Genomic DNA, 288,358 nt, shown 5'->3' with positions numbered 1-288,358 from the left:
GCTTACCAATTGAAGTTCAGGCCCAATTCAAATGCCAACATTAAAATTTAAAGTCTAAATGATATGGGGCCAGGCTAGCTGAAGGAGTGCCTCCTTCTGTATGTGTCTGCCCAGACCCTGGGCTCACCATCAGAAGTCCTTCTCATAGAGCAACCTCCAAAGGAAGTAAGGAGAGTGGCCACTAGGAACAGGGCTTTCACAGTTGTGGTGCCCCATTCTGGGGAGTCATCTCCCCAGTGAGGTACACCTAGTGCCCACTCTCTGTTCCTTTAGGCATCAGGTGAAATCCTTTTTTTACTTCCCCAACAGTTAGATTTGTATCCTCATTTGTATCATATTTTATTGTACTTCTAATTGTGATTAGCTGTGGTGGTGGTGGTAGGATTCTGTACTATAATTCATTTTATTACAGTATTTATTAATGGGTCTATTGTGTTTTTATTATATTTGTTTTATATTGATTATGGTATTCCTAGTTTGTAAACCACCCAGGGAAACTTTGAGGCAGTCCAGAAATGTACCAACAGCAACAACATTTTGATCCTTCTACTCATTCCCATTATTCCATGCATTTTGAGAGTTTCTACACTCCTGCTATGTGGAAAGTGGGGAATGAACAGACCTAAGGAGAGAGAAATACGAGTACTCCACATGCACTGCTGTGTTTTCAATTCCCTTATACCATAACACCACAGTGACTATAGGAAGTTTGTCATGTCCACCTAACAATAGGCACCATCTTGTTGCCCTCCCACACACACACACACACACACAAAATAAAATGAACTTCTGTCATCCTTCATTTACTTAGCCAGCTGCACACAACCTCCTGTGCTGTAACTTAAAAAGAAAAAGAGCAACAAACAAGTGATACAACCAGCATGCCAATCAAGGTGCTGACAGTTTTTTGCTCCCCTCACCCCATCACATGCTGCCCTCTGGGTGGACATTTGGAGCCGAGTTTAGCTGTGGGACCCTGAGCTTCTTCCCTGAGGTTCAAACCGAGCTGCAACTCTGTCTCAAAGCAGAAGCCAGAACTGTAACAAAAAACAAAACAAAAAACCTGCTTTGCTGACTAGCAAAGACAGAAGACTAGACTGTAGTACAAACCTGACCAGTCCTAGTATGGATATGATAAGCCTAGTATGGATATGATAAAAGGCTTCCTAGAGCCTACCAATTCATGGAGACAGAGACCACACTGTGTTCAAAGAGACCTACGTGGTCTGAGCAAACACATTCCTTAGAGTAGCTTATTAGACTACACCTCAGCAGATTGTGACGTTTCCGGTTCAAGGTCTGGAGGGCCTTAGCGGAATGTCTGACACAATCAAATGAAGTTGCTATACATCTTGGGCCTTCTGCACCACAAATAACTCCGGTGGGTCCTAGCCAAGAGAGTTGTTATATAGTTTTGGAAACTGTAGTATGAAAGATCGAGAGATGTTGAATACATCTCTCGATTCACAATGATCACAAAGATCATTGTGAATCTGTTTCTCCAGGGAAATCCATGACCATTGCAAATCAGTTTAAATCTGCTGTGTCAAGAAGTGCTTATTCACCACCCCTTGCTCCATGAATCATTACACATACAGTCCATTCTGCAAGTTGTTGAGGGGGGGAAAGTCAGTCATCAGATTCTGAAAAGCAGCACAACTGTTATGAAAGGTGCAGAATGCTGATTGAAGAGGATGAAACTTCACACTGGTTTGGGAGTGAGACAGTAGGGTGCAGGAGGATTTGGAATGGTACAGAAGTAACAGAAACAAAAGAAAAGTGATGATGGCCAGGAATCAAAGATGGCCAGCAGAGACGCCAGAGTAAAGTGGTGCACTTTGCATATAGTATCCAAACTCGTTGTCTACAGCCAAACCCAGAGGTAAAGTGCACATGTTGTAGTTGTAGCTGCTAGAAGTCTGTGGCTTACATGTATCCTATTACTGTTAGAACTATGTTTCTACCCAGACTTGTACCTCTGGTTAGTTATATTTCATGAGCCTTAATCTGCAGACACAGGATAGGGCATAACACCCGCCAGAATCCATATAGGAGGAAAGCTAGGTGAGTGGGAAATGTTCTCACTTCTAAGCTACAGAATCCAGCTAGGGCGCATGGAAAATATTTTGACTGGACTGGACTTTGGCTGATATTTACTATACACTGACCTAGCAAACTGATGTTCTTTCTGTGTTCTCTTAGAATGAAGTCCATGGAACACGTCAGACTTGGTAGACCCTCAGGATAGAGTTCCTAATTGATGTTTTAAAATGGGACACTGAGGAGCCTGCAGGACTGGGAAAGGTGTTTTCCAGGTAAGTGCAAAGGAGAAAGGTGAGGGTGTAGGAGCAAGCAGCTTCATAAGGCACAGGGGTGCAGATGGGCCCTTCTGATCTTCCAGACCCTTGTGCCCACCATGCTCACCTCTGATGTGGGCTGGTACAGATTTTTTATCCTGGGCTGGGCAAGCAATATGATGTGCTGCCCATCTCAAAGTTTAGTGGGAGACAATTCTGCTGAGATTGCCATGACACATTAATAGATACAAATCCACCCACATTGCAGGAATATCCTGCCGCATCCTTAAACATGGAAGATAATGTTCCATGACTAAGGTAAAGAGAGAGAGACCATTTTGCATGCCACACAGATAAATGGCCAAAACAATGTGTTTACATGCCCTGCAACAGTAAAGACAAGTGTCTGGAAATGAATCCTGTGTGAGATATTCCTGGTTCAGAGATAAAGAGGAAAGGGCATTGTGAGGATGAGTTAAGAGAAATCAGGACAGCTAGAGGAATTTGCATTGTACAAGCATTTAATAAACAGTTATTCACCTTGACAAGTCATGGAGGTTACAAGTTAAGGCCACTCAAAAGTTTGATAAGAACACACCTCCTGCACTTCTGTAGAGATGTCTTCATGGGCTTATAGCAGATGCACTCTCTGCTGAAGTATTGGCAAGTCACTGTGATAGATTTGCCAGCTTGTCAAGCCTCCATATGAATATGTGTTTTAGTTATGTTTACAGGGGAAAAGGTAATGTAAGATCCAATCTATGGAAAAACATGTTTGTATTAAACAAATATTTTCTTTGTCTGATAAGTACATATTAACCTGAAAAACTGAGATAATGGCACATTTTATCAATGCTTGTCAACTGATTTATGCTTCTTAAGATAAAGTTGCTATCAAAATCCAACATACTGTTGTAACTCTTGGAAGCAATGTATCTGATAATTAACACGCAGGTTTTAGCACATTTTTTAGTGAAAAGCACATCTGCCCCACACAAAACCACTACCTGTCTGATCCAAGTTAGGGGGTTGGGTCATGAACACTTCTCAATGTGTGCTCATTTCCCAGTGAATTCTATGGCAGTGGTTCAAACTAGAACAACTATATCTATAGGCGGTGGCAGCAATAGCAGCAAATGTGAGCCAAGCAACACTGAGGTCACGCAAAAGCAATTTATGATCTATTTTATAGATCCAGCTTTTCTCACATCTCTTAGTTTCATTTTTGAGACAATTGATGAAACAAATCCTTGTGAGCACAATAGCAAGATGAGGTGGATACATTTTTCAGAATAGTTTCCGGGACGAGGGAATCAGAAAGGCCCCGTACACCTGAGCTGGCATGCCCTGCTGATCAATACAGATTTTGTTACCAAAGCCCCACACTCCTTACTGCAGGAGGTTTAAATTCAGATACTGGTGTAAGGAAGCAAAGTACAAAAGATGCTGTTTCCTGGATATAAACTCTTGGATAGGAAGTTAGGTGAGAAAAATGTTAATTGTTTCAGCTAGTGATTCAATCTATTGCTAATGAAATATTTCATTTCTCCAAAGTAGATCAGGTTTTTATAAGCCTGCTTCCTCAGCAACCTTGTGGCTTGTGTAGTTTTACGAGACAAGATTCTGTCAATATTCATAAATGATTTTCAAAAGAAAATCTTTGCAAGTTGCTCAAGCGATTTTTTCCATCCTTCCAGATGAATAATAGCTAACAGGGACTGTTGGATGGGAAGCATTCAGAGTCTCAGCTGGTGCCTCACTTGCTATTGAAGGCAAGGAGGGGAGCCTGCTGGCTCCATTATGTGAGTCTCACACCACGAGGCAAGAAATGGAGCTCCCTGTTAAGTCTCCTCAAAATAAAAATCAAATAATATACAGAGAATGTATAGCAGTAGTTAGTTTGACAGCCGCGGGTAATGTACACCTCTTACCTGCAAACTCGCCAAATCCCCATTCAACAGCTCACAAAGAACAATAATTGTTTATTGATCTAACTGTTAACAATGTATCACTTGTTCTTCAATAAGGTCTAGAAATGTGACTCAAGGGCAATCGCAGCTTTGGATAGCAACATATCTATAGAGTCTATCTACTGTCTTCCTTTTTAGCATAATTTAGTCAGAAAGCCGGATTACCTTAAAGCAGCATGCCTGTTTAACAAAGCTTTTCTTCGAGAGGGTTTCATACAACAGCTTCTCAACATGAGGTTTTTAACCCACCACACTATAAGGACTGGATTCTTTTCCAAGCTTGCTTGCTTGTTTCTTCAAGGATTGTTCTTTCTCTCACTTTCTGTATGTTTCCATAGCATTACCACAAGGTGGCACTGAAGTATAGCAGAATTGTGCACTTGCATGCACCTCTCATTTTAGTTTGTTCTGCCATTTCCAGATAATACTAAGCTTTCCTCATCTAAAGGAATCCATGGAAGGCACAAGAGAGGACCTGGAGGATGACAAAGTTATGAGACACACCTACAGGCTGATGTGAGTGAGCAGCCTCAGGTACAGAAACCCCTTGTATAAAACGTATTGCTTCTTAGACTGTAAAATGCTCAGAGACTGAAAAGATTCAATTTGCACCACTGGAAGCTGTTTTGGGGTAGATGAAGGAGAACACTTTCAGAATTAATCCACATAAGGCTGACGTACTGTGGAATGGGAAACCAACTACTCTGGATGGAGTTTTCCTACCAATCGTATATGGGTTGCATTCTCCCCAAAAGAGGCATCCTGGATTCTGTTGTAAATGAGGAAATGAGGGTATCTCTGGTGTCCTTAAGCAAATTTTAGCAGATTAAAGCTGGTATCCTGGCCACAGCCCTGACAGACCTTGCTTCAGTTATGCATACACTAGTTATATTCAGATACAGCAGCTGTAATATGTAGTATGTGGCACTGCCTTTAAAGGAGGTTGAGAAACTTTTGCAGAATATAGTCATCTAAGATCATGCTTAACTGCCCAGTTGCAAGCACAATTCAAAGTGCTGATTTTGACCTACAAAAGCTTAGATGGTTTGGGACCAAATAACTTGAAGAAACACCTTCATCCTTATTGGCCTTCCCACACTTCCAAAGCATCAACAGAAGCCCTTCTCATTTGTCTACCTTTGAAGGCATTTAGGTGGGCAAGTATACAAAAGGATTTCTATTAAGTTGTCATTGGAGGTTCACCAAAGCCTCCCTCATTGCAGTCTTTTGGAAAGGACCTCTAAACCCACTTGTTTAGTCTGGCCTTCTCTTGATCATGTCTGATTGAATTGTTCTGGTTTGTAGCTGCAATTATATTCCAAGCTTTCAGGAACATTTTATCACTATTGTTTTGTGAATGTTTGCAGCCTTGGTATCACATTTGTTTATGGACCTTAATATGGTGAGCGACCTTGGGAGGGTTTCTGCCTGAAAGTAAAAACAACAACAACAACAACAACAAACACAGATAAATGATTGGAGAAACATCCCAGCCACCCTCAGATGAAAGGTATCATCAGCATACTGACGACACTTTAGTCCAAACCTCCTGATGACTTTCCCAGTGGTTTCATGTAAATGTTAAATGGCATGGGGGAAAGAGCCCCGAGGCAGCCAAAAGATTAATGGCCAAAGAATGAAATAGTTCTTTAGCACAGTACCACATTCTTCCTCCAGGAAGGATTGGAACCACCTTAACACCATGCTTTCTAAACCCAACTTAGATTAAATCTTATTAAAAGGACTAACTTCACAATTCATAAGTTGGCAGTCACATGAGCTATGTGCAGATGTTCATTGCTCCTGCCACCCCCAAGATTAGGAGTACATGAACACAAGAGGAGAGCCATGTCATTGGCCCAGCCCACCTATCACGTTTCCATCAGTCAGCTCCACCATCCTCCACACTTTGTGAGTAGGTTATATCTGCAACAGAGAGCCTGCCTTATACATGCAAGGCTAGGTCTGAGCTGCAGACTTTCACCCTCTGAAGTATGCAGTGCATCTGAGGAGAGGGCCAGAAACATGATCAAGTGGGCATGGTCAATGAATGTGATCCTCCCTTCACACGGTCAGTGTTGTTGTATGTAAATAGACAAAGTACTTTTATGAGTGTTGCATCCTCTAACATCAAGCTCTGCTGGAATTAAATGCTATGGCTGACAAGCTACTAACTTGCAACTATTTTTTCTAAGTCAGAGTGTCTAATAAAATTGTAGGATAATATAATGACTCCTGGTAGTCAACTGCCAAGATGTCAGCCAAGCAAGGACTTGAAAAATGAAGGCAGCTAATTTCTTTGGGCTTTTGCTACAGGGAACCCCTGACTCATGTGGTGAAGAATGGGGTTGGGGAGAAACAGCTAGCAGGAAGAAATCAGCACTTTGCCTGTCTTCCTTTTTTCTCTTTTCTACAGAGACTTCTCACATAATAAACATAGTGGGATGTCATCATCAGGTTTGGTGGCGCCTCATCTGTTGCCATTGCCAGACAGGATTATTAAGGTCACACGTTCATGTTCTTATTACTCAGGTTTCCTCCTCACAATTGGGTGGACATATTTTCTACAAAAAGATTTTGAACCTCTTCATTTAAATTTAAATAGCAGGAGCACAAGATTGAAATGTAGTGAAGAGCAGATGAAATGCCATGTTGTAAGATGCTGAGCCATTTGAAATAAGGTAATTCATTAGTGCTTAATAAAGAAGAAGGCAGATAATGGTGACACCCCTAAGTAATGACAACAGCCATAGTTGGTTCAATGATCAGTTTTAAGGAAGAAGCTTTCCAAGCCAAACAAGTGGTTTCGAGTTCATGGCTTTTACAGCAACTTCGTAGATTTGGGTGTCTGATAGACTTCTAGATACTCTGCTGACAATTAGTTGCTTATCTTTCAATTCTGAAAATGGAAGTTGAAAGTTAAGTGGAAACATAAAGCAAAGTTCCTTTGGGATTGGATCTCAAACCAAGACTAGACAGAAATGACAGAAAATCATTGGGAACAGAAGGCATTAAAAGGTCAGAAATAAATTGCGATCAAGCCCTGTTTGATCATTTTATCAGTCAGTATTTTTCTTTGCTTTAGAATAAATAATATGTTATTTTCTCCAACATGACTCATTAAGCTCTGCAATTAGGAATGTACATGGAATCTAACAATATTTTCATACTTGGGTTATGTTTCCCTTAGAGAGTCAGATTGAAGTGGAGGGGGAATGCAATGCATATTCTGGATCCCTTCCCCCAAAACCAACTAGCGCAGTCAAACAAAAGATGATCATTATGGAAATACTAGTTTTGCACTCTCATGGAAAAAACTGCATTTTGAATTGGGATGCAGAGGATTGAGGAGTTGATCCATGAAGAGATGGGATACACCAATAATTTTCTGCCTTTGCAAAAAGTATAGGCAGCAGAGTCTTGAGAAATCCTAAGCAAGGATGGGCTCTAAGGGGACTCCAAGTGTCCATGGAACCCAAAGCATAAAAGGGGAGTTGAAAAGCCATGTACAAATTGCTTAACTTTATAAATGTCCTATTTACATTATGACATTTTCAAATACACTGATGACTTAGTCCAGGCATAAGTAGGTTGCCAGCAATTGCTAATTAGTAATTGCTAATTAGTGGGCGTGCTGCCGGCATATTAAGTCTGTATAACACAGAGTTAATATGCCAGCAGAAACACAATACAAATACCCAAAATATGCATTGGAATATGAAAGTATACCCTTTCCCAGTCTGATGTCTTCCAGCTGTTTGGGGATTTCAGCTCTCATCACCCTTAGCCACCCCTGGCCCATTGTCAGAAATGCTGGGGTGTACCAGTTTGGAGAAGACTGTCATAGGACACATACAAAAGATTTGCACAGGTCTTAGGTCATGCCTTTGCCTCTGTACAAAGCAATCACAGCTGCTTCCAGCCAAGCCAGGCCATAGAACATCAGGATTGCACAGCACTGAAGAACTGTAAGTTTCAAATTGGGGGCATCTTCCTGGGAGCTGTTGAGTCTAACCTATCTGGGCTACACAAAGCCATTCCATTACAATGGCAGCCTTCCAGTGCAACTGTCCTGAATCTTAAAGCATCTTATGCACTGAGACACAATCAACCTTGTGAGAAGCATTCTATTTATTCTAAAATACTTTAGAAAGCAATATTCAAACATGGTTGGCATTCTCTTCTACAGAGATAAATAGAAATTATTTAAGCAATTTAAGTATAACCAAAGTGATGTCAGGACAGTAGTGATTTTCACCAGCACCAAAAGATTACTGTAAGATCTAGTTCTGCTCTGCTTTCAGAGAAACCCATTTTTCATTCCTAATCTTCAGCAATGGAAAAATGCACATTTTGTGGTATATCCAAAGGGCTGCTGGAATCCATCCCACCCCCTATTGCCTACTGTCAGAACTGTCAAGAAATCACTCGTGCACTAGAGACCAACCCCACATCTGTACACAGCTGGAGGTCAGCTGAAGGAGAGAAGTTCCCCAATGGCAGAAGGCTAATTACTTATATTTGCATGATTTGTAGGTGTTGTAATTTCTGTTTTAATATTTAAATTTTATGTTGGCTATATAGTTACATGTGGTTTACTCTTCTACTGTAAGCTGCACTAGATGTCTACAATAATGAACACAAATATGAATTATATACCTGTAATCAATATCTTATGTCCAGTTTCTGGAAGAATGTAGACTTTACTGCTTGAGTGAAGGAATATAACTTTCTCTTCAGGTGTTCCTCCTCAGGAGGATAGATTAGCTGCTGCTTATATCACATGATGTTAACATGCTACTTAAAATGATTGTAAAGCTTTTCAACATGTAATTTAATGCCAGCTACAGGACACTGAGGCAGGCCACTCAAACACCTTTAATTACTGCTTTCCTCTGTCTCAAGTGCCCACACTGGGATCTTTTTGTTAATGTTAATTTCTTTTATACTCTAAGAACACTCTGGCTACAAACTTTGATATGCCCATTCCTGCTTCAGTGTACATTTTTATTCTGTGTGCTCCTCCTTTTTCTGGCATAACTCCAAGGCAAATTACTAGCTCAGGTGGTATCTTATTCTATTCCTTATCTGCTTGGTATGGTTACGATGAGAAAGCCTAATTCCCTGAAGGCTTCTACTGCTGAACCCAGCTTTTACCTATGTGATTATCTAACCAATTGAAGACCTTGGGAACCAAGAATTAGAATCTCATTTGGAATAATTTTTTAGCTGTAAGAGATCTGAGATGGGTATATACAACTTTGAGAGCACAGGTGCAAAAGCACTGAGATTTCTTGTGTATGAATGCTTAGGGTAGCATTGCTGTTTCTAGGAATGTTTAAGGAGAAAAGCCACAACACTGATCTCTTGATATGGTGGTTTGCAGGAAATAATGGGCAGTGCAAAAAGCCAAGTGAGTATGTGACTTGCACAACATGTGGCAATTAATTGTGGCTTATTTCACCCAAGATGAGCCCGTGGATGTCACATTGCCTCTCCAACCCCAGACAGGGGCTGCCATGTTTTGCACACATGGAAAGTGTGAATTTGTGGCAAAGGTTAAATGACTCTGGCATAACTCATTGACTGTTCTGGGGACACAAGGGACAGATATGGCCATTCACTCTGCATAACCAATGCTTGCTCAGGGGTTGTTATTTCAGGAAAACCCAGCAAGCATGGTTTATGTGAGAATTGTATAACCATCGCATAACCTGTGCTCACTGATTTCCCATGACATGCCTCTGGGCTCATGGAGAAATATAATAAATAAACTCCTGAGCAAGGGTTAGCTATGAAAAATGGCAGCTGTATATGCCCTGCATGTACCTCAGCCTAATCATGGGTTGAATAATTAAGGATAAAGTAATACACAGGGCTGAGAATACATAATTGCAAGATCTTTGTACAGAGGTAAAGAACTGGTTCATAAATCATAGCTTTATTGACCTGACTGGCTCTTTCTTCCTGTGTGCAGGCAATCACAGCTGTTCCAGATCAGCTGTGGGCTTAGACTAAGATCGTGTCACATGATTTTAGGCATTTTTGCTTTGCATGGACATACTAATTAGCCTGCTCTGTTCAGAAGGGACACCTAAGCTTCAGGAGCTAGTTTTCACATGGCTGCTGGGGGAGTTGGAGAAGAAAAAGATTAGTTGTCTGAGCTGTCTTCCATTTGTACAACCACTGAATACAACCCAATCATTTTTTTCAGAAAATTTTAGTACTGATTTATGCTAGCAGCACAGTTTATTACTACTACTACTATTACTACTACATTGCATTTATATCCTGCCCTTTTCCTGTTGTGAGGCAGTTTACATAGCTCCATTTTAGCCTCACAACAACAACCCTGTGAGGTGTGTTGGGCTGTGAATCAGTGGCCCAAGTCACCCAGTGAGCTTCATAGTTGCATGGGGACTAGAACCCGGAACTCCCAGGTTGCCAGTCCAGCACTGATTAATCTTTGGCAGCAGTTATTGCAAACAAAGTGACAGACCAAAAACAAAACAAAAAAACCATTTATGTGACCCAATTTGTTCACACATCAAGTAATCAGATCAAATACACAACTACTTTGCCATAGATGTCAAATCACATTATTGTTATCTTTGTTAGTATATATGTCTATCTGATATAGTTTTTAAGATGTCCTTTTAATAATAAAAGATCTATAGCTATCATTTATTTATTTATTTGGTTGGTTAATATGTTTAAAAGCCACCCATTAGCATCACACTCTCTGGTTGGTCATTACAATAAAATCACCAATAGGTAACATAAATGAAGTAATACAATTAAAATAGAGAAGATAAAATAACATGTAAATAATCAACAACAATAAAACTAAGTTAGTAAAGGAAAACCAGTGCCAATTGATGTAAAAATTTTCTAAGGGATGCCATAAGTGCTCCAGAAAAGGCCACATAGTTGATTTCACCCTTTTTGCTTGAAATTTCAAATTTGCCCTACCATCTTGAAGCTGGCAGGACAGGAGGAGTGGCAGAAATGATCTTTAGAACCTTGCCCTCAGTGCTGAGTGATTTTCACTAGACAAGCTGTTATTTTCCATTCTAACTGCAAGGAGGAAGTATTGGGGACAGATTTCTGACCCCCTCCTGTCTAAGTTTGGAGTGCTGTCTTTTTTGAGCAATGGTATGGTCACTCTGGTGCTTTCACAGGAGTCTTAGAATTGCTCAAGGAAAGCACAATCCAGTGAGGTTTTTCATAACCCTTGAAATCTGAAAGAGTATAAACAATCTATGGAGGGCACAATGAGTGTGGCAGTGAAGATCACCTCTCTGCTTTCCCCACCCTGAAAAACCCTTAGACAACTGGTTCAGACTACGTGTCTATGTGTTTTGTCCTGGAAGACAAGGAAATGAGGCTGAGGTGCCATCAGGATACTGTGTACTCTGTAATCTTCCCCTCCTCACCTCTCTACTGGCTCACAAAACTCCATATCTGAGGCTGCTCCTCTGAGCTTGGAGTCCCAGCCACCATGGTTATTTCTGTGCCACTTGTGAGGGCAGAGGGAAGACATTCCAAGTCAGAGTCCCCCTCCAACCTCAGAGTGAGCTTCTGAGTTCGGAGCAGTGATTCTGTCACAGTATATGGCAGAGATAGGACTGTGCCATTAATTACTTTAATTTCCATTCAAGTATTTAGGCCCCCAGCACAGCTTATAACAACAGAGGCAAAGTAAAAATTAATGATTAAATCATAAATCTTTTTATCTAAAAATCATGGATTTTTTAAACTTTTTATTCTACTCAGAATAGCTCCATTGAAATAAATAGGACCTAAGTTAGACTAACATTATACGAGACCCATTGTCATAAAAGTAAAGTCAATAACTATCTAGTTGTGCTAGAATTATAGACTTTGCTTCCTCAGAGAGTTACTTTTTAGATTTATATTTTGGACAAATTCCAAAAAAGACTCACAGGAAAGATCTGCTCAGGTATATATAGCAGTAAGATTCCATTAAGGAGACAGGGTCATGCTGATTTGTTCTCTGATATGTAACAGATGCAGAAAAAAACTAGCTAGTTTTTCAGGTATTTTACCATTCAGATAAAGAGTCACAAAATAATTAACACAAACAGGTAGGGTAACCATTAGTCATAGACTTTATGGATAAAATCAGACACATTGCAATTGCTGAGTTGATCAGGAACAGAAATGGAAAGGCACTCAATGTGATTAAAAAGCAGAGTGGAGGTAAGAAGCCACTAAAAAGTAACACAATGGTATGCCCTACATAGAAGCTGAAGAAAGCAATTCTTTGCTGTGAGTAGTAATAATAAGGAAAATATGAGGAGCCAGAGATTAAATCCCTTCACAAGCAAAATATGTGGGGAGCAAACAGCATAAACACTGGCACCTATGGATTCCTGTGAAAAATGGGTAGCTCTCTTCATCTTAAGGACAATATAGATCCATATAGTTTACAAATGACTTACAAAATAGAGCTCCCATTGCCTTTTCCCAGAAGACTTAGTTCAACTTCTTGGAAACTAAAATATCCATTGAATAAGCAGGTATCCAGTGGTGATAAGCAATGGTGGGTTGGTGGTTCTGGGAATAATAATACACCCAGCAGATGATTAAGTTCATTCTGAGCTGTTCATCCCCTCTGCTCCCATTCTTCCTCCTCAGCCTTCTGATGGAAATCCCAGGATGCCTATGTTGGGACAGGAACAACTTGCCTTTCCAGCTGGGCTGCAACTGCATGTAAGCCATGTTCAGCTTTCATGCTCAGTGTTCTTTCTCTTTTTTCTGGATAACACAAAACCTGATCATCTTGTTTTGACAACCTCTGGCATTGTGTACTTTTTCCCCAAGACTCTATCATTTGAATTTATCAGCAGAGTAGTGCAGTAGGCTGCTGAAATTGCACTGCAAAAGCCCGTGCAAACAGGGAGGGAAACTAAATGGGAAACATGCCATATCATGCTGCAGAACACCCAGCTGTCTGCCAAAAGTAGCGTAGGCTAATGAGCAACCAACCAACCCATTACAACCTATTTTTGCAGGGAGTGGGGGAATCATTGTACAAAGCTAAAGGAGAAAACAAAGACAAGGAAGAAGTGGTAGAAGTGTCTGGTTCTACTAGACTTTCCTTGAAGCCAGTGGTGCTGCTTTTGTTTACCAGCAGGCTGGATTTCCTTGAAACAAATGACACAAAGGATATGTTTTGGGAGCCATAACAGTCATTCAATAAACATCTCACCAGGTAGCACCAAACAGCCTGGCTGCTTCCTGTTGGTAAGTCACGTTATTGCTATCAACAGGTGTCACACACAACCTGGGATCAGCTGGGTGGTAAAGATTACAGGACACTGCCTTATACTGAACAACTGGAGACCTTTCTAGGGCTTCCAGCAGCTGTTTCTAAACCCAACTACAAGTGATTCTGTATAACTAGACATGGCATTGTAGGTTCCAGCCAAAAGCCTCATACTTGCAGAAAATGAACTCTAAGCCACTGATGTGAAAGGCCTTTCCAAGAGAAAAGTACTTCTGCTTGTCCACTAGCTTCATGGTGCTTATTTCCTGATAAGCTTGTGAATTAAAATTATTTGAGAAGGCTTTCCAATTTAGCAGTCATGTCAATAACCCTTATCTTTTGTGCTGTCTTATCTGGATTGGTTTATGTCTTCAAGATCAATGAGTAGGTGTGGAGGATCTGATGTGAGGGAATGATGTTGTTCAGTTTTTCTTATGACATTCATTTTCAGTCCTGTCATAAGTAACACGGAAAATATAATTGCATTCTTAGCATAATGAATGGGTTTGCATGACATCCCAACCAACTGGGGCTACCTAGTCATGCCATGTCATCTGAACCCACTTCCTAAGGTTAGCTTATCTTTCAGCAATAAGCCACTTATGGAAAACCTTGGCAGGTTTGGGAGTTGTTCAGCCCACCAGATCATCCAAATCTGGGTTACTGATTTTGTCATGCATTGTGAAAAATGCTGCCAATTCATTGGGCAAGAGTGAGCAAAGGCTTTGCCACTCTTCTCCTCATGGGTTATCTTGCTTCTGAAAGGATACCTGGCACTGTATTATTCTATGGCCACTCCAGCCTTCATGTATGCTCTTTGGCCTGCTTAAAGCCATGGTAGTGGTCACTCTACACACTTCAGAAAGATGTGATTGTTGTTTAAAGTCACAACACATTGGGAACACAGGCAAAAAGAAGGGTATGGAAAGCAGTTTTATTGATAAACAGGCAGAGATGGGAGCTATGACTGCAAAACAAATTGATACCTAGGAATTTGGAGAAAAGAGAAGCTTAAGGAATAAGAGCTAGACTCCTTTCAGAGATGGGAGGATGGGGGAAAAGGGACACTGAATAAATGAAGCAAGCAACATGAGCATTACACAAATAAAACAAAGAAGAAAATTTGCTGGTCAATGACTGAATAAAGAATGTAAAGGTTGATTGATTGATTGATTGAACACAGAAGAAAATGAAAAGGTGGAAGTTTTTATAAGAAATACTGAAAGAAAGGCATAGGTAGGCATGGAGTGGTGGAAAATGGGAAAACATTCAGATGGGAGCTGGCAAAAACAAAACACACCCTCAGCTTGCAATGTAATGATAGTAAAAGCTGCTGGCATGTCATGAATGCAAACGATTGTGGATTGCATTCTTAAACCTAACCCTTCTACTAAAGCTCTTACAATACATGTAAGAGGATACAGCTGGAGGATGGGAAGAAAGGAAAGAACAAGCCATGGCAAGCCCAGTTTTCTGTTGGGCAGACAATGGGTTGTTCTCTGAATAACCCACACTGCGTAACATATTGACAAGTTACTTTCACATGGTATATAAACAGACCTGCAAGGCAGAACACACAATGACAACAGTGCAAGAATCAAGGACAGTTGCAGTAAGACTCCAGGTTTCTTTTAGTCAAAACTTACCTGAATTTCTGCTGAAGTAGCTACTTGCAAGCTGCTTTTACTGGGCTTAAGAGGGATGTTTACTTCACTTATAAATCGGGGGCATATTCTCCCTTGGCTCTGTGGCAGAAAGTGTTTTCAGCTTAAAGCAAGGATTTCTGCTTGGCTAAATATAGTCAGCACTACCACAGCAAAAGCTGTGTAAATCTTTAGGTACTCTGTTAACACAATTGGATGGGGGATATTTTCAAATAGCATATTTCATCTCCACAGAGCCAAACTTTAAATTTATTTTAATTGATTTAAAAATGTATTTAGCACCTTTCTGCTTCATAGCAAACCTGCCAAGCAACTTAAAATAAGATAAAATGAATGTACAACAAACAAGAGAGGGTATTTTTTAAAAGATGATGATGACCGTTGAAGAGCCTGCGAAGCTAATGAGAAAAAGGTCTGTTCTCTGTCCTTTAGATGTTATATTTTAACTGGAATTTAAAACATACAACATTCCCTAAATCAACAATGAGAACTGCTGAACTGGCTGTTTGCAACAGAAAGCAGAGTTCAAGATCAGATTGAATAATGTTAAATTCTTTCAGTATTTTAAACTGTTATTTTCACTTCTCCAAGTATTGTGTGAGAACTTAGGGAACGGGTAGGGAAGCTGTTTTGGATACCAGATATTGCTGGACTCCGGTTATTTTTATCCCTGACCATTGGCCATGCTGGACATATCTGATGGAAGTGATTTAGGCCATACAGGCTTACCAATAAATAAATAAATAAACTAACAAAACACCACCTTATTTGTACTGAGTATGTTAACCATTTTCCACAAATAGCAATGACCATAATGTTAATTATCATTCACCTCTTCTAATGGGCCAGCTGAGCTCATACTAATGAATTCATTTTAAGAGCTGTGTGCATATTTCTACATAAACCTGTTTTAAAAGCAACTGATAAATAAGTCCAGCACTACTTGTGATTTACCAAGATCAATGTATCCACTGGTGGACTTCCAAGATCATTGACTTCCAAGGTCCCCAATATTGCAGTTCCAAGTTGTTAGCAAACCCCTAATGGTCCACCATATATGACGCTGGGTTGCATCTGGCTTGGTGGTTCACAAGTTCTGCACATAGTCACAATGTATGAGCAAGGAATTATCTATCATATAGGATGTGTAAATGTGGACATACACTAACACAGTGACGTTTCTCTAAGAGAATACTCCCATAAAAACTCTTGATTTGGTTTGCAGAGTAAAGTTGTTTCTATACCAGTTCTAATTCTGTATTTTGTTATTTCCTGGGCTGTAGTTCATTACACTGCAGGCCTGGAATAATTATATTAAAAAACTGGAAAACCACATGAGGCAGTTTTTGGCTATTTAAGCCCAGCATTGACTGTACCAGACTCACAACTCTGAGTCCATATATTGTTGTTAAGGAAATACATTGGGTAAAACTCCAAGGAACTGTGGCAGATTTAGAATGTTTATATGCTTCCCCCGCCCTTACAGATAATTCTCCAAATTTTCCCACACAGTTTAGAAGCTGCTCCTCTGATTTTGTTTGTTTGTTTTGTTTTAAGATAGAATGCAGAACTGAAACCAACATCGCATTGCTGATCTGAATTAACAAGTATAAGTCAAGCCAAATGAAAGCTTGAAAAACCACTTCAGGGGACTTCAGACTTCTCTGCGGAAGGTGAGTTTTCCTGGTGGGCTATGCAAAGCAGCACCCAGATGCTGCAATCTGAGAAGTGGCTGTAACTAGGTCCAGACTGATTTGCATTCCATTTAAAATTCTTTCAAAATGGCTTATGCAATATCTCCCATAATAGCCTGCTGTCATAGAGCCAAACTAATTAATGTATTGAGTTAATTAGCAGAAGAGTAGAATAAAACATCTAAGAAGTGCTAGAAGTATGCTTCTAACTAACTTTAAGGATGATTTGCACATGACAGGGAAAATGGAAGAACTATTCTAGGAGGAACCTTTAGCACAAGTCACAGTCAAGCTTCAAAAATTAAGAAATTAAGAAAAGGTTAGACATGGACAAAAATGTGCAGTGTGTGACTCGCAAACTGAAGCTGGCAGGCAAAGTAATTGTCACCTGCCAGGGAAAGAAAAATCTTTTCAGCCATTCTAAGAAACAGGAACATCATAGTCATATTTATATGATTACCTGTCTATGCTGGACCAAATGCATGCCCTGATGCTCCATGATGCAGAAATCCAAATGCTACGAATTGCAAAATCTGTGCAATCTCTTAGAATACAGGTGTTTTCCATCCCTGACAAGAGAGAACCTCCAATCCTTCTTTCCTTTTTAGTAAAGTAGGCAGAACATGTTAAAAGTTTTCTTGCTTTTGGTTTTGTGTTCCACAAATAAGCCAGTGATGAAGGTAAAGGCTTTGACTCAAAGTCCACAAGCAAAACTTAAATTATATATACTGTTGCTCCTGCTTTTACTAGCAGCATCCTGTTCCGACATGTGTCACCCCACTGCTAAGTGGAAAGTGTCAAGTCTGCTTCCTGGTGAAAGAGAAATCAATGAAGCAGAGCCTCGAGATATTTGAAGAGAAAGTGGTTTATTCCCACTGATACTACCCTGGGATGGAATTGGCCAACAATATGCCCTTCAAATTCCTTCCCATGTCCCTAAAAGCCGGTTGTGAGTTTACATACTAAATAAGCTCAGCATCAGCTTAATGTCTATCACCCTTCTCATAAACAAGAGTCAGAAGAAATCTTTTTCCTTTCTACATTACCATTTGGCTACAATCCTGTGTCCATTGGCAAAGGAGTAAGGCAAACTGAATTCAATGAGACCTGCTTTTTCATAGATTTGTACAGGGTTTTCCTCTTACAGAACAGTCCTGTGTCTACCTGTCAAGTAGTTGTGTTCAATCATACTCATAAGACTGACAGATTAATGTGGTATTTTTGGCCAGAAATTACTGTGACACTGGGAGCTAAGAGCTCTGCTTTCACCTGAAAAAACATGACCTACGTAGAAAGAAGAAGATCACACCTGCTTGGCCCCTTATAAATTTTGCACCTTAAATGGAAGTTGCTAATGGGGCTTCATTTCAGACAGCTGTGTGTGCATAGGTTCTTTTACAGAGCAGGACCTGGCATGAACAGGGTCCCAATTGCAATTACAGAGCCTACATATGTACACAGAACTCTTCTCCTCCTGATGAATGGATAGAGATTGAGGGAATGACAGGAGTCACATTCCTGTCACGATCCTCCATCTACTCAGTGAACAGAGTTTTGTAGGCAGTGACAAGATGTGGAAAGATCTCACAGACATAAGCCGTCTTCCTACAACTCAGTACATGTTCATGTGTTCAGAGGAGGGGGCAGGATTGTGGAAGCAGGCCCCACAGCCTGCCACATGAGCTTCCCTCTTCATGCCTTCAATGGGTTCATGTATATCTGTAGTATGTACACACATATGCCTGGATACATAGGCACTGAGGTTTTGCAGGGCTCCCAACTGTGTGCATGAATGTATGTGTGGACCTGTTAGGGACATTGCATATGAATGTGCGTAAAGCAGGAAATACAGCTTACCACCACAATCCAGTTGTCTCCTATGTGAATTGGCTCAATTACGAGAAATATATCCTTCCTAATACTTAGGGAAAAAATTCTGTAACCTTTAGTCAGGCATATACTCTTGTCAAATAGAATTCAAATGGTATTTGGGAGTATGGTAAATTGATAGCCCTCCTTTTGGGTTGCTGTTAGGATCAGGGTGGGCAATGATGGGTCAATGATCACATAATCCAAAAGTGAAGCCTGATGGCAGTTATAGGTTCAAACATCTGGAAGACTATGTACTACCCCTGAATTTACTGGGGGTTTTTTTAATCTATTTCAGTTCTTTTCCTTTGTTCTAAATATTCCCTCTTCCAGTGACAATGCCTATGAAGTAGCTCCATAAGTAGCACTCATTACCTGCTTAGTCAAGTATACCTAGATATTCAATTTAAGTTTCTTGAACTAGAGCTAGAAGATGACTCTCTGCTCTCCAGGTGAAACCCAGAGAGCTGAACATTTTATAGTTCACCAGTTAGGATATTTTTCAAATGCTAGACTAATGACTTCTTTGGCCACCTTATTAGCTATTTGATGGTGAAATTAAACAAATGGTTTAACTTTTTTTCAGAGAGTAGAATGATAATCATTTTGTATAACAGGTCCAACCATATTGTACATCATTTAAAACCCAATTCCCCAACCAGTATGGAAGTATGACTATCTCATTTTCATGAATTTTGAAAAGATGCAAAATTAGAAGCATTGTGGAATATAAATCATCTTTCATTTTATGCTTTTTTTCTTGTGAAGAAATGCTAAGTCAAGTATGTGTTCATGCTATTTCCTTTCCTTTGGCTATCTAACAGTATTAGAGGCAAGCAGTAAAATTGACCAGAGAGAATCATGCAGGAAAGAGACATAGCAATGGCTGTGGGAGGCGAGAGGAAATGAAATGGCAGGGATCCAGCAGCAAGACAGATGTAGTGGGAAGAAGAGGCTGAAGAGCAGAATGGATCAATCCACTGCTGGAGAGAGAGGTTGTAGCACAAAGCAGTGACTGAATTGCTCGTTAGAGCTCCTCTCTGCAGACTATACAGCACGATGATAAATGGGTTCAGATTTCTTTTCTTTTTAGCATCTTTATTCTTTGTTTATAAAAATGGTAGCATGCACCTGATACCATCAACATAAAAAGCAATATTATACAAAAATGATCAAAGAGGTTATAGGAACCTCTGTCATTTTTCACAAATGTGTATTGCTAGCAGTATCTTGTCTGTTGTTTCCACTGTTGCCAGTAACAACAGAAATTATGTGCTTTCTCTGAGTACCATATGTCAGATGTCTTATGACCAATTTGGGAGTTTTGCAATACTAAGCTGGGCACTTAGGCATGCCTTATGTTGAGGAAGCCCAGTGTCATCTGCTTTTTCCTCCCATGAACTTAGTGTTGACCAAGATCTCAAATTTTACAAAGTTTTTACTATTTTCTATAGTTTATGTATCTTTTCAAAATCTCGGATGAATCCAGGGCCTCATCGTAAATGACCATCTTGCACATTTGTTAGGAAAAGGAACCTCAAGATTCATAAAGCACAGAAAAAATGAGACAAAAAGGTGGGACAAGGTACTTAGAGTGCTTAGAGATGCAGCTTGTATATTGCAATTGTCCTGTCTTATTCACAGAATTTTAGGAAGGAGGCATCCAGATGAATTGTCTTCGAATTATAACCTCCCAAGTTTTCTATCTGTTTCTTCTACCTTGTTTATTTGCACAAAGTATCCATTAAGTAGAAATAACTGCACAATGTCATGGCCCAAAAGTGAAATCCCTCTGAGGCTCAGGTTTGCAGCAGCATTATGAGGAAGCATCAAAAGGCCTTCACAACTTGAACCTCTGCTTTGAGTTCCACATCCTACCCACTTGATCCCTAAAGATGCCACAACTCTTTGACTCCAGAAAACTGACCTTGGACCTCTCCACTGATCAAGAACTGGGGACTTTTCCCAATCAGATCCTCATTCCCCAGATTTCCAGCATCCACAAGAGACACTTTCCCTTTAAAAACAAAGCAAAGCAGATGCAGCAGTTGAGGAGACTAAGCTTCCAGAAGGACTCTCCAGGCTGAACCATAGACCTTCAGGCCTGACCTGTTAGTCACTCTAAGCCAGTATGGGGGTAACTTGATTTCCCAGCTGTATGATTGCTCTCCATGGTCTCAGATCAAAACCTTGAGTCAGTACCTACCATTCTAGTATTTTCTTTGCTCCAGAACCATCTCATCTGTGCCTCACTGGAGCCTTCACCTAGTAGGGGTAATGAACATGCAAAGGAACAAGACCATCTTTTGGTTAAGAGTACAAGCCTCCTATGTCTAGAAGACTCTCCTGACTATTCCATACTTCGTTCTTCACTGATGTCACATGAATCCCTTCAAGCTTTACCCTTACCTAGGGTAAATATTGCATTATTGTCATTAGCAGCAGCAGCCGCATTATAACTGTTACGTTGCATTTATATCCTGGCATGCTTTTTTTCCTTTTGCCAGGAATCCAAGGTGTCTTCCAAGGCTCTCCTCTCTATGATAGTCACAGAACGGCCCTGTGACGTAGGTTAGGCTGAGAGGCAATGACTGACCCAAAGACACCCAATGAGTTTCATAGCTGAGTGGAGACTAGAAGTCAGCTCTCCTGAGTCCCCATCCAGCACTCTTAACTATTAAACACACTGGCTCTCTTGTGGATAGCTGAAAATAACATTAGAAGAAATGTAAGGCTTGAGAGGTTAAAAGCAATGGTGCAATTTCTTCAAATTTGTGTGCGCTTTCAGACATGCTATAAATGAATTTCAGGGACAGTGAACTATTCTCTTAAGACACTAAAACAGAAAGAGCTGGACAGCTAGTTATGCAAGCAAAGGAAAAGGTAACTCTTGACACTATTTCTTGAGAGGATTTATGAACTGCCCAGCCCTACTTGCTTGTGAGTCCTGTAGTAGCCTTTAACTTTTTTTAAAGAAGCAATTATATTACTTCAGTAGAGCTATAAATGTAAATTAATAGTTAGCTTGTGCTGAGTATTTTTACCCTAAGCACAGCATGCACATTTGCTGCATTGTGTTGTCCCACTCTACAGAGATTTTCTGTTTTTGAAGCATCCTGGCTTTTTCCCTGGTGTTTCATTCAAAACTGTGACTGACTCACTGCAAAGAAACTATTATTTATGTCAAGAGGGCCCAGCCACAGATGGCACTTTTTGAAGTATTCACTGTTAAGCCATTTGAGTGTCTTCTCATGAAGGGAAAAAATATGTTTCCTTATTCTGTATTGTTTTTGAACCCCCCATAACTGAAGCTTGCCTGCACATATTTTAGTTCTTAACATTCTCTAAAGAATTTACAGCTTGACTGGGTCCGCTCAATTGATAGATTTGGATCAAATTGACCAATTCACAAGTTGTAATGAGGAAGCCTAAATGATTTCTGGCAAACTACTTTTCTCAAACAAAACTTTTGCAACCTAGTTATTTAAAATAAAAGGAGAAACAAAAAAGAGGACACTGCTTTATATAGATAACTAAGAAAATTGAGCACTTATTTCAGCATCCACAAAAGACATGGCTGGCTGTGAGGTAATGCGAATTGCACATTTCATGCCGAAAGATTATCCCAAAGGAGTATCATATTGTTTCACAAGCTGATGATAGAATAACAGAAACACAGAAGATTGGAAAGAACCTCTGAGGGTCATCGGCTCCAAGGTCTGCATGCACGTTCTACGTGCAGCAGCTCAGCTGTATTCACTGCATGAATAGCCAATGGCTTGTTAAAAACCAACACTGATATATGCCATGTGGTGACTTGTGTTTCTATGTGCATTTTATTCAAATGAATCCTTAACAGGCAGTGATGATGATCAATAATGGTAGTTTTTTAAGTCGGCATAGTCCAGTGGGTAGAAGTTAAACCTCTGCAACAACCACATGTTGCAGGGACATAACTGACTCTCAGGGACAGTGGTGATATTCCAATAAATGTAATGAACTAAGAGGAGTGACCTGTAGAATCACATGGTCCCTTCAATGCCCAAGCTTGTACTGTAGATTCACCTGAGACTGCATTTCACTTTAAAATTGGTCCAGTTTGAAACTAAATGAGTGTTAAATATTGTTTTAAATATGCACTAGAAACCTCGCCATCCTTGTACTCAGTCACTTTATGTTAGGGGTTGGGCTGAGTTGCTGGGAAAACATTAAAATTATTTATACAAAGCACATCTGACTTGCAGAAAGGACCTTCTTTAAAAGTACCATCCAGTGTGTGTTTATAGGCCAACAGTTCCCAGCATGCCCCTACCAGCATGGAGGTTATGGGCCCTCTTCTGTCTAAATGTTGTAACATTGTGCCATGATTTGTTCCCTTGGGCCTACTCGTAACCCTAATCCATCATTCAGTGACATGGAGGCTTAGAAAGACGTACTGCACTTTCATCCCAAACAACCATGGAAATTCCAAGCCAGCTCTGAACATGGGGATCATATGTAAACGTTGCTGATGTCCTTCTGCCCATGTAGAGAAAAGGCTGGCAGAAACTATGAAACTCTGGACCATTTCCTTTCTTAACACAGCATTCCAATAACAAATTCCCTCCTGACTCTTAAACCACAATACATTTGCTTTATTTAAAATTTTTATATGTTTTTGTTCATTTAAAATCTCCCAGAACGGCAGAGATAATGATCAAAAACAATAATTTTAATAAAGGGACAGAGCCAGCAGAAAAATAAAAGTTTTGCATACAATAAACTCTAGCTGCACTAAGAAAGTTATCCATGATGTTAAAACTAATTTTGGTATTCAGTGCAACTGTTGTTGAGCCAGATGAAAATTGATCGAGCAGCTCCAGGTTAGAGCAACATCATGAATCTGAACTTCCACTGCTTCTTCCCCATGTGCCTGCCATGCTCATATTTGCTCAGGAGCAGATTTTTGGTGTATGTTTGTGCTACAGTGAGAGAGGGTATCAATTCCAGCAGTGGTTTCTGTTCTACTGGCAAATGACATTAGAGCCAGTTCTCTGGTGGACTATTTATTTATGTGTTTTTGTTATATTTACTGATTTGCTAGGTGACTAATTTGCAATGACATAGATAGAAAGTGGAATGGTGTCTCCCTGGAACCTAAGCACTGTCCTTTTCTGGACAAAAGATTAGTATTTCCACTAATCTAGCATGAAAGTTAAAATCTTCAAAAGCTTCTGAATATCATTTCTGAAAAATGGTTAAAAAAAGCAGTTTAGTACTTTCTCCATAAATCATCAAAAAGTGTGACATAATTGGGCTGTCCATCACATTTACATTAAGTACATTTAAAAAGAAAAGAAAAGAAAAGAACCACAATATCGCTATTGCTTACAAATGGTACCTAGACTCCTAAACAAAAAGGGTAACCATTATTTAATAGTCCTTGTAAAACATGAAGGGCACACTGCCAGCACGCTGCTTTCTGGAGTTTGACTGATTTCCATTTCTGAGAGCAGAGCAGGACAGGACAGACAGCAAGAGAGCATCTTCTTTTGTTCCTTTGGGTACTTAATTCAAGGCTGAAAGAATTAAAATAGCAAAGACATGTATAAAACTTCAGGTCCAAGGTCCTTGCTGTGAGGTTTTGAGTAGACCGTTGGGTTTTGGTATCAAAGAGGCCTTTGCTCTTTATATCCATCAACATCTAGCACTTAGAAATTAGAACACTCTCAGAACTATCACCTTTGATCTGAGGGCAGCCATCCTAGCAGCAGTGCTTATGTCCTTCAAACTGTGGTACTGTGGTGGACTTATTCAGAGTGGTTAACTCTGCAAAGATTAAATCTTCTGGCAAAGCCTAAATACTGTGGCATATTATCTCTCAAATACTGTTAAAGACCAGACCGTATTCCATATAAGCTAGAAAATGCCACCAGGAATACTAAAAAGCATTGCACGTCACTGTCAGTTCTGTTATATAGCAAGAATTGACGTGGTGTATAAAAGAGTGCCCGCTATCAACTACTGGGATAGAATGCTGGCAAATATTTCACAAAAGTTCTGCATCTTAATGCACACAGGAATATTTTGAAGAGGACTTTTTTTAGTGTGTCTGTGTGTGTGGAGGGGAGGGATCATTTCAACCATAAATTTATGGTTGAATGTATTACTGATGTCATATGACTTGTACCCATTTTTACAACTACACCTAACTTAGCATAATGCAACATAGGCAGAGTCTCCATGATATCCTACTGCTAGAGGTGGATCTCACTTATTCCTTTGCAAAAGCGGAACCTACCATCTATGCAACGGACATTTAATAATTCCTGGAATAAGCCCTGAAGTGAGCAGAAACATTATTTCAGCAGGATGGCAGAGTTCCCTTATTTCTCTTCTTTCAGCATTCAACTTGCCCCAGAAATGCTAGATCATGATTGGAGGGGGCCACTCGTGCAATGAAACTGGTGGGGCATAAGAGAATCAATCCCCAGATATGAATCCATAAAAGCTTATGCTGGAATGAATTGGTTCATCTTTTAGGTGCCACAAATGTCTTTGATGTTTCAATGAAGATATCAGTACTACACTCCCATGATGCCCCCCGCATTATAGTCAGAGCCATGCTGAAGCTCAAATTAATGCAGATTTAATGTATACATTCCTCCTGAAGTACACAGAAACATATGTCCCACTCAGATATCTACTCTGATCAGAATTTCCTTGGATACTTGGAACCTGGGAGAGATCTAAATGTAAGATCTCCTTATGTTTAAGAGGGGAAATAGTCACAACATTTATGCAAAATACATGTATCACAGTGGTGGCACATGCTAATGAATACAGCATATTTGAAAATGTGAACTTGTGTCACACACAAATGCAGTTGCAGAAGTTGGAGAAGTTAAAAGGGAGATGTGTGCAGGGGAAAGGCCCTTTAAGGTTCATTTGTTTTGAGTTTCTTTGCTTATTTAGCTCAATTAATTATATGAAAGTGAAAAAGTGAGGCCATATGTAAATATAGAAAGAAATTTACAATTGATAGTTCCTTCAGTCTCAGGGAGAAGAAGAAAGGGTGTTCCTGCTTGTTCTTGTTCTTTTAATGGCAACAGAGTAAGGCTGGTGGGACCAGCACCCCATTCCCTTCAACCCAAAAACAAGCAAGTCCAACCTTCTCCCAAGGTGACTTTCCCAGGGGTTAACTCCATTGAAGTTAATGGTCAGTATGGCTGTGGAAGAGACTCTGGTTTATTTATGAGTTGACTGGCATTTCAAGTTTTTTGAGCAAGATAAGAAAGACTATTCCAGCTGTGACAACCCAGATTCAGGCCAGATATCAGGAAAATCTGCCTCACTGTCAGAGCAATATGGCAGTACAACTAGCTGCCTAGAGAGGTTGTGGGCTCTCTCACAGCAGAGATGTCCAAAGAGAAACTGGACTATCATCTGAGTGGAGTGGTGTAAACAGGTGTCCTGCAACAGCAGTGGGTTTGACCCCATGACCTTCATGGCCCCTTCCAACTCTACTATTCTATGTGTTGCTGCCATCCAATGTGATACTTCTTCTTCCCACTCCACAGCTAAATAGCTGACCAAAACCATTCCATTTGACCCAAAAATGTACATACCAAGGGAAAAATGGTAACTTTTGGCATCATGAAAAGTCGTGATATACTAGGTCTGAAGAAATCTGGGATACATTGACAGACATAGTGTGAGGAGGACAGGTTGGGCTGACATGACAGTGAGCCAGGAATGTTTTAGTATAAATTGGACCGTGGATGCTCCTTCCTATAATGCATCAGCATTGAGAAAGTTAATTACCTCTATTGAAACAAATAAATCACTTTTCTAATGACAAGCCTCACAGTAACTCATGAGGCAATATGGTCAGAAGATTGAAACTGACCAATTAAAATAATGAGGCAACACAAATAAGAAATTCAAGCTTACAACCTTATTGAGCAACAAGATTCTTATTGCTGTAATTTTAGGATACAGAAAGCAGACTATTAACTAGAGATGTAAAAAGCACTGAAAAAGAAACAAAACAGGAAGTGAGAACCATAATTTTAAACAATCCTGGAATATTTTTCAAAATCTGGGGGACGGATTTCCCCCATTTTTTCTGACTTTCCCCCCATTATTTTCTACTTCTCTCCCAAGCAATCACATCTCTGACTGCACATCTCCCTGATCTATACATTTCATATATTTAAACTACTGATATCAAAAATAGTGAGTGTGAATGAAGGAATGAACAATGAAGTTAACTCCAGAGAATCTTCCTGATGAGAGGAAATGCCTTCTGTAATAAAGAAAGCTTCTCTAGATCTAACCCATCATTAAATAAATAAATAAACAAATAAAATAGAAACTTAAGAACATAGAAACATAGCAAGTCAGAAGGGGCCTCCTGGGCTATCTAATCTAACCACCGGCACAAGCAGGTTCCATTCATATAAGCCGGTTCCTTTTTATTCAAATGTTATTTTAATTGTTAATATTATTTATTCATTTTATTCTTTGGCCAGGGTGACTTAATTTATATTGTTAATTTATATTATTCTATTTTGAAGTTTATTTATGGTTGTGAGCCACCCCAGGCTTCAGTGAATGGGGCGGCATAGAAGTTTCCTAAATAAATAAATAAAATAAATAAATATAATGTCCCTAATGTCGAAGACTATTTGAACCTTTTCTATTTCCTGAAGTAGAAATGTGCTCTGGTATTACAAGTCATTCTCAAGGATAAAGCAGTCTGCTAGTGCAGATAACAAAGCAGGTTGAAGACCTTTAAGCAAGGTGCAGAAGGGCCCTTACACTTGCTCTCAGAAAATGGTGTGTGTGTGTGTGTGTGTGTGTGTGTGTGTGTGTGTGTGTGTGTATGCAAAAATCCACCCCACCAAAAAACAAACAAACCAACCCAGCCAGCAAGCTTTTTATCTGGTGTTATGAGGCCACGAACTTTGTTCTTCTGAAGAATATTGTTGAGAGCCTAGCACAGATATGATCTCACACTAATCTATTTTCATTTCCAGATATATCAAGGCAAGGCTAAATAGGTATTAACTGCTTTCCCATCAAAGAAGACCTACACTGAAGAAGAAGTGAAATGATCAACTTCAAGGAGATAATTTAGCACTGGATCAAAGCCCTCTAGGGAAATATTTACATTTTACCAGTTTACTCAGAGAAACAGCTCTGGGAATCTGCAGATATCCACTGTGATTTTTTTTAAACTGACAGAAACATTGATGCCAGAGCTCAAGGTAGAGATTTAATCATAGACATTGCAGCCTCCGGCAACCTAGTCTTTGGGGGGTGGGGGGAATCAATAGGCATCTTCTCAGCTGTATTAGAGGGATTTTTTAACTTCTTCCCTTGACCAAGATATTAATTTGTGTATGTTCTTGACCAGTGTGTTTCACTGGATAGTCTTAAGGAATGTTGGGCTAAGCTATACTGAAACTCCCTTTCACCATCACATTTCCTGTTATCACTGTTGGTTAACCTATAGAAAGCCTGTTCTCCTGAATCATGGCACTTAGCAAACTTTCAAACTGCATATGAAAACAACAGCTCCTGTTGGATTCCTGGGTGCAGTTGCAATCAATATCACAAATCACACAACCTGGGAGTAGGCAAAGAGGTACCTGTGAGATCCAGTGTGTCCCTGTACATCTTCCTTCATGTCCCACTATTTTTATAAAATACATTTTATTACCAGCTGGTGGAGAGGTTGAGAAGGGCTGCATGTTTGTATATTGGGATGAGATCTGCATGTGAAAGAAAGAGGGAGCAAGAAAGGGCTTGGGGCAGTTTGGAAAGGATCCTGAAAAGGAGTTTGTTTCATGCCCTTGGACTTCTCAGAAGGACATGCTGCATTCTCCTGGCTCTCCCCACTTTTTTCTTGAAACACTGACCATTTGGTGGCACCCTTGATTTGTTGCAACTTTTCTCCCAATTCTAAAATGGTGAAATGCTTTTCCAAAGACATAGCTCAGGAATTGTCCATAGGATGGCCACAGACACCATGGTGCTGCCAGACCTTTTTCTTGATATCCACCAAAGTGCTTTACCTTTCCCACTTTAAAATAACAACAACAACATCAACACCAGCTGTTTGGACTGCTGTGAAATAGGCTTCTGTTGGTGCTGAGCTGTGGGTTCATTATGTTGTTCATTATGGGAGTTGCTCATTATGTTAAAGCTCATACTATACCTCAGCTTTATACTCAGTTGTTTGGGGTAGGTTATTTGCCCTTTGTCACACCTCACATGGAAGGCATTTTTGGTTGTGCCCAAGGCCCTAGAATAGTTCCCGGCCCAGATGCAACTCCTGGCAGTAGGAATTGTAAGTAAAGGCTCTGGAATGCAGCGCCCACATCTTCTCTGAAATGGAATTCAGTCCTCGGGCTGAAAAAGGTTCTGCATTCCTCAAGACCTTTTATTCTTTAAAAAGAAGCTAGACATTATTTCTTCTGAAATCGATTGAATTATCAAGGGAATATGAATAAGGATTTTCTTCCTGTTCTCAAATGTGCCATGGATCAACAGTTGGGTTGACAGAAGCAAGGGAGTGGGGGGGAGTTTAGAGTAGAGGCTTGGAGAAAAGGGGGGGAAAGAGAAGTAAATCTGGTGGGGAAAGAAACAGTGAATCTCGAGGGCTGGATGTCAGGAGTATAAAGACTGAATGGGAAATGACTATGTGGATGGAAGAAAACTGGGTGAGCCAGGAGAAAACTCTTTCCATTTTCCCTTCTAATCTCACTCTCTGCTTCTAGTCTCACTATTTCTGAAGACACATATGCAACTAGTTGCATCTTCCACAGAGGCCATTTTCTGGTGGTGTCCACAGTTGTCTCTCAAATTACAAAATGTGTCCGTGTGAGGAAAAAAGTTGAGGACACCAGTCTAAATGCGTACAGAACTGTGCTTTTAAAATGAAAAAATGGCTGAAAAACTATGGAAGTCAATGGCATCATTTCCACTCCTTGAGTGGGTTATTCTGAAGTGGTCCATTCAAATTTCCACTACAGTCACCACAGGACTAATATTGCCCCTAATATTTTCAGCTGGCAAATACAAAACCTTATGGGATTTAGCCATGGCAAAGAGAAAAAATAAAGTCAGGATCTCTAGTTCTTCTTAGCCACAAAAGCATGCCTTCCTTGTACATCTCACTAATGTGTCTGAATATCCCCAGAGGTCTCTCATCCAAACACTGACCAAGCTCGACTTTACTTAGCTAATGAGATCTGACGAGATCATGGCTCAAGGCGGTATGGCTGCAAAAACCACATTAAACATGTCAATGCAGGTGATTCTCCTGGTATATAAATTGACAGTGTAAGCTTAGCTTGTATTGCATTGGAAATCGCATAACATTTGAAGTAGTTTGCCTGAATTAAAGGCCTTAACAGAATTACAATTACTTTCATTCTTCTTTGACAACTTTGCAAGGTGCTTTTCCCCTTTCTTTTTCTTCCACTACTTCTGTCTCTTATCCCTGGAAAGTTTAATAAACAAAAGAGCATTGTCCAAATCCTTGAAATCCTAGTTTCTATGTATATTTTCATTGCAGATACAACAGGTAGTATTGAAATGTAACAGAATGGTGAAAAAAAAATTCTAACACTTTACTGAGGGCTCTCATTTAGATTGTACTTCTTCATTTCTAAATCCAACAAAATACCATACATGTTGTAGGACATACCTGGCTGCCTGGCATTAATCCCAGGCAGACTGGTCCTGTCTCCAAGCATCATCAGGGTAAACTGGAGGATTCCACACCCCAGTGATTGAAAACCTCCCACTAGAGCTCCCAGTTCAACCCCCAGGTAGCCTAGACTCCTAGGTAAGCATGGGAACCACCTATATTCACATGTGCCCATCAATGCTCAAAGCAGGAATTTCAATCCAATAAGCAGCTGCTTACCTGATTAGCAGAGGTATTAAAGGGAATTCTGCCATGCACTCTGGGTTGCTTGCCATTTTGCTTCAAAAAGGGGAAGAAAAAAAATAAACTCTTGAGCATAAAACATCATTTTGTTCCTCTCACTCTTGTCATGTTAATTGGGCAAAGCATGCCAGTTCCGGAACCCTTATCTGCCTCAATGTCAACTAATATGCAGTATTTTCATTTCTTTAACATTAATAACATAGGAGGCAATAATAAGAAAAAATTAATGAGGTTGCAGGAGTTCATATTTTCCTCATTCAGAATATCGACTGTTGCAATTTTCAATATTCATCTCCAATCTGAGGTGAGCGTTATGTCCCTATGAGTTCATCTTTGCTCATGCTGTAATCAGAGAACTTTTCTCATTGCCTACTACTACCTCATTTTCTCAGTTATCAAAGTTAAGATAGCATTAAAGAATTAACAAGTCAGAGTGAACTAAAATCTGTTTCTACCTTTTGAATTTAAAAAACAGCAACTATGAGACGATGATCAAAACTTCAATACTATATCTTCATTTTATGTTGTTGAAAGCACATCAGTTACAAAGGGTTGGCAAACTATAATAGTTCTTAGAAGTGTATCTATATTTCTGTTCTTTCTGTGTTATTTCACAGAACAATTTCTTCTGTATGTTGGCTGCCCGTCGTAGACTGAGAGGCAATGGCCAGAAACCATCTATGATGTCCCAGGGGAATTACATTTCCCAGGGTCCCTCTATAGAAAGGACCCAAGTGCACTGTGAAAATTACATTTCCTGGGGTCTCTAATACATGCTATGTTACTGTAACAGCATTTCAGCAGTCACAAACTTTCAGTGAATTACAAACCACCTGATGATACAATAAATGTGAGTAATAACATATATTAGGAAGTTATTTTCTGTCTTCATTTACTTCAGTCTTCATTTCCTGAAAAGAGGCTCATACTGTCAGAACTCTTGGGGAATTAGGTTTCTCATTACATAGAACACAAAAATTGTCTATTAATGAAGGCAATGCAAAAAGATTACCAACTGCGGAGATATTACACCTTCAACTTGCTCACAAAATATAATATTGTGATTATCTCTTTTGCAAAGAAATAAAAAGGATCTCCTCAAAGGAACAGCCAAATAGAGCAAGCTTTATGAGCAGGTATTGCATAAGTATAGGGGTAAAGAATGAAATAAAGGATTCCATGATTACATGGCTCATGCAGCTTGAGAAAAGATCTGCTGGATAACAAGGTTCTTGAAAACAGCATTTTCTTGGGGACACGGTTTTATCATTTCGTTTTCCTTGACTCTGTGTTTCAGATGGAAGCCTGTTTGAGTTCTAAAGAATACAGATAATTGTAAAAGAACAGAGCAGCTTCACCAGAAGATCAAGCATTACACTCTAGTTTGTTAGAGTTGACAACTGATCCCATTTAGGACTCTATGCTGATATTCTCTTGTGGAAGAAAAAGGCAAATTGAAAAGTTTTTAAAGCAAGAATGTATTTGCTCATCTAGACACATGCATGTATATAATATGTAAGTAAGAACAAGTAAATGCTGTATGAGTGCTGTAACTGTATGATTCTTTTATTCCTCTCTCTGGCCAGAGGTAATAGTACAGCAATGTGATACCCAATTTTTAATCATCACATGAGTAGTAAGACAGATTTTACTGTCAGTTGCTAGATGGATGTTTGACCAACTGATATCCAGCTGCACTGATAATAATAATTCATACATCAAGCCATATGGTGGGTTGCTGAAGAACCTCTTGATTCTGGCTGCAGGCAAAATACAATTTGGACTATTAGAAATCCAGACATTTTCAGTTCACTATTAAAAGGCTCATAGTCACTTGAATGGCTGTGCAATCTATTATTCAGCATATTGGAAACCCAATTAGAATGCACTGAATATTGATGTGTACTTTGTGACAGATGTTGTCTAACATCCATTTTAGGCTATTTATAACTAGCAATCAGAAAGCCCTCCAATGTTACCAGTTCTTTAAAAATATGAATTATATAGCATGACAGGCTCTGGGGGAAACAAATCTGCCCAGCTTGTGTGGCATGCTAAACCAACAAAGTTATCACCACCTGAAGCCATATGCCTTGCTCACTTTGCTTGGCTCATGCAAAAAGATGTAGGGTGCGATGCAAAAACTCATGGTTCATGTGCTGCCTGCTAGCTCTGATGAGTGGCAGAGAGATTACCTTCCAGGAGCCTGTGGAAACTTGCAGCTGGCATTGCTATATTGCACTGTGAGCACATTTCTTATTAAATGTATAGGCAGAGTTTGATTATTTTTTCACTATCCTTTGCATGGTGGGCAAATGTGTCATGTTGTTTTAGTGTCAGATGTGCAATGGAAGATTTGTATACCATTTGTGGTCACCTCCCTGGGGAACCTCTAAATACCTATACCTCTATTATTTATAGGCCATTCCCTCCTTTTTGGGGCAACATCAAAGGTCTCTAACTTACATTTTTCTGCTTAAGTAGAAACAGGCAGAGTACAGTTTCCTGGCATGTGAACCAGCTAATGATAATTTGAGAGATCTCTGTGGGTAGAGGGAAAAGAGAACAGTCTGGATTATAGAGTAAAAAAAGATGGTAGCATGGGATACAGAGAGACCTATGGAATGAGAAAGTGACATAGCTGGTAAAGAAACACTTGTAGTTAGAGCGAAGAAATAGAGGATGTTTAGGGATGTAGGCACATTAGATTCTTTAGTTTTGAGTCAGAACAGTGATCTCTCTCTCTCTCTCTCTCTCTCTCTCTCTCTCTCTCTCTCAAATTGTTATGGTATGAGGAGAGGAGTGACTTTGCAGAAAGGAAGGAAGGAAGGAAGGAAGGAAGGAAGGAAGGAAGGAAGGAAGGAAGGAACTGAGAGATGGTATGAGTGGGGCACCTATAGATAGAAATACGGGTATCAACCTGTGAAGGTGCAGAGGAAGATAGAAACAGAGATAGAGAAGTGGGAATGTACTATATAGGTTAAGGAGTGAGTGTGCTGTGGAGGGAAGAGAGAGAAAAAGAGCAGAGGTTCAAATAATGGTGCAGAGAGCATGCTGCAGTGGAAATGAGAGTTAAAATAAAATGGGTTGAAATGAAACATTTGGTTGCAATTGTAGCAACCAAATAAACATAGTGGTGTGGTTAACATGGTTTAATAAAAATGTGTAAGTGGTCCTAGAAGTGATTTGTGTGGTCCTGTTTTAGACTGAATCAATTGTGTCTGGAAACAAACCCATCTGCATTCTCCAGGCACCCAATTCAATGAGTTTTTGTTCCTGTCAAACTAAGTGTTTTTATGACAATGATTTTACATAGATAGAATGTGTTCCTCTAAATTGAGTTGCTTAGAAAGGGATGTTTTCAGTGTCATAATAACAAAGTTATTACTAAAGAAGGAGAAATTATTCTCCCAACTTCCATTGCAAAAGTCAATCATGCCTACCAAGATGTCTGATTGATTGTGCAAAGTCCACAGATGTTAGATGGCCACTGAAGGGGAGAATGTTAATTATCTAACATTTTAGTAGGGAGATCAAAATTCTAACCTTTAGAAAAGGACTATCAGTGATGGCTCAAGGGAATAGTAATCAAATATTGAGGATTCTGCCCCACTATTCTCTAGTTCAAATCCAGCCTCTTGGGACCAAAAGTTATTACCATCTGGCAGGTTTTCCATAAGCTTATATCAAAGGGATTGATGGTACCAGTCCCATCTGAAAGGGATACATGACCTCATCATAACCCAGTACAAATACCAAAAGACTGAAAGGGCATAGCAATCACTACTTCCTTTTCAGACACAGTACAGCCCAAGATGTAGAACCTATCGAGGATGCAGCGAACTTTCTGCTGTTTTCCTATGTAACTTGAAATTAGATTAGCTTTTACTATCATTGATGCTTCTATCCATTGAAAGCAAATACTGCCCTCCGCACATTGTTTAATGTTTCCTTGACACACTGAAGAAAAAGTATCCAAGTACACAATGCTCATGTCTCAATTATGGTTGTGATCTTAGCCTCATGCCAACTCAGCTTTCAGAGAAATGTTGGAATCTCTTACTTTGAAATCTTAAATATTGTCAACTAGTGCCTTTTGAAATCAGTGTGATTTGGGAGTACAGTCCCAAGTTACCACAAGTAGGTCATGCAGCTGGGCAATCAGAATCAGGAGTTAGCCTCAAAACAAGGGCTTCTGTCACAACACCAGTATAATTCCAACACTGAACAGTTCAGTGCTCAATACAAAGTACCTCTTCAGGCTTCATCAGAGATGGGTTGGTGTCAATGAAGTCAGCCAAGTCTCTTTAAAATGGTCATCATGTCCTTTACCAATCAGATTGTTCTTCTTGAGCTAGTACCAGAACAGCCAGTGCATAAAACATGAAGAAATAAATGAAACAGCCTTCCTCTACCTGGCGCTTTCCAGATGTACCGCTTCTGCTGAGCGCTGACAATAGTTGTTGTGCAGCATAACTGGAAAACATTCGGCTGATAGAGGCTGAACTTTAACATTGCCTACAGCAGTAGTTTTAAGAAATTTGAATGTAACCATAAGCCAAGGTTTCTGTGCTGCTCAACCAAGGAGACCACATCTTTTAGAGCTAGATACATACCCAAATCTACTGAAATAATATGTCTCATTTCTTTCAATGGTACTAAAGGGCAATTGACCTGGTCTGGATCCAACACCTACAGTTGAATCCAAAGTCAGTCCTACTTAGAGTAAAAACACTTGGATTTGTATCCAATGTTGTTATAATTTAAGTCCCATTCCTTTTAAGGCATTTACTTGACTTTTCTTTCACTTGAATTCCCCCATCCCACCCCAAACACTATATCAACTATCATCACTTACACTTTTGAACCCTGTCCTTTGTCAATTAATACTATCGCAGCATATCTGGTGATTAATTACAGATATCTGTGATTAATTAATTTATAGGAATCTCCAAAATACTTAACATATACATGAAGCCACTAGGTGAGGTTATTAGGAATTTGGGCACAAGGTGTTACCAGTACACTGATGACACTCAGTCTATTACATTGAAAAGGATGACAGCCTAGATGCAGTATATGAAAACTAATATGCAATGACTTCCTGGTCCAGGACTTGGGAAGTTCATCTATTCTAGATGATGCGGTCCTTCACTAGAAATAACAAGCATGAAGTTTGGGAGTATTTCAAGATTCATTATCAATAGAAGCTCCCATGACTTCTAAGGCGTGGAGCACCTTTTACCAACTTGGCTATTGCATCAACTGTGCCCATTCCTAAGCAGTGATAGCTTAACCACTTTGATCCATACCTTGCCAACACTAAGAATGGAGTATTGTAACACTGGCTATGCTTCCCTTGAAGTTGGTTTGGAAGATGCAGAAGGTTGCAGCAAGGATATTGAAGGGAGTGCACTGCTATGCAAGCGTAAGACCATTGCTGAAAGCACTGCACTGGCTGCCAGTTTGCTACTTAGCCAGGTTCAAAGTATTATTACTGATACATAAAGCCCCAAACTACCTAGGACGAGGCTACCCTAGAAATCATCTCTGTATAGAGCTCTTGGCCCACAGGGAGTGTGATACTACTATTAATAGCAATAATCTTCAGGGGAGGTCTTGCTGTCAGTGTCACATTCTTTAGAGTTTCATCTGGCAGCAACACAGCAGTGGGTCTTCTCTTCTGTGACATGCCCCCTCTGGAATAACCACTCCTCTGCAATGGGTCAGGCACCAATGATCACGTTTTTGATAGCCATTAAAAACTTGTATGCATTTTAGTACCTTTGTATTGCACTGTTTTACGATTTGTTGTAAACTGATTCAGGGTTTTTAAACTGGGAAGCAGCATATAAATATTCCCAAACAAACAAACAAAATGTTGACTAGTTTGATAAGCTACAGTGTAGTTTATATTCAATAGAACTTGAGGGATCTTTCTTTCATTGACTTATTTTTAGGGGAAAATGCTTATTTTTATGACACATACAAAGGCATTATTTCATTTGACAGAAGAGGAGAGAGTAGCCCAGAGGAAAATAATAAAAATAGACCCAAGTGAAAAGCCATGAAAACCACCACTGAGTTGCAAAAACTGTGAGCTAGTAAATAATAAAGACATATTTATGTTAAGAATGTACAAAACACAATAGTTGACAATGCCAGGCAGCTATACTGGTGGGTATAAATTGGATTGTTAACAGGAATGCCTGTATAGACAAAATGTATAAACATATGCATCTATTCATAAAGTGTGTCTGGGTTTATTGGTACTTAACATGTAAATGTCAAAATTCTATAAAAGTTTTGGATAGCCACTATAACGTAATCCCTATGTACAAAAGTGTTACAAAGAGCACATAAAAATATTAATTGATCCTTTGACAGACACTGGCAGAAGACTAATCATAATTAAGCTGGCCTGCCATACATGTCAGTTAGCATCATACTTATTTGTCTGCTGATATCATTTTACTGATGATGGATTTCAGGGTAGTTTTATACTCCCTCTGCTGCTGCATTACGTAGCTTTTAGTGCCAGTAGTTTGTCTCTACCAAAGGCTATCAGTGACTACTACTCATAACTTTTTAATTATAAGAATTCAACAAAAGAAAAGAAGAGACATGAAAAAGATGCAGCTACATAGATCTGTATAGATGAGGTTCAATGTATACATTGAAACAGTGTGTGTGTATGTGTGTGTGTAAATACTTATTTCTAAGAACTATACATAAACGTCAAGCAAATATGTATTCATTGACAGGTGGCATCTATGCACCATCTGTTGGGAACTGCACAGCAATGCAGCTCCCCCTGGTGGCCTGATAGAAAAGACCAATCCACCTTGCAAGTAGTTACAGAATAGGCTTCAAAGTTGTAGGTACTTACAAGACAAGTCGCATTATCCTGTTGGAAACCACAGAAGGTTCTATTTAAGGCTTCTCACTGCTTTCTAGCTTTGCTACAACAGTGTGACTTTTTGTGGTGACTAAACTGAGTTTCTGTTCCGGTTGCTGCTTGGATCCCTGCAATATTGTCACTCATGTCTTGATTTTTGCCTATTCCTGACTTCACCTTTGCTTCTAGTCTTATGTTGTGCCAAGTTCATGACACTACATGTTTACATGTGAAAGCATTGTAAAGTCTTCAGTCACTGCATTATATGAGTATATAGATTTTGAATGTTGAAATATTAATCTTTCGCCTGTCATAAAGAGGCAGACAATCCATATGTACTGACTATGTGTTAAATTTAATGAAACAGGTATATATTTCAAAAGGACATATACATTGGCAAATGTTAAACTGTGTCCAAGTACAAGAATTATCCATTTAATGACTGCCTTCCAAAGGAAGGCAAAATATATGCTTAAAAAGCATTAACTGCATTACACTTCCAACAATTGTCTTCCTTATACAAAATTTTATGTTGCAGCATCTAATAGATATGAAACAAATACTTTTGCTAAATAAGAAACAGTCTGAGATCAACAGGTACCAATGTGGTATTTTATGGGACAACACAGTTGCCTATTACATTCTTGCTTAAGGCTCTGCAGATCATATATATTCATAGCAAAGACAATCATAGGATGATTTGCTTGATTGGGTTCAATAAGTGCTTCTAATAGTGAGAGAGATGCTGGACCTGAAAAAGAAGTAGGGCCAAACATAGATAGTAATAGATGTTGCAAATTCAAATTTTGCTATTCAGCCATAACAGGCAAATAGTATTTGGCATACAAAGCTGAAAATGGCGAACTATTAGTAACCACTTATTCATCCAACATAATTATCTGTTCAGGTCTCCCACAAAAGCATTTTTTTTACCTCTTTTAAATATGATTTCCCAATCCAGTCAATTTAGCAGTGGAAAATGGATCAAATGATAATCAAATGCTATATACCATGCAACTATATTAGTCTTTACTTTGGGAGGAATCCTATCCATTTTAGTGTGTTGAGAGTGTAATTCTTTCTATTTAGAGAGAGGATCCAGACAAGACAATTCTGGAATTTAACAATATAGAAAATATAATCTAAGTGGGAAGGATCAAAATCTAGCACAGGTCACTGAATAGGCCCAAAGATATGAAGCAAGATTCAAAAAGCTAAATGCTTCTTCTTTAATTGGAAATTTCATCCCTTTCAAATATATTCATGGCAGAGAGGAATTCATAAGATTTATGAAACAGAGCATTGATTCTAGATGATGTCCATGTATAACATAAACAGTTTGATGATAGTATTGAGCCTGAATGTATTTGTCTTGTCCCACAAACTCAGCATTAAGGATGTCCATCTGGCTCAATGCTGAAGGATGACATTTATCAATTTACTCAGATTATTCAACATATGTCTAAAGAAACATAGAAACAAAGTGAGTCAGAAGAGGCCTCCTGGGCCATCTAGTCTTACCCCCGGCTCCAGCCAGCTAAGCTTATGTAATCCCCAACACGTGGTTGTCCAATCTTTCCTTGATCACCCTCACTGATGGAGAATAAGTATCCCTGGATAGCTTATATTAAGTAGGCAACAATAAATTGTCAGTCAGATAATACACCTTGAGATGCAGCATCTTCAAGAGCCTTCTAGTCATGACAGCTCTTTATTGCTTCCATTTTTAAGGGCAATATCCCTCTGAATACCGGATGCTACAAAGCACAAACAGGAGACTGTTGCATTCATGTCCCGTTGTTGAAACTAGATAGGACTTTGATCTGCTTTGCTTCAGTATGTTTTATTGCAGATGCATTGTCCTATTTTATTTCTATAAAAACATTTTAAATAATTTATTTCATAAAGCTAGTGAACAAATAAAGCAAGTAGAATTGCCATAAAATAAAGTATATATTGCCTCCTGGTAGGAGTGCTTATATTCATAGTTCCAGCCAGCCAAGTTATGTATTCAACATTTCTCACCCCACTCACCTGATTTCTGTGTTTTTCTTTTTACAGAGCAGTGATAGCCAGTGTTCCTAAGATCTTGGAGATGCTCAATCTACATTGTCCTTTGGCGAGGAGTGGGTATCAACTTAGTTTAAAAGAAAAACAAAACTTCCTTTGCACTTCTGCAGATGTCACTGTTTCCCCAATATGCAAATAGCCCCCTCTTGTTTCTCCCTAACTTCATTTTGGCTGCAATTTTCTTGGCATTCACTGTTTGAGCCCACTAGTTCAGGTGCTGAACATAAAGAAAATGAACAAAGGTGGATATAAAATATTTGCAAATTAGCTTGCTATGATTATTGATAAAGGCATGAGGTTTTTATAGGAGGCCACAGTAAACAACAAATTAGTACTGGCATTGTCAATGCAAAATAATGGCTGTGTGTTATCACTTACAACGAATGCTGCTGATTTCACTCCTAGTGTGTGAAAGATGGCAGTTTTGTTAGCAAATTCATTCCTTTAGAAATAGATTTTATGAAAAAATGAGCTATTTATCTTTCTACTTATGTACAATGTACTTAGTTGCCTACTGTCTCAATTTGCTGAGAAACTGCTTTTTATGCTTCACTGTGGAAAATGAGAAATTTTACTCTTAAGCTTGACACTGAACAAAAAGCAAAGAATACATGAATTTGACAGGACTGAGGAATCACAGTTATTGGCTGCTACCTTCAGAAGTTTTATTGGCAGGTGAAAAAAGGAGACCTGATTTTAGCTGTTAAGAGGATGTGTAGGGTCAATATTGGCAGGTGGCAAGAAAGGTTAAGACCTGCTCCAGTGTGTAACTTCTAATGTGATACAAACTGACAGGAGTTGTGTATGTTATTTATTTGGAGCAGGAAGTTGCTTTCCAAACAGCAACAGACATTCTTATTGGCAAAGGATGACAAAGCATCCTATGACATCTTAACAGTTATTCATTTATTGTGTTCTAGCCTTGAACAGGCAAGCCTAGAAGCCACTTTGGCAGGTGCATGAATTAATATCCAAAGTGGGCAGCTTTTGCTACGGTATACCTTCAAACAGCCCTTAACAAGTGTGCCACATTTATAACTCAAGTCAAAGGTATGGAAGATAAAATCAGTGACCAGTTGGAGACAGCTAAGTACTGAAATATACTAGTTGAAAGTATTGCCACATCTTTAAGGCACAGCCCAAAGCATGCTTAGATGGAAATGAGTGTATAATTCCTACAACTCTCATATTGGCTAAGGAAAGCTGGAGGTTGATTTTTCTGTTGAAACATGTATAGTATCATATCCTTAAAAACAAAACACTGGGTGCTTTCAATGAAGAATTTATTGTGGCTATTTCACTCTGATTTTAAGGGGGATCAATGCAACAGTACCATCCATTTGTAATCTTATGTTTTCCAGCTGTTGTTTTGATCTTTTATTCTTACCAGATAAAAGCAACTTTTTTTCTGAAGGATGGAATACTAACACTCTCCTCAGATCTTAATGCTCTTAGTTGTTGCCCCTCACTCTTTTTCAAGAAGTGTGGGTTTGACATGGTCAGTAACCCATCAAGCAGGAAAATAATCTTAACATAGCCGTTTTTATCTTTTTCAACTATCTTTTGTGCAGTGTAGCTATATTTTTTTAAGTCAAAATAGAATGTTTTAAAATACTAGTGACCTTATGGGTTACTTCCTAGGTGAAAATGTGGTACTTTCATTTATTATGTTAAAGAGAAAAAAATGAGAGCCTTATACAGCATGGCACAGGGAAGCAGGAAATTTTAGAACTAGGAGTTAGCGACCCTGGGACATGGGCAATTTTTTAAAAGCCGCCTCCTGCAACCATTGCTGAACTAAAAAGGAGGACTGAAGAGGAAATGGCTGGCATTCCTCTTGACATGTTACATCAAGCAATGCAGAATTTCCACAATAGGCTGTCAGAACGTGTACGGAGAAATGGACAACACCTTCATGATGTTATCTTCAAGACATAAAGTGAATATTGATTATCATTAATTCCATATACTGTACAATACATTTCATCATAAAATGTATTTTGTAATGTGTTTATTCATGCATTGGATGTCAATTGGTAATTTCCCATTTCCCTGTGTCACCATGTACAATACTTTTATAATACTTGCCTCATCACCATCACTGCCTAAAAAAGATGATAGGGTTCAGAAGGAATGTTCTTTTCATTATTTAAAAATGTTTATATTGCATTATAAGGAATAGTGAGATGAAATGCTTTCATTTCAAAGGTATGTTGCTATTCTGAAATGAGACACCTTGTTGATTAAGAAAAGGATCTTTGAGTGGTGATGATTGGCTCTGTGAAGATGTTGGCCCAGTGTACAGCTGCTATGAAAAAGGCAAACACCATAGGAAGGGAATAGAAATGGAACTGCCAGGATTGTACTCCTCTTATACAAATATGTGGTGCTACTGCACTTAGAATAGTGTGTGTACTTCCAGCCACCTTACCTGAAAAACAAAATTATTGAGTTGAAAAAAACACAGAAAGGGGACAATGAAAACAATCAGAGACTGGAACAATGCCCCTGAGGAACAGCTACAACAGACTATTTAGCTTTAAAAAAGGCAAGTATGAGGAGGCATGATAAAGATATACATGATGTGGAGAAAGTAGGAAGGGAAGCATTTTTCTCCCTCTCCCAAAATACTAAAATCCTGGGTTACCCCACGAAACTGATTGGGAGGTTTAGGACAGATAAATGGAAATATATCATCATATAACTTATAATTAAACTATGGAATCCACTGCCACAGGAAGTGGTGATGGCCACCAATTTGTTTGTTAGTTTTGTACTTACATTGCTCAATAACCAGGGCTGTCTGACAATTAATAAATGCTAATATTAAACAAAAACCAAAACAGCAATTACAATTGTTGTGATTCAGCATAGAAGTGGTACAGAATAAAGTGTAACAACCAAGTTTAAAAGTTAAACTATTAAAATACTAGCAAATAAAAAGGTCTTTTCCTGGTACTGAAAAGAATACAAAATAGGTGCTAGGCACACCTTTTGGGAAAGCTCATTCCAAAGCCAGAGTACCATATCTAAAAAGGCTTTTTTTTCTGGTAGACACCCACCTCACTTACTGGAGAAGAATCCCCAAAATGTCCTCAGGGTCCAGGCAGGTACATATGGGATGAGGTGATCCTTCAGAATAACCTGGCAACAAGCCATCCAAGGCGTTGAATGTTAGTACTTTGAATTGGGCCTAGACTTCAACTGGCAGTCTCTATAGTCCTGCTGGACTACTGATTAGCAGAATATAAATTTAATAATAAATTAATAAATAAATAACCCATTGCCTTTCAAGGCTTACCTAATAGTGGATGGATGTCCAGCTGGATTTAGGTAGTTGTAAACTCTTCCATGAGAAAAGAGATGATATTAGCCTCTTTAAAAGAAGTGGTATTCAGGAAACTTCTGAAAAAGCCTTACCTGGATCCAGGTGATATAAATGATTATAGGACAGTAACCAACATGCTATTCCTGAGAAAGGTGCTTAAGCAGATGGTTGCCAGTTAAGCTGAATCAAACCATTTATCCACTTAAATCAGTTTAGGGAAGACGCAGACAAGCTGAAAAGGGTTCAGAGAAGGATAACAAGGTTGATCCAGGAAACAAAGCCCTGTTAGAGCAATATGACAATGGGACCAATGACCGAGAGAGCTTGTGGGCTCTTCCACACTAGAGAGATTCAAGATACAACTACACAGCCATCTGAGAGGGATAAATTACTTTGGAGTCCTGCACTGAGCAGGAGGTTGGACCTGATGGCCCTCTGGCACCATCCAGCTCTTCTATTCTGTGATTCTATGGATACTGCAGACTATATAGACAAAACCTGCACAAAGCTTAATATAATCAGGAATGTTTCTCTCTTGTTGAGTTGGATACAGTGGCAGTGTCCCATACTTTCTCTCATTAGTCTCTGCAATTATATAAAACATATCTATAAACTGGTGCACAGGTGTGAGAGAATATAATTCAATTGCTCACTTCTTGATCACACATAAATTGAAATTCCCTTTTAAAACCAACAAATCAAGTTAGAATTTTAGCTGTTGTTTTCAGGGTACAGAGTTCTGATGTATATTCTCTGCTGCCAATGTTTTATACTGTTCTGTGCTTCTTTTACTCAATGCAGCATTGATAGTAATGTAAGATAAATCCAAAGAACCATCTATCAAGTGATAATTTTCCAGATTATTTATATGTATTTGGGAAGCTTACTATCTACCAAGTACTGAGGAGTTTAGGGGCATTCTGCCTCCTTGGCAGAAAATTACTAATTATTACCTCTTGAAGGGCTTCTACGGACACAGTGGAAATAGTGAGCACCCTAATATTTCTCTATATTCACCAATGAATTTGTGTATACTTAGTGGGAGCAAGTTCACTTCTACAGTTTAGTTTGAAGTGCTAGAAACTTTGCTGATTTTTGGTTGACACTGAAACTGGAGCAAGTGATCATTTCTCTTTCAATACCTCAGTCTGTATAGACTGTATAGGCAACATACACAAAAATATTGGCAGGAGAAAGAGAAAATATTTCCTTGAAGTTCTGCCAGTGGGCAAATGAGACACAAGAGAATTAACTTTCCCCTATAACATGCAGAAACTCTAAAGCAAAGTGAAGAAATGAACCACTGGCTTCTGAAGCACGATCTACCAGCTCAGTTACAAGATCATTCATCCTTTTGTAGTTCAAGGCTTCCGGAAGACTGAATATCACACTCTCATCTGTTCTTCTGTACTGTTAACAGAAAGAAACCCTGTGCCTCCCTTTTGACCCAGCATATTCCCAAGTGCTCACTAAATGTTGCAGTGTCAAAAGTTACACTGAAGCAAAGATGAAAGAATTGCTTCTTTTCAATTTGCATGTGAATCTTAAAAAGACGTTGTATCACATAAACAACAGGTTTGAAGAAAATATCTTAAGTTGTTCTAAAAGTGCATATTTCTAGGTCAAACTGTTCTTTCTTGGCCATTTCAATCCAATGCCTTTACAAATAGCAGGTGGGTCCATGTTCAATATGTTGCAGAAAAAGCAGCTCATTTCTAAATTCATTCATACGTAACAGACAAGGTAAACCATGTACCCAAGCAGCAACTAATGCTTTCTTTAACTAAGGTGCCTTCACAACCCAAATAATGTAAGGTGGAAAAAGAATCATGCCCTTACTATACCTAGGGATCCTCAATTGGAAGCCAGTCCTCAAGGCAATGCAAACCCACAAATGATTTAGACCACTGTCCTTTTCCCAACAATGCTGTCAAAACAGTGAGCTATCAGGTAATTAAACCCCGGACTTAAGCTGTTCTTCTGGTCCAGACAAATAAAATAGCCTGGAAGGATCTTCCACAACCCATCTGAATTCTTTGCACTATGGCAGTGGGAAGCAAGCATTTAAACCTATAGTCACATTTGACAATTTGAAAAGTTGTTCTAGGACCACCAGAAAAAGGCCATTCACAAAGGACAACTAATCACAATGGACTAAAGGAGAATCAATTTGCCAACAGCTTGAGTACAAAGTAGATTCTAAGCCCCAACACACCAAGACCACATATTTCAGAACAAGGAGAAACATATAAAAATTCCTTCCCCTGCACCATCTGCCTGTTAACTTATTCCACCTTTATCTCTATCACTATTTCTCTCTTACCTTGCTTAACCACCCACAAATGTGCACTTTTTCGGACACCCTATGCTTATATAGGCACTTTGTTTTGAAGTGACCCTCTCTCCTGCTTGGATTTTTTTTTTTAAGTGAGAGGTGCAGTGCACTTTGGAAGGCAGCACAATAAGGGATCTGGGGAAACACTGGAGCCTGAAGGCACCATGTTGTCTGGCCTAGGATACACAGTATACATGTCCCTCACTTCTGCCCTTCAGCTTAAGCACAAAAGGACCCAGCCTTGCTTGGCTTCTTCCTTCTGTCAAACGCCAACTAGGAAGGAACTGCCATGGACAAGTATTACAAATACCAGAGGAGGGCTTCCAAAATCTCTTCCATTATGTGGATGCTCTTATATATGCATTGATAAGTTTAGGATTGATTACTACCACCATTTGTGCACAATAGCTTCCCTTCTCATTTCAGTTTCTTGCAGACTTGGCCATTTGCCCTAGAAGAGCTTTATTTTGCCATATCCTAATAAAACTGAAAATCTGGATAAAGCAGTGAAGGTCTAACTTATTAAAGATGGTATACTTCTTACCATAAAAGCATCAATAAAAGCAGACAGAACCACATGCACAAAAGACTGCAAGACCAGTAATAAATACTTTTATGAACATATTTAGGTCTATGTGTTAAAAGTTGCCTTGAAATTGTCTGATGGGAAGAACTAACATTTATGTGCAAGAGTAGTGCCCTAAGAAATCATTACAGTGATTAATATTTCAAGCAAAGCATATGGGGCACGGGGGGTGGGGGGTGAAGAGAGAGAGAAATATCAGCTGAAAATCAAACTGAAGAGAATTTTATAGCATTTTTAATCTTTGCCTGTCTGCTCTTCCACATGGTTGATCATTATGTCAAGCTTTGAATGTGGGTCCTGCTTCTAAAAGTAGCTGGGCTCTTCCCAATTAAGAGGAAAAGATTTACTGACTACTGTACATAGGAGACATTCTGAGCAATAGTTTTAAGCATGAACATGCAAATGTCTAACTGACCCTCCTGGGTCACTGGATGAGTCTGAACTGAATACTTCAAGTACAGAAAATATAAACCTTCTGTGCTTCGGCAAAAGCACAAGTAGGACTTCTAGAAGGCACAATAACTGAGCTACTGAAATGCTATTGATTCACTTTTATTAGACATAGCATTAGTCCACCTAGCTCAGTACAGTTGACATGAACTCTCCAAATGACAGCCACTCTCCAAATTCTTCAGGCTTCCCATTCAAAATTAGATATCTACCTTGCCCAAAATGGCAGCACATTGTGGCTTCCCTTCTACTCAGTTTAAGAGCTATCTCACACTTGATTTTTTTTCCTGATGTGCACCCAAAATGTGGACTGACAAATGAATTTGAAAACACATGTACCATCCAGAAACGTTTGTTAGATTCTGTGATTGGACATACTTGTATGTTAATGTAGGTTTAACAGTGTGTAACATGGGAAAGGCCCTTAATCTTGAACCAGCAATATGGGAAGTTGTGATGCCCTGGCACTTGGAGGCAACCCCATCTAAGGGGGCACCATCTGGTGTAGCAAGATATGTTGGCACTGGCTGCCATCACTGAGAATAAAACCAATCTGGTTTACCAAGTTTTCTTAAGTACTCTTAGTCCCTTGGGGATGACTAGCTAAAGAGTCTACTGGGCTTCACAGGACACCTGCATCCTTAGGTGAGCACAGCAAGATTGCAGGTTGCACTCAGCATGCTGCATCCAACCTGTGGCCACAGTGTAGTTTGACCCCAAAATGTGGCAAACCTTTTGTGAGCCTTCCCACTTTTCAGCCTCAAGGCACACAACCTGGGTTTTAATGTAAACAGGCTAAAACAGTTACCAGGGAAAAATGCAGAATGGGAAAGAGGTTGGCCAGATTCAGAGCACGTGCAAATAAGTAATTTAAACAAATGAATCCATTTCAGTACTTAAAAAACAAGCAGTTTGAAGCAGCAAATCAGTGGTAAGAAACAAAGTCAACCTATTGCAGCCCTGCTTACCTGGCACCTTGATGACACACTATGCCTGGGGCAAGGTTATCCTGATTCCTGTAGCATATCTTCCCTCCTTTGAGTGGGAAAAATTACACATGGGTGTTTGTAGCAGAGCAATTTTGGGGGATCTCTCCTGGGCCTGACTCAGGCTCCCTTAGTTTCAGGAGACTAGTTTCTGATACTAGTACTGGAAGAAAAAAACACACATTTCGTTTCTCAGTGGAAGGAAATCCCTTACTCATTGCTTAGGTGGATATTTCATTATTGTCTGTTTTATGTATGGCAATGGCTCTTCACAAAGTCTGATAAATTCTAAGAGATCCCATTTGTCCGGGTACTTGGACAATTTACTATTGAACAGATTGGCTAAATGGTGGTGCTTGGCCAACAGATGACCTTAGCCAGCTCTTCTGCATTGCAATGCCAGCCTCAAGTGACCTGCCATTCCACTTAAGCAGGCTCTGCAGTTTATTGCAAAAGGAAGGTTTCTCCCTATGGGGCCTAAGCAAGATGGAATCACTCTGGTTTAGCTAAGTGGACTACTCTAGGCCAACCATGTCAGAAATAGCAGTTGATTGTCTAGGTAGCATTGCCAAATCTAATGCTTTTCTAGCTTTACTATTCAATATTCAACTGAGCTTTTAATGAGAAGAACAAGCACCCTTCTGTCATTTCTGCTCTTCTATCTTTAGTGATAGGACTCTGTCCCTTCTAAATGCAATGTTTTCATTGTTACCATTAGAAAAAGAGACATTAAGCAATTTTGGCAACACCTGTCCATGAGAAATAATTCACTGATTTTGAGTTATCAGGAAGCCTAGAGGCCAGTATTGCTTCAGTGGCATCTTTCTTTCTTTCTTTCTTTCTTTCTTTCTTTCTTTCTTTCTTTCTGAATTGAGTTTACTGAAGCAAGAAATACCAATATGTCAGATTTATTCCAGCAATGGCACCTGATTCAGAAATGATTCATCAGTGTTCAGTTTTTAACAGCAACCATCATAAACAGGCATTTAACAACAGCCAAGCTGGTGATCAGATACTGCAGAGAAGCAAGTGGATTATCTTTTTTCATGCTCTTAGGTTACTGGTGTTATTTAACCATTTAACTGGGACACTTATCATGAGGTAGGACTTCCTTGGTAAGGAAGCAACACAACCATACTCTTCTCAGTGCTCAGGAAGGAGATAGAGAATACCATTGCTGAACATAGTTTGTAACACAAGCGATATACCACTAGCATTGTTAACTGATGTTAGCAGTGTATATACAAAGCAGCCCTGGTGCCATAGACATTAATGACTGGTCTGAAGGAATATGTTGTGCATACGTGGTGTACAATGTCAACAAAACATACTCCAACATACTTGCTGGTTATTGCTGTGTGATCTGTGGAATTAAAGGCAAGTTTCTGTAGTCAGACCATAGGATATGGTACACAACAAGGAATTCAATTTTGCAGGAATACAGTTCACCTGGAGACAATCTCAAGTCAAGGCAAGTAAAAATAAATTAAATCAAAGTTTGCTGTAACACCCAGTACAATTCCAGAAATCTATCCAACAGATCACAAATGTAGACGGTATCGACAAACTGCAAACCCCTTTTTCATTTCAGTTCTTCACTTGTTTGCAGGAGGATACAGAGGAGAGATGTAGGTATGAAGACTGAAAATAAGGTACATCTTTGTACCAGACATGGAGAAAATACAGCCAGCCCAAAGTCATTTGAGATCCAGGAAGTCAAAGTATCTATATTTAAGAGAAATACAAGATCATTCAGAAGCTGATATTCAAACAAATTTCAATTTCCATGATAAGAATTCTTTCAATTCTTCCTTGCATGCGTGAATTTCTGAAACTATCCTGTTTTTCATTTTTTCTACTAATAGCAAATCTGCAGTCTAGGGATTCAGCCATTCTTCTTCATCTGTCAGCCATTTCATAATAATGATGGGCAATAACAACTCCTAGTTTTGAAAGTTTTTGACAAAACATCTTCAGTGGGTGTCCTCCCTCAGTGAGCCAACTTTCTCACCTCCATTGCCACTGTTATTGGTTCTCTTGATTTTCATCAGCACTGCAACCATTTCCTCGCTCAAGAGGCAAATACATATTGGACAGGTAGGGCATGGCATCTACTGCTGCTCTTCTTCATCATCGTTCTTGTCCAGGCTACATCAAGAAGCAGGTGAAAAAGCATGGAGAATAGAAAAAGTAAGTCTATGGGGCTCTCCTCAGGATCACCTGGGATCGTGCATGCCTTCACCCCACCCATGCCAACCTTTAATGCCAGCCCTGACTGTAGAATTGGATCCTATATTATCTCCTCCTTTTTCTGCCTCTCCTGTTTCCTGAGACTCAACAGTCACAAACAATATTACACAAATTTCTGTCTAGGCAAAGATTTGGATGTGTTAGGATGATTTTTAACTTTTGGGAACATGGCAGTATGACTTCATAGACTATGTGTGGTATAACACAATGCATTGTTCATTCTCATTTTCACTTCCAATTTTAACAGTCTCTATGAAAGAAAAGTTTCCCTAATCCAAGGCTAATTAATAGGATAGACTGGAATTCTATCATGTCATTGCACTCTTAGTCTGCCCTTAATCAGATTAAGACCCTTAATCTAAGGGCTGTTGACATGGCAGATTGCAATCCTCCTGGGAAGCTGTTACATTCTCTAATATGATAGGGATTATGGTGATTCAATAGTTATTCATAATTTAAAATCTTTTGTGAATAGCATAAAGCAGACACTTGGGAATGAAGGGGTCCAAGTGCACTTTTGAGCATGAACAAAAAAGTAAATATCTGCTCATAATATTAATAGCTATGACTCTCTTAGCAATACATATTTAATGAGTCAAAACTGAAAATCCTGTTCTGTTTTGTGTACTAGATATCTGTCAAGAGTGGGTCCTGCATCAAAATGTTACAGTTTGGACAGCTTCTGCTCAGTGTGCCATTCAGCCATGCTCTTTTCCAGAATATCGTCTTTATTCTCAATTAGGATGCTGTTTCCCAACACAATGGGCATTCAGCATTCTGTAGCCAATAATCATGTTCATTAATCTGCTATGAAGGTTTTGCTCCTAAGGCTTCCCTTCCCAAATAGTTTTCTACATCTTCAAACCTAGAGATTCTCCCAAGCATGCTGGTACACCATTCTTATTTCTCAGTAGCCTCATTTGCTTAAACACCATTCCTAATGTTGCATGTTTCTTCCAAGTGCATGATGGGATTTTGTCTTCTCCCTACAGTCCCCATGGGTCCTCATGAACTCTGCTCCAGAGGGTACCCCCAAGCTGAGTGTGGAGGCATGCAGGAGGCTGTGTTCTCCCAATGGAAGTAATTCTTTCAGTGGCATTTGCTAATTAGATTCCACTCATTACTCAGCACTTGAGCTTGCTCTCAGAATATATAATGATATTATCCAATTTTACTAGGTAAGAGTTGATCTTTAAAAAGTTAATTCTGCAAGAATGCTTTCTTTCTGTTCCTGCCTATTTGGTTGGATGGAAGAGACAATTCAGCTAATCGTTCAGTGAGACTGAAATCAAATCCTGTGGCTGTGGCACTTGCAGAAGGGAGTTAAAAGTAGACAGACTGGTACAGCAGTGGAAGATCTGAGGTAGGTCTTTGCTTCTTGGACTCCAGCTGTCTAAAGGCACTAGGAAGCATGAATGGCATTTTTATCATTCTTCAGGAGTCTGTACATTGTCCTACATGTCTACTCAGAAGTAAGAAGGACAAGGCTTAGAGAGAAGCAGGTCTGAATCACTTAGTAGCTTCCTTCCTGCCCTGTCTCCACAGGGTAATATTCATATCTAGTCAGCATTTGATCTGTGATAAGTGTTTTCCCTGCTAGGCACTGAGAAAGAATTTTCAGTGCTAAGTAGACAAAGCAGTTCTCTCCAATTACCCCCCCCCCCACAACCCCCGTGTCTAAGGTGTGGGATGAAGGGGACCTTTTTATCCCTGATAAAACCTGAAGGCTGTATTAATCCCATACCTGATCCCAGGGCAAAGAGAGCTCACTATAGCACTCACCTCGAAGTTTTCCACATGATGGTCCAGGTAAGGAAAGAAAAGTGATAGCAGTGAAGGCTCAAAGTTAGTGAATGCAAATATATCAAAGATCTCTTCTGATAATCTATCAAGAACCAAATCCATTTTCCCTGCCTTACTAATAAAACTGCCATAATGGTCACTGCAACTTTTGACAATGTATTTATATTGTCATATCTTCTGACAAACCTTCAGTAGATGTTAAATTTCCCCTCCTCTTTACTAATGGTGCTGGTAATTGCTGGTGAACTGTGAATCCGGTGTTATAAAACAGCTACAGTACAATATCATGAACATTCAGTTTTTGAAAATATGAATGGGCAATGCATGTTAAAAGAATGGATAAAACTTGGTTCTGAGCCTGGAACTGAAAAAACCCATATATTGGTAGAATTCAGTCACTTATATAAGAAGAAAGGGATTTTAAAGCAGAAAACAATATATTAGGGAAACTGAATTATGACCTTGTTAATATTTTCTGAATGTAGCAGCATTTATCCAGCTATTGTTAAATTATTGGAAAATTCAGACAGGGATTTCCATTTGTGTATCTTGGTCAACAAAATGTCCTCCCAAATACCTTGGGGTTGATGATGTGGCCCTAATAAGGCTCTTTGAATATCCTAATATGCCCTAAACGGCTTGGGTCCTGGTTACCTGAAGGAACGCTTACATCCTTATATGCCCAGCCGCCCCCTGAGATCGGCGGGAGAGGCCCTTCTCCGGGAGCCCTCCATGGAAGAAGTTAGGAGGGTGGTTACTCGGAGGAGGGCTTTCTCAGCAGTGGCGCCTAAGTTATGGAATGCGCTCCCCAGAAAGGTCCGCCTGGCGCCGTCGTTATTTGTTTTTTGGCGCCAGGCGAAGACCTTTTTATTTAAACAGTATTTTAAATGTTAATATTATTGAATTTTATTTGGCCAGGGTGGCTTGTTTTATATTGTATGTTTTATATTATATATTTGTATTTTACTGTATATATTTTAAAATGTTATTTTAATTTTTTGTTGTAAGCCGCCCCGAGGCTTCGGCAAATGGGGCGGCATAAAAATGTTTTAATAAATAAATAAATAAATAAATAAATACTACAGATGATAAGACTGAGACATTTTGCATCTGATGAAGAATTTTGTACAGTGGAAAAGACTGATGGGCTGCTCCAATTTATGGCTTTTATTACAGTTATTCAAATTGTTATGTAGCCATGGGGAGAATGGTAGGATTCTTCTCATGATCAAATAAGCTACAGTGGTTTGTTTTAATAAGCACACACCAGCCACTGTTTTGCTAATTACTCATGGAGACATGGCTTGTCATGTTCTCCAGACCTGCGTGGTATGGCTTTTTGAGGAAGAAACAGTGCTGAGATAACCCTATAATAGGCCTTGGGTCATTCAGGAGCTGTTCCCCCTCAAACTAGCCATGCCATTCAGGTTCAAATAAGCATGGCAAGCTGCATCTTAGCGGGTTGTGGTTGCCCACACATGCTGCTTATTAAAGCACACCATTGTGGATTATTTAAATATGAACTGGCCTAGTGATTTCAGAGAGACAGCCAGGTTTTACAATTAAATAAGCCAATGATAGTGGCTTATTTAATCATGCAAATCAACTCTCTCTGTGAAATCACTGGACCAGTTCCTACATGGAACACACCCATGCAATTATCTCCAACAGTGTGCAAGGCTCCCAGTAGGCTTGTGGCTGCTGAGAAGCTTGATGAGAAAACAACTGTAAGAAGGTACTCTATTATAATTCCTCTGGTGGGGGCAGGTTAAAACATAGCTACACGCCCAGCAGTTACTATTTGATTCCTGAAAAAGCCTATGGAATTCTTGCATGTGCAAATCAGTTCAGTGTTAGAAGAGTCATTAACTGTCACATTCAGGTTTTCCCCTCTTCTAAAGCTAATCATAATATTATGAGAGCCACTGTGGTGCAGTGGTTAAGAGCATAGGACTGGGATTCACAAGATCTGGGTTCTAGTCCCCACTCAGCTGTGGAGGCAACTGGGTGACTTTGGGCCAGTCACACACTCTCAGCCCAACTATCTCACAGGACTGTTGTTATGAGGATCAAATTGAGAGAAGGGCACCTTCAGTTTCTTGGAAGAGGTAAGTTGGGATATAAATACAACAAGCAAATAAATATTGACATAACGGCCAATATGATATCACCCAGTGCATTATTCCAGCTTAGCCGAAGGAATGTCTCCAGGTATATCTAACCTGATCAGAAGTCATTTCCTGAAGCTTACAAAATGATGTGAAGAGGTGGCAGCCAGGCAGAGGATATTTTCATTGGTTGGGTCCCAGTTGGAAAATACTCATACTGTGATCCTTTAGTTGCTTGTTTACTTTACCAGCCTTTTCAGTCCCTCATATAATGCCTATGTTAGTGCTTTCTAGATCATTGTATTGCTGTTGTTCCCTGCCAATGGTTTTACACTGTGGATGGTTTTATTTATTTATACTATTCTTGCATTTATTTTTATTCATCTTTAAGATTTTGCCTCTCTTACCTGTAGCTACTGGGCAATAAATCAATGTGGAAGGAAGGAAGGAAGGAAGGAAGGAAGGAAGGAAGGAAGGAAGGAAGGAAGGAAGGAGAGGCAGAGAAAGCTTCATTTATCAGTCCTTTAAGCTTGTGCTTTGATTTAATCTGATTCTTATTTGCAGTTAACAGGAGCAAAGGTAATACAAAGGAGATTCTAGAATATCATGAACCTTCCAACCTACAAATTCCAAGTGATCCGTCTGTGGAATGCTCACTTCTCTGTTTTATCTATTTGATAAGTGCTGAGATCAAAGGGAAACAGTTCAGTGAATTTTTGAACTGGATTGTCCTCTACAACTTGTGCTCAGGGGCAGTAGGACCCACATAGCAGTTCAGTTGTGTGTAGGCAGTAATCCGGTACTAGCCATTTCACTGAACTAAACAGAACTTACTTCTAAGTGGAGTGTAAAAGTAAGAACCCCCAGCACATACAAATTAATAGCCACTTGACCTACCATACTCATTTGAAGTCTCCAATGATTACAATTGAGGTTATCCAAATTGGGAGAAGTAAGAAGTCATTAGTTACTGGATCACACTGTTTAATATTTGCTTTATTGCAGTGGCAGCCAAAGCATCAGTCTATTTCAAGAGAACATGTACTATCAGTAGGTTAGCTGTCAATCATTTCCCAAGCTACCTTTGTAAATCCCAAGAGAGCGAGAAAGTGCCCTCTTATCCTTCCACAATGTCTAAAGAAGTCTATGTGTAAAGGGTGTTTATTGTAGATTAGATTTTTCCAAGTACTGCCAAGACTGCCTTTTTATCTCTAACATTTTGAACCCTCTGATTATGGTTAATATGGCATGTGACACTGGAAACAGACAATTTCTGATAAAATGGTGGTTATTTGAAATTATATGGGCATTTCCCCCAACACAGAATAGAAATGACCTTAAACATGAGTATCACGGGGGTTTACTGTTGAGCTGAAGTAACCCCCATTCCAGAAATTTGAGGGAGTTTTAATAATTCATTAATATATTACATTTTTAACCAGTGCAGTGTAGTGATTAGATTGTTGGGCTGGATCTCGGGAGAGCTAGGTTCTAGTCCACACTTGGCCAAGTAGTTCATTGGCTGTCTTTGAGTCATTCCCTGATATCCATCCTAAGTTACTTCACAGAGTTGTTGTAAGAATATGATGGAGAGGATAAGGACTATGAAAGTCGTGTTGGGTTCCTTGCAGAAAAATATGGCAGGATATTAAATATAAGTAACAGAGTGCTTGATAACCAAAGTTCTCTTGGAGAATTAGAAATTGAAACCTAAAATACCAAAAACAGAAACAGAAAAAGACAAAAAAGTCAAGATAAAAAGTGAGATAAAGCAGCGGCAAATCAAAATAAAAGCCTGAAGTAATATCAGTAGCAGGGATAAAATAGTGCAAGGATTCCACACACTAAAGAGAGTTCCTGAAATGCTGGGGGAAGCAGGCAGGTCTTCTTATCTAGTGCTTAGCATCCCCTAATGTAGTACTAGGCAAGTGTCTCTGGGGAGGGCCTGCAAAAATCAGCTCTGACACATGCATAAGTCTGGTCAGTATTATATTCGTGTTACTATTGTAGTGATGCACATGGTTATGGAAGAAGTTTTAGCCTTAGAGGGCCATGTCATTAAGGATATTGTGTTTTTATTGCTATGACCCCAGTCTATGTTTCATTTATTTATTGTTTTATAAATACATGAAACTGAGATGTGATTTTACAGATGACATCACAGAAAAGCTGTTGGCCAGCATCTAACACTGCCTGTCTATGAGTAGGGAACACCACTGTTTCTGTTCCATGAGTGCCCAGGCCTGCCAGTTTTGCAATTTGAGCCACCCTGCTCTATTAGAAGTGCTAAAATTCAGCATAAGTGGTGCGTACCATCCACTTGTTCAACGAATCAGCAGGGCTGATTTGTTTCAATGGCCTTTCACAACATACCCAAATCAGTCCTTTAACGGTGTAATGCAGAAAGGTGATGGGTAAACTCATTGAGCAGATTTTCTATCCTGCAGAAGTAGTACACAAAGCAAAATGAGAATCAAGAGTTGGAACAGAAGGCTACCTCTTTTTAACCTGTTTTACCCATTATTCACCCATTTTAACAGTATATTAGTATTACTGCCTGTGTGTCATGGAGAGTTCTGTGGCAATCAGAAATGGTCTAGAATGGTGTGTAGGGAGGGGTCTTCCTTCCTTCCTTCCTTCCTTCCTTCCTTCCTTCCTTCCTTCCTTCCTTTCATAGGGACAAGTCGATCCACAGGCTTTAGATAGGAATAGAGGTCACAAGGAAGAAGGTCATTTCTTGCTTTACAAAAATTCTATGCATCTTAGACGATATAACTTACTTTTTTATATTAATGCCTTTTGAGTTTCAGGCTGAAGTGTAAAAGACCATTTGTCGCCACTTAAGATAGCATAATTGCTACCCTGAAAAACTGTGTATGTCCCAGAGGTTACATACGTGCTGCTGAGGCATTATGGTGGTTGCTATGGAAATGCCTTATATTTTATTGATTAACAGGTAAATAGTCCCGAAATCTTATATTATCTGTTGACTAGGCAGGGAAGGGTGCCTGAGGCAGCTGCATTCTGTAATTTCCCTTTATGCCTTGTCATCAAGGTTATATGTTAATATCTATTAAGATTCTATATAAACTAAAAGTTATATTGAATTCCTAATATAGACTATTATAATTTTTTCAAAAATAGTTTGATTGAGAATGACATTTTTAAAATGAAATGTTTAATAAAGAACTCTTTTGACATTATATGTATATATATTCTTATCTGTATCATCTATCCTAATGGAAAAGGCCTGTATCAATGTTTGTGGCTACTTTTCTACTCAAGCTTAATGAATTGCAAATCAGTTCTAGGTTCACATTTAGAGGAAAATAAGTAGTCTATGTCCTAATTACTTGTCAGACCAAGAATACCACGTCACTTCCTGTCAGAGATCATTGTTTTAGGGCATCCTCACCTCCACCCATAAGTCTTTCTGTTATCCTAATTCACTCTTTAATGGGCAGTCATTGACAAAAAAATCTTTTAATATTGCAAATTTTTGTTTGGGAAATAGTAAAGATCAAAGAAAAATATGTTCTCTAGTTCCTTTCTATTTTATTGGCATTATCTTAGGACACAGTAGAAGCAGAAGAATGCACTGATATGTAGGAGACCAAATAAATCTTTTTCCTTCTTCAAAGAATAGTCAGTATTTATTAAATTAAAAATATATTGAATGCTTTTAAGTAAAATACCCAATTATAAGTACACAGTTTACTTTGCATTATAGGGCAGGGGCAGATAAAAGAAAAATCATTTTGTTTTTAAACATCAGTCATATGATTGTGAGCTGCCCCGAGGCTTCAGTGAATGGGGCGGCATAGAAGTCCTCTAAATGGATGGATGGATGGATGGATGGATGGATGGATGGATGGATGGAAGGAAGGAAGGAAGGAAGGAAGGAAGGAAGGAAGGAAGGAAAGAAAGAAAGAAAGAAAGAAAGAAAGAAAGAAAGAGGGCAAAAATATAATCTGCAGAACAGTGTGCAGTTCTTACTTTCTATAAATCATGTCAGGTACAGAATAATCCAGACCTGGTGATATAGTGGAGGTCTGCAGCTAAGATCTGGCTGACTATTTAAAATGAATCTATGGATTTCAGTCCATCTTGCTGTTGCAGCTTTTGACCTCTTCCCAAGAGTTCTCTGTTTTTCTTTCCTTCTCAGTTGCTTCCCTTTGGACTTTTAGATCACTGTCTCTTCTAGCTTTCCTATCACAAACCTTGCAGTACTGAACAGATGCAATGGGGTCAGGGGGACACTTGGAAAACTCCAGTGCCTGTTAGTCTCACTTCAAATGACATGTTGCTATAAGAAAGCCCTTCTCTGCCAGACGCTCACTGCATTCATTTGTTCTGCAAAAAACTATCCTGCATAGGCTTCTCAATCAACTAGGTTTAGACACTTTATTTATTGAAAGCATATTTACTAGAGTTCCTATAATAATTTTACATATTTTTGCACATTCCACATGTTAGACTTGGCATCCACTGTATGTGTAAGTATGTGAGAGAAAGACTTGGAAGCTCTGAGATGAAAAAGCACAAAGTTTTGTTTGTTCTTTTGAGGCAAACTCTCCTGCTCACATTCCCTACCCCTGCCCCAATCAGGTTGAATGGAAAATAGAGTCACACACATGGAAGTTGTATAAACAAGAACTTGTATACTTCCACGGGAGGATGCTATTGGGCTGTATTCTACAGGTAACTCAGAAGCCTGATTCACACATAACATTTATTTTTTTCCATTTATATCCTGCCTTTTTCCTACAAAGGGCTCAAGGCAGCTTACATCTCCTCCTCCATCTTATCCCCACAACAACAACCCTGTGAGGTAGGTTGGGCTGAGAGTCTGTGACTGGACCAAAGTCACCCAGTTGGCTTCATGGCTGAGTGGGGACTAGAACCCAGATCATCTGAGTTCCAGTCCCATGCTCTTAACCACTACACCACACTTGCTCTCCATTAACAATAAGACTGTGTTTGCATGTAATAACAACCCAGAATATGTGTTCTGTACAGGTTGTCATTTAATTGTGTGTTCAAAGGTGGGTTGTTTTTAGACCATATTGCAGGGTTTGCATATAACAATGGGTTTTTAACTATAAATGATCCAGAGTTCAGAATCTAAAAATAATTCATTCCTGAGCTGTTTGTGATTAACAACCCATGGTTAAACTGTGGTGCAGGATTCATACATACTGATGTGACTCAGTGTCACCCCATACTCAACTAATACTTTGGGTTGATGTTACATGCGAACCCTAAGCAATGGTGTTTTGTTGAAATCTGTTATCTTGTTGACTTTGAATTCATTCCCATCAGCAAAGTATCTTTTGTTAACCGTCTATAAACCACAAATAGAAGCTATGGTTTGCTGTTGGCTTAAAAAGTCTGCTTGGTTAATCCATGGCTTCACATGATGTCTGAATTAAGAACCTTGGCTTATCCTTGACTTGGTTGCAGTGCTGTCCACCAGTGCATTACCAAGAAAAAGCATCCTGAAAATGAAACTGTTCTGAATGGGCAGGAAAGAGACAAGCTAATAGGGAAACCAGGTTATTTGTTGTATGCTGATCCGGAAGACAATTCATTGCTGAAGCAACAAATTATGGTTAATAGAAACCATGGCTTAATGTTATGCACAAATACAGCCTGACATTTGAACACAGCCTGCTTTATTCACAATGCTGCTGACACAAATACCCACTGTTACATATCCATGTTTCTATTTTTTCCTACCCTTAGGTACTTACTTTCTCATGCATCATCAACAGTATAATGTAGGACTTCTTTGTTTCAGGGAGCTCAAGGTCACAGATAGGACTTACAGAGTTTGTGGCCAACTAGCTTGGTTGGCATCACGGTATACAGCTGATTTGCTTGCTTGGTATTACAGAAGAAAGGCTTTGGATTTGGTTTTTTTATTTTTTTGTAATTTGTAAATGTGCAGCTCTAGTAATAGATGCTGATAATTTGAGAAAAGTGTTCTTTAACAGCCTACAATGCTAAGGCAATTTCAATAACAGAATTGCATTTAATACTACTATATATTGGCTTCTACAGACTCATTTTAATTTCCTTATCAACAGTGATCTCAGCCATTTTCTGAAGGAAAAAAAGCCTTAGATTACGTATTTAAAGTTTTGAAAAGGGTAGAGAATATCTGTAACATAAATAACTTAATGGCCATAGATTTTAGAATTAGAGTTTTCTCACCATTATGGAGTTCTTTAAGTATCGTAAAACTCTCATTAAATTTCATGGATCAGCTTGCACCATGTTATTGTAAAATGTTTTTCTTTCTTCATATACTGGTGCAAAGGTTGAAAAATTGATACAAAATGTTATGAAGCTCATTGTGGACTTGCCCAATTTACCTTCACTTAGTTTAAAAAAACCCCACTATTACTACTACTGAGATTCACACAACATTCATAAATTGAGTTCCCAGGCAAGATAAATTTCTAGTTAATAAACCAAAATTGCCTGCTCCTTTAAAAATCTTATGAAGAATTCTAAGGCAAGAACTATGAATTAGATCCTGATTAACACCTATATTTAGTTAGAGTCAATGGGTTCTATTGTACCCACATGCTTTTGGCACCCACCAAAATATAGTTTGTCAAATGAGAATTTTATAGTTATAAAAATAATCCAAAGCAAGTGGACACATTAATTTCCGGAACAGGTCAGGTCAGTGGAACTCGTAGAAAGGTTCAGGAAACAAGCATCTTCACTCATTTCTAGGGTAGTTTTAGAAGTGCAAAAGCCCTACTGCAGAAAAGGCTGGTGCCATAAATACAATGGTACCAGCAAAAATGTCTCACTGGATACTTCTGTTTGGAAATTCAGTTAAGGCATTTTTTTTTCATTTATTTCAATGGGACCCAAATTGAACTAGCTTAGTCAGTATCTAGCCCTATATGTCAAGCATGATTTATGGCCGAGAATTAAAGCAGAATCTAGCATTCCTTAATTCTCTCCCCCAACCCCTATAATAAGCAAAATGGCATGATGATTGATGTAAGTATTTAATGTTTTCTAGAGGCTGTTCAAAATATTTGGTTGGATCCAGATTTAGGTACATAGAAGTTGGCCATTGGTCCCAATCAAGCTGATGATATTGGTCCTGCTGTCCCTTCTCCCCTTCCAATTCCATCCAGGGAAGCATGGAAACGGAATGTCTGCAACAGAATATCTGCAGATAGAATTCCAAGAAAGGAGGATTCAAATGGGAGTTATACCCAGCCAAGCCTGTGAGTGTGCCATGCTCTATCACCTCCCCTGATCCTTAAGACAATATGTTATCTTATTGCAACTCACCTCCCACAAGTGCCAGACAATGAAGTAGAGCAGGGATATAGAAACACACCATCCAGAACACATTCTTCACCTGGGGCTTCTCTGGGAGCCATCCTTGTAACTTGCAGCACAGGTAGCCTCAGTGGAATGAAGTACCTCCACCTGGTGGGCCAGCCATACCCCTAACCTGATTTGATTAGTTACATTCTGGTAATGTCCAAGTTAGGTTACTATAATATGCTCTATATGAAACTGCCCTTGAAGATTGTTTGGAAGCTTAACTTGAGCAAAAATCAGCAGCCAGAATTGATTTCTTGGACTGGAAGTTCTAAACAAATTATACTAATTCTGGCCCACTTGCCCTGACTGGTTATATGTTTCTGAGTCCAAGCTAAGCTACTCATTTCAACCTATAAAGCCTTACATTACTCAGGACCATAATACCATCCTTCTCCCAGTATAAAATATCCCTCTCCCAGTATAAAACTACCTATACACTCTATGTCAAATGTTCCGTACCACCAAAGCAGGTTCAGAGCATGACAAGTGAGGGAGCCTTTTTGGTAGTAGTCCCTGACTATGGAATTCAGCTTTTCCACTGAAGTCAACCCACAGCCAATATTTTCATGTTTATGGTTTCAAGCTAAGACTTCTGCTCCCAAGCCTTTGACAGTATATGATGGGAGCTTTAATGCCAGTTGTTTTGTTGGGTCTCTGTACAGTATTGAAACTCTTTCTTGCTGCTTTTAATTTTTAAAGTTTTGTATGTTAAAGGTTTTATCCCACCCTTAATGCAACTTAGCATGGGTTTGAGAGTGTTAGAGAAGCCAAGAATAATGCTCCTAGGAGGCCAGACTCTCACTAGGCTGGTCTCCTATCAGGATTACCCAGAGTGAAAAGTTCAAAGTGGAGACGCCAGACTAAGATGAATCCACCGTCTTCAGGAGTAACTGTCACATCAGCAGAAGAGAATGGATATCTCTAATGGCAATGGAGGCAGAGAAATTCCTGAAGGTACTGGACATCAGTGATAGCTGAAGACAACAGTGGCAAAATATCTTTGCCAATGGCAAGGGCAGTATTGCCCAACCTAACTCTGGTTAGTACTGCACAGAAGAAGGCAGTGACAAACCACTTCTGAATACTTCTTACCTTGGAAACAACTCAAAATGAAACAAGTGATGGTGCTGGAAGATCAGAATCTCAGATTGGAAAGCATTCAACAAGCTACTGGGGAAGAGCAAAGGATAAGGACAAATAGTGCTATCACTAATGACAGAACCAGATCAAAGCTCAGAGGAAGTCTAGTGGCTGACAAAGTGAAAGGAAAGTTCAGTGTTGTATAGCACATAAAATCTGAACATTGTACATGAGAAATATCAATCAAGGCAAACTGCAAAAAATGGAATGGTTAGACATCACAGTGCTTGGTGTGAGAGCATTAAAGTAGACATTAGAGGACATTAACGGAACATTATCAGTCAGGCATATGTAAAGTGTTTTATTCTAGAAATCACAGACTCAGAAGAAATGGAGTGGTTTTTCTACAAGATGTAGCATAGCTAGTGAGGACCTAGCACACAAGATCAAACTGAATCATATCAATCAGAAATCTTGGAGGACCTATCAACAAAACCATCATTCAGGTCTACGCTCCAAAAAGAGATTGTGAAAAAAAAGACATTGAAAACTTTTATGTAAGCATCCAAGAACATATTGATATCACACCTAAACAAGACATGTCGATAATCTTAGGTGACTAGAATGCAGAAGTAGGAAACAAATCCAGTGTTATGAGATTTTGGCCTACAGGTCAGAAACAGAGCAGGAAGATGACTCTTGTATTTTGTGTACCTAACCATTTGTTTATTGAAATTACATATGTCAGACCAATCAAATTACTGTATACATGGACATTAGGGATAGGATGAAATCTCCTGGAATCCCTCCCCGCAAACATTCACAGGGTTACTCTTATGCTTAGTCTGTTTTCCAAAGAAAGCCAGCCTAAAGGTGGGCCTCCAAATGTATCTTTTCAGTGACTACCACATAGAGAGAAAAGAAGACCATAGCCTGTGCAAAGACATAGAAGAGAACAACACAGAAATCAAAGAGGAATTCAAACTAATGTTAGGAATTCACATATTATCTGGCCAGGATAAAATAAAGATAAAATGGAAACAATATATGGATGAATGATAAAGGATAAAATGATGGCAGACTCCTTTGTAGAGGAATCCCATGAGGAATCCCATGAGGAACAACCAGCAATATTAGAAAGTGAAGTGAAATCTGCTCTGAAAGTATGTGGAAGGGGGAAAGCACCCAGAGCAGATAGGATACCAGTATAATTATTCTAAGCTACAGAGAATGAATTGGTCCAAATCTTAGAAAGCGTATGTCAACAAATATGGAAAACAAAGCAATGGTCTACAAACTGGAAACATTCACCATAAATTCCCATCTCAATAAAGGAGATACTAAGAAGTGAAACAACCATATGAGTATTGCCCTAATTCCTCATGCAAGTAAAGTGATCTTCATGATACTGCAACAAAGAATTTTACCCTATATGGAACAAGAAATGCCTTTCAGGCTGGATTCTGAATAGAGGTATTTGAGATCACATTGCAAATACATGTATTCTGCTGAAGCATTGCCAAAGAATTTCAGAAGATCAGTCTATGCTTAACAGAGTACAGCAAAACCTTAGACTGTGTGGCTCAGAAGAAGCTATGGATGGTTCAGAAAGAAATGGCTGTGCCTGAGCACTTTATTGCCCTGCAGTATAGCCTAGACATAAGAAGACAGACTATAGAGGAACAGAATGGTTTCCTATAGGAAAAGACATCAGATTAGTGTGTATTTCATTTTTCTATCTATTCAACCTGTATGCAGATCATATTGTAAGGACAGTTGCATTAGGATCTGAGGAAGGAGTGAAAATTGGCAGTCTATCCATCAATAACTGGAAAAATGCAGATAATAACATGTTACTGGCAGAAAGCAGCAAAGAGTTGAAACTCTTAGATGAAAGTGAAAGAGAAAAGTGCAAAAACTGGACTGCAGCTGAACATTTAAACAATCATGGTTATGGAAAATTATACAACTCTAAGGTCAACAATGAAGAAATTGAAACTGTGAAAGATTTTGCATACCTTGACTCACTAATCAATTCAAAGAGACTGTAACAAATAAATTCAAGGAGTGAGAGTTGGGAAAATGGCAATGAAGGAACTAGAAAGATAAACAAGTGTAAGGAGAAACCAAGGAGACCAAGGTCAAGATCATCCACAGGATGTATCAGTGTCAAAGCTGGACAGTGAAGAAAGCTGACAGGAAGAACATGGATGTATACAAAGCATGGTTCTGGGGGAGAGCTTTGAAAATCTCCCACTGAGAAGGAAAGAGGAACAAGTGGGCCCAAGGTCAAATAAAGGCGGAACTTTTCTAGAGGCAAAAATGACAAAACTGAAGTTGCTGCAGTTCTAGCACATCATGAGAAGGCAAGACTCACTCTAGAAGACAATACTTATTGAGGAGGTCAAAGGCAGAACAAGAAGAGAAATACCAAATATGAGATAGAGTTATATGATAAAGAAAGCCATAGCCTTGAGTTTACAAGTGTTGAGCTGAGCTGTCAAGTACAAGTCACTCTGTGGGGCGTTCATTCATAGGGTCACCATTAATGAGAGAAAACTCAATGGCATGTAACAGCAAGGTTTTTTGTCATGTTTTATCATGCTGCATTTTGCGCCATAATTTACATGAACTACCCAAAGAGCTTTGGCTATTGGGTGGCACAGAAATGAAATAAACACAGCAGTGAATGAATGGAATGGGCTTTTAAAAGTAGGGCAAGGTTGTATTTTCCCATTGTGAAAAATTCTAATATGAAAGGACCAATAAAATGTGACATTGTGAATCCCACAGTTCATTTAAGTGCTGTATGATGTACTTTCTTTATTTGTCCTAAGTCTTCTACTATCAGCTTTGTTGGCTGATCCCAAGTTTTATTATTGTGAAAACTGTATTTCTACAGCACTTTCTCCACATCGGACATAAATGCACGCACTTGTTGTGCTCCCTTATTTGCCTTTTCTTCTCAGATAAAGAGCCCCAAACATTGCAATATTTCATTATATAGGAGAAACTTGTATTTTTCTGGATTAGAAACATCAGCCAACTGTTGCTCTTTCAGTGCTATAGTAAAGCTGTATATGAGTTACCAAGTGTATAAGACACCTTCATGGAAGGCAGTATTGTATATTTTATATATGTTATCATTTATTCAGAGGAAACAAGTAGAGGGGTTTTCTTCACATCAGTGACTGCAATACTAAGATTAGAAATGTGTTGCTTATTAAAGGATGCATATTGTCTTATTGTGTCCACTGTGCCTGCTGGCTATGTATTTGATAAACTGACAACTATCAGTCATGTTTGTAATATTATTCTGCCCTCTTTTGCTGGAAATAAACAACAAATTCTTGGATTTCTTTCTCTTGTTTTGCTTTGAAAGATATGAATAATTCCTATGAATCTTGTATCAAGTTAACAGATATAAGCTGCTATCCATTAACAGGGGAGGAATCTGTAGCCAAAAACAACAGTTGAACAAATACTTGGGTTAAACAAAAACAAAATCACTTTTATGAGCCCAGCTATACTTATGCAGTTTGTAATGTTAAAGATGAATGATCAGGATTAGTATTTTGTATGCTGTACATTTTATAACATTTTACGATCTCTGTCTTCATTTGGTATAATGCGTGTCTGAGTGCATGCACTAATTTTTATTCCTAACGTGGCCTCAGGAGATGAAAAATCTTAAAAGATGGTATCTTGCATATTTTTTCATGTCATTGTTATGTTATCTACAATGCACTATCATTGCCTAATAACTTCTATGTCCAGGCAGTATTCATGAAGATACATAAACGCATGAGGAAAATCTTTAAAACTCTGTAAATAATTAAGGGTTATTTATTTGCAGTATGCCAGTCCTTTAAAGATTTGGTTTTTTCATTTGACAGGTGTAACATTTCTACAAGTACTACTGCTACAAAAGGCTAATCAAGGTGGATCCCTGATGGCTCAACAGGACACAGGATCAGAGAGTTACGATAATGTTTTAGCTAGCTGAGCAGTGTTGCATGCAGAGTCCAGAATAATGGTGGCCATTAATGTATATTAGTGGCTGTGGTGGCATCAGCCTCTCAAGATCCTCTGATGCTCATGCTTTTCTAAACGTATCCCCTGCCAAAGAAAAGGAAGAGACTGAGTGGAAAAGGAAAGTGGCCAAATAGACAGCCAAAGTGCTTCTAATATGAGCACAGAGTCTGTGCCAGCTGCCACTGGTGCTGCATATACAGCCTTGCTGCCAGGATGAGAGCAGAAGGGCAGTCTGTTTAGGAGAGGCACCCAAGGGCCAACAGTAAAGCCCTCTAGCCCTGGAGGCTAAATCAGTTTGGCTAAAGCAAGGAGGGACTGGGGCTCAGTGGCAAAGTACATGGCTCACATGCAGAAGGTCCTAGGTTTAATGCCCAGCTTTTCCATGTATGGCAAGGAAAATATCCTGCCTGAAACCATGGAGAGTCATTGCTGCCATCTGGGATAGATGGAGCAATGGCTGGACTCAGCTATATGGCAGTTTCCTACATTCCTATGACTTCCAGAAGATGGCTAAGATCACATTGGTCTTCCACAGCCAGCTGACAACCCACCGACCAGAGCAGCATTGAAAAAAGACAGTAATCTGCATAGGTATGTATCAGAAGTGTTTCAGTTCATTTCTGATCAGGTTTTCCTCAGTTTGTATCTTCCTGGTGACTTGGTCACAGTCTGCTGCTGAACTCTGCACTTTTCCAAAATTGCAGTGCAAATCATGGGCACCTCCCCAACCCCCATGTGTCCATATGTTCAAATGTACATGGAAAATGCTTTACAAAAGCTTTCTCATTCTACTCTTGTTCATGTTTTATGAAACCCTTAATTCATATATAAAAACATTTATATTAAATGCTTTATCAGACTAATTTTTTAAAAATGGGACTGAATATGGTTTAAAATTTCTCTTAAAGCTTTCTGTTGCAGCCACATCTATTCCTAGAGATTGAGGATACCACAGAAGTGGTACAACTCCCATAAAGTGCAGGATCCAAACTTGTGATATTTTGTGTCTTTCTAAGATGTCTTGTTGGAGGAGCTTGTAAGGCCCATTGCTTCTCAATGGATGTGTTCACACATAACAGTAAGCCATTGGAAGAATGGCTTTTCATTATGTGTGAACCCAGCAAAAATGGTGAAAGTCAGTCTATTCAGTTTCCATGAATCTACATGGGGAAGCAACTGTTCATTCTAAAGTTTCCACAATTCACAATTGCTTGTCATTATGTGTCATTAATTTACAATGCTTTTCCAAAAATTGTTCCAATTCCGACAGCAAGACTGGCAGCAAGAGCAGCTACAACAGCTGCCCCAACCTCTGCTTTCTGCTGCCCTCTTCTACCTAGCAACTACTGAGTTGCTGGCAGCAGAATGCTGATTGGCTTTCTCCATGCTCCCTATATTCCCTCCTGGTGTGTACTCCCAGATGCCCAGATGCCCCATCTCACTATTTTGCCATGTGCCAGCCTTGTTGCAATGCCTACTGCCTTGCCTGACCTGTTGTGCTGCCTTGCCACTTTGTTCCCTCACCAACATGTCCACCATGCCCATCTCATGAAAGGGTCTCACTTCTCCCTGATGCCAGCCTCACTTCATGAGCTCACTAATGAATTCATCTCACAAATTGGCCTTGCCTCTCAAGGTCTTGCTTCTGTGCCTGTGAAGCTAGGTTGGCACTGTGGAGAGGTAAGGCCATCTTATGAGACAGGCACACCAGCGAGCTCATGAGATGTTGCTGGCGTCACAGTGAGGCCAGGCGTCATGCAGTGAGCATGGCAGACATCTCAGCAAGGTGGCAAAATAGGGCAGGCATGGCAGTGAGCTGAGGCAGCAGTGGGATGCAGTGCGCTGGGCATCAGGGACCACATGCTGGAAGGGAAGCCAGGGAGCACCTCCAGCAGCACTGACTGTGGGGGCAGCTGTGTGTGGTCCTCCTGCCTGGTTGCTCTCCTGTGGTGGAGCAGCACACAGGGCCTAACCCCCAGTGCAAGCATCCCAGGGAGCCACTTCCCTGTTCTCCTTCCACCATCTACCCTGTCTCCACCTTCTTCCTGGCAATTCAGGGAATTCCACACAAGACCCCCACTTTCCACCCCGCAACAGCCTGTCAGAAGCCCAGATGGACATCCTTGGGACAGTGCAGAGCACACTCCCTCTGTCTCAGCCAATCCTGCCTGCACTGCAGCCCTCCATATTCTTGGCTATGGAAGCTCCATCAGCATGTACCAATCTGGCATACATGAGGAGTTTCAGGCACATGTGCAGTGAGGGAGATGCATGGGTAGGAGGTTGTGCGTCTGTATGGGCATGGACTGTGGCAGCAGCAGGTGGAAAGGGAAGGGAGGGGAGTAGTGGCTGGTGGAGCTGCTAGTCTATTGCTCCTGCAAAACAACTGCGCTATTCTGATGAGTACATGGTGCCCCTGCAGAGCAGCAGGTAGAAAGGGAAGAGAGGAGAGGGGAGTGATGGTGGGTGGAGACCATGCCTAAGAAAGCATGTAACCCAGTGGAGGAGAGAAAGGCTGGACAGACAGGACTCATACACACTGGGATTGGTTCTGAGCTGCAGGGACTGATTGATAGATGCTTTTTAGAGGAAAGGAGGAGATGCATGGTAACTATCATGTGAAGATGTGAATTCAGGGCACAAGGTGAGATACCATGCCACATGGTAACTGCATAGCTTGGTTTAATGTTATGTGTGAACACACCCAATGTGAAATCTGACTTGGGTTAGCTTCCATGGTTCCCAGAAATATGCCCTCCCTCATAACAGAACCATAGTCATGTCACCCAACTCTGCTCTATTTCTTTTTTCTGTTTCTAATAAAAGACCAACAATATTACAGTAGCAATGCAACTAATAATAAAAGACACTGGCTAGAGATTATCTATTCATTCAACGAGAAGCCTTAAGATACAGCTTTGAAAATGAGTAGTTATATAGCAATTTAAAGATGAACACATTTATTATGGTACACATTTTTGTGGAATACAGCCTACTTAATCAAGTGGACTAGTCCACAAAAAACTAATTTGGGGCTTTATGGTGCCAGAGGGCTCTTGGTTGTTTTTGCTGCAACAGAGTAACACAGCCATCCCTCTGGCATTATTTCGGTTACTTTTACATGACTGCCGTGACTCTGGGATTTCAAGTAAAGGAAGTGTGACCAGCACAGTTTGGCCTCTAGCAATTTATTTTGATTGTGCTAAGGGGAAAAGGGATAGCATATTAAATCTGAATTTCTCATTTGAAGTGTCAATCTTCTAGTTAGCTTTAGTAGGGTTTTTGTCCACTCCAGTAGGGCTTGGAAAGAGTTAAGGAACAAAAGTTCTATTCCAGCAATGCAGGTAATGATACTGCATTTCCCAATTTCACCCACTCAATGGAAATAACTGAGATTTTTGCACAATCAGAAATGGTAGCTTAGTGGCTATACATCACATATCCGTTACCCATTTGTTCTTCAGTTTTAATTGTAGCCTTGAAAAGCAGAAATGAAAGTTATAGAAATAGTGAAACCAATCATCTAGCGCAGAAAGCTGAGGGCATTTCTAAAGTTCAAGAAGCTTTTCAAAAAAGGTAAAATGAAAGTAATCTTTATAGGAAATGTCAATTTTATTCTGGGTAACTGCAGTCAAAACATGAGGGTTTTAGCAGGAATGGCAAAGGACTCTACGCACAGAAAACGAAAAGGAGGGAATAAGAATACAGGGAAAAGGTTAACATCTTGACATTAAATTATGGTTTTACTAAAACTCACAGTAAACTTTTTTATTTTATAATCAGATACCAATGACTAGTGTGGCAGGTAATAAAACAATAAAGAAAAAGGGGGATGGATTCATTTGTCAATCTGTTGGTTCACTGGAACTCTGCAAGAAACCTAAATATGGAGCCCTTTGAACGATGTTAAATGGCTGTCAGCTTGATCCACAAAGTCTGTTAAAGCTGAAATAGCTGAATCTAAGGCAACAGAACCTGAATCACATTAAATCCAAATTCAGTTTACCTGAGCTTGAACTGCCTATGAAATAACAATGCAAAAAGAAAAAAAAATCTGTTTCTCCAAAATAAATGCTGCCCTTTATATTCAATGCCGTAATTTTGTTCATTCATTTATTATACAATGCTAATTCATTACAACTAGTGAAGCAAAAAGACTAAGGGCTAAACTTAGGGCTAAACTCATATATAGATTGTGCCTGAGCTCCCTCCCTCTTTTATTTCTTTTTTCTCGTGTACAAAGTAAAGTCACAGAAGCTATGATCTAAAGCAACAGAGTCGTATAAGGTAGGATGAAGGACTACTTAATTTTTGTTTTCTTCAAGCAATTCCTGTTCTACACCTTCTGCCTTTTTTCTGAAAAAAAGGGGGAAATATATATGTACCTGTCTTTTCTTCTAAGGAAAAGCAGCTCTGAGGTAGACATTTTCAGTGAAAAAGCCACCAGAGGGAGAAATGGTTAAGATTTTTTCTTTGCCCAGAGTTTGACCTTTTTAACCAAGCTGCCTAATAGGAAATGTATTTATTTTGGTATAGATGTTTGTAAATACTTCCCAGTATATATTTGAAATAATACAATGGAAACATCAAAATTCAAAGTAACACTAGTAGCTTTTTAAAACAGCATGAGAATAAACACTTTAGCTTGTGTGCTAAATATTTCCCCTGATACATTTTTGTATTTATATGATGCATTTTATTCTCAGTTTCTGAAAACTGCTAGCTTTAGATATGGTAACCAGTATATAAATTTAAGAGCAGCATAAAATCATCAGCAGAGTAAAATTTGTATTATGTGCCAGATTCAAAGGATGTAGTTAGGCTAGTGATAACAATTAAAAGGTTGTGGTTAATTAGACCAAAGGCTAAAGCTATCCCAGAGGGAAAGGATCAGCAAAAAGGCAGGATGTGATATGGTTGTAATGGGCAAGGAGACATAGATTATGCATAAAACTGTACCTGGGCAGTGAGCATGCTGCACAAACACATTCACTGTGCTTGCAATTGTTCACAGGGGAAGCCAACTTTTCCTGTATCTGCAAGGCCCAAATACTGAGACTACTGATTGCCTGACCCCATGATGTCAGTAGGTCATTTACTCCCACACCCCATGAAGCTTCTTTCTCTCTGTCTTTTACTTTTAAAACTGTGATTAAAATTGATATATTCAGATAAATCTCTGATTGAATATTATACTGACTGAGAATTTATCCTATGTCTGAAATAGACAATTCACATTCTAGTGTTCAGTTCGTTGATAAGTATGCCTGGCAAATGGGGTGCGAAGGTGTATAAAGCTGGACTTAAGCTGTGCAAGAGGAAAGAACTGCAAACTCTGACTTAGAACAGCATTTGTGCGTAGTTTTCAGGCCTTCAAAACAATAGATTATTTACTGGTTAATATCTTTATGCTACACAATTGCATTCAGAAAACAGATCAATGTGGCAATATTACCCCCCATTTTCATTCTTTCTTGCATGCTCATGGGTCAAGTGGAGATACTAATCCTTGTGTATTATCAAATGTTAACCTTATATGGAGTGGACCCATTGAAATGGATGGGGCTTAATTTTAATTCATTTTTGGATACCATGTATTAGTACGTTTTGGTAATCAGCTAAGAAAAAACCCATGACTGCCATGGTACAGAGCAGTAATACCCCTGCACCACTTTCTGGAATTGACCAGCCAAGTAGGAGTAGAACCACTGTAAAAGCAGTACCTCCTAGTCCCAACTCTTCCAGACTGGCCAGAAGGATACCATGTTCAATGGTACTGAAAGCCACTGAGAGGTCCAGGAGAATCAACAAGGTTGTACTCTCACTGTCTTTTGTGCTTTCTTCTGTAATACTACAGGGTGACCAAGGCAGTCTCCATTCCAAAACAATGCTGAAGCCTGATTGAAATGGATCTACATTGTCAGTTTCATCCAGGAGTGTCTGGAGCTGTTCAGTCACCACCCTTTCAAGCACCTTGCCCAGGAAAGGGACCTTGGCCATGGCTGTATAGTTGTTAATGTTTTCTGGGTCCAGATTAAGTTTTTCAGGAGTGGTTATAGTACAGCCTCTTTTAAAGAGGCTGGAAACTCTCTCTCTTTCAAAGAGGCATTTACAGCTTCCTGGACCCAGGTACATTTAAATGCCTTCCTTAATTCTGATGATGAGCTTTGATGGCCTGTGGTCAAGCATACAGGTGATAAGTTAGACTTGACCAAGCACCTTGTCACACATCCTTGGGCCTCAATAACTGAAATTCATTCAACAGATTGGACCAGACAGTGGTCTGGATGTATCTCTTAAAGGGACTGAATTAAATGTGGTGTCCAACTCATGATGAATCCAAGCAACTGTATTCTCAAGGTGTTGTGCAAATTAATCACAACAAGCTACTGAAGGTTCCACAGTTTCTTTCTCTGGCCTGGATTGTAAAAGGCTACAGACCACTCAGAAGAGCCTCATCAGATGGCATTGACACTATTCCCACAAAGAGGACACAACGCTGGTGGAAAATAATGGCCTCTTTGACACCCTCATGGAATAGGCTTGATAATGGGCACTGACCTGTGTTTGGTCAGATTCAGTTTGAGTTTTCCTTCAGCGATGCTCTAGCCATCTTCCCTCTTGCTTCATTGCCCTCAGCTCAGGTGTATACCAAAGATCTGGTTTTTTTATTTATTTTATTTTTATTTATTAAAACATTTTTATGCCGCCCCATTCGCCGAAGCCTCGGGGCGGCTTACAACATAAGGTTGGGCTCTGCTCAACAGAAAAGGGCACTTGGGTGTGATCATGTCACCTGCCCAGGCCATTTTTGCATTCCACAGACAAATCCTGGCTTTGACAGGACTGCCAAGCATGTGAGCCAGAAATCTCCAGAGCCCTCTAGAAATCACCAGGATCCATTAGCTTCCAGGGGCAGATAATTCTAATACATCCCCCAACCTTGCAGAGGGGAAAAGAGTAGTTATAGCTCTCTATATAACTAGAAAATACTAGTTATACTGGAATATAAGATGAATGGATGGATGGATGGATAGATGGATGGATGGACGGACGGACAGACAGACAGACAGACAGACAGAACTTCAACTGTGGTTGCTGCTGTGGGATTATTCTCTCCTTGGCCAAAGGACCTAGCATCCAAACCAGCACCACCCATCAGCAGCCACTTAAGGGTGCCACCCCACATGTCGACCCCTAAGAAGGGCTGACTGAGATTGAAGCCCCAGGTCACAGGTGTAGTGACTCCCACTTCTTGCATCTCCTCTACCTTGCCTTGGCTGCTCCCACCAGCTGCTACCAGGTCCACAGGTAGAAGTCAGGGAGGAGGGTGTTGGAGGCAGCAGTGTCTATCAGCAGTAGCGACGGCAGAAAACAACTGTGGCCTAGAGAAGCTTGCCATATAGGTTTCCACTTACATGGAAAATGTCTTGCCAAAACTGGATGTTCCCATGGGTATTTGTTATATTTATTTATTTAGCACTTTTGTATACTGTCTCATAGCCACATGGCTCTCTAGACAGTTTACATAATCAAAAACCAGCAACATAAAACATCATAAATATCACAATTAATACAATTATAACCAAAATACCAATAATAAATATCATGGCAGGGACACCAAATAATAGTTTAACAAGAGATTGGAATTATCTTAAATGTCATAATTAAGAAAACTAAAATTTGCATTAAAATACAATTAAAATTAAATTCCAGCTAAAATAATCTACAATTAAAATGCTGCTTAAATAAAAACATTTTAGTCTGGTGCCAATATATATAAGGACGGCACTTGATAAATATCTCTGGGAAGTCGATTCTATAGAATGCATGGAAATTCTCCATACAACCTGAACAACCAGCAAAAAGGTAACATTTAAGCTCTAACCCTCTACCTGTTAACCTGGTAATAAATTAGGATCTACTTTCAAGTAACACGCATAGGATTGTATTGTTACAATCTTCTACTATATAGGGAATCTTGACATTACAATGAGAAGAAAGGATGCCAAGATGTGAATTGACCCAATTTGCACCCAGCATTGAAAAAACACAATATACATTCCACTTGAGTGGCTACTTCAGTTCACTTGTATATTTCAATAATTTCATTTCACCTGCTCTCATCAGCTTAACAACCAATTACATTACCCACATACTCCTTTATCCCATTCAGAAACATCCATTTTGAGGAATCCACAGCCTTGAGCTTAGAAGGGCTGCCATACATAGGACATTTTGAAGGGTTTTTATTCATAGGGTTCTATAACTCAGAGATGACTTGATTGCATATAACAGCAAAAATGAACATTCATTCTGTGTACTAAGCAAACATTCCTTTTCTTGTCCTGAAATGAGAAGGAAACATATTTGTTCAATAGCATTGCTCTTCCCTCTGCACTAATCAATGTTATCTTAAGTAGCCCAAAGGGAGTTGGAAACTGCTTTCCTTGCTGCCTGAATCTGCTAATACAACCTTCTGTCTCATTGCCCCAACTTTAGCAATGGCTGAAAAGTTTTGAGGCAACGCTATATCGTGCTTAGTTTACTACTGTGAGAAAACTATCAAATAGATAGCATGTTATTGTTTCATTATTTACTCTCCTGTAGTAATAATTGTAAGTTAGAAATAGTTAATTATACAGTGGTGAGAAAAGCCGTGATCATTAAAATTCTTCTAATCATTTTCTTTTTTTTCAATAATAACATTACATATTTCTGCTTTCAAAATAGCTTACATCAAATCATTCATTTTGTCTTACTGTTGACTTATTCCCTAAGATATTCACTACAGATTGGTCTTCTGTTTGAGACTAATAAAAATGAACTATGGTCTGCATCTGAAAAAAGCAATATAGTATCATACTATCTATGACCCAAAAAACAGAGTATATTTTTCTCTCAGTGCCAGGAGCTGATCCTGTAGCATGTAGAGCAATAAAAGGTTTACCAAGAATTTCAACATGCATGCAGTGTTTTTTCCCCCTCTGCACCACAAAATAACTACACACCCTGAATTAGGTATATGGACTTTACAATTATAGGACATCACTTGCTCTGTACTTTAATCAGCTCATAAACTAAGCATAAAAGATATGTAATAGAAGTAATGAGGTGATAAATGCAAGTACCACTGCATGTTGCTGTAAATAATACAATAAATTGGGTATAAACACAGTGCAAAACATACATAGATTTTACAATGATGTATTTTAAAAATCCTATCCACTTTAAAAAATGGAAAGCATTGAAAGAAGATGAAATTATAGTCAAAATGAAGAAAATAGGGTGAGTGTTCAGAGAAAAAGACATCAATATCTCAGGTATTCAGATATGCACTTAGAAACAGGTAATGCACAAAGGAAACATTTTAGCCTTTGAGTTCTGACATAAAGTAGCAAATCTCTGAATTTCTGTTTTCTGTTAGTTTTGGTACCATTGAACAGGAAATTGTCATCGATTCCTACAAATCAGCTTTTCCTGATGTGATGTTCTCCACGTTGATTGGGGATTATGGGAGTTGTAGTCCAACACATCTAGCGGACACCAGCAAAGCTGCTTGAAATCAACAGCAAACTGTTGCCTAGCTGAAACAAAAAAAAAAAAAAAAACCCTCAGTTTAGGATCAAATTCCTTCTCCATTCTTAACTCTTATAATAGATGATTGTGCTAGACTTGAAGGTTGTCCATGTTTCATTTGTTACAACTTAGATTTAGCAGTCTAATGAGCTTGTATGTCCCCAGGCAGGTCTCAGGGGTAGCACAGGGCCATTCCCAAAACATTCCCTTTCCCACATCATTGACATTTAACATCTGTGTGCAGAGTGCTGGTGCTAGGAAGATGGTGGAATACTGGTCTCACAGAAAGGTCCAACAAGAGAAAAAAAAAAGATGGCAGAGGGAAAAGGTTAAGTGTTACACATGGAGTCTGTGAAATAAACAAAGTGAATGGATGGATGACCAGCAACCATTTGACAGCACAGAATTATCAGGAATTACCTTTTACCAAGCAGAGCACCAGCCCAACAAGCTTAGCATGACTAACATTGGATCTCCAGGGTTTTTACACAGGAGTCTTTCTGAATCCTCCCTGGAGGTATTAGGGATTGACCTTGGGACCACCTGCACATGCCCCCAAATGTCACTGTTCCTATTTGTGGAGCAATGGTATGGTACTGCATGGCAACCTGATGAAGGACTAGGCAGTTAGCTTGGCCATTGTTTTGCATGCAACTGACTGCAATGCTTGTACACTTTTAAAGGTTTATTTGAAACATAGGTGCTTTGTCCTAATGAAATTGCTTGTTTTGATTCTGTCACTACTAGAAAGGACATTGTTTTAATAAAAGCTGTAGGAATGTAACTACAATATTATAATCCATATTTGCATATATAATTTTAAGTGTGTGTGTGTGTATATATAATTTTAAGTATACATATATATACAAAACACATACTAATGCATAAGAAACCAAGGACAGCTTTACAGGAGGTGGTGTGTGGACATTTTTTGGCCTTTTCCCATTCTTCATGGCTAGGTCTGCTAACTTTAAGTTAATTTCTTTTCAATATATGATGCCCCATTTCAAAGAAGAGGAATTAACTTGGTCAAGGGAAATAGATAATAATGAAAAATGCTGAGACACAAGTTGAGATGATTCCTTCAGCTCTCTGAGCATAATGGACTATGAATGAGGTGTAAAATTAATTACTACTAATGGAAAGACATGATGTGAATCTTATCAGTAGCTATTGAGCTCATTTTAGAGCACCTCTCAGCTTTTTGCTAGAAATGAAGTTTTACAAACAGGACTTCCTGTTTGAAGTGTTAGTAATTAAAGATTTAGAAATGGTACAGCCATATTTTTGATTCACCACTGTTAACTATTCACTAGTAGTGATGTTTTATGGTGTGGGCAATTTACAGTCCTATGTTACCCCTGCCTTACATAGGTTGATTGAGGAGAAGAAGATATTGAATAAGCCCTGTTATGTGGGTAGAACCTAAAGATATATATTGCTGAGCAGGAAGCACCATCATAATCATATCTCTGGTATAATATGACCAGCAGAAGTGCTACAAATGGGACAGGGTTGTGGCTAAAGCTGAGAAGCACTGATGGCTCCTGGTTTTTGAGGGCCCTTGGATGAGTCCCATCAATGTCCCTCCCCCTGAGTGAATCTACATTCTTATTGCCATTGAGCTGCAACTGTCTTTCTTCCTCTTTCTAATCACTGCTGCCACTTGCTTTCTTGGCAGGCAGAGGTCTGCACTGGTACAAGTGAACAGAGAGATAGTGGCATCTACTGTGCCGTCTTCTCATCACCACTGTTGTCTGCACTTAGAGCAAGAGACAGGAGAATGAGCAGGTTGCAATGGCAAGATAAAGGAACAACTCCAAGCAGCCACTCCTAGGGTAGGGTAAGGGCCTCAGTAGATGCCTAAATAAGCCTATGCTTCATACTGACCCCATTTAGGATTTTGATTATGACATAGTCAAAATCCTGTCTTCACAGATTGCCCTACGCCCTGACAAAGATGCAATGTTGCACTGATGAAAAAGATAACACAATTTAAAACACTCTAAAAGAACTGACGGAATTTGCAAAGAGAAGAATGTTGGTTCCCCTTTTGTAAGCATTATAACATTTACTTGGAGACATGTGTCAAACCACAAACAATGTGTACAAATGTGAATTAGCTCTAACTTTTCTTTTTTCATCTATATTGAATATCCCACTGTGAAATAGAATACAAAACCAGTTACTTGGGTTGAGCCATGTCTGAAATTCCAAAACTTATTTTGTTTCTAGAAAAGGAGGGACTAGGTCAATAATATGTACCATTTTAGAGAAATTATAAACCTGAACTATGAACCTGAATTTTCCCACAAATTCAATATCTATACAGGTTTTCTTTTATTTTTTCCCAAATACAATATCATCTCTTATTCTGCTTTGCAATTCACATTGTTCTTTCATGTTCTCTGGCATTGTTTAGAAATGGTAATATGTTCATAATATGTTCATACATTGTATGGTCCACCTGCACTATTCCCACCGTTTATAGTCTGAACTCATGCAGAGTAAGTTCATTGTTATCTATATACCTAAATATTGCATGTTATGGAGAGGGGTTCATATTGTTGATAACTGCTTCCTACAGAGAGTGCAGGAAGGAACTAGAGGATTAACTATCCTTGACTTAATTCTAATGAATAGGAATGGCCTAGTGTAAGAAGTGGCACTTACGGGAACTTTAAGTGACCATGACATACTTGAATTCTTGATTCTAAAGGAAGCAAAAACCAAGTGTAGTCAAACTGCCGATTTTAGGAAAGGCAATTTTAATAAACAATTGTAAGTATGGTCCTCTGGCAAGTAACTCTGATGAGAAAAGGAGTGCATGATGTATAGGATTTCTTAAAAAGGAAATTCTAGAGGCACAAAAACCATTCTAACAACAAGAAGAAATAGAAAGCTAAAGAAGAATCCAGCGTGACTTCTCATAAAGTTTGGAAATGATTGGAAAACAACAACAGAAGCAACAACACATACATAAAGTGGAAAAATGCCAGGCTACAGTAGAAGCATATGGGAAGGTAGCATGGAATTTCAGGGATGTCTTGAGGGACGCTAAAGCTGAGAATGAACTGAAGTTAGTGAGAGAAGCTAAAAGAGACAAAAAAACCTTCTTTAGATACATGCATAGTAAAAAGTGGAGGGAAGAATGATGGTGCAGCTGCTCAGATGACAAAGAAAAGGTCTGGTTCCTACCTCAATTTCTAACTTGGCTCGGTCTTCTCCAGAATGAGGGTAAATGACCTCCCTGGTAAAGGTGAAGTGAAAGCTGAAGGGGCAGGATTGCAGATTGAGATTGACAGACAAATGGTTAAGGAACAGCTCATTATTTTGAATGAGCTCAAATCTCCAGGGCCCAATGAACTTCAACCTAGAATAATACAGGAGTTGGCAGAAGAACCACTGTCTATTATCTTTCAGAAATCGCAAAAGATGGACATAGTGCCAGTTGACTGGAGGAGGGCTAAAGTTCCCCACTGTTCCTAATGCCACCCCTATCTTCAAAAAGGAATGGGGAAGAATCTGGGAACTACAGAGCTGGCAGTCTGATGTCAATCCCTGGAAACACTCTGGGGCAGATTATAAAGCAGCCAATATGCAACACATTGAAAACAATGCAGTGATTACTAGAAGCCAGCATGGATTTGTCAAAAAACAAATCCTGCCAGACTAATCTGATTTCATTTTTCTGATTGGGTAACCTCCCTGGCAGACACTGTTCATATATTCTATCAGGACTTTAGCAAAACTTTTAACACATGTCCAGGGGTCTGCAAACAAAGTCCTTTGAGGAGCAATATAAATAATTGTGCATGTGTGGTCTTAAGAAAAGAAGGCTGATGGCGAATGTGATAGCACTCTTCTGATTCTTGAAAAGATGTCATACAGAGGAGGTGTGGGATCTCTTCTTAATCATCACAGAATGAAGGGCATGGATAGCTAAACATACAGGAAGCCAGTTATCAGCTGAACATCAGGATAACTTACTGACTATTAGGGTATCATGGCAAGGTAACCAATTGCCAAGGGATGTGGTATGCTTTCTAACACTGGAGGTGTTCAAATGCAGCAAAACAGTCATCTGTAAAGGTTGCTTTAACTTGCAGTCTTGCATCAAGCAGTGGGTTGGAGCCAATAACCTTACTGGCCTTTGCTAACCCTACTATTCTATGATTTTATGTTTTTAGTTGTTTCAGTCTCACCATGTGACTGATACAACTCAATTGCAGATTGTAGCTCTTGGCATTCAGTGTAAATAGCCTTACGTCCATTGTAGGAAAAACAATGGGAAGGCTCATAATAGCGAGAGATCTAGTGATGCTAGATAGGGAAGGGAGGCTGTCAGCCACATAACACGGTTTCTGCAAAAACAGGTCCTGCCAGACAAACCTTTTAGAATTCTATGGTTTCGAGGTGGCCAGGTGGAGGGAATGCAGTGGATGTGGTTTATCTGGATTTCAGCAAGGCCTTTGACAAAGTGCCCCATGATATCCTGGCTGAGAAACTGAGGAGTTTTGGGATAGACCAATGGACTGTCCGATGGATTAGGGCATGGTTGACTGACTGAAAGCAGAAGGTAACCATTAGTGGGGAATCATCGGGATGCCAGTCAGTGACAAGCAGGGTCCCCCAGGGCTCTGTCCTGGGGCCAATCCTGTTTAATCTTTTCATCATTGACATGGAAGAAGGGGTGAACAGTCTGCTGATCAAATTTGATACTAAAACTGGGGCAGTGGCCACAACTGAGGAGCAGGTACTCCAGAGCCCAAAGGATCTGGTCAGACTATGGAAGTGGGCAGGAGACAACAGAATGGTGTTCAATGTGGATAACTGCAAGGTTTTGCACTTGGGGCATAGGAATGGGTGTCGTAAGTACAAGTTAGGGGACAAGTGGCTGGAGAGCAGCACTTGTGAAAGGGACCTCGGGGGTGGGGGGTTGACTGGAGGCTAAACATGAGTCAGCAGTGTGATGTGATGGTTAAGAGGGCGAAAGCTACTCTTGGTTGCATAGCCAGAAGTGTGGCTTCTAGATTGAGAGAGGTATTACTACCACGCTATACAACTCTGGTGCGCCCGCAGCTGGAGTATTGTGTTCAGTTTTGGGATCCTCATTACAGGAAGGATATAGCCAAGTTAGAGCCAGTGCAGTGTAGGGCCACAAGGTTGGTGGCCGGTTTGCAGGGGATGCCGTATGAGGCGAGACTGAGGGAACTGGGTCTCTTCAGCCTGGAGAAGAGGAGACTCAGAGGGGATCTGTTGGCAACATATAGGTATATAAGGGGATGTCACACGGAAGTGGGTAGAGACCTGTTCTCCCCTGCAGAGGAAGGCAGGATGCACTCCAATGGAGCAAAGCTCAGGGAACCAAGGTTCCATTTAGATGCCAGGAAGCACTTCCTGACAGTTAGGACCCCGAGGATATGGAATGGGCTTCCATGGGAGGTGGTTGAGGCCCCATTGGTGAAGGTGTTCAAAGATAGGCTAGACATACCCATGGTGGGCATGTCGTGAGTGGAGCCAACTGGAGCCAGGGGTCAGACTAGATGGCCTAGGAGACCCCTTTGACTCGCTTTGTTTCTATGTTTCTAAATTAGAAATCTTGCTTCTTGAAAATGTACAATTAATTTCTGAAATGGCAAACAGCTAGCTCAGGACCAACTAGCTGAAGAACCCGTGACCTTCCAGATGTTGTAGGACTTCAGCAATCATCACCACAGACATGTCAGTCAGTGGTCAGTGATAATGGGCTTTGTAGTCCAACAATATCTGAAGGGCTTCTGGTTCCACACCCTTGAATTAGATCTATAAGAGCAACTCCTGTACTAGTAATATCTGATACTCTCTTTTGGCAATGGATTCCCCCCCCCCCCAAATCAAAGCATATGGAAATTTGTGTTTCAGGTGGGAAGAGAAGACCTGCTTGGTAAGTCACTGACTGGGTAAAGAGTTTGCTTGAACAGAAGACCACTTGTGAGTAACCTAGGCCATTAAACTCTACCATCTGGAAGGATCTAAAAGCATATTTGCTTAAGAAGCAGGTTTGCAAATAGTACTGAAAGGCCCATGGAATTAAGGACTCGGCTTGTTTGTCTGGATAACAGAAGTCATTTGTTACTTCTAAAATCATGCAAAGGGAAATCAAGCTAAATCTTTCTCCTTTAACATTTATTTAACCACCATCACCACTGCTATATATCGCCACTGGGAGACTAGGTCGTAGATTCAGGCCACATATGAGAAAATGTAGAATCACGTTATTTTTGGGTGAGGACAGCTAACCATATTGTCTGGGTTCACATGATTATGGGGGAAAGAAGCCTCCTGCATGTGCTAGACATAGCCCACAGGATTTTCCTAATTAACCTTGTAGTGCTTAGCTTGTGTGTCAGTTGAACCCAACAAGAGGTGTGTCAGGGATGGCTTGAAACCACCCCAGAACCCATTGCTTGTTGTTGGGGTGGGGGGTGGACCAAACCACCCCTCCCCCACTGTGTGCTTTGCCAGATTAGAAGGTCATTAGGCAAATTCTGTGGTGTACAAACAGTATCTGCAAGGGCAGACAAAAGAAGCCACCACAGTGTCTTCTCCCCTGATCATCTGAACGTGCTCCTTGTTGTTGGCATAAAGGTGATTTAGCTTTGAAATTTGAAATGTGATCTAAAATTGGATTTGAAAACCAGTCTGAAAAGATATGTAAAAACCTATTTTATATTGTATAGTTGTATTTTATTTTAATGTATATATTTTAATTTTTACTTATGATGAACTGACGTATCGTTGTAAGCCGCCCCGAGGCTTCGGCGAATGGGGCCGCATAAAAATGTTTTAATAAATAAATAAATAAATAAATAAATATTTAGTCCTGGAATCTGCCAAAAGTTGTCTGTGGCACAGTTTGCACAATCAAATCTTTTAATCTCTAGATTGCGGTGGGATGTGCCAGGCACTACATCCCTAATTATACACCCAATCATGCAAACCTTTGCTACTGGGTTATTTGAGGGTTGTTTCCCTCTCAAACAAGTCACACCTCCCAGACTGAGACACCATGAAAAGACTTCCCTGAGCAAATAATAAGACTAATTCTGCCAACACAAACTAGCACATGTAACAGATTTAAACAAGTCATACTTGCTTCTTAAGTCACCATGTCTTGCTTGGTTGTGTGAACAGCAGGTGCCCTACATAGAGTCATCAACTGGGCACTTGTGGTCAAAGGCTAGGAATGTTTGGTGGTAAGTTGGAGGCACAGTATGAAGGCAGAGCAGTGAATTATTTGACCCCTTGATCTCAGTTGTATACTGCAGGTATCTCTCTTGCTACAATTCATCAAGAAGTGAGCAAGGAATTTCTACCCTTTTCAGTGTAGAACAGGAAAGCAGAATTATCTCTCTCCTTGCACCATGACTGTAGCCTCAGTCAAAAGATGGCAACCTGGTATATTAGCAATGCAATGGAAGTAATGGGTCAACAATAATATTTAAGAGACAGGATCCATATTTCAGAAATACTAAACATCACACCAAGCAACAAAAGCACCGAATGGTGGGGAAAATAAGTTAAAGGTGTGATCCCGTGAATGTTTAGATAGAAGTTATCCTACAATTCCCAGCATTCCCCAGACAACCAAGCTGCCGGGAGCTATGGGACTTTTTTCAGTTTCAACATGTATAGGGTGGTGCTGTAACTTTCTGGTGGGAAAAGGGGGTCTCATAAAGTTTCATACTACACCAGGAAGCAGTGGTCAACATGCTCTTGAACACCATCTTTAGGAAAATCTCAGAAATAACATCATGAGCAGAGCTGAACAATTTGAACACACAGGAAATTAAAGCTTTATTATGCTAATACTGACCGGCCAAATTGACTTCAACATATACATGAGTATCAATAACAATAACAAGTCAATAACAAAGAAACAGGTGAAGTTAGACACTAGCCATTAGAGGAAAGCAGCTTAATGATAAAAAGTTGATTCCGAACTGAATGTGTCTCCTTCCTTCCAAACTATAATGATCAAACCCTGCTCTCAAGGCAGATCCTCCTGCTCAAAAGCCATTCACTTGGAGGGTCTGATACTTCTTAACTGATCTACCCTCTTATCTGGTGCCATTCTATGAAATTAATGATTCTTGATCTTCCCTTCTCTTCATAAGCATGCTTGCTAAGCTTTGTCATAGTATTTGAAACTGATTCTCTATGGCTGCCTGACGTATCTCTGATGTCCTTGGTATTTCAGCTGCAGACTCTAATCCCTCCTCTTCTAACTTCAGATTGGCTACCACAACTTTTGAAAGTTCTTTTGTAGGATCAATGAGACCAATCCCTAAATGACGTCAGGAAACATAACTGTCTGAAAAGAAAGAGAACCCCTACTGGTTAGTGTTGATAATTCTGGGCTGGATGGACTCACAGTCTGACTCAGTATATGGTCCTAAGGAGTGGCTGTATCACATGATGATTCTGAATTACTTACTCTCTAATGAGTTGATTCATTACTTTTTAGGTTTGATAGAAGAAGGTATATATTCTTTGCATTTCTGTTTAGAAGTAAGATTTATTGGGTTCTGTGGTATTCATTCTTAGCTAAGTTTAAGATTTGGGTAATATAAATACCTTGCCTGATTCTCTACACTAGTTACAAATATAGTAATTTTGTATTTTTCAGTGTAAAACATTTTCTCTGCTCCTCATCAAAATATTATTCTACCCTGTATGTTTTTTTAAATGGGATATGATGCATGGCTATTTCAGCTAAACTATCACTCTCAGCTTATTCTGTGATACTGAGCAGGACTGGACTTGCGCTAAAGGATTGTATCAAATTAGTCATTTTTCAGAGAATATACATCTTTATAAGTTTGTAATCTACTTCAGGATTGATCACAGACCCTAAACATTAATATTGGTAATTTTACCTGGTGAAACTGAATTTATAGACCATGTACAAGTCAGAATATTTATTTCCTGCTACTATATTCTAATAAAGGACCTTAATTAATTGATTTAGTAGTGACATGCAAATATTAAGTTTCATGTTCCACATCTGAAGCTTGGATATATTTTATGTATAAAACTAAGAACCATGTGGAATAAATGCTTGGAAGCAGAAGCAATTTTGCAATTTTAGGACCTACATTATACTTCTAAATAGGATATCCCACGTACTGTGTCACAAATGTTTGAATTGATCTTCCATGACTACCCAGATCTTGATATTCTTGATTGTGATTCTGTTACTTTGTCAGATTTTCAGTTGTATCCAAATGTTAATCAAACTGAAGTACCATTCATTTAAGTGGAACTACTTGAAGTAGACTAACTCTAGATACAACTCCTCGGGACCAATTAGTTTTAGAGAGAAATACAGTGAATCAGCTTTGAAATAAATTGTTATTTCTAAATTCAAGAATTATAATTTGCTTAGCAACCAAGGCTGATATACATTGTCCTGTGATTTTAACATAAGTTTTACTGTTTCAAGTCAGATCGGTCCTTTATTCAGAATCTTCAAAATTACTCTACTCATCATCCACTCACCAGTAGTGTGCCTTAGGTATGAATATATGACACAAGCTTGCATTTTACAGTCTAATCTAAGTCAATTGCTCAACACTTCATTAAGTGGTTACTTGATTATGGTTCTTCAGCAATAGGCCTCTCTTGCGTTACTGTCTGCATCGGCCTCTGTCTGTGATGACTGCATCACAGTTGTTTTGATGTACTATCATCTTAGAATCAATAATGGTGTACTAAAATTCTGATAGCTGACAGTTAAGGCCTTGAACATTCACCACAATGGCTATTGATGTTAACTTTCTCATTTGTGATTATACCTTTTTCATTATGTTTAAGAGTCTTTCTCCAGGCACGTAGCATCTGGTATGGGCAGAGGGGATGAGACTTTAATGAGAAACAGAGCACATCAACAGAATACATGTTAAAGTGCATGTGATGCTGTAAAATTAAATTGCTGATTAGACCACAGATGGGCCTATTTCACTGCATGTTATGCAGTATTCACACTACTTGGTAAAATGATTTGGTAGAAAGGGCATTGAAACAGATTTCATTCCAAGGTTTCCAAATGACATGAATATACACAAGACATTTGCGACAAACATTTCTAATTCCATAGATGAGTTGTTTCCAACCTTCTCTGAGCTCCACACCCTTGAAAATATTTGATTTATCTTTGCAAATAATATCACATTTGAAGAAGCAGCAGTCAAATTTCTAAGTTTTGAACCACCAATTGAACCACATACAGTAGTACTGGGGAACCAATTGAACCAAAAAATAAGTCAGGCATAAAACTCCAATATAAATTGAGCAATTAGGGGAAAAAATGTAAAATCATTCCCAGTTGTGAACAACAAATTCACTGATTTCTTTTTCTTCCTTCTCCTTCATGATTTTGTCAAAACGTAGAACTTTCTTGCACATTGCAATCTGCAAGTCTGCCTGTGGATTCAGGCAACTCCTAGATTTTGTCTTGAGTGACAAAAGAGAAGTGAATCCAAATGCAAGAAAATAATAATAAATAATTTTATTATTGGGATAATTTTTGGCAAAAAAAACCACCCTTTGCCAATTTTGATGAATTGTGATGCATCCATCCTGTTTGTCACAGACCCTGAAATTCCATCTCACGCCCCCTGGGGGTATAGGCACCCCAGGTTGGAAACCCCTGCCATAGATCATGTACGGGTAGTTAGCTAATTTTAGACTTTGGACAGGTTCATGGAAGAGGAGACTATTAGTGGCTACTAGTCTTGCTGGTTATAAGCTACAAAAAGTGGCATACCTGCACACCAGTTGCTGAGGAGCTTGGGCAGGATGGAGGTCTTGCACGAATCCTACGTGAGGGAACCTGTGGGCAGCTGCTTTGCCACTATGTGTACAAAATGCTGGACTAGATGGAGCCTTGGTCTGATCCAGCATGGTTCTTCTTGTATTCTTGTAACTTCAAGTTCTTACACCTCTCTCCTTAATTCACTACTTTCAACAGGCTGTAAGCCAGCCCTGTAGTATTTCAGGAATTCTCCTGTTCAGTCTGTAGAGTGGAGCCCCAGACATTTGTCTCAGAGTCCTGGCCTGATTGTACCACTGGGTAGATACAACACAAAATCTTGAAACAAACCTTGAATTACAAGTGTTGTTGTTCTAACCTTTTCATTAGGAGAGCATTCTGCCTATGTCTACCAGGAGACTTGAAGATGCAGATGGCAAATCACATACTGTAGTGAGTTTTACCAAACCTTTAGGAATTTCTTATTGGCATCATTCATGTATCTCTTCAGAAAAGATAATTAAATTTAAAAGTATCTATCTAAAATTACAATACTGTATGCTTGTAACATTAATTGATAAGTTTTGAGGCATTCAATGTGAAAAATAAGTGACCCCAATCCCAAAATCAAGGTGAAAGGGAATTTATAGAACAAATACAGCTATGTTTCTTGTTCACTGTTAGCTGTAATTTCTCAGTTGCAGCAAATAGCAGGAAATCATTCTACCTCATTCGCTCTGTAGAGATCCATGGGATCCGGAGCAGGAATGAATGAGAAACTGATTTTGACATTTCAGCACCTTTTCCCTTTAAAATGATGGAGACAGTCTGGCTGCTACCCAAGCCCACTGAGAGTTGGGACAAAGCAGAAAAGTCAATCCACCATGGAGAACAAAGGGAGAATCATAAAAAATAATTTTGCTGGAAACCAGTTTTCAATAAATGATCCCTCATTTCTTAGCCTTCTTTAAGTTGCTTGCTTGCCATGTGCCTGCCACTGAAAGCAAGGTGGGAGAGAGAGGATTTTCTGTCTCAGCTGGGACACTGTGCAGAGGGATGCATGTCGCAAGTGGGCAGTCCCCCCCCCCCATTTATTTTCAATAATTTCTAGGTAGAACAAACATGGGCAGTCCTATCACAGGGCACTCTGGAGTGGACAGCAGCTCATGCATCTGCCTGAAGGGTATAATGAAAGCAGCCTTGAAGTCAGCTTTCACTATCTAGGGAAAATAAACTTAAAGGGACAGCTGTGGTGAGTCAAAATCATCTCACAATCATGACTGTCAGAGAGAGGAGACAGAGAGTGCTATAAGTCCTGGGATACTTGGAGAAGAGGGTCAAGGAAGGAAAGTGGTATCCATTAGGTGCACAATCATCTGTACGGTTTATCATGAGTATTTTTGGGATAAAAGCAGTCCACTAGTTTGTTGCTAGGGTGAGTCTTCATACTCGTAATGTACAAACGCAGCCATGAACTCGTATTGGATTACACCTGCCACACTATTAAAGATAGCCATGAGGAGTGTGTGCGCATATGTGTGAAATAAAGACCAAGAGTGCCATAAGAGAGAGGTTAACTTTTTCTTCCTATGCTGTGGTCTCAGAAGATGACCTCTAGTATGCAATTCAGTAGCTTGAGGAGGATCCCAAGAGTATTCACTTTTTGTCTGATGATGGTGTTGGTGGTGAAGAAACAGTTGTTTCTAGTCATCTTGGTTATACTTGGACAGTTGAGATTGCTTTTAGTATATTCAAGGGCATAATCTACTGTTGGAACATTTGAAATTTGTGCACGTCTGGAGCTGGGGAAGGCAAGAAACTGAAAATGGGAAGTGCACACTGGTACCTGTGAAAATAATAGGCGTGAGCATTGCATTGTTTATTACTGAGAGTGGTCAGAACTCTTGGGGAAGAAGTTGCACGGAAATCAATAATTGTCAGGGTCAAGATTCATCAAACCTGGTTGTGATTAGAAATTCATTATACATAAAACTGGGTGGGGTGGGAAGTAGTGCTCTGAAATAGAGCACTACCTTGTTTAAATATTAATATATCAACCACAGATTCATAGAAGTAAAATTGAAGTCACTGGTGTTTATTTTATGTTATTTTCAGTATCCAACCCACTCAAAAGAAGTGAATGTAATGCAATGACTACCACGTACCCTTAGAAGAGGTGAGTTACATGAGATGCTGATCACAATGATATGAGAGGGGATTGTGTGGGTGCTTCTATAGAGTCCCATTTTCATTTTAATGCTTAGGTTGTGATTTTCCCGCTTTGGTGAGGCTGCTTGAGATAGGGATTGCTTAAAATGCTGCGTGGTGCTGACTATGGTATGAATAATTTACAACAGCCATCATCCGAAGCAGCAAGAGCAGTGCACGGCTGCTCTTTTGAAGTCCATACTAGTTGATGGCTGGATTCCATAACCCCGACTTCCCTACCGAGTCCTTTTTGTCTGCAAATGATTCTTAACATAAGGGAGAACTGGGGAGTCGAGCCATCACAGAGTTTGTTCACTTTCCTCAGGGCAGATTTAACTATGCTAACTGTACAGTTGAATATTTCATTTGATTATAAGCAGTGGTTTGGACTCTTTTGACAAAATACAAGGTGGAACCCAGAGCTTAGTGAAAAGCCCCAAATTAAATACACCAGAAGAAGAACTAAAAGGTTGGAAACTGTGGCTCAATGTGCTACAGATCATGGATTCAGAAATGGTATCTGATCTCAGCTTTAGAAAATGAGATTGGTGTCTGTGGATAAGGTTCTTGCTCTTGCTAAGGAGAATGGTCTTCCATGTCATCACCATCTGTTTCTATTTATGGGCTATAATAATGGATACTAGCCAAGAACCTTTCCACTTGAGGAAGGGATTCCATGGATTTCCATAGAGGTTGCTGGGTTCACTTGTAAAGAAGAAGCATATCTTTTATAGTTGCACAAGAAGATTTGGAGCAGATAACTTTCACTTGGCATTGGATTGAAATCTAAATATAACTGCCGTGCATTTTATTGTTAGGAATCTAATTCATTGCCTGTAGGTAGCATTGAAACACTAGCTTAAGAAAAACTGTCTACTCCCCCCAACCCCCACCCTGGCATTGGCAGAGTACCAGCTCCAATGACTAGGCACAATGTTAATTGTATGACGTGACCCTAGAAATGTGGTTGCATCCAGACTTAGATTTGATTTCAATGGATCTACCTTAAGTATATTAAGGTCTGAATTCAACCCATGTGCTACCAAAAAAGATAGCCAGTGAATTTCAGCATATATAATGATTTATATTATGCTTCAAGGGATGTAGATTTGTTATTGGAATCAAAAATCAAGGCCTTTTCAACACATAATATTTCACATAAAATCAACACATTATAATATCACTGCTCCCTATAATTGGCCAGGCTCTAATACTAGACAGAGTAGGGTAGATATCCCAAGTGGCAAATGCTAGGGAATAGTGGTAGCCCCTCATTTCTCTTGAGCTCCTGGGCTAGTCTGCCAGCTTCAGGACATTGGTACATGACATTGTTCTATAATCAGTGTTAATGTAAGGTTCAGCTCCTAGGTCAGGTGGATTTTGTGCATGGAATAGGTGCGGTGTGGGTGCAGGAGACTTTTTTTATCTCAGGCAACACAGTAGGTTGGAATGGCCCTCACTGTAGCATGTAGAGACAGTAGACCTCAGATTTGATGCCAGTGGTCTCACTTGTATGTGACTCAAGAGAAAAGGAAGGACAGCCATGGCCTCTTATGTGGGATCCCAAGATCCCATGCACTTAAATATTCATATGAGCATTATGCTGATCAACAGCAGCAGTATTTAACAGGTGCACGAATAGAACTAAATACAGAGCACAAGTTTTGGTCAGAGTTGGCATACTGTAAACACAAACTAAGAGTGATTTCTTTTATTTGTATCCCGCCTCTTTCCAACAATGGATTTAAGGTAGCTTATCCCTCTGCACTATTATATCCTCAAAACAATGCCATGAGGACAAGATAGCCTGAGAATCAGCAGCTGACACTCACTGAGCATCATGGAAAACAGAACCTATATCTCCTGAGGCCAGAAACTCTTGGTTCAAATTGTATGAGCCATGAGCCTTGAACAAACAAGTATTATTTTAGATTCATCCTCCCATCTTAAATAGGATAAGAATCATGTCTGTTTCATAAGACATAAGGGTAGTTCTACTATGTATTATAGTCTGCCAAAATGCATGGGTGCTGGTGTGGTTTCGTGGTGTTTTTCGGCGCCAGGCTAAGACCTTTTTATTCAAACAATATTTTAATAATGTTTAATATTTATAGGTTTTAATTGTGCAGCTGGGGTGTTTCCGGATTTTAACTGTATTTGTACTATATTTATTTGTGTGAGCCGTCCCAAGGCTATATAGCAAGGGGACAGCATACAAAAACTTTAAATATAAATAAATAAATAAATAAATAAATAAATAAATAAAATGTTGGATTGGGGACCTGGGACATCTGGGTTTTAGTCCCCACTCAGCCATGAGCTCACTGAGTGACTTTGGGCCAGTTGCTTGCTCACAGTCCAACCTATGACACAGAACTGTCATTGTGAAGATGCAATGGAGTGGAGAACAATATAAGCCACCTCATATTCCTCACAGGAGGAAAAAGGCTGGGACATAAATGTAATGTAGTAATAATAGCTTCTTGGACTGAGTTATCTTCTCCTTCTTTGATCAAGAATGAAGAAGAATGAACCAGAACTAATGCCTCTGTTTTCTGCCATGTAATTTTATCCTGGCTCATTTTAAATTTCTGCCTTTGAGTAGAGGCTAATGCCTACTTTAAGCTTTGAATACAAGGTTTCAATAGAAACAGACTTTCATAGGAAGCTGCCTTATACCAGATCATATATCTGTGTTGCATATTCCATAGTTACAAGAGCATGTATATGGAAAAGCATTTCCCTGCTCATATATTAAGAACATTCACTTCAGTCCAGACTTTGCTTGGCACAGCTGATCAAGTCCCTACATCATGCTACAAGGACATTCTGATAAATCTGGCTCTTCTGGATTTTAAGGCAAGCCATTGACCTTAGACTGCATTTCTCTTTGAGATAATTAATGCCTTTACATATGGAAACATGGATGCAGTCCTAATGCGTGAATAATAACAATGAAAATTTCCCATGTTTTGAATCACATCTGGATCCATTGTGATCTTGAACTCTGCCGGAAACTGAAGTGTTTCTAAAATCAATGACAGCACAACTGTCTATGCTTTCTGTCAAAACTGATTTTATCTTCATAGTTGTTTTTTGTATAGACATACAATGGCTCATGTAGCTAGTGATATGACAATATAATTCAAGCCTTTCCCCATTTATTCTGCTACTACTTCCACAGTCCCCTCTTGTCAGGCATCTGCAGGTTTTGGTGTGATAGCCTGAATCTCCAGAGAATGAATTGAATCAACATAGTTGATTTCTTCTTCCGCTGCTCCTTCCACTCCTGCTGCTGCTGCTGCTGCTTCTTCACAGTGATTGAATGTAGAAGTATATTGACTTTAAATCAGTTTCTGGTTCTTACTAGAAAAGCACATCTCTAAACACAATGAACCTCATTGGGGAATATGGATGCATGCTTAGGAATGGAAACTTGCTCAATTTTTTAATCACTCTTTTACTGAAGATGAAAAGCACATATGTAAACTGCATGAGGCACATCGTGCATTGTCCAACATTGGATCAAACATTCCTTAAGTGGGTCTAGTATTTATTGATACGGCTAGATATTTAGATATTTAAACTCTTTACAGTTTTGTATATTCGAATTTTCAGAGTTTTAACATATCTGTATTTTTATTGTATCCATTTTTACTATTCTGCTTTGATAAATTTTTGTGAACTGCCTAGGCAGCTTTGGCTGTTGATAGCAGAGGAGGAGATGATGATGATGATGATGATGATGATGATGATGATCCCCACTGGGAAAAATGAATGTCACAAAAGTTACACATAACTCTATTAAGAATTGCAAGGACTTTGATAAGGATTCCTCCTGTACAATTTTCCACTGTTGTGTGAAAGCTTTTTCATCTCACTACTACCACGCTTTCGCATCCTCCATGAGAAAGACACTGGCAAGCTTCTCAAAGACTAGTAACCTTGTGTTCCTGGAATGTTTCCCACTGCAGATCTATCTGCCTTAAAGCCTGCAAGTTGCAGCATCCCTGACAGAACTGTCACGGAGGACCAACTGGCAAAATTCAGTTCTTAGTAATATAGACAAAGATGATCCCAGAAGCTAGGCACCAGCTAAAATCTGTTCAGCTTGTAAGTTGCCACTCATTTCCTTGCCTGGGGCAAGTAGCCACTGGCCCTAGGTAAGTATTTGAGTTGAAAACTATGCTACACTTCGGAAGTTGAATCATACTGAGCCAGTGAAGCACTGTCATGAGCTACATGCATAGTGGAGAGAGAGAAACGCAAACTTAGCCTTCCATGTTAACATTTTCTTGCCAGCTCCTTGTTGTCCGTGTCCCTTTGTTGTTTTTGGTGTGTGTGTATTGCAACAAAAAATAAAGAAAAAATGAACTGACACACAACAAAAAAGGGAGTCAAAATGAAGGCTGTTGCATGAGTACATAACCTAATGCACAGTTGCAGGACATCAAGCAAATCAAATCTTGATTACTATGGACTGCTTTAGTCACATAGAGCAGGGGTCCACAAACTTTTTAAACTGGGGGTCCGCTGAAAGGTGCTAGCGATGGGCACGGGCCACCAAGGCGGTGTGGGAGGAGGGCGCGGGCCAGGGCAGGACCCGCACACATGGCAAGGCGCCAGCTTGCTCACAGGAGATCGTTTTCTCCAAGCGAGTCCAAAATGATCTTGCAAGCCGCCGCTGGGCGCACGCACTGCAAGGTGGAGGCTTGCTTGCAAGGAGATCATTTTCTCCGAGCGAGTCCAAAACGATGTCTGCAAGAGCAAGCCCCCGCCTCGCCTCACCACATGTGCGTGTGTGCGTGGCCTGTCCAAAACCCCTATGGCAGGTCGGATAAATGGCCATGGCGGGCCGGATCCAACCCGTGGGCCATAGTTTGAGGACCCATGACATAGAGCATTAAAAGTCCTATGCAAGAGCTGGAATCTGGAAAATGCCTCAGACAACTAAAGATTTACTGTCCTGTGTTTGACTATGGATCATCATAAGAACTCACTAGCTTTTCCCATAAACCCTGTAAGGAATTTGTCATCAGTCCTGAGTTTAGAATGTTTATGCAGACATTCTCTAGAGATTCTTTTATCAGTGGCCATCTCCTAGAAGCTTTTACATATTGAACACATTTAACATTCTTTTCTGTTTTAAAATTTTATTGGTAATAATATACATAATGTAAATAATTTTATGTACTAACTGGATGTTTGATTTTCCCTTCATTCAACACCTGATACAGAACAGCAAATGTATTGTAACCCTTTCCTTTGTAAATATGACAAAATTAAAGTCATAAATTTAATTCTTATAAGATGAAAAAGCACCAAAATTAGTTGAAAAGGGCAAAAGTTGGATTCAATCTGGAATATAATGCATAAAATATAACCAAAGGGAAGATTAAAAGTAAACATCTGGAGCATGCAAGGAATTAATCATCAACTTAAAAAGAGACCGGAGTATTTAGTATGGCTATTTTTCAAGGAATACAGTTGAAGCAAAGCAAGTTAACAGACTGAACTGCAGTTTTCTCCTTCCATATTTCTACTAGCTACAACTATAATCACCAAGGTGCAACCATATGAAAGTTGAGACAGAGAAAAAAGGACTATAATCCCAGCTGTGCTGGCTGGGGAGGGCTGGGAGTTGTAGGCCTTTACCTCTGTTTAAACTTGAATAGGATTGTGTTTTAAGAAACTCAGTTTCCATCTAGGTAAAATGGAAAAGACAAAAAAAAGTGTCATGCTGCCAGTACTGACAGATTCACAGGTTTCCACTGTAACTAATATCCTTCTTTAGCGAGCTGTTCATAGCATTGCACCTTGTCAAATAAAATGACAAACTTATTGCGTCATAAGTTTTTGTGTTCCAGAGCCTACTATCTCTTGTATAGACTAGTTATCTAACCATGTATTATTTATCTATTTAAGGCATTTCTATGCCATTGAATTAGCACAATACTCTCAGAGTATACAGAATATAATTAAAAATATACCAAATAACAATCAATTTAAAAACAGGTTTAAAACAGACTCGCCTGTCATAAACATTCACATGACAATGAAATTTGACAGGCATGCAATCAAACAATGAACAAAACAATGCATAATCACAACTATTCTACATGTACCAAAACAATTTAAAAGCCTATATAAAAGCAAATGGCATAACTGACAATTAAAATGGTGAGAAATTAAGAAAGTTTTGACCTGGTGCCAAAACAAGTAGGCATATATACTTTGAATATTGCAAAAGGAAGCCAAACTATGCTTATTAAATTGAACTCATAAAGTCAAACAAGATAGCTGTATTACAACTGTAGAAAGTACATAAGTTAAGACAAAGACCAATGAAATGAATGCAGTGTTAAGTTTGTCAGATTTGGTCTTGGAAGCACTCAGTTCACTATGAAAACAAGTAAGTGCTAAAATTAATTTACTATGACCTGCATTTATGAAATCCCCAGTTGGGTAATGCCTTTATTAGGACCAGCCAATATTCCACAAAACTATGTAAACTTTTAACTCCACAATTCTTCAACAGCTGGGACAAAAAGCAGGGAACTGGGTAATTTGCAAATCTCTATTTTGAGATTAAACTTTGGGCACATCATGAGAAGGCAAACTCCCTGAGAATACAACCATGCTAGGGAACATCGAAGGTAGAAGAAAACGAAGACCCAATACAAGATGGACTGAATCCATAAAGGAAGCCACAGCCTTGAATTTACAAGAGCTGAGCAGGGCTATCATGGACAGCATTTTGGAAGGCTTTTATTCATAGCGCTGCTATAAACTGGGAACAACTTGATAGCACATAACAACTATCTATAAATAAATCAGTAAATTTCTAAACTGCACACCCAATGATGAAAGCTCCTAGTCATATTTTGGGAGCTTGTTTCTTTTTTCCATTCTCTGCTTTTTGCACAACCTAAAAAATAGTTTTGGAAATATCGAGAAAGTGTAGAGTTTTGAAGGGTTACCATGGTTGTTGTTGTTCAGTAGCTATCAGTCAGAACTGAGTCACACCAATACCTACTGAATATTGCTAAATCAGGAGTTTGAGCGCTACATCTCCAGGGGTCCAAACTCTCGGCCACATTCTTGTTGTTCATTTACAAATTGCTGCTGCTGATTTATACATTTCTCTCATCTGTTTACACCAGTCAGCTGATAATGATGCTGTGAAATGTTGGAGCTGTCTCAGAATGACAAAGGGAAAAATCACAAAATGTGAAACTTTTGCTTTGCACACGGCAACCCTAAAGAACAAAATGACGGCAGGAACTACCTTCTTTTCTATGCTTCAGCAGCAGGTGGTCTCTCCATCAAGGAACAATTGGAAACCTTGAATTAAAGGACACAGATAAAATGCAAGTTACTAGCCAGGAAGAAGAAAGTGATTGTCACTTGGTAGGATACAAGACAAGACAATGGTACAGGCTACAGAACTGAAAAAGCTTTACCCCTGGAATGATAACATATGGCCAACACCTCCTTATGCATTGCTGATTGGAGAATGCTAGGAGTCATGGGACTTTCATCTTCCTAAACATACATAGAATTGTACTGTTAAGAACAGGAACATTCATACTATAAGGACATGGAACAGGTTAAGATATGGATTTAGAACTCTCTTGTTTATGCTCAATGATTTGTGATAGATTTGCAAAAGCGTTCTCACTCCCACTTAGTAATAATAAGTAGACTTGCACATAAAACTACACCTATCTGCCAAGTAGGGTCAATGTCTTTTTTGCCTTGATGTTATCTTGGCAAGTTCCCATTTGAAAATACAGGGGTAGAGTGCCAGTCCTTATGTTTTCCATCATGATATCAGCACTATAGTGTTGGTTGTGAATCTACCAACAGTGTTCTGTTGGCTTCCTTGTCTCCATAACAAACTGCAATCCACCCACCCCCACAGTCCTGATTCAGCTTTTCATCACATCCCAGATAGGTATACAGCACCAAACTGTTGCACTCTCACAGCGAGCTTATATAATTCTCTCTCGTTCTCTCCGTCTCCGTCTTTGTCTCTGTGTGTGTAATGTGCATGTGAATGTACCTTTCTATCTATAGGGTGAGAAGACCATGTGACTCAGTGCCAGGCTAATATAAAACATTATTTAAAATATTATATATATATATGCATCTGGAATGCATAGCCAGAAGAGATAAAAGCTATTGTTTCTGAATGATTTCTGGGTCTGAAAGAAAGCAACCATATTGCAATAATCACTACATATGGACAAATTTACATATATCAATAAAGCTTTAATACTAATAGCCATGCTATCCCCCACCCCCCGCTTTCACCTTTTTTCTTTTCTTTCCTTTTTTTTTTTTTTAAAGTTAAGTTCATCAGCAGCTGGAATAGCTTTAAAGATTTCTGCTGGTTCAGAAAACATGGGTTCAAAGCAGGTGTGTATGTTGAGGCTGACCCAACCTCTGCCTTGTGTTTAATCTGTCCTATAGCAGCCATTTTGTGGTGGTGCCCTGACAGTTCACCAAATTGTCAAATGTGCCCACTGCCCCAAAGGCAGTGGGTACATTGCTATACATGAAGTATTATATTCAGCATTGCTCTATGGTAAAACAGAACTTATTTTAGGTTAATTTTTCATGAGAAATTCAAAAGATTAAATTATTATCATACCTAAATAATTCAGAGATTCCCCACATCATTTTTTACTATATAACAACCTTGAAAAACAGATTAGTATGTGATAGTATGACTGGGCTAATGGTACCTGGTAAATTTTGTGGCTGTTGGGAGGAATCATATTACACTCAACTGATCAAACCACCATGCATTGGTTGTTCATGCCTATCTGCAGATCAAATTCTAAAAAGATGTCCACCTCAATATTAGAAAATTTCTGCTAAACACAATATTTTACCATGGAGTTATATATTATGATCCTACCTAAACCTGGAAGCTACGCAGGGACAGGCCTGGTTAGAATCTGGATGGGAGACTTAAGTTCTTCATTGAGCAGGGGCTTCGCCTTGATGTCCTTCTAGGCCTAACTGTATGATTCTATGTCTATGTCTCATAGAATCTAATCCTTCAGAAATTAATGTACTGAGGACATGGAAGTGTTGTAGCATCTGTTGGCCTTATAATTTTGACTTAGAAAGGACATTGCTGCTAGGTAAGTGGATATAGGCTTGTAACATGAGTGAAATCCTATGTATCTGCTCAGAAGCCTCGCTTTCAATGGGGCTTACTCCCAGGTAAGCATGTACAGATTCATCATGGTTAGTAGAATCACACAAGACTGTTGCAACTTTTTTACCAACTTTGGCTGGTACTTATACTGTACCACTTTCAAAACAGGGATAGTTTAAACATACACTGATAACTCTTAAGACTGGACTACTGTAATGCTCTCTGCCATTGAGGTTGATTGCCAGTACAGGATGCTGAACTGCTCAGTTTGCCATTGAGCCAGGTTCAAAGTATTTTCACTGATACATAAACCCCAGGCAACTTAGGTCTGCTTTATCTCTCACGTCACCCCTATATAATACTGTTATACCACTACAATCTCCAGGGGAGGCCCTGCTGCCAATGTCATATCCTGCAAAGTATCATCTGGAAGTAACATAGCAAGAGGCCTTCTCTGTGGTGATATCCTTCCTCTGCAGTACCCCAGTCACTAAATACAGTGTATTTTCAATAATTATCTGATAGGACTGTACAAGACACTATTATTTGCTGGAGATGTCTTACCATTCTAGCCAGGTTATAACACACACAGTGCCTTCTGGAATGACATAACTCTTGATACAAAATAACAGGAGAAAGGAAGAGAATCTTCAAAAGCTTTTATTTTGTTTCTATACACATTTCAATGCTCTGCTTTCTCTTTGTCAAATGCACTCCCAAACATGAAGTCTGTTTTTGTTGTTGTATCAACTTACTTGCCTTAGGAGGCAAATAATCATCACAGGATACTTTGGGTTTCTGTTTCAATGTGTCAACTTTGCAACATTATGCAGTTACACTTTTTGTTCAATATATGTGCATGAAAGAGGAAAGAGAATTTGAATTTTTCATACCTTCAGACACTGATGAGCTGAAAACACAACCTTGCTTTTTGTTAAAAATTGGGTAAGCTAAGAAGGGTATAACTTAGTATCAAATAGTACTAAGAGGTAGCTATTATCTTTTAGAGAAAAAACAAACAAACGAGAATGCTACTACAGCTTAAAGACGAACAGATCTATTGTCGCAAATATCTAGCATTTGTGGATTAGAGCTCACTTCATAAGGTAAATAGAGGGCACAAGCCGAATATTGGCTATGAAATGGGATTGGGAGATGTAGGGATTGGACTCACTTTTTCCATAGTACAGCTTACAAAGGTTGTTGACTGATTCTGATTAAGAAGTGGAAGACACGGTTCTATTCATAGCTGAAATAGGCTAATGGCTCCAAAGATAAGCCAGGCCATCACTGAGAATAAGACCAGTTTCAGTTTTGGAGAGGGAATTGTGGGAGAAAACTGAGAATGATGGGGGTGAACTTAACTTCATTAGTCCAATTATATGATGCCACCTTGAAAGGGCAGACCAATTGAACATTATCAGATGTTCCGGGTGATTGGCCCATAAGCAGCACTATCCACCTTGAATGTGTAGTCAGCTCTTTTTGTTTGGGAAAGAAGAAAGGTATGCAGTTGGCAATCACACAGTCCCCTAATGACAGTATTCTAACTTCATTGGTATATTTTGTTATTGATTTCTGCAATACTCATCTTTTATATCAGTAAGTAAATTTTAACATAATACTTTACTTAGAAGGCTGTTTGTTCTGATCTTCTTGGAAGGAGAGGAAGACCCATTCAGGACAGAAGGAACAGTGGATAAGAATATGGAAAATACTGAAACTGTAGAAGTATGAAGCATGGGAAGTTTTATTGTGCGATCCTATACATACCAACTGACATAAGCCACATTACCCCAATGGGCCTTACTCTCAGGTAAGTTTGTATAGGAATGTAGCCTTAATGTAAGGGTGTTTAGGGAGATTTTAAAACATGTTTATTTAGTTATATGTAACATACTCAACATTGTCATAAGATACCCTTAGATTTTGAGAAGGGACAGGAGAAAATTCTGTCTTAGAAACTCCATCCACAAGTGGAAGCCATTTTGGGAACTATGAATGGAAATCACCTAGTACCACCTGATTATACAAGTTTATCCAAAATAAGTCTCACTGAGTTCAATGAGACTTTTCCCTTATGTTTACAACTGTAGCCTAAGTCCCATTTTCAAACTGCAGTGGTTGTTTTGCTGCTGCCAAGGACAGGCACATGGATTCTTTCTCCACATACCACTTAATGCCTGCAATGCAAACGTCCTGCCTTCTAGACTTACTGTTCCTCCACATAACCTTGGAGCTGGTGGAAACCACTATGGATGATCCTCATCCACCTATGAAGCTTCAAAGCTGAGAGGATGTTTGACTGCTTGACTCAGTTACCATGGAAGTGAAAACCTAATTCTGTATTAGATCCAAGTAATTGAAGGTCAGTATCTTCTGCCAGTGCATGGGTAGAGTCTGAGCTCTAGAACAATTTATAGAATTCTTTGCAACACTTTAGAATGTCCCGAGATGCATGGCTGACTGATTAGTTGATGTAAAATGGGTTTCCTCTGCAAGAAAATGTGAAAATGCTTGCTTTAGGTCAGAGGTTCTCATACTGTGGTTCATTCAGGTAAGCTGGTTGTGGAATAACTGAGAATATCTATCCTTAGCCTTGTCTTTCCAATCATTTTAAGTATGGTGATCAAAGCTGTTGTTGGGAGCCAGCTTACTGAAGAGGCTACCAAGTCACTGGTTTAGGGCATGCAATCTTCATAACCCAGTGCTGGTGGTAGTAATTCCAGTACTGAAAAAATGTTTTACAAATGAGGTGTGGCTGTACATTGATTGTAGAACAACGACAATATGCATGGTCCACCAAGCTTCCTAACACATTTCAAATGATCAGTAGGAAATAAAACAGATGGGAACTGCTGCTCTAGACTGCTTCTTTACCTATCTATATTGGGGCATTTGTCAACAACTGAGTAGGATTTGCACTGGAAACTAGATCATACTTGAACAATTACCCCCGTCTCTTCACATTCAAATTTAGTAAGGCTACATCCTGCACAAAGACAACTCCATTAGAAAACTACTTATTAAACTGTTTTCCAAGTACACCAGGAGGCATACTGCTATTCGAGAGACAAGGTTCTCTCATTCTGAACATACTCCTAAAAAAACCTTTCAATTGGGCTGCAGTCCTTAAGGAACAGCAGCCACTCTGCTTGGACACACAGCAAGTACATTTTGTTCGGGCTTTGTGCCAGACTGTGTCTTTAAAAGAGAGCAATAGCACTCAGTTGTTGAGACGACCAGAATAGAAGCCCACCTCCGCCTCTTGACAAATTCACGAGCGATTTCCACTAATAACCACCGTGCCTCTGGCATGCATGTTTAATCCGAAGGAAGTCCTCTTATGGAGATGCTCCCACTAAAGGTGGATAGCCTGCAGATTTAGCCCGACTTGGAAAGGCTTAGGGTAGTCAGATGCTCTCCTTCTCCTTTCTTTTATGGATTCCAAGCGCTTGCTTTAATAATGTCAAAAAGTGAACCCACGCCGTAATTCTGCCCACCACTCCGTTTCCTTCCTGTTTGTTCAAGTACGCTACGAAAGACAGCCCACTTCCGCAAACCTCACTCTCCACCCGAATTGGGATCTCTTTGTAAGACTAACAAGCAAGGCCGGCTCCGGGAAGAGCGAAGGTTCAGAAAACCCACTGCGCTTGCTCCCGAGCATGCCCAGTCAGTATGAAGCTGCAAATCCTCAGCTGCAGCAGGTTTTGTTATTGACAAACGGTAAAGGCCCCAGTTACTTGCAGTCAGCGTCCTTTTGCAGCGGGATCATCTCTTCCCAGCCTGGGTAGGCGTCACCCAGTTTAGCCCTATCTAGACAGACAGGGAGAAGAGGAAAGGGGAGGGTTACGGGAGAGGTCGGAAGTCCCCTTCTTACCAAAGTGTATATAGAGCAGGGAGGGCGCCGCTTCTGGTCATATCTTGGCACGGCGGCCGGATCCTGCTACTACAGCTGCAAAGATGGCTCTGTTAAGTCCGAATGCGCCTGAACTGGAGCGAGTGCTGGAGAGAGACCCCTACTTGATTCCTTTTGAGCAAGACTTCCAGCGCAGGTAATAACCTAGACAAACGCGCACCTGGACCCATTCTTCCATGTTCCGATGGAACCCGTAATATTCACTTACTACCTTTTCTCCCCCCTCTAGTCCGCACCCTCTTCTAACTTCACCCCACCATAGCCATCCCTCTGTGTTACTCTCAGCAGGGGAAGAAGTAACAGCAGTCTCCTGCAATTCGTAGGAGTTGCTCTGTCACACTAGAACTTGTTTGCAGCCTGATTCTAAATGATGTGGGAGTGAGTACTCCCATTTGCAGCATATATAATCCTATGTATGTCACCGCAGAAATAAGTCCCACCGAGTTCAATGGGGCTTCTTTCTCGGCCAGGGTGCAGTCGCTGATAATGCAGTTGAATTGACTTCCTAAGCTGTTTCGGACTTCAGTCTTGCAGCTTGAGGCTTTGCCTTTTACTTCCCAATTTAAGAGCACGCCTTCCCCCATTAAGTGTGCCTGGTGCTGTTGCAATTGTTTTAGTGCCAGTAGCGGGGCTCTTGCCTAATCAGAGCGGCGAGAGCAGGTTGTAAGCACAGGCAAAGCGCAGCCTCTTCGGCGATCTCAGCCTCGCATTCTTCCCTGTCCTCGCTGTCTGATCCGCGGTTGTAAAAGAGCGCCCCACGGCCCTCCTCCCTCCCTTGCACATCTCTGACTCTCGTTCTGCGTGAGTGTGGCGCGCTCTGTCGTTCGTGACGACCGGATGTTTCTGATTGGTGGAATCCTCTGTGTCGCGAGTCCGCTTCGGCGCAATTCGGCTTTGCGTGCGCCCGAGAATTGGAACTAGCTCCGTAGGATGCGCTGGAGCTAATCGGGTGCTTTCGCTTGCGATCTTGCCCTTAGTAGTGGAGAGGTTTTTAAGCTTTTAAAGAGTAACTTGGTGGACATTCTGTTCTTGCTAGCAGGGGAGTTTTTCACCCGTTTTCTAAACATCCAGCAGATGAAGCAATAAGTATAGCTGGGGTTGCGAGAGTCCATAGAATAAGTGATTCATAGACTAAGGACACAGTAGAGAGGAAGAGCTCTTACATGGTATAGCGTAGCTTAATAAAGCTACTTAACATAGTATGCCGGGACTGCAGACTTACTCTTGCTTACAATAGAGTAAGCAGAGTAAAATTAGCATACTCTGAGAAAAGTATGCTAATTTTCTAAGGGCACGAACCTATGAAAGTTCGGGCAGAGAGGGGGAATAAAGCGCCCTGCATTGCCCATCCAGGCTCACCTCCCCGCCCCAGCGTTAAATATGCATTGGATTTTGCCCTAGCAGTACAATTCTCTGCACCTATTCAGAAATATGCCCCATTCAGTTCAATGAGACTTAAGTGTGTATAGAATTAAATGCTTGACCGTGCAATCCTATATTAACGTTCCTAAGAGTAAAGCCTATTACATTCAACAGTACTTCTGAGTAGACATACATTGAAGTGTTTGGCTTAGATCGTTGGATACTAAATTAACCTGAGATCATTGAAGGGGAGTTTTTTTTATCCTCCATTCCTGCTCCCCTCCCTGCAAAGGTATTTCTAGAAGGGGCAGGATTGCCTGAACTTTATAGGATCTTATATGGTGGACTGCTTGGAGGATGGAAAATGAGAATTATTCCTTTTGTGAACTCCCTTAAGTTAACTTACCTGTTGCTGCAAGAGGGAGAGATTTAAAATCACCATTTTATAGTTTCAGACTTTGGGCTAAGCAAATGTGAATTACTTAATGTGACCTTTTTGCTGCTATTGGAGTAGCATTTGAACAGTGATTTCACAGATTAGCAGAGAATGTTCAGTGTACTGGCCCACATGGTTTGCCAGAGCATGGAGGTGCAAATAGGATATCAGTTAGACACTGATAACAGCAGCATGGTGTTGCAGATAGTGTGGGACTTGAACTCATGGTGCCAGGTTAAAACTTCTTTATTTGCCCAATATTTTAATGATTAATGTTATGTTTTAATATTTTATTGATGTTTGTTTACTGATGTTTGTTTTCAATCTGCTACTGTGTTATAAGTTATTGTTACAACTTTGTGTAGCTGTCAAGTCATTGCATTCTGTTTTCATTGTTTTTATTAGTTTTTAATGTATGTTCTGCTATATATTGTACACAGCCCAGAGGATGCTATGAGCTATGGGGTGGTTTATAAATACAATGAACAATGATAATGATAAGATGATGATGAAATGGGAATATGTGTGCTTGTTCTGGGTAAATAATTGATACATTATATGTAAAATCTAATTCCTGATACTTTATGGCACAAACTTACCACTGTGAGGCTATGCAGATAGAAGGATGAGATAGGACCACTGCTTTTTTCCTATTGTGTAGGGTCATAAATAAAAACAGGTGATAACTTGCTCCCTGACACTGGGTGATGCTCCATCTCAATGCCATTAAGAGCTTTTTTTCTCTAGGAGAAGTGCAGCACTGCTCTTGGGAACTCTGATGGGAATGTGAGCCTCAGTGTTATAGTACTGGCACAGATTCCACCACAGGCTGCAGTTTCCCTAATGAGGAACATTTTTGCTAGTACATAATGGTCTCTTCCTTGATAGGAGATGAAAGAAGGAAGGATAAGAATGTTTTGACTTAAAGAATATTTCCAGGATGGATAACCATGTTAGTCTGTTTTTTTTAAGCGACTGTCTTGTAGTACATTACATATTAAAACATTTTATAGCATACATTTATTTGGTGCAGTATTGTGTACTGTTGCAGGACTTCTGCTGTTGTACCCATGGAACCCACTGTGAGTGCAACAAGAAATAGCACTTCCTAAGTTAACTTGAAAGCAAACCGAAATGCACATTTTTGAAATGTTTAACATTCCCTTCTGTTAGCTCCTTTGACCTGTTCTATTATGGAAATGAGTGCTTTGGCTTGCTGCTTGTTCTATAAGAAGGTCTAGCAGTGGGTACTGCTAGTGTGTGGGCGTTATTAAGTACTACCCATGGATAAGAGCCTACTTCATCAGATGCATGTATTGTTGCTTTTCAAATGTCATATGTGGCAACATCACTAGAAAAGTGCCCTCCTCTCTCTTTTTCAGGGACAATTGGTTGGAGTTTGCTACTGTCAGTTCTTAGACAAGTTTTTAATAGCAGGTTATGAAATATTCAGGGTTTTGTTTTCTGGCCAGAATAAGATGGCAACAGAGTTCAACTTAGTGTTAAAAATGCAAGTGGCCATACTTTCTGAGAGTACATTAACAGAACACTTGATATAGATAGATAGCAACAATTAAAGCAGAACTCTGTGTTCTTGAATGAGAAGTGTTTCAAGATCTAGAGTGGACTGTTAAGGATCTCTTGTTCAGATTGGGATGAATACAATGAGAATATGAAACTGCCTTTATTCAATTATAGGATAAAAGTATGTACTTTAAAAAGCCAGTCAATAGTGATATTAACTGTCAGAACAAGATCAGGGAAAGCTCTGCCATAATATAGCTGGCAAAAGGCTGATACTGTAAGAACAACTTTGAACTTAAAGTGGGGCACTTCCCCAAACTATGTAACTGATGGGTTATAAAAGCATCTTGTACAGGATCCATCTTGGTAGTTCCTTCAGAAGACTACATGCTACATGTATTTCCTGTTACATCTGAATAAAGTGTAAATGTTCCTTTTATTGTTCACCCCCAGCATACTTGCGTTCAGTGTTTCTTGACAGTTCCAGTAATGAAACAGTGTGAAGGTTTACACTGCATGCATTTGAATCCACTGAGTTGCAGTGATTTAATTGACCATAGTTGGAAATGGTGATACACGGGATCTAGGACCATGGGGATTCAGGCTCTCCACCTTCTTTTTCATCCTATGCACCAGTTGTTCTTATCACCTTGGAGAAGCAGTAGTTATGGTGCTTTCCATGTTAGTTGCAAGGGGAGATAGAATAGCCCGATCTCAAGCTAATATTTTATATCTTCAGTTCTGTACCTGAAGCTCTCTGGGTGGTGAAGAACAGTTACAAATGTAATAACATACATTACAGAATGAAGCAATAATGCATCGTAAAATTACATAAAATTGTTAAACCCTATATTTACAACTAAATTATTAAAACTAGGCCATACCCCTTACACCCTAACCCATGTGTGATTTGGATTTGGTAAATGCCTCAACAAAGGGGTTATCTAAACATGGCACCGAAAAGATAGTAAAGTTGGTGGCCAGCAGGTCTTGGCAAGGAAATAATTTCCTAATTTGGATGCTACCTTCTCCTTGCTGCCACCAACCAAGCCTTCCTTGGGAGTGGAATAGATTTGTATAAGAAACAAACTGTGGGGAGGAAGGAGGAAGCAGCAAGAATGAAAGTGAACTACTTTTGCACAGAACATTCCACAAGTCTTTGTATCTTTTTTGTGTATAGCCTGAATTTATCTCATTCTTTCCCTGGAGAAGAAAATCTGTAATGGCAGCAGGCCATAAAACAGACCCAAGTTCCTCTACCTACAGGTAAGGCAGACATGATTTAAATTATGTAGAAAGCCATGATTTAAATCTGTGATTAAAATCAAATCTACCTTGGAGCCACTCCAGAGGTATACCTTGGTCCATGGTACTGAAAGCTGTTTGCAGATCCAGGAATATCAACGGGCACAATTCCCTTGTCTCTCTCCTGCCATAGGTCATCATGCAGCCTGGACCAAGTGACTACCACTTTTTTTTTTAAGACAACAAGAGACCCAAACATTAGATTGTAGAGGCATTGGTCATCTTCCTGCCTCAGCCAGTTGTTCCAGGCTTTCTACGTTTTGTAAACCAAGAGGAGCAAGGGTTGAGTACAGACATGGTTGCAAGGTGCTTGGACAAGGACCTTGTTAGTATGCTTGAGCTGAACCAACTGGAACTTATCCAAGAAAACTGAACCAGGCTGTGCTCTGGGAACCTTACCAGATTCAAGTGCTGTGTAATTGGAGGCCTGGCAGATACAAGAATTTATCCAGAAATGTCTAGCAAATGTATTACAGTGTGAGTCAGATGTGTCTAAGATGTCCTTGGGCCAGCTAGTAATAGTCCCTGGATGAGCCCAAAGAGCAATGTTGGCAACAAATAGACTGCATAGAGACACTGCGATGTTACTTATTGACCACCTTCTCTGCTCCAAATATACCTGGCTATAATAACTTATCAGGGATTTATTGAATCCACCAGGACTTTTAATCTATCAGTGCTTAAGACATGTCCTTTTTATTTATCATATTTTTATCCCAATTTTTTCCTCCAAGAAACTCAAGGTGGCTTACGTAGTTTTCCACCTTCTCTCAATCTTATCCACACAAAAACAACCCTGTGAGTTAGGTTGGACTGAGAGTCTGAGACTGGCACAAGTCACCCAGTTGGCTTTATGACTGAGTGGGGACTAGAACCTGGATCTCCTTAGTCCCATTCCCATGGTATTAACCACTGAACCACACTGGGTCTCAAGTTCATTTCTCTCAGCTCAGGGGTATACCACAGAGTCATACAAAATCTGCTAGAAAGGATGTTCAAGATTGATTGTGTCAATCAGGATTACCAGGGTCCTATTCCAGAGCTCAACAAGGGAGTCAACAGAGTTGCCAGCCATATCAGCTGGAAAACGGATTTCTCTGTCTTCAGGAAGTGGAATCTGATACCCTTAGGTCCCCAAGACCCTCTCTAGGGGACAATGGACTTGTTCTGTTCACAGCATTATCTTCTGAATAAGCATGAACAGGATTGCAACAAAGTCTATTGCAACAAATGGATCATGGTCTTAAGGCACTTGAAAGGCACAGATTTATTATGGGATAAGCCTTTTTGGACTAGAGCCAACCTGATCCCAGAACTGTATCCTCACTTGACAGATTTTATTTATATGGTGACAAATTCCAGAAGATAAACCCATGAGTCTATTTTATCTAGTGACCTGGATTCTTGTCCAGAAGATCCTATGCCAGTGTAACTTTGGTAGTTTAAAATATGGCATCAGACTCCTTGCTTTTTCATATTTATATAGCAAAGCATACACAGCCCTGTATATAATGTTGTAAAAGGATGGGACCAAAAGGTCACAAAAGGAAGAGGTTCAGGTTATGACATTTCTGTGCAAAGTTATGTGTGTGTGTGTTTGTGTCCTTTCCTCCCCCCTGTGTTAGACCTAGTAATATTTATTATAATAGAGTGCTTGGAAATTTTATAAGGTTAAAAAACCTTTCTGGCAAAATGACTCATAATAAAGTGCATATATTTAATTAATTATTATCATTTTACTTTCCAAAATGTAGCAAGTCATAGTATCAATTGAAAATGCATTTAATCTTTGAATATAATCCTTGCTTAAATCAATGTCTCTAAATAAAGATAGCTGCATATTTTAAAGATGCCTGCACCCAAGTACCTCTGGTGTTGGGTGGAATTGTAAACCAAGGAAAAATGGACTCAACGCTTGTCTACATCATTCTTCATAACACAGTAATGGAAATAGGATTGAAACATCACCTTTTCATAGCTATTGAATGTTCTTTGTGTATTGTGAAGAAATACATGTCCTGAATGACATTTATTTTTTAACGATAACAACCAAGAGTCTTGTAGCATCTTCAAGGCTAAAACAGTTATTATAGTGTATGCTTTTGTTGACTGGAATCTATTTCATCAGATATATGAAGTGGTATTTGAGTTTCGTAGTATATACCTACACAGTTGTAGAACGGGACAATTATAAGTGGTGAGATCAGAGGGGAAGGGAAAAAAAGATGTTGATCTATGCTGTCTTGGGTAGTAATTTGCTTTTAAATATATAACGGTGATTTATGGATTACTGTGCAACTTTGGTAGTGATGCTTTATCAGTTGCTATTGTAAAGCCAAACCAGGTTCTCATACCCGCCTTGTAAACATCCTTGGCTGAGATCACTGAAGAAACACGCACACAAACACACTTGTCAACATAGTTCAAAGACTCTGTTCAAATGATCCTAGCTTCTGATCCCTTTCATCTTCTGCCTCTTGTTTGACACAGTCTTTGTGGCCATGTGAATTAGTAACATTTCACCAGTCTCGACTATAAATTGGTGAATTTTGAATAGAAGGGTGAAAGGATGGTCTTAATGCTTATGCAGGAGGATTTGGGAACTGTGTTCATACATATACATGCAATGCCTAAATTAAAGTTATCACTGTAAACTGCTCAGTTACAGAATATAAGGATTCATCCCAACATTTAGGTATCATTTAGATATCCTTATCTTTTATCACTGATACCTTTTATCACTGAATTGCTTCAAAGACACTGCACATCCATACTCAGAAGTAGGTACAATGGAAAATAATGGGGACTTGTTTCAAAGTAAATTTGCCTCAAATTGAGTGCATATTGTTGGACAGAAATGAGCATTGCTGTCGTAATCCACTAGCACAATTGAGCAATTACCTTTTACTAAGATCCTTCTGCTAAAAAGAAAATACACTTGCAAAAGGGAGATGGTAAGGAAATATCTCCCTTCCTGTTAACTTCCCGTCTTCGTAATTCCTAGAGTTTCAATTAGCCACAGTTGTTGATGCAAATCAGCACTGGCATTTATTTTGGCTCTGATTCCCCAGCCTGTGTCCTCCAGGTGTTTTTGATTACAACATCTATCAGTCCTAGTGACCATGATCAGTGGTTGGGGATTGTGGGAATTGTTTGGAGAGCATCAGGTTAGGAAACACTGGGCTGTTGAATCATAGGTAATTTCCCAAAATATATTTTCTGTACTAGTAGTAGTACAATAGCGTTTTATGATGTTGTGGATTATAGTAATTGAGTCTAGTAAGCTTTCCTACCTACCCACACCCTACACCCAAGTCACACATTTTTTGATATTTTGACATCTGCTGTAGTCACAATCTATTAATTTTGTTTATAATTATAATTCTAGTTATACTTTATTCCAGTTGTCTGCTTTAGAGAGTTATAAGCTACTTACAATGTTTAAAGCTTTTAGAGTGCAGTTCTTTGTGACTGCTGCTCTTTATCAAGAACCAGGCAAGGTAAGGGAGGAGATGAAGATGAAAATGCTTCATCTTGAACCTTAAAGAATATTTATAGTTAGCCGTTTGTCTCAAGCCATCTGTTTGACGTACCTCTTAGTGGGGCGAATGTATCCAGACCTCTCCCCTCCTTGCCTAGCAGCACACACCTTCCTGCCCTCCCCATTCCACTTTGAGATCACTGTTGGCTTTCTGTGATTATAAGGCAACCTTTGGATATAATTTTAATGCATTTGCCTTACCAAACCCCAGCCTGGTCTCTTAATATTCCCTGCATGTAAGTTCACCTAACAACTCAATCTTATGTAACAATGTATGCTGCAGAAGTATCTTAAGGAATTTGTATCCTTGTGTGCATGCAGTCTCCCTCCCTCCCTCTTTGCTGAGTGTCTAAAAAGTTTCAAACTGGCAATAAATACCCTTCTTTATCCAAAGCAGGTCTCAGTTTCTTTTTTCTTGGCTTTAAGATGTCAGTGGCATCCACTTGAAGTACCATCTTCAAAGTTAATAAGTTTCAGCCAGGCCAGCCCCTCTGACATGACTCCTCAGGGTTAGGGTCAGGGGTTCCCAAATGAAAAGTCAACCCACAAGCCTGGCATTTGGGAGAGGAAAAAAGCTACCCTGGTATTTAGAAGTTTGACACAGTTCACTCTTATGCTTGCTCGATATCTGTGAGATGAATCTCTCTATATGTGTTTTGTCTGTTTCTAATGTCTGTCTTTTTGTCTTTATCAATAAAACGCCTTTCTTGTTTTGAAATGCTCAAACTACTGGGTTTGGAAGTTAGCACTAACCTCCAAGCTTTTTACTCTCTACCAATTACTACTATTTCTGGTGTGATTAAGGGGATGCTGAGAAAATCTCTTATATGATATCCTTCTAAAGAAGTTTTTTTTTGGTGTGGGAGGTTCCTCCTTTGGGGACAGCAAGAAATACATGTAAATGTGGGTTCAGAACATGAACCACCATTCCATGGCAACCTTGTTTAAAATCCTCTCTGTTGGTCAGATGAAGATTGTATTTAGGATTTGTATATCATGCTGCTTCTGGCTGCTTTTCTTTCTTTCCTAAACACTGGGTGTTTTTAGCATGGTGTTTTAATTTTGCTAACTGCCTTGAGGTCTTAAACTGAAAGCTCAACAATGGGATGAAGTATAACTTGCACATATGTACTTTAGAAGGTTTTAGTCCATGATCGTCTTCTCCAGAAATTTTCACTGGAGAACTAGTAATTTCATATTTGAAAAATATCACAAGTGGTTCAGAAGAGCTAAGGGAGACTTTGAAGGTAATAAATATTAGTAGGAAAGTGATATATTTGGAATGAAAAGGGGAATTGTTGCTATTTGTATGGAGAAACAGGAAAATAAGACTTGTTGAGTATCAGGTTGACCTTTACTTGAAAGCAAGTTGCTTTGAATTCATAGTGCTTTATAAGAGTGTAATCTCGTAAATGACTTAACAAAAGTAAAACTGAGTTCAATGGTGCCTCTTCCTAGTTAAATAGAATAGAATAGAAGGCAAGAAGCTGTGGAGGGGAAAATGTATTAAAGAGGGGCTGAATATTATTTCTTATTCAGCCATGTATAGCTTTAAAATATTTCTGTAAGGTTGCAGTTCTGTATCTGACTACTCAGATCTAAAGCCTAACAATGTTCATTGAGACTTACTCTCAGTACAGGAATACCACTGAAACCTCGTTAAATCTTTCTACTGCATTTTGCTCCCTTTGGGAAGGAAAAAATACTGCAGAATTTACATTTTAGAGCATAGTAACATATTTGCAAATAAGATAAAGCAAGGAAACACACAGTGCTAAATACAAACAATGCATAAGAATGAAAATTATGTAGAAAATAATAGGTTCAATGAGCATTCTGTTTGTTTTGATCTTCCTTTTTAAAATGCACAGAAAATAGCTTTTAGATGACATAGATCAGCCCTCACCATACTGGTACCCTCAAGTTGTTTTGGCATCATCTCCCACCAACTGCAGCTAACATGGCCAGTGTTCAAGAAAATCTAACTGATGCACTAAAGGACTTCTTAAATAAGGTGGTCTTTGCTGGAAGAAAGATAGTAGAAGAAGAGCAAATGTAGCCTTCATTAGGAGGGATTCTGTAGCCACTGAAAAAAAAAAAAACTTGCTTTCGTCTCCTCACCTCTTAAAGTGGTGGTTTCAAAAGAAGGCTCTAATCAGAACATCTTAAGAACTGGGCAGTCTTATATGGGAGAAGGGGTCATTCAGATAGGCTGGTGCTGAGACTTATATAGATCATATAACCAGCAGTTTGAATTGTGCCCTGAAATAGACAGGTAACCATTGAAACTGTTGTAAGAAGGAAGTTGCGTGCTCCTGTACCTGGTCAACAGTATTCCATGATAAGAACTTAACATTTTATATTGCTAATTCTTTATCATTATAAATCATGGAAAAGTGCACAACTTCCCCTAGTTGTTTCTTCTGTTGTCTTTAATTCTATTTTTTTCCTAATCCGTGTTAAGAAAACTGAAATCCTTGTCTGCCTATCCCTTTAAATTCTGAAATTGCAGCAGGCCACACACTTTGAAAGCATGTGCCCTACTTCATAAGGGCTAGAAACTTCTCTGAAGGAAAGTTAAGAGTCTCTTTAAACTGAATTCTGTATCTTCTGTCATATGTCTGTGCCTTTTCTATACTCCTGAGAAATCGCAGCATAACTAGCTTTGCTGAAGGAATATTTCCCTTCATCCATCTAGCTTACCTTCCCCATTTAAGCCCAAACTTGATAATGCTAGCTTTCACATGTCTCAAAATGGTAGTGGCTTGCCACAACCAGTGTTATAGGATAGGGCCCTTAGTTTGGTAGCTGCCAGTAGGTGTTCTGGGAGTTGAAACTTTGATTTATAGCTTAGGCTTTTAAGGTGTTAAGAGAAATCGGGAGCTGAAATCAGCAATCTTTTTTCCTCTGTCTTTTCCATCTTTGAAAATAGATCTTTTGATATACCTACGATTGATTAAGTGCCTCAAATCCAAGGACTGTGGCAGCTTAATGAGGAAAAAAAACCCTTACAGGTGGCAGAAAAGTTAATTTAGGTTGGGGAGCTTTGGAAGTTAACTAGAGAACAAGTTGGACTTCTGAAAAAATCAGTGTGCTGGGAACAGATTGAGGAAGGCCGTATCAACAACATGCATGGTTACGTTGCTTGTGGTAAATCTGCCACAGACTACCTAGATATGTGCAGTATCTAATGTGCAGTACGCATTAGATTTCCTAAGGGATTCTTCTTTTCCTGAAGAATGTCTGCTAGAAGCCTTAAGAAGTTCACCCAAATGTGATGAGTAGATGATGGGCAGGATATTGTTTCAAGTGTTGGAATTCAGAAAATCAACCCTCCTTTATCATTTATTCATGAATAATAGTTTTATACCACTTAATGTATTTAAAATCTTTAAGCATTACACATTAAAATAAAACCCAATGATATAAAAGTATCATCAAATAATCAATAAAACTTTAAAACATTTTTAAACACTCCAGTATGGTAACAATAAATCAGACTGTTAAACACTTCATCATAGTCATTTCTGCTTTCAAGCCAAAAGCCTGAAAGGGTCCAAAGGGTGAAGCCAGCAGTGAGAACACCTACTTACATACCCTTACGAGTATGTACTATTGAAGATGGAAGGACTAATAAAGCTTTCTCAGATGATGTTGGTCCTTTTTCAGACTTCTCCTCCACCTGCTCAGCATGACCAGGATGACTGCTGGTGCTCATTGGTTTGGTGTCTGCTTACCTAATGGTACTGAATTAGCATTCCCAATTTCTCTTTCTATCTATTGCAAGTGTGTTTGGTCAGACTTTTTTTTTCTCACAGTTGCCTTTAGGTACTTCCTTATCATCTTTAAGACTTTCATCTGGCTCTATCGTGCTGTTGGGTTTTGCCAGAGAGATGGGTTTATTTTCTTGCTTAGGACCAAGTGGAAAGCATGAAGAGTTGTTCCCAAGTTGTGCATGCTTAGAACTTGCACACAGTTGGCTTGAAAAAAAGAATCAGGAATGTTGGCTTTTTGTTGATATATGCAAGATGAAAGAGTGCACTCCACAAGGTTCGTCTGGCAGGATCTGTTTTTACAGAATCTGTGCTATCAGTGGGAACTCATCAGGATGGCAGCTGGTGACGAGAAGAGTCCCCAAGGGCTCAGTTGTGGGACCAGTCCTGTTCAACCTTTTTAACAATGACATGGAGAAAGGAATAACCAGTCTGCTGACTAAATTCATGGATGATACCAAGGTGGGAGTGATGGCCACAACTGAGGAGCAGGTGATCCGGATCCAGAAGGATCTGGACAGGCTGTGGAAGTAGGCAGGGGACAACAAGATGGAACATTCAATGTGGATAAGTGCAAGTGTTCCTCTTGGGACACAGGAATAGGCGTCAAAGGTACAGGATGGGAGACAAGTGGCTAGAAAGTAGCACTTGTGAAAGGCATTCTGGGTTACTTGTCAACAGCAGGCTGAACATGAGCCAGCAGTGTGACACAGTGGTTAAGAAGGCAAACACCACACTTGGATGTAATACCACTTCACTTGACTCTGTTGTGCTCACCACTGGAGTTCTGCATCCAGTTCTGAGCTCCACATTATAGGAGTAACAGAACTAGGTTAGAATCTGTTCGGTGCAGGTCACAAGAATGCTAGCTGGGTTGGGAGGGATGACATTTGAGGAAAGATTGAGGCAGCTGGGACTTGGCAGCCTGGAGAAGAGGAGAATCCAAGGGGATCTTTTAGCAACTTATAGATATATGAGAGGATGTCATGTGGAAAAGGGCCATGATCTGTTCTTCCCTGTGTGGAGGGCAAAGTATGTACCAGTGAGGCAAAGTTCAAGGAACCAGGCTTCAGGTTGGATGCCAAGAAGTAATTCCTGATGGTTAGGATTCCAGGGATATGGAATGGGATACCAAGGGAGGTGATGGAGATCCCATCAGTGAAAATGTTCAAGGAAAGATTGGACAACCAGATGTTGGGGATTTCATGAGTGGGGCTGGCTGGAGCCGGGGGGGGGCGGGGCGGGGGATCAGACTAGATGGCCCAGGAGGTTCCTTATGACTCACTTTGTTTCTTTGTATTCCCTGTTTTGCCCAGCTCTTTTTCTGCTGTATATCTGGAATATACCATTTTGTTTAGGTTTTGAACAAAGGTTGTGTAAACTTGCATCATGCTCACACAAAACTTGTTTGCTCAATGTTAATGTATAAAAGAAAGTAATTAAACTTACTGTGTGCAGCAGATACATGTTATAAGTGTAAAAGTGGTGAAAAATTGTAAACCTCCTGACTGCCCCTATGATATCTAGCAACTTGTCAAATTTTAGTTTGCATTGAATAATTTTAGTTCTTGGATGTATATTAATGCACTGTAAACAGGATCAAGCAGCTAGCTTATGTGTGCCATGAGCACTATCACTGCTGAAATTCCTTGTGTTTTAGAATATGTGCACTTTGCTTGGGATGTGGGGATAGAAGGGTAAGAGCTTTTTCACAGTTTTATCCATATTGCAATCAAAGCTCAAGAGGTAAAATGCAGTGTTTTGTGATGCTACATAAGCACAACATACTAGGGGACTCTTGGATTTTGTATTGAATGGTGAAGTGTACAATTTTATTCCATTTTTTAAACTGCCCTTCATCTACAAGGGGCATGAAAGCAGTCATATCTACAAAGGTTATAAAAGCAGTCCAGGTTCATTTGAACTCCTTAGCAATGATGTATGTTTAACATTACATTATTATTAAAGTGATTTATTAAAGAGACATGGGAATTCATGTGAAGGAGAAGAAAGCAGAGAACAAAGGAATGTACAAATCCTCTTCTAACACCTATAGTTGGATGTATGGCACCAGTGTCTTACTTCTTGGTAATATACACAAAGATACTGAAACTTGGTTGGCAACTTAAAAAGCCAGAGGAGTACTCTGTGTGAGTTTGTGTGTGACTGAAAAAATGTATGAATTTAGGGCTGCTGCAACTTAATACACTGGCCTTCCTATTCTGCAGTAGTGTGGCTTCAGTGAACTGGGTGGAGTTTCACTTAATTCCATTTTTATTGTATAAAAGTGATAAACTGAGTTTAAAAAAACATGAATTCTTATACTTCAATCCTATAATATAATCCATTGGGAGACTGCATTTTAAAATCACTAAGCGTAAACCTTCCCATTGCTGATGTTCTGTTTTGCTTGAAAGCATGTCAGTGATTTTATATTTATTAAAGTATACCAATGAATGCACTATTATGAACATTTTGAACTTCTGTCAGACTGGCTCTTAGGGTTTTACTTTGGCTAATCTCATAAATATAGCAAAGAACATGTTAATGTGACATTAGAAATTATATGCTGAGAAATGTATGAAAGGCTTGGGATACTGTCTAACCAGGATAAAAAGTTTTCTGACAGATAATTTTTGACAAATGGCCAGTATTTAAAAACTATAACATTATAAATTTTATTTTCATATGATGTATTAATAACAGCTAATTTATTAAATATGGGCCTTAAAGTTTCTTATGCACGGTGCAATATAAATGGATGTCACTTTGACTTAAAGCATGTGTAATTTTTTATGGCATTTTAAAAGAAATCAATATGATTTGGATTGTAAATTAACTTACTTTGAAAGAAGCATCTTCTTCAGGTGAACTTCTCTTATGAGGACAAATGACCCTGTTTGTAAAAAAAAAATGTTTTTTTTTTTTTGAGGTGGGTAGGGGGACGACAGTCCTAGACGGGTTTTTACATAAATCATTAAATCAGTTTAATTTCACTTGTAACATATTATTTGTTCATGTAGAATCTTGGATTTTTCAGAGCACATGCAGAGTGATTTGTAAGAAACATTCTGGGAGAGTATGAAACAGCAGATACTGTTAAGGTACAGCACTGCTCTTTTTGGAATATAGTAATTTGTTATGCCAAATGTTATTTTGTTACTATCTTCTCTCTCAGTCTCTGGTAAATGTCTCTTTTTATTCTGTGAATTGCACAGCATAAAAAGTATACTCAGTCGGTAGAAGTCATCCTATTACAGAAGACCCAAACCACTCCAAAGTAGGCAAATCACTCAAACATCCATCCAAAACCAGCGTTTGCTTTTCCAAAGTGAAAGCTAGGTGCCACACCTGAACGATATTGCATCCCTGTGATGAAGTTTCTTCACAGGCATTGCTTCATCCTGCTTAGATCCTCCAATGGATGTTTCGACACTGTATCATCGTATGAGACCTTACGCAGGTTCACACTGTTGGTTCCTTTATCCTAGGAGTTGGATTGTTGTCAGTGTGTCATCCAACGTGCTGCTAGTTGGTGATGCCCAGAATTGAACCAGAGAGCCTCTGAGTGCTAAGTATGTGTTCCCTTATGTATAGTATCACATTTCCCTCCCCAATGTCCACCTCTCCCAATGGCCAGTATTTTTACCGGTGTCATGATCACCTCTTAATAACAGAAAGCTGGCATAAAATTGCTACCAGTGTTACTAAGAAACTTAACAAGGGCATTTAAGTAGCAATTATTGAAAGCTTCACAGCCACACAAGGTGTAACTGCCTCACAAATATATCTAAGTGTTCTTGGAAGGCTGACAGCCTGAACCAACCATTTGCAGAAGTGTTCTATTAGATGCTGATGTGCCTGAATCTTCACTGACAAATTATCTTGTGCTCTTGGAATGATTAATACAGCTACCAACTTCATACTGTAAATTTTCTTTCACACGCTTAATGATGACTTAAACTTTTGTTCCTTTGGCTCACGCAGTTTTGAGAAGGCTTTTTAAAGACCATGGCAAAGTCTACTCTGCTGCATTTGCTCTGATTTATATTTTTGGGGAGCAGGAATGCATAGCAATGAATCTTTGTGAGACTTGGATTGATTTGTAAGACAACATTTTGTCTTTTCATTAGCAAAATCAAATTGCAAATAGGATAGTATGTAGCATTTATTTAAAAAGTCCTCTAGTTTTTATTTTGTCATAATTGCTTCTCATGTTTGGATGTTGGTACTTGACTGTAATTAAACATGACATGGGTAGTAGACCTTTTCTTCTGTGAATACTCCGGGTAGATTTCTGAGACTGTGTGATGAACTCAGGTTCCATACAAATAAATAGAAATGTATTTAATTTCTATACTGTTCAATAACTGAAACACTCTGACTGGTGAACAACAGTTGGTAAATACAGAAAAATGCAGTATTGATGCAATATAAAAACAGAACGGTAAAAACATTATACAATTTTAAAACAGCAAAATCATATTTTAACAACAAAATAGCTTAAAAGCAGTCCATACTGCCAGGCATTCTGCAAAAAGGGAAAGATCCAATGGTACCGCTTACCAGCCCCAAATAACACATGGGTGTGGGGGTAAGTGCTTTGGCAAAGAGTGGTCTTAACACACACCCAAAAGATAGTAAAGTTGGTGCCGGGTTGGTCTCAGTAAAGATATTATTCCATACTTTGGGGGCTATCACAGAGAATGCCCCCCCCCCTTGCTGCTATCGAGTTTTCCTTGGAAGTTGCATTCAAGGGAATGCCTCAGATATAGAATGTGACATCTGGGAATTATGTGGTTGAGGGAAGTATTCCATCAGGTATTGTATTCCTATGTAAGACTTTATAAGTTAAGTCTTGCAAATATATAGGCAGCTGATGCAAGGGGGCTAGAATTGGTGTTCTATGTTCAAATAGTCTGGTCTTAATTATTAGTCTGGCTGCCACATTTTTCACAAATTGCAGCTTCCAAACTGTCTTCAAGGGCAGGGACACCTGGAGAAGATAGTCAGTCTAGGGCAGTGGTGGTGAACCAATGGCATGTGTCCTGCAGCAGGCACGCAGAGCCCTCTCTGTCAGCACGTGAGCTAAATTACCCCAGCATCGCCCCAGCAGCCAAGCATCAGATAACAGCACCCAAAGGGGCCATGCACATGCTTGGAAAGGAGTAGCGGCATCAGGTGATGTCGTGAGCCATGACTCATTAGCCGTGACTCATCCGAGCTTTCGAATGGCCGGTCAGTGTGCTGCCAAGGATATAAATATATATACTTGCTTGGACTGGCTGTGAGTTTTAATACATTAGTTTGTATTAACACAAGATTTTAGCTTTGTGTTTTCTTATGAAAAATTGAAATTTAATATCTAAGATTTAGCAAAGAGATTAAGAGACTGAGATTCTTTTAATGTTGTGCTGTCCCCTTGGCATATTTGAATCTGCAGCATCATATTTAGTTGTTTTTTTCTAAACTAAAACCTCAGTATTCAGGTTTTATTGCAGTGTAAGTGGGTTTTGGGTTGCAGTTAGGGCACTCAGTCCCCCAAGGGTTCATCATCACTTTCCAGGGGAAAGTCAAAGGCAGAAGAAGAAAAAGCAGACCGAATAAGGGTTGGATTGACTGTGTAAAGGAAGCCACAGTCTTGAATTTAGAACAGCTAAGCAGGGATGTTGTAGATAGGACATTGTGAAGAGCTTTCACTCAAGGGGTGGACATAAGTTGAAGACTGTTCGATAGCACAGAACTACTGCTATCACTATTACTTAGAGATGATCAGAGCATAGATTATTGACGCCAGATGATGTTCATCCATCGTTTCGATGAGGACCTTGGCATCTAACGGGTTGTGAGTTGTCCACGGTGTGTCCGCAGGTGGCTGATAAGGCCAACATGGGCACGGAGTGTTCTGCCACATGTCAGGCAGACATGTGTGGCCACTACTGTTGCAACATTTGCAACTCTGGCTTTACGGAGTGCTCGCTTCTCGTGTGCTATGGTTGTCCTTCTGGCTTCAGAAGTTTGGCAGCCTTGGTGGATCAGCGTGCACCATGTCGATTGGTCTTATGCCAGGGTCTCCCAGGAGGTGGTATCGATATCCAGGGACTTGAGGCTTTCAGTGTGTCTTTGTATCACTTCTTTTGTCCCCCGTGTGATCGCTTTCCTTGAGACAGCTCACCATAGAAGAGCTGTTTGGGGATGTGGTGGTCTGGCATCCTTGCAACATGGCCTTCCCAGCATGTTTGGGCTTTCATCAGCAGGGTGTGAACTGATGGCAGGCCTGCTCTGGCACCTTGTCCTGCCACCGGATCCTCAAAAGTCTGCAGAGGCAAGTCATGTGGAAGTGGTTCAGTTGCCTAGCGTGCCTCCTGTATACTGTCCAAGTCTCACTGGCATACATCAGGGTAGTTAGCACTACTGCTCGGTAGACTTTAAGCTTTGTAGCTAGGCCTATTCCACAGCCGTCCCACATTTTGGTCAGCAGTCTGCCGAATGCAGAGCTTGCCTTGGCGATTCTGCAGTTGACCTCGATGTCAATTGTCACTGTGCGGGAAAGGGTGCTGCCAAGGTATGTAAATTGGTCCACTGCTTGCAGCTTTTGTCCCTTCACTGTGATGGTGGGCTCTTGGTGTCGGGCTTTCGGAGCTGGCTGATGCATCACTTTGGTTTTCTCTGTGTTGATGAGGAGGCTGAAGCTGTCGCATGCTACTGCAAATTTGTCCATACTGGCTTGCATTTCCTGCTCTGATCCAGCATTCAGGGCACAGTCGTCAGCAAAAAGGAGGTCTAGTAGCACAGTCTCCTTTATCTTGGTGACAGCCTGGAGACTTTGCAGGTTGAACAGTTTCCCATTGATCCTGTATTTCAGGCTGACTCCCAAGGAGTTGTTCTGAAAGGCATCTGTCAGCATAGCTGAAAACATTATGCTGAACAGTCGGTGCCAGAATGCACCCTTGCTTTATGTTGTTTGTGACGGAAAAGGCCTCTGAAGCTACTCTGTCGTCCAAAACACGAGCTGTCATGCCATCGTGGAACTGACGTACCATCAGGATAAATCTGCCAGGGCACCCAAACTTTGACATGATGCACCACAGACCTTCATGGCTCACAGTGTCAAAAGCCTTGGTGAGGTCCACAAAGATGGTGTACAGTTCATGATTCTGCGCTTGACACTTCTCTTGGAGCTGTCGGGCTGCGAAGATTATGTCCACAGTGCCATGCTCTTTGCGGAAGCCTCACTGTGTCTCGGGTAGTAGACCCTGTTCCAGGTGGTCAGTCAGGCGGTTCAGCAACACACGTGCAAGGATCTTGCCTGTGATGGAGAGCAGTGATATTCCTCTATGATTATCATAGACTTGTCGATTTCCTTTCCTCTTGTAGAGGTGTATGATGGACACGTCTTTCAGTTCCCGAGGAATGGATCCTTGATTCCAGAAGGACTGGAACAGCTGAGTGAGTTTGTCAACAAGCACTGCACCACCTTCCTTACAGACTTCCGCTGGGATCATGTCTGATCCTGGGGCCTTGCCACTGGACAGCTGGCTGATGGCCAGTAGAGTTTCAGTCTTTGATGGTGGGGCGTCCAGGCTGTGGTTGATATCCGTCTGGGGCATTCTGGCAATCACCTCATTATTGATGGAGGATGGGCGGTTCAGTACAGATTGGAAGTGCTCAGCCAAACGCTGTAGAATCAGAGTCTTCTCAGTAATGAGAGTTGCACCATCTAAGTCCAGTAGAGGGGAGCTCCCTGAGGGCTGACGTCTATACAAGGATCTGAGGGCTTCGTAGAACCATTTGGCATCATTTCTATCAGCAAACTTCTGGATTTCATCTGCTTTGGCACTCAACCAGGAGTCCTGCATCTTGCGAAGCTTGCTCTGTACAATCCTGTGAGCGTTGTTGAAGGCATTTTTCTTAGCTGTTGACAACAGGTCGTTCTGATGAGCATGGTGAAGGTGGTGCTTTTCAGCAAGTAAGGCCTTGATCTCTTCATCGTTTTCATCAAACCAGTTCTGCTGTCTCCTGCATAAGGGTCCAAGAACCTTTAGTGCAGAAGAGTGCACAATATCACAGAAGCATTCCCAGTCCTTCTCAGCATTTTCCTCTAATTGCAGCTCTGAGACTTGGTTGTCAAGATCTTCTGCTAGTGAAGCTGCTGTGTTGGGGTTCCTCAGTTTACTGACGTGGATCTTTTTCATCACAGCTTTGTTTACCTGCGGATGTCTCTTAGGCTTGATGTGAAGGCTTAATTGGGAGATGATGGGTCTGTGGTCAGTCCAACAGTCAGCACTAGGCATGGCCTTGGTCACCCTTACATCCTGTCTGTCTTTCCTCCGCACGATGACATAATCAATGAGATGCCAGTGCTTGGAGCGTGGGTGCATCCAGGACGTCTTTTTGCGAGTGGGCAGGTGGAAGATGATGTGATGATCAGATCATGAGTCACACATGTCTTCAGTAGTAGTGGGCCATTGTTGTTACATTTGCTGATTCCATTTTTCCAATCACGCCATCCCAGGCAGAGTGATCAGATCCTACTCTCGCGTTGAAATCACTGAGTAGAATCAGCCTGTTGGTGCGCTTCATGGATGAGAGTAGGGCATCGAGATCTTCATAAAACTTGTCCTTTTCTTCATCCGGATTCGTCATTGTGGGTGCTTAGGCACTGATCAGTGTGGCTTGTTTTCCTCTCAGTAGTGGGAGATGCAGTGTCATGAGTCAGACGTTCATGCCTTTGGGAAGACTGGCAAGTATGGGGACAAGATGATTCTTAACTGCAAAGCCAACTCCAGATTCACAACGTTTGTCACTGCTACATCCACACTAGAAGAATGTGTAACCGCCTCCTGTTTCTGTGAGCTGACCTTCGTTGGCTAGGCGAGTTTCACACAGGGCCACTATATCCATGTTAAATCTTGCGAGCTCTCTGGTGACCAGGGCTGTTCTTCTTTCTGATCGATCTGCTGAGGGGTTGTCTTGAAGCATGCGTACATTCCATGTGCCAATAGCCAGTGGTGTTACCTTTCATTTTGTTTGAAGTTTTGTTGTTCGACCGCTTGAGATGGGATCTCCTCCAGCCATGGTAAGCTGGCCAGGGTTCTGTGAAGCAAACAATGTTTAGGGCACCTTTTCTAGCCCCTTCGTCTTTCTACAGAGGTGAGCAGTGTGGTCCTAAAGAGGGCTGCTCAGTCACTCAGGTAGATGCAGAATCCAGCTGTTGCTTTGGTCAACAAGAAGATGACCATTAGACCTGAGCTGCCTGTGTGCAGGTCCACGGCTACAGCTCCCAGTGTATCCACACCTGCTGCTTTGTCACTCACCCATTGCCGCAGGACTTTGAGGTTTACTAGAGCTGAGGATGTCAAGACTTGTGCGTGGATTGGATTAAAGTGAAGGAGAAGTGCACACAGTCAGCCTCACTCTCTCTTCCCAGAATCCATCTTGCTCCAGTGGCAGGACAAGAGTTGAGACGGTTGGAGATGGGCTGGGTGCAGTGGTTGACCAGGGCGTCTTCATGTTTTGCTGTGCTCTTAGCGTACCACAACACTTGCAGAAACTGCCTTCATGACCATTGGTCCTATTCTAGTAGGTCTCATCCACTCAATCCACCAGAGACTGTCTTCACATGCTTGGGGCAGACAAATCCCTATCTCACCGAAGGTCTTGACACAACAGCTACCCTCAACCTGCCACCAGCAAAATTGGAGAAAGGCACTCCATGCCCCTGAGACCTACTGACACTTAAGTGTCAAAGAGTCAAGGAGCATCTCCAAGCTGTGAACATGTTTTTTCAAGGGGAGTGCAGCCCCATCCAACTCCATCCATAGGAGATAGTCAGCCACAGCTTCTTCTGAGGCTTGCCTAGATGGAGCTTCAGTTTGGTAGCCTTCATCCAGTCCATTGTCACAGCCAGGCACTGGTTTAGCACATCCACAGCCTCACTTGCCTGAAAATGAAAAGGAGAAATAGAGCTATATCACTCAGTGGTTTTGTGTAGATATTAAATAGAATAGGGCAGTGGGGGAACAGACAGACCTCTGAGGAAACCCATACTGAAGAGTCCTTGGGGTTGACTAATATACCAGAAGCACCTCTTTCTGGAGCTGACCCTGCAAGTAGGAGTGGGACCAGTGCAATATAGTACTACCCATTCCTGACTCAGAGAGTGACCCTATAAGGATGCCATGATAGATGATATCAGAAGCTTCTGGTTGATCCAAGAGTATCAACAGGATTGCACTCTCATGCCTTGCTCCTAGCATATTCATATGGGGCAATCAAAGCTCTATTTTTGGAGACTGTACTTGTTTTCCTCTTACTCCTTTAGCAGTAGCCTAATATTCCTATTTTGAGACCTGTCCTGTACTTTGCAAATGATAATCCTAATTAAACCTACTGCATGATAAACATGTACGCGCTGCTTCCTTAGGGAATGATAAGGAATTTTCAAGCCATGTTCTAGAATATCAAATTTGGACGTAATGCATGTACTTAATTTTAGAAGCCAAACCTAATGATGTATTTTTTTTCATTGACCATCCAGATACTATATAATAAGGGCATAAATTAGTCTGAGGTGGATGATAAGAAGCAATTAAATACACAAGCAATGTTACAGGGATGATTAAGAAAGAGGATTAAAATAATGCATTGTACTGTTCAGTTTCAGATGTAGTGAAATCACTTAAAAGGAAAAAAAATCAATTTCATCAGTTGAAAAGTAATAAAAACTGGCTTAAATTCACAAGATGTTTAAAAAATAAGATGGTGCCTGACATTGATGTGACCTTATTCTAATGCACTTTGTGATTTAAGTGATGCTTAATAGATCTCTCCTTGACATACCTGGCAACTTAGGATATAAATCTAAAATCAATGTTTCCGTTGGCTTTTTATAGAACTCTAGAGATAGTAGTTCCGACAAGCCCTTCCTAAGGACAGAACAGTTTGAAACCACAAGCTACTATAATGCAATAGATTAATATACTTCTGGGTCTTGGATTTAGAAATATTAAGTGGACATGATTGATTTTGGCCATATAGGACTTGATCCATGGGAAAAACAAAAGGCTACCTATGTACATGGAAGCACCTATGAATAATTTCAAGGGTACATGCATATTCCACATATGTTATTCCAATAATGGAAGTGTGCTTTCTCTTTTCCTTTTCCTCTTTCTTGTCTCTTCTCTCATTAAGTAGAGCTCTTTTGCATGAGCTCATGAGGGCAGAAACGTATAGAAGCATCAGTACAGCAAATTGGAACATACAATAGACCTGTTTCATTAAATACAAATACAGACCATGAAGGTAGGCCAGAAGCTTCCTTTGGTCTGAATCAAAATACTAGGAAATTCTACTGTGTCTTCTTCAGCAGCAATATTAATAGTGAGAAAAATGATGCCCCTGGGTTTTTTAAACAAATTGAGGAAAACTTCAAAAACTTTTTTCCAAGAATCTAGCCTGTAAATTTTATAGTGTCTTGGTTAGAAGATGGAAACAAAATAATTCTCTTGCTGAAGACAGTTTGCCTAATTTTAGTTATTGCCAGCAGTGAAGTGGAATTTTTGTGACAACAATTAAGATGGTAAGAACATGGTTTGAAATATTACAGGTTGCAACTGCCATCCCTCTATTTCATGCTAACACTAGTTATTGTGGTGACATGGTAATAAGCATTCATCACAAACCTAGTCTGCTTAGTCAAGGGATGCCAGATGCTGGCTTATTCCACAGCAATCTTTCACTTTTAGCATAAAAAAGAAAGTTGGAGAAGAACATACGGGTATAATATTGTCACCAGCAAACAGGTAACCAATTATTTTACTAAAGAGAATGTAGTATTAAATGTAGTAATGGTGCTAATGATTTATATGCAAGGTAGTAATAGGACAAGATTTGTGTTGGTCACTTATTTTACTTGGAAACATACACACTGATCATTTTATATTAATAACGAACTGTTATGAAAAGCTCATTAACATAATTTTATTAACAACGTGCATAATGCCTTTTTTGCAATTTGTATTCTGCTGAATTATGGTGATAAAGGCAATGTTGGATGTGAATAATCACCCCTTTCTCCTAGTCACCAATTTCCCATCTCTTATCCTTGTTTCAAAGAAAATGGATGCAGTAATTTCTGTGGCTCAGAATTGCAGTTCAACCAGCTCTGAACAGATTAATACCTTGAGAATGGGTTCTTATATACATAAATGAATGTTCATGTGAGTGGCCAGAGGGCCCTTGCATAGCTTAGGCTGATGCACTAATTGCACCAATTTCTGGGAAGATTGAACGTAGTCACTTTGATACATGTCTTGGTTACATCAAAATTAAACTTACCTCCTATACTCTATATGGAGCTACCTTCTGAAGAGCTTTTGGAAGCTTGGGTTGTTCCTGGATACAACAACTCATGGGAGCACAGCTTGTGTCAACATATTATGCTCATTTTTTAATATCCTCCTCAGTTAATGGGGTTCTGTCAGGCACGATTCAAAGTACTACCTATTTGCTGTGAAGCCTTAAGTGGCTTGTCTCCAGGGTACCTAAAGGACTGCTTCCTTCTAAATCATTCTGCCTTTACCCCAAGATGTGATGAGGAAACCCTTTATGTCTGTCACCTGAGTAAGGGGTCCAATCAGATTGATAATGTATGACTGTGTGTGAAATAACAGGATTATGGAGCTGAATAGAAGTTTAGTTTTGAATTCTTTAATTGGAACACTCTACTTTATTGACAGATGAGGTGGAGAACACATGTTTTGAAATGCCCCGTTTCTCACCGCAGTTATCACATGCCAGCATGCATGGGAAATCCTTTTCTGTTGCTGTAGTCCAGTTGTATAATTCTTCTTCAAAGTATTTCATTTTATCTTTAGCTTCCTGCTCCAAGTGAATATAACTGTGTTCAGGCAGGCTTTTAAACTTCAATATCTTATGGAGTATATATGTACACACAGTTTGGGTCTTTCTCCAACATAATGTGAAGGAGAGGAACTCTCTAAAGCCCACCTGTCTTTCTGAAGCCTGTCATTTTCTATCCAAATGCTATCCACATCTTTGGCACTTGGATAAAGTGTCCAACAGATTGATCATAAGTGGAAAAATGTAATGGAATAATCTGAGTTAGCAGTAGAGAAGCCTTTGCATCTTTAACTTTGTAGGATCATTATCATTTTCATTAGTGGTACTTCAGAATAAAAAGCTTTAACGATAAGACTCGCACTGTCTAAAAATTCAACTATTTTAGTCTGAGTTTTGATTTGGACTTGGTAACTTTCAGCACAGCTGCTATGGGACTCATTGAGTCTGTATTTTTCCACACTTGACCTTGATATACAAAATAGCTGACACTGGTATCAAATGGGAATTGACGTGCCGTTACTAATGGATCCATTTTAAAAATAAATTGAAGTAAACAAAACACTTAAGATGTTTCCAACTTTTATTTTTCTCTCTTAAAAAGTGGGGGGAAAGAAACCTCTTTAATACATTTAATACAGTCTGAGTGGAAGATACTAGCAATATCTAGATAACTAAGCTGCTTATTTTAATATGGAAAGGGTCTTATGATGCAGTCCTTAGTTTAAACTGCTATTGAATTACAGAAGGAGACTGTGTGTTTATTTTACCACGCACATTAGTGAAGCAGCTGAATTAATTGTAATGAATGCCTTGTTTTCATCGTTGCAAACAAATTAATAAGCTATACTGCTTCTCTCGTAGTTCACCTATGGATGTGATTAATGGTCAGCGTTAAAGATTCTGGTATCTCTTGGCAGTACGAAAACCTGAATGTTTAACAAGAACACAATTTCAAATTAAAGTAATAAATCAGAATTACTCAAGTAAGTCCTGTAGCATGCCACACTCTTCAGCTGGCATTGGGAATATAGTATTTTGTCCCATGTAGTTTTGGCAGTGAGCCTCTTTATCAGCTACTGTCTTTCCAGTCACGCTTGTGTTCACGTCTTTGCTACATGCTCTGCTGATTACCTTGGAAAAGGGCAATGCTGTAACTGTTCGACTGACCTTTCAGTTTATTTTCTCTTGTGTAATACGAAACATGAGCTAACAAAGTCTTAGTCTACTGATGTCTAGAAAGAAATCTGTCTCTTTGTATTTCAACAGCTTTCTTCTCAAATTAGGGTGTTCCCACCCCCCAACACATTAATTTAAAATAAGAAAATAAAATACTCTTCTGCATGGGATTTATATGACATGCCAAGCAGGAAAAAAAAAAAAAATTCTTGGCTCCTGTAAGCAAGTGTGCCTGTGGTGACAACTGGGAAACAGACTCTGTTAAATGAATTGGATTACTGAATTGAGTACTGACCCTTTCAGGTCTCTCACACAGTTGTCTGTGAAGCCTTTTATCAAGATGGTGGTAATAGCTTTCAGGTGACTTCATTTAAAAAAAAAAGTTACCCTTGTAATATTAAAATCCATAATGCAGTTGAGTTGATTGGCTTCTTAGAATGAATGTTTGGGGAGAAAAATGTGCTTTGCAGCTTCGTTGGATTCATTGTTAAATTATCAGTCATACTTATTTTGACTTTGCTTCCATGGGCTCAGCAATTACAACTTTGCTATATAACAAAATACAAAGAAACAAGAAATGTTCAGTCAGACAAATGTCCTACAACTTCCAGCATGCTGGGGCTTGTAGGACATTTTTCGGGCTAAACTTGCATAGGTTGTATCTAAAACTCCTTGCAGAAACCAACCCTAAGATTAGAATACACAAGAAGAACCTTGCTGGAAATGACCGAACACCTAGAATAACATTCTGTGACATATATAGCCAGTTGAGAATCCTGCATCAAATTAAATGCTTCTTCCTGCTTCTTGTCTCCTGATAGTTGATATTCAGAAGCCCACCAGCTTGATATCTGGAGCGTTCCTTAGCTTTGACCTTTCTTTGCATTTTTCTTCTATTTCTAGTCTCTTCCTTCACTCCGTACCTTTTTCATCTTCTTTATTCTTTAACTCTTTCCTAGATCACAGCTGGGCAGCTAGGCATCCATCCTCACAAATGGGAGAGGAAAGGGCACTTCAGATACCAGACAGTCTCACTGAAAAGTCTTCTAAACACAATAAGACCATAAGAAAACCCACACTGTCTCAGACAAATGGTTCCTTCAGTCCAGCATTTGGTTCATACAGTGGCAAACCAGCTGTACGCAAGATTCCTCAAGCAGGATTGTAGGAGACCTTCTGGGGATAAGTCCATGTTTGAATATTATGGGAGAGGGAGGAGAAAAAGTATTCTTTTCCTACCATCCATAATTTAAAACACTTTTTTTCCTAAGCTAAACAGTCCCCTTTTTTGTAGTTGCTACTCACAAAGGAGTTGATCCAGCACTTTGATCATTTTTGTTGCCCTTCTCTGAGTTTTTCCAACTCAGTGTGCTTTTTCCGGTAAGGTAACCAGAACTGTACACAAATACTAAGTGTGTTTGCACTGAAGTTTGTTTCAGGGGAACACAATCATGACAGTTCTATTTTCTATTCCTTTCATAATTATGCCTAATATGGAGTTTGCCTCTTTCACAGCTGCTGCCCACTGTGTTGATATTTTTATCAGCCTGTCTGCCTCTACCAAGATCCCTTTCTTGCTTAATCACTGCTAGCTCAACCAATACATAAAGTAGGGAATTCTTGCCCCAATGGGCATTACTTTACACTTACTTACTCTGAACTTCATTTGCCATTTTGATTCCCATTCTCCCACTTTGGAGAGGTCCCTTTGGAGCCCCTCACAATCCCTTTTGGGGTTAACCATCCTAAATAGTTTGGTGCCATCAGCAAGACTGGCCACTTCACTACTTATTCTTAAATAAAGAATAAGCTTTATTTTTATAAACTTTTAATGCATTGCTTGATTGTTAGTGTTAGGGCTAGATGTTTGAAATGTTTTTAATGTTACATTATTTTGATACATTTATTGTTACAGTTTTGTTAGTAGTTTGGTTTTAGCTTTGTAAACTACCCGAAGGGCATTTGCCTGTTTGCTTGTATACATAATACACATGCATGGAAATAAGTCTAGTATGGCTTATAAAAGATTCATGCATTTTGCCTACATTTTATACCAATTGCTTCCCAGCTGTATCAGAGATTCTAAAAAGTCTGCCACTGCAGTATCCTTGATATGTGTCCATTCCAGCATTGCTTAAAAATCTTTAATGAAATGGACCCCAGTGCCATAAACAATCTGTTCCACTGTTGAACAGCTCCTGCAGAAACTTCTCAGACTGCATATAGTAAATTTACAAACCAATTTTGGCTAGTGGTGTCGGTCTCTTCACACACCAAACAATACTGTGGCCATTGCCTTCAATAAATGCTTATATGTTGTAGAGGGTGAATAGCTAACAATAGTAGGGAGATCTCAAGGGATTCTCTTCCTTCAAGACCTAGACCTAAAGTTGATCAGATTCTAGAGCATTCGAAGTCTTCCTGGAACACTGAGAGAGGTGTCTTCAGAAGTTGAAAGGCCAGGCGTTGTGGTGGGTACAAGAAAAAGCTAATGCTCAGGCTCAGCAGAAGAAAACTCTGTCTTTCTTGAATGTACCAATCTAAATATGATCTAAAGTCCTTCTGTGTGTGTGTTTTAAGGATCTTATATTCTAAGGGTACTTTAAAGGCTGTATGGACAGGGAAGAGCAGGGCATTTGATTTCGGGGGTAGGGGACTCAGGAGGATTCAAGAGGTGGAGGAATGCAGGAAGAGAAGCAGCACATGTGAGCAAAAAGCCAACTAATCCAGGGGGATCAGATGTTAAAGACATAATCAGGGCCCTGGCACCTTTATTTCTCTGAGAACCTCTGGAGAGAAATTGACATTTCAGAGATGCAGGGCTCCAAGTCAAAGATTCAGACTCTAGCCCTCATAGGCAAGTGCTAACACTGCCTCTAGTAAGGCCTGCCACTGCTGGCACACAGAGAAGGCAGTGTCTTCATTCAATTGAGTGGCAAAGTTATATCAGTGATGTAAAAGTTTTGTTTCTTCTGTTCATGCAGCTGTGAATTGTAGGTGTGTATAGCTTGCTCCAAGGAATCATTTGTAGTTGCAAATATAGTTCTTTTGTGAAAGGTGGGAGAGAGTTACCCACTACATTTTTTTTAAAATCATGTATTAATTCAAGGAACAGAGAAAACAATAGTAAACCTAGTCCTACTGAGCATAGAAGATGCTGACACTTTATGAAACCGAACTATCTGTATATCACAGTATTACCTTGCTGACAAGAACTATGAAGCCCCAATGACTATTTTATTTTTGCCTAAGAGAAATTAACCAGTTTTTATCTGAGTTCTTCTAAAATAGATATGGAAATAGAAACGCCTTTGACTTCAAGAAATATGTACTGTTTTTTAAGGCTACCAAATAGGTTTCTTGATTTGAAGATAAATTAATATGCTGCTCACTTACTAAATTTTAATTACTTATTAGTATTTACATCTCTACCAGAATTAACAGCTGCTGACTGGAAATGTCAAGGAAATACTTCATTATTGCCATTTAATCTTCTCAAATATTCTTGTGTCTCACTCTGTTTTTGGCATAGATCAGAACATGTTTTGTATGGTAAGTTGCCAGTAAAGGCCACAGCTCAAACATGCGCAGAACATTGTATGTGCAATAATGCTTTCTGGGGTACTTTGCTACTAGAGTGCTTTCTGTTTCTGAAAGCAAGATCTGCGGTGTCAAGGGAGATTCTGGATTAGAGCATGGTGTAGCTGGCAAATCTGGGATACATGGAATCATGGACACATGGATGTGCCTTCTGCTCATGTATGGGTTTCTTTGGATTCTAGCCTCTGGTTTAAAACCAGAATTTTCCCCAAGAAGTGGTAGCACTCACTGGGGCAGTTGAAACAATCCAACAGGAAATCGTGGCAATTATTTGAATATTCAGTGATTGGCTACAGCTTGTCTTGCTGGATAAACCCAGGGAGTTTGGGATTGTGTAATCTAGAATTGCATTGTTCCTGTAGTGGTGACATGTTTGATACAAGGTCGCTGAGATAGGAGTGACTATGTTCAAGGCTAAGCATTCCAAACTCACTCATAAACAAAGCTTATCATATGTGATTATTAACAAAGTAAGAAACTGAGGCAGTGGAGGGCTAGAACAAAAGCTCCTAGTGCCTGATGAAGGGATGTGTCTCCCATGAGAATAGGAGGACAACAAGTGGTCCTAGGAACTCTGGCCAAGAAAAGCTCAAGGAAGAGAAACAGAGTCAATAGTGGAATAGGAAGCAGAGTTTTAATGGTTGAAGAAAGGCATCAAGGGGAAGTAGGAATGATAGAAAATCATTTAGTAGGAAGGAAGGAAGCCCGAGAAGCCTGGAACTGTGGCCTGCAATCCAAACTCTGACAGAATTGTGCCACCTCTAAGTCCTGTTTAGTTGGTTTTGTTTTTGTTTTGTTTTCATTAATAGCTGTTTATCTTCTTAAGATACCAAGTGCACTCCCCAGAGAGTCCTGCTTGGGATGATTTGGTCCAGTTTTCTAAATCAAATGCATAAGAATAATGTATAAATATGCAACAGTGCAAAGTAAGAAAGGCTGAAAAACTCTTCAGCTTCAGGTGGAATGGACGTAGGATTTCAAATACTGGGCTAGTTCATGCATTAAGATAACCCACCCATAATGGTCAGAGACAGTGCCTACTACCATTTTGAAGGCATTGGAAATGGTGGGAAGATATATAAGACATATCATGTGGTGTGAACCCATGTGTCATGGGATGTGAGGAGTTAATTCATTATTTCTTCTAAGGCTATCCAAGGAATGATCAGACCTGAAATAGCTGTTGATGTCCATGTCTGTAGGACACAAACAGTTTTATTGTTTTATTGCAAGCTGTGACATCCTCACCATGGCTTGCATATTAAAAATGGTGGCTGGCATGGGCACTGCAAGTAAACTGAACCATGATGGCTTACTATGATGTGCAAAAGTTGGATGATTGATTAGTTCAGTCATCCAATTCCTTGACTGCAGGCTTCAAACCTACAGTCAGAGGATTTATTTAACACTTGCTGCTAAAATGCAGTTTATTGCATGGAATCCTCTGCTGTTTACTTATTACTAAAATGAATGTTGTGAGCAGGTTCAAATATTATAGCATATAAATAACCTGAAATTTAAACTTTAGGTAAACAATCAAGACTGTAAAAGAGTAAACAGATTTATGTTGATATATACTCTCTCTGCAGTTCAACAGTTATTTAGGATTATACTAACTGAAGATAATGTACAGCATATTGATTGAATGCCCTCTGTATGGCCCTATGCATAAAAGATGGAGGAGGAGGAAGAAGCTAGCATTAAAAGTCCAAAAGGACATGAAGGACTGCGTCTGCAATGCTGGTTGCAAAAGGTCTGTTTTATGTTTAGTAAGGAGTTCCTTCCAAGTTCATTTGGTGTGTTATCAGAAGAACAGAGGTAGGCTACAACAATCCTTTCACTGGCGGTTCATGTCAGAAGTGTTTGCTTCCTCCCGCACACCCTGCCTTTTCAACAGCAAGGCAGACACTTTCATTTGAGCCTGAGTTGCCACTTCAGCATATTTTGCAGTATTCTAATTGTGGATCTCCTACCCTTCTTTCTTAAAATGTCAGAAAATGTGTATGGGGTTGTGTCTTTCTCGAGAGAGACTGACTCAAGGGTACTTAGGAAACTGTGGCAGAGCAGAAATGAATCCAGGTCTCCTTGGTCAGAGGTCCAGTGCTGTTCACTTCACCCCTTCACCCATATTGGGACCAGTCCTTTTTGTTGGTAATGTTCCATATCTGATTAGAGTTTTAGCATTCCATTTAATGTGAACCTTATGCCCATTCCTAATATCTTTGAATGGAATGGTCAAAGAATTGCTGACAACTTTAAAATAATGGATGGATATCTGTTGTATAAGAAGCCTGCAAGTATTGATATCCCAGGTGGACAATTGAAATGTTCTGAACTGCTTATCCCAAGATGATTATTTATTATTTATTTATTTAGAGAACTTCTATGCCGCCCCATTCACCAAAGCCTCGGGGCAGCTCACAATCAAATAAATAAACACAATATAAAACAGTATAAGTCGCCTTGGCCAAAGAATAAAATAAATAAATAGTATTAACAATAAAAATAACATTTGAATAAAAAGGTCTTCGCATTGCTTCTTCACTATTTCATCCTTTCACTGTTCCACGCATGACAGTAATGCAATTTCTGATGTGCACAAAATGCTACCTCTACACCAGGAGTGATCAATAATCACTCCTTGGGTCTTCTGGATGACAAGAGTTTGATGGAGTCCTGCAGCTGCTAGGCAACAGATAAATGTGCAACATGATAGAGCAAAGAAGTCCTTATCTCTAAGATGTAGTCTTGGCCACAGTACTCATACTTGCTTCATTTTCTGCATGCCAGTATAAAGAAATAATGCTGACTTGCATAAACTTTGTAAAGCAAGTGTGTGGCTCATAGGAAGATGTTTGTGAGTGTGAGGAGTGTGTCGTCAATAACTAACAAACTATGCAAGGTTTCTTCAAAGCAGTCCTGATAATTGTAGTTCTGTGCACCAGTATTAATATGTTATCTCTATATTGATATATTGGTACCGTGCAAACACATGCAAATTAATGACAAAGCCAATTTTAATATGTTTCATATTAGTAGCTCTTTTTGGACAGTACTTGCTCCTCTTGAAGTGATGTTATTTTTCGAAGCTGCATGTTAGCTAAATGAAGGGTCCAAAGAAACTGAAAGGTGTTCGTACTGCAGCAGTTTTTGCTTGACTGTGTTCTTTTTGACAGTACTTCAAATGCAACCCAGTCGTGGAAGCTGGGGGTGGGGGACTGTAATGCAGATGAGTCATTAACCAAGGCTGTGGTGCAATCCTATGTATATTTAGATAGAAAAAGGTCCTACCATTTCCAGCATAAGGATTGCTGCAACTTAACTAAAAGCAAGAAAGATCAGGTGACTGTGTATCGCAGTGACTTGTTCTTTTGCTGTGTTTTGACCTTTTTCCCTCCAAAAATGTATAAATCGTCTTTTCCCAGCTTCTCTGTTTGACTTATATTTTATGCATTCAAATTAAATTGCAACAAGCTTTAAAATTCCATCACCTGTCACACATGTTTGTTGAGAAGGCAACTTTATATTTAGAGGCTCTTGTAAGAGAGGAGTCTGGTGTGCACTGAATAATAAGTGAACTGACTATGGAGGTTACAAAAGTCATTACACAGTTTTGATGCATGATGCCCATGAGCAAATTTCCCAAATGTAATGTTGGGGCTTCTCTGTGTGGAACAAGAGGATTATATGAACCTGCCCACTATCCTCAGGCCTTACGTCTTCTGAGATTTTTATTGGCTGTGAGGTAAATAGCAGTCTCTTGAATAAAAGCTGTTGGGAAGGCTTAACCTTGCGAATAAAAAGTTAATATAATCAACTGGAATAACCAATAAATGAGACCTAAAGAGCCTCTTAATATGATGTCTCTAAAGTGACTCTTTCTGTACCACAGCTTTAAATAAACCTGAGACTGTTTCCCAGCAGTGGCATTTTTCCCCAAGGTGTAATATCTTAGTTGTCACTGTGATTGATGTTTCCTTTGAACAAATGACCCTTTTAAACTAGATAAAACTGAGCATCTTACAATAGAGGTGCCATGCTCTAGCTTTTGTTTTATGAAGAAAAACTGTTCCTCAAGGAAAGTGTGGGATGTTTTTGCTGCTGTTGACTTTAGCATAATTTTCATATTTTCTCATATTTTGAAAAAAAGTAGGGCTGCCATAGTTGGAATTCTGTGGAATGCCAGTAACAGATAAGTAAAGAACAATTAACTCCATTGATTTCAAGCTTCTATCTACAGAATGGATGGCACTCTATTGATAGAAGGTGCCAGACATAATTAAATTGTAACACATTTTTATTTTCATTTCCAAACATGTTTGTAAACTTTATCACTTATAAAGAGAATTCTTAAGGGTATATTAACTAGGATGACTAGCACTTAATAGACTTGAATGACCAAGAAATAAAATGTACATATCACTAGAAGTTTCATTTGTAGTAACCCTTTCCTAACATTCTTCTGTTGAAAGGTATGCTGCCTTTCATCGTATTTTGAAGAACATTGAAGAAAATGAAGGCGGCCTTGACAAATTCACAAGAAGCTACCAAACATTTGGAATTCACAGATTTGTAGACGGAGGGCTGTACTGTAAGGAATGGGCCCCCGGGGCAGAAGCAGTGTTTCTTACCGGTGACTTCAGTAGGTATTTTCAAATGCATGCATTTTACCTTACCCTTGTGATGCATCTAAAGTTCTTTTTTCATGGCTGTCTTTTACACACTTTGATTCTATTAAATAATGGATTGTCAGCATCAGAGGTAAATCTTTAAAGTATATTGGAAAATGCAGGACTGCGTTGCCAGGGAAAGCTTGAAGAAACAACACCTATTAATTTTGTAATGGTAGACAAAGTAGGCATGCATGTGTAATGTACACTGCATGGAATCCCCTCTTCCACTCAGACCCCATAGGAATTGCCTTACACCCTCTCTGGCCATCCCACAGCCAAGGCACTAGAATTAGCACGTGACTCACTCAAGCACAGCTTCAGAGGGTAACGTGAGTTTATTAAGACAGTAAAAAATTGGGCTGGTAGAGGAAATAACAGATGTGGGACTTCAAAGAGAAAAGAGAAGGGTAAGAGGAAATGGATAGCAGCAAAACAATTACACAACACTCAAAGCTGACCTACTCCCTTGTGTCAGTACATCTTGATGCATCAAAAGGACAAGAAAATAAGAAAACTAGCCCTGTGCTCCTTGATGCATACATGATACTGCCAGATATATGATCCAACCTGAGATAGGAAGTGGCAGGTCTCCTTTTGCCAAAGGCAGGCAGCTTCACTGGGAGAAGAACAAAAACACCTTTTTTCTCTGTCTCTGGGTTCTTCATTCCTCCCCACTCCTTCTCTCCCCCTTGGAGTGATTGCCAGTCTCCCAGTCCTGAAGGAGCAGTTTCCCATGCTGCCTACAGTCAAAATACCTTACTCAGCATCTCTGGGTGTCCCTGAGCCTAGCTGTCCTGATAAGCCCAAGGTCTCTTTGAACCTTGACAGCTGGAATTCTGAGATCTTATAAATTTGTTCTTGATCAGAGTTATGTATACTTTCTCTCATCTAAGGGTTTTCTTAACCCCTTCATGACAGTGTGCAGTTTAGTTCAGGATTATAGGAAAGACAGAACTATGGTTCAAATCCCAATTGGTATGAATTTTCCTGTGTGGTCTTATGCCAGTCATGTTCCCTCAGCCTAACCTATCTAACAAGATTGCTGAGATGATAAAATCATGGGTTGAAGGATGTGGTGAACCTTGAGATTCCAAGAAATAAGACAGAAAAAGAAACATAATAAATTTAATAGATCTGGGCACTTTTAATTTAAAGTTCATTTTCTGATGGAGAGAACTGTAAAGTTTTATATGCATAGAAGTGGCTATTTGTGGAAAAACAAGGGGGTGCAATTATAGAGTCCCCTCTTTCTTCTGAATGATATCACTCTGCCACTATCGCCCCTTCCCCCAGTTCTTCTGCTATGAGATTTCTGTGAGAAGACTCTTTGAAAAGATACAAAGGGCTCATGATTGATCTAACATTCCACAACTCTCTTTGTTGAGCCTTTAATGGAGCCAGATTTGTATGGTGATAAAAATGGGTAAAACAATGTTTTTTTATGTACACAATTATTTAGTAAGTTTCCAAAGTATTGCCATTACTGTCATTCTTAGTTATCCTTTAAGTTCTTAGAATGTAAGCCTATTATGGCCTAAAATGAAGCTAGGCATGGTTGATGCTCATTGTCCACAAGTTAGTTGTCATATAGTCATGGCTAGCTTTGGTTGGATCAATGACATAAATATTCTACAGAAAAAAAATAGATATGTTCCTGCCTACCAAAGTGGCTTCCAACATTAGTCCAAAGGAAAAAGTACTAGAAGGTGTGAGGAATAAGGAGCAGATAAGCATTTCTACAGACTTAAGGTAATGTATATTATTATTAGCATGATTTAAAGAATAATGATTATATATAAAGTGGGGGAGAAGGATAATAGATTTAAGGGAGACTGAACTGGTAAAATAAATTTTAAGAACTTTAAAAAGCAGAGTAAGAATGAGAATATATGCTGGAAGAATATTGCAGACATAGGAAAGGAGACAGAAGAGAGAACAGAAACAGAACAGAACAGAAAATCTTGGCTTAACACAAGGAGGAAAGAAGAAAATATCCTAATTGGAACATGATGTGAAATAGAGGAGGAAGGTAAGCAAAGGTCAAACCTGTTAAGAATGCTAAGGCTGCAGTCCTACACACACTTACCTACTTGGGAACTCAGTTGGACTAACTTGTGAGTGAATATGTATTGAATTAAACTGTGGAAGTTCCATTAAAGTAAGGTATTCATCCCTATAAAAATCTGTCCTAGAGTCATGTTACCTCTGTAAAAACATGGGGTGGTGGACTGTGCTCGTCCCATCCCCCACCATCACCATTTCTGCATTCTCTGTATGTGGAGGCTGACTTTCTGAAGGTTTTCTATGTGATTTTAAATGTTTGGAAATGTACTAGCTGGATCCTACTCCTTGACTATTTAATCTACACACATTCTTACACTTAGCTAGGCTGTAGCCATGAGTGAAATGTACACTACAGGGAATCCTGCCAGCAAGCCACACCTTCCTGAATAATTCCTTTGAAATTGGAGCTTTCCTCCTTATTTCCCCAGGGTTATTCCAGCATCAAGTAAAAGGGGAAAACTTGACTTCTCAGTGCTTGAAGAAGAAAGCTCATGCCTATTAAGAACCCTAAAAGTATGGGAATAAAAGATCCCAAGGTTGATTTCACAGTTGATTAAGGAGAATTTGTCTTCCCTGTTAACTGAAATAGCATTGGATGTGGTCTGGTGAGCCTTGTTCACCCTTGGTGTTTGAGGAAGGATCAATACCTTAACATTCATGTGTCACCTCAGATATCCTCCATGGTATCTGTTTATCACCAACACAAGGCACTATTTAGAATATTCATTAAGGGAAAGTCCCCTCGGATATGCTGTCCCTCAAGAAATTGATGTTACCCATGGATGAGAGAGGCTTCAATTTCCCAGATTTAAAGTTGTACCACAGAGTGTGCCTGCTCTTACGCACTCATAAATGGCAACTGGTCATTCACTGTTATTGGCATCCTTGGGTAGGATTTGGCATCCTTGGGTCTGAGTATGTGTATCCAATTGCCAAATGGATGCTGCTAGGTTCCACAAATCTAAAATAAAGAAGGGACTACCTACATTTTTCACATCCCAAAAAGTTTGGGAAGTGAATCCCTACAATTTCACTTAAATGCCAAGTTGATGATGTGGGTAACCCAGACTTGAAAAATGCAAAGCACTTTTTTCTGTGGAGGCAATAGGCTGGAAAAGACCATCATGGATGTTATGAAACCATGTGATCACTAAAAAGCATGAAATATTAGCCATTGTACAGTAGATTGAAGATCTTTTCACTGCTTTTTTTTGGAGGGGAAGTGGAAGGGGGGAACTCTGCTCCTACTAGTAGTACAGAACAAAGGGTGCTGTTCGAATCAGTTGAAGATGAACAACATAAGTACTCTATCTTGTAATTATTTTTAGCATTATTTGCAGTTGTATGATCAGTAGTCTCTTTTTATATTGTTTTACCTTGTGTGTCTTTTTATTGTACTGGAGTGTCTGCTTTGGAGTCATACCTGGGAAATTGCTCTGGCCTGTGGTAGGGATACATACTTCAGTCTCCCAATCCCCTACTTCAGCCAGCATGGAAAGAAGCTCACTAGATTCTTTTCCAGTGTTGTAAGAGCATTCTGGGGGGGACAGGAAAGGGAGGAAACTGGAACAGCCAAGATTTAAGGTTTCCTAATTGTGCCTCAGCCTCCTTTTCTCCTGGTCCTGTCTAGCTGCCACCCAGGGCATGAGGAATGTCCATCACCTCTTTGATGCTCCCAGAGAGTTAAGTATCTCCCACTAAGATTGTGCCCTGAAGTTATTAATAACTGGAACAAACAATGCTAAAAGCATGGACACAAGGTTTAAACTGAATTTGAGCATCTGAGAATCTTTGAAAGCTGCAGTGGGAATAAATAAATATCATGATTACATAAGTAAGCAAGAGCCATAATGTGGAGAACAGAGTTTTAGACTGACCAAAAACATTGCAGTCATCAATATGAGAAATATTAAAGGTTAAATATTCATTTTTGTTGAAAAACAGAAAAAGAAAAATATGGACTTGAGCAATATTGCCAAAGATGGCATGACAAAATTTGACAACAGACTCTGTCTGGTAAGAAAAGAAAGTCAAGGTTAGAAGTTAAGATACTACATGCATTCAAGAGTGCAATATAATTTTCAACACAAAATAAGAGAAATAGAAAAAGATTTTTTCTGTTCCTAAATAATCAGCTGCCCAATCCATATTGAACTTCAGGTAGCACTGTGATAAAGACAGAAGTAGCTGAAGGACTATCAGAAATGCAGTAATGATTAGTATGAGAAAATGATATAGTAGAAATGTAATGTTGAAAAGTGTCATCATAAAGCATTAACTATATATTGAAAGCTAAAAGAGTGAGTAAGTTTGCAGCAGGTGAGAAGAGATGGATCACAAACAGTGTAAATGAGGATCTCCCAGAGATTAAAGTAAAAGAGAGAGCTACTAGCAAATGCTAAAAAACAAGCAAATATAAAACCCAAACGCAAATGAAAATTTTGAAGAGACTAAAAGAATAAATGCACAGAAAGGAAACAAAAAGAGCATCAATATTGAAACTATAAATGAACATACAATAAAGCCTTGATTCATTCTTAAGAGAAGGTAATTTTTGAAGAAACCCTTTATGATGTTCATACATTGAAGAAGCCAGATTGAAATAGGACAAAAAGTTGATTCAGGATGTTTAGGACTTAGTAGCCTACTAAAGACAGATAAAGAAAACCAGAAGCAGCATCTTTTTGTAGCATTTTATGATCATGATGGGTCAACATGTAAAGCACAGCCAGACAAAAGTGAAGTTAAAATATTGATAGCATAAATTCAAAGTACTTGTTTTACAGAGCACACTTATCAATTAGTGTAAGAGGCCGATTTGCTTATTTTCATTCAGTACCTGGCTGACATATTCTAATTTAGATGATTGTATTTAGTGCCTTAATTGATTTGTGCTGCAAAAAGAGCATAGTGTTTTCAGAAATGTCATTTTGCCAGGAAACTCCTTTCAGATGGAATTCACTGCTGTGTCTATTTATGCTTTAAAACAGTAAACCTTATTGGCTGCATGCAGTTATGCTTCTGTTCATTCAACAGATGTTGAATGAAGTGCTGGCCTTATTTAAACTGCTAGGTATCTTACCTGCTGCTGTGGGCAAAGTACATGGGGGTGTAAGCAAAGGCAATTCAAAATGGAAGATATTTTCCACTTGTCATTTTTAAAGGAAACACTGTGCTTTTTTCAAAGATTTGAAGATAAAATCTGATCTGAGGTGGCTTAGACGCAAATCCCAACTTGTAGCACTGCATCCATTTACAATTTTATTATGTATGTCAAGTGTTCTTCCTTCTCTTTCTAGTTTGACCAGATTCAAAAGAAGGCAGCTTCTGTATCTTTATGTATAGAGAAGAACATTTTGCTTGTCATGCAAAACTTCAACTGTTCTTTTCAAAAGAATTGAATGCATCTCTTCATAAAGCAAAATAGCTATTTTCATACTCTAATAAAACTAATCAGTAAGGCATCTGGAGTGAATCTTCTTTTAGTCTATGAATGAAAAAGTATGTCAGTTGCCCAGTACATCTTATTCATCATCAGAGTAGAAAATTCATTCCCAAGGGGGCAGTTAATGTAATCAAAAGGACTATGGAAAGGCAAGTTGTCATTAAATGCAGATTGGTATTAGTGATATCCCTTGAGGATTTTGGCTGCAAACCCCTTAAGATACAGAATAAGATTGCTATTGATGTCTTTTGATATTAGATTATTTTCACCTTCCTTTACATATCAATTAGGTAAAAATACCCCAAATTTAGATTATCTTCTCTTTTTGTATTCATATCATGCCTAATAGATATTAGGGGCTTTCGAAATAATTCAAATGCAGAATTCACAATAAACTTGGGAGCTCTTTTACACTTCATATTAAAGTTTAGTTGCATTTAGGGTCTAAAATGGAAACATGTGCCTGATTCCTTTAAATGTATTTTACCACAAGTGGCCATGACATGATGCTGACAGGGGCAGGAAAATTGAGGTGGTATAATTATTACTGTAGTTTATGTAAAAATTGGGCTGTGTGCAATAACTTTCATCAATATTGAGAAAGAAAGGATATAGTCATCTATTGTGCAGGGCATGGTTAGTATAACTGGGTGGAAGTCACCTCTGTGAACAGAGGATTGTGAGAAGACCTGCGCTGTACCAGACCAAGGACCTGTTTAGTGTACTGTTCCCACAGCAGCCAAGTAAATGCCTGCACACTCAGGAGATGCGTTCAATAGCTCATCTTCCACAGCTACTGGTACTAAGATAAATACTGTCTCAGATGCTGAGAATAGCATATGGCCATTATGACTAATAGCCACAGATCGCCAAAACTTCTATGCATTTGTATGATTCCATTTTGAAGACCTCAGAGTTGGTGGCCAGTGTTGCACCTTGTGGTAGCAAATTTCATAGGTTAAGCATGTGCTACAAAGAACATTTTTAAAGCTTTCTTGAATAGTTTATTATCTAGATGGTGACTGAAGTTGAAACTCTATACAACTGGTTCCCAGTGCAGTTACGGGGAGTGTCCTTTTTGGAATCAGCTTTCCTCCAACCCTTTTTGGAGTCCGCTTTCAATTACCTAGTCATCTTGTTTTCCCCCCAGAATGCCTCCAGGCCCTGTGCAATCTCACCTAGAACCAAAGCTGGAACCTGCTTTTCTTTCCAGCATGTCCAGCTACACTAAGTTGGAGTTGGGTTAGGGAGAACAGTGAGGAGCATCATAAGGCATGGGACTGGGAAGGTGGTACAGAGAATCCAAGAGGATGTTTTTTAACTCTTTGGGTGTGTATTTTGACAGCAATTTGTGGGGAGGGATATTGTGTGTTGCATGGTGGCTTTTGCAGAGTTGTGTGGGTATGGGTTGCTACCTAAATGTGTTTCTATCAGGAAGGTGGTGAGGGTGCAGCTGTTACATATGATTCTGTGGGATTTCTCTGTAGTGGAAAATTTGGTCCTTGAGGCCTCTTCATCCTTGATCATCAATTTTTATTTGTTTGCCAGATCAGATGATGATTTTATTTATTTATTTATTTATTTATTTAGAAAATTTCTATGCCGCCCCATTCGCCGAAGCCTTGGGGCGGCTCACAACATAAATCAATTAACAATGTAAAATAAGTTAACAATATAAATATATAATAAGTCACCCTTATTTTACAGTCAGTTTGCATGTACTTGATGAAATAATAGGACCCTGTCCCAAAGAGCTTGCAATGTAAACTTTGGAGAACTTGCAAAGGAATGCAATTCAAAGCAAAGCAGAAGCAGATGTTACCAGTGAAAAAAAATAAGTGGTTATTTCAATTACATATCCTAGGTTTTAGTACAGGCTTGAGTGTGTTGTGCCTGTCATAGGGACATGGGATTAGGCCCAAGTTTTCAAGGAAAAGTTGGATTTTGTGGAATTTGAAGTGGCATTACACAGATGTTTCAGGTGGCAGCCATGAATGTACAGATCCGTCTTGGGATTGTCATGCTTTCTCCTTTTCCAAGAGGAGCACTGAATTCTTCCTTATGGAGGCAAGAAAACAAATTTCATCTTGCTAGAAGGAAGAAGCAAGGATAGCAAGATTGGAGCTAAAGACTTAGTCTCACCCTGGCATACACAAACACACAGGGGGAGAGAGGAGGAGAGGGGAAGGGAAGTTCCTTTCTCGTGTGGACAGAGTCTGGGGGTACAGGGTTTTCCCTTGTTTAGATAGTGTTGTTTCTATTCTATGACAGGACAGGATGGCAGGAAATCTCACACATCCTTACAGTTGTGTTTTAGTCAAATATCTCTTTGCTTATCCCTAAAGATACTCAGACTGTTAAGTGAACATTCAAAATGCTACAATTTGTCAATTAGTTCTTTTAAAAGCTTAGTAAATCATGTATATGAGGCAATTAGTGAGCTGAAACACTGATACAAGAGGCAGTATTGACATTATAGTTTCCTGAAAAGCTTCTGGTAAATGACACTGAATATTATATTTACATACATTATTGCTTAGTAACTAAGGGACCACAAGTAAAATATCAGTGTCTTAGAATTTTTGCTTTGCAATAAAAGCCTTGATAAAAGTTGATAACTTCCCCATTGAAACATTAAACTATCGACGAAATGTTTCTGTATGGCAAGGTTGTAAAGGGAAACCATAATGTTTGAGTGTCATTTTGCATATATTTTGGCCCATATGCATGGAATTATTTCTGCTACTGTTAGGAGATGGAAAGGCTTCACTGGATTAGCTAAACCATATAGTGAGCATCAAGCAAACCCTGTGGCCAGGCAAGTGCCACAATGCTATGTAATAGCTATTGCTGAAAGTGCATGCCGAACTAGTTTAGCTCTATGTGCATAAACAAGAACAAGCTTTGAACTTTGAACATGCTCCCTTTTCTTCTCTTTTCCTCCTGCATAGCCAGGAAGAGGGGGATTTTTTTTACAGTTTTAAACAAATTGCAGTTACCGCTAACTATGGTCAATTTAAAACAATTCAACTTCAAAGCAAGTTTTTTGAAGCCAGCTTAATGAAAATAGCCAGGTTTAAGAACAGTTCAAAATCTAGAGTGTTATGCAAACATTAATAAGCAGCACATTAGAGCTAAAGTGGAGGACAGAATCTTTGTCAGCATGGAAACACAAACATCCCATTCACCCTTTTAAATCATGTATCTTCATGCATTCAGTGTGCAGTTCTGAAAAGGGATTTGTAAGAAGGGTTGCACAGACTCTGTACAGTCCATTCCATTTGCAGATCTTCCAGCACCTTTCATTCCATTGTCTACTCATTGATAGAATTGGATTTTTGCACAAATATGTTAATACATCCCCCCACCCCCCACACATTGTTCATGCTTTTCTTTGTGGTCCATAGGAAATATATTTATCTTTTGTATTTTTCTTTGGGTAAAGTTTTCTGAACTGACAAAGTGAAAGTAAAATAATTAAAAGTCTACAAATCTGTAGAATCCACCTGACTCAATAAAAGTTAGTCCACTGAAGATTTCACAGGTCAGAGTCATAAAAATCTGAATTCATTTGTGTCTGTTGCAAATTGCTTTGACAACCTGACTTGTAAGTGGACCCAACTTAATAGGATTCTCAGTCACAGGAATTTTGCAGTTAACTGTTTGTACAAGCCTCTGTTTTGAACTTCACACTGTGGTGCTTTGGGTTGGGTTATCTGTGCATGTTCTGGCACTCTTTTAGCCCATTTGCCTTCAGCACAAGATGCTAACAGTATTACGGTTTTGCACAGAGCTCCTGTAAAACTACCATGCTTTCAGTGCACCTTGAGGGGAGATTTTCCAAAGATCCTGTGGAACAACTTTCTTCTTCCAGCCAGGAAAAGGTGGAGGACCTGAAGCACTATGCCCCACATTACCCTTTTTATGTTTCCATGAGTAAAGGATGTTCGACCAACTTATCCATAAAATGTTAGGTTCAAAAATTAATCAGTTTTTTTCACTGGTGGACATATGCATGTTTGTCATGAAGTGGCCATTTCATCATGTTATCTTTAAAATTGGTGGGCAGATCCATAACTTTGGTATGTGGCTAAATAGTGATTTAGGATTAATTTTGTATTTTGTTCATCTATTGTGACTGTACTTAATACTCAATATTTATACCTGGGTTGTATTTTCTGTCACTGTTTGGAACTTGATGTTTTTATTACTTGTGATTACAACCCAATATATAATCCCAATATATAAACCCAATACCCAATATATAATCAAGAGAGTGAGAGATGTATAGTGCTGCACTCTATGGTGTGTTGATCTTTGTCATCTGAACTGGAGAAAAAATTAAGTTGAAAATAGTTATTGTGAAGTTTTAGTATATAAAAGACAGTATTAATGAGACCAAAATAGTCCCATATTATTACAATACTAAATTAAACACAAATGTTCTATTCATATATAGAGTTAAACTCTGTAATTATCTTGAACTTTTCAGTGGTGCATTAACATTGGACAATTCAATTATTCATTCATAGGGTCGGGTGGGTAAAATGTTCTCTTAAATCTAAGTTCACTCATTCCAAAAGTGAAAATACTTCATAGGAGGTATTTTCTCTGTTTTCCCAAGCTCTATTTTATATTTCCTAATGTAAAAGTTGGGGGATAAAAGGAGCATGTGTGCGTGTGTGTGTTGGGCAAATGATTCAGGGTTTTTCACACTTTCCTCCCTCAGCCTTAGGCTTCCATCTTGCTGTATAAAACTATGTTGTGTATCCCCCCCCCTTTTAATGCCATATTGCTTCCTTTCTGAATGCTGCTATTTCCCCTAGCAATGTAAAACATAACCTACCTAGCTACTAGGATATTTTATACTGCTAGAAATATACTTTCAAGTAAATTGGGTACAGAAGCTCTTAGCATGTCCTCTGCTAACCCCTCACAGCTGGCAGAAATGTTGGCAGAAGAACAGGGAGAAAGGTCAGGAATGGAGAATAAAGCTGCAAATTGTCTGTGTGGTCATGGCAGTTGGGTTCTAATTAATCAATAGTGGATTTATTTGGGAAGAGTTTCCTTCCTGCATAAAGGGGAACAAAGTAAAGAAACTACTTAAATATGAAAAATAATACAGAGAAGTTTGCAGCTAGGTAGAATAAAGTCTTGGAAATGGAGGGAGCATGAAAGGAGAAAAATATGATCAGTTATCAGTTGCAAAAGAAAGCTCTAGGAGAAGTACAAAGAAAAGCAATCAGCAGAAAGTTGGTTGTCAGAGATGTACATAGAAGTCTTTAAGAACATAAGGAGATCCATGCTGGATAAGATCAAGGCCAATCTCATCTAGCATTCTGTTCACTATCAGCTGCCAATGGAAAACCAACAGGTAGTACATGAGTAGCATCCTCCCACTCTTGTAACTCAGCAGCTGGTGTATGTAGCATACTACCTCTGATAACTGAGGTAGCATATATCCATCATGACTAGCAGCCATTGATACCTTATACCTCAGCTTGGGTAGCAAGTATATAGTCAAAATGAGATTGAAAGGATTCCAAAAGGGAATTGGCAAGTAAGAAGTGAAGACAGAAAAATGTGGCACATGGACAGGAAGGGCAGGGAGAACTGGATTAATGGTGTTTTCCAGCCAGAAGAGATCAAGAAAAAAGCTCCTTAATTATGTAAGGGGCCAAGAGCAGAACTTCAGCCCATCCTTGGGAGCAGCCAAGGAAATAATAAATGCAAAAATGAAGTACTAAGAAACAAGTTGTAGAAACAATTGATTTACATTGTAGTCCTACCAATTTTCAATGCCCCCACCTTCAGTTTAACTTGTGGTACCAGTTTTTTATGTTCACTCAAGCTCCTAAATTCTGGAAAATTACAGCTGTTAAGGGCCATATCCTCAACACACACTTTTTAAGGCATTATGGATAAGGCATATGCTGTAGTTAGTTCACTCTTCACCATCTCCTTGTATCCGGATGGCTGCCAGTTGCAGACTTGTGGACCTAATTTCTGCATTTGTCTGCTCACTGGAATTAGGCACACAAGGTTTATGCAGCTGAAGCCATGTAACTGGTATTCCAGTACCCAACCAAGTAGCCAATTTGATTTCCTTGTAGAGAGGAGTTCATAACTCAGTGTTACTGATCTGGAGATGCCACTCTCTCTTCAGGCAGAAATGATATTTAAATCATCTGGAACACAGTTTCTGTCTGAAAAGTCACATCTGCATTAAAGAACATGAATAGGACATTCCAAAGCTAAACAGTTTGAGAAAGAAGTCCCTCCTACCACCTCTGCATTTCCTCTGGCATGGGTGCCTCTTAGTTCATTTTCATTTCCACAACAACTAGCAGTATTTGGAACATTTCCTTATCTTGAAAAGTTCTTTTTCTTCTTTTTCCTACTTTTCCTATTTTTCCATAGTTTTTCTTCCTCTGCATTTCATTTGGGGCTCATGAACCCAAGGGCTTCAAAAGTTATATCTGCTGTGTGAAAAAAGTTACTATTGATTTATGGATATGCCATCTGGCTTTTCTGCCTTGGTAAGCAAAAGGGTGGAGTGCTACACTGACTGCCATATGGTTACTAATCAGGCCAAGTGAAACAGGACAGCACACTCTGCTGTGGGAACAAGCTCTCAGGGCAGATGCAACCACACTAAACAAGCTCCTCTATACTGCCTTGCCATCAATCTGCAGGAAGAGGCTCTTACTCTCTCTCAGTTTCCTGTGGTGGACCCCTCCATGAATAGCACTTCAGGGCAATTGACCACAGTATCAGGAATAGCAGCCTTTTCAATATTATCAGCTTTGGCCTCCACCATGGACCAGCCCCTTCATACTAACAACTGAGACCAACAAGTCCCAATTACTCCACGATAGCCATGGCTCTTCTTGTGGCTAACAATGAATTCATGGCAACCCACCAAATGTGCCTTATGGGAAAAAGCAGCGACTTCCTTGTATTGTCTCTTGGAAGACATTAGAAACCTAGTGATGATATTCCAAGCTGAAGCCCAAGGGCCTGTGGGGCCAATAATGTAACACAACCAAACACTATCAACTGCTGGTTCAAGGTCATGGAAGCTGCTGTCTCTCTGAGATGTCAGTGTAAGGCTTCCCCAAGAGGACAGGTCAAGTGTGGAAGAACTTCTATTCCAAAGGAAAGGCCTTTTCAGTGTTCTGTATCTACAAAGGTTACCCTTGATTACTTTAGCAAAATGAAGACATCCACCCATAACATGGAAATAAGATTTCAATCCTCTTTAGCTTTCACCCACCAACCACATTGTACTAGCAATGTCAGTGCCCCTTACTGTGCAAACATTAGCTTCCAAACAAGGCCCCCAGTATTTCATTTCCAGGATACTGTTTCATAGAAAATGCCACCAGCCCATACCAAGTAATATCCCTGCCCAATCTAAATGTTGCCTTTGCTGTAGGACTTCTCTGTAAAAGTCAGTTATTATTTATTCACCTTCAGGAAGAGAGACTAAACCCTTTTCTTATTGCTTGGATATCTACCACCACTGACATTCTGCATCTCTCCATCAATACCTCAGGCTTTTCTGTTAAATTTGAATAGCCCTCTTCTACAAAGATCATTTGCTATGGTCTTCTCAGGTCTTAAGGAAAATTAGCCATCATCTTAAGGAAAGGCAAAATAGAAAAGCTTTCCCTGCTCAGATAACCACTGCTTTCTTCTCCAGGAATTTTATAGTCCTCAAAAAGGACAGAGGTCATCAATCCGTGCTCAGGCTTCATTTTCCTCCATTCTTCCTACTTTGGGGTGATTGGTTTGCTATAATAGATCTTTATGGTGCCTGAATGTCTTTACAAAGTGTATGGCATAGGGAAAAACCCTGAGATTTAAAGAGATTGTTGTCTTTCCATACACAGACATCTGGTTCCATGTTGGTCCTTCTTACCACTATGTCAGCACCAACTTCAACATAGCCCTTACAGTTCTAGAATCTTTTGGACTACATATCAATAAAGAAAAATCCTGTCCCAAAATGGGAAAGGATTCTCACCTTGAATAGTTCATAGGGGCACTTAGTCCACTCAGTCCTATGCCTACCTTAGACAGAATGGATACCCTTCAAATGTTTGTGACATTTATCCTCCTATTTATCCACACCATTTTTCATTCCCTTTGTTTCACAGACTGTAATGACTGTCTTCCACAGACTTTCTACCAGAGCCTTTTATGCTGTCAAGTAGAAAGCATCCTGAAATTTCTTGGCCTAATATGATAGAACTATAAACCCTGTGGTCTTCCAAGTGTAATGGATTTTCTTTTTTCTTTGAAATTTAAAGGTTTAGCACTGTTAACAGTCAAGGTCTACTCAGCAGCAAAATTAGAAAACCATGACAATAATGAAGTTCTGTTCCCCCCAAACACTTGCCTGATTCTATTTACCAGCATGCAGACTCTCGGCCTGGAGTCATCCAGTGGCTCATCCAGTGGCCAGACTCTTTGAGCCTATGGCTCCAGCCAGCTTTAGGCTCTGCATAATGAAAGTGGCCTTCCTTGGTGCCATTAATTAATTTCTTCTGTGTTGCCCTATTTCACTACACCTCATTGCCAGATAAGTGATTTTGGCTATACTTCTGGCCTATCAGGTGTCACACATACTGGAACCCCTGCAAGTGCAGGGATGCTCATCTGGAGCCACTGCATCCTCTGGGTTTTTCCTCAGAGGTATTTCGCTTCCATGGTTTTGTAGTGTGGTGATCCAGGCTCAATCTTTTACCTTCATCAGACTTTACCAGCAAGGTATCGAGAGAGCATGCCAATGTGACTTTCGCTATGCTGGTACTTCAATTTTTTGTTGTGGACTCTGTGCATTACAGATATGAACTCTGCATGCGTGCATGAACCTCAGCTGGGGAGATTCCAAAGCTAATTCAGTGGGACCCATATCTCCTATCACCCAACATGAGTGGAAGAATTCCACTGAGACTTCAGCTGTCATCAGCACATTGGGAAGTTCTTTTGTTATACCTCACTCCAAAGCAACTCTGTATTACTCATGCCATCATCTGCAGGTTCCTGAAAGGCCTTGCTAACCTCATTCCACCTGTCCAATGACCAATACCAACATGGAGCCTTTCAATTGTCCTTCACTCAATTGCATAGAAACCCTTTGAACGCATGGCTTCTGCTGATGTCTGTCTCATTTCATTTAAAACAGCATGTAAGACAGCACTGGCTGATGTCACACTCAAACTGGCTGAAGTGATTAGGGCAGTGGTGGTGAACCTATGGCATGTGCACCATTGTCGGCACATGAGCCAAGTGATGCCAGCATTGCCCCAGTAGCCATGCATTGGATAAACAGCCCAAATAGGGGTCATGCTCATGCTCGGAAAAGAGTAGTGCCACCAGGCGATGATATCACGAGTCACGACTTATTATCCATGACTCATCCATGCTTTCGCATGGCCAGTCAGTGTGCTGCCAAGGATATATATGTATAAATGGACTGGCTGTGAGTTGTTTTTTCTAAACGAAAACCTCGGTTTTCAGGTGTGTTGTAGTGTTGGCACTTAAATAAGTGGGTTTTGGGTTGCAGTTTGGGCACTCGCTCTCTAAAAGGTTCACCATCACTGGTCTAGGGGATAAGCTCCCACCAAATAATAATTAATCAGCTTTGGGATCTTCCCGACTGGTGTCCATGCATGCACACAGAGCCTATATGTGTGAATGCACAGATGACTGCTAGAAGAACAACAGTTACACGAAGGCAACCTGCCTTTCTGACATGACATTTCTCTCCTTTCACAGAGATCACAAGGAAGGGGTTCCTTGCCTGCAATTATAGTTCTTCAAGTGGTCATCTGTGATCTCGTAGAAGCTACCTTGCTTCCCACTTGCCTCACCTATTTTTCTGTTGCGAAGATTTGGATTTGAGGGGCACTTGAGAGAGGCAGGTGGCTTGGTTCCTGCCTAAAACTCTGTTTAGCTCTAGAATGTTCCAAATGACATTCTTGCACAGGCACATAACCTCTTATCTGTGGATTCACAGATGACCATATGAAGACCCAATTACATTGGTATCTGGTTACCTCTCCTCTCCCCATTTCTGACTCTAATGGCAGGATGAAATTCTTCTGACTCACCCTTGAGGTAGACCTATCCTGTATGTAAGCTTAGAAGTAAATGCAATTGGGTTTAGTGGGGCTTCTGCTCAGGCTGTAACTTTTACAATGCTTTTCCCAGGTCTAGGAGTTGAGCTTAAAGGCACAAACTGCAAGACAGAGCAAGAGAGACTATGATTTTATGTTTTTCCTCTATACCACTCTGGCTACATTTAGTGGGGTATAAGTAATACTATTTTTACTATTTTAAGAGTGACCAGATAAGGAGATTGACACACAGAAGGAACCACAGGAAGGAAATAGGAAAAGAAAAAGAAAAGATTACAAGGAAAATACATGGAAATAAAAATAAGGAGAGGAAGGGGGTATATATGTACTGAGTTTGAAATCTTGTCAGTGAGGAAATGAGCAAAGAAGAAAATGTGAAAATGAGTGGGAAGGAATTTTAGTATCAAAAATACTTGCATTTGACAAACGTCAACTGAGGAGCAGAGAGAACATATTTGTACTCTTCATTCATAATTTGAACTTTTAAGGGGTAATTAGAACTCAAGAAATTTCACTGCTAATATTAGAATAATTCCTCCCTGCCACTACCAAATGCTTAAAAATCCCAGCCCAGCAAGATTTTTTGTATACAGTGAAGCTTTGTTTTCCAGTTTATGCATGTTAATTCATGCTCTATATTTAATATATTTCTTTTATTGCAGATAACTGGAATCCATATTCCCATCCATATAAGAAAATAGATTTTGGGAAATGGGAATTGTTCATCCCACCTGGGCCAGATGGATTTAATCCTGTTTCACATGGATCAAAACTGAAGGTACTGGTTTTAAAATTGTACTTTTTCCTCTATTCAATCATTCTCAGAGCTGTTATTGAAGTTTTCCCGGTGTTCTGTGATATGCCAATTTATATTTTAAAGTTCAAAGGAGACTTGCAGATCCTTCTCTTCACCTACATGGCTCCCTGTCAAAATAATATAAAACAAAGGTATCACAATGCTGCAGCGAACAAAAGGGATTGTAATGAATAAGAATGGTGACTTTACAGCAACCCTAAAATAACTGAATATAAATAAGGATTTAATAAATGTTAAGAGAAACACAGGACTAGAGTGTATGGCTTACACATTAGGGAGATAGAGACTAGTGAAGAGAAATCTACCTTAAGTTACATGCCTAAAAGACTATTATGTAAATTCAGTAATAAATGAATAAATGAACAGGGTTAGGGCCTGAGACTTGAGGGTGGAAAAAAACTCTCTGAAGGTAAATCTCTTTTCCAGCTTTTCCCATGCCAAAATTGGCTGGTAGGTTGGATCTATAGAATCTTTATGTTCTTTAGCAATTTTCATACTCCTAATTTGGTGTGTGTGTGTGTTTTAAGAGGTTGGACACATTCTGTGCACACTTACTTGTGCAATCTCATTTTGCTTTTGCCATTATTTGAGCAAGAGACATTATCTTCATATAGAAAGGGATCTTTCAGATCCCTTTATTTTAAGTGGTTAACCTTATCTTTCCAGGTGGTATCAAAGGGAGAAACCAGATATCTAATATTACATTACAGGGAAACAGTTTATGCTTTCAGAATTAGTGAAGATAGGAAAATGGTAAAAGATGTATAAGCAGAATTCATGGGCATTATACCATTGCAGAATCTTTCTGCTATGTTGCTAAATCTTGGCCTTCTGAATTGTGCAGCGGCTCTGCCTATTAGATTTCACCTTGAACAAATTAACAAAAGATTTCAGTAAAGATTGGTACCATAGCTGTTTGCAATTAAATGAAGCAAAGGGAAATGTTATAAAATGTGCATTTGCTCATGAAACATGCAATATGTCAAGCAGGTGATGTTGTGTCAAGAGACTACAGGTATGTAATTTCTCAATATTGGTAGCAATATAGTAGAAACTTTCAACTTTACAGCTAAATGCTGCTTACAATTGTTAACTATGTTGGCACTCATGACACCACCCTATATACCTCTATACAGAGGGAACTCCCATTAATTCTGTGTGTGTCACTCCCAGTAAGTTAGTAGACTGGCTCCTACAACTTTTGCTTAAACTTTTTGTGTTATACCTAAGGTTTATAGACAAGAGGTGCTTCTTTTTGCTGGAGAAGAATGGAGGGACACCTGTGCATACAGCTTCTCTTCTACTAGTGGAAGCTTCTCCTAGGAACAACGCAATCAGTTTTGGATATAATGCTATATCAGATTTATTCTAGGTTCATTTATTTGCATATTAAGTGAAATGCAATTTATGTTTCTTAGATAATGACTTTACAAACTGCCAGGGAATCTTGAGCCTGATCCTTCCTGCAGAACATTGTTTCCAATTCATTGCTTTGGTTCTCCTGCCCAGCAGTTAAACTTCTTTTTAAAAAATTGCCCACTAGTACAGGGGTTGTTCTTCCCAAGCCTAATTGCTTTACCATTGGAGAATTTTTTGTGGATATTACCGATAGAGAGGAAAGATTTACTGTCTTTTCCACTAATACACCTGGTTTATATGCCACAGAAACTCATCATGGGCAACCAGCAGAGGTAAGTTCTTGTGTTGTTTGAACTCAGACTGCTTCCTGCAGCGTGGCTTATTTCTGAGCAACAAGCAACCCTGACAATTCATTTGAGCCATCCAGGTGACTGATAACACCGTAGGCTGAAGCAATTAGTTAGTGAGCTGTTTAGCAAGAATGAGAACATTGCTGCCCTTCATGATTTTAGTTGTGCTGCTGTCACTAAAAGCCCATCTACCTGTGCCCAAGAAACACTTCGAAGCACTTGTTACTGAATTACAACTTGTTAAAAAGAATGTTCCCTTCCAAATTGCACAATTGCATTAATTTTTAATTACGGCTTTTGCTAGCCTTTTATAGGTGCACAGTTATGCACTTACGGTTATCAGAAATATGTTGTTTTTCTGTACTAATGGCCTTGTAAATTTCAGCTTTCAGAGAAAAGTGGAGTCAACTGACAGGGCAAGACTGCATATATGTCCAGTGGTTAAGGGTTTAGACTGGGGCTTCCTGCTCAGCCATGGAACTAATTGGGTGACTTTGGGCTAGTCACAGACTCCTAGCCCAGCCTACTTCACAGGGTTAGTATTCTGAAGATAAAATAGAGAGGAGAATTACATACATGGAATTCCTTGAAAGGAAAAAGTGGGATATAATTATAATAAACAACCAAACAATAATTTACACACCTGTCAATTGCCTAGTAAGTTTAATGGCTGAGAAGCAAAAGGTAGGGATATATGTAGATTCAATGGATGGGAGGTAAATGGAGGGGAAACTTGTATATGTGCAGTAAGTGTTCCATAATTGGAGCTGCACAGAATTTTCTTCCATTCACTTCTCTCTCTTTTAATTGGAGCAAATACAAGTGATCTAAAACAATGCACCAATATTCCTACCTGTTTACAACAAAACAAACAGAGGTGGCAGAACAGGTTGGAGCAAATGGAGAAGTCCCATCCCCCCCTCCCAATTCCATGGGACAGTATTTAATCCGTCCGATTCAGCCCCATCCTCAAGATTTTGTTGAGAACTGTCAGGGAGCTGCAGTAGCCACAGCAGTAAGTCCTCTGAATTGGACTGAGGACTTAATGTCTTCTCTTTCTGCAAGGACTACACACATCGGGAAGTGGTCAGTTCAGCTCTTAAAAGCCAAAAGAATGTACTTTTAAGTGATTTTCTTGCTACCACCTTTGGTGCACCTATTTTCATTGTTTCCTCTTAATTTTGAATTAACAGCTAGGCAGTTGACATCTGGCAGTGTGCACAAATTAGCCTGTATTCAGGGTGGCTTGTCAATTTCCATACATGTTACCTACTGCCTTCTGCTGATTAGGAGACAATTGACAAGAAAAGACTACTTCTGTGGGACAGCTATAAGTGTGAAATTGAAGAAGACCACTACCACCAGCAACAACAAAATGATTAACCCAGAAGAGATAGGGAGGAGGGGGTTACAATATGGAGAAGGCAAGGCTTCAACTCTTCGTTTTGGTAGGAATGGGGGAGAAGGGGGTAGGGGATGGGTTGCAATATAAAGGGGGAAGGCTCCAGCTCTTTTTTGGCACACTTTGCTTTCCTTGGCAGGAAATGCAACATCCTGCATTTTGGGGTTATGTATTATCAATATGGTCAAGTTACAGTTAACCAGAGAAAGAAAGTTGTTTTTTGCTTTTTTGTGGGGGTAAAAAGCTGCAATTTGGGGTTATTTTTCAGGCATTGTTCAGGACAGTCTGGGAGCAATATCATGAAGTTATATTTAACTAGGAAAAGAAAGGCTGTTTTGGGGGGCTGCAAAACTGCATTTTGGGAGACAGTCATCTCGTGTTTTTCTAAACTGCAATTTTGATAAATTCAAATAACAGTACAGCTTTGTTTAATAAATAAATGCATTGTTTAAATCGTGGTTGACATAAAGGACTTCCATGCAGCACTGAGAGAAGTACAGATGAGAACTTCGAGGGGGGGTTAGAATTCTCACACCCCCATGTACACACCCCATCTCCATCTCCCTTTTTCTGTTAAATTTGCCTCTTGCAATGACTTGAGACTCAACTTGGACGTGCAAGTAAAGACCTGAGACTTGACTAAAGACTTAGAGTAAAGGACTTGAACACATCACTGCAGTGAACTCCACAAAAGTGGCTTTTCTCCCCACAATTAGGCTTGAAACAAAAATCGTCCATTTGTCTCCAGTGTAAGAGGGTTTTGTTTTTGTTTTGTGTTTTTTGTGCCACATATTCGTATCTTGCTGTGCAATATCTTGGTTACTTTTTAGGCTTTGCTTGCTTATTTTTTGCACAGCGTGTTTCCTCCTTACAAATCAAGTTTAATCTTGGGAGGGGGGCAGGGGGACCTCTTGACAGTTTCTGACAGTTTCTATAACCTAATGGCAAGATCTACCATTTTCTATTCTCTTTTATCTCTCTGTGAATTCTTTAAATTCAACAGATTTTGCTGTAGTTGTTGTTCAGTCGATTAATTTGAAGCCATTGCCATCCACATCTGAAATGATTTAATCTGCAGATTAGTTGTATTCATTTATGGAGAGAGTTTTAACTGCTAAAAACTGGCAATAATATAGGAGTGAAATTTCACTGTATCTCAGAGTTGCTAGGACTTATTTTCAGGGATATTCTTTGGCATTGCAGAAAAGACATCAGCCAGGTATACAGCACTAGAACAGTATTTTTTGTTTGTTCGTCCAGATCTAGAAGATTCCAATCCATCCAATTGGATAAATAATTAGAATAATTTCAGAGATTCCCAGACATGATCAGGGCATCTTCTACGATGACTCTTCTACAAAATTAATCCTCAAATACTTGTTTTTTCATTTTTACTCTGCTGTGAAAAGTTCAGCCTTAATTCCAATACCATGCATGCATGGAATTAGCTTTATTTCAACCTTTCTTGGGCATCTCCCTCCAAGATATTTTTTCTCTGAGAGTTTGGGAATGCTGCAGAATTGGATGATGTAATACCACAAGACAATGGATCAGGAAAGTGGGGACTGACTGAATATTGTGTCTCAGCTCAAGCAGAAAGTATCTTCCATGCCTGCAAGAGAGGATCTAAGCCCCCCCCCCTTTTCTCTCTCTCAACTTTTAGAGTTAAAATTTGCTGTAGTAGTAGATATCACCATGAGAATATAAGATACAAAGTGGCCTAATTTTTGGAAAGTATGTTCTTCATGCTCAAAAATGTGACCAATGCCAAAGTGAATAATTTAAAATATTAATGATTATTGCAATCAAATGTCATGACAGTAGCCCAGCTAATTCTTAGATTTCATTTTAAGCCTGCGGGTAAATGTTAGGAATATTCCAGTGTCCTTCTATTTAGAGTGCACTGAGAAAATCCAAGTGATCTTAAATGAGCTATAACCCCTTTTTACTATCTTTCAAACTGTGCATAGTCCAATATTTAATAATTTTGAAATGTATGCCTTCATAGGGTCAATTATCAAAGGATGCATTACCGAACACTGATATTAGGAATGCTTAAAATAAGTTAATTTCTATTTAAAAACTGAAAAAAGCAAATAGCTTGTGCTGGAATACTAGTGAGGACCTTTAATTTAGAATAGGGCACTGGTCGCAGCATTTTCCACATGAAAATAAATGAGGATCAGAGGTCACAAACATAAAGTTAGTTTATTAAAAGTAGTGTCTCTGCCTATTTCAAGCTCTCTATACGGTCTTCCCATTTTTAAGCTTAATGGCTAGAGAAAATAGGTTGTTAAAACCCTTGTTGAAGATGAATCTGATATTTCTGTCCAGTGGGATTAACCTTTATAAATCAGTTGAGGTTTATTCCCTTTAGACTGTTAGCTGTTTTTCGGAATTGGTTTGTCAGCTGCTGAAGGTGACATGTTTCTGTCACAAGATGTATATCTGGATTAGTAAATAATTGAAAATAGATCTCATGTTGGTTTGAACAAAACCATACCTTAATCATATATACTAACAGAAAACTCAATTATCCAAGTGACAACTCATATGTAGCCAAAACATATAATCCATGTGTATAACACAAGAGGTATCAGAAGACTTGGGGACTCCTAATGTTTGTAGAAGTACACGGTCCTTGGAAGTGGTGGGGGAATATCCCCAAGGGTGTAAATGAGCTACATATAGTTTAGTCAGGACTTCAGTTTATGATGGAGTACACATATGTTTACTGTGATTATCTTACAACTTAAATGAGTATCTGAAGTTAGCATCACATTTACAACTTAAAAATCATAGTATTCAACCTTTAAACATTATTTCAAGTGCATTTTTCCAATACAGATTACAGTTCTATACACTTACCCAGGAATCGGCCCTTTGAACTCAGTGGGACTTTTTCCTCAGTAGGCATGCAATAGATTGCACAGTTAATCTGTTTTCACGTAAGTAAATGTTGCAAATCTTCTTACTACACATGCTAAGTAGCTGTTAAATATTGGATGTAGGGTTTTCTACCTTCCATTTGTAGATGGACTCAAGGGAGGTTCATTTTCCCTGATTTTGGTCTTGTTAGGTATGAAATTTTAAGTTTGGGTTAAAATAAACTTGAATCAAAGGTTTAACAAACCAGGAGCAAACCTTAGACCTGATTTGTTTAAGAAGATTTCAGAAAAAAGGGGGAAGTGTGAAAACTGGAGTGCTGTTGTCTGTTCATATAGGGGTGTGTATCAATGTGTGTAGATATGCATGGTTTCAGTTGGACAGCTTAGAAAAATGATACAACATGTAATGAAGAAGATCACTCATCCTTTCTAGTTGTTTATCCTGTATATCCATCTTTCCTATCCTCTGCCCTTCGGAGGTTTTCTACAACTATTTATTTATTTAAAATATTTATATGCCGTCCTGTCGAGAAAGCCTCAGGACGGCTTACATAAATGAAATACAATAAAATAAAATATAACATGAATAAATTATTGACCCACACTGGCTGCAGTTAAAAACACACAGGACACAATAATAAAACTTATTAAAATATTGCTGAAATAAAATAGAACTACCAGGTTTACTGACTGTCGGCCACAACAGTTGGGGTTAATTAGAGTTGGAGTTCAAAACATATGCAGGGCACAAGGTTGGGAAGATTGTAATACCTAATGTTAGGGTAAGGTCACTCAGAGTACCTAAAGTTGGATTATTTTTGGCATTCAAGTTGTACTCTATGTTAATAGACTGGTATGTGTAACATATCTCTTGTAACGGGCCTTTAGTGTGTATTTGGTAGTGGGGGTGAGTAGACATTATATTCTGTAGGAACATTTAAACCATTACCACCTTTGTCTTCATAATGACCTCTTTCTGATTCTATTTGAAAATAGTTCCCCCTCACTTCATACATAAGTCTGTCATAAGACATTATGAAATTTATATCTGAGTTTTTATGCATGCATTGTATGATCAGTGTGCTTTTAATTATAATAGTTAAGGCCTAGATTAGAAGTCATTTCACCCCAAACCTGTAGTAACTGAGGTTACTTGTTAAATATCAAGCACAGCTTCTGAATTGTCTTTTGACATTATCGTGAAAAAAATGCTAATGGAAGCTTCCTTTTGATAGCTGGTTTTCTAATTGAGTTCTGATGAAAATCAAACAGAAAGGAAAGTGAATTTTATCATTAGTTTCAGCTTTGTTTAACCCACACTACAGGAGCCTTCTTAATTTCCTTCTGATGAGGAATGGGAGAAACCACAAAAAATGCAGCTTAGTCTGTTCACCGCTGTGGTCAGCTTCAAATACTTGCCTGAAAATCTGTACCCCTTATCCACTTTGATTTTCTTAAAATCATGGATTCCATATTTTCCTCTATTCTTATTTTATATTCCAGTTCCCAATATTTCTAGGTTGACCAAGAAAGTGAAATAATGATGGCTGTAGATACAGGAATAGTCTTAATTTAAAGTAAGTTAAATTAAGTTATTAGGAAGCATCAAAGACAAGGAGCATGATTTAATGTGAGATCAGTGCTTTCCCTACATATACCCTTAACTTTACCCATATTAGATATTCACTTTTGTAGGGAAAAAGCAATATGTTTTTGCCCTATAGTCCTATATATAGAGATGAAGGTCTCTGCACCCAGACCCCAAAAACTTAAAATACACTAGCTCTTTCTCCGTATGTACCCAGCCTATGATAAATGTGCTAGTGTGTGTGGTAATTATATATTTAAAAGCCTGTTACAAAGATGTATTCCTATATCATTCCTAAATTTGAGCTGTCAGTGTCATATCCGTTTAGTAGCGTAGATTTCTTTGCTATGCCATGTGGAAAAATGCCACGCTATAAAATGTTTCAAAGTTTAGAGTCTCACTCCCAATATGGTTGTGTGAAATTGTCCTTATTAAAGTTACTTTTGCATGTTATACATGTGACTTTTGAACAATACATTGCACGTAGTTTGTATACAATAAGTTAGTAGGTTATATAAAAGGCACATAGATATATAATGATAGGTGTACAATAGGTTAGCTAGTAGAAGTTACTCACATTTCTGTAGACCAACCTTTTTGCAATGTATAGATTGGATCCTCCAGATATATCCTCCAGATATAATCCAATTTATAAATTGGATTCTCCAGATATTTTGGACTTCAGGTCCCATCAACTGTGACCAACAGTAAGAAATTCTGGGAGATGTAATCAATAGCACTTGAAGAGTACCTGGCTGGGAAAGGATGTTCTAAACTACTCTTCTGTATGAGACTTAACATCATAAAGAAAAATTGTTTGTACAAGTTGACAAGACTTAAGCTATAGATTCCTAAAGGGTGTTAAAATCTATACTTCCCTAGAAACAAGCCCCATTAAACACTGCAAAGAGTATGGCTGAATGTCTTGCTGTATTCAGTGGAGCTTACTCCCAGGCAAGTATAGATTAAAATATTCTGTTGGAATACGGATGCCTTAAAATATATATGCTTTATTCCTTCCCATTCACCTAAACTTTAGTTTTCTTGACTCATGTTTCCTTCCATGTTTCAATAACTTCAAGCTCTCCACACTTGGACAACAGGTGCAGCTTGTGCCAGAAGCTCCAGAAAGGAAGTTTGACAGTATAGATAGCCATCATTGTGGTGACTGTGACATGATTTTCTAAATGAATCTAGATAATGCCTTTTGCTTACTTGAAAAGCTATCACAAGAATAATATCAAAGGTATCTATCTACTGTGAGGGTGATAATAGTGTCTGACTGCTTAGGGGGTTGTTAAGAAAATGAATGGTTCAGAATTGAAACCCTGGTTTTCTACCGACAGCCTGACTTGCAGCTCAGGTAAGCCAAAATTGGAATCTTGCCAATTTAGTCCCATTTGAAGTAAGTGGATTTAAGTGGTAGCAAATCTAATTAGGTTTCAAATAATGTTGAAGAAATAGGTATTCTGGAAGTGAATGGACTTTCAACATTTTTTGTGCTAATCCTGGTAATAAAGTTTGGATGTTAATCTTGAAAATCTTTTGAAAAGGAAACTTTTAATATTGGTTATGAATTTTTATTTCTGGTCTATTTTGTATTTATTTGGTAATGGAATAACAATCTTGTTCTTTATAGTGCATAAGTCCTATAGATATTTTGCATTTGTCTCTGAACCCAGAAAGGAAGAGTCAAAAGTAATTGCATGAATAATACAAGGCCCCTGGACTTATTATTTATTTATTTATTTATTTTATTTAGAAAATTTCTATGCCGCCCCATTCGCCGAAGCCTCGGGGCGTCTTACAAATAAATCAATTAAAATACTATAAATTAACAATATAAAACAAGTTTACAATATAAAATAAGTTGCCCTGGCCAAAGAATAAAATAAATAAATACCATTAACAGTTACAATGACGTTCGAATAAAAAGGTCTTCGCCTGGCGCCGAAAAACAAATAACGACAGTGCCAGGCGGACCTCTCTGGGGAGCGCATTCCATAGCTTGGCCACTGCCGCAGAGAAAGCCCTCCTCCAAGTACTTACCCTCCTAATTTCCTTCACGGAGGGTTCCCGGAGAAGGTACTCTCCCGCTGATCTCGGGGCGGGCGGGCGGGCGGGCATATATGGACATAAGTGCTCCTTCAGGTAACCAGGACCCAAGCTGCTTAGGGCTTTATAGGTCATCAGCAACACCTTGAATTGGGCCCGGACTTCAATGAGAAGCCAGTGAAGCTGACGGAGGACTGGAGTCATGTGAAAATAATGTCCAGTCCCTGTCAGCAGCCTGGCAGCTCTATTTTGAACCAATTGAAGTATCCGGACCATCTTCAAGGGTAGCCTCATGTAGAGCGCATTACAGAAGTCAAGGCGGGAAGTCACCAACGTGTGTGTCACTGTCGCCAGGCAGTCGTACTCCAGGTAGGGGCGCAGCTGATGAATCAGCCGAAGCTGAAAGAAAGTGCTCCTTGCCACTGCTGTCACCTGAGCTTCCAGTGAAAGCTCTGGGTCAAGGAGCACTCCCAAGCTGCGAAACTTGTCCCTAAGAGGGAGTGCAACCCTATTCAGGACTAGGTTCAGTTCACCCTCACCGAAGCCCGATCCGCCAACCAACAGGACCTCTGTCTTGTCTGGACTGAGCTTCAGTTTATTGGCCCTCATCCAGCCCATTACCTCAGCCAGGCACCGGTTCAGCACAGCCACTGCCTCACCTGGATTGGTGGAAAACGAGAGGTAGAGCTGGGTATCATCAGCGTACTGATGATTCCGCAGCCCACACCTCCTGATGACCTCTCCCAGCGGTTTCATATAGATGTTAAACAGCAAAGGGGACAAAATGGACCCCTGCGGTGCTCCATGACATAGCTGCCATGGCGCAGAGCCATAGTCCCCCAGCACCACCTTCTGGAAATGGTCATTGATATAGGAGTGGAACCACTGCAAAGCAGTGCCTCCGACCCCCAATCCCTCAAGTCTATCCAGAAGGATACCATGATCGATGGTATCGAAAGCCGCTGAGAGGACCAGAAGAACCAACAGGGACATACTCCCCCTGTCCTTCTCCCTGCACAGGTCATCGTACAGGGCGACCAAGGCAGATTCAGTACTGTACCCGGGTCTGAAGCCGGACTGAAATGGGTCCAGATAATCAGTTTCATCCAAGAGTGCTTGGAGTTGTCCCGCCACCACCCATTCCAACACCTTGTCCAGAAACGGGATGTTGATCCAGTGATGCTTTCTTCAGGACCGGTCGGACTACCGCCTCCTTTAAAGGGGCAGGTACCCGACCTTCCCTCAGAGAAGCGTTAACCACTTCCAAGATCCAGATCCCAATCCCGTGCTTGGCGTTATTTATTAACCAAGACGGGCAAGGGTCCAATTGGCAAGTGGTGGGATGTACTCGTCCAAGCACCTTGTCCACATCATCAGGCCGCAATAACTGAAATTCATCCATTAATTTTGGACCAGACGGCGGCATTGGTATCTCCCCAGAAACCTCTGAGTCACTAGTAGAGTCTAGCTCGTGACGAATCTGAGCCATTTTCTCCCTGAAATGCTTGGCAAAGTCATCACAGCGGGCTTTTGAGAGTGGAACCAGATCTTTCTTAGGGCCAGGATGAACCAGGCCTTGCACCACTCGAAAAAGCTCCACCGGATGGCATTTTGAGGAGGCAATGGAAATGGAAAAGAATTTCTTTTTCTCCGCCCTCACCGCCACAGCATAGGCCTGATAACGGGCTCTTAAGTGTGTTCGGTCAGATTCATCCTGTGATCTCCTCCACCTACGCTCTAGCCGTCTCCCAGCCTGCTTCATCGCCCGCAATTCAGGTGTATACCAAGGGGAAGAGTGGGCTCTGCCTGGCAGGAGAGGACGCTTACGAGCAATCGTGTCAACAGCCCTGGTCATCTCCCCGTTCCACAGTTCGACCGAGCCTCGACAGGAGCACCAGTCTTGTCAGCCGGAAACTCCTCCAGGGCCTTCAGGAATCCATCCGGATCCATCCAGCTCCGGGGGCGGACCCACACAATCAGATCCGCAGCCTTACAGAAGGAGAGGCTGCTCTCAAGCACAAACCTCACCAGGAAGTGATCTGACCATGACGGGGGTGTCAGACATAAATTCCTCACCCTCAGACCACCCTCTTCCTGCCCCGTCGAGAAAACCAGGTCCAGAATGTGTCCACGTTCATGGGTTGGGCCAGTGACATGTTGAGACAGCCCCATAGCCATCATGGAGGCCATGAAGTCCTGAGCCGCCCCGGTCAGACCAGTCTCGGCATGGAGATTGAAGTCCCCCAGGACCAACATCCTGGGGGTCCTCAACACCAGGTCTGAGACGATCTCCTTCAGCTCAGGCAGGGAGACTGTTGGGCAGAAGGGTGCACGGTACACCAACAGAATCCCCAATCTGTCTCGGTCGCCCAACACCAAGTAGAGGCACTCCAGCCCTGGTCTCGAAGGGACCGGAAGTCCTGTGAGGGAGATGGAGGCTCGGTAAACCAAAGTGACCCCCCTCCCCTCCCCTCCAGGCATGGACGGTGCTGAACCAGATACCCGGGTGGGCACATTTGAAAGAGAGCGACATCCCCCCCTCTCCCGCCCAGGTCTCCATTATGCAAGCCAGGTCGGCCCCCTCATCCACAATCAAGTCATGGATGAGGGAAGATTTATTGTGGACCGACCTGGCATTGAGCAGCAGCACCGTCAGGTCCAAGGAGCGGTTGGCAAGACTACCTGGAACCCTCTGGCTGGGGGCAGAACCAGAAGGAGGGACAGGTGTCAGCCATCTGTCTCTCCTTCTTCTACGCGGACACATTAAGCCCCCACCGCTGTAACGTCCATTGCATATGACCACCCCAATGGCGGCACCCCCGCACTCCCCAGGAAACTCAAGCGTCGGCATGGCCAGGGATGACTCCATAAAAACAGATTAAAATACAATAAAACTCCCCCCCCCCATACAAAATTAAAAGTCCCCCCACTGACCTAGTCCCCCACCAGCCCAGCCCCGCACGGCCACGGACAGCCACAAACGGTGGCACCGCCCTTTGGCCATCACCCTTCGGCCAAAGGACTTCCCAGTGTTCACTGCAAACAGCAGCAGTCTTGAGCCAAGGAATCCATCTCAGTTGGGAGAATCTGTCCTGCCAAGCCTTAAAATCTTTCAGCAAGATTTATACACTGTTCTTATAAGACTGATTGAAATGATGGACCACAGTGTCCCTACCAACTCTTGTCCTTTCCAGGCAAACTTACCATGGGTGTATGTGACAATGGGGTAAAGTGGGGTGGGATCAAACTGGTGGTAAGATGGATGGCTGGAGACAGGATACACATTATAGGCCTTATCCTTACGGTCTTCAATGCCTTTAAGAAACCTGGGACAAATAATTTTCAGTTTGGGTGCATGGAGCTTGTTCATTCTTTTTCTTTCCAGTATAATCGGGAGGAAATATAGAAAGGGCTGAAACAAGCTCTTCCAATTTGGTTCTTTGGAAGCAGGAGTTAGGAAAGACAGACTGTATTCTGAAGACATTCTGAGGGACCTAGGAAAACTCAATTCTGAGATGAGCTTAGGGTGGTGGTGGAAGGCTTGCCCATTGCACCCTTAATGAACAGGAATCAAAGTAGTGGAAATGCCAGTTTCAACTGATTATTAGTACAGCTGATCATTATTGCTGCAATGGTTGATAGAAAGCTCAGTTACTTAGTCCTATATATTCATGTGTGTGTTGTTTTTTGCATTGGTGATTAGGGTTTTCATTTTGGATAACGAAACCTAGATGCAAATATAGGGCTGGATTTATGTTTTTAATGAATAGACCAGTAATGACACATAAGGTGACATTTAATACAAAAGTAAAATGAGAGAAGTTACTGGCTTTTAATAATTCACTAGAATATATTTTAGGTGCTTTATTGAAATGGAAAGCATCTGTGCTTTTTTACAAGTGGAGTTATATCTCCCTCTTTTGGAAAATCCAGGCATGACCTGTTTTACAGATAAGGCTTAGCTACTTGATCTAAACTTTCTCACTTTGTCTCCTTTTTTTCTTTATACAAGTGGGCAGATAAACTTTCTTGAACAGAGAAAGAGATAAGTATGCCTAATTTGTTTTCCAGCCATTGACATTTGTATTAAATATTTGATACAAGTTCAAATGCAAATGGGTAGCTAAGCCTATCAAGGGTCATATGGAAATGTCGGCATCTTTTTATAGAAAATTGAAAGCATGCAATGACTATCATATACGAGCATTTACCACCCCCAGCTTAACTTTGTTCTCATAGTTTCCATCCATATCCTGCTTTTACCATGTGTCTTTTGTGGCTCTCTTTCCTTTTTAAATCCATACATAATTGCTTATGGACATTAGTTAGCTAACGTCATCAGTGTATTCAGTAATAACATTAAAGTCGCAATACAGTTTTCAAGTTATACCAACTAAATATTAAAATTTCAACAGGCTTAAAGCCTGTCATTATTAAAAAGACAGATGTATTTTAACTATGCCAGCGACAAAGAATATGGCAAACATTCCTTGTGATTTCAAAAGAACTGGTGCTACTACTGAAGAAGATGTGATATTTGCAACCACCATCCTATTGGTATTGGTATTCAGAACAGGCTTCAGTAAGACTATTAAACATAGAGGTGAAAGAAGGTATTACTTGAAGCAACATGGTTCCAGATCAAGAATATGTATCTTTAGTTGTATCCAAAAATGTATCCGAGGATCAATGAAGTTCTGTGATTTCTGGAGTAATATCACCTTGGCAGCTGTCCCTAGTCAACAAACAGATGGCTACTTTTTGGATCAGTTACATTGTCTGAACATTGTTTTAAGAATCCAAAGCAGTCTGCAAGACTTGTAGACTGCAAGACTCCAAACAAATGTCCAAGGCATGAACAATAGCTGTCTGAGCACTTTTTTCTAGGAAAAGGTTCAGTTGGTGAAGTTATCAGAATTTCAGTGTCTTCTATAACTATGCTGGAAATGTGAAAGCAACATTTTTTGCCATTCCTGCTAAGAAAGAGGTAAGCAAACAAATGTGGTACCAAAGTGGTTTTCAAAGTCGGCTGGATCTCATCTTGGTTTGTTCATAGCTACTGTTGATAGGGATGGCTATAAGTTTGGGTGGTTTTAAAGGGTAGATGAAAAAAACTCATGGAGAATGGAGTGGTGGAAATATCAAACCTCCACAATGAGAGGCAATGTTGTGCTAAATAGCAGTTGCTAGGACCCAGGCTGTTTCTTTCAAGCTTTGTCCATGGACTTGTCCCAAAACATCTGGTTCAGCACTTTGAAAGGTGGGTGTTGAACTAAATGGAACTTTGGTCACTTTGGTCAGCAGATCCGTTTGTACTCAGCCAATTAATGAAGCCATACATCTAGGGAAGCTGCTATCTGTAAAAAGAGGCTGGAAGCACTAACAGCTTACTAGTCATAGGAGCAAACAGTACTAGACACCACAAATTATTTCTTGGAAACCTGTAAATCCATGGTATTAGCAGTGTGTTTGAAATGCCAAATGGAACAGTAAATTTGCACTAATTTAAGGGATATGCATATGGAACTTCTTCTATGTAGAGGTGTTTCCTTCTATTGATTGTAATTCAGTCTCAGGTGAAAACAAAAAAAGTGAGCCTTCCTATTCTATACTAGCTACGTTTTCTCTGACTTCAGCTGCAAAAATATTTTCAATAGCATGCCCATTGCGCAGTTGGTGATAATCCAATAGAGGTAGATATATTTCACAGTACAGAATTCAGCATCCCAAGAATCTCAGCCTTTATGTATATCTATTTTTGAAGTCCTTTTGCTAAAATGGCCTTCAAAGTTTGTGCAATGTTTGCTTGAAATCAGAAACGAAGGAGAGCAGCTGAATAGGAATCTAGTTGGTGGAATGCCTGTTGACCACTCTCATAGTGTGTTCTTCCCAGTGTGCTGATGGGTCCAACAAATTTCTAACCCACCTAAGTTATTTTTTCCCCTAAAGGTTACAGGATTAGATGACATCAGTCCTTACTACAACTGAACCTTGACTTTCATGGGTTTAACTTTTGTGGATTTGATTATTCACGAGTTTGCCATCAATAATTAAATGTGATTTAAAAAAAAAAGTTTTGCCATCCATTGCAAAAAATTGCAGATGACACACACAAACTATAAAATACCAATATATTTTTCTGAAACACGCTTCCTGGTTGCTTGTTCTATGCATTATTATTGTATATATTGGCATATAAGATGGCCCTTGAACCAAAAATAGCACAGTGAAAATTTGGAGCCGTCTTACATGCCGGTATATATGATATATTAAGAAAAAAGAAAGTGAAGTTTATCAAACCATTGCTGCAGCTATACCAGAGGTTGCAAAGATATGCACAGAGAGGGAGAATTGATCCAATACACATATGGTCAACAGTATTAAGAGTTAAGGTTTTAGAGTGGATGGAGATATTTGCAATTTTTCCCCTTTGGTGGGGGTTCTGTGTCCCCAACCCCCACAAATGTAGGCTGACCGTAATTCCATCAGCTTGCTCAAACCAAGTTACTTGCTGTGGTCAGGATAGTTGCACTGTTGGGGTTTGGGTCTTGACTGCAAGCAGTCTGTGCCTCTCTGTCTTTACTATTGTAAAGGTACAATTGTATGATGTGTGCAAGCATATGCAGGGTACCATGTACTAAACATTTGGAAAGAAACAGGACACAATGCATGAAGCAGGGGTAATATGTGGTCCCTACCACCTCTGCTGTGGCCCACTGAGCTACCAAAATTCACAGTAGTGGAGAAAAAAAAATACTGTCAGGGTGTCATCAAAACAAGCTTAATGTAGGGAAACCTTTGCCATAGGAGGTGGAGGCTGCTATGATGTATCATGCAGTTGTTGACTCTAGAACTGCAAATACGCCAGCTTGTGCATCCTTCTAAAGGTAGCTACTTTGTTTTTTGGTAGGGTCATATCAAACAAATATTGAAAGGCATTAATGATGGCTGCCAGCTGGCAAGAACATATACCTTATCAAGCCTCTGGAATCGGTGAAAAATGCTTATGGACATAGCCTGGAATTTTAGTTCCATTATCTGGTTTCAAAGATGGCATGTGTTTCCTGAATAGTCAGCTCAGTTTCTCTGCATTGTGTATTCATAAAATCTTGTGTCTCGCACAAATGTCAGGCTAATGGAATACTATAAATTGCAGAGGATAGAGATAATAGCTTCTTATATATTGTCCTTGTAAATAACCAGTCTCTGACATTTGCATATTTATATTAAAGCTATTCCACTCAAACAGTATTTAGCATGATGATAGTCTCTGATGTCCAGTTGTATTTTAGTCACTTTCTCAAAAGTCACATTTGCCAACAGTGATTTTCAAGTGGCTTTATGCTAAGAATGTTTAACAAGTGATTGGTAGTGTGACAAATTCATTTACTTTATCACCGCCCCCCATAATAATGTAGTAGACTTTTAAAAATAGCATAAGCTGAATTGCCTCCCACCCCAACAATTGCCTTATGGTGCATTCTATGACAAACAAAACTGCAATAGGAAGATGGTCCTACTTGTCAGATTTAGAATGATTATGTTTATTTGCATTCTTCTTTGGGTGTGTATTACAGCTTAAGCTTAAGCAGGCCTATAGAAATGGAAGAAAGTAATTAACCATTTCACTGTAGCTTCCTTCTGAAGGCATATGCAAAAGCAGTTGCAGAGCCATTTCATTGGCCCAGGCACTGGGTACCCAAATAACATCCCAAAAGGGCTGCAGAGCTGCTCAGCATCTTAAATATTTTTTAGCTTCCCTTTTATATGCTGCTCAGGAAAACACAATGTGAATGCCCCCGTGAAAAGTCAGTGTTGCTTAGCATAAAGAGCCCTGTATTGCACAATGATGTATTTGCATTCCATTTTTTACTATCGAAAACAAAACCATTTCATGAAGTTTCCCCTTCTTCGTATATTCTGTCTCTGGTATCAAAATATGTAAGATCTAAAATGCAAAACAGTAACTGAAAATCTGTTAATCCTTTAAGCAGGCATTCTGAAAAGACGGAAAGGTAAAAAATGTGCTGGCTTAACACAGCTCAGAACTTTATTCTGTGTGAAACAACCATGTCTACAAATTTCAAAGAATAGCTGGAAAATAGTCTGTATCATTAGTTCTCTGACTGACACAACAGAACAGAATGGCACATGCTTCACTGGTCGGAAGAACACAAAGAGCCTGGCTAGTGACTTGCCTGAATTGTCTGTGGCATTGTGACAGCATATGTTTAAGAGTGCAGATACAATACTGTTCATATCATGATGGCTATAAAAAGATGGAATGAAGATTTAAAATTGCCTTGTCATGTTTAGAATTCCCTTTATAAAAATTTGGATGTCGTTTATTGATCTAATTTCCTGCTTTCAATTCCTGAAGATCATAAATATGGACTCAGTGGGGCTCCAATGTTTACACAAACACTTTGCAACTATTTAGCAACATGTATATGAGGAATCTTCTATGCAGTAATATGGCATGTTCCTTTGATCAGTTCTGTTTCTCTGTCACAGTCTGAATGCACAAATTTATGGTCTCCAGGCATGCTGATGCAAGCTGCTTTGCAGGACTGGGCAATTTTGGAATATACAAGGCTGTACATAGCTTCTTGCAAGTTGCAAGTTGTCTGTGCTCATAATGCTTCTCTCTCCCTTTTTGCTTTGTGGTGGGCATTTTTTTCAGTGTCAGAACAATTGTGCTTCTGCTTAGAGAGCCAACAGCAAAATACAATCTGTGCTCAAACAAACACTGACTTGTCAGCCACATTAAGTTGATCCAGCACGATAGAGAACCCCTTCTTTTTTTGTCACAAAGGTTATATCCAAAGGAACTCACTCTGTGATTCTCTGGAACTATTTTTGTACTGGGGCTCTGATAGGTGACGTTGAGATTTCTCCTCGCAAAGAGATGTTTTGAATGCAAGCCATTGTATTTGATATTTTCAAATGTTCACCTGATAACTTCCATGACTTCAGTACTTTCGCTTTAAGTAGCCACTGATTGACAGCACTTTGCAATGACTTATAACATAAAGCGGTGCACTGGAACGGTAAACTGGAAATGTTGGAGGAGGAGGGAGAGATGCAATAGAAATGGGAGTCCTACATAAGGTTTTCTGGTGAAGTGACAGGATAGGAGGCAAGGAACTTGGCACAAAACTGCTTTTTTATTTTTCAGTTTTATGTGTATAGAAATACCATTATTTGATCCAATTATCTGATCCAGACCCTTGGGCCATACACACCTGGGACAATTTTTATTGCAGAATATTCATATAAATATATCTATAATAGAAATGTACCTATGCTAGCACTCACCAGTCACTATTTAGTTTGCTTCCTGGGCCAAAAAATAAACACACATACCTGGGGTGCTTCAGTTTCCCAGTCAGTGTCAACATACTGGGATACAAAACAGCCTGTGGTAATTACCAAACAAAAGTATATGAGAGAAACAACCACCCCCATGCTTTGAGTTGGGGACATTTTATTATCCATGTTACACTGGAGAGTAGCTTGGTATCAAAAAAAGTTCCCCAAAATATCTTTGGCTAGCTTTTTTATGTGCATGGTAATTGTACTTTAAAATGAAAAAGTGATAGACTTCTGGTTAAGATGTTGACATAATCAGATGACAGTATTTTTTTATTCTTTTTTTTAAAAATCAATTCAAGTCTGTTGTATTGTCTTAGTCTTGCTCTAGTTTTGCAGTAAATTACTGTCTGTATAACTGCTTGCTGTACTTTGAGGGATCAAAGTTTGATCATGGCCCTGTAGAAAGCGAAAAAAGAGTTTCTTTGGAATTCCATCTACTCCTTCACAGCTTCCTCTAGCTAAACCTTGTCAAGTGCCGTGTCTGAAAGAGAACTCATTTCCTCCTTGCTGAAGAGCACATCAGTTTTCTCAATGATCTAAGCAGCTTGAACATTTGCAGGTGATTCGGGAGTCCATCTAAATTCTCCAGGAATCCGTCAATTTTATTGATGTTTATCTTAAACTGATGAAGTTAATATGTTAATGTGTTGAAGGACCAAGTACAGCTCATGAGACAGCAATGGAAACTTTTCACAGTGTAATTCCTACTTTTGCTTCTCTTCTGGAAATGCTTTTCTCAGAAAATGCTGGTTTGCATTTCCTTGGACTTTGCAAACAGTCTACACAGCCTACACAGGTCTCTTTGGCTTAATGTATGGATGCATTTATGCAAGAGTTATTGGCACTGCCACCAGATTTTCAGTTTGATAGTGAATGAATTTACTGTGTTCTTAGTACAAGGATCCAGAGAAGGCTTATCATTGTTTGCTTTCTACAAACTTCAACTAAAGTGTCTACTCCAGACAGACTGACAGAGAGGAGAACTTTAGTGGGATTTTGTCAACAGTATCTTCATGGTTTATCTGAATTACACCAAGGAGCTTTCAGAACTGAGAAGACAATTTGCTAAGGTGAAAATCTTGGCAAGACAGATGAGTTTGTACTATCAAACCCATTATTAACCTTTTTGTTGTTGTTGTTACCTATCAAGATCAACTAGACAAGTATCAACTTCCCAAAGCAGCAGAATCATTTCACAGTTTCTTCTTCTGTTGTTGCTTAAGAAGTTGAATTTGGTCTTCTATTAGTGAGTCCTTGGTAGTTAACTATTTTTAGACAGTTTAAAGTTTTGTGCATGCTCCCCCCCCCCCCGCTGCCCGGTCTCCCTCTCTTCCCCTTGCCCCTTATGTATCCAAATGTACGTCATGCAGTTCTTATATTTACTTACTGCAGGTTATACATACTTTATCTAGGATTAAATTGCCTTCTGAAATTACCACTTGCATTCTTTCACTAGTGTATGTGTTTCCCTCTTGGATCCACATTTTTACATGGTGAGGGGATTTGAGAATATAACTGAAGCCAAGGACAATGCCTCTAGGCCAGACTCTCTCACTAGGCTTATCTAGCATGCTCATCAAAGGCAGAATGGTCAAAGCAGAGACACCAGACTAAAACAAATCTACTCTCTTCAGGAGTAATAGTCATATCAGCAGAAGAGAATGGATATCAGGAGGGAAACTCCTGAAGGGCAGCTACTAGTAGTAGTTGAAGGCAACACTGGCAGAAGGTAGTCACTGAAGTGAGTTACATCATAATGAAGTAAAGAATGATTGTGGGGGGCGGTATTCTCCCAGTTTGTCTTTCAGCATTCCTAATGTAGGTTTGAATTCTTTGGAACTTCTGGAAGAGGTCTCTTGTTTTTCCTCCTTCATGGTCGTCTTCTCTGTCTTTTCACTCACCATTGTAATGGTTCATTTTGTTTCTTCAGGAGAGTTGCTGCAAAGTTGCATCAAGGATTCTGTGTCCATTTCTATCACCTTCTGCTTTTGCTTCTTGCCTGTGCTTATCAGTTGTGAGTGTTTCTTCTGTCATTCATCTAGGCTTTTATTTTCTTTTTGCTGCAGAAATTGCCTTTGTGTATTCTTTGGACATTCATGTCTGCAATGCCTGAAAGTCTGAACATTTAAAACAGTTACACTGGTTACCGCTATATTTGGAGTCATTCAGAGTTCTGGTATTAGCCTTTAAATACTAATACCTAAAATATTTGGGATCAGGTTATCTGAAGGACCTACCTCTGCTCATGCAATATGACCTATACATTTAAGATACGTGTCAGAGGTGCTGCTTCTTTTATGTCCAATGGCAAGATTGGCTAGGATGGGGTACACAGCAGAAGGGACATTCTTGGTGGTGGTCCAAGAGATATGAAACTTTCTTCAGCACAGGTACTGATATGTGCCACCCAGTATGGGTTCCTATAACCCTTCAATCCCAAAGGTCTGCAGGCATGCAATGGAGGATTGAGGAACATGAAGGCAAAAATTGTCTCAGTGCTTCACTTACTCTTCAAAACATTTAGATGGCCCATTCCAGCCATCTAAATATTTAATACTAGCTCATAGAGGATCTGGAGGCACTGTCAAGATTTCTTCCAACCCATCAGTTCTCCACTCCTCCCTTCCATAGAATACCCACTATTCCAGCTGTGGTTGGTGTTGTTACAGGGGACACAGCTGACTATGAGAACAGAGGTAATGTTCTCCAAATTCAGAACCACAGCTCATGAAACGCTTCTCTAGGGTTGGAGCTGGGATCTGGAATTATCCTCTGGCCATCTGGCAGTATCTAGGAGCATAGCAACACACCCTAACTTTGTTTTGAAGAAAATGCCTGTCTTTGAAGATACCATTTAATCAAGCTTGTAAATGACTTCACCAGAAGAGCTTTCTTTAGTAACAAACTTTATTTGATATGCTCGTTATATCAGAGTAGCTCCAAAAAAACACCTTGTAAATACTTTGAAATAATAAGCAAACCAAAGTTGGGTTTTATTGTTTATATTTGTAATTCATTTATTTGAAATGGTTGTTTACAAAAATAAGCAAGTTGTAAAAAAAAATGAGTTTGGTAGGACATGCAATAGGGGTTCAAGCTGGAGATACTTCTTGTCCCTCAGTTGAAACCAAATGCTTAGAAGGACAAACTTTACTAAGTCTTTATAGGCTACTATGATGTCTCTTAGGAAGACTTGGGAACTGAACTGTTAAGAAAAAAGGAGAGGTGAGGATTGAGCAGATACATGTTTCTCATACCTGCCCTTTTTTAAGGCTGACTTCAAAGTGCTATCAGCAACAAAGCTGAGAACTCAGCCAACTAGTTCCCAGTATACATAAGGTTGGTGATACAGCAGTCAATCATGGTTGTGTGCAGTTACCAGGATGACACTCTCCAAGGCACAGGCAGAAGGAGAGTGTCAGATCCCCATCTGAGTCAGTCCCTTTGTCAGCAGGGGTTCGGCATTGGGCTTGGTCCCGAGTCATGTGTGGACATTCAGTCAAGCCAAGGAAGGGAAAGGTTCACAAAGAAGTACTGATGTTCAATGGCCAGATCCAACATTGTTTCTAGCACCTGATGGACATGCTGGTAAGTCTTTTATCTAGGAGCTGGCTGGATATGCCAATGCAATTTGCCACCCCACCTGAAAAAAAGGCCTTTATTTTCCTTTGCGAACAACAGTGGTTTTATCATTTATTGCTCAGTTTCTGGGTCTCCCTGGGGACGTGGAGGACTCCCATTGTTCACCCTCCAAAGGCCATACCTGTCAGCATACTTCCTTCCTGGGTTCCTGTTCCTGCCTTGTCTTCAGGAGCCAGGCCATTGCTGCAGCTAGGTGCATCCCTGCACCCTCCTCAGATGTTAACTCCTGAAATGGAGGCATGATGATAACTTTGGCAGTTGAGATGCGTACATAGGCACCAACTGTCCGAGATCTAGGGTCTAAGATGCAAAATGCTGTTGGGGATCAGTCCTCACCAAAGATTCTTTTTCACAGACGGGGTACATTTGCCACTTATGAAATCACGATGACAGAGGATTGTACTTGAGCAGCATCACACATGCGCTGAGCCTAACCTATCCCCCCTATATTTTCAATTAGATTCCATATTGTCTTTCATGTGGAGTGGAATTCATGTTTCACTTCCTCCACCCCAGTTTAATGTTTTGGACTGATTGCTAACTATCTATTGATTTAGAATCTAATTCCTTGGTGAAATATTAAAAATGCAAGGATCATCTGACTGATTTCATTTGAAATACAGAGAAAATCTTAAAGATTTTGAATAAGGTTCTCTTAGTAGGCAGGTATATGACCGAAACAGGATAAATGTGTTTGTCTTTGTTCTGCAATGCAGGAAACCTTGGAAATTTTTTAGTTTCTGGAACTCCTACAGCCTGAGTGTGATTCCATGGAGCATTGGCTTTTAGGTTGGGATCATTAAAAAAAAAATCCATGAGATTATGATTTCAGGTGTTTTTACAAGGTTATTTGGCTAACTAACATTTACAAAGACAACCATAAAAATTCGATTACCTGATCAGTAATTAGGTTTTGTTTTATTTGTTTCATCAGTTATTTTTCTTTTTACAGCAGCCACTTAAAGCAAATGCACCATGTTTAGTAGATTATAAAGATGATATGTATATGCATTGATTTAGGTCAGTAAACTTAACGAAAGAAAGTTATTGCATTAATGATTTGGCTCTGCAAAACTGTGTTTGATGGCTTTTCTTTTGAAGCAGTGAAGGGTGAGTGGGTAACTCTTGCTTTATCTCAGCCTAAAACCTTCAGGCAAGGTGAAACATTTAATAATGTCTCTTAAATATAAATTCTCAATGGCAGCTGAGACTACTGGGACAGACAGTAATGAGCCTTTCTCATGGAAGTGCAGGCAGACTATTAAACATCAGAACCAGATTTGAACTAGGATATCACCCCTAGAAATATCATGCTGTGTTGTCTCAGAAATTTGAACTGAGGGCTTGTACCTTGGCTTTGAAAGTGCATCTTCTGGTTACTATCTAGGTTTGTTGGGAAGCATTTTTAGTCATCATGCATCACCAACAGACCAGTTTGTGTTCCGCCTAAAAAATCCTCATCTTTTTCTATTCTTGCTAAGACCTCTAGTATACTGTTGCATTACCATATTGAAAGATAAATTCATATTATAGAATATGTGAAAAAATGACTAATGTCTTGCTTATGTTCAACATATCATATCTTTAGAAGATGAATAATACTGGGAAAAGGCTGCACAAGTAAACACATTCTTTTTAAATAGAACTTAAAGAACATACTGGATTGAGACTGTGACCTGTTGCTTATTTCCAATAAAATACTTGGAACAATGCATTCACAGTGGTTTGCAAACCATTCTTCCTGAGCTTTGCCACATGAAAGCAACTGATGGATAATATGCAATCCAGCAGTGGTTGCTTGATGTGTAGATGACCACAGACTGGAGGACCAGTTGCAACCTTGGAAATGTGTTCCAGGGTCAGACCTAGGAGTCCAAGCATGTAGGCACTCTGACAGCTGGCATGGTTCTTTCTGTGCTACTTGCAGCTCCAAAATTGCAAGTGTCACTTTGGAGCAGGTAGTGGCAGGGAGAGGAGGTGCAAGGCCGTGCCAGGATACATCACAAGCAGGGCACGAGCAGTGCAGAGTCATCCTGTGTTTGGTTGGGTGCCTGTGATTCTCTGAGTTCAGAGAGTTACAGGCAGTTACATTGGATGGCACCTACAGTCATTTCATGTGCCTTTATCTATGCGGGTGCTGCATTACAGTGGTAGTGGTACTAAGCTGGGAACAGTAAATTGCATTGTACAATGTAGAAGTTTTAGAATGCCTCTGGCCATCAACTCCTGCTCTTTCTGACTTACATTTAAAGAAAGACATTGCCCTTTCAAAATTGCCTCTAAATGACAAAATGTGCCTCTTCAACATAAAACTCTTGTTCTCTGAATAATCATCAGCAAGGTATTCCTTGCCATTTCTTTTTTCTTTGAGTAGATTCGGCTTTTTAGATTCCCCCCCCCCCCCCATTGTGGCCTTATTTGTACAGGTACTCTGGAGAGATGCTCTTGTTTCCCCTTCCCCTTTTTGTTTTGTCTTTTGTTTTGAAAAGATCCATTTTTGATGGATGGCATCAAAGGTCACCACCCTTTCAGCAAGCAAGGTTTAAATGCTGTTATGAATGGTATTTTCTCTGTGAAAAGGAGGGATAATGGTCTCCATTTATGGAGCTCTGTCTTCCAGAAATGAAAACTATCCACGTTGTTTTTAGTTCCTGTTCTAGGAAGGGCAGCAGTGTGGTTGTTGCATATGAATATTATGAAATTGTGTAGACTATCCAAGAAGCACTGGATTTGATAAATAATCAGAATTTATAACATTGGATTCAAGATTTTCCGAGTTGGTTGTCCCAAGGCTTGGCAGCACTAGAATGCCATCTGGGTTGCAAAGTGGACTTCCTTGCTAACAGGAAGGTTTGTGAATAGGCAGTTTAAAAAAAATGGGGGGTGGGGGGAATAGCACTTATTTCAAACTTGGCTGAAAACTAGACATTTTATTTGCCTTAGGCTACAATCCAATACGTACTTACTTAGGAGAAAGTTGGTGAAACATCTGAATAAATGTGTAGGAGCGAGCTGTTGTGCCTTTCGTTTATCTGTATAATACTTTAAAAGGCAATTTAAAGGACTTTACAATTTAATTAAAGACTGAGCATTAGTTGTGTACAATGCTTAAACTGTACATCTTGACAAGAAAACAAATATTGAGAATCAACAATATTACAATAGTGTTTATAGTGGCACTTTCCCCTCTAAGTAATGTCTTTCTCATGGTCCTTCTTATTTTACTGGACAGGTGGGCAGTTAAATGGCCAGTATGAGATCTCTTTATTTCAGCACTTTCTCCTTGAATTAGTTTGGAAAAGGCCTCTTCCCAGACTGTAGCCAAAAAATAAAACTTATTCCAGGTCTTACTGTCATGAAGGGGGTCATCCAGCATGGCTACTCATAACCCTCTCAACTCAGAGGTTTAAGGACATCCGTAGGAAGGCAGGAAAAGTGTAGAGGCTAGGATTGCCTTTCCATTCCTCTTGCCCTCCAAAATGTTTAGATGGCTGATTTTGGCCATCAAAATGTCTTTCTATCCTTTGTGAGGATGAGAGGCTGAAGTATTACTGGGATTCTTCATCGGAAAGCCAGTCCCTCAGTTCTTCCCTCCCCTTCCTCCCTATGCGAGCCCTGAAGATAGTGTTCTGTCTCCAGAGTCCATTTGGCATGAAAAAAGCTGTGAAGGGCTACAAGAGCAGAGGAAGGGTGCTCCAAGGTTAGAGACCCAGCTCTGATCTCCAAGTCTTTTTCTGAGGTTGCATCGGGGATGCTGATGCATCCTGTGGCACCCCAGACAATGTTTGGAGACCATAAGACTGCATCTGAAACGTATGATTCTGCTGTGTTATGTTAGCAGCTTTGTCATTTTTTGAATAAATAGTTTGAAGTGCTGTTGATGGCAAACATTTCAAACAGAATTATTATCTTAAGGTAAATACCAGACCTCCTCTTCAGTCATTTAGGCCTAGGATATAATTATGAAAAACAACCTATTTTTCTATAGAATGAATAAATATATAATTTAAGCTGATTAAACTGTATATCTCATTCTGTGGGGATATGTGCAGTGCAAGTCGCTTCTGATCTCATTTAAATATGTGAATTCTCAGACCTTTCCCTGGAGCAATACACTCCTGTATGAAATAAGTAGTCATGGTTGTTAGAATCCTAGGGAGATTCTGCAGGCTGGTGTAATTAGCTCAGGTGACCTACTTTGACCTAGTTATTCACTTGCCTGTTCAGCAGGCTGGGATACTGCATAAATGGTTGCTCATAAATTTTCTTAGCATGATACAAATGCTTATTTTTTTTTTAAATGTATCCACACAAAATGAAATGACTGTAGTTTTAATCCTAGCAGGAGATCAGGTATAGCAAGGAGATACTGTGGTCCTAGGTAGTTGTGTGTGCCTGTTGACTCTGATCTGGCTCCGCAGTATGAGCAGTTTGGCCCTCAGTGTGCTGCATGGATCACTTCCTGAACCTCTGCTGGCTTGCTAGCTTCCCTGTTGAGCTTCTCCAGACCAAACCACAGTTTAAATCATATTCTTCTTGACCCACCCACATGTTACTGGAATATCATTTTGAAATTGGTCTATTAGAAATTGTTGTGCAGCAATGATTAAGTAATAACGGATAGAAAGTACTTCATATCCTCAAAGGAAGCTAAGTTCATATTCTCTGTTGGGAGCCAGCATCCCAGTTGCATGAATAAACAGATATCTGTTTTAAAAGGCTCCAACTTAAGCTTTAGTAAAGCTCTGGAAAACGAATACTCCAAATTACAAAGATGTCAATTTTTGTCATCCTGCTGTCTACCTTTGACACACCTAAATATTTAAATATTTTTAGGTAACCATGGCCATTTGTATTCATTGCTCCACACTTTAGAACAGGGGTAGGAAGACATTTGGAGTCCATGGGCATACTTGTCATTTTGTGGAACCTGAGGGTACATTTGATCCATGTTCATTTAGGGTTCATATATTTTTGTTCCCCTGAATTTTCTTTCTTTGCTTCCCTTCTTTGACAACAGTCTCTCTTTTCTTGATCCCATGTATTTTTGATTTTCTCTTTCCCCAAAGGAATTCTATTTCTTCTTCATGGTTTCTGTGCATCATACATATGGGCTGGGCATCTACATGGGACCTGTTGTCCAGAATGTTTTCCTAGGTAAACCATTCTGGTGGGAGCTCTTCCCTTTCCTCCCTACTTCCTTCAGGATAGCTAGGAGGGGCTCCTGGCATTTCCCCAGTTCTTTTCTGACTGCCATTGTGGGTGCCTCTGGTCTCTCCTTGTGCTTCTACCATCTGTTACCATTTTCTTTCTTGAAATTTCCCTGATTATCTATCTCTTCCTTTTTCTTGTTCCGCTCATGCTTTACTTTTCTTGATCCTTTCCCCCCAAAAGCTCCACTAAATCTTTAAAATGAAAAAAAAAAAAAACTTTCCAAAAAAATATGCTGTTGTTATCTCTCTTTTGAACGTCTTTTAGTATTTCTCCCAGTCTTCTCTGACATGCAAGGTACTCACCTGGTGGACTTAAGGAATTCTGTTCAATGTGAAAGCTGTCTACCTTCCACTGATGATCACTTTTTATGCCTGTTCTGCCGCTGTGTGGACTCCTGCGCTCATTGCCAGGAGTTCACATGCCTGGCCTGGAGGGGCTGACTTAGGGCCCACCCACCAACTCAGTCACAGTGGTGCCACCAGCACACACGTGTACCTTGCAGGTGACTCCTTCTTCCCACCCTCCACTGGCAGCTGCTGAGATTCCACTGGCTACCCTATCCATGCTGCCTATGCCTGGGTGTGCAGATTTCAAAGAACACAGGGAGAGGAAGCAGGCCAAGAAGGCCAAAAGGATGGCGGAGGTGCAGAAGGACAAAGGACAAGCAGCAAAGCACAGAAAGTGCCTGAGGTTCCCGTTTCCATTGGTTTTGTCTGCACCTGAGCCAGCTCTGGTTCCTGCAGAGTTCCCCATGAAAGTTCCTGCAACAGTTTCTGTGATCATCCAGGCAGAACCAGAGGTGACACAGTCCTTTTCTGAAGAAATGATTTGAAACTTGCCACCCCCAATTTTGGCCCACTAGCAGCTCCCCAACAAGGCTGCTATTCTCCCCACATCGAGAGCAACAGACACTGATGTCACCAGTGAGTCCATCCAGCAGGTGCTCATGGGAAGCCGCCTTTCCAATGCTGCTGTTAGCCTCCAGCAGACAAGCTAAGGGAACAGTCCAGGTCTCCCCTGCTGCTGCAGCCATCCATAGCAGAGAGGCCCCATCGACCTGCCGTTCCTGCAGTGGGGGCCCTGAGCCTACCATTCAGAGGAATCATGCACTTCCCTGGTTCCTGTGCCCCAGCTGCCTGGCACACTTCAGCTGCTGGTCCTGACCCATCAGCCTGCTTCACTAGCCAGAGATGAATTGTTTTCAGGCCCAGATGACTATGCCTCAGACATGCTGCCACTCCTTGTAGATTTGCTGACCACCTCACCTGAAGATGTAATTTTGGCTTATCAAGATTTGGCTTTCCAAAGAACTGGGAAGGTTCTCTGAAAAGACCCTTTGCTTGAACTGGAGACACAGCAGTTCACTGACCCAGTGACAACTAGTCTACAATGCCATCTGGACAGAGGACACTATGCCAATGGGCATCCTCACCCTTCCAATGCTCCACCAATCCATGAAGAAACTGTGGAAGGCACTGGCACAGCTGCAGCCAACATCACACTTTTTGGAGAGCCTGTACTGGGTCCAGAAGTGAGATATCTCATTTTTTCTGCAGCATCCCCGGTCAGACTCCGTCATCATAGAGTCAGCGCAGGTGTGCCACATGGATACTGTGGTGAGAAAGATCTACATGGCAATGGGGCTGAGCCTTCATATCCAATTATCAAGGCACTTTGGGGAGATGCCGAGGCTTCCTATGGGAGAAGATGTGTATCCTTGCTGACTTCCTCCCAGAACAATACCTGGTCTTGGCTAGGCTGTTTCAGATGGAGGCCCTCCTGCTATCTGAGTATCAGATAAACACTGCTCATCACCACATCAGCTGTGACTGCTAGGCACTCAACATGGTAGTTATCCGGCAGCATGCCTGGCTCCAGGCAGTGAGCCTCTCCCAGGGGTTTTCACCAGGAGTGAAGGGCTGCTCTTCATCATTGAGGGGCCTCTTCAGCAGCCATGCTGATGAAAAACTTGACACTGTCCAAAAAGCCAGGGCCATGAAGAGGAGTCATGTAAGTGGACTGGGGGCTGATTCCCATACCAAAGCATGGGGCAGTACCAGCAAGCTGTGCACCACCAGCAGCCTGCCCAGCCATGCCAGACGAACACCACATTTTGTTTCAAGCAGTAACAAAAGCAACTGGACATCAGGAGGTAGCATTGCTAATGCTGCAGTGAGGCATCCCCCTCCAGCCACGCAGATATGGTTCAAAGACCACCTGACTACCTACCTTCCCACCTAGGAAGCCATAACCTCAGTTTGGTGGGTTCTCTCCACATCAAATTCAACACCCTTCCTCTGCTCAGGACCATGTTCTTGACACTGCCTTCCCTTATGCTAGCAGAGAAAGTAGCTATGCAGCTCTCAGAAGGAGATATCTGACCCATTCCTCCATTCATTCTCCATTGTGGATTCTGCTTGTGGTACTTTACAGTACCGAAGAATGACAGCAGCTTCTGTCCTATCCCAGACTTGTGGGACATAAATTTCTTCTTCCCTCTATAAAAATTTCTGCATGATCTCACAGCAGAATGTTCTGCCACTGCTGCACCCAAGGGGACTAGTTCACTTCAGTTGACCTAAAAGATGTCTGCTTTCAGCCATAGTCATCTTCCATCCAGACAACTTGCATTTCCCCCAGTTCCAGATCGAACCCAATGCCTACCTGTTCTTCATGCTCACATTTAGCTTCTGCACAACCCCCTGAGTCTTCACCAAGTGCATGGCCATGATTTGTGCCCACCACTGACTGCAGGGGATTCAGGTGTTCCTCTACCTGGATGACTGGTTGCTTGTTGCTCTGTGCTTAAACAAACTTTTGGACTTAATCCAGGTCACATGCAACATTTTAGGCATGATGGGACTGTGTATTAACAGTGATATATCTGTCCTTTTCCCTTCCCAGTCCATCTTGTAAATCAGGGCAAGGCTCAGCATGAAAACAGTATGGGTGTACCTTCCAGCAGACAGGACAGCAGCACTGGTCGATTGTTTGGGGGCTCCAGGTCAAACTAAGGACCATGGTGTGATAGGCACAGTGGCTCCTGAGGCTGATGGCAGCGACAGTCTTGGTCATCTACTTTCCCAGGCTACAGATGTGGCCACTATAACTGTGATTTGTGCACAACTATTGGTCCCAGCATGATTTGGCCTGGAAGCAGCTGGTGCTCCTGCATTCTGTCTGGGCAAGCATCACCTGGGTAGACTTGCCAATGCAACCTGGAAGAGCAGGCCACCTTTGTGATGGATCAATAGGACATTACTGTGATGATGGACGCATTCCACCTGGGCAGGGGAGCACATTTGGCAGGCAGCAGGACCCATGGATTTTGGATGGATTGGGATCAAAGGGAGCATATCAACTATGCTGAGCTCCTCACACTCTAGAAGTTGCTGATCACATTCCTGCCCCACATCAAGGACAAGCATGTTCAGGTCACCTTGGACAACACTACAGGTGGTGTTTTACCTCTCTATTACTACCTGACTTGTACATAATCAAACTGCTTACCACAATAAAATTGTACTTGCATGGTCTCCTTTCCAAGCAACAGTTAGTAATGTGAAACACATAAGCAACATGGTGTTAAGGATTTTCCTAGCCTACTTCATGGACTGCCCCTTGTGTGGGGCTAGGGCAACTTGCAGAATGATGATGCCATTTCAGTTGCTATGTAAGTTATGAAATGTTACTGGCAGAGGATACGGGGCATGTGGTTGCTGCTTTCAATGGAAGCCACTTAATCTGATTTTGACTTTAGTCCAATCTTTCTTTCTCTCTCTTTTTAAAAAATATTCCCCTAGCTGGTGATTCGAAGCCAGAATGGAGAAATTCTCTATCGCATTTCTCCTTGGGCAAGATATGTTGTTCGTGAAACTAACAGTGTGAACTATGACTGGATATACTGGGAACCACCAACACCATACAGAGTAAGTTGTTACTCTTTTAATAAATAGTAAAGTGTTAAAAAGAATATCCACCTGTAGATGCATTTGATTGAAGTGACTGAACACTTGTTCTAAATATAGACACTTGTGCAAGGTATCTGCTGAAAAATAGGCTAATGCTTGTTACAAACTTTGGATGAAATGAAACTTCATCCTTTTCAACTATATTTGGAATCTGATCCTATATAAAAAAAACCAAGCAGAAGGCCTATTCTATCTCAGTAGAATCCTTTTATGTCTTCTTATTTTGAGTTGCTACCATTTTTTTCTTTTTCAAAGTTCACACACTATTCCTAAGATGGTTGAAGAACATATTGGGAACGCTGAAACAAGGGGGTATTTAAGCAGATACTTCTTGTCCATCTGTCAAATATTCTTTAGCAGTATCCTACAATCCAGAGCCTGCATTAAGCAGGGAGCCCAGCTATATGATCTCCAAGGTCCCTTTTAACTGTATGATGGTATAATTAATAACCATGTTTCTTCTGAAAAATCTAGTTTTACAGAAGTACATTATAAATATTTCAACATACTTTTTGTTCAGCATGCATAGTATATATAAAATCAGAATAATGTCTAGGTGGCCATAGGGTTTACTGGGGATCCACATTCAGATTCCACTCCTGCCTTCTCACAATTAGTGTGTAAAGAATTATGCTGACTGCTTTTCCCGATATCCACAGAGATTGCTGGAAAGCCTCTGACAAGGTTAAAAGCATCAGGGACACATGCCAGAGGACTGCATCTCATATAATCAAAGAATTGGAAAGGATGCAGCTACAACATTCCTGACAGATAACACCCAGCCTCTATTTAAATACCTCCAGCAAAGGAGAACTCACAGCTTTGGAGGCAAACTGTTTTATTTCTGACCATGTATCACTCTTAAGAAGTTTCCCCTAGAGTTAAGTTGAAATTTGTTTCCCTGCAGTTCCCACCCATCCTCCTGCCATCTGGAGCAAGAAAAAACAAGCTTGCCTCCCCCTATTGCATGACACCCTTTCCCATATTTGAAGACTACTAGCACGACTCCCTTCATCTTCTCTTTCCAAAGCTCAATATTAACTATAAATACAACTAATGAAAATCAACAAGGAGACAACTCTGTTTACAAAACTAAAGTTGTTTGCAGTACTGTAAAGCATCCATACCTATTGTGCTTTGTCTTCCAAAATCACATCAACCCTTGTAAAACTAACGACTTGTAAAACTTTCTGTGCTCTGTCTTCCTGTAATCTTACAAACTGTATGAACTTTGACATCTTAGCGACATTCCATATTTAGTAATCCTCTCCTATAAGATAGTTATTACTTAATTTCGCAGATTCCTTTTAATTACATTTATTCCAACAGTCAGAAGTTTAGTTACTAATTCATGATGTTCTTTATGTACTATTCCTTCTAATATGCTTAGTAAAATAACCTTTATATTCAATGATAGGAATTAGAAAAGACAGGGTTTGTGAGCTGGAGAACCAGTACAATTCTAGGGGTAATGGTTATTGCAGATAGTAGTAAAGAAATTGATACTTTGAACTACATGTTTAAAATCATACACTGTTTGAAAACTGAAACTGCACCATGGGACCTCAGATTTCCTGGGAAGCAAACCCATGGTTCCTTGGTGCAAAAAGTGGTTGTGGTGGATGGTGCCATCACCATTCCTTCCCTACAGTGGGTTAATTAATCAAACAACCTGCTATGGCTCATTTAAGGCATGCTAGGTTTCTAGTGTGTTGCACAGCCATTTTGAATATTCAGGCTATAACCACAGCTTGTGGTATTGTCTGAGACCAGGGACTGTGGGTGAAATAATCCTAAACCCTAAAACAAACCTTGGGTTCAGATGACACAACAAGCCACAGCAATGGCCTGAATATTCAGGAGAGGCCCCATGGTTTGTTATGGCTTGATAAGCCACAATGAACTGTGGTGATCATGTGAACTGGTCAGAGGGTATGGGAGAGCTGTTGTATGTATTCCAGGGTTGTTTATTGCTTTCAGGTCACTGCTGAGTTCCAATGTGATTGTCCAGTCCTCTGTATCAACTGAGATTTCAAATTTTCTTGTACCACAGAATACTGTGCATCACCCAGGGTTTTCTTGAATTCCTCTGAGAAGAGGAATTATGAATGTCTGCTGGTTTAATTTAACTGCCAGTGAATTACAATGAAACAGACTTTCCAATTTCTTGCATTTTCTGAGAGAAGTTTTGGACAAGATGAACATAAGTAACTAGCTGGATACCTGGCCACTGCTGCATTTGGTTGGCTGCACTGACTTGTGATGAACAAATTGAAAATTATATAGGGTTGCTCAAGATTGGAGCAGGAGTCCCCAGACCCCACAAATGTATGCAATTTGTTGTATTTATCTTAAACTGAATCTGCTGGTTCAGATTTTTAGCACAGCTTACCAGTTCTTGACTAATATAACTGACAGCTTCTCATAGTTTTATTCCCAAACCATTTTTCCCATTGTGCAGCAGAGACATCCTGTTCCTAAGAAGCCTAAAAGCTTAAAGATCTATGAATCTCATGTGGGAATTGCTTCCCCTGAAGGGAAAATAGCTTCATATAAAAACTTCACACACAATGTACTTCCGAAAGTCAAGGATCTTGGTAAGTAATATCTGAGGCTTCTTCTGAGATAAATTTTTAATGAGCCCTGTGCTTTTATTAGAAAAGCTCATTTCAAGAGTCTGTGGATTGTCTCTGTGTTGATATTTAATGCATCATAGCAATGTATTTTAGTGTATGAAACAGGTACAGAAATAACAGGTTTATATTTAAAAATGGACTGAAATTCACCTGTGGATGAGAGCTTCTTACAGTATTTAGATCATTTATTTGTAGAGCATCCAGAAATAAAGCGATTTCAGATTATTGATTTGGCAGCATGCATTTGCTTACATCCTTGGGTTACCATACTGTTGCAAGCAAAGTAGCTAATATTTCCTTCATCATTGTAGAGAGCAAAAGATACTCTTTTAAAAAATACTGGTATTTTAAATATGCATTCATAAAGCTATTTTTATAGAGGAACACCTGGATTAGTTGCCAAGTAAAAATGAAATGAAATTAAAATAGCCATGCACAAACTAATACAGTACAGAAAAGGTTTGTGTAACTATATTCATACCTACTGAATACTGCAAAAAGTATTTAAAATAATATCTTTGGAGCCAGTTTTTAAAGTTGTTCAGTATTAATACAAAACAACTTTCCGTGTGACTTTGCAATCACACAAAGTAACACATCAGACAAAAATGTGTTAGGAATAGGCAAACACCCTGTTAAAATCAATTTATCAATGCTAATCAAAATGACAGCATGTACAGAAGTTATATAGGGACTAATCTAAATGGGTTATACAATAGCTGCAATCAGATTGGACAAAGGAATCAAAACTATGTTAATCTACAAGAAAGTCATATTAAATTCAATGGAAGAATTCATAGCAAAATACTTAGGATTACAGCCTGTGTTGACACCATCCAACTGGTAGCTTTCCTTTGATTTGAAGGCAAAAGAGAAATAATGGCATTGCAGTTTACTTAAGTAAACAGTGGTAAAGTTTGCTGAGCAATAGGTTAAATGGTGTGCCCAAAAATTTAGTTGAAACTAAAAATCAAGAGAAACTGTGGCCACCACAGACTTTCAGAACAGATCTGAAGGTTATACTTTGCTTATAATGCTTGCTTGGTGGTTTGAAGGGGCATTTATTTGCTGACATAAAAGTTAGCTTAGTAAAAGATTTGTTTTTAGTGCTAGTGATTTCATCATTAAACTGCATTTTTCCCTTCAGATTTCCTTCTTTTAATATCACAGAAAAACATTTTTGGTTGGATAGGGGACAAAAAGCAAGGTTTTTCTTTTCCTTTGGTCCTCAACTCCTTCAGTAAGCTTCAAAGCAAAATTCCATTGCTTTAATGTTTGTTCTTTTTAGAGATATTCCTTGAGGGAAATGAATTTGGAGAAAAATATGTTAACGATTAGATAGAAATGGAATATGTTTGAAACATTAAGGGAAGCACAAGGTTTAATATGTCTGTAGTAAAGTTACTATTTTTCCTTTTATGATCAATATTGTAAATATCAAAAGTGCAGTTGAAGTTCAGGACATGCATATTGGCATCATTAATATTTTAAAGTCAAATTATGACTATATTTTCATATCCCGTATTTCTTTCTCAAAGTGGATCACTTGAGAAATCAATCTTATCCATTTGGAATGGGTAAAATATCCCCCTTAGGCTTTAGTTTTGTAGATTTGATGATAATAGGTGACATTATATCCTTTACTCATGTGATGTGTCTTTTAGATAAAATTTAGATATAGTGGTCCAGTCAGCTAGAAATAAAACCACCACCAAACATGGAACTTTGTTTCCTTTTTTTCTTCTTCTTCTTTTGAAAACAGGATATAATTGTATTCAGTTGATGGCTGTGATGGAACATGCATACTATGCCAGTTTTGGTTATCAGATCACAAGCTTTTTTGCAGCTTCAAGGTATGATAGAACATGTTTGTTTTAACTTAAGATTTCCACTTTTCATCTGTTCAGGAATTGTATTTACCTGTGAAATTTCCCTTGTTCATTGGTACAGTCCTGAGAGGATTATACTCCATCATTATTACAAATATTTTGAATCTTCTGTAATTACTAGATTGCTCACATGCATGTTAGAGATCTGGTGATCTCTAACAAGGGAGGTGTTATAAACACCCTTAAATCAATGTTTTGGTAAGGATCAAGTTGACTGCATATTTTTTCAGTGTTCCAAGAAAGACAAGGAAAAGCACCTCCCATGGTGCTGTGGTAATAATGAAACACACAAGTGAGCATCTTGTGGCCCTCTGAATGTTTTGTTCAAGAACTCCTGTAGTCCCTCATGTTTGACTTTACTGGCTAAGGCTGAAAGGAACACAAGTTGTTCACCCCTGATTTAAAGGATAGCATAAGGTATAGCTATTTGTAGTTAGTGATTTCTATCCTGCCTTGGATATACCATATGAATGAAAAACCACAGTTCAGAACATGTACAACTACCTTTCTAATATTTCATTTGTGCCCCTATGTGGTACGTAATCCATTCAGGGTGAATTGTGCACATGTTGTGTGAAAAAGTTTAACACTGATGAACAAAATAATATTTAGGGGGTTTGAAATTTCTCTTGCAAGCAAATTATATTTTCTTTGTGGACAGGAGATGAATTGAAAAGTGTCTCTGTGTTCTGTGACACTAAGTCTATTGTAACCTTTTTCACTATACTCAGCTCCAGTCTTGGTCTTGCTATTCCCAGCCAGCATGGCCCATGAGCATAGCAGTCCAAACTTCAGTAGGGTACCATGGTGAGGAAGGCTGGTCTCTAGGAATCTTTAATAGTATGCAGCACACAGAACATTGGAATTTGCAATCACAGGATGTAGTGTTGGCCACCAACCTGATTTTAAAAGAGGATTCGGCTGATTCATGAACAATAAAGTTGTTGATGTTTACTAGTCCAGCTGACTTTATAATTCTGCCAGTATAGTTATAATTTCATTATGCCTATGAAATTCTTCTAAGTGCAGCATTGGCTAGGGAACACAACTCGGAGGGTGCTGTTGCATTTGTGTCCTACTCATGAATTTCCCACAGGTGCATGGCCTGCCACGGTATGGACAGAATACAGATGGATCTTCATCTGATCTAGCATAGTTCTTCATATGTTGAATTGGCTAGCCTGGAAAGTAAAAATGTTAGGAGAAGAGGATGCTTTAGGATAAATAATTAGCAATTTAACATTTATGTTGTTGTTTCTATTTGGATAAAAGTGATAGTCAACGGAAAAATGTCGTCACCATTCCTGCTGGTAAATTAGGTATTCTTCCAAAAGGGAAGGAAGGAAAGAGCACAGGCAGAGCCTTAAAAAAGGGAAAATCCTTTGTTGGGGGAGCCATGTAGTCCAGACCCTCCCAAACAGTTAATACCTAAGGCGTGTGCATTTGTTGCACATTCCTCATGCTGCTAGTGCAAATATTTCCACTGGAAAACAACACCTAAGAGATGACCCCACCACAGCTGGGAGTTGAATGGGATGGGGAATGCCTTATTTTCAGCAAATGCCTTCTTTTCAGCAGAAGATCAGCTGCTCCTTACCCAATCCCCATGGTCCCTTAATCTGTGAGTTGACTGCATCCTATCAACTGTGAGATTACAGAAGAGGCAGTGGGGTCTTAAAGAAAGCATGCCTTTTGGTGAGCTTTCTTGGAGCTAGTTCCTCCACGCTACACACAGGAAAGTTTCTTTACTATTTAAAGGAAAATGTAGAAAATCAGAAGTGCATCAGTGGGTGTGTTCCATTGAATGCAGTATAGATTACTTTTTATTTAGAGCATTTAAATACTGGCCTTCATTAAATTTGATTTCAGAATACAATAAAAGCAGCACACTTTATTACTGTTTGTACACCTGTGGACCATAGAAAGCAGTCTCATTCTGAGTCCGGCTATTGGTCCATCTCAGCCAGAATTGACAACATTGGCTGGTGACGGATCTCCAGAGCTTCAGGCAAGACTGTTTCATAGCCTTGGCCAAATATGCTAGTGAATGAACCGGAGACCTCCTGTATGCAAAGCTATCACTTCTCTCAATACAATGTGGCAATCTTCTGTCCTTAATGGTACAGAGAGGGAAAGTGTATGAGAACAATAGGAGAGAGAATAAATGAAACAGTTATTTCTTTGCCGCCTGGTCTTGTTTTACCTCAGGAAAGGGATGTAACAACACCTTTACATTTTAATTGTTTTAATGCATTTGTCTTAATCAAGTCTTGTCTATGATCGTAAACTACCTGGGGTGCCATTTTTCTTGGTCATAATGTGGATGTAAAATTAAATAAAATGGGAGTAAGATAAAAATATTCAAACTGCAACAATTTATCTTAGTTCGGAAAAAAGAAGTAAGTTGCACTTTGTAGAAGAGATCAGCTTGTAACTGAAATCAGCTATAGTTAATGTGGTTAAAAAGCATAAAATATGTTCAGAACCAGTTGAGGGTTTTTTTAAATGTCAGAACTGAAGTCTGAAGTCCTATATAGCGCATACCCTTTTTCTGCCTATATGTGGATAGGATAACAGCTCTCTTGTCTGTTTTCCAGTACTATGCTGGAGTAATAGTACATGATGTACTATTATGTGTAGAAATAGTACATTACTACATTCAATGTACTTGTTTTAGAAACCTAACAGATCACCGCACATCTCATATCTGATCAGCCACTTGTTTTTGCATTTATGATCAAGAGTATCTCATTCTATCACAAGACTGCATTTGTGGTTGTGTCAAAGTGCCTACTCTATAAATAAATGCAATTTAAGAATAAGAAAGAGAAGAACATATATGGTTGTTTCTCCTCCTCATTGCAATTCTATTTCTAGATTTATTCAATATGCATTATAATTAAGAATAGTATGCTGATGAAATTGAAGGGACAAAAAATGAATTCTGAAAATCTGTTTGAATGTGAACTAGGATATAATTTCCTTCTGAAATGGCTGAGAAGTGAGGCAAATTAAAATTTTTGTCATTCATTTTGAAGGTACTTGTACTGTGTAAAGTGGTTTACAGTCTTTTTCTCATACATGCTCACAACAGCCATGTGTGAGATACATCAACTTTCATTTTTTGTAGACTTGAGGCAAAAGATAGTGATTTGCTTGAGGTCTCCTGGTGAATTTACCTTTCTGATCCTTTTTGAAATTCACAGAGGTACAGTATGCCAATATATTAATAAAGGATGTATATGGTAGCTTATAATCATTATGAGTCTAATATATTGCATTAAGCAGGGCTATTGGTCTGCTTAGTGCAATATATTATATTATATTATATTATATTATTTAGGCAATGTATAGGCCATCAATCACTGTTGTCTCTGGACGGCTTACAGAATATTATGAATCCTAAAAAAAAAAAAAATATCTCATCTCATTTTATTTTTATTGGCAGGACATTCTAGCCTTGCTACCTGAGCTTATTTTACATAGAAGTGTGAAAAAACATATACACATAAAATAAATGCTCTACCTGTAAGCAGATATGCATTATTCTAATGAACCATAGAGAAAGAAATCAAAAAGTAAAGTCTGTGAAACAATCATTTTAAATGTTTATCCATTTTAGTCGCTATGGACCTCCAGAAGACTTGAAGGAACTGATTGATGTTGCCCACTCAATGGGGATTACTGTCCTGCTGGATGTTGTACATAGTCATGCGTCAAAGAACTCTGAAGATGGTCTGAACAAATTTGATGGTACAGATTCAGCATTTTTCCATTCTGGACCTAGAGGAACACATGCACTTTGGGACAGTAGACTTTTTAATTATGCAAAGTAGGTATAACTAACTTGTGAAAGTTATTAATTTTTTTTGTATTTGATCATGTGTGCCCCAACAAACCATTACAATTAATAATAGTTGCATATGTGCTGTTTTTCATGCCTTTAGTATACTGCTGATTTTATTTGTGTGAAGAGCTATGAATATTTCATTATCTTCAGAATTCTTTTATTCTGTATTCCAGACCAGATCTTGAATGGAACCTTCAAGGTTCCATTTGTAGATCTGTTTTGATGATAGAGAGTTCTGATGCATATGGACAGCACTTTTCTCATAAGGACAGCTATTTCTCTTCCAGCCACATTTCACTGCTACAAATGCACTGGTGTGCTTGAGTTAGGAGACTCACTGTTAAACTAGTCATAGAATTGGATTGTGTGATTCTACATTTGAGATTGTGTGAACAGGCTTTTAAAAGCTTTATTTGTAACCTGCCCAAGAAGACTCAGGGGCCATTGTGTGTGTGTATTAGTTAGCATAAGAAGTACCAAATCAACATGGAAACATCTATGTACAGGTAGTCCCTGGGTTAAGAATGAGTTCTATTTATATGAGTTTAATTCATATGTAAGTAGGATCACATGATTAAGCCAAATGTTTTTCATAGTATATGCGCGCACACACACTTCCATGCTCACTAAAACTTCTTAAACACAGCACAGCATTGCAGTAATCATAATAATACAGGAATAATATAATAAATACAGGTACTGAAGAGAGAATCTGTGTGTATGTGTGCAGATATACAGCATTGTGAAAAACAGCTTTTTAAATGGTTTAGAATGTTCTTAACTGATGATGATGATGATGATGATGATGAAGATGGACCTGACACTGGAGAGTCAGGATTTGATTGTGCTGCTGGGGTGGAGGGGTTAATACTGGAGTCACTTTCTGGAAGTTGTTTGTACAGCCATTTTCTTTTCCTCATCATAAATGGTCTTGTAGCAGCTTGTTAACTGCACTGTAAATCTTTGTGAACCTCTTCATGTTAGGATCTTGTTCCTAAACTTTGTCATCTCTACTTCAATGTGACAAAAATCCGTAAATACAGTTTCTCTTGGGAGTTACACGGCCACTGAGAGACGCTTCATGTAGTTCCCTAGAGATATCTGTGACTATCTGTAGTGAAAAGCCTCGAATATCTCTATTGCATATCTAACAAAAATATGTGGATATCTCTTGGGAACTATGCAATGTGTTTGACAATGCATCATCAGTGGATGCATAGTTCCCTAGAAATATTTACAGTTTTTCCCTGGATGTATTCATATAGGGTTTTTGGCACTCTGTGTAAGTATGGATTGTTTGTAACCTGGGGATTACCTGTATTTCTGCCTTTTAAACTGAGTTTGATGTTTGCTTTTTGCTCAAGTCATACAGACAACTGTAATTATAGAAACGTATTTTTAGAAATATGATGTACTGTCACTTCAAACATCCCCCCCCCAAAGCTAGCCCTACATGTATGCTTTGTAATATGCACAAATACGTTACAGTATAGAAGAATTATTTTAATTTTAATAAACATTTTTACAGGATGAAACCTTTCTGCCTAGCTTTTAAGTTTAAATTGATATCATAGAATAGGAGACTTTAAGCCACAGATGCTCCTTTGGTTAGAAGCTCCTTTAGTTAGTTTGCAATAACATATAATTTTCCTTGAAGAATCCAGTTTCCTTTATTATCTACAATCAAACACAGCTGTGTGCAAAATTATTTTAAATGTAGCTAGAAAAAAAGAAGCTAAGATTGTTTGGTAATTAAGCTATGTACTGAGATTTGTGAGGGACACTAACTGTAATTGTTAGTTTTCCTATATTTTTACTGGAAAATATAAAACACAGTAAGTGGTCACTCATAAGAATGGAAGAATTACCTTTGGTCTGATCCATCAGCAGTACATCTAGAACAATGTTCTGTTCTAGCAAATGATTAATAATCATTCCATTCTAATTAATCTGTCCACACATTTATCATTCTATGCTCCATTAATACAAATGCAGGCACATTTCTTTTTTTGCATAAAGTGTTGTTTTTAAGATAGCTGTTTTTTACTGTTTTCTTGTGTGTTTATTATTTTTAATACCATGTGTGTTTTAATGATGTGATTTATAGTTGCATGCCTCCTTGGAAGGCACCTGCTTTGATAGTTGTCCAAAAATTGTTTGAATAGATGAGAGTTCCAGGATCTACCTCCTCATTTCTTCATTGATCACATGTGCTTACAAGGTCCTTCCCACCAATCAACTTTTGACCAATTTTGTTATAACCATGCTATGTGTCCAATGCAAGAATTAAGGGAGTAAATAACAAAAACAGATGTGTTTAGCTGCTGTGTATTAATCCACTAATCTTTTAGAAATGTCCTAGATAAGATTTACCCACTGTATGACTGGATGACACTAAACAGACACTAGGTCAAATTACATTGGTGACTCCATGGCAGGTTACTCAATCCCATGAAGTGTGATTGCCACCTTTAACTTATGGTGAGCACCTAAGCTAAATAATGGGCATGAAAATGAATCACTTTTCCAGACCTAGATAAATTGTGTGTGTGGTGTTGCGTGTGTATCAATCGTACACATACAAATTGTGTGTGTATCAATTGCAAAATAAAAGTTAAGATTTCAGTTCTCATTGGCATCCTATTCATTCTCACTTAGGCACACCCAGGACCAAATAGATATGACATAAATCTGTAGTTAGCACAACATATTTTTTCCCTTGCATGGTCTAGGGGAGGCAAGACTCACTGCAGATGAAAATCATGCTAGGGAAGAAGGCAGAAGATTTAAAAGAGGACCAAATAAGAGATAGATTGACTCCATAAGGAAAGCCACAGACTTGAATTTAGTACAGTTAAGCAGGAATGTCAAGGATGTGATATTTTGGAAAACTTTCATTCATAGGGTTGCCATAATGTCAGAGATGACTTGGTGGCTTGTTAAAAACATTTGCCCCAATATAGATTTTAAAAGCCTCTCGGTACTCTTTTTCTGCACTGGAAGCTGTGAGTCTGTTGAGCTGGGAGGAGGAGGGTATAGCTGCTAAATATATATTTCAAGGCATGTAAGTTTTAGCCTTGCACATAACTCATCCTAAAGAAACTTTACTACTACCAGCTGGGGCTGAGACTGGTCTTCGCTGTGTGTTTTTGGCTGCTCTCGAATTAAGGTTATGCTTACTGTGACCTACCGTTTCCACTTAGCACCAGCAGAATTGTAATGGGTAAGGAATAGAAATGTACCTTCACCCACATATGTAAATGAATGTATTTAATGCAAAAACTGACAAGATTCCACAATCACTTTTTGTCAGGAGAATAATCAGTCATTATAAGTTAGAAAGGCTTAACTCTTCAATGTAGTATTTAATACATTATGCAAGATACACTATCCAAGCCAATATGACAAAATGTCTGTAAAACAATGTGACTTTATGAATGTTCAAGATATATTTTTAGAAGTCGACCATATTTACTAACTTACTAAATGTATTCGTCTTTTTAGAGAACTTTTAGTTTCTAAAGAAAAAAGTTGAGTAAGACATCTACAGTATAATTTAATTCTCATAAGTGAAAGCAACATCTGAAATTTCAAAACAGTCTTGAAGTATCCATAACTCTCAAATCTCTGGACTACTGTTTCAGAAGAATGTACTTCTTTCTTTTAATTAAATCCCAGAAGATCTCTATAGGAAGGAAAATCTACATGGGAAATTGTTTGGGGAGAAATAATCCCAGGAAGACTTACTGCAGCTTGTTCTGTTGTTCAGTAATGTAGAGAAATATGTGTACAGTGCATACCTCATTGGAAGAACTTTCATTTTATTAGAGATGTTTGTATTTCCGTACTGGTTTTTTGATACTAAATGGAATGCTGTTTTAGTTATCAGTGATGCATGGCAGCTGCTGAAAGCAGCAATTCTCCATCTCTTTCTTGTCTGCTCCTAGTAATATTTAGTCACACAAAATGCAAGGTATTACTTTGCTCAATTGACTCCATTTGTGGGGGTGGGAAAGCTAGCAATGCAAAGACATTGTGTCTCACATTTTGCAAATGTTACTACAGCAGAAGAAAGACAAAGGCATTGGGTTGCCATTTTGTGCCTTGACCATGAAAATTGAGTTTCAGTATCATTCTAGGCTTTCACAATCTTCTTTTCTATGGTTCCTGCTTGTGAAATTTCACTAGACCTTGTCTGTCACAGAATATATGGCAAGAAGTTCAGAAACATTTCAGCACTTGCTTTAATTTTGTGAGGGCTGTACTTTATGATTACTTGACAATCAGTGTGGCCTAGTGATTACGAGCAATGGACTGGGAGGTGAGAGATCTGGGTTCTGGTCCCCACTCAGCTGTGAAGTTCAGTGGGTGAAGTCAAACCAGTCACAGATGCTCCGTATAACCTGCCTCCCAGGGTTGTTGTTATGCAGATAAAATGGAAAGGGGGAGAACCTTAATATATATTGCATTACATTAATGTAATATAATAATAATGATGATAGGAAACTGAACTCTTTTCACTGAGGTAATTTGCAGAGGACAGATGAAAAACTGCTGTTCATACAGATACTATTAACATATATTTGAATTAATTTGTGTATGTTACTATCTTTGTGTAGTCACTTGCTTTTGCAATTTGGATAAGAATGTTCAAGACCTCACCAGTGACACCCTGTGGTTAACTGGTGCGAGTTACCATTGTGCATCCCCAAATTTTAGGAAATGGCTTCAGGAGGTAGAAAGTGTTCCAGGTTCCAGCTAAGGTTGTTTTAGATCTCACTGGCTGAGTCTCTGCATTAATCAGCAGCAGCAATGTTTTTTCGGCATGTCAGCATCTTGTGTGAATTAATGGGCATAATCCAGAGCTCATTCTTTATAAATGAATCTTATTTGATGCTAATAGTTATCTATAGGCAAAATGTGTTTATCAGGGCAGAACACATAAATTGGAATAGTTGATGTTGCTCAGCAGGAGGTTTCTTTAGTTTTATTACAACAAGCATTGCATAAATGACAATCACTGTGTTTGTTAACAATGTCTAAGTGATTGAGCCGATTTTGACTAGAGTTTCAAATGCTAGAAAAAGAGGAAGGAAAATACCCTTCTCCTTTGAAAGAGAAACCTTTTGGCTACTTTCTTATTCTGTTCACCTTTCTATGTATCGCTGAATCAATCTTAAATCATTATTAAGATATACCATCTCACCAAGCTGTTCAAAAGACTGTCTCTCAAGTCAATAGATCTTTTTAACTTCCACTAAATGTATTTCATTTTTAATATCCACAAAAGAACAAAACCTTACTTGAAAAGCAGAGCCCTTCATTTATATTTGAAGAGTGCCTGAGCCACAATGTCTGAATCCAAATTAGTATCTCGAGATTTCCAATTTTGGGGAAGAGAGCATTTAATAAATCAGGAATCTAACTTGGAATTAATGATTATTTTGAAAAGCCTTTGTTTCTTCTTCTTCTTCTGGCACTCTTGCAGTTTGAAATAAGTTATTCCAAGTAACTTTTAGTTTCTAACTCCCCAGTTGTTCAGAATGTTGTTCAGAGTATGCATTGCACTAGGTTTATTCTTGCTGCCTGCTCCTGAGATGGGGTGGAGGAAGTGGACTATAGTCAGACACAAATCTGTGCAAGGGATCCTTTGTATCGTTTTTCATCATTTGAGTGTTTATAGTGAATAATGATTCCTGCAATAGATCCTCTCACATTAAGAATTTCTGAGCTCCCGGTATTTTGAAAAGAATGCAATCCATGCTGTAGATATAGATATGGATAGATATAACATTTGTGCTACTATGAAGAGGGTAGGGAAAGCAAATTTTGCCAGCCTTAGCACCATTCTAGCAGTATCTTGTGCATGTACTTCCACCCTCTTCCTGCCTGTTGAGCGTCAGAGGGAATACTTCGGGTGCAGTTCTCGTATAGGAGTAAGATTGGAACAAAGGCAGTAATTGCATGGAACATTCCCAAAGCGTGGTTCCCTATATTCTAGGAGCCAAACTATACAGCATCCTAGTCACATATAGGACTGCCTTATTGCGGTCCTCAATGGGTGGGTCCAATTCGAATTGGATGGTGGCATTTCCGCCCTCTCTCTTGTTTTTGTCTTGAAGTTTCCCACAGGAGGGAGGAGTTAAAGGAGAGAGAAGCCTTAGGAATCCATTAAGACTCTTTTGTTTTTGTTTTTAATTCCCCAGAGAGGGTAAACCAAAATGTGGAGGGGGAGGGGATTAAAAATTCCCTGCTACAGCCACATGGTTCTTATCCATGCGTGCTTACAGTGAGGTAGATTAAGCTAATACTGCAACATGCCATTAAGTGGAATTAGAGGAATGCGTAGCATGGCCCAGAGATTTCTGCAAATTTGTGATAAACCAGTTGGGAGGCAGAATCCACCATTCTAACAATGCTAGAATGAGTTGTTAATTAAATGTTTATTAAATTTTTATACCAATGAGTAGCCAAAGCTTTTCGATGTGAGATGAGCTGAATGTGATTCATACTCTTCTAAATAATGGGGGACTTAAAGGAGAAAAAAGTTTGTCTGTGTTTAGCCACCAAGCATTTTGGTCACTTTACACATAAACATCTGTTTGATTATGTATAATTTAATTCTGGCATACAATGTGGTCATTCCTTTTTAAGTTTGCAAAAGTAGTTTTGACTTTTATGCTTTGTTCTCATATTCAGTCTGTTTCCAAATCATATTCTTTCAGCACCGATTCATCCTTTTGGTTCTATCCCTCCACTACAACTCTGGTTATATTATGGTCATATCCTTACTTGAATGGACTTTCCTTCTCTTTTACATCTTCCTCAGTCTCTTGACTCTGTCCAAAATGCTATCACCAAAATAATATATCAGTTCTTGCAGATCAAACAGTTTATATCTTCAAGACTGTAGATCAGCTTCCCTACTAGAGCAAAGGTTATACTGGAGCTTAAGGCTTCTGTAGGCTCAGCTTCTGTATTCCTCACCTGATAACACCCCAATCATGTTCTTCAGTTGCTTTCAATTGTTCTTATATGAAGATCAACTACCTTCAGCTGTTATTATATCAAGCTCAGCCTAGATAAGACTGGTTCTTCTAATTACATGGAGGGCATTTTAGATAGGATTGCACTCTCCCCAAATGATCAAGTTCATACTTTGGGAGCCAATTTTGTCACCTGATGGGCAGGTGGACCAGCTATGCTCCTATCTAGACAGAGAGAACCTGGTTTCAGTAATCTATGCTCTGGTAACCACCAAGTTAGACTACTGCAAAGCCCTTGTTACACAAGCTGCAGCTTGTGTAAAATGTGGCAACCAGATTAATAAATGGAAAAGTCTGAACCTATAAGATCTGTACCTAACCTAAAAGTCTGAACCTATAAGATCAATTCCGGCCTGTTTGCACTAGTTGTCTGTATGCTTCTGAGCCTGATTCAAGGTGTTAGTTTTAACTTAGAATGGCCTACATGGATTCAGACCATTTAGAAACAAGCAAGCAAGCAAGCAAACAATTGTTAGGGAACACCTATCTCCTCATACTGTCACTTCAAGGTCTTCCTTTGAATGCCACCTGCAAGGGAGGCTGGGAGCATGGTAACAAGTGAGAGTCTTTTCTCTGTGGTGTCCCACCCCTCCCCCCAGTATGAAATTGCTGTCTCACTGAACCCCCCTGTCACCAAGACTGTCGTATCTTTGGCACATGTTAAGACTGCCATCCACTTCCAGGCATTCAGTGGCATAAACTGGAGCATTTCAGCTGATTTAACTAATCTAGATTTAAAAATCCTTGTAATTATTTTAGCTGTTCAAACTGTTTCAAAAAATGTGCATTAAAATGTATGTTGTCTTTTATTATTATATCTGGTTTTGTGTTATAAGAATTGCTGTTAACCTCCCAGAGAGCTTCAGCTATTAGATGGTGGAGAAATTAAACAACTATTATTATTATTATTTTCCATTATTCTTTATTTTCACTTCTGGTTAGCTTTTCAAAAAACTAACATACAGGATGAATTGTATTTTATCTGTGTCCTTTCAATTTGAACTACATACCAGCCTCTTCAGTGTACTGCTTCTCATTTTCAAATGACACAAAGCTTAAGTACCTGGAATCTTGTGCTTGATTCATCACTCAGTTTCCCTCTTTTCCAGGCTATAAATATAGATGAAAGACCCCTTAGGACAACTTTTCTTGTATTTCTCTTTAAAGCATTTTGAACTTTGGCTGTGCTATATGATATAACTATAATAAGGAGAGCTTTCTAGTTTTAACTATATACTGCAACTGAATGTTGCATCATAGGAGTTGTTGCATTGTCTTGGTTAGCGTGCATTCCCTTTTCCCATGCCATAAAAGGAGTGATGGTGGGACCAAATATGTACACAGATGTCAGAATGGTATTGCTAGAGCTTCACCCTCCTCTCAAATTCAACATTTCTTAAGATGCTATTATCTGAATGACCTAAGATTAATTCTGGCTCTACTTTAATAATAAATAAATAAATAAATAAATAAATAAATAAATAAAATAAAATGATAGTAATGTATTGGCTAGTTATTTGAAATATAAGTCTCATGCTTGTCACTAAACTGTGAATGTACAGAAACAGGTCCATGTTGGAGATAGTTGAAGCCTTAATTTCTGTATATAACTTGTGTTTTGTTTGTTGCAAAACTGTGGATTGTTCTGGAGGTTAATTATGAAACATGTATGTATAAAGAATCTGTGACTGGTGTTGCTTCATTTTTTTTAATATCACCGACTGAGCTACTAAAATCCCTAAAGACTGTTTAAAAGTGAAAAGTATGACTACTTGCCATTGATAACTTTGTCCCCTCCATAACCCTGTCTGAACAAAAATGACTTCACATCTGGAATGAAGGACATAAAAGATGGAGCTAGCCTTGCCTTCTCTTGACAGGGAGTTCCAGAGATTGGGGATAATCCCTCTTTTTCCTTCCTATCAAATTTGCCTTCGATGATAGCAAGAGAGAGAAAAGCATATCCCAAGGAACATAAAATCCAGGCAGATTCATGAAGGAGAATGTAGCCTGGCCCCAAATAGTGTAGGGCTGTGTACTCTGTCCAGAAACAGGTCAGTAGCTAGTAAAGCTGTCGTAAGAGAATTGTGTGCTCCTTATAATCTGTCCCAGCAGTTTTTCCATAGCATTTCGAACCAGATGAGGTCTCTAAATACTTTTGAAAGGCTGCGCCATGTAGAGTGTGTTATAGCAATTCAAACAGGATTTACTTAAGATATATGTACCATGGTGGCATCTATAGCCATGGCTACACTTGTTCCACCAGCCTCAGCTTGCGCTTGACAAGCTCATGCTTGACCCCCACTGAAGCATGGGCATCTAGTTGCAGAGCTATATCCAATGCACCCAGAGGAGGAACCTGAAACTTCTGAAAGAGTGTAAGCCCATCCAGCAAAGGCTGAAACCTTGTTTTCTCATTTGTTTTTCCTGTGGCTAGAAATGTTTCTGCCTTGCCTGGACAAAGCTGTTTCTATTTAACTATCCATTACCATTATCAGACAATGATTAGCCTTCTAACAGCTCCCTTGGATTTAGAAGGAAAGGCACAATAGAGAGGTATCATGAGCATTCATGTGACACCAAATCTGAAAACTCTGGGCAGCTTCGCCTAGCTGATTTACATATATGCTAAATAGTATGGGAAATGAAAGAACTCCAAGGAACATCATTGACCAATAGCCACAGCATTAAACAGAAATATGCCAGCACCTCCTTCTGCATTTGCCTAGCTATCCAAAAAGGTCTAAAACCACCATAAAACAGTGGCTCAGGTCCCAATCCAGTTAAACAGTTGTCGACTTCCTAGTTTAAACCATCTAACAAATAACCAAATAGAAATCAATTTATAAATTCATCTCACCCAGGAGCACCTCACATTTTACAATTAGTTCAAGAACTTAGTATTGGCAGTACTGTAATATCTCATATAACTTCTGTCTTGATTGTATACTTTTAAGCTTTGGATGCCACATCTCTACAAAGTAACATTGGTGGGAAAAGATTTTGAAGAGATGAGTAGCAACTGGACAGTGTTCTTGAGACAACTGCCACCTCCCACCTGCTTTCTCTTTCCCCACAGCAGAGGTTCCATTGTCCAGTTACTTCTTTTGAACATAGAGATGGAGGAAACTGCCATTCTCAGTCTTGGCAAAATTTTCAGGATTCTGCTTTATTTTGGACTGCCATTTCTTTCAGTCAATATGGGATTATCTGTGCATTCTTTGTACACAATTTTGTATGCATTTTTAAATGCACACAGTTTGGATGCATGTACCCATTGACTATAGTGTGTTCATGCACATTTTGGAATGCATGCATTTTCTTCACAAATTTTTAAAATATGCCCATGTTGTCAAACACTTGTTTTGTAGAATACATTACAAGCTCAGAAAGATACGGATATTTGACCACAAATTGACCCAGTTCATACGATCAAAACAAGCCACAGTGGCTTGACACTGAATTTCTCAGCTGCTGACAATATTAGGATCTATTCCATTTAGTACTTTATTTTTTTTCCCTTATTGGGGTCTTTCATTTGACATTTTCCAATTTGTAACTGCCTGGTTTACAATACACTGGTGAATTGCAGGGCTTAATTTGTGCAGGGAGTTACTGGGGATATGTTCCAGAACCTATTTTCAGTGTCACTTCAGAGTGTTGGATAAGGGGCTCAGGCACTGTAGGCTAGCATTCACTTGCCTGTTTTGTTTTAAATGGTGGTTCTTAAAAGGTTTGTTACATGCAGTCCACTTACATTACAATCAATGAGACATTTGCCTTTGAGTTAAATGTGTTGTGGATGTGGATACTTGTGTATCACAACATGTGTTTAGCTGGTACTGAAAGCTATTTCCTAAATATGCAATGAATTCTGGCAATATGATTATATTTAATCTAATAGGTAATATTAGAAATCACAAAATGATCTTTTCCCCTGATCTTCCAGAGTGTCTTCTGAATGTAAGATGTGGGTGCTTTATCGCCTAATGTGTTCTTTTTCTTGAATACATTTGGAAACAGTCATCCAAATAATAATGATTTCAAATTGAGAAAAGCAGATACCTGGAAAAGTATAATTTAATTACTACTTCATTTTGTTAACATTTGATGCCAAGGCTCAGTAGAACTTGGCTATTGTCTCATGTCAGCAGTCCATTCCAATGAAGAAGTTACTTGTTACTTCTGAAATTCTGAAGAGTTTAAGAAAAACTTTATTCAAATAAGGAAAATGTAGACATCCAAATGCAAACAGAAAGAGAATAATAATAATGATGAAGATAATGATAATAATAATAATATTCTGTATGTCCCCAAATAATGTAGCATATTGCTTACTAGACACTTTTCCAAACATTTTGAACCTATTCCAAAAGTGTCTCAACTTTCTGCTAATTTAGATTATTTCTTTCTTCACTGAATAAGCATACCCAGTATTACAGTCTGCCTTAGAGACTAATAGACTTATTTCTCTTCCCTCAGAGCAATTAATGTTGGACAGACAGTGGCTTGGATTCAGACTTTGTCTCCCATAAATGGAAGGCTTTTGTTCATTTCAGCAGAGGAATTCTGCTGGCAGAAGCAGGGAGTGTTGATTTTCCCGTTTCTGCTACAGTATCTGGAGGTTAGGAGACCCTCTGGACAATGCATGAAATAGCACCAGAGACTATGGAGGAAAGGGGAAATGAGTACCAATATTGGCTCAGGGGATGCATCTGACAGCAAGCACAAAATTGATTTCCCATTCAAAGCCCTAGTGTGGTAAACAAGTTGTTTACCGAATTGAAAACTTCAAATTGCTTCCCTAAACTGTGGTGTGCATGCACACAGGAAAAAAGTGCAAGAATGTGTGTAATCAGTTTATACGTTGATAGGACTGGGAGTTCAGACAGCGAAAATGAAGGCAATTTGAATGTCAGCAAACTGCAGAGTCAGATCAAGGCCAGGAAATTTTTTGAAGAATTAGGAGGGTTACTTCAGGTGGGTGTAGAAGTGGCGATCTGCCAGTGGGAGACCCAGGAGTTGAGCAGTCTGTCAGATATAAAGGTCGCTTTACCTGAAGATGTGATTCTGGTTGCTAGGAGACAACAGGTGAGAGATTCAGTTGATGTAACAATGGGAGAAGCGCCAGTAGGCAAACTATCACAGTTCCCCACCTCTGGGTTCTGAAGTAGGAGAGGGTTATATGTAAGGTGGAGATTGAGAGGTGTTAATGAGGGCTCAACATTTCACTCTGGGTGAACTCAGATGTGCAACAATAGGGATGCGTAACAACAAGTCCTTGTAAAAACAAACTCTAGATCAGCATGTTTCCTCAGGACCATTCCTCATGATAAACTGTACAAGCATGGTCCAACAGACTTTATATTGTGATATGCCCTTTATTGTAGATATTTGTTTTCCAAAGTGACCTTCTTTGAGCACAACCCCATAAGGTATGCTTGAAATCAGCATTTAGGTAGCCCTATCTAACATTTAGAATTTGCAGTTATTTGTCTTCCTCCATTTTGAAGAAGTGTAATATATTATCATATGGAATGTTTACCTTGTGTGAATATCAAGGAAGTTCTCCACTGTACAAACACCAGTGTTTGAGCAATACTTATTAGATGAATTTTAACTAAATGACATTTCACATAATCGGAACAATCAGAATGCTCTCGGGATGATAGAATTTGCTATATTTGTGATCTTACTCCTTAATTGGTCTTTGTTAGGAACTGTAACTGTTAATGTATAGTTTTTTATGTTAATTTATTATTAGAGATTTTTGAAAGTAATCAGCAAGCCTAAAGTAAGAGCACAAATGTTAAATACTTATATAATGAGAGTTCTGGATTGCAGCCAAAGTATTGATTTTTTTTTGTTTTTAGTTTTCCATCTACATTAAGAAAGGTCCTGAATTAGTTTTAATAATTTTTAGAAAACTCATAAAAATGCCTGAAAGTCTAATGTTGAAATGGAGTTTTTGTGTAATCATGGACAATTCAAAGGGCACCCTCCAATTCAGAATTAAGGACACTTATGTTCACCAATTTCAGTAGTATTAAAAATATTTTGAGTCTGTGTTTGAATTGTGCCCATAAAGTGCTAGCCATTCTTTACTAGCTTGGGATGTTACCTCTATCATGGTGAACTGGAAATGATATGAGCGACTACAATAATAGACTTAGACTTGGGAAATGCAGGTTTACATTCATACAATAGGATATAATGTGATGAATCGAGAAATAACAGAAACTCAGAAACAATGTTCATGTTCCTCTGTGAGAAAATGAAATAAAGACTGTATATACTTGACCAATTATACATTAGTATTCAGGATATGTTATTCATATTTCAGCTGGGAAGTCTTGCGGTTTCTTCTATCTAATCTAAGGTGGTGGATAGAAGAATATGCCTTTGATGGCTTTCGATTTGATGGTGTTTCCTCTATGCTATACCACCATCATGGAATTGGTAAGTTCAATTTTTATACTACCGACTTTCATAATATGATACAAATATATAGCCACAGACTAACTTTAGTTTCCTTAAAAAAGCTTGGGACTTCACATTTTGACTTTCTATGCCTGTGATTTGTATGATTTTGTCTTTATTAGGTGCGGTATTCACTGGAGACTACAATGAATATTTTGGTATGCATGTAGATGAAGATGCTGTAGCATATCTAATGATGGCAAACTACATGATACATCTCTTGCATCCAGAATGTGTAACTATAGCAGAGGTAATCTTAGAATAAGTTATTTTTAGCTATTATTTGAAAAGCTGTCTTAATTGAATCAGTAATCAATTGTAATTACATTAATTTCCACTTATCCATATGCATGATCCACTCCTGTGACACATTTAATTTTAAATCCCATTGATTTCAATTGGAAGAGTTAAGTATGTGCTTAAATGCCTCTTATTTAAATCACTTAGACATATATATACTTAATGTGGGCTGTACTGGACCTTCTATTAGGCAGCAATCTTACATCCATTTACCCATAAGTAAGCCCCATTGAACTCAGTAGGATTTACTTCTGAGTAGGCATGCATAGAATTGTGCTGTTAATAAATGTTAATATACATCATCCCAAACTTTTTTTGAATCATGCATGCTAATTTCTTGCATTATTTTATGGAGAAACTAGTTCCAGCAGGTAATATAACTTAGAAGCAAATGAGATGTTAAATTAGGAAAATAATGAAACTTTAAGTGCACTATGATCATTAGAAAAATTTTGAGTTTTATCCTATTTAATAAGTGAGCTTGTTTATGATTTTCACTTTTTCTCTAGTAAGTCAAAATGATGAAAGCTTACAATTAATATTGCCAAAGCGACTATGCACTAGTATATGCATCACTGAAAATTCCAATCTATGTTAAATTAAGACTGTTAAATGTTTGTCCTACTTCAAATTTATCATGAGCATTCTTTGGAATATTTAGTTCTGTGTGCATGATTTATGTATTAAACTGATGTTAATGAGAAGTCTCTCTGGTGTGTGTGTGTATATGTGTGTTTCTGAGGAAATATTGGTGCCACAGAAAATGATTAAACTAAAAAGCATCTTTGAGTGAAAGAATAAAACAAGTCAATTACATTTATTTTGATGACAGCATTACACATACACTCTTGAAAACATGTTCTGTCCTTTATTACCTAGCATTGTATAAGTGTTTAATATGCAGCTTAGATAAATATACTGGTGATGGCTCAACAGAAAAAAGTTACAGCATTCATAAGTCCAGAATGTCACCACTTAAGCACTCAAGATAGGGAGTACCAAACACTACTTCAGTGTCATTTAAAAAACAGAACGATGTGTTACTGGACAACTACAGATGTAAAAATGTCATTTCCAGAAATAAGAGAATTCAATCTTCCCTTGTTGCATATGGTAAGTCAATGTGATCCACTCATTGTTTTAAAAAACCCTATAAAATTTCAATGACATCAAGTATTTAAAACAGAAATGATGAAATGAAGCAATCATGGGATGTATTAAACTTAAAATTGTGGTATTGATTTTGGGGTTCACTTCAAGTAAAATTAGGCCATCATCCAATGAGCCACAATATGGTTATCAGTATTCCTTCCAATGTTGAGCCTGTTTGCATTACCTCATTTAAGATTTTTTTTAAACAAGATGTGCCTTCAATTTATTCTACTTAAATTGAAAACTACTTCAACTTCAATACATCATTTTTCTGTCTAGTGGGAGCCACTATACAAAATGTGGAATTGATCCACATGCTCATGATGGAAAGGAATTGGGAGGGAGGAACTATTGATATCATTCTAAATTACAAATGGCTAGCATGAATTTGAACTTGCATGTAATGACAGTGGAATGAATAGTACCACATGAGAGGAGTATGCTATTGTCTAGAGTAGGATTGATTTGTAGTGCTGTTCCGTAAGGACCTGATAAAATTAAGTAACAGAATGTGCTTTAAATATATATATATTCTGAATATTCTTCAACTGAAGATAAGTTCTTTCATTCTCCTGTTCCTACAGGAGAGAAAAACTTATTAGAGAAGTAATGCATCTCTCATTATTGTTCATGTTCTATACCTGCTATTCTGAAGTATACTTAGGATGCAATCCTATGCATATTTAGACAGAAAATGACCTATACCACCCAGCCTGGAATGAAACATGGCTGCTGGAAGTAGTAAAACTTTTTTTTGTCTAAACGTGCATAGGATTGCACCTTCAATAGCTATTAATAGTGACAAACATAGATGTACAGTAGATTTGTTCCTCTTACTGTTCTTCTTAAGTGATTGCTACTTACAGACTCATGATGAATGTATTTTGCAAATCGGAGATTTTATGCCCATTTTTTGTTTTAGCTTCCTTCTCAGCTTCTGCCCCCTACTTCCAACATACATGCACAATAGGAGTAATAGAAAATTTGCATTTGCTACCTTGGTAACCCTTTCCTAAAGAAAACTGATTTGGTGTATTCCAGTTCTTAATATTAGTGGGATTGCAAAGGGCTATATTTATGGTTGGGCATCTATGCATGTAGGTCCATTTGCACATCTTCCCTCTCCCATAAAGCACTCTGGTAGGCAGTGTTGGTAAATGTTTCTTTGTCAAATTCTTCTTCCTCCTCTTCTAGGATGTGTCTGGAATGCCAGGCCTTTGTTTTCCAGTAACAGGAGGAGGAGGTGGATTTGATTATCGATTGGCTATGGCAATTCCTGATAAATGGATTCAGGTCAGAATATGATTTCTTTTTCTCTTTGCATGTTTCCATTTGTACAGTTAAATATTTAGAGCATTATCAGTGTCTCAGTACTCAAGGGTCTGGACATTTCATGTTGGATTATTAAATTTTTGTGGTCACCACTGACCCTTCTGCTCCCCAGGTCTCCTATACATATTGGAAAAAATAGGAGGGTGTCACCTAGGGTGTTTGCATATAATGTTAGGCTTTGTTTCACCAAAGCTCAGTGCAACATATGACTAATTATTTTTGCAATAATATTTGATTGCTTGGCTTTTATTATCATGGTTTTGTGAGCTGAATTTTGATAATCCTTCCAGAAAGCTTAATTCCTAACAAAATGGAGATTAAAAATGTATCTGTTCTGCACATGAAGTAGGGCAAGGATTTTATGACACATTAATTGCATATTTATAAATCTGACTTAAGGACAGCTAGACTTACTTCCCTGTAAGCTTGCCAATGTCATACTCTGGTGATAAAAAATAAAACTAAAAATTTGTGGGAGGGTTGTTTGTTTTTGTTTAGAATAATAGTACGCTAAGTTACTCTAAGAGTGTGTATAATGCTTTTCTACACATAGAAAATAATATGTGTAAAGGAAAATTATTTCAGCAGATGTTTGGGTCCGTCAGTTACACAGTTGCAAGTAGATCCCCCACATTTTTTGTGTGAATTGGCATTGATAAGTGGAATCATTAGCATGTTGTCAGCTGCGGTCTTAATATTTGCCAAATACAAAGTCCATATTCCAGAGCACAATTCACTATTCTAGAACCCAAAGACCATATTACTTAAATTTTGCAATAATTTGTTTTTAGGGATTTTAAAATTATTACATCTCTGCAAATTTTTATGAGCAGTCTGGTAGTGCAAAGCTTTCACTGCATGCAGAAACCCATGTTTTTTCTTGTGCACATGTCAAATCTACTGCTTTGTTTTCACTTGCACAAGCCATTGTACAAACTTGTTTACAAGTTAATACGTTATTGTACCACATGTTGCTTGCACTTTTTGTTCTGCTAGGGTCTAGCCTCTAGAGCTTGCTCAGCAGCTGATGGAACATGTAGTCACTAGTGCAGCAACACTGTCACTTCCACTTCTTTTGTACATTGAATACAGCCCTGAATTTCCTGGAATTAGAATTATTCCTAGTCCAGGCATAAGTGCCCACAACCTTCCAAAGCTAGTTCCTTCCAGTGCTGCTGTGTGTACATCTAGTTTAAGAAGGTAGGAAGCAGAATTATAGAGGATCCATAGAACAGCATGAATAGTGGGAAACCATGTGATGCAGAAAGATCACTAGACTTTTCAATAAGTAGTCTTTTGGGTATACTTTTATGTGGACTGTCATAAATGAAATACTGATATGAATTCAGTAAATGCTGCTGATAGTTAGAATGTGTGTGTGTGTCGTTTAAAAGGAATTCTGCCCTGTATTTTATACTGATTGAAACATTACTAGCAACAGTTAAGTGCTTTATCACAATTTTGACCAAATGAGATTTGGTTGTGTAGATGGCATTTAATATTATCCAAATAAAGTTTGCTGCACATAGATTTGCTCCACATAGATTAGCAGTGTGAAAATAAAAAAATGTATTTTCATTTTGACATGGTCTGATAACAGATGAGTCTGTTTTTGGTTATTAATTTTTAACTTGCTCCAAGCATTTCCTAGATAGCATACCACACAGTAAAATACCCAGTTAAAAACTACAGAAATAACTTATTTTAAGGTCCAGCTAGAGCCAATACAATAATCAGGGGGTTATGCACTATTGCATAACAAGGAACAGGAAGGTTTAGTAGTGAAATTGCTATATTTAGTCAGCAGTTAAAATGATGGCAAACAGCCCTCAATGTTTTTACATAAGTATAGAGAAAATCAATTTAAATAACACTGTCATGCATAGTTATTAATCAGACATTGGCAGTGGTTTTGGCAGAAAAATAAAATACAGGCTTTCCAAAATTGTGTGTTATTCTGAAATTGAGACAGGAATCCCATTTGGGACATCAAAAGCATACTTTTACCCTTTCAGATCTTCTGAAAGTCTCAGAATTTCAGTGTTTATTTTTACAATTGAGAGGGAAAAGATTGGAAGGAAAAAATGACACGTATACTAATAACACAAGCAATTTTGAATAATTCCTTTTTATTTTTCAGATAATTAAGGAACTTAAGGATGAAGACTGGGATATGGGAAATATAGTCTTCACGCTAACAAACAGGAGATATGGAGAGAAATATATTGCATATGCAGAGAGCCATGACCAGGTATAATAACATACGTTGACCATTTTCCTCTGCCGGAGACAGGAATCTCCTTGCCTTTGCAGTTCTGCAGCCACTTCACTCTGGATAGTTGTGTCTCTCCAGTCCTAGTCCAGCCTCTTAGCTATTGCACCACTTGCTCTCTCATGACATGTGTTCAACTAATAAAGTAAACAGTTTGTTCACCTAAGAAGTATGTATGAATGTATAAAAAGGCAGGTATCTTTTTGGCACGACTTAGATATGTGTTTTAGTTTATTGTTATGCTTCGGAGAATTACTGAATCTGCCACAATAACATAGAAAATAAAGTTTAATGCCAATTGCCAGTTTCTCATAAATTAAAGCTATTTTTTTAACTCAAGAACTTAAAAAAAACTATTTGAGAAATTTTATTTATCTGCCCTGAAATCTTTAAAGGTGTTATCATATTTTATGTCCTTCATATTAACTTTAAGGTAGTCTCTTTACCTTATCTAGAACATGTCATTGATTTGTATCCTAAGATACAAAGATCCTAAGATGCAATAACATTTAGAAAATTTCTTTCCCCACCTCCTCATGTATTTATCAACATAGGCACTTGTTGGTGATAAGACCTTGGCATTTCGTCTGATGGATGCAGAGATGTATAATTATATGAGTGTTCTTTCACCTCTTACTCCAATTATTGATCGAGGCATGCAGCTTCATAAAATGATTCGCCTCATTACTCATGCACTTGGAGGAGAGGGTTATCTCAACTTCATGGGTAAGTCATTCTGAATCTCAGGCTCTGATTTTCTTTCATGATGACATTGAACAGATCCATACTGCATTGGCTTTGCTCTAACCCCACTGACAGCAACGGAAATGTTATCCAGGATTAACTTGAGTCCCACCGATTTCAAGGGGACCAAAGTATGAGTTATCATACAACTCTATGCATGCATACTCAGAAGTGTTGTTGCTGCTGCTGCTATGTACTGTTAAGTTGACACTGACCTGTGGAGAATGAATGAATGAATGTCCTCCAGAATGCCCTACCTTTCACAGCTTTGCTCAGCTTCTGTAAACTCAAGGCTGCGACGTTCTTTATGGAATGGATCCATCTCATATTTGGTATTTCTCCTCTTCTTCTGCCCTCAGCTTTCCCTAGCAATATTGTCTTCTACACTCTTGGCTTCTCAAGATGTACTCTTGATAAAACATCAGTTTCATATTATTTTTTCCTTCCGGGAAGAAAACAGCTTTTGGTTTTGTCTTCTTTTGTTTTGTTTTGTTTTGATGTGGGACCCATTTATTTGTGTCTCTGTTGGTCCAGGCTATTCCACCAGCTCTTCCCATCTCAACACAAATAGAGGATGCTAAGAAACCATAACAATTACCCAACAGTCATAAACATTATCACATAATTTCCTAGTTAAAATCCTTTTCTTGGAATATAACTAGCTGGAAGGCTTGCCATCATGGTAATGACTTGATCAAATCCCTGTTTAACTTTGATCTGGTTGTCCTTTAAGAAGCATAGCTTACAACTGGGGAAATGTGTCTGCTGGTAAGGTATACAACCTGGTTTAACCCAGTCAGAAAAATCAAAGATTAAGGGAAGAGCAATCAGTGGCTTTGTAAACTTCATTAAATAAAGACTTAGGTTGGGAAGGATAAAGGGTTATAAATGTTGATTCCCCACCACCTTCAATTGTGTAGTAATCAAGCCAAGTACTCCATGCTCAATTGTAATTGTGGTAAACATCTATATTCCCCCAGTAAATTCTCAGTATTATCTCCAGATGTGTGCTGTCCTTTGGAAAGATGGTGGAGCAATTAAAATATAAATTTCCGAATGGCATCATAACTGTGGTGAGTGATCTTAACACTAGAATTGGATCAACACTTGCAAAATTGAATTGCGGGTGATGAAGCAGGTTGGGAGATGGCTAGAGCGTAGGTGGAGGAAATCACGGGATGAATCTGACCAAACACACTTGAGAGTCCATTATCGGGCCTATGCTCTGGCGGTGAGGGCGGCAAAAAAGAGGGTTTTTTCCATTTCCATTGCCTCCTCAAAATGCCGTCCAGCGGAGCTTTTTCGAGTGGTGCAAGGCCTGGTTCGTCCAAGTCCTAAGAAAGATCTGGTTCCACCCTCAAAGGCCCGCTGTGACGACTTTGCCATGCATTTCATGGAGAAAATCGCTCAGATTCGTCACGAGCTAGACACCACTAGTGAATCAGAGGTTTCTGGGGAGACACCAATGCTGCCGTCTGATCCAGAATTATTGGATGAATTTCAGTTATTGCGGCCCGATGATGCGGACAAGGTGCTTGGACGAGTACATCCCACCACTTGCCTATTGGACCCTTGCCTGTCTTGGTTAATAAATAACGCCAAGCACGGGATTGGTATCTGGATCTTGGAAGTGGTTAACGCTTCTCTGAGGGAGGGTCGGGTGCCTGCCCCTTTAAAGGAGGCGGTAGTCCGACCGGTCCTGAAGAAGGCGTCACTGGATCCAGAGATGGCCACTAATTATAGACCAGTGGCCAACATCCCGTTTCTGGGCAAGGTGTCAGAGCGGGTGGTGGCGGGACAACTCCAAGCTCTCTTGGATGAAACTGATTATCTGGACCCATTTCAGTCCGGCTTCAGACCCGGGTACGGTACTGAATCTGCCTTGGTCGCCCTGTACGATGACCTGTGCAGGGAGAAGGACAGGGGGAGTGAGTCCCTGTTGGTTCTCCTGGACCTCTCAGCAGCTTTCGATACCATTGACCATGGTATCCTTCTGGATAGGCTAGTGGGATTGGGGGTTGGAGGCATTGCTTTGCAGTGGTTCCGCTCCTATCTCAATGGCCAGAAGGTGGTGCTGGGGGACTATGGCTCTACACCATGGCAGCTATGCCATGGAGTACCACAGGGCTCCATTTTGTCCCCTTTGCTGTTTAACATCTACATGAAACCACTGGGAGAGGTCATCAGGAGGTGTGGGCTGTGGAATCATCAGTACGCTGATGATACCCAGCTCTACCTCTCGTTTTCAACTAATCCAGGTGAGGCAGTGGCTGTACTGAACCGGTGCCTGGCCGAGGTAATGGGCTGGATGAGGGCCAATAAACTGAAGCTCAATCCAGACAAGACGGAGGTCCTGTTGGTTGGCGGATCGGGCTTCGGAGAGGGTGAATTGAACCTAGTCCTGAATGGGGTTGCATTCCCTCTTAGGGACAAGGTCCGCAGCCTGGAAGCTTAGGTGACAGCAGTGGCGAGGAGTACTTTCCTTCAGCTTCGGCTGATTCATCAGCTGTGCCCCTACCTGGAGTATGACTGCCTGGCGACAGTGACACACGCGCTGGTGACTTCGCGCCTTGACTTCTGTAACGTGCTTTACGTGGGGCTACCCTTGAAGACTGTCCAGATACTTCAGTTGGTTCAAAATAGAGCTGCCAGGCTGCTGACAGGGACTGGGCGTTATGTTCACATGACTCCAGTCCTCCGTCAGCTTCACTGGCTTCCCATTGAAGTCCAGGCCAAATTCAACGTGTTGGTGATGACCTATAAAGCCCTAAACGGCTTGGGTCCTGGTTACCTGAAGGAGCGCTTACATCCATATACGCCGGCCCGCCCCTTGAGATCTGCGGGAGAGGCCCTTCTCCGGGAACCCTCCATGAAAGAAATTAGGAGGGTAGGTACTCGGAGGAGGGCTTTCTCTGCAGTGGCGCCCAATCTATGGAATGCGCTCCCCAGAGAGGTCCACCTGGCGCCGTCGTTATTTGTTTTTCGGCACCAGGTGAAGACCTTTTTATTTAAGCGTCATTTTAATTGTTAATATTATTTGCTTATTTTATCTGGCCAGGGCGACTTATTTTATATTATTATTTCTTGTACTTTAATTTTATGTTGTGAGCCACCCGGAGGCTTCAGCGAATGGGGCGGCATAGAAATGTTTTAATAAATAAATAAATAAATAAATAAATAAATCGGTAGAGTGGTAGGAACTCCAGAATGAGCTTTATGAGATGTATTGCTGTATTACTAGTGAAAAGAAAGTAAATAAAGCAGACAGAATTGCTGGGATTAATATTCTCAACCAGAGCCTAGGATCAAGTGACTCCAGATTTCTTTATCCCTCCATATATTTTACTAATAAGGTGGGCAGTGTTAATTATTTGTGGACAAAATGTCCATCTGTTCTGGGATATTACATAAAGTATTACATAATATAAAAGTTCCATGATTTGATGCTGTATGTTGAGTGTCCAGGACACTCAAATTTCTCAAATGAGAAAGCAAATGAGAAAGGTATATGATTTTTCAGAGCAGGGAGTTGACACAAACTTTGCTTAAACTTAGGCAAAGATTAAAAAACAGTTACAGCCAAGAAAGCTAACTGTTGTGCCAAGTGCTAGGCAGATTTGGAATTGGAGGCCAACAGCAAAAGTTCAACACACTTTTGGCAGCTAGTATCTGGAAAACTAAGGGAATAACATCCATGAGGTATTTGTATCTGCTTCATTTTTGACTCCAGGCCAAATTCTCCCACAATATTTGTTTCTAATTTGTTTCCTCCTTTGGCATTCCAGTCACCTATTAGCATATTTTTGGCTTGTTATCAGTTTCCTCTTGGATACCTTCGTAAGTTTTGATTTTCTTTTCCAGCATCTATTGTTGGAGCATAGACTTGCATAATGGTTGTGTTGATAGGTTTTTCAAGAATTCTGACGGATATGATTTAGTTGAACTTGGCATAATAGCCCCTTACTGCCTGTGCTACATTTTGCCTCAATATTAATTCTTCTGAGTTTGTAATTTGCAGAGTAAAAGACTGACTGAAAATGTCCCATTCCAGTCCACATGCCCATGGCAAGTAATGCAGTGTTTAACAAATCTGGTTCCTGGTTTATGGTTTCCAGTTTTCCTGGATTCATATATCTTACATCCCATGTTCAAATTCTATGTGTTCTGCAGTGTCAGACTTTCCTTTTGTCTCCTTGTGTATCAGTTTCCACATTTCCCTTCTGCTTTGATCTTTTGAGTATGAGCATCACTGCCATTGTTCCTGAAAAATCCTTCAACAGTGTGGCCAATTAGTACTGCTGCCCAGTAGCTGTCCTTCAGAAATTTCTCTGCCTCCATTACCATTGACGATGCACATTCTCTTCTACTGTGACCATTACTCAGGAGAAGGATGGATGCATCTAAGTCTGATGTATTGGCTTTGACCATTCCTCTTTGGACCATTCCAACTGGTAGACCTATCTAATGAGAGGGTCTGGCCTCCTAGAGCATTCCTCCTAGAGTGTAGCTTCCGCATGTCTGGGGCAACTTTCAGGAAGCAACAAACTCTCTTTTCACACTTCGTCAAGCCTGGAGTCTATGCTCACCTTATTAAATGCCCCCTAAGGTAAAAATGAATGAATTTCCGTTTGTCGTCCTCAACCTGCTGAGGATAAGCTCCCACAATTTTTGTTGCAGATGAGGTAGAAAATGAGGTCATTCTACTGGACTGCTGTATTCTATCTTCAGTATGCGTGTGGGAAAACAAGTAGTGATTGATAGGTTTTTTCACTTGTAGAGGTACCCCAATAATGCTGTAGAGTGTTGTGTTCTGTTGTGTTTCATTTTGGGGAGAGACTTTTTTTTAATGAAAGCACCTGTGATCCTATTACACAGAAGGCTAGGTAGTAGACCAACATAAGTAGTAACTGGGCCACTCTTGTCTCAATCCAGTTATAGACTGGAGGAACAGTGCTATTTATTTATTATATTTATAGCCCAATATTTTCCTGTAAGGAACCCAAGGCAGCTCACATAATCTTTCTCTCCATTTTAATTTCACAACTCTGTGAGGTAGGTTTTCTTGTGAGTGTGTGACTGAGCCAAAGTCACCCAGTGAGCTTCATGGCTGAGCATGGACTTTAATCTGAATCTCTTATATATCTCTTGCATAACCCAAAATCTTCAGTAAAAGGACTTGTGACTTTATACCTTGCAACATTAGCAAAATTAGTAACACCAAGCTGAGAACCATACTTAGAACCCTTTGCACAGTAACACCATAATATGTCCATTTTTCCACATCTGCATTCTCGTCTTATCAGACTTACTGAAAAACAACCACATAAAAGTTTCCATTGAAACTATACTATACACTGACCCTAGAAAATCCTAGCATGTTTGCTGCTTAAGTGAATTAAGAATGGACAGAGCAAGGAGCCAAGCTGATATAACTGGTGTTCTTATTTTCTCCAAACACCAGTTGGGGAAACTCTTACTGAACAGATATTGGCTGATACTGAACAATGTTTTCTACAAGGCCAGGTTCAAGAACAACTACCCCCATCTTGCACCCTCTGTTAGCTACAAGGATGCAGAATTATTTCCAATAATGTTCTTGTTGCTCCTGTCACTATAAATAAATAAATCTTGTTACTATATAGTCTGTCACTGCTGTCACTTTCAATATATAACAAGATACATCAGTGATATTAACAAATACTCAGTTGTTTCCTGAATTATGGACGTTCAGTTTTTCTCCTATTAAAATATAGTGTCTTATTACTTATTTTGACAATAAAGCAATACTTAATTTACTAGTACCACCTGATTTACCACAACATTATAAGTATACATGTAAATATTTTTATGTTTAACCATATTGTTAGATTTTGTGGTGATAAGAACAACAAAAAGACTTGGGAAAGATGGGACTGTATAGTGTTTTATTTTTTAAAAAACTGTAAAATATTAATATATTAAGTACTTGTGCAAGATGCTATTTTGTATGCATAATTATGTTGATGAATAGCTTGGAGATATTTTTATTTATAGTCATGCACTACTGCTACCACTAGAACTTTGACAAATAAATGATGGAATAATATTAAAACAAAATGGATTGGAAATGAAATACATATGTTTATCCCTGTAGAAAAATAAAAGTTAATACATTTGTATGCAGGAGGTAGACAAAGCAATGTAAAGCAATTCAATTTTCACAAATGCTGAGCAAACCTGAGAAGATCCTGGGAAAACGTGGCATATGGAAAATTTAGATATTTAAAGTAAATGTCTGCTCTTCATCCTTCTGTCATAGCAAACCAAATAGAATCTCTTATTTCCAAAGCTTGTTTTATTTATTTAATTACTCATATTTAAATCCCATATTTTATCCCTCAAGGAAATCAAGGTGTCTTACATAATCCTTCTCTTCTTGATCTTATCCTCACAAAGACCCTGTGAGGTAGGATAGGCTGAGATTCAGTGACTGGCCCAAATTTATCCAGTGAGCTTTGTTGCCAAATGGGGACTAGAACCTAGATCTTCCAGGTCCCCAGTCCAACACTCTAACCCCTACACAATGCTGGCTATACTTAACCTAAAAAGTAGCATCGAGATGGTGACTTCTCTTCCTTCCCACTGGTCCCCTTCTTCTGCCAGATAAGGCTAACTAATTTTCCTTGGTTGCAGTCCTCTGATCATATCCATAAGCACCCAAACTCAGAGGCTGATAAGCATCCAGAGTTGGAGAAACAGTGGAATGCTGCTCCTCTCTTTCTGCATTTTTTTCCTGACAGTCTTTTGTATCCATCTAGCTGGGATATTTCAGAGGGAGAGGACAGGAGGCTACAGCAGCTTCAGGATATATGCCCCTTTTTTCCCTCAGTGAGGTTGTAAAGCAGCCAGTGCCATTTTTTCTTGGCAGCTGTGAAGTGAAGCAGAGGCAGAGCTCCAATTCCCAGTTTGTGAGAATGCATCCATATTGTGACATGACTTCAAGTCAATAGATCCACAGGAGCACCACCTGGAGCAAGTCTGATTGTGCATCACGCTGGATTGTATCATTGTCTGTGATTATATGTACAGATACATTGCATAGTTGATCAATTCAGAACCATGTTTATATTTTATATAGAATTAGTATACCTGTTCAAATTCACAGAATGCCAGGCAGTGCCTCAAAGATACTTGATAGCCTGACCTAGATGTTTTCAGCTCCATGGTGAGGAAATACACCCTGGACTTTTGCCATATTGAAATGTCTCCTTTATAAGCATCATATGACCAGAACTTCAAAGTTAGTTACAGTTTGTAACATGAATGAGATCAGAAAAGCCTCGCTGTCTCTTTCCATTTGAATAGGATACATGAAAAATGTAATTAACATCCATTCTGGTGAATAATATTCTGTGCTCCTTTGCCCTTAATTTCAGGCCTTCTCCTCCTATATACCAACATAAAGGTTTTACACTCCATTATTTCACTGAGATCCAAAACTGTGACCTTCTAAAGGCAGGTTTACTGTTTTTGCCTTTCTGAGCAATGAAGGAGGGATGCTCAAACAGATGCCAAGATGGAAAGTACAGCCTGATTCAAGCAGTACAACCATTTGCACAACACAAAATTGAGGCTGCTACAAGTTTTACTCAGGCTTTCTTCTTTTTAAACATAAACAAATATGTAAAGTCCCCAGATAGATATGACCAGCCCTGATGAGCTTCTACTCCTGAAAGCTCAATAATTTTCTCCGTAGTTTTTATTCAGAGAACTCTATTGACTTACACTATATTACTATTACATGGGCAATGTTAAAATGGTATGATAAATGGTGTATTTTGCAATGTAACAGATCTGAAGGAGGACATGTTTAGCAATAGGAGTCCTGATGAATAATTTCATTCTTTTCATACCTTGCAATAGCAGAAAATGCAAAGGATTCATGCTGGGACTTGTTTCCTTTGGAATCAAAAGATTTTTAGTCTTGGCACATTTAAAATAAACAAGGCCACAATTTTGCTGCCTGAACAAATGATTAAGGATCTATTTAAACATACACACACACACACACACACACACAGAGTAGAATAAAGAAGTTTCCCCAATATATTTTATGGGTGGAAAAGTGCAGAACAGAAACTATGATTATATTTTATACTGCTCATTAGAAAGAGTATGTAAATACCAATATTTTATAAAACCTATCACAAGAAGTGCTCCTGCGGTGTTAGTGAAATCACATTTCTTCTCTCTTTCTCTCTCTCTCTCTCTCTCTCGCTCTCGCTCTCGCTCTCTCACACACACACACACACACACACACAGAGGGGGGGCATTTATTATGTAAAATGAAGCACAGGATTCATTGGTCAGAGAATACACAAATCATGCTTTCTATAGGGCTGACCTTCATAAGGGTGGTTATAGAAGTGAAAAGCTTATTATAAAAGTAAATCATGAAGACTTCCTGTTGCATAGCAAACAATTCAAGGAGCATGTGATGCCCTTAATGTGGGGTTCACGTTACCAATTCAGAGGCAATATTCTAGAAATGGCTCCCTGCCAATAATGCTTAGGTGTGTAAAGGTTATAAACCAAAATGAGAGAATGTTAAAGCTAGGAAGAGGTTTCTGATTTATTCTGAGTATTACAGATAGATTGCCTTTCAGCTGGTGCATTCTTTTCTACTTGTCTTACATTGGGGAATAAGGCACTCGGAAGAAGGAGTGTTCTTCCAAGGCAGAAGCAATGCTTTGATAGATATAATATTGCTTTCACACATTAAACATATTTCTGATTTAGGCCAAAATGTTCAGTTGTTAATACTCTAATGAAGATTGTAACATTAAATAAATTTAAAAATCAGTTATTCCTATTTTCTGAGATAGGGCTCAACAAAGTATGATTGCCTTTGAGTATGTTGATTTTCATACTAGCAACAAAACATTATGAGCTGCATTGTTATAGCTACAATATTATTGTTTTACTAATATCCAGTGCTTTTTGTGTAAGAAAAAGGGTGCCAGAACTCATGAAATTACTTACTTTTCACACGTAGTCAATCATTGTACACACACCCACACACATCAGTTGTGTAATGAAACATAATGGTCACCACCCACAGTAAGCACTCAGTGCGCAACCACACAACCAATCACAAGCCGAGCAGCGCCACAAGCCAAGCAGCGCCATCACAACCAGCACGGATGAAGTACGCATGCATTGGATTTGACACACAAGCAGCCCGCATGCACCATTTTAATGATTTTGCCACCGACCTGCTACTCTCAACAGGGCAATTCAAATCCATGTGGACCAAACATCAAATTTTCAAAAGTTCCTTTTAAAACTTGGAAAATCTGTCGAAAAAAGGTGCCGGAATTCCATTCTGGTGCATTCTATGGCAAAAAAGCACTGCTAATATCCTTATATTAACTGTTCTGTATTATGTCAAAAATGTTTAGACAGTGCTGCTTCAGTGTGCAACCCTATGCATGTTCACTTGCAAATGAGTCTCACAGAGTTCAGTGGGACTTAGTCCCAAGAAATGTGCTTTATGATTTCATGGCAAGGCAAACAAGACTATTTAGCTACACTGTGATAAATTTTGTAAGTTTTCTCTTATACTGAACGACTCTTTTACCTACTAACCACCTGAATTTTTATAGCTGTGAAACTGTCTGAACATAGCTTGTAATTTTCCAGTCTTTCCCTTTGGGTCATTTCAAACTGGTTACACTGTATTTCCAGTATGGAGGTCAAATATATCACCTGTAGTAACGAAGCAAGTACATAGGCTTAGATTCAGATTAAGGCTGAAATCCAACACCTCTTTATGTGAGGGCAAGCACACCGAACTCAAGGAGACTTATTTCTTAGTAGACATCATTCTTATTATTTTCATTTCTGTATTTTGTCATAGCCAAAGCTACCTGGTCAGTTTAAAACAAAGCATACAAGCAAAACAATCAAATACAGTACAACTGTCATAAAATCAAAGCAGCATAGAAATGAATTCAAAATTGATAAAATGTACAGACTGATCAGTGTGATGTAGTACCCACACAGTAATTTATCTCACAGAATAACTGAGGCTGGAACACATTTTCCTGACATATTATCTTTCTTTATGCAGTGTTTGCATGTGTGTGTGTGTGCGGGCGGAGAGGGGGTTATGGGAGAACATTTGGACTCTGAGTTTCCATATAAACTTTGAGGTGCTAAAGTCCACACACAATTTTACCATCTCAATTAGAACTATGCTGTAATCACACAGTAGTAAGTTAAATAGCATCAGTTCTAATACAGGTACTTGAGGGACCTCACCATTTATTTTCTCCTATAATATAAACTTAATTAGAGTGTTGATCTGCCACATAGTACTTTCTATTTTTTAACTAAATGTAGAGTTTATAGTTAGTATGTTCAGACAATGCTACGCTTTGCAGACACGTTTTGCCAAGTAGTGACATTTTTTGCAGAAGGAATTTCAAGGAAACTGGCAAAGTTTTTAACTAAATATAATCTCTTAATGCATGGTTTTTCCTCCCACTACTGTCATTTTAGAGATATATTAAATCATAATTTGGTTTCATATCAAATGGCAGTGGGCGGAGATAAAAATCTAATACTTTTATATACCTAACTTGCTACTTTGTTAATCTTTTCTCCAATGCCTTACTTACTGGTGGTTTCTTTTCCTATTCTGTATCTTCCCGTACTTTTATACACCTCCTTTTCGAAGCAAGTCCAATTGAATTAAATGGGTCTCATTCCCATATATATGTGTATAAGAGCACATCCTTCAGCATTTGATCTTTCTCTGCTGAGGTTGTGAAAGTACAAGAGTTATTGCAATAGTAAGCAGCAGAACTAACTTCACCCTGCCCCCTGCCCCCACCCAAAGACCCCAAACAGAGGGAATGTCTGGGTTTTAAAGATCTTCACCAGCTTCCAGTTTGTTCCCAAGCACAATTCAGAGTTTTGACATTTAAAGTCCTAAATGGTGTGGTGCTAAGCTTTATGAATCTGTCTTACCAGTTGAGATCATTTAAGGTCCCTCCAATATATGTTCCGCAGCATGCAAAGTCATGCCCTTCTAAGCTTTTAGGAGTGGGTTAACATGACACAAGGGTTCTGCTTTTGTTATGGCAAGTGTGTGGGTTTGTGGGCGGGGGTGCGGTTCTGCCTTTATAAGTCTCAACGTTCTATTGCTTATAGAAATGATATATTTTGAACAGCCTGAAACTGAACATTCATGATCTATTTGATGAGGTCTCTGTTCCAAATTAAACATCGAGCTAGGAAAAATTGCCACGCACACAGCATGGCAAAAACACTTAAAATTACACACATATCCTCTGAACTTGCAATGATATCTTGCTATAGTAAAAGACCAGATCCACAATCAGTTATTGTTATGTCCCCACAGCTAACTGTTACAGGGTGCTAAGTATAACCAAAATTTTCTTTGTAGCATCTGTAAGCTTTTTATAATGTAGGTGTATTATATATTGGTAGTTTTTAAGACTGCAGAAACTGATGCTATAATGGTGACCAAATGTGAAACCATTCTCTTGTCCATCAGAATCTCATTCTAGTTCTGAAGGTTTTTATATGTTATATGCAACAGCTGCCCAGACAGAGACTGAAGAAAGGCAGGGATAGCACTGAAATATTTTCACATGCCTACCTTCCTTTAGCAATGGAGCAGCTGTAAAGGTGGGGGAGCAGGAATGTGTGGATAAGAGAACTACAGACGGATCAAAGTAAGGTATTCCTTCCAATTTTCCTTGCAAAGGATGGCTCCTCAGTACTGTCTGTGTCTGACTTCCTAATGTTAGCATTTGTCTCCCGGCTCTTTAAATTAATTAATTAATTAATTAATTAATTAATTAAAATGTGTTTTAAGGCTGATGATAGTTCAAGAGACATCCAGATTTTAAAAGGGTGCATAGTTTCAATTATTTAATGCTATACAGATGATATAATTTCAGCTTTTCTCACCCTTTTTATTGCTTGAAGTTGCTGTTTGTATTAAGAATGTAAAAAAGAAACAATGATTGTTTCTTTGTTCAATGAGCCATTAAATATGTAACAATCTAGAATATGTAATAGAAGCACTCTTACTGTAGTTAACTTGATTGCTATAAATTTATTCAAAATATTATCAGTTTATGTAATTATGGTGTACTTTAAAAGCTATGTTTTATAAATCAGCTATTCTAAAGCATCTCATAAGGGGGAAAAGCAGATTGCAATGAAACACATTTTATTATGTATAAGCATTTTCTTTTTGAGTCTCTGAAGTGAGTCTTTATAACAAGTTTATAAAATGGTTTTGTATGCATTACTGACTTTGCTCATAATGGACGCTGAAGGGGGGAAAGCAATTTATTTCCTGTATTTCAAGCACAAAACACTTTCCAAGGAAGGTTTCTAGTCTAGGTTCTGATCCCATCTCTTTTTTGTTTGTTTGTTTGTTTGGTTGGTTCAGAAGTAGTATTTTCCAAATGCCTAACTTTTCATTTCTGTTGTAAGTGCTCTTACTAATATCTTGAGATTCTAGGATAGTAGATATGTCCAAATCAGGCAAAGATGATACTATATCCAGTAAGTGTAAAGAAAGACATTGGAATATGCAGTTGTGATCACAGATTATTTAATCTAGTGGCAATGCATCTCTTCACTCCTTTACTCTGTGCCAAAATTCATATATCTGTTTTTGAGCAAGAATGATGCATCAGTCACCCACAACTGACAGAGATTATGCATTAGTCACTTATACCCAAAGAAACAAAATTAGCAGCATAATTCTTACCATTTTATTTACGTATAATTAGGAAAATGATTGAAAATAAAACTGCCAGTATCATACTTCCTTTATACAAATCTATTGTGTGACTACACTCAGATACTCTATCTAGTTTTGATCATCACAGCCAAAAAAAGAATATTGTTAATTTGGAAAAAAAATGCAAAATGGTGTGTGTTTGTGACATGGAGAAAACTAAGGGTCTGGAGCCACTTCTTTATGAGGAAAAGCTAGAACATCTGAGATTGCTTACCTTAAAACAAGAGTCGATAAACAGAGAGATTATGGATCTTTACAAAATCATGCATGGTGTGTAGAGAGTGATTTTTTTTCCTTCTCACTGTTCCATAGTACTAGAACCTAGGCTTATCCCACAAAGTGGGATTTCAACCATGGAAAATTCAAGACAGATGAATGTAAGAACTTCTTCACATACTGCATACTTAAACTGTGGAGCTGACTACCACAACATGGAGCAATGGCCAAACATTTGGATGGCTTTAGAAAGGATTAGACAAACTAAGGGAGAGTAAGGAGATCACTGATGATTAGTCATGATTGCTGAGTGCTATCGCTAGTATTAGAGTCAGTATACATATTGTCACACTCCCGCACCCTGTTCTGCTAGGTGAGGCATTTCAGTGGTTCCAGCCCAAGATGGTGAACATCTGAGGCTTGTGGCATTTCTTTAATAAAGGCCTGAGTTCAAGGTAAGAATTTACAGCATTCACCATCCAACAGTTCCCTGTCTTCTCAGCTGCCCAGGGATTTTTCTCCAGGAACCCAAGTCAGATTTCTTCTTTTAATCATACTCTCTAGCCTGATTCCCTGTTAATCCCTGAGGCCAAGTAGGAAAAAAAATCACCAGTTCAAAGAAACGGAGGAGTGTCTAGGTAAAAGAGAATCCTGAAAAATTTTGTAATCACAGACTTTGAGTTACAAGGGATTCCTGAAAAGTAATTAAGCTAACCCCAGGCACATAACAATAGATGCAGCAGTGCTGGAAGGGTGCCATGGCACTCATACCCTACTTATAAATTTCCTGAGATTGGCTGAGCCACTGTATGAAAGGATTGCTGAATTGACAGACCTTTGGTATGATACAGCATAAGTTTTCTTAAGTTCTTATGTTTTTAAAAGTAAGCTGCTCTGAGTTTAATGGGGCGTACTGTCTACTAAATATGGTTACTGTTTGCAGGCCACTCAAGTTGACCTTTCCGTAATAGAGAAATATTCACCTATTTCTTCTTGAAGAGGCAGGAAAATAAATTATTTCTTCTTGCCTTTAGGAAAAGTAAGTTTGTCTGAAGTTATCATAAAATTCTGTAATTATCACTGTCTCCATCTATTTTAGTCTTGGAGCATTGTTTCTTTGATGAGATCCAATGAAGTCTATAAGGGGTTGGCATGAAAGGCAGACAGGCTATTTGTAGCTGAAGGAACAGCATCGACAGCCTATATGTTATCAGATCAGGTTTGGGTACTTGGTTACAAAATCCCAAATAGGTCAGAACTAGGTATGTAACCTGACCTGCCCATTGGGTGCTGTGAAAATCAGGAGAGATCCTCTTGGTGATGCACATGATTTCAGAGATAGAGTCCATGGTAGCACAGAACCGCCTTTAGTGTTGTAGCTTTCACTGTCTACCACTTCAGGTTAAGCACCACAACCCCAGAAAGGTTGGTGCCTACTGAGAAAATACTTTTTCCAACAAGCATTCCCAGGAAAGCAATTTTGTCTTCTATATACAGTAATAATATGCAGTATTTTTTGTACTGCATTGCTTTGTACATTCTTTCGAGTTCTATTTAATGTAAACATTTCACAAAAATAAATTATACTGGCATCATAGAAAGTGTCCTCATTCTTGACTGCTCAGAGACCTGCAGCCTAAATTCATATGCTGATGAAACTTAGGCTTTCCTTTTAACTATTTGCGGTTCTCAGTAGGTTGCAGTTTGTATGTGCTTGCTGGGTGCTCAGCCGCTCATCTGCCCGAGTACTGCATGCCATTCTCCTCTATAGAATAACTTCTATGCATTCCAATGACAAACAAGACAATTAGCAGAGTGCTGAATGACATCCAGGCTACGTGTTCTGGTCCTTTTCCTATTTACTCCGCATGGGGCAACAACATAAAGAGCTAGATCAACTTGAAAATGAAACAACTGCTTAGTGAAGAAGTGTTCAGAGTTTAAAATTAGGCTTTATTGTAAAGCCTAATTTAGGGTGACTGAAGTAGGAATGAAACATTGCTTTCATGCCATTGTCCTGTTGTATCAAGCTTTGCTTTATTGTTACAGTTGCCTAAGCAGGAGTCAGCAATTTTGTACTTGGTCAGTCTTTCTCCAAACTGCATTCTATTTGGCGTTTAGGAATTGCTCCTCCCCAGCTGAGTGTACCTTTTTAAAGAAGGCTAGTTTTCACAGCAGTGTGATTTCCCAGTGTTGGTCTGGGTGCTGTATTTTTAAAGAGAGTACAATGGCTAAAGAGACAGTAGATCTGTACATACCTGGCTTTTAATTTTAGGAGAGGGGTGGTACAGAAATGGGTATAGCCAAATACATTTAAATGGAATCTGTATTTAATTGTAGAGAAGGAAATTATACATGGGCCATCTGCTCCACTGGCAAAACTTTATAATGATTGGGCCTGTTGCCACGCTTATTGCTATAACTTTTTATAGCAGTTTCTTTTCATGAATAGAGCTTCACTTGGTAATTTTTCCTCCCACTTCAAGGTGAAATATTGTCATTTGAACTCACAAAAAGGCTAATTTTATCACAGCAGAGATTTTGATCAAAAGAAAACCAAATCATTCTACTTCTGATTTCCTCCTACTCTCATTTTATTTCTGTATTTATATGAAAATAGGTTGGCCTTTGTATATTCTGTTTTGTTTTCTTAATGAAGAAAGTACTACTAGTAGTGCATTAATATACAGAAATAAGTATATTTGCATGGGAAATATGAAAGCCCATCCCAAAGCATTTCATGTTTGTTGCTGAATAATCATAAAAGGCTTGATGTCTTATCATCAGGCACATTAGGTCACAGTGATTTTGACTTATTCAAGATGTACATAAATCTATAAGGAAAGATCAGAAATGTAGCGCTGACTGACAGGGAACATGAGGGAAAAGGTCGCTAAGAGAGATGACATGGATTTTGAGATCCAGCCACAACAGCTAAAAAAATTGTAAAGGAGTATGCTTAATCTCAAGGGACTTACCTTCTGTCCAATAGTTTTCTTTAATCACATCTTCATTTATGTATTAAATAATTTTCATGTAACTGAGGGTGAGTTATGGTGTGCAACTTCCTTGGAATCATTTATACATTCGGCTGTCAGCCCAGGGTTGTTATAACCATACTGAAATTTAAAGAAGCATTGAATAAGCTGTGTCTGCCCAATTAGCTTGTTCATCTGCTCCCTTCAGACATAATCTTCTACTGTCAGCCAAATGTGCAAGGGACTGTGGCTAGGATGGCTGTATGAGGTCATTTCATCCAAAATCACTTTGAAGGCAGAAATCACACATGTTTTTCATAATTAAAATGTCTTATAGTGAATGTATGTTGTATGAAAAAAATCTGTTGATAGTATGCTTCATTTACAGAATGCATATTTCATTTTAATATCAGTTTACAATGTCTAAAGACTACACAGATTCAGATATCACATGGCTTTGACCTTCCTTTTCTAATTTTGGAGAAGATGATTTGAATATTTTCCATACCTGGAATATTTACATACAATGTGACCTTGGAAAAACTTTGAGATGTGTCAGTTTCATAATTGAAGTAGCCGGAGCTTACCTTTTGAATGTATCAAATATTTAACAACCATTGTTAGCTTCTAACTTTTGCCAGATATCAGTCAGAGTAAATAAGGTCAAGTCTATAATTTGTTGCTGTTAGAAGCCTGGTCCAAAGCTACAGAAGAGCACAATCTTCTTAATGGTGCTAACCAGATTGTAGTATAGTTTTGCTAGAAAGTCTTTATGTGGCACCTGAATTTTATTCTCTCGCTTAGTATCATGCATAACATACTTGTGAACTTTAATGGTACGTAATCTTTGCATGCTTCCTCCATGTGGACTGGAACCCTGCAGTGGTTACCTGCAGATTCATTTGATCGCATGGTACCTGGAATGCAGTGATAGGCATACATGGAAGTGTCGAGGGATTGGGTCAAGCCCCTTCACAAATTCAAATTGAAAACCTAATAAATACTGCATATAAAATTTGCATTGTAATTGTAGGCTGTTTTCATTGGAAAGTGGAATATATGTTCTTTATTTGCATTTTTGTGTTACTTTTATTCCAGGGAGTTCAAGGGCATAAATATGGTTTCTTCCCTCCTCATTTTTCATTGCACCAACTCTGTGAGGTATGTTAGACTGAAAAATAGGTGACCTATCCAAGGGCATTCAGTGACCTTCATAGCTGAACCTGGTCTCCACAAGGCTAGTCTAACCACTACACCATTGTAGCATAAAAATTAGGGTCAATGTTGTACAGGAAATAGGTTATGTAATAGCAGACACAAAACTGTGTTCCCATATGTCGGACAGAGCACAACATTTTCCCAAGTTTGGTTGGTGACACTAGAAATAGAGTTTAAGAGTCTTCCATCCATATGGTGTTTGGAAAACAAATTGCTTCAATCTATCTTTAGTCTTTGAAGTGTGCCTGATTATATAAAATGTGGAGAATGGACTAATGTCACTTAACAGTACTGCATCTTGTGACTTGTCAGAACACATTAGTGTTCTTTCTTCAAAGTATTTTCTTGTCAGCGATATTGAAGAAATAAGATAAAAGGGTTGGTATCGTACAAAAAAGCATTCACTATACCAGAATTGCCTTCAGATATAGTATGCAATAAATGTTCTCTTAGTCCTTATGTAAAATAGTTGATACACTATCTCAGTATCCTTGGTTGAAACCGTATGAGTTTATTTTCAAATTCACCTTTTCTTGGACACATCTCCCCACCTTCTTTTGTCCTTTATATTTTCACACTTGGAACTGACTTCTTTTTTCATGTTTTTCCTCGGCTTCTCCCATGCAACTGTGCATAGTAAGAGATAGATGGATACATATTTTTCCTGTTTAAAATACATTGTGTGTCTGTGTATAGTCACAATAATATCAGTGGCTTTTTTTGTTTGCTTGTTTGTTTGTTTTTCGGCTAAGCTTTCACAGTCTAGGGTCCAGGTAGTTCCTTTAGACATCTCCCAAGGCGTATATATCCCTCCCCTCATTATTTTTTAATTTTTTTTTATTCTTGGAATACCTGACCTCCATTATAGTTTTTAATAAAATGCAAACTCCAGTGCCTCCTTTGATACATAGGCTTCTCTGTGCAGTTTTCAGCTGATTAATTCTGACTGTAATGTGATGGATTGTCCTGGGGGGTGGGGGAGATGGAGTGCAGGACAGAGTATAGATATTCTCAGCTGCTCTGAAACCTTCCTGCAGAGTATCAGAATGAAGCTTACAAATCACCATTGGTCCATGGACCACAGAAAAGAACCTAAAACATGTATCTGTTCATGGCTTTCTGCATCTAGCTGCTGCTCCAGGAAAAACGATAAAGAGCAATCCAAAATCGTTACTTTCTACCTTACTTTTCTTTGCAGCTGTTATTTTGAAACAACTTCAAAGTAACAAGCTTTGCTTTAAAACAAAAGAGGTAAAGAAAGCATAATGCAACTTCTCCTGTAGTTTGTATATATTGCTGTGCCTTTTAAATTCCTGAAAGCAGATATAATAGCATTTTCACAGCATGTGTGAGTTTTTCTTCCTGAAATAAATTTTGACAATATGACACATTGGAAGGAACAGAATGGGATGTCCAGCTTCATCTCATATCCATACAATATGGGTCATTTGATGTGGTTATAGATATTGTTTTGTTGAATTTATATTTAGAAATCTCATTATATGCTCCTTTTATAGTCTTTTTAGATGGAGTAATACCTGTGGAGTGTAATTGCATATAAACAATTTTCTGTCACTGCAGTATTTTTGAACTTAGTATTTGATAAAATTAAGTTGCACTTGAAATCTGGATTTATTTCCTTGTACATTTCCCACAGTCTCTTTTACAGATGGTTAATAACCCTTCTATAGTACAATATTCACCCTAAAGCAATAGGGATGATTTGACCAAGCATCTTCCTTTAGTGTCAATAGCAAGCATTTATTTTTATCATACTACTCTATACTAGAAACGTATGTCATCTAACTTTGAATATCCATACATAATTATTTAGTGTCTGACTTGTAAATTCTTTTGCTGAGAGGTAAGAATACAATAAAAATTTAAATGCCTTTTTGCTAAGGGTTGAAATTGATGTAGTTCTTGAAAAAGAATACATCTCCTGCTGAAAGGTAAGAGAACTGCACTTGGGCAATTTTCATTTGCTCAGGAAGATAAATGTGCTCCTCAGATAAATTCTCTAGGAAGAATTCTATACCAGAAATGGAAAAAATAATTTCCCCCTTTTTTCATTCTAAAAGGCATAACATCAAGACCAGAGCCTGCTGTGTGTTGTAATTTGTAGCTAACATTCCCGAGTAAGTGATTTCACCATTGGCTTGAATGGAGGAAACCCATCTATGTGTGTGGATTGCTTTGCCGGAAGTGTTGCTTGAATGTGTCATAGCTTTGCTCCTTGAGGGAGCAGGAGACTGTATACTTTCCTTGCTTAAGATCCCAGAGTTAGTCCCTGGTACACCCAGCTAAAAGGATATGTTTGCTGCTCATGTGATGTGGAAGATCTCTGCCTGAGACCCAGGAGAGACACTGCCAGTCAGAACAGGCCATAACACACATAACATGTGTGTGCTTTGTTAGCCTTCCCCATCCTGGCACCTTCCACGTGTGCTTGACTACAACTCTCTTCACCCCCAGTAATCACATCCAGTAGCCATGCTCTTTTAGACACATAGAAACAGAGTGAGTCAGAAGGGGTCTCCCAGGCCATCTAGTCTAACCTCCGGCACCAGCCGGCTCCGCTCACGACATGTCAAGCATAGCTGAAGGATGCTTGCTTGGGAAAGGCTAGTCTCCACCTGTACCACATTGGAGTGGCTCATTTTTTCTTCATTGATGAGGCCATGAAAGTGAATGTACCTACATTAAATAGACAGTGATACGTTTGCCAGAAGATTTCATTTGTTTTTTTTTTGTTTTTTAATTACAAAAACACTGCAGTCCATGCTGGTCATCCTGCAAAACAGTTACATGTTAAAATGACTTCTTGTTATCACTGTGACACCATTTTACAGATTAATGTTTGCTGATAGTATTTGGGGATTTTAAAGGTTTCCATTCACTTTCACTCTGAATGTATTCACTCTGGGTATATCTCAATATATGAGTGTACAAAAAGGACAAGTGTCCTGACTAGAATCACTTTCATTACTTTATTCAAATATATAATTGCCTCCACCATGTTGGGATCAACACTATGAAAGGAAAGATGGGTTATTTTCACATCATTGCCCTTGTGCCCTTTATTTCATGTACAACACCTGTGTGCACATAAATGCAGATCCCTTCTTATACCTTTTCTTACTGAACCCAATAAGAGCTGATGCTTGTTCATGGCTTTGTCTCTGCCCCTATTCCATCAATGACAAGATTTACAACACCCTGATCTTGGCATAGATAATGATCACCTATGTTCCAGACCCCCCAGATGGCCTATCCATAGAATGCTACATATTCTACCATTTCCATGCTCAAAAGTATACCAAGACCTTACACACGCAAGACCACAATTATACATGTGCGACATTCTTACTATACACATAAGGAACTTGCTATATCATAATAATTGGAAGAATTCCCAAAAGTCATATCCGCAGAAAGTAGTTTGATTTTTGAACTGTCTGTCCAGCATAATCTTATGTATATTTACTGAAAAATAAGTTCCATTGTGTTCACTGGTGCTTACTTACTCCCAGGAAAATACGCATATGATGGCAACTATAGTAATCAGTTGAGCTTGTAGTACAAACATTAACTGGTAAAGTTTTCCTCCAAAGACCTGTAAAATACACTTAGTTGTTTGTTTGAACAGTGATCACATTTGAGTAGCATGTTTTCATTAAGAATTTGGATATTGCAGTGAAGTCCAACTGTGTGTTGATTTAAAAAAAAATCATGGCATCTGGGAGACATTCACCCACAACCCTTACTTATTAAAAAAAAGTCCATATATTAATAAGGTTGAAATCATATGTGAAATATCTTTGGAATTGACTTAAAATTGTTATGTGGCTCTGTTGTAAAGAGAATTTTGCCTACTAAATTTAAATAATAATCTTTCAACATCTATATGAGTGAATATAGAATAAGGATGTGCTGGAGCAGGGATTCCCAACCAGGGGTGCCCACATCCCCAGGGGGTATGAGATGGCATTTCAGGAGGTGCAACAAAGAGGAAGGCTATGTCACAATTTGCCAAATTTGGTGAATTGCAACTTTTTATTGCAAACACTTCTTCCAATAATAAAATTATTTATTACTTTTTGTTTGTATTTGGATTCAGTTCTCTTTGGTCAATCAAGACAAAATCTAGGAATCACTTGAATCCACAGGCAGACTTGCAGATGGCAATAAGCAGGAAAATTCCACATTTTGACAAAATCTTGTATAAAAAGCAGGAGTAAAGAAGCCATTGAATTTAATGTTCACAACTGGGATTGTTTTTTTTTTCTAATTGGTCACCTTATGGGTCTAATTGGTCATTTTGTTAACCCGCAGTACTATATGTGGTTCAACTGGTGGATAAAAAAATTAGAAATTTGACTTCTTCAACTTCAACTGTGATAGTACTTTTGTAGAGTGTATGAACATAAATTGAATTTCTATGTCTCACTGTGCTAGAGAGAAGGTACCCTCTAGGAAACAGGATCACTGAAAGCAATGGCTTTCAGAAGAATTTAAACAATGCAGATTTGGCTTAGTGGTGAAGAATAAGAATGTAACTCAGAATCCCTGTGATACCAGAACATTGGCCACATGTGCTCTTGACGCCTGTAGAGCTGCACTCCATAAAGCAACACATCATTTATTTACCAATCAATATTTCCATATGTGGATTTTGGATCAGTGGACAATAAAAGATAAGAAATGAAATAATATGTTAAAAACAAAATCAGTAAAGCTATAGCTGATTAGATCTGAAAGGCTTCCTGAAATCAGTACATTGTTGACACCTGCCTGACCTCCAGAGACAGGGATTTTCAGAGAAATGCTACACTGAAAGTTCTTTTCAGGGTCCAGCAGATCCAAGAAGGTCATAGGACCATAAGGAACCATTGGAGATGTACTATCTAGTGACCTCAGTGACTGGACAGGTTGGTAGGGGAGAAGCCTCAGGCATCCTAGTTCCAAGCTTTTTAGTACCTTCTATGATAGTGCCCAAACCCACCCCAGTAATTAAACCTATCCCTGTAGCAAACAGGCAGCCTGTGTAGTTCCCTCATCAAAAGAACTGCATGCTGAAAAGTCATTCTAACAACAGCCGGGCTTCCTCAGTACCAGGTTCCAGACCAGCCTTATGGGCAGCTTCACATTGCAGTAAGCCAGTCCTGACATTACTTGCACTTGTATTGCTATGGTCAAGTTATCCCTGTAGGAAAGGTTGTAGCTGTCTCCTGGAATTTCATCTGGAAATCAAGTGTTTCCATTATGCTCAAGTTTCAAATTGTGAACTATAAAGATAAGATTTCCCCAACTCCAAAGATGCTGGATTTTTTCATGAAGTCTGTATATTTCTTATACAATAAACCAGTTTCCTTGAAACACTTTGGGGAAAATGAATTCTCCCAGTTTGGGAAACAACTATAATCCTAGTATAGAGAGCCTGATATACTTCTTGGATCTTCTTTCTAATGTATTTTCTGTTGGCATAAGCTTTTAAAGCAGTAGTAAACTCTATTTATCAACAAGCATGTATCTCTTCTTGTCAGTTTTGAAATAAGTATGAAGTATTGTGCTATATAAAATGCTGAATTCAGTAGTTGCTTCATGTCTGAGGGTTTTGTTAGAATTTTTGTAACAGCATAAGAATAAGGATATAAATTATCCTGGTTCATAATTTTGAATGTCTGTTGCTTCATGAATATTAATGTATTCATGAAGCTTGACATCTGTCACTTGGGATGTTCAAAAGTTTTCTTTTTATTCTTTATTTTAAAATGACAAATGTTAATGACTCTTTTTAGAGCCAACTAGTCTAGAGAAGTTTGCAAGAATATCTTGACACAGTTGTTTTGCACATTTTTGCACCAGGTTGTGAAGCTCCCAGATAGCTTTTGTTGCTTGTCAATTTTGACACCTATTTCAGCCTTCTTTGTAGTATAATTAAGTATCTGGTGGATCCCCAGGCTATATAGACATGCTGATGGCATTTCTAGATGAATTGCTCCCTCAGATCAGTGAAGTTAACTGCGTGCCTGAAGGACTATATGATTAGAAAAACAAAAAACAATGAAAATCCATTTGATTTTTTGAATTGTAATGATTTGTATAGTCAGCACAATGGTTCATTATTTATAAAACTCAGAATAGGTCCTGCTTGCTCTAATCAAGTAGAAAGGTGATATGGGTTGAATCATCCTGCCTTAAAATATACCCAGCCTATGCTGGATATCCTATGCTATCCTAGGAAACCAGAGCTAAGAACCATTTTAGATTTAAAGATCTTCAGCACATTCCTGAAGAATTCCCATATTCTAAATGGAAATGCTTGAGAATCAATAATAGCTATGCAGGATCAGACCAAGGATCCATCTAGTTTAGCATTCTGTTTACACAGTGGACAACCAGGTCCCCATGGGAAACCTGCAAGCAGGATATGAGTTCAACAGTACATGTTGTGTGAGTTCCCCAGCAACCAATATATGTTGATGTATTACCCTGATACTGTTGGTAACATACAGCCATACTGAGAACCTTCTCCTTGTATTTGTCCAATCTTTGTTGTGACTGAGAGTTAAGTTCTGAGAGGGGCTCCATATTTGTGTCCTACCCTTGGGCGTAGTACATTATATATAGATCAGGGGAAAGGTCTTCCCCAGACACTCCTGGTTATGGAATGTCTTCAAAAGAGGAAAATTTCCAAAAATGCAGAAACAGGAGGAGGAGGCAGAGGAGGAGGCAGCGACAAAGAGAGAAACTGATGATGAAGAAGAAGAAGAGAGGGATCAAGAAGTTTAAATTATTTCAAAGTGCTTGGAAATCACTCAAAAACACTGGAATGGAGCAGAGTTAATGCTCATAAGAGAAATGAAAAAGGTAGCACAAAGAGCAGGATATCACCAGCACGGCTAACATAGAGAGTCAAGAAAACTATTAGGGAGAAGAACGCTTCCTTCAAAAACTGGGAGTCTTGCCCAAATGAAAAGAACAGACAGGGCCACAAGCTTGCACAAGGGAAATGCAAGCAGGCAATCTGAGAAGCAAAGAAACTGTTTGAGAAGCACATCCCTAACAATAGGCTACCATTTTTTTTAATGTATCAAAGGAATGAGAGCCACTATGGAAGTACTTGGGCCATTGGATGATAAGATAAATAAAGGAGCACTAAATGGGGTGAAAATATTGCAGAGAAGCTGAATTAATTCTTTTCATCAGTCTTCACAGCAGAGGATAAAGAGCAGATACTTGTCTGTGAGCTTATATATTGTGTGAGTCTCAGGAATTAAGGCAGATAGTAGTGATGAAAGATAGAATTCTCAACAAGCAAGAACAACTGGACTTGAACCTTTTGTAGCACTTCATACATGGTTAGCTTGTAGTGTGAATAGAACAAAATATAGGGAAATGGTTACATTTAAAACCCTCTAAAAGTTTTTTTAAAAATCTTTTTAAAGATTCTTAGCACCTGCACACTGAATTTCTTAGATAACAGTTTAAGTCTCTCTCTCTGTCCCTCTTTTTTCTCGTGTGTGTGTGTGTGAGAGAGAGATCTTTAAGCTGAATGTAAAGTATTTATCCATACACTAAGTATTTAACTAATATTCAGATTCTTGCAATCCAGTAGAAATGGTATAGAGTCTAAAAATGTAAAAATGTACATATTATGAAGCTATTAAAACAGTTTTCCTGCCTTTTTTGGAACTATGTGTTTAAATGTTTTCTGGAATGGTGGTAACTGGAGCAGACTCATTGTATTGCATGGTTTTTCCCCTTTCCATCCTCCCCTCACAAACAGGTAATGAGTTTGGGCACCCAGAATGGTTGGACTTTCCAAGACAAGGCAATAACGAAAGCTACCATTATGCTAGGAGACAATTTCACTTAGCTGATGATCAACTTCTTCGCTATAGATTTCTTAATGCATTTGACAGAGATATGAACAAATTGGAAGAAAGATTTGGCTGGCTCTCATCACCTCCGGTAAAGTATATTCACTAAAAGTGGTGTGTGTTAGTCACCAGCATTGTGCATATTCTGATTTCAGTAAGAAATGTCTTATGTACTGCTTTATTCTCCTAACATACTTCGAAAATAAGCTAGGGGTGACTTGTCTTAAAATTCTGCAGCATTATCCTGTTTACCATGCTATTTTTTTTCTTCCCCTTGGTTTGACTTTTTAAAAAAGTATGTTTATTAGCAAAGTTCTCTAGCTCTATGTGATATCTTTAAAATGTTTTAATTACTTTGACAGTGTGTGATATAAATAACTAGGCTTATCTTTAGAAAAATATTTTTATTTTTGGATAATTAGTTATACGTATGCCTCCTGATTGTTAAGATTCTATTTATCATTAAAACTACACTACAAATGGACCTATTAACAGGTCCAGTTATGTTTGATTGTGTGACAACCCTTCCTATTTTACTCTTGGATCCCATTTCCAACATGATGCAGTCTACTAATTTCACTGAATAAGGAACATTTTGGCTATAGTATGGGCCATTGGTAGAGCACATAGTTTAGAGGTATGTTCAGTAAACAAAAATCCCTTTGATTTAATAGGCAGACCAGACTTGCAAGTGTGTAGGTGGTTATGAAGCGATGGTGGCTTATTAGCCACCCTCTCACATGCTGTCCAGTTTCCCTCATTGCCTTTATTGGATGTGTCTTTGCATTATGTGTGAATTCAGAAAAGACGTTGGGAACTGAGATGATTGACAAATGCCCCAGAAACTACACTAAAGTGTAGGTTTGCTAACCAGCACCCCTGCAAGATTACCAAGTAACAAGCCACAGCTGGTGAAGGGCATTAGAGAAATTAGATTGCATTTGATGGGTCAGCATGAGGTTAGTTAACGAGTGATCATCACTTAACACCCCCTGTTATGAGAACCAGGCCTTTGTGGTGAGAGCCTGTCATGTTCACTCAGGCTCCAGAATTCTGGAAAATTATGGCTGTTAAGAACCATAAGTTAAGGCTGTAGAGTCAGTTTCTGTTCTGTTCATCCCTCTGTCTTGTTAAAATGACCATATGCAATGAAACTTCAGTGAAAAACTGAACATTTCATTTCAAAACCTACAAACACCTTATACTAAAGTGTATAAGAAATGCTGTATTTCTGTATTTTCTGCTGTGCTCACAAGATGCTTCATGCAAGTTTTCTGGAGTATATCAGCTTTTCTGTTGCCAATGGATAGGATTGTAGCCTTTAATGAGTACAACTGCAGCCACAAGAGGCTTTTCAGAAGAGCTTTGCAGCTGTATAGCTTCGTCGAGGAGACAACAGTATAGCCTAGGATGATCTGTGAAAATTCATTTCATAGGAAAGTAATTTGTCTATGTGGTCACAGTACCATTTGTTGTTTTTCTAATGCAACTAGATATACATTGGTAAATTCCTTTTTTCGGCTCTGATTCTTTTATTCATATTTAATGTGCAAAGCAAATATGTGGTAGTCAATAACGTTCTATTACAATCCTTTATTTCAAGATTAAAATAAGACATATATATACAAGCACACACAGTGGCAAAATCTTCTTACTGAGCTCACCCATGCCGCCACCAGTGACAGCTGCTCCGCCAGTACACAAACAGGACTTTGGATTAACTATCATTGGCTTGTTCTTCCAACTCCACTGAGACTATTTTTCGGTCACTCCTGCCCCTTTTTCCTCCCCACCCAAGTGGCACATTGGACCAGCAGTAACTAGTTCACCATCATAGGCACCAGAAATATGCTCAAATGTCTTCAGTTGTTGTTATTTTGGTTACTGGCTGGAAGTTCAGAGCCAAAATGTGAAGTTTTGCTTGGTCAGTGCCCTGGTAAGTGCTTACTGCATGATGGACATTGGCAACCAATGCTGCAAATACATCAGTTTGTTACTTTGCAGTTTTTACACATACACACATAGTGTTTCAATAGCTAAATTTAAATGTATAGCTGATTTGTTATTCCTTTTTAATATACTGCCCACCCTACTCTTCAAAAGTTGAATCCATAGTTCTGTAATCTGAATTCTTATATGTAGTTACTTACAGAAAGGGTGTTATATTCATTTTAACTTAGTCCCTCTCCACCTATTCACTTCTTCAATGTTGTGGTTTAAGTAATTAATAATTTTAATAATTATATCATTTACTTTTTTGCAGGCCTATATTTCAGAGAAGCATGAATCAAACAAAGTTATTGCTTTTGAGAGGGCAAGTCTCCTATTTATATTTAATTTCCATCCATCTAAAAGCTATACAGATTACCGAGTGGGTCTACAGACACCAGGAAAATATCCTTTTGATCAGTATTTGTGTCTATATGGCCAAATTCATACATAATGTTAGTGTAACAATATGTGAATAAAATGCAGGCTGACAACCTCATTTCTCTTTCCTCTGTTAGCACAGCCACTTCCTCTTTAATGCTTACTGCACTTTGTTGTTATGCCCAGGAAGGACAAATGTTGGTTACTAGAAACTAATGATCCTGGCTTGTCTCATATTGTGTATTATGATGTCTGGAATGAACCTATACTTGAATGTTTGTGTTGAATGTTTTTCCTTTGTTTGTTTAACTTTAATAGAAAAGGGAAATGCAATTTTATTTGCCAGTTTATTATGTCACTAGAAACAGAAATTGCTCACAGGAGTATGGTTTGCATAATTCCTGGGCTGTTATTTATCCAGCACCATCACTGTGAGCTCGCTTCCTTTGCTTCATAAACAAAATAAAGATGCATTTCTGTCCAAGGAAGCTGAAAGATTTGACAGGAAGCAGAGGGTATTGAATTGTTGTAAACTGCTCAAAGACCTTTGGCTGTCTGGTGGTATAGAAATGAAAGTATGATAATGGTAGGGGAAAGGATGAATTCGAAAAGCATGGATCATATATATCAGAATATGCTTATAAGACTTCTTCACACAGATATGAGGTTTGGGCTTTGGATGCTGGATGGGCCCTTGCATATTCCTGGATACATTGGCTCCAACTTCCAGAACTTCAGCTTTTCTGTATGGAGAGCAAAGTTTTCAAGGAGACTGGAACTTTCTGTTCAGTAAGCATACATAAAGTTCTCCTATATTTTATTGAGACTTAGTAGCATTAACCTGAACTTTATGCGAGAGCTTAACACATGTGATAAACCTGAGCTATGTTCAAGTAATCAACACCTCTTAGTCTCACACAACTTAGTCTCATAATTTGTTCCTTTCCAAGGCTTTTAAAAGAGATGCCTTTAGTTGAGATGTATCACACTATGGCCAAGTAGAAGAAGCCAGTTTGCTGGGATCTGTGAACTCAGCCATGGAGCCCAGTGGCTGACTTTGGGCCAGTCACAGACTCTCAGCCCAACCTATCTCATAGCATTTTTGTTATGAGGATAAAATGGAAAGAAGGAGAACCTTTTAAGCCGCACTGGATTCCTTGCAATAGGAAGAAATGAGGCATGAATGTAATATTGTAATAATACTGGTTACCCTGTATGATGACCAGTGCTGGGAGTGAGGTGGAGAAATGTGACCCTGTTGATGCTGCTGGATTTCTCAATGGCATTCGATACCATCAACCATGGAATCCTTCTGAGGCAACTGTCTAAGTTGAGAGTGGAGGATCGCATGGTTCTGCTCTACTTGGAGAGCTGTCTGCAGAAGATGGTCCTTGGGGAATATTGTTCAGCCCTGTGGATTCTTCAGCATGGAGTTCCTCAGGGGTCTGTTCTCTCCCCCAAGCTATTTAACATCTACATGAAATCATGGAGTTTTGGAGCGTGTTACCATCAGTATGCTGATGACATGCAGCTATATTTCTCCTTTTCATCGTCAGCACATGAGGCTGTAGATGTGCTAAACTGGTGCCTGGTTATGACAATGGACTGGATGAGGACTGAAACTCAGTCCAGGCAAGACTCAGATGCTCCTGGTGGGTGTCATATGGCCAGATGGGGAGTGTTCAGCCTGTTCTAGATGGGGTTGCATTTTCCTAAATGAGCAGGTTTGTAGCTTGGGGGTGCCCCATCATCCATCTTTGTCACTTGAGATTCAGGCAGCATTGGGGGTTTGTAGTGTCTCCTACCAGCTTCAGCTGGTGGCCTTGTTGCACCCACACAGGGTAGTATAGGTTTGCATAAGATACGTACAAATGCCAGTTTTCTGTTATGTGTATGGGACTCATAAATATCAGTTGTAAATTATTTTTTATTTTGAATTGTAGCAGACAGATGCATAAGGAATAATTTCAGAAGTGTATTCCATAGCTCCCTTTTCCATTTTTTTATTACCTCCAAGTTAAAGTCCCAGTGGTTTTCAATAAATTTGGTCTTTTGTTAGTTTGTCCAGGACATCTATGCAGTCTCAGCACTGTGAACACAAGCTTAGTCAAAACAAAATTGAATTCTTATCCAAGCAAATGTTATAGGGAAATTCATTTGAGATGCACCCAGTGGTAGCATTTGCTGCTGTTTCTTATGTGCTCTCGACATTTATTTTGACTCAGTGGAAATCAGATTTGGATTTAATGAAGTGAAAATACATCAAGCATGTTCAACACAAATAATTACTTACAAAAAATACAACATGACTTTTTTGTGCATTAAAAGAGGACAGAAACAGATCTCATGGGAAAAAATAGTGCATAAAATGTATCCAGTATGAACCCAAAGAAAGTGAGTGCCCATGTGGAAAAGAACTGTGCACAGTGTGAGCTTTGTTGCTCTTTTGTTGCAATACTTCACGTTGCTAGAGATCAGCATCCTTTTAAACTGCACAAGGCTTTGTACCTCCAACATTGTGAATCCCATCATGGAAACACTAAGCAAAGTTTGGTGGTGGATAGGTGTCAAGGCAAGGAACACTCGGTCTGTATCTCACATGCTACAGCCTCCGAAGATGCTGTAGGTGCTCCCATACATATTTTGTATAGTTGTGCTGTATTGTGAGAGTAGTGATGCAAGAGAACTATGCATGAAGAGTGCATTCCCATCTGCATTGCACAAGTCATGCTTTTAAGAATAGCCCATTGGCAAATGAGATCATCAGACCTCAGAACCTATAAAGGACTCAGGAGAATAATATGTTGAAATATTTACAAGGATTCTCCACAGTAGATACCGGAACTGTACTTTTATGGCCCAAAGAACAATATACCCTGCTTCAAGGTACTGGAAGAGAAAATTTAGAGCAAGAACCCCTGTTTTTTTAGGGGGAGGAAATAGGTATAGCATTATGCTCTTCTTTAAGAAAATATTATTTTAGAGGACATTGTCTAAATATTTGAAAATCAACCCTGAAAAAGTTTTTAATAAAATAAAGAGTTCATGTCTGGATCACCTTAGAATTCTGTAAAGATTCAGGAAGGAATAGTTGGTTTTCTTCCAATCTTTCTAATTTTGCATGCTACACAAAACATCAAAACTTTTATATCTATAGTGCAGGTACCTAAAGCAGATTCATAGTAGAGATGCAGGAATATGTCAGCTGAAAATGTAAGTAAATAAAGTTAGTTATGGCCTGAGATCTTGAGAAGATTAGCACTAAAATTTAGGTAGCTGCACTTCTTAAAGATGTAAATTAAGCTACCCTGACATTTGCAACCTGCACCTAGAGCTTCTAATGAGCAAATAAGGTCACTTGAATGAGTCACTGGAGTGTGATTGCCCAAGGCAAAGATGTTTCTTTGTAGCTGCTTGGTTTGTTCACTGCTTTGAAGTGCAGTTATGTAACTGTCCCTGGTTATTAGAATTCAAGCATTATATAAAATGAAGACAAAGAATTTAATTTAGGATCAGCCAAATGCCAAGTTCTATCAAGGTGTTTCTTCTGTTAAGGTTAATATCAGTAACTGAGAACATTTTACCTACTACTGAAATTCACTTATTTTTAAAAGTGTGTGTGTGTGGGGGGGGGGGGTGTTAGAATCTAAGCAGATTTTCAACGATGGAAAGTCATTTGCTAGTGATGTGGTGTGGTGTTTACTAAATTTCCATGGCTTCCAAACAGTCCCAGCTATGGGATTACACTGGAATCTTTTGCAAGATTTGAGTTCCCCTTCTGTTTTTCTCCCACCAGTCTTTTGAACAATTCCATATATGTGGCTATTTAGAGAACACCTTAAATAGGTTTTTGTTGCTGTGGCTGTTACATGTCATAAAGTCATGTCTGACTTACAATAGTCCTCTGAATTCAGGCCCTTCAAATGGTCCTGTCCTTGACACCCTTATAAATCGTCATATCTACAACCTTGCATTTTCTTTAACACTAGATGCAGTTCAGTACCAATGCTTCAGTATTGGTAGTTTTGTTAGGAGTGCAATCCTATACATGTAGGATTTAATATATAAATATATTTAAGCAACTCTCAGCATTACTCAACCATAATACTTTGGGTGATAGATATTAGACTTAATATGGAATAACTTTCATAGCCTGAATTAACCATCAGTAATTAAAAATTAAAATTTAATTAAAAATTTAATTAAAATTAGAATTTTAAGAGTGTTTAAAATATATCCGGATTATTGTTTGATACAGTAAAGACAAATCTGTTAGCTGTGAGATATATATATATATATATATATATATATATATATATGGAAATAAAAGAAAAATAATGGTCCATTGTAAATAAGCACTTGAAAATACAATAATGAAGATAAACATTTCTGATAAATTGAAATTTTTAGAAGATACACCATTAAAAGGTTTTATACATACTGTTGAAGCTGATAATTGGGTTTGCTTTTACTTGGCCTTTATCTGTTCTGATTAGTACAAACTTCCACATGTGAGGTCATAACTATCATATGCATTCTCGGCATACTCTGAAAGCATGCGCAACAGTGCTGCTGAAGCCAACAACATCTAGGACTGGTCAGTGTCAGGAAACTACCTGGGAGTCCCATATAAGGCCACCTTGAGTTTTGTGGAAGAAAAGTGGGATTTAAATGCAATAAAATTAATTATCATTTCACTTTATATCTGTTGCAATAGCCAGCAACTATAACACATCTACACAGATGCTGGCTGGGGAAAAAAGTCCTTTCCACATCCTCCTTTCAGCTACCCAGTATGAGGTTCTAGAAAAAGAAACAAAAGGGACTTTTGTTGACTCTTTTTTCAGTCAACAGGCAATAGATCAGCAGAAGAAAAATCACAGTAGCTGTGGATTTTCTCCCTCTTTTACACAAACACATACACACAGGGCCACAGTGTGATATATAATTTTGTGTTGCACAATATGCTTTGATATGTACAGGCTCAATCATCATTGTACTTCTAAGAGAGAAAAGGTAGCTTACACTTTGCTATAAATGTGTTAGCTGGATGGTGCATTGTGCATATGCTGAAGCCTGTCCATTCCCCTTATATTCTTTTCAAAAAGATAGGCTGTTAGATACAAAAGAAGCCCCATTCATTTTTGCTCTTTTAGCTGTTGCAGCAGCAGCACCATTCTTTTGTATGACCTCAAAGGACATGAGAGGATCAGTTTGGAGATTCCAAAAAAGAATCCAATGCCCTTGCCAATTGTCCCTTAACCAGTCTTGCATCCCTATCATTTTCTTACTTTACTCGGTAACAATTGTTGAACTGGATCTAGATACAAATATGGCTTTGGGGTATCATGAAACTTGCATTGCCCTTTAAGAGGTGCTGGGATACACCCTCGTGCCATATGAATCAGTGTGTTTGAGCTAGTTTTGCTCAGGAAGGGATGCATCACAATTCCTTCAGCAAGCTATTAAACTTGAATACTTTTCAGTGTTTTATTTGTGATAGGCAAGAACAGATTATTTTTAAAGATTCTGATTAATGTCTATATAAATGAAGCCAGAATGTATGGAAACTAATAGTTCCTCCATGCTTCCTTGATAAATATGGGCATGTAGCATTTTTCAGGAGTTAGACATAAATTCTCATCATCCTTTCCTTAAACAAAAGGTCTTAATTATGCCATATCATAATCTTCATAAATAACAATTACAATTTCTGCTGTGAGAGAAGTTGATTATAAAATACTAATTTTGCTCTTTCTGTCTGGTCTGAATTTACCTAATGATGCTTCATGTGTCATTAAGCCTGCCTAAGATAAAAAATGAATGCTTCAGTTCATGAAATTATTTTTTTTAAAAATCATAAAAGCATAGTAATTAAGTGATATGGTAGACACTATCAGAAGTCCTGTTTTAAGCTCACTCTCTGCAGAGGTTCATTGGGTCTGTTGCCCACAGTAAGGATAACACATTTTGCTTTGTTTTCAAGAGGATCACTATCAGTATCTCTTGCCACATGTTAGCTAAAGCAAGAGATTAAAATAATGGTATTATATAAGTAATGAAAGTACTTAACTTGCCTTTCAAGTGTTAATGAGGAAACATGAGGAACATTCATAAAAGAAAATTGATCAGGTATGCAGTATAAATGGGATGAAAATAAGTGTTTAGGAAATGGATTAAATAATGGGAGCAAAAGTTATTGCAGTTCCTACATGTGTTGAAAATTATATGAATTGAATTTGATCTAGGATCTGCCTTCTGTGGGTAGAAGTGGCCTTGCCCAATCCTCTGAAACCCTTCCTCCTGCACAACAGCTCATACCTTTCAGCAGGTCTCTGATCCTCAGCATAGCATTGTCAGGAAACTGAATGAGTTGCAGTGAGAAGAAAGGGATACTGATGACCGCTTTGCCAACTCCAATTACACATGTCCAACTCTGGATTCAACCGTGCATGTATGATATATAATATAAGGAATATAAACATGATTCTATAAAGAATATTAGAAATTGTCCTATAAAGCATGGAAAAGAACCTGAGGTAGCAAGCTGCAACCTGCCTGAGCAAAGTCCCTTCAGTGTAATTGGTGGCAATGCATCACTGTGAAGATTGGTACTAAATATTCTGTTTGATTAGGAGAGCAAAAATATACTTTTTGGATGTCACTAATGAAAGTCAATGCAACTTTTCTTTAGGAATATACCTTTTGTCATTAAAGAAGTTTTATATTTTAATCCAATTTCTTTCAACCTCTGAGTCCCTCCACATATTTTGCATTAGACCTCTTATTAGCCCAAGCCAGCATGGCCTTGTGCAGTAATGGCATGAGTTGTCATTCAGAACACCTGGAGGTAGCCAAATTAGATAAGTCTGTTTTAATTATTAAGGAAACTGAATACATATTAGTTTTAGAAAGTGCTGTGTGCTTACTAAGCTGCATTAACACAATTGTCCATGAAGATATGGCAGTACAATGGTTCATATGTTCCATCTGCACTAGGACCAGCAATGGTGAGCCTTTGTCTGAATCTCAACTCAGGCACCCAGTTTACCATCTGTTTCCCCTTCTCCTACTGCTTCCTTGAAGAGGATTGGGACTGGACAGACTGGAGCTTCAATCTATGTTAAGAAAGTAATTACTTCCAAGACTGTGTCTTCCAAATTCTCTTAATATATTTCCAAGCTGGAATTTTCTGCAAATAATTCTGTGTGACAATAGTTGCATTTGTTATCTGCAGCATGCAAAAGAGATGCATTCTGTGGCTGCTCATTCATTTGAAGAATTTCCATATCACTGCCACCTGTTCCTCAGAGGGCTCTAACAGGAAACATGTTTTAGATAAAAACTTTTGCAAGGAGATATAATATGAAAATTGGCTCAATTCCACTACCAAATTATTTTGCATGCTTTCAAATGCCAATGCAGTTGGCTCACATACCAGCATATTTTGTAACCATTTTGGTAATTCAAATGTATGAAATCATTTTTTCATTCACAAAACTTCCATTGGTTAAAAAAAACCTCTTAAACTCATGAATAAATTTGTTACAGCAAATAAAGCAATGTGTAAAGTGGGCCAGGATGGGAAATATTATATTTAGTTTATATCTAAGAATTATTTTCATGTCTGTGATTAGGGAAATGTAATCATTTTTTCCATCCTTAAAATTAGCAAAGCTATAAACATTTTCATTTGCTGGTAAATAAATTTAAAAGAACCATTAAAGATGTCAAAGCTTTCAGCAACAATGATAAATTATTAAATGTAACATAGACTGTGGAACACAAACGCTAAACAAGAAATGCCAGTGGGAAACATTACTCTCCCATTCATAAACTACAGTGACATCATAGAAGCTTTTGCTAGTGTTGAGTTTAAAAAGAGACCAGAGAGAATAACTAAAGTTGTTCCTTATGGGTTTCTGTGAAGTTTGTGACAATAAAACAAAGGGTATTTAGGCATATTTATACAACAGATAGTGTCATATTTGTGGGGTTTTTTGGCGTTCTAACTATTCCGGCATAGGAGTTTGACATTCGGCAAGGGGCGGCATAGAAATGTTTAATAAATAAATAAATGAATATATCAAGAGCTATATAACCAGTATTTAAAAACATTTAGTGAGACTTAGCTGTAGCTTAACATTTTGTCTGCAAACTGACCGTATTCGTATTAACCTTTGTAGGAAAAATGTATTGTATTTTGTAGTACTGGTTTGGAGGTACAGAACCTCAGAGAGACTCTGAAGCATACATTGAGTTGTACAGGAACTGCAGTTTCTCTGTTCACTCAAGTATCAGGGAATGTTTTTCATATATAATCAAAGGGAACTTCCTGGGGAAGCCTTGCTTCATATGAAGCTCTCTATTTGTACTGAAGTTTGAACAGTTCAGATTGAGGTATGTTGTCTCTTTCAGAGACACGAGCACTTTTTGGAGACTGACTGGCTTACTGTGATGAGTTTCATAGGCAAGAGTCCACTACATTATGTAGTGAAAAGTGGTGTGAGTTTGTGGTTTATCTATACCTGAACTGGTTGAAATCAGGGGAACAACAAAATGTAACAAGATGAGAGCTAAAGGTAACAGTACATTTTGTGTTCTTGGATGTGATATATTATCTAAACAGCTCTATGTTAACTAGAGCAACAAAAAACAGATGTAACAATTGTTGGAAGATGAAGATGGGAGACATCTGCATAGTCAGCAACTTTGGTATATTCCAATCTTGGGCCCTTGATAACTTAATCCATATGGTGATGGTTGGCCCTCAGATGTTCATAAGCCCCTGAATTGGAGGCTTACAAGCATTCTATGAAGAGCAGGAGAAACACAGAGGTGATTACTACCTCTTTCTTTAGTTGCCTTTTTTAGCTCATTATCTGTGTTGGTTTGGAGCGGTAGCAAAGGAAGCTGAAGGAAGACATAGGATAGCTCACCAATACTTCATTGAGTTTCTATAGTACCACCCCCACCATCCCATCCTCCTGGAACACCCCCTCTGTGAGGTTGATTCCCCAACCTTGGAGATGCAATTGGCAGGGCTCTTTCTGCAGCTGTGGGGAAGGTGATTAGAGCATGGATCTCGATCAAAATGCTGTCTCTGCTTCTGATATGCGAACCTGCATCAGTTGGATGCTGGGTTATTCTCAGAGCTGAGCCATATCAGCATGAATAACATCCAAGCAGAAGAAATGAACAATGATTGCCCAAATTCCAACGTTAGAATTTGGGATAAAGTGGGGAGGTCAATCAGCTCAAGCTGCGCACAGCATGAGCAAAAATATCATTTTAATAGAAGAATAGTTTGGATAGAGGGCACACAAACTCCCTTTTATCACTAAGGAAGAAGCATGTCTATTCTATGGCCATTGTCTCTGTGGCCATTTCAGAACCTTAATAATGTTCCTGGCAGCTTTTTAAGTTGTCTCTTCAGGAAGAAAAATGGATTCTTTAGCTAAGGTGTCAGGTTGATGCCAATTGAGTCCATAGTGCACAGTTCATGTGTCAGAGAGGCAGCATGTCTGAAGCTCCTCTGTAACAGTGACACCATCAATGGACACCAAATGGAAGGACAGAAGCTTCCATTTAAATTGAAAATAGAGGAAGAGCTGGATAAATTGCTGGACTATCCCCTAGGGAGGCTTGCATCATGAAGCAGGTTTGCTTGTTGAAACCATAAACAGTGGGAAATGTGTCTACAAGTGAATAGTGTAGATTTGCTAGTCGTGTTCTAAGAAAACAGCATAAAATCATCTTCTCCCTTTCTAGTAACTCTGGATTGATTTCAATGCTCTATTCTTGCCCATAATAGATGGCAGCTTCCCTGCTCTTTCACCAACAAAATCTTAGCAGGAGATCATTTGGGACATTAACATGGTACAGATGCTGTTGCTGCAAAATGTGTTGCTGCCGAGTGACAGAGAAGCTGCTGCTTCTACCACAAAACCAATATGGACTATAAACTTAGGCTATTTTTCTCAATGTGATGTGAGTACATAGAAGGTGCAAACAGTGGGACATGCCTGCTGCCTGCCAGCGCTCCTCCCCCAGTCATCTGCATAGACTGGAGTGGAGGATAAAAAGTCCTCATGTACTAGCAAGTTGGATCTCTATGTAATTTGGAACACTCCATGACCAGAATTCCAAATTACAGGGAAAGCCTACGGAGCTACGGCAGGACACTCGAGAGATTCCCTTCAAGTTGTGGATGGGGAAGGAGTGGTCAGGGGTGGGTGGCAGAAACCCATTTCCTCCCAAACTATGTACAGAGTTGCCCAAACAGATTTTATATTCATTACATTCCCATATGATATAAAGTCATTGGCAAAGGATTGATTGATTGATTGATTTGTATATTAACATAGTATATTGATTCAATATGGAAATAAGCATACAGTAATTTAAACAAGACTTTTCTTCTTAGTCATTTAACTTTTATATCAGTTAAAGCTGAGAACCATTTTGGAAGACCTTTGTTTCATTCATCTACTCTTTCTGGTCTCCTGCGTTTTCTATATATTATGCGGAGCCAGTGTGGTGTAGTGGCTCACTCTGCATTTTAGTTCTCACCCAGCCATGGAGCTAAGGGAGAGACTTTTGGTCCAGTCATTCTCAGCCCAATCTACCTCCTAGGCTGTTGGTGTGAGGGTAAGATTGAGTGGAGGAGAATTATGTAAGCTGCCTTGAGTTCCTTAAAAGGAAAAAAGTCAGATACACATGTAATAAATAAATGAATTGACAATTTATGTATTATTTATTTATCATAGTTGTATGCCCCCTATAGCCAAAGGCTCTCTGGGCAGCTCTAAATATATTAGAATACAGATAAAAATAAATAAGAAATAAAGCCATAAGACGTATTTATTTGTTTCAATAAATATGTATACCTTGGCCTAATTTTAAATCAATCTGCCATAGTCTGTTAAAAAAGGAGTGGGGTGGAAATGATATTAGTAGAAATGTACAGTCTGAAATCACATGATTTGCTACCATTTGGAATCACTGTTCAGGCATTTGCCTAACTTAAACTGGGTAGACAGAACAGGCTGTACATTCTGGTCCTACCTTGCATGTCCTAATGCAGTCAAGCCCTCACCAGCTAGGTCTCTGGCCACCTAACACCAGGCAGAGATGTCTGGAGTAGGATTTTTCTTGTGTTGGCCTGAAGCAAACATATATGGAACACAGCCCAATCAAGGAATCTGCAGAATCCTCCTTCAAACCTGCTTGCTCCATACAGAGATGCTGGAGACAGAAGGTGACAGAGGGTGACAAGCACAAATATTCAGTAGGCTGTTCCAAGGTGCTTGGCTCAGCTCCCTACCCATTTTAATCCTAAGTTTTGATAAAAGTCAATTGTTTATCAAGTTTATTTATTGCTCAAAAACAATCATTTTATCACAAATCAGGGTAAACTATTATAGCTCCAAAATAATAAATAATAATTGTGTTGTTTATTTCAAATACTTAAAGCCAGTGTGGTGCAGTAGTTAAGATCATTGGGCTGCACATTAGGCAACCTGAGTTCTAGTCCCAGTCATGGAGCCAACTGGGTGACTTTGGGCCAGCCACAGACTCTCAGCCCAACCTACCTCACAGGGTTGTTGTTGTGGGGATAAGATGGAGGAGGAGATGTAGGCTGCCTTGAGCCCTTTGTAGGAAAAAGGCAGGATATAAATCGAAAAATAAATAAATAAATAAAATTCATAATGTGTGGTATGGTGTAACTTAAAAACAGATTGCATTACTATTAGAAAAGAATACATTTAAAATCAGTCTTCTGATGAATAACTTGGATTTATGTGACACTATAATGGAAACATATGCTTTCTAATCAGCCAAACTTTTTATTTTAAGAAATTATAAAATATTTAAGACTTCCTGACAGATGGATGCATAAAAGCAATTGTAACTTATCACTAAAGCAAAGTTCAGTTGAGAGAGTTGTGTCAGAAGAAGGAAATGACAGCAAATCGGTTAGCATTCTCAGACTTGATCAAAAGGCTGAACAAACACAGAAGCCTTACTGTACTTCAAGTCATCAGAAGAAAAAGCAGAGCTTTACTGTGCTCTAATCCTATTAGTGGAGGTCCATCTGAAACTCCTCTCCCACTTTCAAAATTAAGGATCTGGAACATTTTTGCAAACGTGTTACTGTTCAAACTATGGTGGCAACTTTATTTTCTTAGTGGTTTCCTATGTCAGTTGAAGCAAGGTCCTATGATTTGTAAGCAAAATCAGTTCCTCTGTTAGTTTTAAATTGTTTTTATTTGTTGATTTCTAAAGCTGACTAATAGCCCTTTTCAGGTATTCAGAATGTCAGTAAAGCAAATCATGAGCAGGAAGCACACTGGTTTAGCTTCCTTCTTCCTCATTCATTCTGCATGTGAATGGCAATTTTCTGAAGAGGAACATCTTGGTGGCTACAGGAAGCTCTCATCTTCAGAAATGGAAACTAGAGTGGCAAAGAGCAAAGCTAGCATGCGCAACTTTGCTGCTCTTCCTTCTGCTTTTACTCTGAACAGTTTCACTGTCTGGAAAAAATATAACACCCTTAAATGCTGATAATGTTACATTGGGTTTTTTAAAAGAATTTTCTGACTGTGGTAATGCTTTATGATTTCCAAAGCTGAAGTACATACAGCTTAGTATTCTACCACTTATTATTTTCACAAAACATTGCAGTTTTTCTGCTCAATTTGAAAATAAAACTTACTGTGAATAACTTGTAATGTGAGAGTGAAGAACAAATAACATAAGAGATAGCAGTGTACCATGGAGAAAGAGGGTGTCTTAAAGCTGCCTGATGAAAGTTCTTCTGTGGATCTGTTTGTTGGGAAGAACTATGACAAGTAACTTTTTCCTAATGTATCTTGTACATAGTTGTATTTGTTAGGATTGTATCCAGACTAGATTAATCTTGCTTTTGCCTCATTGAACTCAATCAGCCAAGTTAATCATGATGTAAATCCATTTATATACGTAACTCAGGTAAGGGAGGACATTTCATCATCTCTATGTCTGCTCAAGAGTCAGTCCCATTGACTTCAAAGGGGCTTCCTCCCAATTAACTCAGAAAATGATAGGATTGCAAGTTGAATCTTGTTTGCAGAATGTATTGAAGTAGACTTACTTAAAGTAATGCTTATATAGTCAAGCTTATGCACTTATTTAAGCATTGTATACTTACCAGTAGATCTAGAAATAGATAGCATTCTTCATTTAGAAAAATGTTCAGAACTGTGGCAAATACAGTTGGGGTCTCAAGGAAATACATTACATGGGAAAATTATTTCTGTAGCTAGCTTGATTCAATTCCATTTATTATTTAACATCATACTGACTGTATTTGATGTAAGAATCCTTAATTGTTGTTTTAAGTATAAAATTGCACTGGATTCTGATGCTCCAGAATATGGAGGGCATAGCAGATTGGACCACAATACAGAATTCTTCTCACAGCAATATTCACACAACCATCGACCTAATTCTGTTTTGGTAAGTATTTTTTTTCCTACTTTACTTCTGCAGTGATGGTTTAACAAATCAAATCTTTGGTTAAACATCAGCATTTTGCCTCCTTTCCCTTTCCCTTTCCCTTTCCTTCTCTCCAAAATATGATGATTAATATTTGCATGAAAAACTAAGATTAAACCAAAGGTCAACAGTGAATATGATATGACTTAAGCAAAGTGATATTTAGACAATAATATTTCTAAATATCTCTTGGCTTTTTCACTTCAAATATTACTGAACTTTATATAAGAATTTTATGAAATAACTAAGCATGAAACCATTTCCATGTGCATTTTTCTGTTGTCATAAAATTTCAATCGGAGGATTTTTATTTTAATTTTCATGTTTCAGTAGCTTGCATGCTTACGTGGCTTCTCTTGCATGTAAGCATGCTCATCTAACTTTCACATTAGTAACTAAGAATGGCAGCCTTAGGCATGTTTAGCGAGTCCTACAGCTCCCAACATGACCCCCCCTCCACACACACACAAACATCCCAACCCTGGCCAGAGCATGCTAGAAGTTGTCGAAGAATTCCTTCTCCTTCTCCTTCTCCTTCTCATCAAAACATGTATAAAATTGCACCCTAAAGGAATCTCCTAAACAAAATGATTTTACTACTTGGACAATCCTCTGAAATTGTATAGATAGATCTCTATATGGTTTGTACACTTTTTTTTAAAGATAATCACAAATTAAAAGACAAAAAATCTAACAACTCTTCAGCCTGTAAACTGAAGAACACAGAACTGAAGAAACACAGAAAAAATAATAAAGTTTGTTTGTTTTTTAAATAATGGTTTTAAAATGTAAAAATGCCTGAGCAAAAAGGAATGTTTATTCCGGAGTCAAAAAAGGAAATAAACTAAGCATCGATCAGTGAGATGAACTACTCATAGTTCTGACTGCTGAATTTGTGGCATTTGAATGTATCTATCTCATGCTACAATCTATGCATTACCAAGCCTATGCTGCAATGAATGGAAGATAGGAAAGGCCTGTTAGTGTGGGCTGATTTAACACAGTGCAGCAATCACGCTTCTGCTTCACTTCATCCTAATCTCGGATGAGCCCAGTTTCATTCAGTGCTTGACCTGGACCTGCAACAATATCCAGGAGAATTAGCACTCTTGTATTTAGTGCAGCAGAAACCCAGCTATGAACTCTAAGTCACATTCATACTGCCCAGGTACGATCAATCACTCCATAGGATTTCAGCGTACCAGAACTGTGCATGAATAGAGGTTAATCATTCATTGCAATAACCAAGAAAGGTCGACACAGACATCCCTATTGAAGTGAATGGGGCAACTTATGTTTAATTTAATGTGTATATTGGAGTGAGTAATGGTAATGTCCTTCGCTTAGATTCAGAATGGGTCACCAAATATGGATATTTTCAAGTAATCTTGCTCAAAAACAAATGAACAAAAATTCCTGTCAGTGTGGTTCGCAAAGCTTTGCACCACTTAAAACCACTAACACTTCGTGAGCAGCTGTTCTGCCATTTCATGAAGAAATGCATAATATGCATTCTGTTGCTACATTTCTCATTCCTTGGGAAGGTATTTACTTTTTACACAGTGTAAGCCAAATAACTCTGACAAAATAGCTTTGTTTTGGCCATGCAGAAAGGTGAATACCAGGAAACAGAGCAATCATTCTGAATTCTATTTTCCCATTTTCTTTACACTACGCTATCTCTGAACATTAACACGCAACTAATATAATAATCATGTGTCTCTTAATAATAAGTTATTAACATGACATGAGCATTGTAGATATAACATGGAAAATAAACATGCCCCAAAGTTGGAACAGCTCTGAATAAAGATCTTGACAAGTGCATGTGAGAGAAAGCATGAAAACAGCCAATATTAAACAACTAATGTAGTTTTGAAATCTCTACAAGCTACAGCATGGTGACTGCACTATTATCTTAATTATCAAACCCAAGAGTGTAGGTCACACTTGTCCTTTATATCTCCCAGCAACCCAATTCACTGAGTGAAAGTGATGGCCAGCCCCGAGGATACCAGCACACACACCACCTGGAGGTAAAGTTGCAGACTAAAGTGGTCCGGCCAAAATTCTAGCACTTTAAAATAATAATAATAAAGGATCCTGTTCTCTGGTGCATGGAGTCAATTTAAGTGTAAAACGCTTTCAGGGTTGCAAGTACATTACACAAATGAAATTTAGAAATAGATGCACATTTCTGTACATTATGGATTCCTGTACATGAGTGAATGCAGGTTGAGCTGCTTAAACTAGGCAATTTTCTCCATGCCTGTGATATGATAAGCATGGGGAGCAGAATGCAAAGACCCTTTATGCTAAAAGAGAGCACAGCAGATGCCTCTGCCCGAAAGACCCCTCTGAATGAGTAGAGCTTTATTCTGATTTTATGGATGTTCCAGCTTTTATCTTTAAGACATGGTAGATGGGAGAGCACAGCAACAATGGAAAATGTCCTAAAATATTTTTTGGAAAATGCATGAAGAGGTTCTGAGACTGCTCAAAGGAGGCAAATTTTGGAATCTTGAAATTATTTTAATATACTAGCATGTTATGGAAAGTTTTCTTTTTCATGGAATCATAAAAGATGTTTCTATGAATTATAAAAGAGAAGAGAACTAGCTTCTAGTTCTGGCCCATATATAGTGCCACCAAATACAGTATGGAGCCATCCAGACTGTATTTGGTGGCACAAGCAGGATGAAAACGTATGGCAGAAAGATACCAGAACAATATATTGATCCTGGCCTGATGCATATAAAAGGTTCAGAACACATGTTGCACTGGAATCCATAGATTACAAAGTTCTACAACCAGTGGAACCAGGCAAAGTAGGAATTCTTTGCAAATCACAAATATGGCAATGTCTGATCATAGGAGAGACCTGGTAGAGCATCGCATGGTAAATTATATTCAATATAATTCACATTGTGAGTGGACATGTAACTCTATTTGAGGACCCTTCCTGATATACTGGCAGATGGAAGATGATGATAGAATATGTCAGAAATTTATCCAGTGCTGTTGGAAATAATGTAATTGCTTTGCACCTTCAGTGCTTTAGCTAAGGCCCATCTGTTAGAAGCACTTGTGTATTTCTATGCAGAATCAGCAAACAGGAAAAAGACCCACAAGTGTGTAAGCGTGTGATCCAGATAGGGTATACACTGAACAAAATGACTTCTGTCCATGTGAGAGAAAAGAAAAAGGAGGAAAAAGGGAAGAGGGTGTACTGTGAAATATCATGTGAGGAAATGAGAGTGATAAAGAGTTAAGGTCCATTACTCCAAGAAGTTGCTTACTGTAGTTATGATAATGGCATGTGGTATCATATGTATTGTATTATATAGGAATAGACTTTAAAGCTGTTGTCAAATTTAAAATCCAACAGGGCTAGCTAGAACCATTTTCATATTTTAGACATTCATCACTAATCTAAATAATGTTTCCCTTCATAGCTTTGCTTCCTTCCTGGCTTTTCCCTTTCAAGATCACTCATCATTATTTCACTACTTATCACCAAATAGTACCCTTTTTCTAACTGTTTTAATTATATAAAATGACTTTTATATATGGTTGTTATCGTGTTCTGATTTCTTAATTCAAGAGAACGTTGATTTTCATCCACTTCCATTAATGGATAAAAGTGTTGTGGCGAGTTTATTGCATGCTGCCAGTGTATTTTGTTGTGCTAAGATATTCTGTGGACCCTGTACTCATTTTGGGTACCATGTTCATTCCAGGAACTCTCTTACGATATTAGAGAATATGTTTTACAGAGATGTGCTACAGGCAAAATGTCAGGTTTTGATGGAATGCAGACTATAGGCAAGGGCTTGTTTTTTGTTTTTCAAATTTGTGCAGACTGTTGTAGAATCTGGGTTGGATTTAGAGGACTCCTCCTTCCTCTGATGGGAGGAGTTTTCTTTCAGCTGAAGAAGTGAGTCATTGGACCAAATTTATCTCAATGTTAGGAGCTTCATAAGTAACAGCAAGTTAGTAAGTATTGAGAAAGCTGATCTGTACATTAGAAGACAGAACAGAAGGGGCAAGAGGTCATGGCTGGAATACTATTAATTTCTAGCTTCAGCCATCTGAGTTTAAGCACTTTGGCCAGAGAAAATTCACATGATACAGTACTCCTGCTGAAGCTAAACGAATTTAGAGTACAGTTCCTGATGTGTGTATTCAGCAGCAAGACCCAGTAAGGTCAATGGGACTTAATCCTTTAGTAAACGTATATTGGTCTGAAGCCCTAGAGGGGAAGCTGTCACTTTAGAGGCTTTGAAGAATGAAACACACACACACACACACACACACACACACACACACACACCTCTTTCAGAAAGGTTAGGAAGCTCATATTACCATTTTATATAGCCATCTAATCCATGGTTTATGGCAAGCATGAATTGTGTTTGTTTCTACTCAGTAAGAGTGGAGTTGTGATATATTTTCAATAAGCTGTCATTTGATCAGCTGTTATGCAGGAATATCTCCCATTTGTCTACAAATGTCTGTGTTCCAATTGTACATCATAAATTTATGTGGACATTCAGTCATATTAAAATTCACCTTGATTGTTTCCAAAACAAATGCTGGCAAATGTAATTATGTAAACCATACTGTTAAATATTCGATGGAATTTACCTTCCATTAGGAAGATAGCAGCAAACTTCAGATCTGATGTTTTAAACCTAACAAGTTGGTGGCCTTGTAGGAAGGAGGAGTTCACTAGTTTATCCTACCCGGACTACTTCCTAATGATTAGTGTAATGGATTTGCTACAATGGGCTTCTGTCAGAGGCTATCAAAATCTAATGGATGATTGAGTGTTATCATTGTCTTTCTCCTTACATGGGCTGTTCTGGGAAACATCTAGTTATTGGCTATTCAGACTGGATTTTTTGGGAAGTTCAAAAAGCTGGTCTAATCTCACTGCTGAGAAAATGTGGGCAGCAGCCCCTCTTCCACAGTACACATCCAATTGGCTCCCTGACAGCTGACGCAATGAATCAGGCAGAGAAGTGTCTAGAATGCAGGTGGCAAAAGACTTGCTATGAGGAAGTCTGCTATTAGCTCTTACGGTTGACTGAGTCCCTGTAAAACCTCAACAGAATTGCTAGCAAGCACACAATGTGTTCAAAGCATTTCTGATTTCTTCTGGATCCCACGAGGATTAATTTTACTGAGCAAGCAGTCCTCCTTAGATAATGAGGATAATGAGGAACCTCAGTTGACTTTGTTTGGAACACTAGTTTGTACAGAATTTAGATTCTCGTTGACTGATTCCTTCCCTTTCATGAATGAACCATCTATGAATCAAGCCAGCAACTAGAAGCAGTGAGTTCAAAGATTCCAGAACATATGAATGAAATACCAACAAATAGCAATGTGATTGGTAAGGGAGATCATATTAGATAAGGAAATGGCAAGTGACACATGGCAGTTAATTATATTTTGTAGCAAGACTCATGCTACAGAAAACAGCCATTTAAAAAGAAGTTAACAGTTCAATACTGGACAATGTCATCGCCTCCACTCTATTGACAGCCCTTCATAGTGGGTACACTGTAAACAGCATCACTGACTGATTTGTATAGAAGTTACTTCTTCAAATGGATTCCACATTTCTAAGCAGGAGTTTAAAATTTGGTTAATTTCTTTTCACCCCTTATAATTGACTGACTGTAATACTTCCGAGGGCCAAGCCACACATGGAGGTAAATTGTCTTTGCATGGAACTTAAAGGCTGAGTTTGCCTGACAGTATAAACAGCCATTGGTTGTTATAGTTGTTTGTGGTGTCATATAAGCTCAATTGTGGTGACAAATGATTGTGGCATATTAAGATTGTCAACCATGATAAGACACAATGATCTGATCATCCTGTGATTGCTTACTGTATCATCCAGGCTTGGACAACACAACCATCATGGCTCAAGTCATGGCACAAGTGAGCCAACTGCCAAGTGGTAGCCAGTGACCACAACTGACAGCATGTCCAAAGTGCATGTCCAAGCAGCAATGTGGCCCAGATGTCAGAGGAGTCCCACCTCCTAAACCAAGGTGCCTACTCTCAGGCAAGATGTGGGTGCCAGCGATCAGCTGACACTGCCCTATTCGCAGGGTAGCACCACCAAGCCAATCAGATACCCCTATCCCCATCTGACTCCTGCTCTCCTGAGTAGATCTCTCAGGCAGCAGAGGTGGGAGCTAGAATTCTGATTGTCAGGGCAGCCCTCTGCAGGACACCTCGGAGTTTATCAGGACCCCCACCTCTGGCTCCGGAGGTCTGGTGAGCCAGATCACCTGCTGGCCTCATCACGGTTGTTTGGTGCTTAACTGCAACCCATCATGGTGATTTATCAATAGGACTTGCCATTATGTGTGAACCCACTCAGAGTATTATTTTTTAAGTTCAAATAGCATTCATTCAGGGATGGTAATTATCAAAATCACAGCAATAGAAAAAGGAAATCTAATCTTTTCATCTCCTGTTGCAGTTCTAATAAAAATGGTTCTTCCAAAGCCACTGTTTGCTGTTTATTGCCAATTGGGGACTTCTTTCCAATACAGATTGTAGCTTCAATTGAACTGTTTTTTTCAGGATCTCATCTGGGAACAAACAAGTTTAATTCCCTTTATCCTGTGTGGCTGTGTCCCTGAAAAGTATCAGATACCACAGCTGATATAATTTGCATTGTTTTAATTCAAAGATGCATCTGATTCCTTTACCATTCCTGCCTACCCAGGGTCCCACTTTCTTGCTTTCTGTATTCTCCCTGGTCATATTAAGATACAGGTCTGGATGTATGGGAACTTTTAAACACCATATGTCGTGCATGGATAAGGTTTGTCCTTAGAGCACACATGAGAAGCAACCATGTGACAAGTGTTGTCCATGCAGAAGTATAATTCATGTGTATTCCCTCAGCTTTGGAGTCAGAGCACCTTCTCCACCTGTGATCTGAGCATCCAAAGACTCCTGTCGCCCCTGAGGCACTTTCTGAGAAGCATAGCATCATCCCCCAAGTCTTTGAGTTTAGTTTAGTTAGAATTTACAGACGGTGGCAGGATTTGCATCAACTTTCACATGTTGATGTATAGAAGGATCCCATATCTCCATAAGCCACAGCAGATGCCTGAAACCATGAATAGTTGTGAACACTATGTGCAGTTGAACCTTGACTTTTGCAGGTTTAACTTATGTAGATTTGATTGTGTGCAAATTTGCCATCAATAATTAAATGGGAATTTTTTTGCTCCACTTCCTGGCTGCTGCTGCTGCAGCCAGTCTGGAATGATATGCCACCCCCCATGGAAGGCAGGGTGGGCATCAGATATGGGACTGGGTATGTGGCCATGAGCTAGCCTTGTGACACAATGCAGAACAAGCTTCCCCAGAGCAGGCCATGCTGCAGTGTGTCAGGTCTTGTTTTCAGACTGCAGTCAACCACAATTAAGTGAGACAGCAGATATGGGGTTATACTCTAATTTATATCAAGGTGTTGTTTGTCTCCTTTTTTAAAGTTGTATGTATGGTATAATGATGGGCTATATATACTTCAAGTTTGTTTAATATTGGCAGTCATCCCTATGTAGAAAGTTTGATGTTATGCAATTATGAATACAGATGGGTCAGGTTAATCATTTTTTCTTTAAAGTAGAGTTGGGAAACCTATGGCCTTTCAAACGTAGTAGAACTAAAGCTGCTTTTATCCCTGAGGACTGGACATACTCGTACTAGCTCAGACTAATGGATTCTAGTTGGAATCTAGCAACACGTGAGGGACAAGAGTTTCTCCATTTCTGTTTTACAGCATCACTTTAAAGCATCTGGTTTCCATCCATAGAACACGTTCATATTTGGCATGCCTGGAAAGAGAGTTCTGAATATGGCAGCTTTTCTGCAGTGTGCTAATTTCTTTGTTCCAATCTGCTAACTGCTTAGACCAGTGTGACTTGTTTCTCTAAAAAGATTTGGAAATAAATCTTTTTCAGTTACTTGCACAGTAATAAATAAGTATACCCCCCAACAACTATCCTTTTTTTCTTTACTAATAAATTTGGAGGCACATGACTCTAGCCCAAGTGTATGTTGTATTTCCTTCCCCACTGAGCAGATTTGTAGGAGTTATTTATCACAGAAACCTTAGGGGGAAAACACTCTGTTCACTGGCAAGAGCTGAGATGCATTGGACATGCTACAGTCTGGTTCGATGAAGATCAGCTGTTCTTTTCCTTTTTTCCTAAAGCTGTTTGCTTTACACCTTTCATTCCGGTTGCTGACTATAAAAGCTTTTCATGCCGTCAGTCAGGCTCTCGCTTGGAGATAACATGGCTGAAAATAGCATTATATTAGGAATGCCAGGAGGGAGGAGGAAGAGAGTCTTAAAACACTGGTGTTGTCAAAAGGAAGCTTGCAGTCTTCACTCATCTGCTGACTCTTTTCTAATTGCATTGTTATTGAGTTCAGTTTACATGATCAATTGCATTCAGCAGTCCGTAAACTACCACATATCAAGGTAATTGGTAAACAGAACATATCTGTCATGTTTTGAATTGTGAGCCTAATCTGTGCTTGGAAAGAGCATTGTGTAGAATGTTGTCACGGATTCCTTTCCCCCTTGTTAAGAAAAATACTTTTGAAGAACAAAACAAAATCTGGAATTCATTCAGATTAAAAGTTTGTGTGAGAGAATGTAAGTGAAAGAACTTAATCACAATCTGCAAAGGCAAATGAATGCATTGTTCTGTTCAAGATGTGATGCTCTAAACCCCATTTCACCGCTATGGACCTGTCAATTTTCAAATGCTGTGCTGTCTCATACCTAGTATTTACCTGTGTAAAATGACATCACAGAGCCAGGGCAGCTTTAATTCAGAACACAATAGAGCTCAAATGCAGCAGTAAGAGTTTGTCATTTATCACTGTGCCTCGTATCGACCTCGATGTCCTCAAATGTCTAAAATTGGTGATTGTAAATCACTTGGAGCCCTCTAGTGGTAATTGCATTTAAACCTTTCACCAGATTTAGCTTTAGGATGTGGCAAAGGCAAAGGAAATGCATCATTTCGATTACCTTGTGGGCCTCAGGACAAAATAGCCAAGCCTACAATTGCACTCTACATTTAATTAATATTGATTGCACACTTCATAAATGCCGGTTCCTAAATGCATATTTCATGCTCAAATGGTAAGTAGATTTCTTTACTTATTTAGATTTATAGCTTGCCCCATCCCAAAGGCTTATTATGAACAGTTCATAAGATAATGTTATCCTCCTTTTAGGTGTACATTCCAAGCAGAGTGGCCATAGTGCTTCAGAATATGGATCTCCAGAACTAAGGACTTGCAGCCTACAACAACGGTCATTAATGTAAAAGGCAAACAATAGTTTGATCGTAGTAGTATCCAGCTTCTATTCTTTGAAAACATTTCTATATGAAGATAATGTTAATACTGCAAGATTCAAATGTGTACTTATTATTTATTTCTAGACACAGAGTTTTCTAATTATGTTTATTCAAAGAAAGCATATATAAAAGCAGAAATAAGAAAAACTCAGTGTTCCAGAATTTGATTTCAGGATATCTGGTATCCTTGATGTATTATCAAGAATACTGTGGTCTAATTAAAAAGGGAAAGAAAAGAAGAAGAAAAAATCATGTTCTGTTTTCAACAATTTGTTCCAGTTCCATGTATAATTTGGTACTAAATGCATTTTTCTCATTAAACTACATTTTGTATAAGAAATAATTATAGATCACAATGACAGTTTGCCAGAAAAGGCAGCCCTATGTACTTCTTTGACACTAGATTCCAAGTTCTAAAGGTTTTTGTGCTTTTCTTATGTTAAACCAGTAGGATTCTGGGTGGGAGGTTTGTTAGACTTAATGTATGTTTCCAAGAAAAAGTTCCAGGAGAATCATAAGGCTGGAAAGATGCCATTTACAAAAACATTGGCAGTAAGACTTGAATCTCATTAATTTACCACTACTCAAGCTTTATGGCAATGGTGAATTCATTTGTGCCAGAGCATTTTTATATATTGTAACAAGTAAAATATTAACTGCATAAAACAAAATGCTATAGCGTCTACAGCAGCTGCCCCAAAAATGGGGCCCGACACACTTTTGGACTGCCAGCTTTCTTTCCAGCATTCCTCACTTCAGGTCATAGTGGTCCCAGCTGCTGGAAGCTGAAGCCCAAAAGAGTGGAATATCAGGTTGGGAAAGACTGGCCTACAGTGCTGAGAGTCAAAGGTACCAGATAGAAAAGAAATGAGATTCTACCTGCTTAAAAGTACTTTGAATATTGTGTCTTATGAGGCTTGCACTATAGGAAGAATAGTATAGCATCACAAGCATCACATCAGTCCCAAACCTCTTCCCGAATGAAGTTAGCTGATAAATTCTATACTCTCTTATCTTAGCTTGTGTTAAAGCATGTCATAGTCACCATACACATCCTACTTGACTACAAAATTTCTGTTACCTATGAATGGACCATGAAGGAAAACTATTTCAAGCAACCTGGTTGTGTAAAATAAATATTATTCATTATATAAGCTATGTTCTATAATACTTAGTACTTCTCCATAAAACGGGGAATGAATTCTGCCTTATGGATTTAAAGAAACAATTACAAAGTTGCAGAAATATCTTGGATTTTTTTTATAGGACACCAAGCTATTTTTCTTCATGATCAGTTTTCATAATCAGATATTCATCAGAGAAAATGTCTGCAAAGGAAATTCTGCTTGATAGTTATTTGAAATAACCATCTTTGTCTCACTTTGTAAAACATCAAAGTACTTGTGTCAGTATTCATAGTACCAGAGAGGTATAGATGGGAAGATGTCTTAGGAATTGTTTCCTAAACCAAGCCAGGGGAGGGGAGGGGGGCTTCCATGAAAACACAACAAAACTTTTTATACTGTCTCTAGCAAATTCAGTTATTTGTAAATGGCACTTCTGCTGTATTAAGTTCATACTATCGCCTGAGAAATAATATGTTGTTATTTTAATTCACAATCTACCTATTTTTCAATGGCCAGCTTGTTTAACAAGACCCAAATAGGTTACTGTTTCCATATTTAAAAGTAGAGCAAATCAGTAATTGTTTAACAGCCCTTAAAACATGAGGCATTATAAACATCTCTATAAATGTGGTATGCTTTTGTCAATTGATGTATTGATACATAATTTTTACTGACCCTGTATCCAGGCATCTAAAAGCAGTTAATCAATATTGTCCATGTCAGTTTTTGTGGAAGAAAAGCAATAAATATGTAATACATCAGAAACTGCAACATCACCTACAATAAACAGACAATAAAAATACTGCTTGTGGTAGTGTCAAAGTTGAACTCTAGATATTACTGAAACACATCTGAAAATTTCAACAGTTTTTTGTTGTGTTGGTGGTGCTGGGTTTTGTTTGTTTGTTTGTTTTTGCATCAGCTAAAGAAACTTAGAATTGTTGCATAATTATATTTCTGCCCAGAACCACAGAAGCAAAATAACCCAGAATGCTTACAAGGTTGCCAGATCTCTTTCTAATTTTAGTTCATGTCAGGTTGCTATATTGCTGAAATTAATGCCTTCAAAGTATGAGTCTGCTAATATACAGTTACTTTGAAAAAAAAAACACCTGCTGGGCACCCTAAAATATGGGGGGAAACACTTGCAAAAAGAACTTACGTTCCCGTGTTTGGTGTCCTAAATACATATTTCATGTTCAGATATGCCATTTGATGTAAACAGCGTACATTAAGGCTGCAGTCCTAGGCATAGTGAGTCCTATTAAACATAGTGAGATTCACTTCCTGCTATGTAAACATTGTGAATGTCGGCCAGAGAATATACTTTGCATTAGTTTCTAGTAGCACATCCTGTGAACTGTCAGATACTTGAAACCATTAACAGGACTTGGAGTACTCTGGTAATGTCTTCTGCTGGTTATCTCCCCACATACACCACTGCCCCTTTTAAACCAGGGTTGCTCAAAGTGAAACATCTTGCATTCAGAAAGCCTAGCTTCTCAGAGTGTTACTGGCTGCTGCCATAGACATCACCACAGTAAACTTATGTGCTGATGGAAGAGTTCAAGTAATTGGTTGAGCTGTGCAAACAGTCTTATCATGAATGAAGCCATGAGATCTTCCATTTCAACTTCCTTCTGCTCTCCCATGAGTAAACTGTTTTTGCAAGTAGTTATTTCCATGGATAAGTCAGGTGTGCTTTGTACCTGGGGATAAGTGCTGGGTTTGAAGACACCATGAGCAAGATGTTCTTTACCCCCAAAGTGTCATCCTTTCACTTACCAGACCCTTAACCACCTCCTCTAAAGCCTGCAGACCCAGGACATGGCCTACCTTATTAGGTGCAACTCCTTAGGTAAGGATGTCTCAGAAGTAGAGCACATGTACTGCATGCAGTTGATGTCAAGTTCAAGATTTAGAGAGTAGGCAATAGGGAGCTTTTTCTTGAAGAATTTGGAAAGGTATGCCATTCATAGCAGACAATACTGGGATGAACATATAGGCTGACCTGATCTAAAACAGCTTCCTATGTAACCTATAGATCCTCAAATTAAAAATATGTATCCATCACAAGGGGCCGTGTGTCCTTAAAATTGATCTTCCACTCTAGAATGTTCACAAGTGGTAGCATAATCCTTTCCTACTTAAGAGATTCTGAAAGGAGACTGAAAAAATGAAACCCACATGGCATCTGCTACAAGTTGTGCCAAATAACTAAGAAGAGACTTTGATATTCTAACAAATAGTGGAAAGAAAGAAAATTATGATATAGGGGTTTGAACATATGTCCAAATGCAGTGCAATGCAGTGCAACTGGTTGTATGTTATTTATTGTTAGATTGTTTTTAAGCTATTTGACTTTATTATGAGCTATCCTGAGATGCCACGCATATGAGATGGCATATAAAAGTTTTAATAAATAGTAATAATAATAATAAATGTTGTAAGCCGCCCCGAGGCTTCGGCGAATGGGGCGGCATAAAAATGTTTTAATAAATAATAAATAAATAAATAAATAAATAAATAAATAAATAAATGTTCAGTTTGCAACAACAATGTATATCACTAACATATGTACACAGCAAGGAGAGAAAAACCTGAATTCAAGTCCTTTATTTTTCAATCAACAAAATTGACAGTGTATCTCACGCATACTCTGATAGTCAGATGAGCTTCCCCGCTGGGAGCAGGACAGGGACCTCATCTCTTTGATGAGAAAACTTGCTTGAAATGATACAGTTAGAAAGCTACAAATTGCTGCATGGAATGGTATCCAAGGTAGGACTCATCTCCGGCAGTAGAACCACAGCAAATTTTATGTAATGCAGGTAGTTGGAAAACTCCTTCCTCCAAATGAGAGTGATTATACTTGTTAAGATAAGGTTGGGCTATGACCAAAATCTTCACACTGGATTGCATGACACTATCACGCTCAGGATAGATTGCTGCTGTGCTCTATAGTCTGTGCTTCCTTTGAAATTAATTCAGAGTTGTGGCAGCCCATTTGCTGAAGGCCTTGCTCCCAAGAAATACATTAAACTCTCTTGCTTGTAATGTAAAAAGTGATCAGATTTAGAATTCCTCTATTTTTCTTCTTGGTCGATGCCTAGGAATTAATGGCAGTGAATCAACGTACAGCAAATGAATGGTTCTCTCAGGTTTCTTCCTGTTAGTACAATATAATTGTATTGCCTGAGGTACAGTATGTACATTTATAAAACAAAATATATGTGAAGCGTTCCCAAAGAGGAAGCAGACTAGATCCTGTAGCATAGTTCAGAGAGTAATATCCCAGAATGATGCAAAAGATTCTGGATCCTTAAGAAGAAAAATACCCAAGGGAAGGGAGCACTTACCTTGCAGCTGGCATGGCCCCTCTGTCCACGATGTAAGGTCAGTTCATGGGCCAAAAAGTTAAGATGTCAGAAGATGGAATTGATCTGCATAGCAGTATCGGTGAAATGGACAATCCATATAAAGAAAGGAAAAGAGGACAATTAGCCTTCAATCCAGAACCAGGTATGTAGATCCATTCAAAAAGTCTAAGAAAAAGAAAAGTGCTTGCTTGCTTGCTTGCTTGTTCATGCGCTCGCGCTCTCTCTCTCTCTCTCTCTCTCTCTCTCTCTCTCTCTCTCTCTCTCTCAGTCACACACACACACACAGAGGCAAGATTCACTTTGGTGTAGTGATTAGGGCAAGGGTAGACAACCTGGCAACAATGTGTACCCAGACACTACTGTGGTGCCCACTGAAACAGGTGCTGCTTCCCAATTTTTATTTTAAAATTGTATGTGTTTAATTGCTGTTGGGATTGTGTCAAAGCCAAGTAGAAGCCTCTAACTCCTGGTATTTTAATTTCCCATTAATACCTTAGGGCAAGGTTTTTGACCCTTGTGACTAACAATGCTCATCCATGGTAACCATTTTATGGTTATACCAATAAAAGTTTATCAAATTTGCCCTTAGGTCCAAAAGGTTGCCTACCCAGGATTAGACCAGGACCAGGGAGACTCACATTCAAGTCTCCACTTATCTATGAAGCTCAGTGGTTGACCTTCAACCAGTTTCAAATTTTTAACCTAAATTGTAGCTTTGCTGGGAGGAAAATGCAGCAGAACCTCCATATTCACTGTCTCAGTTACCACAGTTTCACCTAACTGCAGTTGACTGTCAGGCCTCCACATTCTTGGGATTAGGGGTGCAAGTTTTTCCATTTTCCAAAAATGGAAAAACTGTGATTATCTCTAGAGAAAACCTGTGAATATTTCTAGGGAAAAACCACAAATATCCTTGCGAACTATGGGGCCTCCATGCTCTGATTCACATATTTTGTCTCTCAGCAGGCACAAAGACTCTGGAGACATCTTTCCCTAGAGATACTTACAATTTTCCCTAGAAGTATTCACAGTTTCTTCCCTAGAGATAGTTGCAGTTTTTCCACGTGTGGGGGTCCTGCACCCCTAACCCCCACACATGTTCCCTACTCTCCACAGTTTGAGGCATCCTCTGGGAACTTGGAACCTATTCCCTTGGATATGGGTGTCCTGCTGTACCTAATGTTTATGTGCTTCATGTGCATTACCTAGCTGTAGAATGATCCTGTAAAGCAGGATGATGTCAGAGGGGGGCAGTGAGATCAAACTGCTGGCCCTGCCGCTGACATTCTGCATAGTACCTGCCATCTTCCGTGGACATCTCCACATTAGCGCAGATGTTACATGTACCTTCTTCATGTGGGTTCCAGCCATTTGGAAGTCCATCTGTGAGTGTCTGTGCAAATGTAATCTTTTCCTGTGTCTAAGGGGCATGGTCAGTGCTTGGGGCAAAGTTTGCAGCATGGCCACACCGCCCCAGGCTGGGCATGAAGAATGTCTGAATACCGTTATCATCCCTCAACATACGTCCAAGGGATGCTACTGCATTGACAGCAGTAGATGGCAAAAACTTGTAAGATCTGCTACACCAATGTGATTTTATTAGTCACACCTATCCACCCAGAATTTGCACATCAAATGTGTGGCTCCTGCACAATGTGTGGCACAACCTGGAGCTATGCCTAAAAGGGACCTTTGTAGACTCATGCACTACTAATCATGGGGCAGGGGATGGGGGCACAAAGGGTTAGATGCAGTGGTATGCAAAAAGCAATCATTGAGTGAGAACTGACTGTCCTTCCTTTGTTTGCTATTGATGGGTTCTGTTCCTGCAATACATTCTCACCAGCTGTGACAAAGACAACAGGTATTTTAAGACTATTTCCTCTGCCTTTTTTCCTGGCTTATGTGAATTAAAGTGTTTGTCTTGTTTGGCTATGACTTACCAACATGATTTTCAGCAGAGCAGATTGCCAAGTTAATTACAGAGCTCATTTCTTTTGGACGTGAGCCTGGCTTTGGGGCAGCCGGGCTTACTTGAAAGCATTATATGGAAGCCTTTATTTCTGCCAGCCACTGTTGAAAAAGAAAGCGAGAGCACAGGTTCCTTCACAGCACTCATGAAGTCCCATGCTCCCCCTCCCCATGCTTACATTCAGACATCTATGCATATTCATAACTCGCACTTCTAGGTTATTTTAGACAAGTCCCTGGTCCATCTATAAAGGTATGCCCAGTTGAGAGCTGGTATAGTATAGCAACTAAAGGTTAAATTACATGTTGAATATAGTGAGCATGTAATTCTGCATGTGATCTCTCTCTCCATCTCAGAGCACAAACCAGATTGCAAGTATTATGTATGGGGAAAGGATATTGAATCTTTCTCCGCCATGATTGTGACGAACATTTCCCACACTACATGCATGCACCAATTAGAGTTCTGGATAAAGTTTCCATTTTCACCACTGGGATTTTTTTCCTGCCCTAACCAGGGTAGAAGTAAATAATATTCCATGCATAGAAATATAGATCACATTCTTATGTCAAAGCTGTGCATAAGGGTGGAATACAGTATAGCATACTGCTCTGATCTGGACAATCATCATAGGCTAAAGAAACTATAGGGATTGTTGAAGCCACAGTATGTGTCAGCACATGCCAGGCACAGTTGCTCACAATCAGCCACCCCGGCATGGTGGGCATGACTTGTTAGATGGAGAAACAACCCTCAAATAATACATGGGCTGTTTGGTTGTTTGAGGTTTGTTCCATCTCTTACAAATTGCACTGCCCAGGTTTGGATGAAATAAGCCACACTGAGACAGGTGGTTATGGAAACTACAAGCTGTGCTGTGGTTTAAACAACTCACTATGGCTTGTTTAGCCTGTGATCACAATCTGTACTGGCCAAATATGTAAGGAATCAAGACGTATCCAGTTTGAATCTTGATTCTATCAGAGGTTTATTAACAGACAACTGCCATTATCCTAGAAGTTCAGCAGGAACTACTGCTGATGTCTGTATTTTAAAAAGGTAGGTTTGGGGCCTAAATCTGGCATCTGTGGTTCCCCTTTCCCTGAACCATAAATTATTTGGTGATTTCCCAGGTTTGGCGCAGGCCTCCTCCTGTATTCTAAAAGTGTCAAAGCTCCCTCCTAAGAAGGCCCCCTAAGTCATGTAGCTTTCAGCTAAGATGCACTGGTATTGTTGGAAAGGTTGCCCACAACTGGAATGCTGGTCCCCAAAAGCTTCTCCAAAATGGAATTCAGCCTTGAAAGTCATTCTGTGTTCCATTTTAAAATAACGTTTTGTTTGGTTTGGTTTGGCTTTTCTTCAGGATTGCCAAGGAGTTGAATCTGGGGCTCATTACCATTTTAATTTCTTAACAGCCTCCCAGAAACCCTCAGATGTAGAAAAGGTCCTACAAGGGCCTCCTCTGGAGCTGGGCACAACCCTTAAACAGGACAGATGTCTTAGCATCCGGTCCAGTCTGCAATATGAGATAAAAGCAAGTAACCTCATATTTTAAAGATCAGAACAATTATGTATTGACTTCTTTGCATACGATGCTTCTATACTTCCCATCAACAAAAAAGGTTGCAAGCAGTTCATGAACAAAACGCAATAACATATGAGACGCACTTGGCACACTTGCAGATGTTAGATAAATGGCAAATTCTCCTGATCTGCATTGCTTCTCCTTCAGTACTATGAAGTCTACGACTAATGTGGGCCACAAATGATCACAAAATATTTGAATTCACTGTCACTAAAAGTACAATTTGCTTATATGATATTATTGTAGTTAGTTGTGAAGTTGTGTCTGACCCATCGCGACCCCATAGACAACACTCCTCCAGGTCTTCCTGTCCTCCACCATCCCCCGGAGTCCACTTAAGCTCACGCCAACTGCTTCAGTGGCCACCTCATCTTGCCACCTCATTCTCTGCCATCATATGGTCCAACTTTCACAGCCATACATTGCAACTGGGAAAACCATAGCCTTGACTATATGCACTTTTGTTGGCAAGGTGATGTCTCTGCTTTTTTTTTTTTTTTACCATACATTGTTGTAGTACTTAATATGATGATACATTTATATCTTGCCCTTCTTCTGCCTATGAAGAACCCAAGGCAGTCTACATAGTCTTTTTCCTCATTTCCATTTCATCCTCACATCAGCCCGGTGCAGTGGACTAGTCTAAGAGTTGGTGACTGGCCCAAAGTCACCTACTGAGTAGCACAGCTGAGTGAAAACTAGCTCGCTGCTCTCCTGCATTCTAGTCTGATATTCTAACCACTGCACCACACTGGCTTTCATTCAGTAGCCATGTGCAGTAAAGGATTTGCCAGGAAATGCACACTGTTCTGTTCAATGCATTGCAGAAGTCCAGCACAGATAGTGTCTGGCAGTGTTACGCCCAGCTGATTCTTGTTTGGCAGGGGATGGGAATACCATAAGGAGTAGTCTGCAATTGCAAATCATTAGCTGGAGGTCAGGACAATCTGGTTCCTCTAGGAGCTGGAGGAACATTGAGCTGCCTGAGTACAGTGTGGATTTCTGAAACTTAGATGTGAATGATGTAATCTTCTAGATTGCTTCCTCTTAAATATGCAAGGCAGAGTATGGAGTTTTATCTGTATGGACTCCCATTAATTTTAATTAGACTGGCACAGTTTAACTCCTTTGTAATTCTTTGGTAGTCTTTACAAATAAATACTCTCTACTGAGTGCAATTTTATCATTAAAAATTAATTTTCTGCTAACACTCCTAAAACTGCATGTACACATTAATTTCCCCCCAAATCCTCCAGGACTTCTTAAAATTCTGCCATGAATTGATGAGAGCAGTAATGTACAACGACCCTTTGAACTGATCAACATGTAAGACTAGGCTTCTGTTTTTAATAATCCCATAGGAATCATTTGTTAATATAAATTAAGGGCTTTAAAACAAGTTAAGCATGCCATGCTCAACTGGGAAGGGCTGGTGAATTGTGATAACAAAAAGGATCAGATAACGTACGCAATGTTTTCTACACTTTTGAAGCAGATATGAAAGCTGTGAGTTACCAGTGAAACTTTGAGCCACTGCTATAAGACGGACTATTGCCTTTCTCTTTCTCATGTGCGTGTACGTGCACACACCCCCTGCACAGACACAAGCAACAATCAAAAGGCATTTTTACATTAACTTAAGAATACTTGCAGAAATTATGCTTATCAAGTGTTCCTTTCTTGAACATCTGTTCACAAGTTTGTATAGCCTGGTGGCAATTTTCTGGTGCGTTCAGCATTTATGGAGATACCTGCCTCCTGTTTATGAGCGCATTTGGCTACAGAAGGAACACAGGAATCCCATCAGGTCAGGATGGACCAGCCTCAGCAGGAAGCATCACTGGACACTTGCCAATGGCTCACGTGCCAGCAGTGGCCTACTTACAGGAGCCCTTTTGGAGATGCTCCTCCTCTCTATCACTTCACCTTTCCTGTTCACCCGTCTCTTGCTCTGGTCCCAACAGTAGTAGTGAATAAAAGCTGTAACTGCCTACTTGCCCATTGGGTCTGTACCAGCCATGCAAGGGAGCAGCAGCGGCAATGAGTAAGAAGATAAGGAGCAAAGGCAGGTGGTAATAAGAGTAATGAGAAGAGGAATGGGCCATAGGAAGCAGACCAGAGAGGATGCCTTGCCTAAGAATCCTCAAAGGCAGAGGTTCCAGCATTTCATTTTCTGTCACTTGTCATGGAATTATTTTCACTGGAAACAGGGATGTCCAGCCTTGGCTTTAGACTAAGATAACTTGTAGTAAACCTCCATTAATGTTTGGGATAAAAAAGTACCCCAGGAAACTATCCTTTTGCAACTTTTGAGATGTTTTGTTCCCAGGGCATATTCTGGTTTATAGGACTTAAAGCATAAAAGCATGAATGCTTAAATTTGAGGACAATTTTACTACCCTTGTTTTGACAGTGTCTTAGAAGGATTAGCTTGTAGGTCAATTTATGTGTGATGTGAGCCTGGGGTCTGTCAGGCAACCCAGCATGCAGGATAATGTAGCATGCGAACTAAGGATTCGATTATGTGGTTGATTTCCAGATTTTAGTCTGAAAATGTAGTGCCCTAGTGGACCATGAGTGTGTGCATAGAATATTATGTGTACAGGCTGTTTAGGAACATGTGATGCACTGGAAATGTTTAATGTGGGTTGGCAGAAGACTCCCCATGATGGTTCTATAGCTAGCTTGGCACTTCAGAGTATGGTCCATGCTGATCCTAGATAAAAACTGTTTTCCAATATTCCATTCTAGTCTAGCATGACCAAGGAAAAGAATGCTGAGTGGAGTATATAAGATAGGAGCAGACTAGATTTTCCTGGAGTCACATAGAATTACATCCCAACACAATAGAATCTGCAAGTGCATTTCTTTACATTGTCCATTGTAAGTGACAAGACTGTCATTCATTTTGACATTCCTTCTATACTTTTAATGGTATGATTCAGTCACCAGACTGTGCCATAATGGAAGATGAATTAATCAATTATAGTAGAAGGTTCTCTACTATACATAAGGGATCCTTATGGCTAATGGGCTGGGATAAAAATACATACATACATACTATCTCTTCTTATCAGACAAACTTGAGCTTTTGGCAATGCACTGGACATTATATTTAATGTACAAATGATATGTACATCCTATTTAGATCAAGTTCCTCTGTCATTACAATGAATGCCCTTGTGTTACAAGACTGTTTTCACATTGACTGGTTGCAGTTGCAGGAGCTTCTCTAGATTGGTATGCTCTGGTCTTTAAGCCATTTTCCTCCTGCCAAGTGTACCTGAATGCTTGTGGTGCTTTCCAGACACTTGAGCCCTCACAGAGATGTTTATAGTATGCAAATATACAGCTTTGCCCTGAATCTCTACTATTCACATATTTTTGCACTATCTCACAGTTTCTAAAAGTAAACACATACATGGATGCGTTACTCAGTCAATGGGAATAAAGCAAGCAATGAGTCATCTGTTGCTAGGGAGCTGAGGGCTGTAGAGTTCTAAGGCTAGGTGAAGTCACCCCCATGTTGATTGCATACCAGAAATGGTAAAATAGCAATCTTGGGTTCAGACACCTGGCGAAGTGTGGAAACCTTGGAACAGACCATTGTCTCTCTCCATGGTTTCAGAAATACTAATATTAATAATTCTACCACACAGGAACACAGAAATGGGTTCTTTTGACATGATATACCTTCAGTGGTAAAAGTGCACTATGACTCTCTCATCATGTGAACCTATCCATGTTTTAGGTGAGATCTATGTAAGCAGCTTACTCAGAATGCAGCAGCCAGGTTGATTTCTGGAGTAGGGATGAGTGAGGAATCTGTTTTGGGGATGGGAACCCTGGGCTCAGTTCCCTGGACTCTGGCCTGCTTTCTCATAGCCATAAATCTTTGTGCTAAGCACACGGACCATTCATGTGAGCTCCTGACAGGAAACAAACCCACATGAATGCAGCACAAGCAGCACCCATCTTTGAAGCACAAGACTGGCAGCCTTTGTGCGGCACGTGCTGCAGAAGGTGGTTGCCAGTTGTGCAATCAAGGTCTTGCGACTATGCACAGATTTCCTCTTGCCTCAACTTGCTTCCTAAGCGAGGGCCAAGCATGAGAAGAAGTCTAACAAACAGAAGAAAGACAGATTCCAGGGGAGAACATTGCAACCCTATTCTGGGACTTTTGCAAGCACATGATGACAAAATTGTATGATATCATTAGCTGCCTGTTTGTTTCTGGGTTAAATTAAAACATTGATGCTCATTTGTAAAGGCCCATTGTGATCTGATCTTTGATAGCTGAGGGAAATATCTTTCATATAGGCCTATCTATTCTTTAAAAAACACATGTGAATGAGCCAAGTCTTTGTTAGTCAAGTAACCACTTTGAACAGGTCTGTTCTATGAAAAGCCCACAATTCTTTGAAATGAGATAATTACTTAAGTTTAGCACACTTGTGGTCTTCTTGCAATGGCCATGATGTACAGTCTTTATAGGCAAGCTAACTGCACCTGATGCACTTTTTGATTTGGTTTGGCAGTTGGCTGCTATATAGTCTCATTTTCACTATATATTATCCCACATTCCCTATATATTCTCACTCTTTTTTCCAGTTGATTTTATTTGCATAGTTAGCATTTTGTTTTACATAGCTGCTAATTATTTAGACAGCTTTCTTACTGAAAGCTGGGTTATAAATCTTTTAATAACACAAATAAATTATCCATTAACGATTTTTTATTTGCTTGGAGGCATTTTTGCCCCATTCTAACACTTCAAGTTCTTAAAACTGTGGGATAATTAAAAATGTAGGAAGAATCATGGTGGATCAGATCAAAAACCTATTTAGTCCACTATTCTGTTTACACAGGCTAACCAGATACCTGCAGCAAGCCCACAACCATGAATAAAATAGCCCCCTCTGACAAAGGAGGTTAAATGCAGCCATAATGTCTAGAAGTCAATGATAGTCCGATCCTCCATGAATTTGAGGAATCCCCATTTAAGCCTGTCCAATGTTGCAGCCATCACTGTATCTTGTGACAGTTTCCTATTATTTTTATGAAATAAGGACATTCAGAAGAAGCATGTGGCATACTGTCCAGTATGTGGGTGAATGAGCTACATGTCAGCAACTTTCTACAAATAGAAATCTAGCATCCAGAAAGAAAACTAGGCTTAAACCTTTCCCAGTCATGGGCTCCTTTTCATGGGTTGTATCCAGCTGTGTACATCCGATGACACATTGAGAAAGATGCTTTTCTAAATCTCACAAATCTTCTCTGGGGAGCTGGGGAACCATCTTGAACACATGGGTGGGTGGGGACATGAGTTCAATGGGAAGAGAGGAAGGCAAATCCCACTGTATGACCAGAAGTTTGCTAATCTGAATGCAAACCCATGGCTACAGAATGTTAACTTAGGGGAGCAATAGAAAAAGGCAAGTAGCACTGTGAATGTGCATGGTGAATTAATACAGTTCCATGATGACTATTCCACATGCTTTTTGCACTAGAACTTAGTGAGAGCTAGTAAGAAACAAAAGGACAGAGTTGCTATTCAAGATTGATTAGTTCAGAGGGCAAGAGGGAGGTGGCAAGCAGGCAGACATGGAGGGCACTGACATAGGATGGTCCATGAAACTACCTGTCAGGATGATGGTGATGATTCCCTGTTAAAAGGAGCACTGATACCTTGACAGGAGAACTTTCCCTAGCCTCATTGTGCACCAACCTGTATCTATTCTGGAGCCATAAAGTGAATTCAGCAACACAGCTGCATTCACCTTGACATAGTTGGAGAAATTCTGTATCACCCTAGCATGTATTGCTAACATTTGCATCACATACACATTACTGATAGCACAGTGAAGACAGATGGATAGGAACATAAAGAGAGAAGCCTTGAGCACTCAAGCCTTGCCTGTCAGAGCAGGAGATCTGGGTGTGTTTTGCTTTCATACTCCTCTCCGGAAAGCCTGGTTTTGTAACAAGGCAGCATTTGAAATCCTTAAGGTATGCTGTCTGCATACACAATCAGTGTGCCATTATAATTTACATGTGTTCTATATACACCCCCATGCGGCTGTTCCATGAACAATGTTACCAGCATTATTATATCCTGTAGATTAAAAAAATAGTTCAATATCTGAAATGAAAATTTAAAAGACACTACAGGAAGCATTTAAAATTTCTTAATTGTTTTTTCAGGTTCTTTCATCTTCATCTTTCAGCTGAATGCCTGCACTGCAAAACCAAAACATGGAGAATAAATGCAGCCCATGATTAAGGATGCAATCCAATATGTACTTACTTCCATTTAACTCAAGATTTATGTTTAAACATACATTAGATTGTATTATTATTTCTTTAAAAAACACCAGGATTCTTGTTTCTAGCTCTCTAGAAACCTTCTTACTGGAAAACCCCACACTTAGTCCTAGCTGTGAAGCGACCTTAGAGGAGTGTCGTGAAATGTCATCTAGTGCAGAATACTGCAGCAAGAATAGGCTGGAGCCAATTGTGAAGGAAGCATATGCATTGTTATATCAATTGCATAAATTCCCTGTTTATTTCCAAGCCCCTTTCAAAGTAATGGTTCTTGCTTTTAAAGATCCACATGGCTTAGGATCTGGGTATTGAAGGATCACCTTCCCCATGTAAACTTGCCACATTACTTCAATATGTCTATTCTCAATATTATGCCACCACTGGAGGTTCAACAGGTGGTCACATTTTGAGGCCTCTTCTATCCTACTACTCTTTGCTTGCCTGTGTTTTGGTGCTGCCCTCCATGGTTGCTTTTCCTAGAATTTTAAGCAGGTTCAACCCCCATGAGCCCCAGCACAGATTAAGCACTCCAGTGCAATGCATAAGAAGGTCTCAGTTACAGAATCTGTTTTTATTAGTGCACTAAGCCTGTAATCCTATACACCAGAATTCCTAACTCTTTGGATCCATCAGTACAGTTCAGAATTTTAGCAACTGTTCTGGGCACAACTATGAAATGGTTCTCATGGAGGATGTAGTCAGACACATAATGACTGCCACAGGACCTGTCAAAACAAAAGGGTGGTGAGTGGGGTAGAAATAGCTTGGCTAGAGGCAGAGAGAGAGAGAACATGGTGACGAATGGAAGAAAAAGAAGGATAGGTTCAGTAGAGGGAGAAAGATAGCAAGGGCAGAAAAACTAAAGGCTTGGAGAGAGAGCAGGAAAGAAAGCCAATGTGAGGCTAGAAAACAACTTTTTCCTTCTCCTTCTCTTTCTGCTTGTTGGACAGCTGACCAAACCAGCTGGCAGCAGGTTGAGGAATAAGAACAAAAACCAGGTGCTTGACTAAATTCAGATTTTTAATTATTATTTTTTTGAAATAAAGAGCTCAAGGAGCAGAGAGTACTGCTGGAGGTCTTTATGGGTGCACTGCTGGGAATGCCTGCTGTACACATTGACCTGAAAATAGGTCCTCTTCAAAGTAAAGGGACTTACTTATGGATAGATAAACATTAGATGGGAGTGTTACTTATCTTTCCACTATAACATAATTTCCTTGACTTAAACTGTAGTCTCAGCTATTATCCTTTTCCTTGAGAGAGAACATTGAAATCTACCACAATGATGCTTAAAATGTTTATATAAACTCGATGTGAATCTACAATTATTTTTACAGTTTCTTTAATAGCATTCTGTTTTAATAGCAGTGCTTACTCACTGCTCTTTGGTTTGCTAAGGCAAATAATGTGCTTGTCTAATGTGATCAAATTTGCAGGCAGAAGCAAAATCTATAATATCTAATTTGCCAAGCATAATTTTATCCTTTTTCATATGAAATGCAGATTTTGTAAGTTAGAAGCATAGATATAACCATACTGAAAAGATCTTGGGCAGGAAGTTATTTATTTTTTGTTCATTTGTTATGGGCTACAATTTAAATAACATTTCCAAGTGTTTGCACCCTTTAAGAATAACATAGCAGCAACTATGAATTCTTGCTCCAGCTCTTATACATGAGCACACAGCAATGCGTATAATATACTAGGACTCCTGGTGAATGTGCAGCCTACCACATAATGCAAAAAAGGGGAGCCATGGACTGGCTCTCATCTGAATGTGTAGCACACTGCACATGCACCCAAGGTAAATATTTGCATCTGCTCCATAAGTGCTCATCTCTTGCTGGATCAGTGCACCTGTGTTGTGTGAAAAGATAATACAATCTTTCTTCTTAAATACTTAAAGTTGAATATGCTTTGTTATTGTCAAAATTGCTTTGGTCAGCACTTTCCTCCTTTCATTTCAATAGGAGCTGACCTGTGAATGCCACAGATCTGCAGATCTGCATTTGGCATTTGGTGTACATATAATTGGGATTCTTCCCCATATTCAAGCGCTGTAGGAGTTTGCTTCATTATTAAAGACACATGATGCCTGCTGTACTGATTTTCCCTTGGGCAATGGAGCTAATAAAAGAATGAAAGGAACTGTATCTATAAATTAAATCCTATAATGATTTTTTTAAGCATCAGGAAGACTGCAAAAACAAATTACCATTTTCTTCTTTTTTGAGATTAATTTTATAGTGGAACTGGATTGAACACTTGCTGTCTAATATGTCACACTGTTAGTGACATTAATCTGTCTGGGTTCTATGAAAAAACAGGTACCATATTTTGAAGATTGTGATGTTTTGTATTCTACCCTGGAATAGCAGGAAGTCCAAGAACATCCATTTCTAGCCTTTGTAGGTTAAGTAGTGGGAATTCATGGTGTTTTCATATCTGTTTCTTTATAAATATCATCAATATCATCAGTTTATTTGGATGCCACTTCTCCATGATAAATATTACTGAAAGCACCTTACAATGCACAAGAAATTAGAGCATAAATGCATAGCCAGTCATAAACATCAATATATCAACACAGTTAAATAGTAATTTCATATCGTGGGGCTAGAAACCATTTAATATCAACATCACTTTAAGATGATACATTATATTGCAATGCTGTTATTATTATATTTATTATATTTCTATTATTATTTCCAGAGTGGTAACCATGCTTGTTTATTGCAGCAAAAGCAACAAAGATTACTTTAGCATTGTAATAGGGGAATACATTTATTACATCTCCAAGATTTCATGGGCTTGGTTTCACTTCATCAAAAATGTTTGACATAATAAATGTGTTAATCTTGGATTGGCTACAAAACTCTTCCTGTCTGATGTTGTTATGAGCAGCTTGGAAGCTAAGCTAAGCAAGTCATGAGCAGGCTGTGTTAGAATACCATTCAACCCCCTCTCCCAGTCAGCTTCTTCCAATCTGGCTTTGTAAAACACAAACATAGACCATTACTCTTTCTATCTAGCAACATGCCTTACCTCTCCACCCTTTCATTCTCAGCACAGACCCTCCCAGAATGCTAGAGTGACACATCTGCAAGATAGCTGGTAATAACAATGGGAGTCTACAAAGAAGCAGAACTTTATTCATCAGACACAATAAGAATATAGGGGGAGCCCTCCTGCTTCAGAGTAAAACTCTAGCTTGTTCAGCATTCAGTACCCATTGCAGGAAATAGCTGAGTGTTTCAGCTACTGGGAAGTCTATACATTTAATAACTGAAGTACAGTGGTACCTCAGCTCATGAATGCCTCAGTTCCCAACCAAATCGGGTCGCAAACAGAAATTTTATAAAAATTTTGTCGCAGGTCATGAACTCTGCATCGGGTGATGATCACGAGCATGCCCGCCTTCCCTGCTTGGTGCGATTGCGGTCATGCTGGGGGGGAGGAGATGGCCGCATTTGTGCTGGGAGGGATATGGGCATGATTGCGTCTGTGTTCTCTGCCTGAGCATGCCCGCGCCCGCACCATGCACCAATTGCACCCTGTTGGCCTTTTCCTACAATGTAGAATTAGGCTAATTTGAGCAAGGCCTCCATGATTTAGCCTAATCTCACTTTAAGCCCACAGACTCTATTGGTGTCACCATACTTTATGACAGCAAAAATGAATATACATAGTGAAGAAATACTTTATTTACTGTGTCCTGCATTGGCTGCCACATGATTAAATTTGGCAAGTCTGTATCCTATGGGTACTGAAGAAGGAGAAAAATGCAGCCCTTTGACCACTTTCTCCATACAGCCTTAATATAAGACATCTGTTATAGTTCTTCATTTAGACTTTTTTTCAAAACAAAACAAAGCAAATGCTTTTGTCTGTCTCCTGGAGAAGGTCCCCAGTCTCCTGGTAATTCTAAGAGCTCTTCTCTTCATGTTTTCATCTTTAGGAGGATATCTGAATGATTGGCTGCTCCTGTGTGAGCCTTTCTGTATTTTGAGAACCTCAGAGGAAGTCTCACTCATATCTATTGAAATATGCTGGGTGGGCAGACAGCTGTAGTTCCCTCTGTCCCGCAGTAGTAGTACTCAGGTACTCTAAGTATCAGATGAAGACACTGTTGCTTGAATGGACACTTTGACATGGATAGCAGATCAATCAGCCTCCCCCAACCCAGTGCCTTCCAGGTACTAATGACTAACTCTCATCTGGTTGGGAATGATAGGAGTTAAAGTCCCAAACATCTGGAGGGTACCAACTGGGGAATATTAGCCTGAGCTAAAATTTAGGCTTTGCTAAACTGATAATGCTTTTATTTTGTATTGATTGTGTTTTCTTTTCTTTTGTATCTATGTTTATTTGCTGATTTATTCGGTGTGAACGGATATTGAAAGAAAATAAATGTGAGGCTATTTTTGCTGTGTCACAGAGATTTAATTCTCAAAAGTATTTTTGATGTTTCTCAACTGTTCCTCAGACAACCAGACATTGAGAGACTTGGATAAGAAATCACCACAGGAAAAAAATGTATTTAGCATGTTGTACTTCAAACTGCTGAGAACATGCTGTGCCTATGAGTGTATACTTTGCCCAGCTGTCAGTTCTTTTACTGAGGAAGACTGAGAAAAATTCTCCAGACAGACAACAGCATTTCTCTCTTGAGAAGATCTGCCAAGCAGCTGTGCAAAAGGCAATCCTCCAATAGTGCATGCCTTCCATAGAAAGACACCTAGAATTGTCAGATTCCCTAGAATGGTTTGGATGTTTAAAGGTATGATATTGTTTGTTCATCAAGATCATTAGCATTTTGCCACCAGTGGCAAAGGACAAGATAGTACTCCACTACAGAAGCCAATTCAGCACTTTTCTGCTTCCTCCATCTGTTTCTGCTCTCTTCCTTATATAAATGGGGAAGTCCTGCCAGTAGCAGATTTTGATGGCATGGGAGGGTGAGAGGGCAAGAAAGAGAAACTGTGCCCCATTGCTTGGGAGTGATATTGAGGATCAGTGTAAAATTGGCCCTGCTACTCCAGTGATTAATGGGAAATCTTGCATGCATTGGCTATCTTGTTAATGTCAATAGAGGTATCATTAGATTTAATCACATTGCTAGTTTCAGCAAATTAGGCCTATGAAAGATGATTGGTCCTGGCAGTAACATAGAAAGTAACAATGTTGAATGCATCAAAAGTTGCTTGGACATCTTCAAAGTCTTGCTTGTTCACTGTAGAGATGTAGGAAATTCTTTGTCCAAGAATTGCAGGACAATGGTGGGACCTACAGATGGCAGGACTTCCTGCCATCTGTAGGTTAAAACTGAATGCTGTCTATCTGCAGAGGAGTGGGACTTCTCAAGGTGATGAAGTCCCTTTACTATTATTATTTGTTAGTGAGAAGGTTAGGTATAAAACCCTTATTCTTTCACCTACCATACTTTTCTAACTTGTATTCTAAGACTACATAAATCGTAATCTAAGTTTAAGCTTGGACAGATTTTAATAGGATCAATGGAATTTATGTAATAGTATCTAGGGAGGTACTCCTTTGGAGATACCTATAATGCTACATCTCTTTTAAGCTTTACTGATCTGTGGGCAGCTTACTGGTAAACCATCAAACCATGGCAATTTCTTAGTGAAGTTGCCTCCAACACTGGACTGACCATTGGATGCTTCTGAACAGGAAGTTGGCTTGTTCCTTGACCTGACCTTCTGACTTGCTCTTTTGATCTAGCTACTGAATTGTTCTGTAACTCCAGGTTCCTCGCTTTTCTCAGGCTACCAAGCCCTCACAAGAAAATGTCTGAGTTTTGGCTGCAATCCTATACACACTTCTCTGTAAATTTGATTGACCTTACTGGGACTTTCTTCTCAATAGACATGCACAGGGCTCTGTTGTCAATTACTCTGTTGTCAATGACTTGGCAAAACTTTTTTTTCACTTTTTATAGTAGCTGAAATAGCTTGTAATACCCTGAAACAGCAATTTCTTTCTGTATGCTTCCACCACAGGATAAGGCAATGACTTTTTAAAGCTTCATTTAACATGTGCTTGCTTTTAAGCAACAAATTATTTAGTTTTTCCATGTGCCATAAAAATCTGGTTCATTTAAAAGAGTAGCATGCTTGCAAAATAATTCTTAAGAAGTTTAACATAAGCATTTTTAAGTAAATATGGTTCAATGAAATCCAAGTCTTTTGAGATTCTGGTCTTTAAGACTTACCCAGACCCTTCAGGAGCTCCCACCAGATAAGGTAAACTGAGTGGCTGCTAAGGGGAACATTTTCAGTTATGGCACCCTGTTTGTGGAATGCACTACACAAAAAGCCAGCCTGATAAGTATGTTTAATACCTTTGGTGCTAGGTAAAGATCTTTGCATTCTCCCTGGCATTTTAAGAATTGCACTTTTAATTGGCTAGTGGAATTACTTTGGTTTTATTTGATGCTTTTCTTATTTGCTTCTTATATTGACTTTATTATGTACTGTTTGTATTCATAGTTTCCTTGCTTGCATTTCATATCTTTAATGACTAGTATACTACCTGGAGAACGTGGGTTATTCTGCAGTTTAGAAGCTCGCTCAATCAATCAATCAATCAATATGCAAGGTTCATTGTAATAAGTAAAGACAGTAGCAGTAGCAGCCAGCCAGTCTCTATTTGCTTATTTGAAGGCTTTGATGTGTGCTCTTGTGTTCTCATTTCCCCCTTCAATTTGTTCTTTGCAGTGATTTGCTGCTTTGACCTGATTATTGCTTATGTTCAAGATCCTGGCCAACTTTTTCCCATTCTGTACTTTTCCTGAACTCTTAATAAATATTTTACCTTGCTTTCAGCAAAGCCTATTGATTTTAGGTGAAAGGGGAGGCTTACAAGAGACACAGTACATTTTGGCACATGTTGCACTCTCTCAACACCCAGGTTGCACTCCATGTACAACCTGCAATCTAGCTGTGCTCCCTAAAAGACACAGGGAGGCTGCAAAGGACTCTAGTGGACTCTTCAGCTAGTTGTCCTCAAAGGATCAAGAGTACATGGGAATGGGGAATACTGGGCTTGATTTAATCTCTGTGTTGACAACCAGTAGCAATGGTCCTGCTTCATGAGACCTTGCACCTTCAGACAGGGTGGCCTGCAGGCACCTAATTAACATAACTTTCCTGGTAGGCAGCAGCTCTGCATGATTTGAGAGTCTGTTGCAGCCTCACCGGGTGATCCCTGTGATTGACCCTGAGAACTTTTGGAGGCCAAGCTGCTGTTGTCCCACTGCACGATTGCCTCCCCAGTTATACTTCAAATAATGGTGCAAAAAATAATATTAATGTTTTCCCCTCAAAAAGGCCTAATATATTCAATAAAAGATTTTAATAATTTGCTTGCCTTTTGCACTTAATTTGTCTCATCTCCTCACATTACTTTGGTATATATAATTAATTTTTCCTTCCTCTTTAAAGTGTTCTAGCTTTAGTAATACCTGTGACATGGAGAGATCTGATGAACTGCATATTTTAATTCTTCTCACCTAAGAGGGTAAAAGCTTAAATACTTGAGCCATCAAGCAATTCATCCTTCTTTGACAAATTGGAATTCCAGCTTTCCAGTAATTTTGATCACATCCTTCAAGTTAGCAATTGATATATAAGTTCACTTAATCCATGGCTACAGCAGGGCAGTATTGTACCTCAGGGAATATTTTCTAGTGCTTTGCTTTATATATATTTTTAAAGGGATCAAATGCTGAGCTTCCTTCACTGACAGTATACTACAATCCCTAAGGAAGTATGAGACGAATATTAAGCATCCACCTTTCCTTTCTCTTTAAAATCTGACCCTTTCAGGCAGTTTGTGTACAGTCACCTGCTGCATATTGCTTGCAGGCACTATAACTTGATTTCTACATGGACATGTCCAGGTCACAAAGATGCTTCCATTCAATCCAGTGATTGATTCCATTTAATCCAGATTAAGAGGGATCAATTATTTCTGTAGCAATGAAGGGACAACTTTACAGCATCAAGAATGCGGACTGTATCACCACAAAGAGAAAACAAGAAAGGGTGATAGATTTCAATAGCATTTGTATATGCTTATTTATTTATATAGATGCAAGTTTAGAAATACATACCATAACTTCAGTAGTACATCACACCATTGTAGGAAAGACTGTGGTCTGGGTATCTGCTGACCAGGTCCTAACTATTCAAGGTCCCTGATACTCTCACCTTTTGTCATTCCTTATCTTAAAACCAGGCCTTGTGCAGTCCTTCAAACAGACGACTGTCCTTTGATTGTCCTTCAGATAGAGTCTATATGGCCACCCTAAGCCTGTGTGAGAATGAAATCAATATGCATGTTATAGTGTATATCAGAATTGGATGTACATGTAGCTGTGGAACACACCTGAAACCAACAACTGATTAAAATTGGCTGCACTGTCTGGATAGGTAAGATAATCCTCCCACATTTACAGAGGCACCCAGCAGGTGCCTCATATTCTAGGTATACTAATTAAAGCATTTAAAAAACTGGCTTTCTCGTGGCTGCAAGTGAGTTGAGATTCATTTAGTTTTGGTAAGTGGGGTGGGTTCTACAGCATGCAAGAAAGCTAATACTATCAGATTCTGTGCAGTGTTAAGCATAAAGTCAATAGGTTGGCATACCCCAAACTTGGCATCGTATCAGCTTGTATATATGTTTATTACTGACTGGGCAATGGTGATTCTTTCATAATACAAGCAGGTATTTCTACAAGTGATTTTGGATAAGTCATTAAAAAAAATCTGGATTTCTTTTCAGTAACAATCTTTACTCTGTTTTCTTAAGAGACAGTTCAGTTGTTTTGTATTTCACTCTCTGCATGATAAAGTCACAAAAGCCTGCATTATGCATGTTCAAATCTTAATATTTTGGTCTCAGAAATGCCATTATCTGCTCTCTTTTTATTGCAGGAGAGTCTTTGCATCAAAGAGGATAATCCAGATGCTAAATAGTTCAGGCTGGATTTTTTCCTGTAACAAAAATTCTCAACTTGCAGTGCTCATCTATAAGAGATGGTACAATATTCATTGAAGACACAGGTATGCCTGGGAGTATTCTTATGTGTCAGTATATTTGTATTTAGCCACATCATGTCTTATCTGGTACACAGAGTAGGCTCTTCTTGATGTTGCTGCTGTTAGTTGCAAAATCGTGTCCGACCCACCATGACCCCATGGACAAGATTCCTCCAGGCCTTCCTGTCCTCCACCATCCCCCAGAGTCCACTTAAGCTCACACCAACTGCTTCAGTGACTCTATCTAGCCACCTCATCCTCTGCTGTCCCCTTCTTCTTTTGCCATCTATTCCCAGCATTAGATTCTTCTCCAGGGAGTCCTTCCTTCTCATTAGGTGACCAAAGTATTTGAGTTTCCTCTTCAGGATCTGGCCTTCTAAAGAGCAGTCAGGGTTGATCTCCTCTAGGAAGGCTGTTCTTGATAACTGCTGAAATTCATCCGCACATACAGGATTTCCAAAATGGTATACATGGATATGCCTGAAACTCCACAGGAAGTTATGAAGCAAAAGTGCCCTGTTAACTAATTACAAAGAGAAGTTAACACTAATTGTGGCACCTTAATGGCTAACATTTATTATAGCATATACCATTGGGGACTAAGAGCCCATTTAATCAAATTCACAAAGTATATCATCAGTTGGGACACAAGCACACATAACTAGTGAAAATAAGCTTGATAAATGTTGTATTCAGAAGGCCATGAAAAGCAGTAAGATGGCATATAAATAATCCTATCTCAGGTTAGTTATAGAAAAGCCTTTTGCCTGCACATCCAGACCCTTTGTTCATTTCTTCAAGCAAACAAACAGGGAAATGCATCATCTGAACAGGAAAGCTCCAATAAACTGGGATATTAAAACATAGTTTGAAGCTGGTTTACTATCAGAGTTTTGGACAAAATATGAAACTATGGCAAGTTGAAGAATTCCTGGTTTACAACCTTCTGAGAAGTGGAAAAGGCTTGTTCAGTCTTGATTTACTTAGCCAACATACAATAATCTTGACTTTCTCAAAGTCTGTGATGCACTAGGCATACCTTTCCAGCATCCTGCTCTGTGCCTGTGAGATGCAGGGCAGAAGGATGGGGAGAAGATTACCTCCAGCACTGCTACTTCTCTGCATTAGATGACTGTAAGTTTTCAAGGCATAGGATTGTGCTCTGAATGTGGCAAACCTCAAGGTGCTGCAAAGCTACTGATTTACATGATCTGTAATTAATATAAGAATTCTAATTCTCACTTCTAGTGCTGCCCAAATGCACAATAGCATCCCACATTCCCTTCTACAGACAACACTTTAGGGGTGAAATCTTATGCATATTTAGATGGGGAAAAGTTCTAGAACTGTCAGCATTTCACAGCCAGCCATGCTAGCTGGGAATGCCAGAGTTTAGGACATATTGTCCATCTAAACATGCATAGGAGTGCTACAGCTTTCAGATATTAATTCCTGACTATTCATCGTTTTAGTGCTGCTTGAAGCAGGTCATTTCATCCTGTTAAACATAATGGCAGTCCCTAATCTCAAACAGTTTCTGTCAAGAACTGTCTGAGTTTCTTTCATTTTCTTTCCCCCACTTTAAACTCTACAGACTACTTTTTCCACTACACATACCAAAACATTGTGAAAATTGTTAATATCTTTTTATCCAATCATCACCCTTCACCACACCTATTCAGTCACCATTCACCTCTGTATTGCAGCTTCCTTTTTATCTCCCTTCACGTAATGATTGCTTAATTTTTTTCCCTTTTTGCAAACCTTTTTATTGTTGCTCTCTTATTTTCCCTTAAACTTACACCTTTCTAATACATGAGAAATATTGGAATCTAGGTAAGATCCAAAACACCTTTACCACATGAGAAAAGAAGTATAATTTAATCAAATGGGTTGGGGGAAGCCCACAGTTCTGTTCTCTTTATCCTTCAGAGTCCAAGACCTGGACAAAGATGTTTTTGAAAGTGTGCCTTGGTGGCTTTCACATTTCACCAATCTCAGACACAAAGAAGGGACAGTAAAACCCAAAGGTTCAGGGCCATTCATGGAGAACACACTGCCAGCAATTCATTCTCTGACAAAGTGAGTTGTTTTTGCTTGAGTGGCTCCACTGATTGCACAAGGGATAAAGGTGGTCTCTTGGATATGCAGGTCAGACCACCAAGGGCTTTGTACTGAGGTCAACTCCACACCTTTGCTTTTCGCTTGGAAACCTATCAAGTTCTGCTGTCTTGCCTTAAACAGTAAAGCTCCATTTATCAAGCGAGCTCCTGCTGTTTGCCTTGGCTGAATCTTTTTGAGGATGTTAATCTGGAGATAGCAGAGGCCTGTGACTAAAAAGATACACAGTCCGATCCTTCAAACCAAGTGGTGCAGGCATGGAGCCAACCATTCTGCTTCCTTTCATTCAATAATGTGAACATTCGAGTGTGTCCACCAAGCCACTGGCTCTTTGGCCAGCTCAGGTCCTGCATGCTCTGCTC

At 39.2% G+C, this 288,358-nt stretch overlaps 1 protein-coding gene and 1 long non-coding RNA gene across 4 annotated transcripts; one reads left to right on the top strand and one right to left on the bottom strand.

Moving 5' to 3' along the window:
• Positions 1-93,705: 93,705 nt before the first annotated feature.
• On the bottom strand, positions 93,706-101,425 carry LOC123029191. Its single transcript, XR_006415881.1, has 3 exons — positions 99,406-101,425; positions 95,892-95,947; positions 93,706-95,798 (listed from the first exon to the last, which is right to left on the bottom strand). It is a non-coding gene; the product is annotated as an uncharacterized LOC123029191 (long non-coding RNA).
• Positions 101,426-101,595: 170 nt separating this feature from the next.
• GBE1 (1,4-alpha-glucan branching enzyme 1) lies at positions 101,596-285,860 on the top strand. 3 transcript variants are annotated; one of them, XM_044441826.1, is made up of 17 exons: positions 101,596-101,830; positions 135,751-135,920; positions 152,271-152,386; positions 184,102-184,227; positions 186,731-186,866; positions 188,668-188,758; positions 192,417-192,626; positions 206,034-206,149; positions 206,293-206,420; positions 208,817-208,915; positions 211,095-211,205; positions 211,781-211,952; positions 237,004-237,188; positions 239,361-239,491; positions 252,850-252,967; positions 254,977-255,042; positions 262,298-264,373. In XM_044441826.1, exons 1-17 carry the CDS (start codon positions 101,739-101,741, stop codon positions 262,352-262,354), a joined length of 2,124 nt encoding a protein of 707 aa, XP_044297761.1. In that variant the 5' UTR covers positions 101,596-101,738; the 3' UTR covers positions 262,355-264,373. The 3 variants fall into 3 exon arrangements, with proteins under 3 accessions (XP_044297761.1, XP_044297763.1, XP_044297762.1); XM_044441828.1 differs by lacking the exons at positions 254,977-255,042; positions 262,298-264,373 and adding an exon at positions 285,771-285,860; XM_044441827.1 differs by lacking the exon at positions 254,977-255,042.
• The last annotated feature ends 2,498 nt before the right edge of the window (positions 285,861-288,358 follow it).

Source organism: Varanus komodoensis, unplaced genomic scaffold (genome assembly GCF_004798865.1).
Source record: "Varanus komodoensis strain SLA01 unplaced genomic scaffold, ASM479886v1 scaffold4, whole genome shotgun sequence".
Taxonomy (NCBI): domain Eukaryota; kingdom Metazoa; phylum Chordata; class Lepidosauria; order Squamata; family Varanidae; genus Varanus; species Varanus komodoensis.
This window is presented reverse-complemented; position numbering and strand designations above follow the sequence as displayed.

Excerpts from the sequence above, each read along its gene's own strand:
- GBE1 (XM_044441826.1), top strand. The coding sequence starts at position 101,739 with ATGGCTCTGTTAAGTCCGAATGCGCCTGAACTGGAGCGAGTGCTGGAG. Across the intron at positions 192,627-206,033 it reads AGACTTTTTAATTATGCAAA|CTGGGAAGTCTTGCGGTTTC; the intron begins GTAGGTATAACT and ends TTCATATTTCAG. Across the intron at positions 206,421-208,816 it reads AATGTGTAACTATAGCAGAG|GATGTGTCTGGAATGCCAGG; the intron begins GTAATCTTAGAA and ends CTCCTCTTCTAG.